At 45.7% G+C, this 263,764-nt stretch overlaps 2 protein-coding genes across 7 annotated transcripts; one reads left to right on the top strand and one right to left on the bottom strand.

Annotated features, from left to right (window-relative positions):
- Positions 1-20,577: 20,577 nt before the first annotated feature.
- On the bottom strand, positions 20,578-69,872 carry DSCC1 (DNA replication and sister chromatid cohesion 1). Of its 2 annotated transcripts, XM_068234935.1 has the most exons (10): positions 69,786-69,872; positions 55,996-56,208; positions 52,653-52,821; positions 43,039-43,173; positions 42,864-42,954; positions 38,791-38,929; positions 34,303-34,355; positions 26,796-26,950; positions 21,764-21,912; positions 20,578-20,754 (listed from the first exon to the last, which is right to left on the bottom strand). In XM_068234935.1, exons 2-10 carry the CDS (start codon positions 56,166-56,168, stop codon positions 20,646-20,648), a joined length of 1,173 nt encoding a protein of 390 aa, XP_068091036.1. In that variant the 5' UTR covers positions 56,169-56,208; positions 69,786-69,872; the 3' UTR covers positions 20,578-20,645. The 2 variants fall into 2 exon arrangements, with proteins under 2 accessions (XP_068091036.1, XP_068091037.1); XM_068234936.1 differs by lacking the exons at positions 55,996-56,208; positions 69,786-69,872 and adding an exon at positions 53,568-53,805.
- A 119-nt stretch (positions 69,873-69,991) lies between these two features.
- DEPTOR (DEP domain containing MTOR interacting protein) lies at positions 69,992-223,031 on the top strand. 5 transcript variants are annotated; one of them, XM_068234930.1, is made up of 13 exons: positions 69,992-70,075; positions 91,076-91,167; positions 101,218-101,312; positions 101,514-102,024; positions 116,831-116,921; positions 157,560-157,738; positions 163,158-163,281; positions 181,392-181,567; positions 200,439-200,615; positions 203,977-204,111; positions 213,098-213,168; positions 215,982-216,086; positions 221,990-223,031. In XM_068234930.1, exons 4-13 carry the CDS (start codon positions 101,985-101,987, stop codon positions 222,116-222,118), a joined length of 1,227 nt encoding a protein of 408 aa, XP_068091031.1. In that variant the 5' UTR covers positions 69,992-70,075; positions 91,076-91,167; positions 101,218-101,312; positions 101,514-101,984; the 3' UTR covers positions 222,119-223,031. The 5 variants fall into 5 exon arrangements, with proteins under 5 accessions (XP_068091031.1, XP_068091034.1, XP_068091032.1 ...); XM_068234931.1 differs by lacking the exon at positions 69,992-70,075 and adding an exon at positions 84,379-84,416; XM_068234933.1 differs by lacking the exon at positions 101,514-102,024.
- The last annotated feature ends 40,733 nt before the right edge of the window (positions 223,032-263,764 follow it).

The following is a 263,764-nucleotide window of genomic DNA, read 5'->3' as shown; positions in this document are numbered from 1 at the left end:
GTTGAGTAAAAATATTGATGATGTTATTCATTCAGTCGTACCCAACTTGGTGATTCTATGGGTTAGCTCTCTCTATGCTGTCCAATGTTGTACTGTTTCCACTGTTGCCTTAAAGAGACTCTGTAACAAAATGTTCAGCCTTAATTCTTCTATCCTATAAATTCCTATACCTGTTCTAATGTGGTCTGTCTTACTGCAGCCTTTCCTAGTTGCACAGTGGCTGTATTATCTCTGTTATCTAATCTAATCTTCTTTCCTTTGTCGGCTCAGGCAGGAATGTGCTGCTCTGCTGTGATAGGATAGAAGTTATGCACACCCTCTCCACACCCCCTGCAGGCTCTGTACGAGTCACAGACTGAGCTTCTCTGAGTCTGTCACATGCTGGTTAGCAGCCATGTTCTTTGTTTGTAAACACTGCCTAAAATTGGCAATTACAAGCCAGGATCTCAGCCGGGAGTGGCAGAAACAGCACAGAGAGGCCCAGGAGAACATAATGAATAGAATGGTATGCTTTTTATTGTAAGAATTTTAGAGTACAGATTCTCTTTAAGCTCAATCCTGTGTCAGCTTTGATGGTGTCAACGCATTCTCTGGCAGCCTTGTCGCCTTTCACTGATCAGTCCTAGCATTAAGTCTTTCTCTAAGGCATTTGATCGCATTACGTGGCCGAAATATGTGGGTCTGAGTCTGGTGATCTTGCCTTCCAGTGACCTGTCTGGTCTTATACATTCCAATACTTCTTTGTTCGTCATTCTTGCTGTCCATGGAAGGCGAAGCAACGGTCACCAGCACCACAACTCGAAGGAGTCGATTTTTCTTCTATCTCCTTTTCTGAGATTCCAACTTTTGCAGCCATACATGGTTATGGGGAACACAATGGCATAAACCAGTCAACATTTGGTGGTATTACTAATGTCTGTGCTTTTCCAGACTTGGTTCATGCGTAACATTGCGTTTCTGCCCAAAGTTATCCAATGTTTTATTTCATGACTACAATCTCCATTTCAATGGAGATTACTCACTAGGCCGGTAAAATAATGTATTCGGTATTTTAGACTTTTGTTTCCCCCCCAATATCACTGAGATTTCCACACATACGACAAATGACGGGGGACATCGATGAACAAGGGCCCTAACACAGGGCAATTGGGACAGTCACAGAGTTCCAGCAGTTCTGAATTGTAACACCGCTGATCTGTGCTAGTGTTTTGTGCACATCACAGCATTATTATTCCTCCAATAAACTATTACATAATCTGAACAAAAGCTTTATTACGCTACATAAAAAGATTTCAACAAGTTTGCAAAAGAAAAATTACAATGTGAATCTCCAAACCTCTCTTTCATGAACTGAATTCAGAGTCCAAGACAGAAGGATTTCATTACCCAACTGCCATGCCAAATACCAGTTATTTCCAAAACTCTCTTAACGAACCTGTCCCCTCACTAGCACTGCAGGACAGGCAGTTATATTGATCACTTGCAGTACATGTTATGGAGCTTTTTAAAGGGGAAGGTACACTTAATTTCAGTCACTTGGTTTTTATTTTTATAGTATTATAATAAGTGCATATTTTGTTCCTTTGTTTTTTCCCAGGTCTCTGCCACCATGTTCCTCTTTTTGTAAAGCCTTATAGCTTTTCAAAGTTCCTTGATTAATAGCTTCAAAAGGTAAACATTCCGTATAATGTCCTAATTATTCACTCATCGGGCTTGATTCACTAAGACAAATAGCATGCCTTATCCAAGTTAACACTCCTTATCAGAGTAGCATAACGAGCACTACAAACCTACAGGGGCTCAGGGCAGGACAAGTGGAGCTCTCGTCATTGCCAATTAGCAGGCATAAGGTTGTAGCGCTTGCTATGCTACTCTGAAAAGGCGTGTTAACTTTGATAAGGAGTGTTAACTCGGATAAGGCATGTTATTTGTCTTAGTGAAACAAACCCATTGTTTGCAAACTCTCAAACCTGATCTCACACCTAGGCTTAAAGGGAACCTATAAGTTACAATAATAGGTCTAGCACTCAAAACTGTAATGTTCTTTTCAATATTCCCAAAAGTCCTTAAAACGTTAAGTCCTCATAGGTTCCAATGCAAATCTTTCAATTCTTGCACATAGTCAGAAACTATGAAGAATTGTTACAACTTGTGAGTGAGGACCATACACTGGCTGGGCCACAAACGCGTTTGCTGATCGATCTGATTGGCCTGTAGTTCTGGTGAGCGTATACGGTTTCTTATGTGCAAGAATTGAAAGAAGATTTCCATTACAACCAATGAGGACTTAACGTTTAAGGACTTTTGGGCATATTGAAAAGGACATCACAGTGTTGAGCGCTAGACCTATCATTGTAACTTATATTTTGTAAAAGGGATATATACCTCTTTTTGGTCTATGCAATCCACATCAAGGTGTTCATTACCAGCTCATCTCTAATACTTTTAGCCACAGCCCCTAAACAAGCATGCAGATCAGATGCTCTGACTGAAGTCAGACTGGATTAGTGGCATGCTTGTTTCAGGTGTGTGGTTCAGCCACTAATTTTGTCAATGAGATCAGCAGGACTGACAAGTAACTGGTATTGTTTAAAAGGAAACATTCATATCCCTCTCAGTTAAGGTCCCCTTTAAAGTGTATTTATATTTAACTTGGACTTCCTCCAGCACCCTTGAGGTTGCTCAGCCTCTTGCCGACTCCCCGAGCCGCTCTGGTTCCCCGCTGGACGTACTCACCGAGTCGTGCTCCAATGGCCAAGAGTCTTCTGTGCCTGCGCAGTACTACTACACAGGTGCAGGATGCTCCTGACCACGGGAGCCCACCCAGCCAGGCCTGCTTGATGCAGCATGACTGCCGGAGTACCGGGCCGTCCTGCTGGTGTCATGAGCAGCCTGGGGAAATGGCAAAGTACCAAGCGGCCTCAAGAAGGCTGGAGGAAGCCCCAAGTATGAAACCTGGGACGACTTTTATCTTTGGTTTCAGGCATTGCGATTGGGTAGAGGATCGCAGTGACCTAACGGTCAACGGCGGCAGGAGCGGCGCGCACACGTGCGGAGCGGCAGCAGGAGCGAGAGACTTATTAAAACGTTCTGTGGCCTTTAACAGGCTCAAACAGGACGTTTTAATAAGTCAAGATGCCGTTAATAGGTTAAAAAAAAGTATTAAAAAAATGTCATTGCTTGTTAAAAAAATGCTTTAACCATTTACTGACATTCTAACGTATTAAAACGTCATGCTTACCGCTATTAACAGCAACATGACGTTTTAATACGTCCCGCCGATGCTACCGCCGTGTGTGCGCCGCTACCGCCGCCATTACCGTCGGGCTTCCGTGCTGGGTGATTGGGGAAGAGGACCGAACGGTCCTCTACTCAATCGCAGTGCCTGGAGTGAATGGACGTGACCGCGAACAGCGGCTACATCCATTCACAATAACAGGAAATTTAACAATTAAATAAAGTGAAGAAAAAAAAAAAAAGTGAACATTTCCTATGAGTGTCCACTAGCGCCATCTTGTGGCCAAAAAGTATATTACACCTACAAAATACATTCATTTTCAAGTACATACAGATCTTAATAAAATTACACTTCCAACCCTCCCCCTCCCCCCCCCCCCCCCCCAAAAAAAAAAACACTTGTAAAAAAAAAATCAGCTAAAAAAATTAAATAAATAGTTGCCTTACTACTTACTGGACTAAGCTTTGTTAATTTATATTTTATGGGGGGAAATTAATTTTAATTTATTACATAGGGGCTTGTAATTATGGCCAGAATAAAAAAAAAACAGAACAGAAAAATAACACTTATATTTCAAAATAATATACTGTCGCCATACATTGTGATAGGGACATAATTTAACCACTTCAGCCTACAGCTTCGAAAATCTTATGCATCTGAGCAATGTTCACCTCCCATTCATCTGCTAATAACTTTATCGCTACTTATCAAAATTAATTGATCTATATCTCGTTTTTTCCGCCACTAATTAGGCTTTCTTTAGGTAGTACATTTTGCTAAGAGCCACTTTACTGTAAATACATTTTAACAGGAAGATTAAGATAGAAATGGAAAAAAAATCATTTTCTCAGTTTTTGGCCATTATAGTTTAAAATTAATACATGCTACAGTAATTAAAACCCATGCATTTTATGTGCCCATTTGTCCCGCTTATTACACCATTTAAATTACATCCCTATCACAATTTATGGCGCCGATATTTTATTTAGAAATAAAGGTGCATTTTTTCAATTTGCGTCCATCACTATTTACAAGCTTATAATTTTCAAAAATTTAATAAGATACTCTCTTGACATGTATATTTAAAAAGTTCAGACCCTTAGGTAACTATTTATGTATTTTTTTTTTTTTTTAAATTGTAATTTTTTTTATTTATTTTTTTAATACAAAAATGTATTGGGGTAATTTTAGTTTGGGAGGTAAATAGCCAATTTTAGATGTAATATAATGTATTTTTTTATTCAATACAGGTATGTGGGTGCAGTTTACTATTTGGCCACAAGATGGCCACATTCAAAAAATTCCTAGATGCGAACGATGTCGCATCTAGGAACTAAAATGAAGAGAAGAAGTTTCCTGGGGGCAGAAATACCACGCTCTCTGATGAGAAAGCGTCGGTATTTCTGCCGGGGACTTAGATCGGTGAATGGGAATTATAATCCCATTTACTGATCGGGGGGCAGCGGGAGGCAGCGGGAGCGCGCGGGCCCGATCGCGCGCACCACACGGCTGCAGCACCACTGCCTATCTGGACGGATATATGCGTCCAGATATGGCGAAGTGGTTAAACTGTTTAATAATCGGGACGACTGGGCAAATAAAACGTGTTTGTTTTATCCACAGGAGAATGTTTAATTTTAAAACTATAATGGTTGAAAACTGAGAAATAATGATTTTTCTTCTTTTTTTTCTTTTTTTCTCATTAAAACGCATTTAGAATAAAAAAATTCTTAGCAAAATGTACTATCCACAGAAAGCCTAATTGGTGGCGAAAAAAACGAGGTATAGATCATTTTCTTGTTATAAGTAGTAATAAAGTTATTAGGGAATAAAAGGGAGGAGCACTGACAACTGAAAATTGCTCTGGTCCGTTAGGATAAAAACCCTTGGGGTGAACTGGTTAATTGCCTCACATTTTTAATCAATCATTTTGTCACCTCACTGAATTAAAGCTGAAAGATTGCATTGCAACTGCATCTGAGCCGTTTCAGATTTCTTGAAACTCAAGTTCTATCAAGTTTTTAAAAACATTTAATGAAAATTTTTGTTTTTTTTAAAGAATGGAAAACACCTGCTGTTCCAATTGATAGATCTTTTTCCATACGTGTCCATGTCAGCACGGATGGGTTAATTCCCGCCCACCTAACCCCATAGGACCATACATGCATAAATTTCTCCCAGGTACTCCCCCCCAGTAGTCTTTTTGTCCTCGTCATCACCTACTCAGGACCATTCGTGCAAAGCTAAGTAAAAGATTATTGTGGTTGGTGTCTTACCCCTCCATGCAGGTCACCCCTCCTGCGTGATGCGCCTGATCAGAGTCTAAACGGCTCAGATATTGGGTAGGATCCGCTGCTGGCCGCGGACTATGGCTTCTGTGAGGTAAATCCTCCGTTCACTGTGCCTGTGTGTGTGGCTAAACGCTGCCCTGGTAGCCTGTTCCACGTGGTTGCATGGCGGTGGGCGGGCGTTTCTCGTTCGCTCCACCAGGTCTTCCGTCCTCCTCCTCTGCTGGTTCTGTACGTGGGCGGGCCGTGGTGACGTCCCAGAGAGTCTGGCGGCGCCGCCTCCTTAGCGCTGATTGGATGCTGCTGAGCAGGGAGGGGAATTTAAGTCTGACAGCACAGCGTCCAGCGCTGGCTGTCAGTGTAAGATAGACGGGGACGCCGCAGGATAGCGTGGGGACAGCAGTCCAGAAAGGCCTGGAGATGTCGGATGGTAGGTCGTTACACAAATGCTTGCAGGTCAGCTGAGGCATCATTACTGTGATAGGTACTGAGTGTGTGTATGTTTGTTTTCTGCAGCAGATGCTGTTGATGTGGAGCAGGAATTGCCAATTGACCAGGGAGAGCAAAGCAGTGGGTAAGGCACTATACTACTGGGGTAAGTGCTTATTATACAGGAAGGGGAGTGAGCTGACCTTTTGTTCTGTTTGCAGACCAGCTGAGCCGCAGGAACCAAAGAAACGCAAGGAGCCTTTGAAACCTCGAGACCGCTCAGCGTCACGCTCACGAAGCCGCAAGAGGAGGAGCTCTAGAAGCAAGTCTCGCTCAAGGAGGAGATCCTCACGCAGAAGACGTCACCATAGTAGATCCTCCAGCAGGGAGAAGTCATACCACAGACACTCATCGAGGAAAAGATGTTGGGCCTGTGGAAGCGAAGTAATGCCAGGCAAATTGGTGTGCTATTCGTGCTTTAGATCCATGTCAGCCGGCACAGAACAGCCTAAAGACATAGGCCTTATGATTAGGGAGGCAGTACAGGAGTCTATGAACGATTACATAGCATCATTACCAACTCCTCCCCCTGCACCAACAGAAACAGCTGCTGCCTGCTGCGCAACCTGGAACCTCACAATCAGGGGAAGACCTGAGGAAGGCGTGGACCTACGCCGAAACCGGTAGTGACGTCAGACAGCAGCCACTGCGCACCGCTCCCCGCAGAAGGACGCTCTCGTGTGACTCCATCCACACCTCCAGCCCTGGCCAGGCTGGAATGTACTGAGGCGACCTACTGACGGGCCATGCAAGGCGCAGTATCATTTTATATATTGTAAGTGCACCTATTGTTGCGTGTTGATTAGATACATTTTTGGTAATGCACCATTGGAGCGCTCTCTGTCTCCCCCTACCCTTCTGTTTTTACTAGTGACTGGCTCCATCCAGCACAAGAGAGCTGCACCGAGGGTACATTTAAAGGGCCAACACTATACTGTAGAACGCAAGTGTATACAAACTTTGCTTGAAGAACCGGATCAGCCTGATGTAGGGTTTAACTTTAATCTGGTCCAGCCCTTCGTACAATCGGTACGGGAGGCCATGCAGTGGCAGGAAGAGAACGCTCAGGACCCTGCTACGTCTTCTCAAAGGGAATATTACCCCCATTTGAAAAAGACGGTGAAAGCGTTCCCTCTTATCGATACAATACAAGAAATTATTATAGAGGAATGGAAAAAGACGGATAAAAAAGTTATAGTATCCAATAGATTAAATAAACTATATCCTATGGAGGAGGGTAAATTATCTGCCCTGGAGAATCCGCCCAAAGTGGACGCCTCTGTCATTGGGCTTGCCAAGCATGTCACGCTCCCCAGAGAGGACGCTGCCTCCTTCAAGGATCCTCTGGATAGGAAAATTGATGCGGAATGTAAGAAGGCATATGTAGCATCCGGGGGTGCTTGTAAACCAGCAATAGCCTTGACGGCGGTAGCGGAAGCACTTAGATCTTGGTTAGACAATATCGAAGAGGCCTTAAGAGCTGATACAGACAAAGACACGGTTATTGCTGCACTCGACGACATCAAGTTAACAGCTGATTTTATGGGCGAGGCAGCGGTCGACATCCTTCGATGTTCAGCAGGATCAATGCTACATTCCGTTATCGCAAAGAGGGCACTATGGTTGAAGGGCTGGTCAGCAGACGCAACATCAAAACAAGATTGGTGTAAAATTCCGTATGACGGAAGGAATCTCTTCGGTGAAGAGATGGACACAGCGATCCGCAGGGTGACAGGAGGAAAATCCGGCCTAATCCCACAGGATCAAAAACCAAGAAGGAGTAACTATCATAGGAGTTCATACCAGGGGAGATTCAGGGCTAGCGGACCTTCTCGACCTGGCAGAGATTTCAGGAGAAACTGGCAGAGTTCTCAGTCAGCGTTAGCTAGATCAAACAAGCAAAAGAAAACGCAGCCACCAAGTCAACAGAAGTCTTTTTGACAGTCAGCCAGTCCAGATACTACCGGTGGGGGGAAGACTAGAAAACTTTGCGAATATCTGGGCGGAGACGATGCAAAATCAGTGGATCACGCACACTATTCAGGCAGGTCATCGTTGGAAATTCCTGAAAGAACCCCCCAACATCTTCAAAGCAACAAGTGTACCCAAAAGCCAGGAAAAAAGGGACATCCTGAACAAATACATTCAAGATCTAAAATTGAAGAATGCTATCATGGAAGTGCCAATATCACAGAGAGGCCTGGGAGTATATTCACCCCTCTTTTTTGTCAAAAAGAAGTCCGGCGACCTCAGACCAGTGATGGACTTAAGGAAACTAAATTCCTTCATCAAGGTAGAACACTTCAAGATGGAAACCATACAGACGATAGTGAAAGTACTTATGCCAAACGATTGGGCTCTCTCCATAGACTTAGAGGATGCCTATTTGCATATTGCAATACATCCTCAATACCGAAAGTACTTAAGGTTCAAAGTGGGGAAGCAACACCTACAATTCCGCTGTCTGCCCTTCGGAATATCCACAGCCCCCAGAACCTTTTCGAAAATACTTCTGGCACTAGTCGAGGTCTTAAGACTACAGGGTCTCAGACTGTATCACTATCTCGACGACTTACTGTTACTACATCAGGACAAAGACGTGATCATTCAACACAGACAGATACTTCTTCAGGAACTACAAAGATTCGGGTGGAGAATAAATCTTGTCAAAAGTCATCTACAGCCATCACAGGACATTATATTTCTAGGAGCACATCTCCAAACAAATCACAACCTGATCAGTCTACCGGAGGAAAAACAGTTGAAGATCCAAGCGCTAGTAAGGAACACTATATGTATGTCGGCCCTGACAGCGAGACAATGTCTCAGTGTGTTAGGGACAATGACTTCCACAATTCCTATGCTAAGATGGGCTCAGTGGCATGCAAGACCATGGCAAATCGGGTTCTTAACCCAGTGGGTCAGTAGACACATGGACCAAAAAATAGTAATAACACCGAGGATGAGAGACGCTCTATTCTGGTGGACACGGCGAGAGAACCTGTCAACACCTCTATCTATTCAGCCATCATCCATGATCATACTTACTACGGATGCCAGCCAGATGGGCTGGGGAGCACATCTTCAATTACAGACAGCACAAGGCCAGTGGGGACAACAGCAGAGACAGGTCCCGGCCAATGTACTGGAAATCAGAGCAGCTCTATTAGCTCTTCACAGCTTCAAGGAGCAGCTGCGAACACGTCATGTTCTTCTGCGTATGGACAATCGAACAGCGGTGGCCTATGTAAGAAGACAGGGCGGAACAAAGTCAAGGACTCTTATACGGGAAGTAGCCCCAATTTTTCTATTTGCGGAGAAGTATCTCAGCAGTCTCTCAGCAGTGTATATCCCAGGGAAGGAGAACATAACGGCAGACTATCTCAGCAGGTCACAACTGGACAACAACGAGTGGTCACTGAACACCGAAGTGTTCCAGTCCATCTGTACTCAGTTCGGAACCCCACAGATCGATCTGATGGCAACCTCATCCAATACCAAGTGCGAGAAGTTTTACGCCAGGCGACAAACACCGACAGCGTTGGGAACGGATGCACTCCTAGCACCTTGGGACTTTACCCTGGCGTATGTGTATCCACCAATACCACTGATTCATCAACTACTGCTGAGACTAATACGAGAAGATGTAATATTGATAGCAGTCATCCCGTTCTGGCCCAAGAGGCCATGGTTTCCGCTATTGTGGTACCTCAAGACTCAGCAACCAGTGTTTCTCCCGTCAACCAACAACTTATTAACCCAGGGTCCAGTATGCCATCCTCATCCGCACAGATTAAATCTAGCTGTTTGGAGATTGAAAGGGGGAAATTGCGGTCTTTAGGCTGCTCCACGGAGGTCATTGAAACATTGCTAAAAGCGAGGAAGCCTTCAACGAACAGCGCATAACAGAGAATTTGGACAAGATTTCAGGAGTTTGCGTTGCAACAACAATTTGAACCACTACAGCCGCAAGTTACGCATATCCTACAGTTTCTGCAGTCAGGCCTTGACAAGGGTCTGGGATTTCACTCCCTGAAGGTCCAGGTATCTGCACTCTCAGCGCTCACAGATCAAAGGTGGGCGTTGCACCCCTTAGTGGTTCAGTTCCTTCGGGGTGTCATGAAGGAGAGACCACCAATCAAGGCTATATTTCCCAAATGGGACCTTCCATTAGTCTTAGAGACACTGTCACAACCACCTTTTTTACAGCTAGAAAGCTGCACTCTGAAACAATTAACACATAAGACTGTATTCTTGGTGGCAATGGCCTCGGCCAGGAGAATTTCGGAACTCCAAGCCTTAGGATGCGAGGAACCTTCATTAACCTTCTATCCAGACAGGGTAGTGCTAAGGCCAGTTCAGCATTTTATACCCAAGGTTGCATCTGTTTATCATTTCAACCAGGAGTGGACCTTGCCAACTCTAACGGAGGAAACCAGTGCTGACCCTCATCCTCTGGATGTTGGACGCACGTTAAAGATCTATCTTGAAAGAACTATACAAATAAGGAAAACTGAGAAGTGGTTTGTCATTCCAGCAGGTTATAGGGCAGGCCAACCAGCATCATCACGCACAATCGCTCAATGGCTAGTTTTCATGATTCAGGCAGCTTATAAAGCCAATAACTTACCTCCACCACAACAGGTGACAGCCCATTCCACAAGGGGAATGGCGGCATCTTGGGCCGCCTTTAACAAAGTGCCAGTTGAGAAAATATGCCAGGCTGCCAACTGGTCCTCTATTAATACCTTTATGAGGCACTATAGGGTAGACCCTGCAGTTAATTCTTCTGTACAGTTTGGAACTGCTGTATTAAAATCGATGTGAAGTAACATTAAACTTTATGTTCAGCATTGCACCTCATCCCTCCCTGAGTTTTTATTCTAGTTAACTCCCATCCGTGCTGACATGGACACGTATGGAATACGGAAAATTGAAATACTTACCTACCGGTAATTTTCCTTTCCATATGTGTCCATGGCAGCACGGAGCTCCCTCCCAAGATTCGGTGATGCCGAGTTAAGACTACTGGGGGGGGAGTACCTGGGAGAAATTTATGCATGTATGGTCCTATGGGGTTAGGTGGGCGGGAATTAACCCATCCGTGCTGCCATGGACACATATGGAAAGGAAAATTACCGGTAGGTAAGTATTTCAATTTTCCGTAATTTTCTACTCTGGGACCACCAGCAACCTTTTTATGTCCAGTCAGTATTAAACCCTCCACCTTCAGTCAGATGGCCATGAAAGGGGAGGAGTGATTCCTCTATCAGCTGAAGCCACGCCTCACCCTTGGCCAGATCGCTTCTATGTAATGCTAGGTACACATCATACATTTTTCTGTTAGATTTACCTGCCAGATAGATAATATCCAACATGTTGGAAATTATCTATCTAACCAGCTATCTGCCTATCCATTAGGCATTGTTCTACTCAGCAGGATAATGACCAGTCTCTACAGAAAATAATCTAACAGAAAATTGTATGGTGCGTACAGTGGCGTAGCAATAGGGGGTGCAGAGGTTGCAATGCATCCCTCAACTGCAGAATTAGCTCTCTATTGGCCCTGTGCTCATAATAATCACTTCTATAGATGCTTTGAATAGTAGTAATCATTAACAAGCTGTTTCCTATCCCCTTCTTGCACCTCTGACACTGTAGTTGTTTGGTGCACCATGTCAATTGTTATGTATATAGTGCTTGGGGGAGGGGGCGCAATGTAAAACTTGTATAGGGGCCCAGAACTCCTTAGCTACGCCACTGGGTGTGTACTAGGCATAAGGAAGAATAACGTTCTATACATAGACAGTGTGCACAACTTGTGTACAGGGGACTGTGGGGGAGAGCGGACTGAACTCCTGCCTGTATGTACAGCTCAGTGTTACACTATCATCTCTCAGTGTTTGATGCTGAGATTATGTAATAAGCATCACCCGCCATTTGTATGAACTCCAATCCATACCGCCAGCACTAATGGCCAAAACAGAGGTTTCCCTGGATCGCACATAAACCTAATCCTTTCCACAATGGTGATTTTCAACCATGAAACGTTTGTGTTCTCTGGCCAAAGCTAGGATGACGCAAGCATCTCTATTCTCTCCAGCACGATGACTGACGTATGAAACAAGATGCAAGGGAGAACAGACCCCACATGAAAGACTGTGTGACTAAAGCATAAAACCAATTACTGTCTCTGGCTAGGAACAGGCTGTTTATCTGTCTCAGGGAGGAACAGAATCTGGAGTCAGTTAGCCAATGCTGTGCACCCATCTCGAACTAGAAGACCCCCTCTTTTCATACTGCTAAAAAAATAAAAACACACAGTGGTCCTGGAACAGATGCAACGTAATAAGGGGCCTAACCCGGCGTGACTTCAAAGCAGCAATGTACAAATAATGGAAAAATACAAAGAATACATGCAGCTGTGAGATGCACTCAGCAGAAGTTTGCAAACTGCAATTAGAAAACTCAAGTTAGCAAATTTAGACGTTAAAGGGGCCCTGAATAGGTGATAAAAACAAAGTTTACACTTGCTGGGGCTTCCTCCAGCCCACCGTAGGCCGCGAGGTCCCCCGGCGTCCTCCTGGCTCCTTCCCTGGTCCCGGTTACAGGATGACTTTGGCCTGAACTCGTCAGGACTAGTTCTCGCTTCCGTGTATAGCGAAATTATTCCGGCCAGCATGAGAGTCCTGCACATGCGCGGTTTTCTAAGAATGAACCACACATGAGCAGGACTCTCACACCAGCCGGCACAATGTCGCTATACACGGAAGCAGGAAGCAGACCTGGCGACTTCAGGCCAAAGTCGTCCTGTAACCTGGAGTCGGGACCGGAGAAGGAACCAGGAGGATGCTGGGGGACCTCGCGGCATATGGTGGGCTGGAGGAAGCCCCAGGCAAATGTACATTTTGTTTTATGTACTTGAGGAGCATAGTTAAACCCCCCCGTAAAGACCAGGCCATGGTTCACAAAAAGGGCCACTGCAGCTTTAAACAGACTCTGTAACAATAAAAAACGCCCCTGGGGGGTACTCACCTCGGGTGGGGGAAGCCTCGGGATCCTAATGAGGCTTCCCGCGCCGTCCTCTGTCCCACGGGGGTCTCGCTGCAGCCCTCCGAACAGCCGGCGACAGACCCGACTGTGACTTCAATATTTACCTTTGCTGGCTCCAGCGGGGGCGCTGTGGCTGCTGTCGGCTCCGAAGTAGACGGAAATACCCGATCTCAGTCGGGTCCGCTCTACTGCGCAGGCGCCGGAGACTTGCGCCTGCGCAGTAGAGCGGACCAGACGGCGATCGCATATTTCCGCCTACTTCGGAGCCGACAGCAGTCAGAGCGCCTGCGCTGGAGCCGGGAAAGTAAATAATGACGTCACGGCTGTACGGAGGGCTGCAGCGAGACCACCGAGGGATGGAGGACAGCGTGGGCAGCCTCATTAGGATCCTGAGGCTTCCCCCACCCGAGGCGAGTACCCCCCAGGGGACGTTTTCACGTTACAGTTCCTTTTTAAGGCGTCGCTGCAGGGCTGCACAACACAGCACACGACTGATTCCCCCAACCCTTTTCTCTCTGTTGGTGGGGTCTGATCATTCCCCCAATTTTTTTTTTTTTAATAAAATGTTTTATTTTTAAATAAAATGGTGTATTTTTTTTTCCCTGTGTCCCCGCCCTTCCTTCCCCTGCCAGCCTATGACAGCGGATCACCCTTGAGCCAATGGAGGGAACAGCTATGTCACACGGCTGTCCCCAGTACAGCGCTGCCTTAGATCACAGCACTATACAGCAATAAAAGGTGGCGGTTTCACCGTCTAACAATCGCCGCTGGGAGACTCCGCTCCGCCATCAGAGCGGGAATGTGCGCATTGGCGTGCATGATCGTCCGCAAACCATGCCCCAAGGACTTTACGCCGATCGGCGTTAGGCGGTCCTGGGGCTGCCGGCACGGCCACGCCCATCGGTGTAACACGGTGGGTAAAAGGTTATTACCTGCTCAGGGTCCCTTTAAAGAAAACCTGAAGCTATTAAAAAAAACTAAGTTTTATACTCACCTCCCCTGGTGCTAGCCACGACGCTCTTCCTGGTCATGCTCCTCTCCGTGTACGAGCTTGGCCACACTTCACAGGCGCACAAATGACCATGCCTGCGCAGTAGCACAGAACCACTCAAGCACAGAGAGGGGGGGGGGGGGGAGCTGTGCACAAGCAGCTCCATATTGCACAGGCACGGGCTGTACTGTGCGCCTGCACAGTGCAGCCACACTCGGAAACAGAGAGGAGCGTGACCGCGTGCAATCTCTGACTTTAATGTCAGAGATTGCAGAAGGGGTTCCAGCACAGGAAAGGCGGGGCTATGGAACACCGGGGAAGGCGCTGGAGCACCCAGAGACTTCCCGCTGCTAAGGTAAGGATCTAGCTGTTTTTTATTTCTTTATAGTGACTTCAGGTTTACTTTAAAGTGAAATTTCATTCTTGATAAAATATAAAAAATATGCGCTATAAAGAAACCAGTGTTGTACAAACTTTATTTTCTAATTTTGTTATCACAACAAAATTTACCTTTCCAAACAGCCATAAATTTCAAAAACTGTTGCACTACTTTTCTGCCCTGGAATCTGTATTCTGCATTGCACTAGCTTTCAGTATGGACAGCAAAGGTAGTTTTTCATTTCTGCTGGAGCAGTTAAACAGAGAAACGACAATTGTTGCTCATTTTCCACAACTGCACAAACTGAGTGACTGGCAGGAAGCTCTGACAATCCCAGTCCTGTCAAGTAGCTGAGTATTGATTTCATATATGCAACGTAACTAACAATTTGAAATAATCTGATTGGTCCATTTTCAAGCTGCATACATTTGAATCATCCCGCATCACCTTTGAAAAAGTTTGCATCTCATTGACCATCTCTATTGGTATCGAATACCTTTTGCTGTTACTGGAGCTGCACTCTCTTTACTATAATGCAGTAAAATATGTCTGGGGCCCACTACAGCGCTTACAGGAGAAACGTGCCCTTTCTAGGAATTGTTGGCGATTCTAAAATCACTTCGCTAGTGATTCCACTGGAGCAATTATGATTTGCCAAAATGATCGTGCCTGCAGCATTTTCAGACCAATTACGTTCAGAGATTGCGATTTTGGATCCTGCCTTAGTTCTGTTTAGTGCAAAAATCGTGATAAAAAAATAAATAAATAAAAATCATGATTTTGCATCTCAAGTGGGCCCGAGCCCTAAAGGGAACCTAAAGGACACCTGAAGCGAAAATAAACTAATGAAATAAACGATTGAATCCATCTTACCTCTCCTAAAAATTATTCCAGTTTTATTTTATGTTTAAATCTACCGTACTTTAAGTTTTAACGGTTTTATAGTTTTTGCTCAATGACACATTCATTGAAGTATGCCAGAGCTAAAATCTATGAACTATTGACCCTTTATCTCTTTCCTGTTCTCAGGAGCCAATTTCTGCTAGGAAAGAGTTTTATAGTTGGAATTTCTCATCAGTGAGGGTCACACTGTAGTCACTTCCTGTCTGAGTCAGGACTTAGTCAGCCACTTACATACCTGATATTTAACTCTTTCAGGCAGAGAAAGGAAAAAAAGGAACACAGCCTAGTTATTTGTGTGTTTGGCACTGTACATACACATGTCTATCTCATGTCACACGTCACTTCGGGTATCCTCTAAAGCGAAATAAAAGGTGGCCAGTACAACTTACTTGGGGCTTCTTCCTGCTCCTTCTGGTCCCTTGCAGTCATTCCGCTCTTCTCCCTTCAGCTGCTGTGTTCCTCAGAAAGCTGTATGCCCGGCACCTGGGCCATGTTCACCTACTTTCGGAGGGGCACAGCAGCTGAAAGGAGAACAGTGGAACTACAGCCAGGGATCAGAAGGACTGCAGAGGGCTGGAAGAAGACCCAGGTAAGTTATACTTCCCACAATCACTACAGGCTCCCTTTCATGTAGTCGCCATCTACTTTTAAATGTATTGCTGGTTTAAAGCGTAACTGTCAGGCATAAAATCACTTCTTTATTTTTATCTGGTAAACAAGTAATAAGGATGCTAACCAGGCAATCCAAAAGTTAAAAAATCACTTTTACTTTTTTTTGTTCGTAAAAGATCCTTCCCTAGTTTCCCTGGTTCTTATTTGGTAGATTGCCGCACAAAAGAAGTTGCAGGGCATGCTGGGTTTTCTTTTTTTCTTCTTTACTTTCGCCTCAGACTTAACTAATGCAGCCTGATTGGCTGAAGCCTCTTTCCCGCCTGTTTCCCCCTCCCACACCTCTGTTCCTCTCTGATTGGCCAATATTTCTCATGCTGAGACAATGCACTTTCTAGTAGATAAGACAAACAACATTTATATCGCGCTTTTCTCCTGGTGGACTCAAAGCGCCAGAGCTGCAGCCACTAGGGCGCGCTCCATAGGCAGTAGCAGTGTTAGGGAAACTTGCCTAAGGTCTCCTACTGAATAGGAGGCTGCCATGTTTATTTCCTTTTAAACAATACCAGTTGCCTGGCAGCCCTGCTGATCTATTTGGCTGCAGTGGTGTCTGAATAACACCAGAAACAAGGATGCAGCTAATCTTGTCAGATCTGACAATGTCAGAAACCCCTGATCTGCTGCATGCTTGTTCAGGGGCCATGGCTGAAAGTATTAGCGGCGGATCAGAGGATCAGCAGGACAGCCAGGCAACTGGTATTGCTTAAAGGAGATAAAAATGGCAGCCTCCATATCCCTCTTGCTACAGTTGTCCTTTAAAGTGTACCCGAGAAATGAACTGTAAAAAAAAAGAATAAAAAAAAAGGGAAGTTTCCAGATCCTGCAGAGGCTTCCCGCATCCTCCTGGCCCCCCTGCCGTTACTGTGCACGGACTCCGTCCAAAATTTGACAACAGCCTGTGTCAGATTTCTGATCGCGACATCACTTCTCTCCATGCACAAGCGCAGCAGCCTGCACAGCATGCCAGAGACGCTCGTTCACAAGCAGTTCCGGAATACTACGCAGGTGCAATGGTACTTGCACAGGTATAGCACAGCCACGATCATGCATGAGGAGGAGAGTGTATTCCGGGTTCCGGGAGAAGCGTCAGAAGCAGACTGGAGGATGTAGGCAGCCTCTTGAGGTAGAGGCTGCCTGTGTTCTGGCTGAGGGTGGCCTTCAGTTCACTCTAAGGGCTGTTTTATTCGACACACAATTTGCAATCAGATTCTAAACTCAGGCAAAACACGGCGAGATTGGCAAAATGAAGAGAATGGTGGGAACCCTTTTATACTATGGCAATGCGATTTTGCTCAATCACAAATGCTCTGCATTATATACAGCTTGGAAATGGGACAATTACAATTTTCAGGATGCCGATACAATTGGCTTAATTCCATTTGTATGAAATTTGCATGCCAAAATTATATGCATGTCATTCACCATCTCTAGGAGTCCTGAAAGTAGTTGTAGATTTGGGCAGAGAAGGCATCAGATGCAGAGATGTGCCGATCCTGGGACCAGCAGCCCCTGCCGGAGTCACACCAGGATACCAGAGGCACAGGATGGAAATTGTAGCTGTACCGGTCCAGCTTACACACCAAATAAAGGTTTGAAATGGTCTTGCAGATATATATACAACCTACTGAACAGTTACACTTTTTTTTTATAATGCAAGAGTGCCCTCTAGCGGATGAGGATGGAGATAGCACGCTTGTGGTTATCACACCAATAGGCTAGTATTGAGAGGTCTGTCATAATGTATTGCCTATGGTTCAAGCAGGAAAGTCCTCTCAGTGGTGCAGTCCAAAGCAAAATTAAAGAACAACTGTAGTGAGAGGTATACAGAGGCTGCCATATTTATTTCCTTTTAAGCAATACTAGTTGCCTGGCTGTCCTGCTGATCCTCGCCCTCTAATACTTTTTGCCATAGCCCCTGAACAAGCATGCAGCAGATCAGGCGTTTGACATTGTCAGATCTGACAAGATTAGCTGCATGCTTGTTCCTGGTGCGATTCACTCACTACTGCAGCCAAATTGATCAGCAGGGCTGCCAGGCAACTGGTATTGTTGAAAAGAAAATACATATGGCAGCCAGCCTCCATATACTTCTCACTACAGTTCTCCTTTAAGGGCAGGAGCACCTTCGCCTAGCACTGCCTGATTACAGAAACGCTACAGAATTGAATTCCATTTAGTTTTATAAAGATTCAAATATTTGTCTCTCTAGAGATTTACTTGATGCACTACAGAAATACACTGAATGTTGGTTCTCTGCAGAGATTTAAAGGAAACCAATGGTGTAAAAAAAACAAACAAGAAAACTGATGACAAACCATTGTATCCATCCTATGCCTAAGTGGTTAAAAAAAAAAGTGATAATCTGGCAGTTTTATTTTTGTGTGTCAGGCAAAAAAAAAAAAAAAAAAGTTTATTGCTGTATTTTCTCATAAGACTGAAACAGTCTTTCAGTGTCCCAGAAACTAAAAATCTGCAGCTCAGAGCTGCTACAGCTCTGCTGCTCAAGCCTGACTCGGAAGAGCTGCTGGAAGGCATGTGCACAGCAGGCATTTAAAGTGAATGTTTACTGTTTTTAAAAACAAAAAGTGAGATACTCACCTAAGGAGAGGGAAGGCTCGGTCCTAATGAGCCTTCCCTCTCTTCTCCCGGTGCCCGGTCCCGCGCAGGATCCCCCGTGGCAGTATTCGACCAGTTCGGTCAAATACTGCCACTTCCGCATGCCTTCGGGAGCTTTCGGAAGGCTTCGGGAGCACTCGGGCTCCCGATGACGCGGCCGCTCCATACTACGCATGCGCGAGCGCCCTCTGACGCGCTCGCGCGTACGTAGTATGGAGCGGCCCGTCTTCGGAAGCCCGAGTGCTCCCGAAGACCTCCGAAGTCCCTGCGGCGGCGGACGCGAACGGGGGAGCCAGCGCAGCACCGAGGGCACCGGGAGAGGGAAGGTTCATTAGGACCGAGCCTTCCGTCTCCTTAGGTGAGTATCTGACTTTTTGTTTTTAGAAACGGTACCCATTGGCTTTAAGTCACATCACCAGGGATCCAGATGCTGGCAGCCATTCTTCTTCCTGGTCCTTGGAGGCTCTCGATCACTCTGGTGAGTCATGAAGCCACCTGGTGGACAGAGGGAGAATTGCAGCGCTGGATCCAGCAGAGGCGAGTAATTTTTTTCCTGCTTTTAGACCCTAAAAGCTTGTGAAAAAATTGAATCGGTTTAATAAGACCCCAAAATCTGGAAGGAATCATACCAACAGGGAGGTTAGTGAGATTTGGTTCTCTATAGAGATCACAGATTTGGTGCCCTACTGAGATTCATTGAGATTTGGTTCTTGATCACAGATATCTGTCTATTAGCACAGTGTTCCCCAACCCTGTCCTCATGGCCCACCAACAGTGCATGTTTTGTGGAAATCCACAGAGGTAGTTAATCAGCTCTGCTGTGATACTAATTATCTCACCTGTGCAAGTTTGTGGTTTTCTGCAAAACATGTACTGTTGGTGGGCCTTGAGGACAGGGTTGGGGAACTCTGCGACTTAGCAGATCACTAAGATTTGGTGTCCTACTGAAATCCATTGTGATTTGGTGTGCATCCTCTCCTGAGGTCTTTAAACATCAACAACTTGGTACTCGTCTGTACATTATTTGACTTTTTCTTCAATTAAGACTTATTCTTGTTTAAAAAAAACAAACACCTAAAGTGAGGGATATGGAGGCTGCCATATTTACTTCCTTTTAAACAAAACCAGTTACCTGGCTATCCTGCTGTTCCTCTGCCTCTAATACTTTCAGCCATAGACCCTGAACAAGCATGCAGCAGATCAGGCGTTTGACATTATTGCCAGATCTGACAAGATTAGCTGCATGCTTGTTTCTCGAGTGATTCAGATACTACTGCAGCCAAATAGATCAGCTTTCTTGACCCTCTGCCATCACCAAACTCCTCATCCATGCCCTTAATTTCCTGCTTCGACTACTGCAATGCCCTTCTGTCTGGTCTCCCTATGACCCAAACAGCCCCGCTGCAGTCCCTCATGAATGTGGCAGCCAGAATTATCCACTCCTCCCATAAATAAGAAATTCTATGGGTTCACAATAATACAATACAAAAACATTTGTAAAGCGCTTTTTTCACATGTGACATGAAATGCACAGATACATATATGACGGACCAATACAGGTTTACAGGCTGGACTGTGTTACAGAGGAAATAGGTGTTCATAAATGCCAAACTAAACAGGTGGTTTTTCATTGAATCTGAAGTGTAAATAAAAAAAAAAAAAAAAAAGACCCACGCGATCTCGCGTGCATGTGCAGTACGTGCCCAGCTGCTAATGGGGGACCAGGAGAGGAACAGGAAGACTATAGGTCCCAGAGCCTTTCCTCTCCATAGGTAAGTATCTTTTTTTTAAGTTTACGCTTCAGACTCCCTTTAAATGCTAGTAGGGGCAGCATGACAGAAGGCTCTGTCTTTAAAGGATTTGATTTAGAGGGATAAATGGTATCATCCTGATTCAAAACGTCTTGCTCTAGTGCCTCAACCCATAAATAAAGGAAGGATGAAGGCGGGAATACAGTTAATAGTTTACTAAAACATTACAAAAATATTTTACAAAATTACACAGAAAATGCATTATATGCTAGGACAAGGGTCGCCGGGAATTAAACAATTTAACACCGTTCACAACAGAAGAGCGAGCGTATTTTGTCAGCAGCGCTCCGATGGTTTGCTTCTCCCCACAGAGGTCCCTGGAAACAAATACATGAGAAGATAATGAGAGATTGACCAATCATAGATCAATGACAGAGTAATGGAAAAGGAGGGGGTGGGAGGAAGAAAGACAGACAAGCATTGCTGCTGCTGACCTCAGATGAATACACATTGCTGACAGCGAGTGTTTTAGAGGAGCCAGACTCATGAATTCCTATGCAGAATTTTTTGCACAGCAGCAAACAGATCTTTGCCTCAGAGCAGATATTGCCTTGATAAAGGGGTCCTACGCGGCTCCAAAACGTTGGCCATATTTTTACATGGAACCAATAAAGATTGATTTTGGATGTGCCAGGTTTCTCCCTTGTTGAATACTGCATAGAGGGTGTTATCCCTCTTTTCAGCTGTCGCACTCCCCTTAAAGACTATGGGTTTGATCCATTAGTGAGTGCGAGACAATACTTCCAATGTGAGACAGAGAGAGACAGAAAAAGAAAGAAAATAAGAGAAAAAACAAAAAGAAAGAGAGAGAGAAAGGAGAGCAAGATAAATAGAGAGGCTCCTATTCGATTCACTTTTTTTCCTAGGTGCCCCGCTGGGTGGCCCAGTACTTTGACAAAGTCGTGGTTCATAGCAGGATGCACAGAATGCGTACGCGGCCAGGCCGCACATGCACGATTTTGCCAAAGTACTGGGCCATTCAGAGGGGGACAGGAGCGTCCCAGGGAGACTGAGGGAACAGCCTGAAGGGGTTGAAGGAAACTCCAGGTGAGTGTAAATCCTGGAAAACTTCATCTCAGGTTTCCTTTAAGCTACCAGCAAGCAAGAAAATACTCAGAATAATTTCGGCAGTAGTTTTTTTTACCTATTTTTCTGTACTAATTTAACTGCAGAGTGCTGAAAAAGTTATTTTAAAAGAGAAGATGAAAAGTGATCTCCTGTGAGAAAAAGTGAACTGAATAAGGACCACAGAGAAATAAACACACACAAACAAGGAGGGAGGAAGACGGGATATAGAGACAAAAATGGATTAAGAATAAATAATACTGAATATAAGGGGCAATATCCGCTTCTGCCCACTTCTCCCGAAGACCAAACAAGGTGTTAAACCGCTCCTGGGTGTCCTCAGGAAGGTCCTCCGTCTTCAGCAGAAAAATGGTCTCTGGGCGAGAGGAGCGATCTACCAATGCCAGACCCTAAAAAGAATAAACACAGGAAGAGGTCAGTTTCAGCTAATACCGGTAATTTATTTCATATAAATAAATATCTTGGATAAAAGTTTCAAAATTATATTTTTTCAGGTTTTTACATTACAGCTCGTCAGTGGGGAACTGTTTGGGAGGAGAAGCTATCGAGATTACATAACCCTTTCGGCCCTTACACACTAGGTCCGTTGCATTACAGAATAAGAACTCACTGCCCATTCAATTCTATGGGCCTGTTCACTGTACTGCCTTGTGACCAGGGCTGTGGAGTCGGACTTGGAGTTGAGGAGTCGGCAATTTCGGGTACCTGGAGTCTGAGTCAGTGGTTTATAAAGCGAGTCGGAGTATTTTTGCACCAAATCCACAGCCCTGGTAAGTATTAGACTGAGGGCTCTTTCACATCAGAGCTTGCATTGGAGAACGCTCAAAGCATACGTTTTGTTGTATGCGTTTTAATGCGTTTTGATATGCGTTGCACTGCAGTGAGTGTGCGTTTTTAATCCGTTTTCAATGCGTTACAGCACATAGAAAAAACGCAGGTAATTTTTTTTTCTTTTAGTTTTCAACTTTCTACATTGTTCCTCTGTTGCATTCTGGGACTGATTGCCTGCGTTAACGGATTAAAAACGCGCATAGTGTGCGTTTTACATTGACTAACATTGTAACGCATAAAGCTAGCGTCGGCCGAAAAACTGCGTCTGGGTGCAGTGTAACGCAACGCACAAAAAGGCTGCGTTATATGTGAAAGCTAAAATGAAAGTCTATGGACTTTCATTTCACCTTGGGTAACGCAAACTTTACCCTTTGCGTTGAAACGCAGAAAATCTACCCTAATGTGAAAGAGCCCTTGAGTTGGAGCCATTTTGGGTACCTGAAGTTGGATGATTTTTGTACCGACTGCACAGCTTTGCTTATAATTGATCGTGTTATAATAACTCTGCATGCAGGCTTTTTAGTCCATGTCCAGTCTCCATCGCAGTTCACACTCATAACGCATCTTGCAATAGACCACTGTGAATATAATAATAATAATAATAAGAAGAAGAAGGCTGGACAGTGTACTGGTTAAAGGAAATGAAGGGTAATCAAACCTCTACTTACCCGGGGCTTCCTGCAGCCCGTTGCAGCCGATATGCCCCACACCGTAGCACCACCAGCCTGGCGTCCCCGCTGGTGAAGAGGCCAACCTCCTCTACTGCATCTGTGCAAGCGCCGCTGTCACTCAAGTCCGCATTGTGTGGAGTGTACTGCGCAGGCGGAGTAGTCCTAACACTGCGCAGTACACCGCGCACAACGTGGACTTGATTGACAGCGGCACTGGTGCAGTAGAGGACCCCGGGTCAGTGGCTGAGAGCAGAGATGTGGCGTTGGACATATTGGCTGCAAGGGGCTGGAGGAAGCCCCAGGTAAGTAGAGCTTCATCGACCTTCATTTGCCTGACATTTCCTTTAACCTCCTTACCGGTTATCCCGAGCTGAGCTCGGGGTAACCCGCCGCAGAGAATTTCTCAGGCCCGGGTGGGCCGATTTACATATTTTTTTTTGTTGCACGCAACTAGCACTTTGCTAGTTGTGTGTATAATGCGATCGCCGCCGATTCGCCGCTACCCGCTGCGTTAGAGGGCCCCCCCTGCCGAGATCCCGTGCGCAGCCTTGCCAATAAGAGCCATGCAGCGCTGAGGGGTGGATTGGGACTCCTGCTGACGTCATAACGTCGATGACGTCATCGCGATCGTCGTCATGGAGACGGGGAAGCCCTAAAGGAAATCCAGTTCAGAACTGGATTTCCTTATGGGCAAGCGCACCAACTGCGATCGGAGAGGTGGGAGGGACGCCGCAGGGAGGGGGGCATCATGTAGCTAGCGCTAGGCTAGCTACATGATGGAGAAAAAAATTATGCAAAAAAAAAAAAAAACCAAAAAAAAAAACCTTCTCGCGGCCGCAGGAATCAGAACGGCAGGGAGGTTAAAGGGAACCTAAACTGAGAAGTATATGGATTTTTCCTTTTAAACTAATACCAGCTGCCTGACTCTCCTGCTGATCCTGTGGCTCTAATCCTTTTAGCCACAGCCCCTCAACAAGCATGCAGATCAGGTGCTCTGACTGCAGTCTGACTGGATTAGCTGCATGCTTGTTTCTGGTGTGCGATTCAGCCACTACTGCAGCCAAAAAGATCAGCAGGATTGACAAGCAACTGGTATGGTTTAAAAGGAAACATCCATATCCCTCTAAGATAAGGTTCCCTTTAAGGGCACCACCTTTGATATGAGCGCTTTGAGTCCAACAGGAGAAAAGCGCTATACAAATGTTAGGATTACTATTATAACATGGTGTCACAGAAAATGACTGAGCAGGTGGAGATAACAGTGGAGAATAAAAGTTGCCACTGTTATAAAAGAGAGAGACTACCATTCTACCTGTAATAGAATTGTTGGCACAAATTAAACGCAAATCTGTTTATATACTCAACAATACATTTCTTACCGTACACATCGCTATCGAAAGCACTAAGAGAGGCCCTGTAGTGACATAATAGAATGCAGTAAATGATTCAGGATACCCACTTCTATGACGATTTTCCTGGTTTCAGCATCAAAAGCACTTCCTATATCTATATATAGCATGTAGCCCTAACCTCCCCCCAGTGATGTTTAGCCTAGGCTGATTAGCCATGTGGATTTCTCCTCCCACAGCGCATCCTGGGAGACCGGGTATATTTTGTACTGGCTTCAGAACTCTCAGTAACCAAACATTCCGCACAGATCACCTGACAGGACGAAACAGGAATCCAGTGCTGGCTTCCCCGACAAGCCTGATAAGGGATGATATATTTACCGCTCCGGGATCCAGCGCAGGAGCACTAGCGGCTGTTCCTTCAGGTAAGGCAGAAATAGCCGAGCCCGATCGTATCCGCTCTACTGCGCAGGGTCAAAGGACTCACGCCTGTGCAGTAGAGCGGATACGATCAGGTTCAGCTATTTCTGTCTTAACCCAAACAAAGAGCCGCTAGTGCGCCTGCGCAGGATCGTGGACGGTAAACATTTACCTTGTCGCACGTTGGGGAACCCGGGCAACTGAACAGAAGGATGGACGGGGGAAGCCTCATTAGGATCCAGAGGCTTTCCCCACCTCAGGTAAGTATCCCCCATAGGGTTTTTTTCCCTTACTGATTCTCTAAGGGCCCATTCACACTTGCAAAATGCTAGCGCTTTTGCTAGCGTTTTTTGGCGATTAACGCAGAAAAAAATAAATAAAATAAAAAAAATCGCCATTCACACTTGCCGATTTTTTCGCGATCAGCGCTTCTATAGCACTAAACGCGATCGCCGGGAAATTGCCTGAAAATGGTGCAGGATACAAATTTACATTTGGCGATTTGCGTTAATCGCCGGCAAATCGGCAAAGTGAAACCGGGTATTACGGCACTAGCGCTTTCAAAAGCGCTAGCGCTTAAACGCGTTTTGCCGAAATCACCGGCAAAACGCTCAGATGTGAATGGGGCCTTACAGTCATTTTATAGTGATTTTTATGTTTTCTAGGACAATTTTTAATGAAGTGGTAATTTGTAAAGCGATTGCGAGTTCCATTAGCACAAGGCTGGGTACAGCAAGGCAAGTGGTATTGGGTAGTAAAAGAGCTGTACCACAATATACTTTGTGATGAAACAAAAATGCTCCAAACATGCAGCAGGCAGTGCCATTGCTATTTCTGGAAAAATCGCAGTCGCTACTGTGGGATCACTTCAATGGACTTACATAAACCAAGCATTTTTCAAATAGCTGGCAATTCCAAAACGCCCTAGTGGGCCATGTCCAAATTCCCAGCCCGGGGGCCAAATGTGGCCCACTCATCCATTTCTCGTGGCCCCCGAAGCTCTCTACAGTTTATTCCAAAGGGCCCGCAAGCTGTAGCTGTGATTCCGCATGCAGGGGCCACCTTGTGTTGCTGCTTCTTTTGATCACTTGTACTTTATCAGCCACCACTGTAGCAGTAGCAACCACTGATTAGCAGCTGCCACTATACCAGCAGCTTGAAATGTCATGCCTGCATACTAAAAGGGACATGCTAACTGCACACGATATATAAGTTATTTCCACGGATGTGTTTCATTTTGCTAGTTCGGCTCTTAGCACACAAGAACAGCGATATGGCCCTTGGCCTAAATCAGGGGTAGGGAACCTATGGCTCGGGATCCAGATGTGGCTCTTTTAATGGCTACATCTGGCTCACAGACAAATCAGTAGGGGTTGATTCACTAAGTTACACTGCTCAAGCAGCGCAGCTTAGTGTGGCAGCGCAAGTAAAATTTTCAAAGTTAGCGAACTACTGCTGTAGCATGCACTACTAACTTACTCGCGCTACCACAAAATGAACAGCTGCTCCAATTGTCCCACTCTGGATCCAGTCAGGTCCAGTGACTTTGTAGGACGAGATCCTGCACTGCACTTTGATTGGCCGTATAGGCTGTCTGTCACTTGACAGGCAGCTTATTGGGCCAAAGTGAGGGGATCTCATCCTACAAAGTGAATCAACCCCCAAGTCAGCTAGCTAATTGTACAAGCTGTTAGTCGGAATTTCACCTGTCTGGCTCTCGGGGAAATTGCTGATGTTGCTGAAACACAAGAGAAGCTGAAGACGTGTCTGACGCTTCCGCTGCCTGGCGGATAAACTGTGTACACATCACCATGGCAACAGGGACATGAGCCCTACTTTCCTAGTTTGAAACATATTGTATGGCTCTCACGGAATTACATTTTAAAATATGTGGCGTTTATGGCTCTCTCAGCCAAAAAGGTTCCCGACCACTGGCCTAAATAGTTTGGACACCCCTGTCCTAGATTTACACGATAGTGAGTGAAGAGGATGCGGACTTACCTTCAGCTGGTCCAGGCGGGTGGTCATCCCTTCAGGAACACTTTGCTGCCAGACTTCCTGGAACTCCGAGAGGTTGAACTTCACTGCGTTCTGCAGCAGCATCTGGGCTGTGACTCTGCAGATCTTGTCTTCATCTAATGCATAGTACACCTCACCTGGACAGAGACCAATGAATCAGAGGGCATCAACATGGAGGTCTGACCCAGGTGAACACTAAACATCAGCTACTAAACATCAGCTTCACCAAGCCAGAGAACACTGGACAGTGATCCTGCACACCTGGAACTGGATGTGTCCGCTATAAGGAGCCACAGGTTTGCAACCTACACCTGGGTCATCCCAGACTATAGTGGAATTTCAAATACATCACATGATCAGTGTTGCAGACATGTACAGCGCTTGCAGGGAGATTTTTTTTTTTTTAAATGCCAGTTGCCCTAGATTGGTTAAAGATAAAATTCCTCCTATGTAAGTTACGCAGGACTGCAATAGTACCAACCTCAATTCACTGACCCTACTGCAATCCTCCCTTTGAGAGTTACATTTTGAACTCGTCCACGGACATACATCTGCCTGCCCGACCTGCGCTTGATCACCCCGAGTATCTCCCACTCACATGGGAGACTGCAGGACTTATGAATAGCTGCCCTCACTCTCTGGAACTCCCTTCCACCACCCATCAGGCTTGTCTTCTACTTCAAACTAGCCCTCAAAATGAACCTCTTTAGGAAGCCTTTTAAACTCCTCTGCTGAGCACCTATTATGTAAGCCTGTACCTAGTGTCCCCACCCCCTCCCTTTATATTGTAAGCCTCTGGCAGGGTCCTCCCTATAGTGTAACCAACTTGATCATGTTACAGACTGACTTGGGCTTGAATTATGTGGTCTCCAAGACTTAAAGAGACACTGAAGTGAAAAAAAAATACATGATATAATGAATTGGTTGTGTACTATGAATAATTACTAGAAGATTAGCAGCAAAGAAAATATTCTCATATTTTTATTTTCAGGTATATAGTGTTTTTTTCTAACATTGCATCATTCTCTAATATGTGCAGATTACACAACACTCAGCATTCAAAATGATTCTTTCAGAGCAGTCTGTGAACTAATGACCTCTCCTCTGGCAGAGAAAACCCTGTTAGAACTTACCGGTAGCGGTATTTCAACAAATCCTCCAGGATGGCTGCTACAAGAGAGGAAGCCTGCTCCACCCACCAAAGGAAACACCTCTAATTAATTAATCAATTAGACAGGCCCCATAAATCCTCCCCTGCCTTTACCTCGTCAGTTATTATAGAGTACCACTTATGCTGGATACACACGGTGCGTTCGTGCACTCGATTTTCCCGTCGATTCGTTTATTTCCAACATGTCCGATTTGGATTTCGATGGATCGTTAGGTCGATTCGCATGCAAAGTATGCCGAATCGACCTAACGATCCATCGAAATCCAAATCGGACATGTTGGAAATAAACGAATCGACGGGAAAATCGAGTGCACGAACGCACCGTGTGTATCCAGCATTAGAAGGATCCAACAGGAAGAGGAAAACATGCAATTATTCATAGTTATATTAACCTTTTTACTAACTTTTATAATCCCCCAGATAGGGAGGGAACTAAGGTAGTCATCCTGGAGGATTCGTTGAAATACCGCTACCGGTAAGTTCTAACAGGGTTTTAACAACTCATCCTCCAGGATGGCTGCTACAAGAGAGACCAACGAGAAGTTTAATAAGGTTACCTTAGGGAGGGATGATGTTTTGTAGAACTTTTCTCCCAAAAGATAAGTCTTGACTTGACAGCAGATCCACTTTATAATGCTTCACAAACGTCTGATGACCAGACCAGGTCGCTGCCTTACATATTTGTTCTAAGGAAGCCCCTGACCTTTCAGCCCAAGAAGTGGCGAGGGATCTAGTGGAATGTGCATTTACAGTTTGAGGGATGGATTGCCCTGCATTGCTATAGGCTAAAGTAATAATCTCCCTAATCCATCTTGCTATAGTATTCTTTGAGACCTGTAGTCCTTTCCTTGAGCCTGCAAAGGCTACCAAAAGGTGATTTGACCTTCCGAAAGATTTTGTAGTCTCCTGGTAAGAAAGAAGAATTCTCCTGACATCTAGTTTGTTAAATTTTGCCTTTTCCTGATTGGCAGGTGGATCACAGAAAGAGGGAATAATAATATCTTGAGATCTGTAAAATACCGAAGAGACCTTAGGCAGATAAGTGGGATCTGTTTTGAAGACTATCCTGTCTGGGAATACCGACATATACGGGTCTTTAATTAAAAGGGCTTAAATGTCCCCCACCCTACGTGCCGACGTTATAGCAACTAAGAAAGCGGTTTTTAAAGTTAGCTATTTTAACGAAATTGAGTTGAGTGGTTCAAAAGGAGAATCCGTTAAATAATTCAAAACTAAAACTTAGACCCCAGGGAGGTATTAGCTTTGACGGGATCGGCTTTGATCTGGATACTGCTTTCAGGAAATCAATAACTGCCTGTTCGCTGGCTAGTTTAAAATTAAGAAAAAAAGGATAGAGTCTCAACCTGGACTCTTAGGGTACTGGTAGCAAGACCTAAATCCACACCATCTTGCAAAAAATCCAAAATAGGTAGTGTGGTTTCTTTTATGCTCCTTTTTCGTTTTCAAGAAGCAAATACTCTCCAAATTTTACAATAAATCTTTCTTGTAGTCAACTTACGGCAATTGACTAAAGTAGAACTGACTTTCTGAGAATCCTCTTAACTTCAGGGATTCCTGCTCAGGCCGCTAGGGCAAATTTCTGGGGGTTCGGGTGCAAAGGTTTTGCCTGCAACAAAAAGGTCCATCCTGGGAGGTAGAAACAACAGTCCTTGTAGAGATAGATGAAGTATTTTCGAAAACCATGCCCTTTTTGGCCAGTGGGGGGGGGGGGGGGGGGGGGGGCTACAAAAATTACTAGAGCTGATTCCTGCTCTATTTTCTGCAATGCTCTTGCTATCAAGTTGAAGGGAGGGAATGCATATAGCAGCCCTTTCGGCCATGGTACCGCCAGAGCATCCAGGTGTGACAGACTGGATGAAGGGTGAAGGGAAAAGAAAGTTTTGCATTTTGTGGTGACGCAACTAGATCCACACTCGGCTGTCCCCAATGAGCTATTAACTGGTTGAACACTACTTGGTTGAGAGACCATTCTGCTTCTGCGCATGGTTCTCTGCTTAGTCGATCCGCTAAAATATTTAGCGAGCCCTTTATATGCACCGCCTAGATTGTTCTGAAATTTTCTTCCGCTATTTATAGAATTTGGAGCACTAAATCCCTTAGATCCTTTGATCTCGTTCCTCCCTGTTTTTGAATATAGGATATAAATGATCTAAATGAGCTCCCCAGCCCCCCAGACTGGCATCCGTATAAATTCTCTTCAAGATCGGAGGATTCCAGAGGCGACCCTGGTTGAGGTTTGTCACTTGCTCCCACCCCAGAAGGGACGAGATTACAGAGGGTGGGAGTGCACAAGATTGATCCAGACTCTCCTTGGACTTGTCCCAAACCGTCAGGAACCATTCCTGAAGGATGCGGGAATGAAACTGTGCCCAGACTATCCCTGGAATCGAGGACGTCATTAGGCCCAACAGTGAGAGTCTCCCTCAGGGATACTCTCGACTGGCCCCTGCAGTCCTGTATCTTGAGAATTAGATTCAGTTGCTTGTCCTCTGGCAACAAAAACATTTCCCTTATGGAATCTACCCAGAATCCCAGAAATTTCACTTTCTGGGCTGGGATCAACATTGACTTGTTGTACTTCACTAGCCAGCCCAACTGGGAGAGGTAAGGTATAGTTAAATCTATATGAAGCAAAAGAGTCTGAGTAGAATCCGCTATCAACAAATCGTCCAAATATGGTATTATATGAACCCTCTGCAGATGCAAAAATGATGTCAGGCGTTGCCATAAAGGCATCCTTTGGGATTAAAAATTTTTTTATCGTGAAGATATTCTCCATGCGGAATTTCTTTTCCTGAATAAATGGGTTCAATTGTTTTGAGGTTTAAGATCATTCTGTATTTGCCCGAAGGCTTTTTGATCATGAAGACCCTGGAGTAAAACCCCTTTATGCATTGAGTCGTTGGAACCCGGGAAATTACACTTTGTTGTATCAGAGAAAATTATCGAATCTAACATGGCGGACGCTTTCTCTTTATCCCTGGATAGACCCGTCAGCACCGAGTTTTGGGGAGGACGGGAGGAGAATTCGATTTTGTACCCCGATTTCAGGAGGTCCAAAATGAAAGGGTTTGTGGTGACGTTTGTCCACATGTGACTGAAAAGTAGAAGTCTCCCCCCGACCTGCTCCCTGTCACTTATTTTCTTTTGCATTGAAGTGGCTGGTTTGTTAACCAGACAGGGGGTTCTCGATTTTGCTGAGTTATACGTCCACCTTTTTCTCGGGGGATGATACTTTATATCTTTCTGGGCAAACTGCCTTTTGCCCTGAAAGTTCTTACGAAAGGAATGTTTTCGTTTTTTTTTTTTTTTCCCCTGTCTGGGAATTTTTTCCCCCTCTTAGAAGACCTCTCTAGAATATACCAAACGAGGTCACTATCAAATTTCATCCATTGAATCGGTGAGGATATAACAGATCTAACTGTTTTAAATGTGGACGAAAACTCTTTCCGCATAGACTCCATAAAGTTCATCATAACTACAGTGGGGTCTGGAGTTTTAGGGGTAGGGTTTGCTTAAAACACTTCTCACGATGTGATCTAGACCATGATTTGGCTAGTTTAACATCACTGTTTGCAGCGCCTGGCCTTGTCAGCAGCCTTCTGAGGTTGGCTAGAGTCCTCAGGTGGCAAAGGGACAGTCTGCAAAACATAACAACATATACATTTCTTTCAGTAACCTGTGATGACCCACAAACACAGGCTAACAGGTACTGCCCAGCATTATCACACGCAAAGATGGATTTCTCGTGGACAGACTGCGGCAATGTCTTACAAAAAAAAAAAAGAGCGCCTCTGTCCACTTCTCACCTGTCCTGCCGCTTGTGAGGTGACTGAAGGGGGTCCGCTGGGCTCAGAGGGTAAGGCGTCTGACTGCTCCAAGCCTTCCCCCTGCTCCGCTCTGCTGCTGAGAAGCAATGGCGGAGGAACACTGAAACAACTTCCGCTTTAAGCGGAAATGCGTCATCACGCCGCCCCCGCCTCCACGACTGGAGTATCACACGGCTTTCCACGCGCGTGTCCGCAAACCTCCGCTTCCCAGTAGCCAGTCCGCTTGCGGATACAGCCAGCGTAGACGCTCCGTCCAGGCCGCCGCCACTCCAGGACACAAGAGATCCCTCTGCAGCTACCCGGAGCGGGGAGAGCTCCTCACGCAGTCCCATCCGCCGCCAGGGAAGGAGACCAAGAATGATAGAAGACAGGTAACGCCCTGCCTCATGTGCTATCCTTCGGTGTGGGAAACACACTAAAACTGACGAGGTAAAGGCAGGGGAGGATTTATGGGGCCTGTCTAATTGATTAATTAGAGGTTTTTTCTTTTGGTGGGTGGAGCAGGCTTCCTCTCTTGTAGCAGCCATCCTGGAGGATGAGTTGTTAAAAAGTAAATAGTTATCTAACAGTTGAGATAATATAAGTCAGAAAACAGCCCTCTAGAGCTTAATGGCTTGTTTGCATAGAGATAACTGGAGTTTCTTGAAGGTGGCCATACACTGGTCGATGTGCCATTAGATCGACCAGCTGACAGATCCCTATCTGATCGGATCTGATCAGAGAGGGATCGTATGGCTGCCTTTACTGCAAACAGATTGTGAATCGATTTCAGCCTGAAACCGATTCACCATCTGCTGAGCTGCTCCTGCCGCCTGTCCCCCCCGTATACATTACCTGATGCTGGCTCCGGGTCCTCTTCTCCGCATTGCACGGCTCTGTTCCGGCTCCATTACGGCGCTTCCTGTGTTACTCCGTGACCAGGAAGTTCAAATAGAGCGCCCTCTATTTGAACTTCCTGGTCACTGCAGTGACACAGGAAGCGCCGGGATGGATGGAGCCGGAACAGAGCCGTGCAGTGCGGAGAAGACGCCCGGGAGCCAGCCTCAGGTAATGTATACCTGATCGGATCGGCCGCCGCTAGCGACGCGCACTTTACCCGCGGGCGATCGAGGGTAATTTCCCGCACGGCGCGATCAACGGACCGATCCGATTTCGGGAGGAAATCGGATCGGCGGCTGCGTTTACCGCGAACGATTGACAGCAGATTCGATCCCAGAATGGAATCTGCTGTCGAAACGGCCGGGAATCGAGCCAGTGTATGGCTTGCTTAACTCTACCTGTACTGGAAACAATTAGACTGATGTATCTGATCTTAACCACTTGCCGACCAGTGGCTTTCTGGCTGATCTGTGCTGCGTAGGTTTTCCAGCCCGCAGCACAGATCAGGTTTTAGCCAGGGCGATCAGACTTACCCCCTTTTTTCCCCACTAGGGGGATGTCCTGCTGGGGGGTCTGATCGCCGCCGGCTCTCTGCGCTTTGCGGGGCTCTTCAAAGCCCCCCTCCGCAGCGCTTTCAGCGCTCCGTCCCTCTCCCTTCCCCTCTGAGCTGCGCAGGACGGATATCAGTCCTGCGCATTGTAGGATAGGCTTGAGCCTATCAAATGACGGCGATTCACGGCCAATCAGAGGCCGGGGATCGCCGATCTGCCTTACGGCGCTGCTGCTCAGCAGCGCCGTATGATGTAAACAGCGGGGATTTCTTCCCCGCGTGTGTACATTTTGCCGGAGAGCCGCTGTTCACGGAGACAGCCTCCGTGAACGGACATGGAAAGGCCGCGGAAACTTGCAGACGACCAGTTTACGCCAATCGGCGTTAGCTGGTCGTCAAGAGGTTAATGTTTTATTTCTTAGCTGTACTACACATACAAATCATAATATAATTTTTTTTTCGCTTCCTTTAAAGAGGAACTGAAGCGGGAAGAATATGGAGGCTGCCATATTTATTTCCTTTTTATACAATACACATCGCCTGGCAGCCCTGCTGATCTATTTGGCTACTGAAGTGTTTGACTCACACCAGAAACAAGCATGCAGCTAATCTTGTCAGATCTGCCAAGGTAAAAAAAAAACAAAAACAAAAAAACACCAGATATGCTGCATGCTTGTTCAGGGTCTATGGGTAAAAGTATTAGAGGCTGAGAATCAGCCGGACAGCCAGGCAATGTGCATTGTTAAAAAGGAAATAAATATGTCAGCCTCCATATTCCTCTTGCTTCAGTTGCCTTTTAAACTCCGTTGCGTGATCCCTACTTATCTATTTTTAAGCGCTGCATAACAAGTTGGCACTTTATAAATACAATAAATAGGGCAAGAACTGAAAACTTCTGTTCCTTAATAAGAGACAATGATTTAAAAAAAAAAAAAAAAAAAAAAATCAGTCCAGGCTGCTGGATCAGAATTGTTCTCCAGCTCAGGACTCTGTTAGTAATTACCATCATATCCTCTCCAGTAAGAATGAAAGACTTACCTTCCTCAACAAACTGTTTCCCAAAACACTCCAGGCAGTGCTGTATCATCTGTCTAACAAATAAGAGACAACGTTGGTTACTATCCAGAGTGACTCTCACTGAAGGTAAGCTCTGAGGTGTCAGTGTACCACAAACAATTTATTAAAACAGTCATTTTCAAATCGTTTCACATTTGACAATTTGAAGCTTCCCAAAGTGTCTACTGAGCCAATCATCTTCCCAGGAAGTGGCCAGATCTCTTCACATGCACCACAAGCAATGTTCAGGCACAAAAGGATGATCTGGGGGTGGCGAGTAGAGGTTTATGGTTGGTGGGGAGCCTTGGGCAATGGCTTTGCTTATCACCTCACACACGTAGGGCTGGTTCAGACGGACAGCTCACAGCATCTTGTTTTTCCACATTCACTTTTCTGCTGCCACTCAGAAATGCGTCCAACGTCATTTGTCAATGCGTCATATTTAGAGCCATAGGGGAGTAAAACATATCTGCAAACGCAGCCAGCTCCAGAAGTTGCATGTAGTGTCTGGGAAAACTCGATCAATTTGACTAAAGGACGGCAAACTGCCAAATGACCACACCCATTCATCTCAAATATTAAATGCCGGGGACAATTACCCACAGCCCATTGTCTGAACCAGCCCTAACAAGGTGTAGAAAAGGGGTGTGTGCACACACACACACACACACACACACACACACACACACACACACACACACACACACACACACACACACACACACACACACACACACACACACACACACACACACACACACACACACACACACACACACACACACACACACACACACACACACACGTCTTCTGGCATACCAGTTGATGCCTCACTACCCATTTTGCAATTTATTTTTTTAAGCCTATAGGAGTAGGTGCACAGCTGCAGTCAAACAGAGCTACTTAAAGGACAACTGAAGTGAGAGGGATACGGAGGCTGCCATATTTATTTCCTTGTCAATACCAGTTTCCTGGCAGCCCTGCTGGTCTATTTCTCTGCAGTAGTATCTGAATAACACCAGAAACAAGCATGCAGTTAATCTTGTCAGATCTGACAATAATCTCAGAAACACCTGCTCTGCTGCATGCTTGTTCAGGGTCTTTGGCTAATAGTATTAGAGGCAGAGGATCAACAGAAGGGCCTGGCAACTGGCATTGCTTAGATGGAAATAAATATGGCAGCCGCCATATCCCTCTCACTTCAGATCCTAGATGAAAACTGTAAGAAGTAACTTGTCTATATAGCAAGTAACTGGTCTATATCTTACCTAAAGTTTAGATAGGTTGTTAGTTTACACAGCAAATCTAGCTGCAAACAGCTTCTTCCTGTGATACAATGAGAGCAGCCATATTCTGCTGGTCATCAGTACACAGGCAACTGCTCTGCATCTCCAGTCATCAGCCTGAAAACTCCACTCCTCTCTCCTCCCTCTTGCCTCTGAAATCTCTGGCTGGTAATGCCGAAAAAAGCCGCCTCCTCCCCAGACTGAGCTCCCATGAGCACTTGCTACATGGGAGTCAGAGTGCCTAGGCACTGGAGGAGCTGTGGGCGTGGCTTGTTTAGAATATAGGGAATTAGGGTATAAAAAACAAAACAAAAAAAAACAAAAACAGCATTTGGCTTGAGGAATGCCCTCTAAATTATAAGGGGTACAATTTTATGCAATGAGTAAAAGTTTATCTCGGATCCACTTTTATTAGTTTCTGTATTTTCAAATATTCAGTTTGTGTTGATACTTCTACTTACCACGAATCAATGCAATTGCCTAGTTCAGTATTGAGTTTACTTGGGTTTAAAGTGGACCTGAACTTGCACAGGACAGAAGGAACACAGAGAAATGCACCCTGTATGTACTGTATTTAGAGAGTTTAGCCTTTCTAAACCCCCTCATCTGTGACTAATCACAAGTGTAATTTGACTGTCAGCTGGCTGCCTCCACATAGCAGCTAATATGTTAAACACAGGATGTTAACCCTGTCTGCTTCCATGAAAGCAGTAAGTAGACAGCAGATTTATTGCAGGATTTGTAAAAGCTGTAACAAAGAAATGTTTTTCTTTAAAGGGAAAACGAGGTAAGAGTGATATGGAGGCTGCCATATTTATTTCCTTGTAAACAATGCCAGTTGCCTGGCAGTCCTTTGATCTTCAAATCCAGTACAAGCTGAGTCAGAGTACCTGATCTGCATATGCAATTCAGGGTCTATGGCTGTATTGTAATGGTTTCTATTGTAATGCCGGAAAATTAAGTTCAGGTGTCACATGTTATAGATTCCCCACCAGCTAAATCCAGACAGGAGAGGAAACAAGCTGAACTGCAGTGTTAAGGGATACCAAAGGTGACATGTGACATGAGGAGATAAGGTGCCCATACACTCGTCAGATTGGCAGCAGATAGATAAGAAATGCATCTGATGATCTATCTGATGCGTTTTTAGAACATTTTTTACCAGGATAGAATTCCAATAGATTTCAGTTTGAAATCTATTGAAATTCGATCTGATGGCATTTTTTTGCCATCAGATTTCCATTAAGGCCAATGCAAACTGATAAGCCATCTCATCAGATCGACCTAAATTTTCCATCCTGCAAGTTCGATGGAAATCCATCGAAATCGATCAAAATCGGCCGTCGATCGGTCGATTGGCCAACCGATTTGCAATCGATTGATCGATCGATCGGTCGGCCAGAAAATCGGCTGAGTGTATGGGCTGCTATAGACATGTGTATGTACAGTGCCAAGCTTACACATAACTGTGCTGAGTTCCTTTTTTTCCTTTCTCTACCTGAAATAGTTAAACATCGGTATGTAAGCGGCAGTTCCTGTCTGAGTCAGGACTGGATTGTGACCCTCACTGATAAGAAATTACAACTAAAAACAAAACAAAAACTTTCCTAACAGAAAATGGCTTCTGAGAGCAGGAAAGAGATAAAAAGGTTGAATAGTTCATAGATTTTAGCTCTGGCATACTTCAATGGATGGGTCATTGAGCAAAAATATAAAATAAAACTGTGGATTATCTTAAAGGAATACTATCGATTGAAACAACTTTTTTTTTTTAATACTTTATATTAGTGTACACATTACCACTAGTGCTAGGGGCACTTTATTTATTCACCCAGGTCTCTCTCCCTCTATGTCTGCTTAAAAATTCATTTCTCACACAGCTCATAGTAGTTTGGGTCACCCTGAGCTGCTTGGTTACTCTGTCACACAGCTCACAAATATATTTCACTGTGTCACTCACAGCATGCAGCAGACATGAGGAGAAATAGGCTGATCTGAGGTGGTAACAGGTAAGTAAATGAGATGTAATATTGCTGGAATATAACTAGCTATAACACTAGTCTGTTTACACTCAGACTGGCTGCCTGCTTGAGGTGATTCACTCCAGGCTGCATCCACTTCACAAGCTGCTGAGAGGGGCAGACCACTGTCTACAATTAGCATTATTAGTATCTTTATCAGTCAAGAGAAGCAAAGATAACACACATTGCTAGAATCTTTAACCCCTTACCACCATATCAATAAGATTCTTTCAGCAAGGTGATAATTAAACTATAAACTGAAGAGTTGATAGCAACTCCCCTGTGCAGAGATATGGTCTAGCCCACTGGGAGCTCAGTATTTAGATATATTTTGTATCCAACACTGACGCCAAAACTGATGGGAGGATTTTACAGCTGAGAGGAACAGCTGTGTGAGGAATCAAATTACTTCTAGTACTTGTCCTAATGTGTGCTGCAACTTACAGCATTTACAAATAAATGCATACATCGATAGTATTCCTTTAACCTCCTTGGCGGTAATCCCGAGCTGAGCTCGGGGTATGCCGCCGGAGGTCGCCGCTCAGGCCCTGCTGGGCCGATTTCGGTTCTGAAAAAAGCAGCACACGCAGCTGGCACTTTGCCAGCCGCGTGTGCTGCCCAATCGCCGCCGCTCCGCGGCGATCCGCCGCGTGCAGCGGCGAAAGAGGGTCCCCCAGCCCAGCGCAGCCGGAACGAACAGTTCCGGCCGGCGCTAGGGGCTGGATCGGGCGGCGCTGACGTCATTGCGGCCTATCTTGTTACTTTCGATTGCCGGAGGCGATCGAAAGTACGCATCAGGAGCGCCCTCTAGTGGGCTTTCATGCAGCCAACTTTCAGTTGGCTGCATGAAATTTTTTTTTAATTAAAAAAAAAAAAACCACATTGCAGCCTCCCTGGCAAAATAAATAAACAGCCAGGGAGGTTAAAGAGTCATTTTTAGGAGAAGGTAGATAGATATAATTGTTTATTTCATTCGTTTATTTTCACCCGGGTGTCCTTTAAGCACATTCAGCCCATGATAACAGATTTTCTGTCCACCAGCTTGATTCTATGCACTGTCTATATCCACTTACCCTGACTACTAATATAATTTGCCTTGTACAAGTGTAGGTGTATTTGCTTGTAATTCTTACACCCCCAGCACAGTCAGCAGCATGTCTTACTCTGGCTCCAGAGGTCCCAGTTCCTGCAGACAGACTTTCCCCGACACCCGGCTGAACGACCACGACTCAGAGTCCATTAACTGCGAGACGTGATTGAGAAGTTTCATTTCATAGTCGAAGTCCAGCATTCGCCAAAATCCTGAAATATTATCAGACGGACAGGTTAGGATGCCGGAGGCAAGGATACCAAATACACCAGTTATTAACCCTTGCAGGACAGAGATGGGTAAAATCTACATCCTGATTCTGGCTGTCAGTCTGACGGCGTAGATTTCACCGGCCCGTCGCGCACTCCCATCCGGATTGTTACTCTGTGGCTACTGCCCGCCACTTGCTCAGCTGTCTGAATGACAGCCAAGCTTCATTCACTGGTCATTCATTCATTCATTGGCTCCTGACTCAGCGATCACAGCTCTGAATGAGAAAAAATAAATAAAAGGGCTCTGGTCCTTAAGGGGTTAAAGCTGTGTGGTCCCCGAAAGGGTTAAAGGAGAACTGTAGTGAGAGGGATATGGAGGCTGCCATATTTATTTCCTTTTAAGCAATACCAGTTGCCTGGCAGCCCTGATGGTCTATTTGCCTAAAGAAGTGTCTGAATCACACCAGAAACAAGCATGCAGTTAATCTTGTCATATCTGTCTAAATTTGTCAGAAACCCCTGATCTGCTGCATGCTTGTTCAGGGCCTATGGCTGAAAGTATTAGAGGCAGAGGATTAGCTGAATAGCCAGGCAACTGGTATTGCTTAAAAGGAAATAAATATGGCAGCCTCCATATACCTCTCACTACAGTTCTCCTTTAAAGCAGTTTTGCTATATACAAAAGAAAAAAAAATAGTTGAAGCTCCCGGAACGATGTCACATGGGGTCTCCAGTGTCTTTTTGTGGAGGGCTTTCATGTTGCAGCGGTGCCTTTTAGGTGGGGGCATGGTGCATGTGTCACCCACTCCTTGCCTTCACTTCTACTTGAAGTACACCTGACTTGAAGCAAAGTTACCCAAGATAGCTCCTGGGATGAAACTAAAAATTTAATTTGTGGTCTACAGCTTTAACCCTCCTGGCAACCGCCAAAGGGCAGCGCAGCACAATTTTTTTTTTTTTTAATCATGTAGCTAGCCTAGAGCTAGCTACATGACAGCTGCTGTGCAGCAGCATCCCCCCACCGTTCTGAGCGGGATTTCCATTAGGTCTTCCCCCGTCGCCATGGCGACGGGCAGGATAAAGTCACCAACGTAATCGACGTCAAAGGGAGTCCCGATCCACCCCTCAGCGCTGCCTGGCACTGATTGGCCAGGAAGCGCATGGGGTCTGGGGGGGCGGCCTAGCGGATAGCGGCAAATCGGCGGCAATCGGGCAGCACACGTAGCTAGCAAAGTGCTAGCTGTGTGTACAAAAAAAAAAAAATTATGCAAATCGGCCCCAGCAGGGCCTGAGAAATCCTCCTGCGCGGCATTTGTTATACTAGGCATGTGTGGACCTTACTCGCACATGCCCAGTACAGATGCACTTGTACATGAGACACATTCAACAAGCTACAAGCTCTCATGAAAATGTTTAGAGGGTCCCGGCGCTGGAACGGCAGGCTGCAGGCAGGAGGATCAGGGAAGCCTCTGTACTATCCAGCCGTTTCCTACTAAGGCCTCGATTCCTAAAGCATTACCGCATGCGTTATCGCCCAAGCGGTAAATTACCGCATGGTATGTTGTTGATAATGGATTCAGAAAATTTAACGCAAGTTTTACGCATGCGGTAATAGTGCGGTAATGAAAACGTTTGTGTCGGTAAACTAAATGAAGTGTATTCATGAAAAAAAGGGGGGGAGTAAGGAAGCAATAAACAACATGTTATCGCCAACAAAGACCGGGTGAGTTTGCTCTACACAGTAGCATTTTAAGTGACAAATGGAGCCCTTTCAACTTAAACCCTCATCTACACGATACGATTTTGTGCGATTCGATTACGATTCCATTTAGGATTCGATTCAATTCGATCTGCCATGGTTTTGCAATGGCAAATCGAATGGAATCGAATCCTGATCGGACATGTTGGATTTAATCAGATCGTAAATAGAATCGTAATCGAATCGCACAAAGAATCGTATCGTGTAGATGGGGCTTTAGGTTATGGAATTTGTAAGGATACAGAGGAGGAAGGGTGGTTGTAATATCACCCAGGCTTTTGGAAATCGTACAGTTAGATAATTTATGAGATATAGATATATAGAAGTGGGCAGTTTTAGACACGTGACTTTTTTATAAATTATAATTTTAATAATAATTTATAATAAATAAGTCACGTGTGTCTAAAACTGGCCACTTTTACCCAGCATGCACTTTGTCATTAGGATGTCAGCGGCAAACTACCGCACTCAGCAAATTATGCCGACAGCTTTCCGCACCACACCGCACACTTACCGACTGCTTTCGTAATCGCCTTGCACTCTGAATTTTTTTAATGAATTCACTGCAAAAACCCTCATTTACCACTAGCGGTAATTTCCCGCCCGTCTCTGAACTACCGCACTCACTTTTTTGAATCGAGGCCTAAATATTTTCTTGCTTTAGATATGCTTTAATCTCTTGAGGACCACAGGTTTACAACCCCCCTCCCCCTCGTGACCAGGCCATCTTTCACAATTCAGGCCACTACGGCTTTAACAGCTCGCTGCAGGGCCATACAACTGAGCATACAAATTAAAGAAGAATATAACCCTGCATTTCAACTTTACTCTAAAACATTATTTACAGTATATTATATGCAACCAGCATTTTTTTTTTTACTAGACCAGCATTGGAAGGGTTACACAGTGCTTTAAAGTTCCTGGAGATTGCTGCAGATGCATCCGAAGCTGACAGATACATTTTGTTTACATAAATGTATCTAACTGTTGAATGTGACTCATCTCTCTGACTGAAGTTGGAGGACAGCCAAAGAGTGTGTAACATTTCTCAATAGATACATATAACTAAATAGAATGTAACAATCTGAACTTCTGCATATCTCTCCACAGAACTTGAAACCTCTGTGTTTAACCCTTCCAATGCTGGTCTAGTAAAAAAAAAAAATGCTTTTTGCATATAATATGCTGTAAATAATGTTTTAGAGCAAAGTTGAAATGCAGGGTTATATTCCGCTTTAATCTTGTCCCCTTTCCTTGCCACCAACAGCGCTTTCTGTTGGGGGCATCTGCTTGCTGCTGTGAATTATTTTTTTTTAATATTAAATTTGACTTTAAAAAAAAAAAATCAAAAAAAAAAATCACTATTTAATTTAAATATATGCTTCCCCCCCCCTGAGATCCAATCATAGAGATCATATCTCATAGGCTTCAGCCCATGAGAGGGATCAGCTTGTGAGCCTCTCCTGGGGGACAGCTGTCCACCGTACAGCGCTGCACTAGATCGCAGCGCTGTACATGTAAATACATGTATCTTGTTTTGTAACAGTCTGCTAGCCGTAGGCTGATCGCTGTGGCCACCTCTCTCTCCCTGCAGGGAACGCGCACTGAGCATGCGCTTGTTCCTTGCAAATCTCGCACATCACGGTATGACACAATCCTGGGTTAGGCGGTCCCAGTAGAGCCACTCTGCGGCTGCAATTCTGTGTGAAGCAGTCGCAGAGTGGTAAAAGGACTACTGTAGGGGGCTAGAGGGGGGGGGGGGGGAAGTTGTACTTACCTGGGGCTTCTAAGGGCCCCCCACAGACGTCCTGCGCCCGCTCAAACTTGCCGATGCTCCGATCCCCACTGCCGGTTCACTTCCGGCATTTGCCTGCGAAGCCGCATCCTTGCGCCCGCTGACGTCGGCAGAAGCATACTGCGGAGGTGCAGTGGGTTTGAGTCTTTAAAGTCACAAATTCCGGAAGTGAAGCGGCGGCAGGGACCGGAGCATCCTGTAAGTGGCTGCGCGGGCACAGGAGGTCTACGGGGGACCATTAGAAGCCCCAGGTAAGTTCCCCCTACAGTACTCCTTTAAGTATTAGGCCGACAAAAGAAAAAATTGTTATGAAAGAGGTCAGAGTCGGTGAGAGAGACAAGAAGCAGCTGTAGAAGTATGACAGACACCAGGCACATTACCGTCTATCTGGCAGGCATGCAGAACTTTCAGATGTTCCATTAGTTCCGCGTGACTGGCCTGAATCTGACTCAGCAGGTCCTCTGTTGTGTACTAAAACCACACAGAACATAAATGGTTAAAGGAGCAAACTGTAATTATGAGTGACTTATTGACCATCCAGACTCATGTCCTCACCAGCTGGGTGTCCTGGCCATCTCCCTGAACACTCTCGGGTCCCTCATAGGCATTTTCCAGCAGAAGCTTCTTTAGTTTCTTGAGTTTTGGTCGGCACCTTCTCAGCTCCCAGTAGTGATTGGCGAAGCCAGCGATCTGCAGCACACAATGAGTAGAAACAATGATAGCGGGCGCTCAGCAGAGGACCCCCAGGACTGCGGGATCCCACCTCACAGCAGCATCCAGAAGCTAACAGTGATACTCGCCGTTCCTAAAGTAATTCAAACCCTCAGTCAGTCACTTTGGGCTTATGGCTGCCTGCCTGCTGGCTGACCTAAACCAGTTATCAGTCTTCCAGATTCTAGAGGGCGCACTTTAGTAGACTGAAAGTGCGGTTCTTTAAAGAAACTCTGTGCTTATGAAGTACAGATATTTAAAATGCCCCTCCCATCGTCTTAAAGCCCCCAGGACCTGTGCCCATTTTATCTTCACCCTAAGAGCACTTTGCCCATTTTATCTTGACCCTAAGAGCACTGGGGGATGAGTTATCAGAAAAGCTAGTTTGCATTTCCGCCCAATGCCACCACTTCCTCCAGGCACTTGGAGGCACTGCTGAGTAGGAAGCAGAACCAGTCGAGAAAGTTAAAAAAGGCCCCGGACATCTGGGTGCCGCCACAGACTGTAATTTGAATTACGGCGATAGCGGCACTTAGAAGGTAATTTGGGAGCCAGCAATAGCTAGCAGCCGAATTCCATCTTACCACTGAGTCCATGGTGGCCTGGAGGGGGAATAGTTATCTATGTTGCGGGGAAATTTGCAATAGCAGGGTGAGCAGTTTTTTGGCTTCATCCTGCTCCCACATTTCCCAGCGTCCTTTTTACATGTATGCGACCCAGTGGCTAAGACAAGACAAAGAACATTTAAATCACGCTTTTGTCCTGGCGGACTCAAAGTGCCAGAGCTGCAGGCACTAGGACACGCTCTACAGCAGGGGTCTCAAACTCAATTTACCTGGGGGCCGCAGGAGGCAAAGTCAGGATGAAGCTGGGCCGCATAAGGGATTTCACAAAATCACCCCCCTGTCTCTTGCATTGATTTTTATTTCAAAATCAAATTAACACTGAAGCGAACTATTTTGCCTATCTTACCTTATAGTTCGCTTCGGTGCTCCTATTACAAGTAATCCGACGTGTCCCCGCTGCAAAACGAGGGCTGCAGAGCCCCCAAAATCGCCCGGGGGGCAATCCGCCGGCATTTCCTGGAAGGGGCAAAGCTTTCAGCTTCAGCTCTGTCCCTCCTGACGTCAATCACGGCGCATCGCCGCGTCTCCCCGCCCCTCTCTGTGAAGGAAGAGTGAGAGGGGCGGGCAGAGGCGGCGATGCGCCGCGATTGACGTCAGGAGGGGCAGAGCTGAAGCTGAAAGCTCTGCCCCTTCCAGGAAATGCCGGCGGATTGCCCCCCGGGCGGTTTGGGGGCTCTGCAGCCCTCGTTTAGCGGCAGGGATGCGGTGGATTACTTGGGAGCACTGAAGCGAACTATAAGGAAGCTTTTGCCGGCGCGGGCCACAAAATATTGTATCGAGGGCCGCAAATGGCCCGCGAGTTTAAGACCCCTGCTCTATAGGCAGTAGCAGTGTTAGGGAGTCTTGCCCAAGATCTCCTACTGAATAGGCAGGGCTGTGGAGTCAGTACAAAAATCTTCCGACTCCTCAGAATATGAAACCACCGACTCAGACTCAAGGTACCCAAAATTCCTCCAACTCGGACTACTTTGTCTAATTTTTACAAAAGGTATGGATTTGGTTTAAAAATCACCCGACCAACTCCTCACTTTATTAAAACCACCGACTCCACAGCCCTGTGAATAGGCGCAGCTTACTGAACGGAGAGAGCCATGATTCAAACCCTGGTCTCCTGTGTCAGAGGCAGAGCCCTTAACCAGCACACTTTCCAGCCACTGCACCTCCTCCTAAGAGTGCTACCGCTGGACACACCCCAACTCTTTAGACCACTTAATTCCAAGTGTCTGAAGAGGTTAAAATTGGCACTAGGGGGACACTCAGAAGCCTGCTGAGGACATGTTGGATAACTATACCGTGTATACTCGCATATAAGCCAAATTTTTGAGCACAAAAAATGTGCTCAAAAGTCTTCCACCCCCCCCCCCCCCTCTCTATGCGAGTCATAAACTTGCAAGTGTGCCGACTCAACTTCTGCAGGGACCAGAGTGCAGCGTGAAGCTAACAGAGGGGAGTAAATGTCAGCCTGAGGATGTGAAGAGAAGCTGGAATGAGCAGGCGGTGGAGTGGTATGTCAGCCATTGCAGCCCGTGGAACAGATGAGCGGCTGGAATAAGACAGTGGGCGGGCTTTGCAGGCACAAGTGGAGTCGGCGGCATGTGCAGCGCTGCCTACTTTTGCAGCGATAAGCAGGCGGCATGAGCGGGCAGGCTTCACAGGCACACCGTGACCCATAGCAATGCTTCAGCGCTGATTGGAGGCAGAACGGGCAGATTTTCAGCAATGAGCAGAGACACGTGGTGCGCAGCTCTGCGGCCCGGAGCGCAGCGTGTGACATGAGAGGCAGCGGACAGGCTTTGCAGGCACACCGGGCCCCACAGCGATGCTTCAGCGCTGATTGGAGGCAGAATGGGCGGATTTTCAGCGCTGAGCAGAGACACGTGGAGCAGAGCTCTGCGGCCCGGAGCGCAGCGTGTGTGACATGAGAGGCAGCGGACAGGCTTCGCAGGCACATCGGGCCCCAACGCGATGCCTTAGCACTGATTGGAGGCAGAACGGGCAGATTTTCAGCACTGAGCAGACACGTGGAGCAGAGCTCTGCGGCCCGGAGCGCAGCGTGTGTGACATGAGGCAGTGAGGCTAAAGAGGGATCCTGGACTACAACTGAACTCCAAATACCAGCAGTAAACAGAAAAAAAATGCTGGCAGAGGGAGATAAATGGGCTTATGGCAGGCAGAGGTTGTTAGGCAGAGTAAATCCTCAGCACAATCCTAAAGTCACTGTATGCATTACTTGTCGATGTTCTTACTGTATTATTAACAGTGAGCATATGTACAAGTCCTGCATACAGCCGACTTCCAGATTGTACTGGTGATTTACTGTATTACAATACGCTCTGCCTGACCAGCCCAGTATCATCCACTGCCCTATTGTATAGTACAGTAAGATTGTTAATATTGAGTAGAGTTGTAAGGTAGCCACTAGCCGTGCAATTCAGTACAGAAACGAGCGTTCAGAACCACCAGTGGACGAAATTATCCTGACCAATCTATGATAATCAAATTGATGGTATCGATCCAGTCAACCTGATTGGATTGGTTAGGATATTTTTGTCCCCTAACGATCCTTTCCGATAGATCATACAAATGATCAAAATTGTATCATTAGTGGCCACCTGTAGCGCCTGCCATCAGCCCAGTGTTGATACACAGTGAGAACTAAAAGGTATAGATAATACTGTAAGTGTGGCCACTGCATTACCCCGGCTTATATGAGAGTCAATCATTTTTTCCCAATTTTTTTTTTTGTAAAGGTTGGGGGGGGGGGGGGGGGGGAGGCTTATATGCGAGTATATATGGTACTTTGTACGCGCAGGTTCGTGTTGAAGTGGACCTGAACTCATGCTCCAGACTCAAAGAAAACACAGATTAACCACTTGAGGACCCACCCTTTACCCCCCCTTAAGGACCAGCATTGAAGTATGTGATCTGTGCTGGGTGGGCTCTACAGCCCCCAGCACAGATCAGGGTGCAGGCAGAGAGATCAGATCACCCCCCTTTTTTCCCCCACTAGGGGGATGATGTGCGGGGGGGTCCGATCTCTCCTGCCTGCGTGTGGCTGGCGGGGGGGGGGGGCACCTCAAATCCCCCCTCCGCGGCGACATTCACCCCCCTCCCTCTCCTACCTGTCCCCCCGGTGATCGGGGCTGCACAGGACGCTATCCGTCCTGTGCAGCCTGTGACAGGACGTCCCCTGTCACATGGCGGCGATCCCCGGCCACTGATTGGCAGCGCCGTACAATGTAAACAAAGCGGATTATTTCCGCTTGTGTTTACATTTAGCCTGCGAGCCGCCATCGGCGGCCCGCAGGCTATTCACGGAGCCCCCCGCCGTGATTTGACAGGAAGCAGCCGCTCGCATGAGCGGCTGCTTCCTGATTAATCAGCCTGCAGCTGGCGACGCAGTACTGCGTCGCTGGTCCTGCAGCTGCCACTTTGCCGACGCACGGTATAAGCGTGCGGTCGGCAAGTGGTTAATCCACCCAGTTTGTGTTGAAGAGCCTGTATAATCCCCCCTCACCTGCAAGTAATTTTCTATAAAAGGTATTATGATGTTGCTTATCTTTCAGAGCAGAGAGGAAGTTCTGAGTTCAGGTCTTTAACAATCAGTGGAGGAGAGGAATCTGGCACAGTCCCAAAGCTCGATACTAAACGTGACGTTTCTGTGCGTAAAACACAGTTGCCCAGATTACATTCGGACACACAGGCAGAAGGGGTGAAGTGGAGCAGCTGACAGTTGCTTTGTTTCTTCCAACGCATGTTCACAGCAGATGCCACTATATGCTTCAATGTCATGAAAGAGAGACTGTATATCAATCTACTGAATGGGGTTGAGAGACAGGAGGACTGGATGAAATGAGAAGGAACGGCAGCTATAGGCATGCAGGGACTGTAGACCTAGGTTAAAGGGGAACTGAAGAGAGAGGTATATGGAGGCTGTCATGTTTATTTCCTTTTAATCAATACCAGTTGCCTGGCAGCCCTGCTGGTCTATGTCTCTGCAGTAGTATCTGATTAAAACCAGAAACAAGCATGCAGCTAGTCTTGTCAGATCAGACTTATAAGTCTGAACCACTGAAACACCTGATCTGCTGCATGCTTGTTCAGGGGCTATGGCTAATAGTATTAGAGGCAGAGGATCAGCAGGGCTGCCAGGCAACTGGTATTGTCTAAAAGGAAATAAACATGACAGCCTCCATATACCTCTCTCTTCAGTTCCCCTTTAAATAGGAGTATCAAAAGACCCCTGAGGCGAATAATTGTAAAAACTTAAAATGCATATGTAAAAATATAAAATGTATACTGCATTGGAACAAATGTATGGTAGTTGTGTTGCCATCGCTTAGAAAATGTACAGATGTGACAGTTTTTGGACTAGTCTGGGGAGTTTTCATGATTTTCAAAAGCACTTACCAAATGGCAGTTGTTCAGTACAACTGCCAATAGCAAGTGCGTAGGGAGGCCGGCTGACACTTTGTGTAGATCCTTTCTAGGGAGTGCTTTTGTAATGAATGAAAGGAGATGCTGAGAATCCCCCAGTAGCGGCATTCCATTCGGGCTCAGGCGGAAATAACCAAGCCAGATCGGATCCGCTCAACTGGACTGGGGGCTTCAGTCGCTGCAACGGAGGGACGGAAGAGGATCCAGAGGCTTGCCCCTCAAGGTGGGTTTGTTGTGTCATTTTTAAATTACAGATTTTCTTTAACCCTGTCCTGCAATATAGGGCACTGGAAAGGTGGGATGTCATTTGAAGAAAACTAAAAAAATATTTTCCATGTGGAGCTGCCTTCTATTGGCCACACCAAATTTTCGAGCACTAGCTTCACCCTACCCAGCTAAAATACATTTCCTAAGCATCACCAGAATGGTTAGGCATCAGTAGAGGGAAGGTTCTGTTTTAGAGTAGGGTTAGGTTTCGGCATAGTAAAATAGCGGTAAATATTACCCATATTAGAATTCAGTAGTAGAATATCGCTAATTTTAGCAATACTCTACTGGCGGCAATCCCCTGCGCCCCTTTTTCCAGGCGCTTTTTTTTACATGCATGCTGCCACAGGACCCTTTTATAGAAATCACCATTTTGTCAAAGTGAATAGTTCATCTCATCAGTAGCAAGTTCTGCTCTCTACAACCTCTGCCACCAATTACTGCACTTTTATCATCCTACAGAAAACGGGATCATCAGGAGACAGCAGATGCAGCATAGCATGCTGTCACTAATCACACACCAGAAAGTGAGGGAGAAGTAGGGAAACTCTGGAATTCAGGCTGCAGAGTGTGTGCAGAGCAACGCAAGGGAGGCTGCAGACCAGGAGAGATGATTTACTTTCACACATGACTTCATTTCTCCGATTCCTGCCGCCCTACTGCTTTTACCGACCAAGGTCGTGGCCTTTGTGGCCTTCCCAAAAATCCAGCCCTGCATGCAGCACTGACTGGATGGCATGTGGTGGGGTGATGCTGCAAGTCACAAGCTAGTAATAATAATCTTCGAGCTGGAGAACTCTGTATACAACGACTTTAAGGAAGATATTTAAAAAGAACCTATACCAACCTGCAAAAAACGAGTTTCACTTACCTGGGGGGCTTCTACCGTCCCCTGGTAGCTGCGCCTGGTGCCATCTCTGAACGATCCTTCAGTCCCCCGCTGTATCTGTTTCCATTATGGCGACTCAGCACGGCCCTGGCCACAGGCTCCCGTCGCCAGGAGCATCCTGCTCATGCTCAGTACGAGAAAAGCTCTACTGCACATGCGCAGGTTGCTCCCGGCGACCGGAGCGTGCGGCCAGGGCCGCGCAGGCACAGTGGCCATCAACTGGCACAATCTAAACTGAAGCGCAGCGGGGGACTGGAGGACCGCCCCAGGTAAATGAAACGTGTTTTTTTACAGGTCGGTTTAGGTTCCCTCTAGTGGTCATAAGCAGTAATGCAGCTGTGAATTTGTTATACTGAATCTGTAATCAACACAATCAGCTTATTTACACAATGAAAGCTTTTACAGTTCAGTGCAACCACTTTTTTTTTTTTTTTGCATAATTTAACTTTATCTGTTAGCCATTAAAAGGTATTTCTTTTACAAGACTACTTGTTTTACAAGATTACTTTTACAAGGTTTTTTTTTCTACCTACATAATTTGTTTGGCCAACACGGCACAAAAACTTTTTTTTACTACCATCATAGTAGTTTCCCAGACCCATCCTCCAGTCCAAGTAATGGTGTCTGTTTTCTGGATGTCCACTTAGACAGTTGCTGTCTCTGCAGTTTAATTTGGGTTACAACACCTGTTCTACTGGTGGATTTGAGAACAAATTTAAGAAATAGGTTTATTGCATTAAAAATCAATGTCAATAATACGGAGACACTGAAGAGAGTTAAAATCCATGTTTTTAACATTTTACGTTAAGCACTATAAGCTAGTGCTAAACCACTGCATCCCCGTGGCAAAACGAGGGGTTTATACCCCCCTAAATCCCCTGGGCTAATTGCGGGGAGCACTTCCTGATTGAGGCAGAACTTAGGGCTGTAGCTCTGCCATCAATCCCAGCTGATCGCCGCCTCTCCCCGCCCCTCTCAATCTTCCTTCACTGAGAGGGGCGGGGGAGAGCCGGAGATCCGCGGTGGATTGACGTGAATGGAGGCTAGGGTTGCCAGGTGTCCGGTTTTTGTGCTCTGTGTCCGGTTGAAAAATGCATGCTAAACCGGACAATTAAGTTGTCCGGTTTTTAGAGCCCCCCCCCCGCAGCGCAGGAGGAGAGCCTGCACATCATATTGGAGGAGACAGCCTGCACATCATATTGGAGGAGACAGCGGGGGAGAGCGAGCACCCTAAGGTGAGGGAAGGCAAGGGGGGGGGGGGGGGGGGGAGATTGCCCCCCTTCTCCACCGCTGCTCCCAGCTCTCTCTCTGCTGCGCTGTTCTCCTCCTGCGGGGGGGGGGGGGGGGGCGCACCTGGCTACCTATTCTGGGCACATATAGCCCCTGGCTAGTGGCTACCTATTCCGGGCACATATACCATTACCCCCTGGCTACCTATTCTGGGCACATATAGCCCCTGGCTACCTACTCTGGGCACATATAGCCCCTGGCTACCTATTCCAGACACATATAGCCCCTGGCTACCTATTCCGGGCACAAATAGCCCCTGGCTACCTATTCCGGGCACAAATAGCCCCTGGCTACCTATTCCGGGCACATATACCCCCTGGCTACCTATTCTGGGCACATATAGCCCCTGGCTACCTATTCTGGGCACATATAGCCCCTGGCTACCTATTCTGGGCACATATAGCCCCTGGCTACCTATTCTGGGCACATATAGCCCCTGGCTACCTATTCTGGGCACATATAGCCCCTGGCTACCTATTCCGGGCACATATACCCCCTGGCTACCTATTCTGGGCACATATAACCCCTGGCTACCTATTCTGGGCACATATAGCCCCTGGCTACCTATTCTGGGCACATATAGCCCCTGGCTACCTATTCTGGGCACATATACCCCCTGGCTACCTATTCCGGGCACATATAGCTCCTGGCTACCTATTCTGGGCACATATACCCCCTGGCTACATATACTGGGACATATATACCCCTGCCTATGTATACTGGGACATTTACACCCCTGCCTACATATACTGGGACATATATACCCCCTGGCTACATATACTGGGCACATATATCCCTGGCTACATATACTGGGAACACTGGCTGTTTGTCATTATGTGCATTTAGTGGTGAAAAGCTGTCTCTTTTGTGCATTTACTGGTGAAAAGCTGTCTCTTATTATGTGCATTTACTGGTGAAAAGCTGTGTCTTATGTGCATTTACTGGTGAAAAGCTGTCTCTTGTGCATTTACTGGGGAAAAGCTGTCTCTTATGTGCATTTACTGGTGAAAAGCTGTCTCTTATAATGTGCATTTACTGGTGAAAAGCTGTCTCTTATGTGCATTTACTGGTGAAAAGTGGTCTCTTATGTGCATGTACTGGTGAGGACAGTTAGTGACATGGCTATGTATTCTGTAATGTGCTGCAGAAGATGTCAGTGCGATATAAATACTGCAAAAAACATTTTTTAAAAAGCCCATTGCTTAGCCCCACTCTACATAAAAGTGCGCTTCTGACTCCGCCCCTAACTCCACCCCTAACTCCACCCCCTGTCCGGTTTTCTCCATCAGCCGACCTGGCAACCCTAATGGAGGCAGAGCTGCAGCTCAAAGATCTGCCTCCTTGGGCAGCAAAATCCACGACTTTGCCCTGTGATTAGGGGGGTATAAAATCCTCATTTTGCCGCAGGAATGTGGCGTTTTACCACTAGCTATAGTGCTTAACAAAAATAAATGTTAAAAACATGGATTTTGACTCGCTTCAGTCTTTTTAAATTGAGTCTGATGCCATGAAAACAAAAACTGCTACAAAAAAAAAAAAAAAAAAGCCTTCCCTCTCCTTAGGTTTTTTTTTTTTTTTTTTCTTTTAATGGATTCAGTAGCTGACGAGATCTTACCTCACAGTAACTGACAGACAGAGGGGTGGGATCTTACCTCGCAATAGCTGACAGAGAGGGGGCGGAATCTTACCTCACAGTAGCTGACAGGGAAGGGGGCAGAATCTTACCTCGCAGGAGCTGACAGAGAAGGGGGCGGGATCTTACCTCACAGTAGCTGACAGAGAGAGAGGGAGCGGGATCTTACCTCGCAGTAGCTGACAGAGAAGGGGGCAGGATCTTACCTCGCAGTAGCTGACAGAGGGGGCGGGATCTTACCTCGCAGTAGCTGACAGAGAGAGGGGGCGGGATATTACCTTGTAATAGCTAACCGAGAAAGGGGGCGGGATCTTACCTCACAGTAGCTGACAGAGAAAGACTGCTGGTCACATGGCAGCTGGTCGGGTGTTTTGCAGTCTGGCATGAGCAGCAGTAGATTGGAGGTGTCTGCGATTTTCAGGTCATACGTTTTGTCCTGACTGCACAGGACGGCGTGATCACTCTTATCCCCTCTGATAACCAGGCTGAAAAAAATGCAACAGATGGAAGCCTCAGAATGGGATAAATTGTGTGAACATACACCTTGTATCCACAGAAACTAAAGAATACGCTGACCCACATGTAATCTTTGTGCCTTAAAGCAGACCTGAACTCAGAACTTCCTCCCTGCTCTTAAAAGATAAGCAACAGCATAATATCCTATAAAAAACATTTCTTTGATACAGCGGATACAAATCCTGCAATACATCTGCAGTGTGTCTACTTACTGCTTTCATGGAAGCAGACATAGGGTTAACATCCTGTGTTTACAAATTAGCTGCTCTACTGAGGCAGATAAGATTCCTGGACTGACACTGCTGAGAGATCAAATTTGAATTGTGACTTGTCACAGATGAGGGGGAATCAGACAGGCTAAACTCTCTAAATACATACTGGGTGCATTTCTCTCTGGTTTCCTTCTCTCCTGAGCAAGAGTTCAGGTCCACTTTAAAGGACCCCACTGTCCATCTACCTAAGTGCGCCCTCTAGAATCTGGAAGGTTGGGAACTGGTTTTGATCAGCAAGCAGGCAGCCGTAGCCCAAAGTGACTGAGGATTTGAATTACTTACACTTGTGATTGATGAGGGGGATTAGAGGGGGATTAGATAGTCTAAACTCTCTAAATACATACAGGGTGCATTTCTCCATGTCTTCCTTCTGTCCTGTGCAAGCAAGAGGGTCCACTTTAAAAGCAAATATGAAGCGAGGGGGAAAACAAAGCCATACTCACCTAAGGAGTGGGACAGCTCGCATCTCCCGAGTGCTTCTGCAGATTGGTGCACCCGCACTTTGCATGTACTGGTGTGTGCGCAGTGCAGATCACTCGCCTTGGAAGTACTCAGAGACATGAGCGTTTTATTTCCAAAGGCTGCCTGAAGGCGTATTCAAGCTGGAGGTCGAATAATTTCACTGCGGGGACAGCGCTGGACACGGGGCACAGAGAGAGGACTGGGTAGGCTATGATCCAGAGCAGGGGGTCAGGAACCTATTTGGCTGAGAGAGCCATAAACGCCACATATTTTACAATGTAATTCCATGAGAGCCATACAATATGTTTCAAACTGGGATAGTAGGGCTCATGTCCCCGTTGCCATGGTGATGTGTATAGAGTTGATTAGCCAGGCAGCGGAAGTGTCAGACACGTCTTCAGCTTCTCTTGGGTTTCAACAACATTCGATAAAATGATCAGATCGAAAGGTCTATCTGCCTGCAAAATCTGATACTGTACGGCCACCCTAGCGGTGTTGGATAATGCCTCTTATTTATAAACTTCTTGAGAAAAAATCATGGAGAACCTTGTGACCAGTTTATACGTTTCGGATTGGCTGTTCATGATCATGTGATCATGTCACTTCTGCTTTCTCTGTTGGCTGAAGCTGCGCTCACACTCTAGATTTTTGTCATCGGACACAATCCATTGTGATGGGTTTGGATGAAAAGTTACTTCAAGTACAGCTTGCTCCCAGATACTGCTGGCCTCCCCTGCAGTAACTCACAGCGTTAGATACTACTCAACCGACTGCTACTGCAGTTACTACTGAGAGCTGCAGGGGGACACCTCGTTACCCCCTCCCTCTCCATACAGCAAAATTAGTTTCTCAGCACTACAGCTCATCTGTACATTGACTGAGGATAAACTATCACCAGTAGTGATCACTAAATACTGTTTTATGTATTTATACCAGATGTGTACACATAATAAGCAGAAGTGAGAAATAACACTAACCCTCTTTACTGCCTTGAGCTGTATAGACAGGAGATCAGCTATCACCCAAAGCAATCATTCATGAGTCTACCATGCGTATTGCGGTCTCCCGAGGCTGGCTGCTTCATAAAAAAATCTAAACTGTGTACACATCTTAAAGAGGAACCATAATGACATACAAGGTAATAAAATATCCAGCAATAAATAAGAAAAGTAAGCCAATTCATTCATTAAAAAGAAACCTGAAACGAAAAAAAACCAAAACAAAACAAAACAAAAAAAAGTTTAAGCATTTACCTGGTACTTTCTTCAGCCCCCTTTAGGCTGTGGGTTCTTTTACCGTCCTCCCAGGTTACTCCGATTCTCCCCGGTTGCCTTCTCTAAGCGGCATATACTGCAAATGTGCAGCCGGCCATGTGCCTTTCCATGCCGCTGATGCCAGTGTGCGCCAAGCCGGACTGTGAATGCGCAGTAGGCCCCAATTGGAGGAGACTGGGTCAACCAGCAAGGGCGTACATGGCATAAAGGAGGCTGAAGGTAGCCCCAGTTAAGAATAAATGCTCTTTTTTTTTGTCTCAGTTACACTTTAAAGTAAACCTGAGATTAACGGAAAGAAAAAAAATTATACATACCTGGGGCTTCCCTCCAGCCCCAATCAGGCCAATCGGTCCCGACCGTCCGCCGCCTAGATCCTCCGGCAAATGCCCCTTTATCCTTGGCAATCGGCGCACGTGCAGACCGACTGAATCTGTGCCGACTGGCGAAGTTAATGGGGCATCTGCCAGAGGATCTACGGTAGGCAGCAGCGGAGGACAGAGAGGGACTGATCAGCCTGAAGGAGGCTGGAGGAAGGTATGTACAGTTTTTTTTTCTTATCGTGCACTCAGGTGCACTTTAAGGTACATACAGTAAGGTTCCTCTCTAAGGACATAGATCGCAAATTTAAACTCCCCCCCCCCCCCCCCCAAAAAAAAATAGTTTTGAAAAGCGCTTGGCTAATGTTACATAGTTAGTTATTTGGGTAAAAAAAAAAAAAACATACGTCCATCGAATTCAACCAGAAAACAAAGGACATCATGTGTTTGTATGGGCTTGTTTACACCAAGACAATGTATTTTTTCCCCCAAATGCAAACGCAAGTCCTGAAGCATTTTGAAGCAGATTACGCCTCAATATAAAGTAAAAGAAAACTGTAAAAACACACAAAAAAAAAGGGGGGGGGGGGGCAAAAGAATGATTTTCTGAGATTTTTTTTTGCCAAAGGCTGTTCACTTCCTGGTCAAAGAGTATTTCCTGTTTTTTCCACACAAACTACTAAATCGCTTTGCATGTGGCAGGAACCGCTACGACAAATGCTACAAACAGCGATAAGCATCTGCAATTACACTTAGCGATTTTTGGTGTAATCTAGCCCTCAATCTTACCCGAGGTGCTCATTATTAGCATAACCTACCTGCCTCCGGCCTCGATCTCCTTGCACAGAGTGTCATCCAGCTCCATCAGGCAGTATTCCACATTAGTGAATGTGCTGCTGAACGCCAGACACTGCACCGTGCTGCGCAAATCCTCCAGGTTCAGTTTAGCGATCTGCAGAGTGGCCTCCACCTCTTCACAAGTCCGACTCATTGTACTGAAGATGAGGACTATCTCAAGATGAAACCATTAGCTGGAGGCAAACCAAAAAAACAAAACAAAATATAACACAGAAACAATGAAAAGACGTGTTCTTTAAAAGGACATCCGAGGTGAAAATAAAAACTTATGAGAAAAACAATTGCATCTATCTTCCTTCTCATTCTCCCTACAGTTTCATTTTATATTTAAATCTAGTTTTTACTGTTTCATTGTCTCTGCGTCTTCATTGAAGTATGCTAGACCTTAAATCTACGAATTATTGACCCTATTTATCTCTTTCCTGCTCCAGGAAGCTATTTACTGATAGGAAAGTGTTTTATGGCTGTAATTACTTATCAGTGAGGGTTATACTATAGTCTGACCCGATCCCGACCGGGACAGAAACTGCCACTTGCATACCTTGCATTAACTCAGGCAGAGAAAGAAAAAAAGGAACACAGCCTAATTATTTGTGTGCTTGGCACTGCACATACACGTCTATCTCATGTCACATCATTTGTCCTTTAAGGACATCTGAAGTGAGAGGGATACGGAGGCTGCCATATTTATTTCCTTTTAAACAATACCAGTTGCCTGGCATCGCGCGGATCTTTCATGTATAAGTCGTATCAATCACACGCCTGTAACATGCATGCTTCAAATCCAGTCAATCTTCAGTCAAACGACTAATCTGCATGCATGTTCAGGGTATCTATGGCTGAGAGAGCACTTGTCTGTGCAGAAAAGTGTGAGTTTTCTGCCCTGTGCGTTTCTGCGCTTTTATGTGCAATTTGTGATTTTTGGTTGTAAGTTTTTGTACGCTTTTGCAATTTTAATGCAGTTTTGATCGGTTTGATGAATATTCACCCTTTCCCAAGGGATACAAATACAGTATCATATTTTATTAAAAATGCACGCAGAAAGCATACGAAAGCCTCCATATCCCTCTCACTCCAATCGTCCTTTAAATGTGCAGTGCAGTGTTCTCCCCAGGCTTTTTTAGCCGGGTGCTCCACCCGGCTAGTTTTGGTGAGCACCCGGCTGTCATCAGCTCACCTCCTCCTCTGCTGTAAGCATAGTTGCTCACAGAAGCAGCAGCCCTGCATTCTCTCATATCACCCCACCCGGCTACCTTTTCATGCCACCCGGCTAATATTTCATGCCACCCGGCTGAAAAAAAATTCTGGGGAGAACACTGCAGTGGGGAGTGGGGAGATAAATACTGGTCAATCTTTATTATAAGTCATGTAGCCCCATCTCCACCTTCTTCATCTACTAGTGGGTGTGCTGCACACGGTTTCCTGCTGAATGTCACCATATTATTGAAAAGCCCAAATTGTGACAGCACCACTGGAACTCGACGTGCAGCGATCAACCCTGGAGTGCACAGGGTATAGTATCAAATAAGATGTAAGGATCCGCACCATCTAAAATCAGCAATTTTATTAAGACTTCTTAAAATCCATAGCAGGTATTGGTAAGTGTGTGCCGGGTCACCATGACGCACGGCGTTTCTGAGTATAGCTCTTTCTTCAGATGGTACAAGCAACACACTCTAACATCTACTCGATTAAACCTCCTATATAAAGCAAACTGGAGGACCTGATGGAAAACTGCTAAGGCTTCAACATTTGCATATATGCATATTCATAAATCCTCGTTGTGCAATGCTATCTCCACATGTCATGAATAATACATATATATATAAATATAGATATAACATACAACATCAAAGTGCTCACAAGAGGGGATGAGTGAGCCATGATCATGCGTTAGCACTCAGACCTTTATCTCTAATGTAAACATCAGAGCATCCCGTCTTTCACTGTGCAACTCTCAATAGCGTGGTGTCAGCCAATCGGCATAAAGCCGACACCACACGCTCATCTCAGACACTCCGCCTCCTTGCCGCCAACCAATCCAATGCGTACCTACAACGTCCGCTTGTGGACTTAGAAGGACGCGTATAGCGGTCCCACCCCCGGAACTCCGCTAGCCAATAAAAATCAGAGCGAAGACGTCCGCTCCAAAACTAAAAGTGTTGCCATAGAAACGGAGCAACCACAACGGAGCGACCAATCACCACATGAGCGACAACGTCCGCTCAAGAGCTAGGCGGCAGTTAAAAAACGGGGGAAGCAGCGCATCACCAGCAGTTTCTGTAAACACATGTCATATGAAAAAGATCTCATCACTCAACTTCCCTACTAAAGACATGTAAATAACATCTTCTAAACATCTTAAGCATTTTAAACTACAATTTTAACCAGTATGTCCCGACCGGCCAATTCCGCAATCAAACTACAACCAAAATTCAAATTAATCATAATTTTATATTAGAATCTAGATCGCAAAAACGGCCTGCCAGGACATCCATGCATAATTAGCAAATATCAAATAGCCTCAACATAATCCTCTAGGTCAACATACATGTCAGGTCATACTCTCTATTAAGTCCCTTAGGTTCCAAAGTTTCCAACTTTTTTATCCAATAATTCTCTCTCCTCAATAATTGTTTCAATCTATCACCTCCTCTCCTCAATACAGGGACCCCCTCCAACACTTGAACCCGTAATTGTGACAGACCATGGGTATGGGTAGTGAAATGATGTGAGACAGCTAATTCTAGGTTCTTGTTCCTAATTGTAGATTTATGTGATGCCAATCTATCCTTAAGGGCCTGGGTAGTTTGTCCCACATATCCAATTCCACATGGGCATTTCAATAAGTAAATCACATACCTAGAGTCACAGGTGTAGTGTCCCTTTATCTTAAACTTAGTGCCCCTGTATGGGTGGGTAACCGTGTCTCCTTTCGTAATGTAACTACACAAATGGCAATTAAGGCACGGGTAAGTCCCATGCCTCATGACCTTGGACGATTTTTCTGGTCCTATATCTCCTTTGACAATAATATCCCGCAATGACGGGGCCCTTTTGTATGACATCAGTGGGCGTTCATTAAATTCACGTACATATGGTAGTCCCTCTCTCAAGATCGACCAATGGCCATGAATAATTCTCTCTATTTTTTCTGTCAGAACATTAAAAGTTGTAACACAAGGAATTCTATGATTGTAATCACCTTTCATTTTCCTTTGGTGACTAAATGGTCTACTCCTACCACCTCGACTCTTAATCATATTTCTGCCCATTAAGCAATTAATTGGATAACCTCTGGCTAAAAATTTATACCTCATCTCTTCTAAGCGACACTTTCTGATATCAGGATCATTGACTATTCTTTCCACCCTCTTAAACTGGCCTTTCGGAATATTATTCTTAATATGCGGAACATGAAAGCTATGGTAATGTAAAATAGAGTTCTTATCCGTTGGTTTTATAAAAAGATCAGTTTTTAGACATCCTTTTTCTTTAATCACCCATGTATCCAAGAAACTAATCTTCTCACAACTACTCTCAATTGTTAGCCTGATTTCTGGACATGCCCCATGAAGTTGTTCAACGAAACTCTCTAGGCTCGAACGTGGCCCCTCCCACAAACAAAAAATATCATCTATATAACGACGCCAAAGTAAAACATGTTTACAAAAAGTCAAATTGGAAAAAACAAAAGCGTCCTCATAGAGGCCCATAAACAAATTGGCATAGGAAGGGGCCACGTTCGAGCCCATCGCTGTTCCCCTACGCTGCATGTAAAAGGTGTCTCCAAACAGGAAGTAGTTATTTCTTAGTACCAGACACAATAGTTGAATCAAAAATTCTCTCTGTTCCTTATCAAAGTCTGTACAAATTTGTAAATAATGTTCAACTGCCTCCAAACCTCCATCATGGGGTATGGAGGTGTATAGGCTATTCACATCCATCGTGACTAGTAACACATCATCACCTAAGTTCTCAAACTTCGAAATGACAGACAAAAAATGTGAAGTGTCCCTCAGATAAGAGTCCAGGGTCAGTACAATTGGTTTCAAAATCTTATCTAAGAAAATTGCAATGTTAGAAAAGATAGATCCTATACCCGATACTATCGGTCGGCCTGGTGGATTACATAATTTTTTATGAATTTTAGGTAAGGTATATATGATAGGAATCCTAGGATTCTCTACCATTAAAAACCTTTTTAAATCCTTATCTATCAATTGTGCCTCCTCTGCTTTAGCTAACAATTCCTCTATTTTCTTAGTTATCATTCTAGTAGGATCCTCTGTTAATCTCATATACACCTCCTCATCACTCAGTTGTTGTAGGATCTCCCTTTTATAGGCCTCCGTGTCCATAACGACTACTGCCCCGCCTTTATCAGCTGCTCTAACAACTATTCGATCATTCTTCGCCAGGGAGAAGATAGCCTTTCTTTCGCTCTTTGTCACGTTACTAGAGATGTGTTTGATCCTTTTTGCTTCAAAATCCGCTTGTAGGTTTTGTATGTCCATGGTCACCCCCTTAATATACCTGTCGATAACTGGGTGGCTTGGTGGTTGAAAATTGCTTTTATTTTTCAGGCCCCATTCTTTCAAATTAATACTCCCTGTAGATGTCTGTTGCGCTGTAGAAAAAATGTATCCACCAGAAAAAAAGGTCTTAAGTTTCAAACTCCTAAAAAAACGCCCTAACTCAAGATCTAACTCAAAAAAATCAGGAAAAAAAGTGGGACAAAAGGACAGTCCATAATTTAACACACGATGCTCCGCCTCCGTCAGATTGTATATCTCGCAATACAATCTGACGGAGGCGGAGCATCGTGTGTTAAATTATGGACTGTCCTTTTGTCCCACTTTTTTTCCTGATTTTTTTGAGTTAGATCTTGAGTTAGGGCGTTTTTTTAGGAGTTTGAAACTTAAGACCTTTTTTTCTGGTGGATACATTTTTTCTACAGCGCAACAGACATCTACAGGGAGTATTAATTTGAAAGAATGGGGCCTGAAAAATAAAAGCAATTTTCAACCACCAAGCCACCCAGTTATCGACAGGTATATTAAGGGGGTGACCATGGACATACAAAACCTACAAGCGGATTTTGAAGCAAAAAGGATCAAACACATCTCTAGTAACGTGACAAAGAGCGAAAGAAAGGCTATCTTCTCCCTGGCGAAGAATGATCGAATAGTTGTTAGAGCAGCTGATAAAGGCGGGGCAGTAGTCGTTATGGACACGGAGGCCTATAAAAGGGAGATCCTACAACAACTGAGTGATGAGGAGGTGTATATGAGATTAACAGAGGATCCTACTAGAATGATAACTAAGAAAATAGAGGAATTGTTAGCTAAAGCAGAGGAGGCACAATTGATAGATAAGGATTTAAAAAGGTTTTTAATGGTAGAGAATCCTAGGATTCCTATCATATATACCTTACCTAAAATTCATAAAAAATTATGTAATCCACCAGGCCGACCGATAGTATCGGGTATAGGATCTATCTTTTCTAACATTGCAATTTTCTTAGATAAGATTTTGAAACCAATTGTACTGACCCTGGACTCTTATCTGAGGGACACTTCACAGTTTTTGTCTGTCATTTCGAAGTTTGAGAACTTAGGTGATGATGTGTTACTAGTCACGATGGATGTGAATAGCCTATACACCTCCATACCCCATGATGGAGGTTTGGAGGCAGTTGAACATTATTTACAAATTTGTACAGACTTTGATAAGGAACAGAGAGAATTTTTGATTCAACTATTGTGTCTGGTACTAAGAAATAACTACTTCCTGTTTGGAGACACCTTTTACATGCAGCGTAGGGGAACAGCGATGGGCTCGAACGTGGCCCCTTCCTATGCCAATTTGTTTATGGGCCTCTATGAGGACGCTTTTGTTTTTTCTAATTTGACTTTTTGTAAACATGTTTTACTTTGGCGTCGTTATATAGATGATATTTTTTGTTTGTGGGAGGGGCCACGTTCGAGCCTAGAGAGTTTCGTTGAACAACTTCATGGGGCATGTCCAGAAATCAGGCTAACAATTGAGAGTAGTTGTGAGAAGATTAGTTTCTTGGATACATGGGTGATTAAAGAAAAAGGATGTCTAAAAACTGATCTTTTTATAAAACCAACGGATAAGAACTCTATTTTACATTACCATAGCTTTCATGTTCCGCATATTAAGAATAATATTCCGAAAGGCCAGTTTAAGAGGGTGGAAAGAATAGTCAATGATCCTGATATCAGAAAGTGTCGCTTAGAAGAGATGAGGTATAAATTTTTAGCCAGAGGTTATCCAATTAATTGCTTAATGGGCAGAAATATGATTAAGAGTCGAGGTGGTAGGAGTAGACCATTTAGTCACCAAAGGAAAATGAAAGGTGATTACAATCATAGAATTCCTTGTGTTACAACTTTTAATGTTCTGACAGAAAAAATAGAGAGAATTATTCATGGCCATTGGTCGATCTTGAGAGAGGGACTACCATATGTACGTGAATTTAATGAACGCCCACTGATGTCATACAAAAGGGCCCCGTCATTGCGGGATATTATTGTCAAAGGAGATATAGGACCAGAAAAATCGTCCAAGGTCATGAGGCATGGGACTTACCCGTGCCTTAATTGCCATTTGTGTAGTTACATTACGAAAGGAGACACGGTTACCCACCCATACAGGGGCACTAAGTTTAAGATAAAGGGACACTACACCTGTGACTCTAGGTATGTGATTTACTTATTGAAATGCCCATGTGGAATTGGATATGTGGGACAAACTACCCAGGCCCTTAAGGATAGATTGGCATCACATAAATCTACAATTAGGAACAAGAACCTAGAATTAGCTGTCTCACATCATTTCACTACCCATAACCATGGTCTGTCACAATTACGGGTTCAAGTGTTGGAGGGGGTCCCTGTATTGAGGAGAGGAGGTGATAGATTGAAACAATTATTGAGGAGAGAGAATTATTGGATAAAAAAGTTGGAAACTTTGGAACCTAAGGGACTTAATAGAGAGTATGACCTGACATGTATGTTGACCTAGAGGATTATGTTGAGGCTATTTGATATTTGCTAATTATGCATGGATGTCCTGGCAGGCCGTTTTTGCGATCTAGATTCTAATATAAAATTATGATTAATTTGAATTTTGGTTGTAGTTTGATTGCGGAATTGGCCGGTCGGGACATACTGGTTAAAATGTAGTTTAAAATGCTTAAGATGTTTAGAAGATGTTATTTACATGTCTTTAGTAGGGAAGTTGAGTGATGAGATCTTTTTCATATGACATGTGTTTACAGAAACTGCTGGTGATGCGCTGCTTCCCCCGTTTTTTAACTGCCGCCTAGCTCTTGAGCGGACGTTGTCGCTCATGTGGTGATTGGTCGCTCCGTTGTGGTTGCTCCGTTTCTATGGCAACACTTTTAGTTTTGGAGCGGACGTCTTCGCTCTGATTTTTATTGGCTAGCGGAGTTCCAGGGGTGGGACCGCTATACGCGTCCTAAGTCCACAAGCGGACGTTGTAGGTACGCATTGGATTGGTTGGCGGCAAGGAGGCGGAGTGTCTGAGATGAGCGTGTGGTGTCGGCTTTATGCCGATTGGCTGACACCACGCTATTGAGAGTTGCACAGTGAAAGACGGGACGCTCTGATGTTTACATTAGAGATAAAGGTCTGAGTGCTAACGCATGATCATGGCTCACTCATCCCCTCTTGTGAGCACTTTGATGTTGTATGTTATATCTATATTTATATATATATGTATTATTCATGACATGTGGAGATAGCATTGCACAACGAGGATTTATGAATATGCATATATGCAAATGTTGAAGCCTTAGCAGTTTTCCATCAGGTCCTCCAGTTTGCTTTATATAGGAGGTTTAATCGAGTAGATGTTAGAGTGTGTTGCTTGTACCATCTGAAGAAAGAGCTATACTCAGAAACGCCGTGCGTCATGGTGACCCGGCACACACTTACCAATACCTGCTATGGATTTTAAGAAGTCTTAATAAAATTGCTGATTTTAGATGGTGCGGATCCTTACATCTTATTTGTCACCATATTATTAGTAGCATCTGTTGCAACACACTGCTTATTGCACTTGCCCTCTCAAAGAAGTGATGTACAACTCAAGGACTCTTGGCATTGGCAATATTACCACTTATAATGCGATTCACCATAGAGAACTATTGAGTGCATTTTTGCTATACAGAAAAATGCACATGATTTTGGCAAGTCTGATCCCAGCAGTGGGGCAATTGCCCCAAGGCCCTGCGCCTGAAGGGGGCCCCGCCCCAATGCCAGCCACTCACTTAAAAGCCCCCCCAATGCTGGTCGGCTCAGGCACTTACCCAGAGGCGCGTCCTTGATCGCGCACCCGCGAGCGCTCTGTGCATGACATCACTAATCATGAATGCAGCAGTGCTCTGTTATTGCAGCCTCAGCGTCGTGCAATACTGCTCGTCCGGCTGCGGACAAGCCCGTGAGCGTGGTGGTGTAGTATATGGCTTACACTTATGGCTCTAGGCCCTGCATATGACACTCGCCTCAGGCACCGTGTACTCTAAGGCCACCTCTGACCCCAGACCATACGGCAAGGTTCACACTTATCTGTTTTAATACACATTTTCTTCATACAAACACTTATAGTGCGCAGAATACTCCTGCAGGAAAAACGCACACAGAAAACTGAGACATAGGTGAACGTCAGTGCAACAGTTGCCACTCAGATGGGGCTCATTAAACTACTGCACGCAATTACCATTACAGTGAGAAAAGCATGGAAGTTACCTGGAAATGGATACCATGGCGGAAAGTGTTCACTGTAAGGCTGCTTTCACAGTGGGACGTTACAGGCGCACGTTAGAGCAGTCTGTAACGCAGCCCACCGCATAGTAATGAAAAATCAATGGGCTGTTCACAGTGCCCACGTTGCGTTACTTAGTAACGCTGCGCCATAAGACAACGTACTGCATGCAGTACTTTATAAGCGGCAGAGTGGAGAGCGGCTAGGCACATGGCTAATTAATATTCACTGCACTCAGTGACGTGCAGTGTTTAATTCCTGGAGCGGTCGCTCTTGGCGGCGATTGGCCGGGCGGGATCACGTGATGCCGCATGCGTCCAAGAGTACGCATCACGGACGCCAAAGTGAGCTGCACAACGCGGCTCACTCTGACGTCCACAGCAGAGAGCACCAGGCGTTGCGTTAGAGGCACGTTATGCGACCATAATGTCCCCTAAAACGCAACGTCCTGGTGTGAAACCAGCCTAAACCATCCCTATTATGACTAGTTTATACAGCCTGCTAGCCCACGATCACGGCTAGCAGGCTGCTAGAAATATAAAAAACCCCACGTTTCTAACAGTTGTACAGCGCTGCGATCTACAGCAGCTCTGCACGGGGGACAGAGCTCTGTCACTGACCAACGCTTACCAACCAACGATCGCCTCTCATAGGCTAAAGTCATTTTTATTTATAAAAGAAAAAAAAATGCTTAAAATTAATGGAAGAAAAAAAAAAAAAAAAAAAAGTTGCAGCAGCAATCAGATGCCACCAACAGAAAGCTCTGTTTGTGTGCGAGGTTATATGGCTCTGCAGCGAGCTTTTAAAGCTGCAGAGCACTAAATTGTAAAAAAAAATACCCTGGTCTCTAGGGGGTTTAAACCTATGGTTCTTAAGTGGTTAAAGGATACATGTGGCGACCTAAACACAAAAAACACATTTCTAGGCGTTGTGCATTTTTTTAAGCAGACCCATGTGTTTTCTACGCGTTTAAACGTGTTTTTGTTCAGCATGTTTTGCTTATTTAATTTGGCAGTTGTAAATAAAGATTTGTTTTCATTTGAATTTTTTTTTATTTTTTTATTAGGGGTAATAAACCTTTCCAAACTACATTGCTATGTGCTTTTATGCGCTAAAAAAGCACACCCATTCACTTGCATTGCTGCGTGCTTCACAGTGTAACACACAGAAATGCATGCAACACTGTTTCTCAAATGGACAGTAAGGCCCCGTTCACATTACAAACGCGGACGGCAACGCATGTGGAACGCAACGCGTACGAACGCACGCACACCATCCGTGTTTGTATGCGTTGCGTGGCTGATCCCATCACTGAAAAGTGAATGGGACAGCCACGCGTTTTGGCAAAAAATGCGTGCAGCATGCGTTCCCGGCCCGCACAGGTCCGGAACGCATGCAGTGTGAACATCAGACAGTGCACTCTATGCACTGTCTGATGTCGTGCGTGTCGGCCACCTGCACGGGTTTCCAAAACGCGGCTGGAAACGCGTGCAGTGTGAACGGGGCCTAACATAGCGCATAGATGTGAACATAGTACATTAGAATCAATGGAAAAAGCTGTACCAATCAAAGCACATTAGAATCAATGTAAAAAGCTCTACTTAGCAAAGCGCACAGCAGAATGCCCTGTGAAAAGCGTACAGCAACATCCCAACTGTTAACAAGGCCAAAGTTGGTGTCTCAGCGCGGCCACCCACTCATCAGCTGTTCCCTCTGTAATGGCGTTTTCTACACGCACCGCTAGCGCTCCTTTGGCTGGGAGCGCGACCACAAGCCGCGTGCGCGAAAGAAGCCAACTAAGCCGGGTCACCAGCCATTACGGGGGGGGGGGGGGGGAACAGCTCCCTCCCTGCCAGATAAACATTTGCAAGGAGTTTGCATGCTCTCCCCATCACAGTGAGGGTTTCCTCTGTGCACTCCGGTTTCCTCCCACATCCCAAAAGCATACAAGACAACAAGACAAATAACATTTATATCGCGCTTTTCTCCTGGCGGACTCAAAGCAGATAAGTTAATTGGCTTCAGGCTACAATATATACACTACATGATACATACATAGACATATGACTATGGCAGGGATTAGATTGTAAACTCCTCTGAGGGACAGTTAAGTGACAAGACAACATACTCTGTAGTGATGCTCAAATCCGGAAGACACCAGGATAGTTGCTATCCGGATATCTCCCAGTAAACCTGGGGGTGGTCAAGCTTACCTGTCTGACGTCGTCTTCGTCCGTCCCTGGAGCCTCCCACGATGCGGTCCATGCGCATCACGTGACTACAAACACTTCCTCCTTCAACCCAGGAGGAGGAAGTGTTTGTAGCCACGTGACCGCCGCATGGACCGCATCATGGGAGGCTCCAGGGACGGATGAAGAAGACGTCAGACAGGTAAACTTGACCCCCCCCCAGGTTTACTGGGAGATATCCGGATAGCAACTATCCGGGTGTCTCCCGGATCCAGATTTGAGCATCACTGATACTCTGTACAGCGCTGCAGAAGAGGTCATCATCATAATAATATCATCCATCTCAAAAACATTTCCAGAATCCGTCCCTTCCTTTCACAAGAAGCAACTAAAATGCTTGTACATGCCCTAATCATCTCCCGCCTTGACTACTGCAACACCCTACTCTGTGGTCTACCAAAAAGCAGACTGGCACCTCTCCAATCCCTACTAAACTCTGCGGCCCGTCTCATCCACCTCTCTTCTAGATCCTCTGAGGCAGCCCCTCTCTGCCAATCCCTCCATTGGCTACCAGTTGCCCAAAGGATCCAGTTTAAACTTCTCACACTTGCATACAAAGCTCTATACAAGCTATCGCCTCCATACATTTCCTCTTTAATCTCCAGATACCTCCCCGCCCGGACCCTCCGTTCCTCACAGGAGACCCTTTTGTCCTCCAGCCTAGTCACCTCGTCTCACTCTCGCATCCAAGACTTCTCACGGGCGGTCCCTCTCCTTTGGAACGCTCTCCCTCAGCCGGTTCGTCATGCCTCAAGTCTGGAAACCTTCAAACGTACTCTGAAAACACACCTGTTCAGACAAGCCTAATAATTTGCTATAGGCAGCACTGAAGGCACACTGGCTCACCCACTAATCCTTGTGTTTCCTTCCCTTTTGTTTCCTCCCCACTACCCTCTAGATTGTAAGCCCGCAAGGGCACGGTCCTCCTCCTAGTGTTTCTCATACTGCTGTTATTTTAACATATGTACATGTACCAACTACATATCAACTATGTATGTATCTGTATTTATTCTATTCAATGTCATGACTGTACAGTGTCTTGTATTTCTTATGTATATTTGTTCCCCATTATTGTTTGTACTATGTACAGCGCTACGGAAGATGTTGGCGCTATATAAATAAAAAATAATAATCCGCGCTCCACATGGGGGCCGCCCATACGCCGGCCGGTTGGTGGGCGTGTGGCGGGGACGCGCACGGCTCTGGGCGGGCGGTGGGGCGGGCCGCACGGGCGCATTCGGTATTAATGGACGCCGTCATGGCGTCCATACTATTACCACGCTGTTTGCCTTTGATAAGGCCGCAAGATGCGGCGAAACATGTCAGGCTTTTCCTGACAGCGCGGATGTTCTCCTCCATCCCTCCTCCATTTGACATTTGCTGGTTCTTCTGGTCCCACGGACATCCAGCCTTTTGGCTTTGGGGCAACTGCATGGCCACACAAAGAAACTTTGCTGGCACGCACACTGGCTCCGGATTTCACCATTTCAGTGTGGTAACTATATGAGAACTGCTTTTTACGCTCACAGGTGGCTGGAAGATTTCATGTGCCCTGCGAGTGGGTGATTTTGTGTTTCTGTCATTCCCTGAGTCTACTTTGGGAAAAGACTTTTTTCTTGTGTCCCATTGTTACATGCCCTGCGATTGGGGGACTGTTTTGCTTGCATGTGCTCATCGCTTGCCATCTAACCACACTGCATGCTACCAATGTGCTTGTTGCCATTTTTACTTCCAGCTTACAAGCTTGCTTGTGCCCTTGCTGTGGATGCTGCCTTTAAACTCGCTTATTTGTGCTTGTTACCAACCTCAGGAACATTAATCAGAAGCTGTGCTTATACTGACTGCTCTGTATTGCCTTTTACCTACTGGACTTTCACCTTGGCGGCCCTCTCAGTTGCTCACTACAGTGGGACCACCACCAAGCTTTTGTTGAGTGTATTCCAACATGGGGGACTGCAGCCCCTATCTCATTTTTGAAGGGTTTGTGAGGAGAATTTTATGGGGTATTTGTGGGGTTTTTGTATTTTTGTCATTTGTATATTTGTAATGTGTTTGCTCATTTTTGATACATGTTATTAAAAGGTTTTTCATCCTTCTCATGCACCCAAGAGCCAATTCTCTTTTCTTTGGTATTTTAAAAAATAATAATAATAACAACAACAGCTGAGGAGTGGGCGACTCTGCAGCTGAGTGGGGCGGTCACAGACTTCTAGGGGCTGGAAGAAGCCCAAGGTGGATTTTTTTTTTATATATAGGTCAAAGGGAATAAAGTTTAGAGTCAAACACATTTTTAGTAGATAAATACATATATTTACATAGAAAGAGGGACAAAGTCCTGAAAGAGGGACAAATGAGGAGGAAAGAGGGACAGGGCTCATAAAGAGGGACTGTCCCTCCAGAAGAGGAACAGTTGTGAGCTATGTATATCATACGTCCAGCTGTTACTAACACACCAAATCACACTTTTCTATAGTACTACAGTATGCAATGTAACCACACCAGACACTGATCCATCCCATACTGTCCCTATACATAACTCCTGCAGCATGTAATGTCCACTCACTGATATATTATATATACTGCTAGCATTTCCTATGATAGTATAATGCATAATACGCGCAGTGCACCATTATATCCCATAGGAGTGCAGTACAGCACAAGCACTGTATATACACACATCTTACCAGCAGAGCCCTGGAGCCGCGCAGCATGCCGGGAGGGGGGAAACTTCTGCAGCGCGCCAAACTTTCATGCAGCAACATCACGTGACCAGGCGGCGTGAAGGCTAGGCGGTCATGTGACCAGCAGCAACGGCAGCAGGCGGGGCGGTGACGTCACGTGACCAGGCAGGCAGCATGATGTCTGTGCTGAGGCTGAGCTGTCTGTCAGTGAGGGGACTCAGGGGAGGAAGGGAAGCAGCTGCGATAGGAAGAAGAGTGTGCAGTGTTGTGGGCAGCAGAGGACGCTGGCATTGGTATTATTACTGTTATTGCCTATAACTTTGAGGGCCCTTTTCCACTAGAGCGTTTACGATTGCTGAATCGCAAATCGCTAGCCATTTTAAAATCTGTACGGTTTGCTAAATAACATCGGAATCGCGGTAGGTAATTTCCACTACCACAATTTGTTTTTTTACTAAATCGCGATCGCGCCGCAGAACGATTTTTGCCGCGGTTTTGCTATGCAGTGCATAGCAAAATCGTGATCGCAAACGTAGGGAAATCGCTGGGAAATTTTGGACTTTTGCTGGATCACAATCGCTAGTGTTTAGCGCGAACGCTAGCGATTGCTAGTGGAAAAGGGCCCTGACTGACTAATTGTGAAAGGTATTTGTGTGTTTGAGAAGTTACAACGATGCAGGCTTTAGCTCAGGGGGCTGAGTGACCATTCCAGTATGTCCCTGAACCGCAGGTATCTACCTAGAACTGCTGGATTCATGGCTCCCAACTGTCCCTCTTTTGAAAGGACAGTCCCTCTTTGGGAGCCCTGTGCAGTGTTCTCCCCAGAATTTATTTCCAGCCGGGTGGCATGAAAAAGTAGCCGGGTGGGGCGAGATTAGAGAATGCAGGGCCAGCGCTTCTCTGCACAACACTGCTTACAGCATTGGAGGAGGTGAGCTGATGACAGCCGGGTGGTCACTAAAACTAGCCGGGTGGAGCACCCGGCTAAAAGAGCCTGGGGAGAACACTGCTGTCCTTCTTTCCTCCTCATTTGTCCCTCTTTCAGGACTTTGTCCCTCTTTCTATGTAAATATATATTCTTCTCTACTAAAAAATGTGTTTGATTGACTCTAAACTTTATTTCCATCCTTTAACCCTCCTGGCGGTTCGATTTTTCTGCCAGATAGGCAGAAATCCTTTTTTTTGTTTGTTTCATGTAAAGCTACCAAAGTGGTAGCTACATGAAACACCACTCGAGGGCGCATGTGTCCCTCTAGTGCGATCGTCGCCGGCATCAATAGCAAACAGGGGAAAGCGTATAGAACACGTTACCCTGTTTGGCTTCTGTCGCCATGGCGACGATCGGAATGACGTCAGCCGACGTCCTGACGTCAGATGCCTCCAATCCAGCCCATAGCACTGCCTGGAACTCATTGGTCCGGGCAGCGCAGGGCTCTGGCGGGGGGGGGGCCCTCTTGTGCCGCTGCGTGCGGCCGATCGACGCAGAGCGGCGGCGATCAAGGTGTACGTGCGGCTAGCAAAGTGCTAGCTGTGCGTACAGCAATTTAAATGGGGCAAATCGCCCCACCAGGGGCTGAGATATCATCCTGCGCGGCATAGCCCGAGCTCAGCTCGGGCTTACCGCCAGGAAGGTTAAATTGATATATAGTATTACTAATTTTAAAATGTTACTATGAAGGAAAATGAACCAGGATAGAGAGGACCAGTGTGGTTGGAATTATAAAACAACATATTTTTCTTATTTATTTATTGTATTTATAAAGCGCCAACATATTACGCAGCGCTGGACATTAGTTTAGGTTACATACAATATTTAGGGGTGACATACATCACTTCACTCAGTTCACGCAGATGCATAGCATGGGTGCACAGTAATGGAGGTGCATGATCAGGTAGGACACAAAAGGAGGAGGACCCTGCCCAAAGGCTTAAGGTAGCCATACACTGGTCGATTTGCCATTAGATCGACCAGCTGACAGATCCCTATCTGATCGAATCTGATCAGAGAGGGATCGTATGGCTGCCTTCACTGCAAGTAGATTGTGAATCGATTTCAGCCTGAAACCGATCACAATCTGTTGAGCTGCTCCTGCCGCCTGTGTCCCCTTCCCGTATACATTACCTGACGCTGGCTCCCGGGCGTCTTCTCCGCGCTGGCTCCCGGGCGTCTTCTCCGCGCTGCACCGCACCGCTCTGTTCTTGCTCCATCCCGGCGCTTCCTGTGTCACTCCGTGACCAGGAAGTTCAAATAGAGCGCCCTCTATTTGAACTTCCTGGTCACTGCAGTGACACAGGAAGCGCCGGGATGGAGCCGGAACAGAGTGGTGCAGCGCGGAGAAGACGCCCGGGAGCCAGCGTCAGGTAATGTATACCTGATCGGCCGCCGCTAGCGACGCGCACCCTACCCGCGGGCGATCGAGGGTAATTTCCCGCACGGCGCGATCGACGGACCGATCCGATTTCGGGAGGAAATCGGATCGGCGGGTGCGTTTAGCGCGAACGATTGGCAGCAGATTCGATCCCAGGATCGAATCTGCTGTCGAAACGGCCGCGAATCGGGCCAGTGTATGGCCACCTTTACAATCTAGAGGGAGAGGTAAGGACACGAAAGGTAGGGGACCAGAGTTCAGCTGTGCGTTTAGAGCACTTGTGAGGGGTAGTAGGCCAGAGTGAAAAGGTGATTTTTGAGGGCCTTCTTGAAGATGTTGAAGGAGGGGGCTGCCCTAATGGGTGGAGGTAGGGAGTTCCATAGTGTTGGAGCAGCTCTTGAGAAGTCCTGGAGGTGTGCATGGGACTGGGTGATGCGGGGGGCATTTAGGCAAAGTTCATTGGAAGAGCGGATTGAGCGGCTAGGTGTGTACCTCTGAGTAAGATCGGAAATGTAGGCTGGACAGGTTTTGTGGACAGATTTGTAGGTCAGACACAGTATCTTGAATCTGATTCTGGACTGGATAGGAAGTCAGTGGAGGGATTCAAGGAGGGGATCCGCCATGGTGGAGCGATGGGAGCATTGGATAATTCTGGCTGCCGCATTCATGATGGACTGCAGTGGGGCTGTTCGGGTCATAGGGAGACCAGACAGAAGGGCATTGCAGTAGTCAAGGCGGGAAATTATGAGGGCATGGATGAGGAGTTTGGTGGTGGCAGAGGTCCGGAAAGGGTGAATCTTACAGATGTTATGAAGGTGGAAGTTGCAGGACTTTGTGAGGTTTTGGATGTGGGGAGTGAAGGAGAGTGCGGAGTCCAGGGTGACACCTAGACAGCGGGCTTGAGAGGTAGGGCGAATGGTAATGTGGTTAACAGTGACATGCACATCTGGGAGGTTCGTGGATGGCCAGGGTGGGAACATCATAAATTCCATTTTGTCTAGATTTAGTTTCAGGAACCTAGCGGACATCCAGGAGGAGATGGCTGATAGGCAGGAGGAGACCTTGTCCATAGTAGTGGTGGATATGTCAGGGGTGTGGCGGTAGATCTGGGTGTCATCTGCATACAGATTATAGTTAAAACCATGCAGGAGATAACCTTGCCAATGGAGGATGTGTAGAGGGTGAACAGTAGGGGGCCAAGGACCGAGCCTTGGGGGATTCCCACCGAGAGGAGGTTGGTGGTGGACGAGGACTCATTGAAGGAGGTCGTGAAGGAGCGGTTGGAGAGGTAAGATGAAAGCCAGTTCAGGGCGAGATCGTGAATGCCCATGGATTGGAGGGACTGGAGGAGTAGGGGATGATCTACTGTGTCAAAAGCTGCTGAAAGGTCGAGGAGGAGAATGGAGTATTTACCTTCAGCTTTAGCTAAGGCAAGGTCATTGACCACTTTGGTGAGAGCAGTTTCTGTTGAGTGGGCAGGCCGAAATCCAGATTGCAGTGGGTCTAGCAGTGAGTTGGCATTGAGGTACTGGGTCAGGCGTTTGTGAACCAGACGCTCAAGGAGTTTTGAGGCAAAGGAGAGGAGGGAGATAGGGCGGTAGTTGGAGGGTAGCGAGGGGTCGAGGGAAGGTTTCTTAAGCAGGGGTAGTACAGTGGCCTGCTTGAAGTCTGAGGGGAAGGTGCCTGTGAATAGGGAGAGGTTGAACAGGGTAGTGAGGACTGGGGCCAATTCCTTATGAAATCTTTATGGTATGCATGACTAGGGGTGTGACTAGGGGGCGTGATCAGGGGTGAGGCAGGGGCATGGCTTAAGTGTCCTTCTTTCTCATCTCAAAAAGTTGGGAGGTATGTGGATTCACAGCTTCCAGATGTTCCTTTTTTATTGTGAATCTGAGGGCTCTTTTACACTAGAGGCTGCAGTGGAAAAGGCTAAAACGCTGCCTTTTGCTTAACGCCAATAAATAGCGTTTTCAAAGCGTTTTACAGCTCATATGAAAACGTCCTTTTTTTCCCTTTAAAAATAAGTCAACAAGTCAGCTGTAAAACGCTTTAAAACAGCTGTAAAAAAGCTGTAGTTGGCCTTTTCCATTGACTATCATTGAAACGCGAAAAGCCAACTTTGGCTGTAAGCAGCTTTGAAAAAGCTCCGGGGAGCTTCAAAACACAACGCCCCAAAAAACTGCTTTAGGTGTGAAAGGTAAAATGAAAGTCTATGGACTTTTATTTTACCTTGGAAAACGTAAACTATGGTCTTGGCTGCAAAACGCAGAAACTGGCCTCTAGTGTGAAAGAGCCCTGATCCCTCTGTTCATCTTTCTTCCTCTTTCCCCCTTTTTTCATCATTGATGTATAGTTCTAATGTCTGTGCATTTTTCTACTGAAAATGTGTTCATTTCACCCTGAATTGGGGAAAAAACAATTGAATTGGAGGCAGGGGTGGTTCTTCCTGGTGACAACATTCAGGGCCGTGCAGAGGGTCCTTAACCAATTCAGCCCGCGGGCATTTTTCACCTTATGGACGAGAGGAATTTTCACCTGTCAGCGCTTCTCCCTTTCATTCCCCAATAGCGTTATCAGCACTTATCACAGCAAAATGATCTATACCTTGTTTTTTCCGCCAGCAATTAGGCTTTCTTTGGGTGGTAAATTATGCATACACTAACCGAAGGTAGATACCAGGGAAAAGCATACAAAATACACTTGTCAAAAAGACAGAATTTCTGAGAAACCAACTTTATGGGATACTACAGCAATAGGTAAGCGAACTTGGGGAGATGGCTCCCCGTAGGCTATACCTTATATCCTGACATATACTGTATATTCCTGCGTATAAGACTACTTTTTAACCCTTGAAAATCTTCTGGAAAGTTGGGGGTCGTCTTATACGCCGGGTGTCATTGATGCCGGGTGATACGCCCTATCCTGTTACTGCCTCTCAGATCTCCCTGCTGAGGGAGCGCAATCTATTCTTACATACCGCTCTGAACAGGTAGACAAGGAGAGCTGACCAGTCTACTTAAGGAGAGTTGACCAATCCAACAAGTCAATTTACTATATACTGTTATATACTGGGTAACACATACAGTACAGCACCAGTATCTGTTCATACACAGCACCAGCACATGATTTTTTTTTATTTTAAATTGGTGTGCGTTGGATGAGGGGTAGTCTTATACGGCGAGTATATCCCAAACTCTATATTTTAACTGGAAAAGTTGGGGGATCGTCTTATACGCCCAGTCATCTTATACGCCGGAATATACGGTATTTGGTGTGGGGATGTTCGACATGGGTGGGTGTGACCTAATGGGGCAATGACCACCTCTTCCTGCCTCTTTAGTATAAATATGGCAGCCAAACATGGCTCAGACAGCTCTGACTGGGGCTATCAGATATGGGGGGCATTTTGTCATTTTAATTTAGCGGTGATGTGTGTTTTGTATAGCACTTTTGTAACATATGTATAGCACCTTCTGAAGAAGCCGTTTTAGGTGAAATGTGATCTCATTAGGGTTCTTTATCTACAGCACTATGCACGTTTTATAGCACTCCTTTGTAAAATAGCCTCCCCTATGGGGTGTGTATAGGATCAATACCATTGAGGTGGTTGCTGAGGTGATCTATAACATCACACTTGTGACCACACTCAGGTCCATACCACCCGTGGCAGTGAACTCTGCAGTCTTGTTGTGGGATAGCTACACCCCACTGACATATTGTTCAAGTGGAGGGGGATCAGCCAGGACCCCCATAACACAGTACTACCATACCTATATAGATAGTGTCACTGTATGAAGCATCAGTACGCAGCGGTGTTTTAATTATTATTTATTTGAAGTATATATATCAGGTGTATTATACCTGACTCAGTACCTATAGGGCATGTCTTTTTGACAGGTGGTAAATTATGCTAAGAATTATTTTAATCTAAATGTATTATAATGGGAATAATAAGAAAAAAAATGAAAAAATGCATTATTTTTCAGTTTTCTGCCATTACAGTTTTAAGGCCCGGTTCACATTAGCGTTCCCTGTACGGATTCGCCGAGCCGGATCCGGACCATATACTGTACAAACGGAACGTACGTTCCGCATAGCAATGCAAAGGCTATGCGGACGTTCACACGTGTCCGTTCCGTACAGTACGGAGCCGGACCGGATCCGGACTCCGGACACTTTTCCAACATGCGCTATTTTTTGGGTCCGGATCTCCGGCCCACGCATCCGGACCGGAGCCTGACCTGAGCCTGACAGCACCATCTGGAACACAGAAACCAATGGGAAACGGAAGGCACAGAACACACTGCCTACAAACACCTGACGCTCTACCCCACTTCCTATGCGTATCCAAGCGGCCATTTCGGATGGGGACACAGGGGCGAAGCGTGTCTGGAGTGGAGCAGCAGTGACAGACGTGCTGGAGCTGTTTGGCAGAATGTCGGAGGTGGAGGTGAGGCCTACAGCGGAGGAACCTGATTCTACAGGTGCACCTTCTGCTGACCCCAACATTTTTTTATTTAAATTTCGCTATTTTTTGCCCTTGGATCCGGATGGCAGCCTGATGCATGCCTGATGCAAACGGACCGGATCCGGATCGGAACCGTACGGTTCCGATTCGGATCAGCTCCTGATCCGATCAGTATTCGGTCCGTTTGCATGGCAAAACGCAAGTGTGAACGCCGCCTTAAATAATTAATGCTACCATAACTAAAATCCACACATTTTATTTGGCCATTTGTCTTGGTTATTGCAATGTTAAAATTATACCCCTAGTGTAATGTATGGTGACAATATTTTATTTGGAAATAAAGGTGCATTTTTTTCAGTTTTACATCCATCACACATTTTTAGCCCATTGTTTATTAATTTTATGTCCTCTTGACATAAATAATCATTTATTTTTATTCCCAAAAGTCAGTAGGTGTGTTTTACTATTTGGCCACAAGATGTCCCTACTGAGCAAAAATCCCATTAGCGTACAATGTACGCTAATTAGGATACAAGGTATCACTACATTGTAACCAGGGAAATGACGTAGGCTTCCATCGGAAGCCTCCGATCACAGCAGCGGCGGGGAGGTTATGAATGGAAACTTTGTTTCCATTCCAAACTGCAGATACGTGACTAGCGCGTCCCTGCGGCTCTAGCACCTGCCGCTGCCGAAGCTCACGTCCGCGCGGCTGAAATGGTTAAGTGGGGGGTGCTCACATTTAAAAAAGGGGCCTTGCCCCACCAAATGCACAGTAGTACCTACAAGTGGTGGGGGACATTCCTCCCCCAGCCCCCTTGCCCTGCAGTGACATGTGACCTTCACCCCCCCCCCCCCCCCAGCTCTCAAACTGTCCCAAACCATATCCCTAAACCCCTCCGCTTGACGCATACATTCAGTCACAGAAGCAAAAGCGCTGGCCACATTCAATGGTGTGGAGTCAGTTGGGTCTGTCACCGGTGGCTGCACGTTCCCCCTCCTCGTTTCTGGCTAGGGGGTACTGGTTCTCATGTGGGTGCTGAATGCAGATGATGGGTGCCATGTGGGTTCTGGGTTTGAGTACAGTGTGTCATGTGGGTTCAGGCCATGGGTGTGTATCGAGTGTCATGTGGGTGTTGATTGCAAGTACTTAGTGCCATGTGAGATCTGGGTGCATGTACTGGATGTCATGTGGGTGCTGGGTTCAGGTACTGGGTGTGACATGGGTGCAAATACTTGGTGCTATGCCTGTACTGGGTGCTGGCTATGGGTGGACATTGGGTGTCACGTGGGTTTTAAATGCAGGTAGTTTGTGTGTGGGTACTGGTTAAGTGTGTGCTTGGTGCAGATAGTGGGGGCCATGTGGAGGCTGTGTGCAGGTATGAGTACTGGGTGCAATGTCAGGCCTGGGTGCAGGTACTTGGTGTCATGTGAGTACTGGGTGCCAACTATGGGGGAAAGGGGTGTGGGTGAATGTTGGGAGAAGCAGAGGTCAATAGAGGTCAGTGTGGGTGCTGCAGTAAGGGGAAGTAATTGGGGGTGCTGTGGGAAGGAGAGGCCACTGAGGGTGCTGGGGGACGGAGAGGTCAGTTTAGGTGCTGAGGGAGGTCACTATGGGTGCTGCTGGAGACAAGAAGGGTGCTATTGGGGGAGGGAAAGGTCACTATGGATGCTGGGGGAGGCAGGATCACTGCAATGCTAATGTTGGGGAGGGAGAGGTCAGTATGGGTCCTAGGTGGAGGGAGAGGTTCCTGTCAGTGCAAGGTTGAGTGAGAGGTCACTTTGGATGCTGGGGGAGGAGAGGTCACTGCTTTCAGGGAGACACCATCTTACCTGCTCCCACACAGCTGCAGGGATGGTTACACTAGGAATCCTGTAATTTCTTCACTCCAAGTGTCCCAGATGGGGGAGGGGCTTCCTGTGGGTGGTGGGAGGGGGCTTCCTGTGGGTGGTGGGAGGGGCTTCCTGCAGGCAGTGGGCGGAGCATTTCGCGCCCGGGGCTTATTTTTCGAATTTAAAAATGGCCTTTTAATGGGTTTTTAAAAAAGGGGGTGCTTGGGCACCCAGACCCCTCCCCCCCTGCACGTTCCTGGCAACATTAGAGGGTGGCAAGAGGTGGCTTTCCTCCCAAAATAACACCCTCCTCACACTCCTCGTCTCCCCTTCCCTAGATGCGTGGCCCTGCTTTATTCACCTGCTCTCAGCGTTTCAGCAATGGGATCTCCTTTCGCATTCGCTGCTGGGTCACATGAGGTACCGCTGTAGTCAGGGAGGAAGCAGGACTTCACCTGTGACTGGTGATCCCATCGCTAATCTGCTGAGAGCGAGTGAGTGACGTGGCGCTGGTGCAGCACATTCTCAGCATCCTGGGGATCAGAGGCTGCGGGCCAGCAGGGAGGAGATGCTATGGGAGGAGGTGCAGCACATACCCGGCATCCTGGGGATCAGAGGCTGAGGGCCAGCAGGGAGGAGATGCTATGGGAGGAGGTGCAGCACATACCCAGCATCCTGGGGATCAGAGGCTGCGGGCCAGCAGGGAGGAGATGCTATGTGAGGAGGTGCAGCACATTCTCAGCATCCTGGGGATCAGAGGCTGCGGGCCAGCAGGGAGGAGATGCTATGGGAGGAGGTGCAGCACATACCCAGCATCCTGGGGATCAGAGGCTGAGGGCCAGCAGGGAGGAGATGCTATGGGAGGAGGTGCAGCACACACCCAGCATCCTGGGGATCAGAGGCTGCGGGCCAGCAGGGAGGAGATGCTATGGGAGGAGGTGCAGCACACACCCAGCATCCTGGGGATCAGAGGCTGCGGGCCAGCAGGGAGGACATACGTATAGTGCCAGTGCCTGCAATGTGCGGCCCGATGTGTCTCTCCTCTCCGGTCCGGATTTGCACACTGATGTGAGGGGGGGGGGGGGGGGGGGGACGACACCCTGATTGAAGGGCCAGATTACCTCCCGAGAAGCGCCTGATGCTGCCTGTTGTGTTTGGGGTTTTTCCTTTTCCCCGTTCTAAGTCCTCCTCTGTACCCAGTCTCCCATTAATACCCTCGAGTGTTGATGAACTATTCTGAACTGCGCATGTGCAAGTTCCAAAATGAACAAGTGCTTCCTTTTGCTGTGCATGAGGTTCGTTTATGGACGTGAGCGCGGCCGAACGCATCTCTTGCCAAGCCCTTGCCACAGAGGCTCAGGTGTCCCAGCACTGGACCTGTGGAGGCGAGGGGTATGGAGGACACTTCTGAATCATCCTTAGGCTTCCCTATACTGAGGTAAGTATCTTTTTTTCCTACAGGTACACTTTTTAACCTGAGATGGTGATTGTAAGAAAAAATATACATACCTGGGGCTTCCTCCAGCCCCCTCCGGCCTTATTGCTTCCTCATAGTACTTGGTCGCCTCCCGATTTGTCCGCAACTGGCCCTGGTAAGTCATCTAGTTGGCGCAAGACCTAGTCCAGCCGACCACGCTCTCCTGCCTCTCTCCCAGCGCCGGGAGCGATCTGCGTCCACGCAGGCCCAGAATTCTCCTGGCATCGGGAGGGCACGTGCACGGACTGGACACGCATGTGCAGTTGGCCCCAGACTGGAGGTGACCGAGGACTACGAGGGAGTGATCAGGCCAGAGGGGGCTGGAGGAGCGTCCCTGTGATCTCGCTACCGTGAGACTTGGGCGCAGGATACAGCCGGTATATGGCTTATCCTGCTGCTGCACAAGATCCCGGCGGCGTTACTTACTATTCCCCCTCCAGGTCCAGGTGGATGGTGGGGAATGATGTAATTCTGCTTCCTGCTATTGCTGGCGGCCCAATTACAGTGTTTTAAAAGTAACTTCAGCTCCGTCTTCTGACAGCGCCGAAGTTACTCCCTGTGCGCTGCTATAGCCGTAATTCCTATTACGGCCTATGGTGGCGCCGGCTGCACCCAAATCTCCTGTGCTGTTATTACATCGCTGGCTGGAGGAAGCCCCAGGTATGTATATTTTTTCTTCAAATTACGATCTCGGGTTAATTTTAACAAAAGTTCAGAGGTATGTTATTTATAGGGATTTGCGAGCACAATTTCACGAGTAGGGAAACTGTACTTGCTCCTGTTTGAGGAGAGGACTACAAGCCACCAAGTGCAAATACCACCTAATCGGAGCAGGATTATCCACAGGCAACCTAGGCAGGTGCCTGGGACCTATTGGGTGTGAAGGGGCCCACCTGCCATTCTTTGACCTCTCCTTACTTCAATTTACCAAATGGACCACAGGGGGGGCCCAAATCTACTATCTTGCCTAGGGCTCCATTCCATCTTAATCCACCTCTGCACCTTATGGTCATATGGCACACATGAGTAGCGCTTATGTGTTAGACTAGGGAAAGCAGCAACATGTAGCCAGGCTTCTGGTCCCTCGCATCTCACGCATGCCTTCAGGGGATTCTGCAGTGCTTGCTGCTTCAGAGAAGGCCTCTGCACAACAGTCTCTGTCCTTTCCCTGCTCTGTCGCAGGGCAGCGATATGGAAAATATTCATGACGTTCAGGACTTGTCTTCTGCTTCCGCAATACAGTCTAGAGAGTTCCATTGAAAGGACACTGACCCGCTGGATCACTTCAAACATACAAAGGAACTGGATTTAGCAACTGATAAACTAGCTAAAAAGGCTTTGCAAGGAGATCAAAGAAATGGGACAAAGAACAGAGGGCCTTGAAAATAGAATAGACAACTGTGTCGCAGTTAGTGAGGGGCATGAGAAGAATATAAATCCTGTGCAAGTTGATTTGACAGCCTTACTGGATACATTAAAAGGATTTGAGAGCAGGGTACACAGAGGCAATGTAAAACTTAGGACTCTGCCCGAAAGCATAGAAGATTTGACCTCTAGTGGTACAGCCAGGCCCGGATTTACATCACCGGAGCCTATAGGCATAGATGTCTTGCACCCTAGACTTCCTCCTCCCACGAACCTACAATCCTCCTCCGAACTGCACTGCAAGAGTGCTGACTGGACCAACTGTCACTTCTACTTTACTTCCCTTGCCCATCATAGGTAGCTACAGGTGTCCCTTAGCATTAGGTAGCCAGTTTGCGCTGCACTGCCACCGCCAGCATATTTAAACTTACTGCCTCATACATTAACTTGCATGCATTTTGTCGCTGCGGAAGTCGCCTGCCAATCGGAAACTTTCGGTGTGATGGGGTAAGTGTACTGGGCCCCATAGGATTGTCATTGCTGTTGCATTACCCTGTGCGCAGAAAGGGAAACGCAGTGCAAAGAGAAAGCTTCCTAGTGTAAAAGGGGCCTTAAAGGACCACCATCATGAAAACATTTAAAGGATATCCAAGGTGTATAAAATGGTAGAAAAGAGGCCTTAAATAGTTTCCTGAAAATCTCCAGACAGTGATTGCAGAGTTTGTTTATTCCTGTGATACTCCATTTGCCTAGGAACTGGTCCAGTATAGGCTGCAACCACGGCTGCGCTCGTACATAGCGGGGAAAGCAGCCACGTGAACATGTCTGACAAGCTCTTATCAGATATGTTTAGAGAGCGTTTGTGCGTGACAGCTGTAGGGTGAATGTGGGGTCTGGACTGTCCAGAGGCTTCCCTCTAGCTAGGTAAGTATCTGAATGTTTTTGGCCACCTCGGGCTCACTTTATGCATGCAGTATAACTGGACTGGCTGTAAGGGTTTTTCGCCTTCCTCTGGATCAACAGGGATATGTAAGGGAGCGGGCTGGAGTTGTACTTTGTTCTCTGGTTGCACTCGATGGACGTATGTCTTTTTTTCAACCCAAATAACTATGTAAATAATCATTCATAATAATGCAGGTGAAGTGTGGTCCAGTGTCAGTCGTGTAGCAGGTATGCCGATATTAAACCAACAAATGTTGATTCAGATAATCATTTGACTAACCGTACATTCATTACTTGCAAACTTTCCAAACGTTAAATTTCTTCTTCACGCATGGTACAGAGATAGTTCAGAACTGTATCATGCCTGAAGATGAAACCAAAGTTTTGAAAGTTTGTAATAAAACTTTGTACAGTAAGGGCCCCTATCCACTGTGAATTGCGATACCCACGTTTACCTACTGATCATTGCAGTGATTTTCCTGGGATCCGAAGGGTGTGTGATTGCAATTTGCGACAAGAGAACAGGAATGCAAACTCATGAAAAATGCAGCAGGACTGACGTTTAGGGCCCGTTCACACTTAAAGAGACTCTGAAGCAAGGATAAATTCAATTTTTAACTTGTACTACTGTCAATGACTATAACAGCTGCTAAACTGCCGTCATCCCGCGGCAAAACGAGGGGTTTATACCTCTCAAATCCCCCCTGCAAAATCCATGACTTTCTTGGTCGTGGATTTTGCTGCTCATGGAGGCAGAGCTACTGAGCTGCAGCTCTGCCTCCATGTGCGTTAATCGCCGCGCGGATCTCCGCCTTTCCCCTGCCCCTCTCTGTGAAGGAAGATTGAGAGGGGCGGGGAGAGGCGGCGATCAGCCGGGATTGACGCACTGAGAGGCAGAGCTACAGCCATTAGCTCTGCCTCCATGTGCGTTAATCGCCGCGCGGATCTCCGCCTTTCCCCTGCCCCTCTCTGTGAAGGAAGATTGAGAGGGGCGGGGAGAGGAGGCGATCAGCCGGGATTCACGCACTGAGAGGCAGAGCTACAGCCATTAGCTCTGCCTCCATGTGCGTTAATCGCCGCGCGGATCTCCGCCTTTCCCCTGCCCCTCTCTGTGAAGGAAGATTGAGAGGGGCGGGGAGAGGCGGCGATCAGCCGGGATTGACGCACTGAGAGGCAGAGCTACAGCCATTAGCTCTGCCTCCATGTGCGTTAATCGCCGCGCGGATCTCCGCCTTTCCCCTGCCCCTCTCTGTGAAGGAAGATTGAGAGGGGCGGGGAGAGGCGGCGATCAGCCGGGATTGACGCACTGAGAGGCAGAGCTACAGCCATTAGCTCTGCCTCCATGTGCGTTAATCGCCGCGCGGATCTCCGCCTTTCCCCTGCCCCTCTCTGTGAAGGAAGATTGAGAGGGGCGGGGAGAGGAGGCGATCAGCCGGGATTGACGCACTGAGAGGCAGAGCTACAGCCATTAGCTCTGCCTCAATTAGGAAGCGCTCCCGGAACCTAGCAGAGGGGATTTGGGGGGTATAGACCCCTCGTTTTGCTACGGGATAACGGCGGTTTAGCAGCTGTTATGGTCATTAACAGTAATACAAGTTAAATAGAATCTATCCTCGCTTCAGATTCTCTATAAGCGATTAGCGGGTGATTCCCGCTAATCGGCAAAGCTAGCACGAAAGAATGTATACAGCAGTGATGTTACTGCCACTATTGGCACCAATCGTGGGCGTTTTGAATTAGCGCCAATCGCAAAATGCGTTACATGCAGCATTTTGCCATGATTCTGGAACGGTCATGTTATAGTGCTTAATAAAGTGCTGATCGCTATCGCTCTGAATTGCGGAAGTGTGAGCAGTGATTTACCACGTTAATTGCCGTAAAATTGCCCGCTCAAAACGTTTTTCCGATTTATAGTGTGAATAGGCTCCTAGGCAGGACTAGCATTTTGCGTTCTGCAATCAGATCAGGAAATGCTTCAAGTGGAAAAGGGCCTTTAGTCGTTAGAGGTATTACCTGAACCAACATTTGTTGGTTTGATGCTGGTTTCTAATAATCAAAAGATTGTGCAGATTGTGAATCTAGTCAGCAGGTGGCGCCAGTGTTGCAGTTTAACGTTCTGTTGAATCTTTTTTTCTGAACATTTGAACAATAGGTTGGAACCATCCTGCAGCGCTCCACAGGTGAATAGATTGGGTGAATTTTACCTGGCTGTGTAGGTCTCACATATTTCTAGTAACAGACCTCTGGAGAGCTGGTTGCCATGTGAATGATTGCAGAAGTGTGATTAGTGGCATTTATATATTGCTTTAATGATGGTAATTATGCAAAAATGGGTGTTGGCCTTTTGTCTCTTGAAGTGAAGTGACTTGACAGGTGCATTTCTCCATGGAGGAAAAGAGGCGCATGCCTAGGGCTGAGGCCCCATGAGAATTTAACTATACATCCTATGATTTGTAGTGATGCCTCTGCTCATGTAGCCAGTGTTATTAGTTAAGGAGGTAGTATTTCACCCTTGCAGAGACACTGAGTCGATGCAAAGTTAATGCAGATTTGTTCAGCTTGGAAACCGACCAATCAAATGTAGTAGAGGCTGATATGTGCTCCCAGCTCTTAATGGGTTGCAGACTAGTTTGCTTACTTGCAGTGCTATTCATACTGTACATGTTACAGGCTTAGCATCAGGACGCATTTTTCATGGGGAAGCCTCTGCGTTGAGTGTGTAACTTCTCAGAATCGTGCATGTTTTTGTAAACAATTACGTCTGCACCATGACCCTTGTGATTAGGGGGCTGTGGGGGCTCCTCCTCCATCATCCACATGCAGAGTAGTGTAGGGAGTGTTATATTTACCTGCTACCAGCGTTGCGGATCTCCAAGCATCACAGCAGCAGTACTCTCTGCTGCCCTTCGCCGAACTCCTGATCACATGACTCGCATCGGTCATGTGATAGGGAACCGGTGAATGGCAGCAGAGAGAGTGTGCTGTGATGCGTGGAGTAGACCCGCAGCACTGGAACAGGTAGTGAGTGTAAAGGGGACCATACATTGGTCGATTTCAGCCGATCGATTCGATCAAATTGATCGATTGATGGCCGATCGATTTGCGGCCGATTTTGATTGATTTGATCGATCTGACAGGATGGAAGATCTAGGTCGATCTGCTGGTGGCAGCAGGTCGATGGCCCATAGAGTTGCATTGGATCTAATGGTCCAATAATGCATTTAGATCGATTTCCAATAGATTTCATTCTGAAATTTGTTCCTAGTGTGTGGCACACATCAGATTCCTGTCAGATTCCGACTTGACAGGCATCTGACAGAACTCTATCTAATGGTCGAATCTGCTGCAAATCTATAAGTGTATGGCCACCTTTATATTACCTGCTTCCTGTGCTGCAGGTCTCCTCTGTGCATCAAAGCACACTCTCTCTGCTGCCATTCACTCCGCCCTATCACATGACTGATGCGAATCATGTGATCAGGAGCTCGGCAAATGGCAACTAAGAGTGCCGCTGCCATGATGCTTGGAGATCCACAGTGCTAGAAGCAGGTAAATATAACCCGCAGCTACTCTGCATGGTAGGAGGGGGTGGTGGAGATGTTTGTTTACCGGCTGCCTGCCTGTTCCCTTGGGGGAGGCTATAGACCTAGTAGGCCCCATACATGATAGTTATGCCCCTGCTCTGTGTCTACACCTATGAGATCTGTCGCCAGCTGGGATCAGGACTGCATACCTTGTGGAACAGTTTGGGGCCCAGTGCTGAAGTATGTGTTGTTAGCCTCCAGACTAGCAATGCATTCTGTTTCTACAGAACAGACGAGTGTCTTAGAGCCTGACCGAGCTGGTGTGGTAAGGATGAAGAACAATAGGGATAATGTTTGCATTTGTGGACATCGGCGGCCATTTTCTTGTAGCACTGCTCTACTTATAGACGGAGCAGAGGCAGTGAGACGCGCTGAGAGACAGAGCAAGGGGCGACACTTACCCGATGCTGCCCCGACACATGAATGTATCGCGGAACACGGCTTGGGAATGACTGCAGTAGGTATAAGAAATCTGACTGAACCGACAGGTTTTGGAGTAGCCCATCTCCTTATGGGGGATTCTTTATTTTCAAAAGCACCTAGTGAATGGCAGTTGCTCCAACCAACTGCCGAAAATATATAAAGCAAGCAGGGAGCCTGGCCAGAATTTGTGTATAAATCCTTTTCAGGGAGTGTCTATAAAGAATAAAGGCCATGCTGAGAATCTCCCATAAAGAGATGGACTAGCCCATAGTCTGTCGGTTCTGTCAGATTTCTACTACCTACTGGAAGTGACAGCAACATAGGAGTAAAGTAACTTATGGCTCACTTTACTCTGGAAGACATGTACTGCTTATTTGTATGTGTTTACATGTATGGTAAATTTTAAATTTTTTCGCAATAGTGGTCCTTTAACATCCTATGTTTACCAATTAGCTTCACTTCCGTGGCAGTCAGCTGTGATTAGTCACAGATAAGGGGGAATTAGACAGGCTAAACTCTCTAAATACATACAGGGTGCATTTCTCAACGTTTTCTGTCCTGTGCAAGAGTTCAGGTTCACTGTAAAAGGCATTTTATTGACAAGGTGTAAAATATAACCTATGATAAAACTCAAGATATAAAGGTAATTGCATAGGGGGCCATAGAGTCAATCATCTTGCAGCAGATATAATATGGAGGCTTCCCCTTTACAACTCTCGGATGGATATAGAACACTGGACGCATCAGTCACTTGCGCTGACATGTGCTGTCATCTATACATTTACACATATGCTCAGCCATGTGCAGAATGTGCCCGTTCCATGGCACGACATTCCAGAAGCCCACTCACCATGCCTGTCCCTTCACAAGCCGTGACCTGAAAGTGAACCTTAGAGAGCTTGTAAAATTTATAAACCGACACTACTGCTACTGCTACTTAAAGGAACGCTAAAGCTATGCTGAATAATTGATATACCATAACCAGCGTTAGGCCTCTTGCACACTGCAAGCGATTCCGATTCAGGTTCCGCTTTTTAATCTGTTTTTACATCCGATTCAGATTCCGATTTGCAGTGTGCAGGGAGCAAACTGCAAATCGGAATCGGATGTAAAAACTGATTAAAAAGCGGAATCTGAATCGGAATCGCTTGCAGTGTGCAAGAGGCCTTACATAGTTACATAGTTATTTTGGTTGAAAAAAGACATACGTCCATCGAGTTCAACCAGTACAAAGTACAACTCCAGCCCGTCCCCCACATACCCCTGTTGATCCAGAGGAAGGCGAAAAACCCCCCACAAGGCATGGTCCAATTAGCCCCAAAAGGGAAAAATTCCTTCCTGACTCCAGATGGCAATCAGATAAAACACAATCCATTTTTCTAATTTAATGTTAAACGTTATCTATTTCAAATTGGCAGGTGACAAGCGGGGGGCACTTGGAAACACTAAAATAGTTCTCACTGCACATGCTTCGATCTGATTTTTGAACTGTAAGTGTTTTGGCAATTGCACTGTGATAAACCACTTCAGTACCAGCAGTCTCTGGCCCCTTAAAAAGGAACTGTCGCGAAAATCTTAAAATTTAACACACATACCAATAAGTGTGTTTCTTCCAGAGTAAAGTGAGCCATAAATTACTTCTCTCCTGTGTTCCTGTCACTTACAGTAGAAATCTGACATTACCGATTACCGGTTTTGGGCTAGTCCATCTCTCCATAGGGGATTCTCAGCATGGCCTTTATTCTTTAGAAAGACTCTCCCTGAAAAAGATTTATACAATGATGCTGGCCAGCCTCCCTGCTCACCATACACTTTTTTGGCAGTTGGACGGAGCAACTCCCATGCACTAAGTGCATTTTGAAAATAAAGAAATCCCTGTGAACCCCCCATGAGGAGATGGGTTAGTCCAAAACCTGTCGGTTCTGTCAGATTTCTACTACCTACTGTAAATGACAGCAACATAGGAGAAAAGTAATTTATGGCTCATTTTACTCTGGAAGAAACGTACTTCTTAATTGTATATGTTTATACAGTATATATTTTAAATTTTAAGTCCTTTAAGGGAAACCTAAAGCAAGAAAAAAAAGCCAGTTTAACTTATGTGGGGTGTCTACCAGCCTCCTGCAGCCGCCCTGTGCCAGTGCCAGGATAAACCGATCCTTCGGTCCCCTGCAACGACTAATTTTCATTTGTTTCTGGCGACTCAGCCAGTCGATGGCCACAGCACTTGCACAGCCCTGGCCACGCGCGTCCTCGATCGAGCTCCCATAGCCGGGAGTGCGATCTAGGACGCCCGTGGCTATGGCTGCACAGGTGCTGTAGCCATCGACTGACTGAGTCGTCAGAAGTAAATCTGGGTCGCTGCGGGGGACCGGAAGATTGGTTTGTACTGACGCGGGCACTGGGCGGCTGCAGGGGGCTGGTAGAAGCTCCAGGGAAGTTAAACTGGCTTTTTTTTTTTGCTTTAGGTTTTCTGTAGGGACCAAAGACCGCTGGTATGAAAAACGGGGCCTACCGACTTCATGCCACTACTGCCGATGATGCCGCTCTCCTGTCTCTGAAGCTCACTCACTCTGCCATTGCTATGACAGCAGAGCTCTGTGAGCTGGTCAGGAGACAATTTAATTGGCTCCTGACCCTGTGATCAATGTGAACCAATGAGATGGCTCACAGTGATCACAGGGTCAGGAGCCAATGAAATCAACTCCTGAGCAGCTCATGGAACTCTGCTGTCATACCATCAGCAGAGCGAGTGGTAGCATGCGGTGGGCTAATTGAAATCTATGTCCTGGCAGGGATAACAGGTCCCGGGCGACCGGAGAGAGATGCAGAGCAGGGCGCACACTATCCGCAGGATGAGGACACTTCAAATGCTGAAGTGACATCATTGGTCACTTTCTGCATTGAAAGTGTACCAGGTCCAGGTGCATTGTGTGCTCCCTGCTCTGCCTTTCTCCGATCGCCGCTGATCTGAGGTCTGTGAGTAGCGCAGTGACCGGCCCGACCCACCCAGCGAGGCAGCTCTCAGCAAAACCTCCAGCCCAGCACCCAGCAAAATACCCGGCAAAGCTGGCAGTAATGGCCAGCCCTCCCCAGCACCCAGCAATGCGCCCAGCCCTCCTTAGCACCCAGCAAAGCACCCAGCCTTCCCCAGCCAGCGCTGGCTACCTAATTCTGATGTATATGGGCATATGGCTACTTAATTGTTTTCTGGGTAACATGACTGCTTCATTTATGTATTAAAGGGCCCACGTGGCTACTTAATTATTTTATTTTGACACGCCTTCATTGTAAGGCACCTGACTACTTAATTATTTTATCTGGAAGTGTGTGACTACTATTTTTATTTTGCGACATTTGAATTATCATGAGGAATGTAACTACTTGATTATTTTATCTAAAGTGTATCTGGGCAGACCCAGTCTCTGTAAATAACACCGCTACTTATTTTGTGTACTTAAGGGTCTGCCCATGACCCATCATGACCACAACCCATGTTTCAAAGCAAGGCCACACACCTTTTTTTTGCTGGGTGCGCTGCATGTAACCGCCTCCCACGACAGTGAATCCAGCACCTGCATAGCCCTGTCATGGACTGTCCTCAGAAGAGCTCACAATCTAATCCCTACCATAGTCATAGTCTAATGTCCTACCAAATTATTATGTATTTATATAGCAGTGACATCTGCGCACGTTACACTCACCGTTCTTGGGCGTCCGCGTGTCCCTACACTTGCCAGGCTTTATTGCCCTTTCCCATTTTCTACGGCATTGCATGGTGTGTGTACACGCGTTGGCTGTTACCCGCGCATGTGCTTAGCCTTACGCTTCCTACTGCGCATGTGTACTGTGCTAATTTCGGTGCCAAACCTAGGGAGACGCCAGTATATAAGCAGCACTTCCCTCAACTGCAGCTCTGCTTGTTCTGACAGCTTGGCTAACCATTGTTGGTGAACCTCTGCATTATTCTCCTGTCTGATCTCGTTGTGACCTTTGGTTAGTGATCTCGACCTCACTGATATCCCGCCTGCTCTGACCTCTGGCTTGTGACCTCATCCTCCACTAATATCTCGCCTGCCCTGACTTCTGGCTTGTGACCTCGACCTCCGCTGATATCCCGTCAGCCCTGACCTCTGGCTTGTGACCTCAACCTCCGCTGATATCCCACCTGCCCTGACCTCTGGCTTGTGCCCTCGACCTCCGCTGAAATCCCATCTGCCCTGACCTCTGGCTTGTGACCTCGACCTCCGCTGATATCCCGCCTACCCTGACCTCTGGCTTGTGACTCCGACCTCCGCTGATATCCCGCCTACCCTGACCTCTGGCTTGTGACCTCGACCTCTGCTGATATCCTGCCTGCCCTGACCTCTGGCTTGTGACCTCAACCATTCGCTTTTATCTGCTTGCCCTGACCTTTGGCTTGTTACCTCGACTCCGGCTATTGTTATCCTTGTGATATCTGGACTACTCCACATCGCAGCATCTCCTGTTCTCCTCTGTTACTGGTGGAGCAATCGCAGGGGTCGGGACCTGGCAGCCACCAGGCAGCAAAGAAGTCCGTTGCTAGCTAGGAGTAGCGGCCCATTATTCCTTGCGGGGTGCTCTGGTGAGGACACGTGGCCGCTTAGACTTAGTGTCCCAGTCCGACCCTGACTGTGGTGTCACACCTGGACATGACAGGAGGTGGTTTTCTGCTGCAGTGTATCAACTTTAAAGACTGGGAACACAGTTGCCTTTTTTCATGCACGTTTTCTTCATAGGTAAGCTGAGAACCAATGTTAATCATTGCCTAGTGTACACTTACATTCATGTTTCTCTCTCAATTACATTAGTTGCTGTGAAAAAAATGCTAGCGGCACACTGGAGGGCAGCGGAACTGCAGCGAAGGACCAGATAGACCGCTGAAGGCTGGAAGCAGCTCCTGGTAAGTAAAGTTATTAACTTTTTTCTTTCAGCTTGTATGTCCTTTAGGCCTTTTGCACACTTGTGCGCTGCATCACCTCGTGTTACTCTTCTGCGCTGTTTCCCCGCCGCTAGGGCCATGCAAGTCTATGGAGACTTGCACAGTCCGCATGATGCTATGTGGTGTGCTACAAGTATCCCAATCGGCGCAAAGGCAGCAGAACGTTACCTCGTGATCGGTGCCTACTGCACAGATTATGCAGCAGGGAAAATCAATGGGTGACGCAGCAAGTGGGCATAACAGGAGCGCGGTGCAACACGGCGCGCATGCGCAGACCACTGGGAACCACCAATGACGTACTTCATGCCCAGCAGGGAGTACGTCACTAGTCAGTGGGCGGCGCTATGCATGTGATCCTATTGCTGCACCGTGGCGCAGGGTCATATAACGGCTGATTTCTGCGGTGCTTGCACATGACTTATACTTACCTTGTGCTTCCTCCATCCTATGTGGACCATGGGCTCCATCGCTGTCCTCCCCGGAAGCTTCGTTCTCGGCTCTTTTAATTTAGCCAGTAGTGATCTTCTGCGCATGCGCGTCCCCTCCCACTTCTTCACGCTCTCGCAGCTGGGAACGTTCTGCGCTTGCGCATGGGGCTAGAGGAAGCCCCAGGTAAGTATAAATCATGCAGTGTATCATGTCTAAGGTACACTTAAAGAGAAGCCGTGACCAAGAATTGAACTTTACTCCAGTCAGTAGCTGATACTCCCTTTCCCATGAGAAATCTTTTGCTTTTCACAAACGGATCATCAGGGGGCTCCGTATGGCTGATATTGGGGTGAAATCCCTCCCACAGGAAACTGTAAGGACCATGGTCCTGGCAGTTTCCTGTCTGTAAACCTCATTGCATTGTGGGAAATAGCTGTTTACAGCAACTGCCAAAAAAGTAAGCAGCAGCTACTTCCACTGACATCACCTGCCAGCAGTAAAAATCTCACCATGTGATCAATGTCAAAATGTAAATCAGGGAGAGGAAAGATTTTACAATGGGCAAACACTGACCAAATCATTTATACATAATTATTGTAAAAATGAAGCACTTTTCTTATTACAATATTTTCACTGGAGTTCCTCCTTAAAGAGAAACTCCAACCAAGAATTGAACTTTATCCCAATCAGTAGCTGATACCCCCTTTTACATGAGAAATCTATTCCTTTTCACAAACAGACCATCAGGGCACTGTATGACTGATATTGTGGTGAAACCCTTCCCACAAAGAAATTCTGAGTATGTACTCTTGGCAGTTTCCTGTCTGTGAACCTTGCTGCATTGTGGGAAATAGCTGTTTCCAGCTGCCAAAACAAGCATGCAGCATCTCCTTCCACTGACATCACCTGCCAGCAGTAAAAATCTCACCATGTAATAAATGTCAGAATGTAAATCAGGGATTTAAAAGATTTTACAATAGACAAACACTGACTAAATCATTTATACATAATTATTGTAAAAATGAAGCACTTTTTTTATTACATTATTTTCACTGGAGTTCCTCTTTAAAGAAAACCTGTACTGAAAAGTAAAAGTCAAAATAAGCATACACAAGTCAACCTTACCTTCCATGTAGTCCACTCCTCAGTGTCTTTCTCTTGTCCCGTGTCCTGTTTGTTCACTGTGATCAAGGGAATTTTCCGTCCTCCATTTTGAAAATGGGCATTACCCATAACAGCTTTCTGGTCAGCACACAGTTAAACTGTAACATCGCCCACTTGAGCCATAGGGAAACATGGACATTACCTGGTACATTAGTTTTCCTCTCAGCTATAACTGACAGCAACTGATCTTTTACTGACAGCAACTGATATATTTCAGATCTGACAAAATATTGTCAGAACTGGAAGGGATCATTGTCAGAAGAAATTGGTGAGTTTCTGAGAGGAACTGATGGCAAGGTAACTATGTAATGTTCAATTGAAATTACCTCATGTGTTTATTTTAAATATTTTTACTCAGTACAGGTTCTCTTTAAGGATAATAGTAACAGCAATGCACAGTTTATGTTGGCTTATAGGGTGCAGAAATTGACTGTTGGACCCGGAAGTGGAATGGGGGATGGGAGTCACAGAAAGTGTAATGGAATGTAGCAGCCAATCTGTTGCCACCCTTAATAGTTGTTTATACAGTCCTGGGGGAAGTTCAGCGCCCAGAGGCTTCCTCTAGTTCTAACCAGGACTCTTGCTGATTGACTAGTATGACTCTGTAAACTTATAAGGCCACAGGCACACTGTGCTCTCCTGCGGTTCTGGATGTGTGTCTGGCTTTTGTAGATGTAAATAGTTGAATTGCATATCCACAAGTGATGCATTATGGGAGATCTTTTTTGTTCACATAAAGCTGAGTTTTTGCAAATACTCTGGGCTCAAAGATATCACACCTTATCAAAGATGTCACACCTTATCAAAGATATCAGAATCCGAATCTTTATTTCTCCAAGCACGACTGGGTTGTGCCCGGAATTTGGTTTGGCATGTACAGGGCTAGTGTGGAATGACAAAATACAATACATATACAACCGCATAAGGACAAAATACAATACACATACCATAAGAATACAAAACACAACAGTACAATAAGAATACAAAGAACATCAGTTTAACCATATACCATTTACGCAGCACTCGTCCTGCCCTGATTTCGTAGCGCTCTCTATGCTACTCTGATAAGGCGTGTTAACTTTGATAAGGTGTGATATCATTGTTAAGATTTGATATTTAAGTTATCACGGTTTAGTGAATCAAGACCCTTCCCTTTTATGGAGGCAAAATTATACTTACAGTATAGAACTTACAGTATAGCCATTTATTTTAGAAAGGGTTCTTTACAGTAAGAGTAATTAAGATGTGGAATGCATTGCCACAGTAAGTCGTTATGGCAAACTCTATACCTGCATTTAAAGGGGGCTTAGATGCTCTCCTTGCGTTGAAAGACATCCATGGCTACAATTACTAGGTAATGCCTAATGATGTTGATCCAGGGATTTTATCTGATTGCCATCTGGAGTCAAGAAGGAATTTTTTCCTTTTGGGGCTAATTGGACCATGCCTTGTAAGGGTTTTTTCGCCTTCCTCTGGATTAACAGGGATATGTGAGGGAGCAGGCTGGTGTTGTACTTTGTACTGGTTGAACTCGATGGACGTATGTCTTTTTTCAACCAAAATAACTATGTAAAGAAGATGAAGACTGGCACCATCCAGTAAATATAGCTCAATGAATTTATTAGAAAGACATCATGACATAATGAACGACGTTTCAGAGGACAATCCTCCTTTTTCAAGTTCCTGTCAGTGTCTGAAAAACCATCACACAATTATCTCTTTATATACTAATATTATTGTGTGATGGTTTTTCAGACACTGACAGGAACTTGAAAAAGGAGGATTGTCCTCCGAAACGTCGTTCATTATGTCATGATGTCTTTCTAATAAATTCATTGAGCTATATTTATTGGATGGTGCCAGTCTTCATCTTCTTTCTGACAAGTTGGGCCTTGAGTGCTGCCGGACCCTCTGACCTGGCACATAATTTACCCTCGGGGAGTGCTGTCTGTTACAAAGTTTCTAGTATACTTACAGTATATTCTGAATGAAAAGGTGATCATCCAGTGCTGCCAGTGTAGTGCACACAGATTTCCAATAGTTTTCAGCTTCTGCCTCCGCCTGCCAAGCCCCCCAGGTCTCCCCCATGTAAAGCGTACCCATGTTCCCAGTGCTTAGCTTACCTGTTAGTGGTGTGCCTGCTACAGTGTCCCGTGTCTTCTCTCAATCGCCACCGGGGGCACCAGTACCCTGTGACCTGACAACGCATACACGACCTTGTGCATGCTGTCAGTGTCAGGTCACATGGTACAGGCACCCGGCAGTGACAAGAGAAGACACAGCACACGGGAGGAGTGCGCCAGCAGACAGGTGAGCTAGGCACGGCTTTAAAGTGTACCTGAGACCAATCAAGAAAAATAATTGATGCTTACCTGAGTCTTCCCTCAGCCCCCTTCAGGCCATGGGCTCCCTCACCGTCTCCCTGGGCTGCTCGGTTTGCCCGTTAGCCTTCCCATTGCACTCCCATAGCTCTCCCCTGTGATGCTGGAGCACGCACAGCCGCGCCCTCGCATGCGCAACAAAGTTCCACCGAGGCACGTTACCTGTCCAGCTGGCAGACGAACCGAGCGGCTCGGGGAGGTGGCTAGGGAGCCCACAGCCTGAGGGGCCTGGAGGAAGCCCTAGATACGTATCAATTCTTTTTCTTGCTTGGTCTCAGGTTTCCTTTAACACTCACCATGGGGTACATATTACTCATGGGGGGAGACTGGCTGACTGTCGGTCATCGGGAAATCAAACACCGCTACCACTTCGCACCCACCCTTTCGAGCAAGACCCTCCCAAAACCGTGGGGAGGGTTTTTTCTGCCAATTTTTTTTTTACATGTAGCTAGCCTAGGTACATGCCTACCCCCCTCCCTGCGGCGTCCGCCCAGCCCCTCCGATCGCCGCTGGCGCATAATCCCAACAAGAAATCCCATTCTGAACGGGATTTCCTGTATGGGCTTCCTCATCGCTATGGCGACGATCGCGATGACGTCATCGACGTCATTGACGTCGTGACGTCAGGGGGAGTCTCGATCCACCCCATAGCGCAGCCTGGCCGTGATTGGCCAGGCTGCGCAAGGGGTCTGCGGGGGGGCCTCTTTCGCGGAGGGAGCGGCGGTGAGCGGCGGCGATCGGAACAAACACGCATGCTAGCTGCCGCTAGCTCACCGCCGATCCGCCGCTACCTGCCGCGAAAGAGGCCCCCCCTCAGACCCCTTGTGCAGCCTGGCCAATCACTGCCAGGCTGCGCTATGGGGTGGATCGAGACTCCCCCCCCCCCCCCCCCCCCTCCCCTCATGCTCTGGTGCAAATCGGCGCACCAGAACCTGAGCAATCCTCAGCCCGAGCTCAGCTCAGGATTACCGCCAAGGAGGTTAAAGTGTACCAGATACGAGATTTAAAAGCTTTATACATACCTGGGGCTTCCTCCAGCCCCCTTTGCACAAACCACTCCCATGCCGTCTTCCTCCGCCTTCTCCTCTCTGTAGAAGCCTTGTAAGGTTGGCCAGTCACCGCATCCCCCCCCCCCCCCCCCCCCGTCTTGCTCCCGCGGCTGGGAGTGTTCTGCACATGCGCAGCGTGCCCCGACTGGCTAAAGTTACAGGGCTTCTACCGAGAGAAGGAGAAGGCAGAAGATAGCATGGTAGCGATCCGTGCAGAAGGGGCCCGAGAAAGCCCCAGGTATGTATTAAACTTTTAAATCTAATTGTCTCTGGTTTCCTGAAAGCAGACCTTATCTCAGAACTTCCTCTCTGCTGTAAAATATAAGCAACAGCATAATAACCTTTAAAGAAAAATATTTCTTTGTTACAGCTGATACAATTCCTGCAATAAATCTGCAATGTATCTACTTCCTGCTTTCATGGAAGCAGACATTGTTAACATCCTGTATTTACAAATGAGCTTTCTGCCGGGGCAGTCAGCTGACACAGCTGAGGCATCAAATTACAATTTGTGCTTAGTCACAGAAAAGGTGGAATTAGACAGGCTAAACTCTCTAAATACATACCTGATGCATATCTCTATGTTTTCCTTCTGTTCTGTGCAAAAGTTCAGGTCCACTTTAAGTTTTCCCTTACCCTTAGTAACCTGTCTTTGGTCGCTTTTTTTTTTTTTTTTTTTTTTACTTTGGTGCTTAAAAAGCTTTATATAGATGAGATGAAAAACAGATAATGTCAGATAATTAGTGGAGTAAAGATGTGCACATATGCACTGATACTGCTTGGGTTGGAGCAGCTCAGTGCACTGGCTGGGCGGAGCTAGAGATGTCGCGGAAAAGTTCGCGAACAGCAATAGACTTCAATGGGGATGCGAACTTTGAAAAATAGAAAAAAATTATGCTGGCCACAAAAGTGATGGAAAAGATGTTTCAAGGGGTCTAACACCTGGAGGGGGCATGGCGGAGTGGGATACATGCCAAAAGTCCCGGGGAAAAATCTGGATGTGACGCAAAGCAGCGTTTTAAAGGCAGAAATCACATTGAATGCTAAATTGCAGGCCTAAAGTGCTTTTAAACATCTTGCATGGGTATACATCAATCAGGGAGTGTAATTAGAGTACTGCTTCACACTGACGCACCAAACTCACTGTGTAACGCACCGCAAACAGCGGTTTGCATAGTGACGGCCGTGTTGGACTGGTGCATACCGTGGCGAGAGTGTAGGCCGTGGCGGTTTTCAAGCCCATATGGTCGCCAGGCTGTGGTTGCTCAATGATAGAACAACAGTGACTGTCCAGCTGATCAAATTTAGTCTGACCACAATGAAGCAACGACCTTATTATCTTTTGTGTCCCACCCCCACCCGAGACACTCAAATAGCCGGCGGTCATTGCTTCATTGTGATATGCAAGCCCCTTCACCGCGGCAAAGGTAATGATCACGAAGGGGGATGGGCACATGTACATGCCTTTTGTTTTTTTGTTGCAGCCGCCCACAGTGCAGCCAGAAAAATTAGGCAGGCATGTACACGCACCAGAAAAATTAATTCAGGAATCCGCCTAAGTAAAGGTACTTAGATGTAGTGAGGTGGGTTCACTCAACACAACAGGTAGTGAGATGCAGTGAGGTGGGTTCACTGAACAGTAAAGGTACTTAGATACAGTGAGCTGGGTTCACTGAACAGTAAAGGTACTTAGATGCAGTGAGGTGCGTTCACTCAACACAACAGGCAGTGAGATGCGGTGAGCTGGGTTCACTGAACAGTAAAGGTACTTAGATGCAGTGAGGTGGGTTCACTCAACACAACAGATAGTGAGATGCAGTGAGCTGGGTTCACTGAACAGTAAAGGTACTTAGATGCAGTGAGGTGGGTTCACTCAACACAACAGGTAGTGAGATGCAGTGAGCTGGGTTCACTGAACAGTAAAGGTACTTAGATGCAGTGAGGTGGGTTCACTCAACACAACAGGTAGTTAGATGCAGTGAGGTGGGTTCACTGAACAGTAAAGGTACTTAGATGCAGTGAGGTGGTTTCACTCAACACAACAGGTAGTTAGATGCAGTGAGCTGGGTCCACTCAGCACAAAGCTGGGTAGATGCAGTGATGAGGTGGGTTAAGTAAACACAACAGGTACTGGGGTATATGCAGTACTGGGTAGTGGGTAGTACAATGTGCAGCTCCCTGTCACACACACAGGTAGTCACTGAATCTGCTGGGCTGCTGGCAGTGGCACACACACACTATCAATTAGCAAGGCTGTGCATGCAACAAAAGTGTCAGTTTGACACACAGAAAAAAAAAGTACAGGATGAGCTCTGAAAAGAGCTGTTGAGGGGTGCTATAAAAGAAATAACAATCAGCCAGGAGCAAGCTAAGCAGCCAAGAACCTAACTAATCTGTCCCTAGAAGAACAAGTCTGCAGCAGCTGTCCCTAGTCTGTCTCTAGCAGGCACACGAGTGGGTGTAATGGCAGGCAAACCTGCCTTATATAAGGGGGGGGGGGGGGGGGGATCCAGGGCTTAGTGTAGCCTGAATGGCTACAATGTGCCTGCTGACTGTGATGCAGAGGGTCAAAGTTGACCCCCATAGAGCATTATGGGGCGAATCGAACTTCCACAAAAGTTTGCTTGGCCCAGGCGAACGCGAACCCCCAAAGTTCGCCTGGAACCGTTCGCCGGCGAACCGTTCGCTACATCTCTAGGCGGAGCATGATGGAGGAAGGGGAAGGAATAAGGAGGAGCACCAGTGGCACTCCGGATCTTGGTTCCACACACATGCTAGCAAATTGTTTTTTTTTTTAATATATAATATTAATTTATAAATTATTTTAGTCAGTGTTTGCCCATTTTAAATTCTTTTCTTACCCTGATTTACATTCTGAAATTTATAACACCTTTTAGTGCTGTCAGGTGCAGCTCTGCGGAATGTTTATTAACTGAGAACTCCGAAGCCATGGAAAATAATGCCTGGTCTTCCAGAATGCTTTGGGTGGAGACTTCTTCATAGCTAATCAGCCTAGGCTGTGACGTCACTGAGAGGGCGGGGCTACAAATTATTAAACAGCAATATATACATATAGGAAGTGTTTGATGCTGAAACCAGGAGAATTACCATAAAAGGGGTATACTGAATCAATTACTGCATTTCAACTTTATGTCACTACAGTTCCTCTTTAAATAAAATTAACAATTTTACAACAAAATTATTAGATTGTGTTACTAACTATAGCAGTAGTTTTTTTTTCCCGGGGAAAGGCGGATAAGCAACACCCTCTATCCCCCCACTTCCTGCTGGCTAGCTTTTCTTAATCTTGCTGTAAGCATCTGGGTTGCACTGGCTAATGTTTGACTTCCATAGGAGCCTACAGGAAATGCCTGTTGAACTCATTAGTCAATGTCTATAGTGTGTTGGTGAAAGTGCCAGTTAGCGCCAAGGAAGTCCTGTAAAAGTGCCAATCCGTGTTTGCATTTGTTAGCACCTCCGGTGTGACCGTGCCCTTTGCCCTTGCAGTAAACCCTGGCTCTGGTCGCATTTGTTTTGGGAACCAGATATTATCCTTCTAGGAACTCTATGGAGGGTTTATCTATGCACTCAAGTTTATTTGTTGTGAGGATGCAAACTGTTGACACACACAAATTCCTGGAAGTCTCTGTCCAAAAACTATCCTCAGGCCACCAGCAGTGCCTGTTATGTAGAGAAAGGAATGTGCTGAAGCACCCCGTTTCCACTAAAGCGAATCTGCATGCATTTTCTGCATGCAGATTCGCATGACATATACAAGTCAAAGCAAGAAGTTTTGAATGGCTAACACGGTACAATACCCTACTGCTACTATACTATACACAAGTCAATGGGCCTTTTTCCATTACAGGCAATGATGATGACGCAGCAAAAGGGGCCCCAAACCACCCCACCTCCCGCCCGATGCCCGCGCTGAACTGGGCCTCCCTCACTCACACAATGGGACTGGCTCTCTGACTCCAGACTTCCCCAGTCTCTGTCTCCACTCCAGGCTCTGACCGACGGTCTCTCTCTTGCTGCTCGGCTCTCGTCTCCGCGCTCCCTCTCTCCTCACGCCCACGGCTCCGTCCTCACCATGCCGACACCACGCGGCGTGCACAGTTTTATGCTGCCTGGCCGAGTGACGCCAGGTCAGCGTGCGCTGTGTACGGAACGTCTGATGTCAATCGCCGCGGCGCACACAGCAAGGGGGAGCCTGAGCAGAGCACAGCAGCGTAAGTGGCGTGCTAGACGGAGCTGGGCTAGTGGGAAAAATTAAAGCAACAGAGCGGCGCTGTACGAATAAAAAAATTTAATAAAAATTTCAAATCAGCACCTGTTTTTTAAGGGGTGCTAATAGGGTGCATGGAGGATTTTAGGGGGTGCTTCAGCACCCACCTGGCGCCGCCCCTGGCCCTGCTAAACCGCAGGCTATCCCACGGCAAAATGAGGGGTTTATACCCCCAAATCCCCTCTCCTTTGTCCGGGGAGCGCTTCCTGCTTGAGGTAGAGCTTAGAGCTGTAACACTGCCTCTTCGCGCGTCAATCCCCGCTGATCGCCACCTCTCTCAGTCTTCCTTCACAGAGAGTGGAGGGGTAGAGGCGGAGATCCGCACGCCGATTGACACGCATGGAGCCAGAGCTGCAGCTCAAAGCTCTGCCTTCCGGGGCAGCAAAATCCACCACCAAGAAAGTTGTGGATTTTGCAGAGGGGATTTGGGGGGTATAAACCCCTCGTTTTGCCGCGGGATATCGGTGGTTTAGCAGGGCTTATGGTGCTAAAAATTAATACAAGTTAAAAAAGATAGTTTAGACTCACTTCAGAGCCTCTTTAAAGAGATTCTACTGTCTAGCACTAGTAGCTTTTATAGCGCCCACTATGATGCAACAAGTGCACTAAGGGGGGGGGGGGGATTGAGAATCCTGTAACTGTAAACTTTGTAAAAGTTCTGAATGGAAGCTGTAACCGTTTTCTCATTATTGTGTTGCAGCACAGAGGTGGCGAAGGAACATTTCTGCACAAGGTCACAGAATCACGCTGCGTTCGCCAGGCTTGTGCCTATAACGCCTTTTGTCGGCTCAGCTGGTAAGTAAAAAAAAAACTGCCTAGGAACTTGTTGTATGTCTGTCTTCTCTTGTACCTTCCCAGTCACCGTAGAGCAACTCCCAGTCACTCCTTCCCTGCACTACCCCCACCCCCCCTTCTTTTTTTTCCCTACTATCTCTATACCCAGCTAAGAGCACTGGGGGAGGGACAGCAACAATGTATCTTTTCTCTGCTTGCCAGGAACTCATTGCTGTATCTGCTGTACTTGATGCTGCATGCTCCATGTGATCTCCCTGTGGCTGGATCTCCCTTGATCGCTGTGGCTGACAGAGAGCTGAAGACTTGCACCCTACAGGCTGCCAGGAGCTGTTGTGCCAGTGCCCAGTCCTTGCTGATGATCCTACAATCAGTGCGTGGCACAGCTGCTGTGCTGGGAGCCTGGGTGCCACTGTTACAGCAGCAGCAGCAGCAGCTGTGACATAGCATTTGGGATCTGTGCAGGAGGGAGGCTGTCAGTGACTTGTGGGAGAACTTTTTTTTTCCCCCTCTGTGCTGACAACAGATCCTTCTAGTCTCAAAGTTCAGCCCAGCTGACATCATAAGCCCTGAACTGCTCCACAGTCCTGGCCAGACGCTGGCGACCTGTTGCTGGATCCATTCTGCGCCTGAGCGCGGGCAAGCGCTGAGCCCCCCGGAGAAGCTACAACCCTGATGGGAGAAGTGTATCGTCTGAGTCTGCTAGGAAACAAAGGTCAGTAGGACAAGCATGTTGTGTGTTTTAATTAGCCACTTGTAACCCAGAACAAACAATCAGCACTTGCTGAGCAATATTTTGGCTTATGAAAGCGGCTGACAGTTTAAATTTAGTTGCAGCTCTGCACGCCTATGCGATATTGATATCAGTATGATATATTGCAAAGAACTTGCATATAAAGTAGCGCTGTACATTATTATGTATTTATATAACACTGCCATCTTCTGCAGCACTTTACAAAGTACATAGTCATGTCACTGACTGTCCTCAGAGGAGCTCACAATCTAATCCTACCATAGTCATAGTCTAATGTCCTCCCATATTATTATTATGTATTTATATAGCACTGACATCTTCTACAGCACTTTACAGAGTACATAGTCATGTCACTGACTGTCCTCAGAGGAGCTCACAATCTAATCCTACCATAGTCATAGTCCAATGTCCTAACATATTATTATGTATTTATATAGCACTGACATCTTCTGCAGCACTTTACAGAGTACAGTCATGTCACTGACTGTCCTCAGAGGAGCTCACAATCTAATCCCTACCATAGTCAGTCAAATATCTTCTATATTATAATATTGGTGGTGTAGTGATTAGCAATTTTGCCTTGCAGCGCTGGGTCCCCGGTTCAAATCCCAACCAGGGTATTATCTGCACAGAGTTATGTTCCCCCTGTGTCTGCATGGGTTTCTACCCACATCCCCAAAACATACAGATAATTTCATTGGCTTCCATATAAATTGTCCCGAGACCAGAGTAGATACATAAGCTACATGATACAAACATAGACATATGACTATAGTAGGGATTAGATTGTTGGCCACTCTTATGCTGGGCATACACGGTTCCTATCTGACGTGCGTTTCTCCTCTCAATCGTTTTTTGCCGCTCGATTCTACATTAGATTCTCTTATCTTCCGCTCGTTTTTCTTAGCTTTTTCCATTCACTTCTATCAGAAAACGAGCGGCGACTGAATAGAAAGGGAGATCGGACATGTCGGAAATGATCTATCGAACCATCTAATCACCTAAAAAACAAACCGTGTATTCCCAGCATAAGGACAGTACAGTGACAAGACAATGTTCTCTGTACAAGGCTGGTGAAGATGTCGGCGCTATATAAATCATAATAATAAAAATATCTTCTGCAGCACTTTACACAGTACATAGTCTTGTCACTGATACTTTTTATGGGAAAGAAGCACTGGAAAATGTGGGCGCAGGGCGAAGTGAAAAAGCGTCTCACCCTGCCCTTGCAAATGTTCCAGCTATTTTCAATACTATTCCCCTACTGATAAACTAATTGGTGAAGAGATGTAATTTGGCCTCCGGCTATTGCTGATGGCCGAATTACTCCATTTACACTGTAATTTGGACTCTGGCTATTGCCAGACCCCCAATTACTCGGTGAGCACAGATATAGCTGTAATTCACATTATAGCCTATGGCGGTTTCCACATTGCAGGCCCTGTGTGATACTCAAATAACTTGTCTTGTCACCAACTCCTCAGAGGGGCTCACAATCTAATGCTACTATAGTCATAGTCTAATGTCCTACCATATCGTTATTATATATTTATACAGCACTGACATCTTCTGCAGCACTGTACAGAGTACATAGTCGTGTCACTGACTGTCCTCAGGGCTCACAATCTAATCCTACCATAGTCTAATGTCCTACCATATTATTATTATTATTATATATATTATACTGTATACAGCTCTGACATCTTCTGCAGCACTTTACAGAGTACATGGTCATGTCACTGACTGTCCTCAGAGGAGCTCACAACCTACCGTAACCCTACCACATTATTATTATGTATTTATACATCACTGACATCTCCTGCAGCACTTTACAGAGTACATAGTCATGTCACTGGCTGTCCTCAGAGGAGCTGATAATCTAATCCTACCATAGTCATAGTCCAATTTCCTACCATTCTATTATTATAGCACTGACATCTTCTGCAGCACTTTACCAATGTGTGCTGGTATGTCCCCGTGCCTCACTCATTCGCAATCCCATGGTTGGTCGTGTGTACGGCAGCCCTCACCCCCAACCCGTGAACGATCAGCCCGGCGGATCTACTCACCCCTAGCGAGACTGATCCCCCATTCGCTGGGTGATGTCATGCATTCGTCGCTTGTCGTCCCCTTGCATAGCAACCCAGCGCATCGCCAGATACACACCTGACATGCATGTGTACAGCCCGGCAATGTCACCCAAGGGGATCAGGTCCTGATCCCTGACAAGCAACATGCCTCAAAGGTGTATACTAACCTCTAGAACCCTAACAGATGGTATTGGGTGATTGTCGGTCTTATGATGACCATACATGGCACAATTTTTTCCTACAATCTTACCATTTCTATGTAGTATAAGTGTAAATTAAGTGAATATACTGAAAGGATAATTTATGCAGTTCCTTTATATTACATAGAAATGGTAAAATTGTATGAAAAAATTGGTCCATGTATGGCCACCATAACACACTAGAGGGTTGGTGGCCAGTTGGGCTAATTTCTGCCAAGAATCTAGCGTGAAACCGATTACCGATTTTCTAACTATTGGCTAAATACTTTAACGCTGTAACTTTTTTTTTTCCACTTGTGGGGAGAGGACGGTGGTCATTTGAGCTTTTAATTCTATAGGAGAAAAGCATTATAGAAATGTTATTGTTATTGTTATAACCTATTATTGCGTGCTGATAGGGATTTAATAAGTAAACTGTAGTGCAGAACAACCAATCAGCACACTCCTTTCACTACTCCAACTGGGAAAACTGCTGAGTGTTGAGTTACAACACTGCACATTGTATGACACTACTACTATTATTATTAGAATACGTAATAATAAGTTGTGCAGATTACAGACTTGCATAACCAGTACAAAGTATGACGCAGCAGTGTTTTTATTAGGCATTTATGTAATACAGACATTTTCCTCTACATTTTTCTGAGTACAGTGAATTATTCATGTCTCTAAATGTCTCTTAAAGTGAACCCGAACCGAGTAACATTATTTAAAATAAACACATGATGTACCTGCAAATAAATATTACATACTTTCCTCGCCGTCAGTTCCTCTCAGAAGCTCACCATTTACTTCTAACGACGATCCCTTTTAGTTCTGACAAGATTTTGTCAGAACTGAAATATATCAGTTGCTGTCAGTTATAACTGAAAGGACAACTGATGTGTAAGGTCCATGTTTCCCTATGACTCAAGTGGGCGATATTACAGTTTAACAGTCTACTGACCAGGAAGCAGTTACAGGGTTATTGCCATTTTTAAACGTGGGAGAGGAGAAGGTGATTGAGGAGTAGACGACGCGGGCGGCAAGTATGATTTGTGTATGTTTATTTTGACTTCATTTTCAGTTCAGGTTTGATTTTAAAGGACAGGTGCGAGCTGGGAAAAAAACGAGATATACTTACCTGTTGCTTCCTCCAGCCCCTGGCAGCCTATCTCTCCCTCGCTGCAGCTCTGGTGTCTTGGGATCCCTTCCATTGCAGATGCCGACCTCGCCAGGTCAGCATCTTCTGCACGCGGCCGCGCCGCTCGTAAGGCAACTGAATTAGCATCTGAAAGCACTGTGCAGACATTTGCATATCACACCTTGATTGCCATTGTTAAATTTAAAAGCAAACAGACAACTTCAACTAATTTGCAAACTCCAGTTTCAACCCCCATATTTACTTAATTAGACTTGGCTGCTCTGTTTGAATCAACAACTCCTCTCAATGTCTAAGGGCCCATTCACACTTGAGCGTTTTGCCGGAGATTTTGGCAAAACGCTCAAACGCTAGCGCTTTTCAAAGCGCTAGGGTAATAAAAGTCTGGGCTAATCGCCGCAAATCGCCCAAAACCGCTAAACGCAAAAGCGTAGCCTGCACCATTTTCAGGTGATTTCCCGGCGATCGTGTTATAGTGCTATAGAAGCGCAAAACGCGATCGCTAAAAAATCGAGAGGTGTGAATGGTGATTTTTGGGGCGTTAATTGCTACAAACCGCCAGAGCAAAACGCTAGCAAAATCGCTAACGTTTTGCGATCAGCAGGTGTGAATGGGCCCTTAAGGACCTGAACTCAGAACTTCCTCTCTGCTCTAAAAGATACACAACAGCATAATAACCTTTAAAGAGGAACTCCAGTGAAAATAATGTAATAAAAAGTGCTTAATTTTTACAATAATTATGTATAAATGATTTAGTCTTTTAAATCCCTGATTTACATTCTGACATTTATTACATGGTGACATTTTTACTGTTGGCAGGTGATGTAGCTGCTGCATGCTTTTTTGGCAGTTGGAAACAGCTGTAGACAGCTATTTCCCACAATGCAACAAGATTCACAGACAGGAAACTGCCAGGAGTACCACGGTCCTCAGAGTTTCTTGTGGGAGGGGTTTCAATACAATATCAGCCATACAGCGCCCCCTGATGGTCTGTTTGTGAAAAGGAATAGATTTCTCATGTAAAAGGGGGTATCCGCTACTGATTGGGATAAAGTTCAATTCTTGGTCGGAGTTTCTTTGTTACAGCTGATACAAATCCTGCACTAAATCTGCAGTTTGTCTACTTCTTGCTTTCATGGAAGCAGACATTGTTAACATCCTGTGTTTACCAATTAGCTATCTGCTGTGACAACCAGCTGACAAAGCTGAGGGATCAAATTACAACTTGTGATTGGTCACAGATGAGGGGTAATTAGACAGGCTGAACTCTCTAAATACACACAGGGTGCATTTCTTTCGGTTTTCCTCAGGTCCACTTAAAAGAAATCCTAATCCTAACTGTAATACATACTTTTAAATGTTAGCAGGAAAACTTCATCTAAGCACGGTCTTCCAGCTCGAGTGAGATTGAGCGCCCTTTTCCAGCAGCGATTGCGATGCTGAGTCGCAGAATCGTAAAACGTTGAATTGGTAGGGTTGCCACTTTTACATAGGTATCGCGGTAGGTACACTACCGCTATTCGATTTTTACAAAAACACAATTGCGTTCGGGAGTGATTTTTACCACGATTTTGCAATGCAAGTGCAAAATCGTGATCATGTGTAAAAATTTAATGACTAGGCGCAGTTGCGATTGCTAGTGGAAAAGGGCCATGATTTTGATGGCTGCTTGAAGCAACCGACAAATTATAGAAAGTTTTCCTTTGCGGTCTAAGATGTTGGTCAATAAATGGTATTAGAATTACTGGTTTTAAAGAAGAGATTTAACCCAGGATTGAACTTTCACCCAATCAGTAGCTGATACCCCCTTTCCCACAATAGATTTCCAATAGATTATCAGGAGGGTCTGTATGGCTGATATTGTGGCAAAACCCCTCCCACAGTATGATGTCATGACCATGGTCCTGACAATTCGCTGTGTGTGTGCCTTGTTGCATTGTGGGAAATAACTGCTTTTTCCAACTGACAAGCAAGCAATTTCTCCCTCTGTGCGTGGAACTCTCAGATCACCTGGCAGATCTAAAGATGTCACCTCCTGAGATACATTTCAGAATGTAAATCAGAGAGAGGAAAGATTTTACAGTAGGCAAACATTGACTAAATAATCTATAAACTAATAGAATAAGCAATTTTATTCATTATGTTATATTCACTTCAGTGCCTTTAAGTCATCGCTTGCATGCTATAATACTTCTGGTGACAAAGTATTGAAGGTCCAACAGATTGTGCAAGATTTTTAACAGGTTCAGTGGAAACATAGAATGGAGGGATAGGCAGAATGATCAGCTCGCAGTCTGTGTGGCTTGCATGGGGCAATGGCGATACACTTATCAGCTACTGCAGGAGTCTGAACTAACCAGTACTCTGAACTAACCAGTACTGTCCACGTGGCTTTGTGTAAACACTAGCTTGCCTACTAAGCACTAGAGATAATCATCACATTTTCTGAATAGCTAATTTTGGTTCAACAGGAAATGGAATTTCTAGAGGCTAAAGGTCCGTACACACGCCGGACTGGAGGCAACGACGGGTCCGTCGTTCCCTCCCGCTGGGTGGGCGTTCCAACGACAGTCCGGCGTGTGTACGCACTGTCGGCGGACTGATACGGCTGTTTCTGAGCGATCCGCCGGGCCATACAGGTGGCCGGCCATACAGCTAGCGATTTTCAAGTATTTCAAGGTGAAACTGTCTCTTGGCTTTGCAACAAGTAGAATGTCAAAAAGGCATTCTGGGAACACACCATACAATTTTCTGTTTAGATTCTTCTGTTAGATTATCTGTAATGCTGGGCATACATGATCCGTTTCTGCGCCGGATCGACTCCTGCGCTTCCCAGCTCGTCACCGCGCGCGCCTGGATCGATTCCCGCTCATCCCCACGGGCGCTTCTCTTATCTTCTGCTCGTTTTCCTCTATTGTCCGCCCGCGGGTATCGAGCGCAGAATCTATCCGCCGGGTCATCGGACACGTCGGATATTATCAATCGAGCCATCAGCTGCTCGATTGATAACAAAAAAACGAGCTGTGTATGCCCAGCATTAGAATGCATAATTAGATTATTTTCTGTAGAGACTGGTCATTATCTCTGGTGCATTGTCTTCTGGTTATCTCCTGCTGAGTGGAACAATGCCTAATTGCTGGGCAGATAGATTGTAAAAGAGATACATTTCCAACATGTTGAACTAATCTATCTGGCAGGTAAATCTAATGCTGGGCATACACGGTGCATTTATGCGCCGGAATCGAGCCGCTGGCTTGATGCGGGCGCGTGGATCGATTCCCGCTCGTCCCCGTGGGCAGTTCCTTATCAGCCGCTCGTTTCTTCCATTGTCCGCCCGTGGGGATCGAGCGCAGAATCAATCCGCTGCAGTGATCGGACAGGTTGAATATTATCAACCGAGCCATCAGCGGCTCGATTGATGACAACTATCGCGCCGTGTATGCCCAGCATATTATTATTATTATTATTATTATTATTATTATTATTATTTAGTATTTATATAGCGCCGACATATTACGCAGCGCTGTACAGTGTATATATATATATATATATATCTTGTCACTAACTGTCCCTCAAAGGAGCTCACAATCTAATCCCTACCATTGCCATATGTCTATATTATGTAGTGTAAGTACTGTAGTCTAGGGCCAATTTTTTAGGGGGAGCCAATTAACTTATCTGTATGTTTTTGGAATGTGGGAGGAAACCGGAGTGCCCGGAGGAAACCCACACAGACACGGAGAGAACATACAAACTCTTTGCAGATAGTGCCCTGGCCGGGATTCGAACCAGGGACCCAGCGCTGCAAGGCGAGAGAGCTAACCACTACGCCACCGTGCATATCAGAAAATTGTATGGTGTATTCCCAGCATTAAGCCCAATCTACACGATACGATTCTTTATACGATTCGATTACGATTCTATTTACGATCCGATTAAATCCGACATGTCCGGTCGGGATTCGATTCAATTCGATTTGCCATTGCAAACAATGGCAAATTGAATCGAATCGAATCCCGATTGGACATGTCGGATCTAATCGGATCGTAAATAGAATTGTAATCGAATCGTATCATGTAGATTGGGCTTTAGGCCTTTTAGCTGCCAGGTGGGGCTGCATACACTGCCATTCGGCTGTATTAAATTGTAGCTGGAAGGTGCTGGGCGATCAACTGACTAGTTGTTGAACTGCACTACAAGCGCGCTGTTCAGCCAACCGTGTGAAAGAGGCCATAGTGCAAATAAACAATATCGGACAGGTCCGAGGTTAAAAAACAAAACATAGATCTACTTACCTGGGGCTTCCTCAAACCCCTGACATTTTATCTATTCCTCGACTCAGCTCCGCTCCCATCCAGGGTCCCCTCTGCTGCAGATGCCGACCTCGCCAGGTCGGTATCCTCTGCGGCTGTTTGCAGCTGTGCACTTTTTACACCGGATGTGTCCTTTAAGGTTAGGAACCAGGAGAGGGCTTAAGGTTAGATGGGGGGGGGGGGGGGGGATTAAGGTTAGGCACCGCAGTATACGGTTAAAAATAGGTACCACGGGGTGGGGTAGGGTGAGGATGGGAGTGGATTAAGGTTAGTCATCAGTGGGATCTTAGGGTTAAAGGGATACTGTAGAGGGAGGGTTCTGTGTGGGAGTAGTGTTATAGTGTTAAGCTACGTTATAATAAACTATTGGTAAAGTAAAATATTGGGCAACACAGTAACGTAGTGGTTAGCGCTCTCGCCTTGTAACACTGGGTCCCCAGTTCGAATCCCAACCAGGTCAACATCTGCAAGGAGTTTGTATGTTTGTTCTCCCCGTGTCTGTGCGGGTTTCATCCAGGTACTATGGTTTTCTCCCACATCCTAAAAACATACAGATAACTTAATTGGCTTCCCCCTAAAATTGGCCCTAGACTACAATACATACACTACACGATACATACATAGACACATGAATATGGTAGGGATTAGATTGTGAGCACCTCTGAGGGACAGTTAGTGACAAGACAATATACTCTGTACAGCGCTGCGGAAGATGTCGGAGCTATATAAATACTAAATAATAATACTAAAGCTTAGCAATATGTTATTATCAAAATTAAGTACAATTTTACCAATATTCAAGTAATTTTACTAATATTCTACAAATAGCTAGAGGAGGCAATGCTGGGAGTCCTAATGTCTTATTTTCCTCCATCTGATTCCCCCCCCCCCCCCCCCCCGAGATCCATGGTAGCCGCCATTGACAGACACGCAGAATGGCGCAGAGATCAGGCGTTGTGTGAGTTACCTGGCTTAGCACATGTTGCCTTCCTTATCCTGTGTGCTCTACTCTCCCAGGGACCAGTTTCTCCTCGCATCAATCGCCTGAGTCCTCCCGTGACGTCACATGACTGCAGGAGATGATAACGTGAGGAGAGGGGAGACACCAGGAGACTGAGCTAAGTGGTAGGAGTGGGAATTCTGTACGCAGGAAGCTATAATGACACCTGCGTAGCTCTGCTATGGGAAGATGACTGCATGGTATTTGGAAGGGGGGGGGGGGGGTAGGAGGGGAATACATGGCTGTGTGGGGGGGGCAGTGCATCACTAAGGGGGGTGTATAGCCAGTGGCATTGCTAGAGATTATGGGGCCCCATAGCAAAACTTTAATGGGGCCTTGGTGGCCTCCCCAGAATTTTTTTCTGGCCGGGTGCGGCGAGATGAGAGAATGCAGGGCTGGTTCTTCTCTGCACAACTCTGGTAACAACAGAGAAGGAGGTGAGCCGATGACAGCCGGGTGCTCACCAAACTAGCCGGGTGGAGCACCCAGCTAAAAGAGCCAGGGAAGACACAATGGGCCTTAATATGTAGGCATTGAGCAATGCCATGTGCTTCTACCCTATGGATACGAGTTAATTGGTCAATATAAACTATCATGCAATCTACACTTCATATAGTCCATAGGCAGTAAAATCAGCCATAAATTACGTCACTCACTCCTATTTTGCTGTCACTTACAGTAGTTAGTAGAAATCAGACGGAACTGACAGGGTTTTGGTTAGTCCATCTCTTCATGGGAGATTCTCAGTGTTTTATTTATTCTTTCCTAAAGCACTCACTAGAAAGAATCTATATAAAAATGCAGGCAGTCCCCACCACCAGTTTGCACACTGTTCTGGCAGTTGGAGTGAGCAACTGAGAATCCCCCATGAGAAGATGGGCTAGTCCAAAACCTGTCAGGTCTGTCAGATTTCTACTACCTACTGTATGTGACAGCAGCACAGGCAAATAAATAATTTATAGCACATTGTACTCTGGGAGAAATGTACTTTTTATCTGTGTTTTCTTGTATTTTAATTTAAATGTTACAATTTTTGCAATAGTGGTCCTCTAAAGGTAGCCATACACTGGTCGATTTGCCATCAGATTCGACCAACAGATAGATCCCTCTCTGATCGAAACTGATCAGAGAGGGATTGTATGGCTGCCTTTACTGCAAACAGATTGTGAATCGATTTCAGCCTGAAACCGATCACAATCTGTGAAGCTGCCGCTGCTGCGCATACATTACCTGCTCCGGCCGGCGCAAGTCCCCGCTGTCTTCTCCGCTCCGGCTACTGAACTTCCTGTCCAGGGGAAGTTTAAACAGTAAAGGGCGCTCTACTGTTTAAACTTCCTGCCGGGACAGGAAGTTCTGTGTAGCTCTGGAGCCCGAAGCGGAGAAGAAGACCAGGGGACTCGCGCTGGCTGGAGCAGGTAATGTATTACCGCTGTAATGCGTCGGTCGTCGGGCATTCGAACGCCGCTAACGACGCACTCCCGACCCGCCGGCGACCGAGAAAAATCTTCCGCACAGATGGGTCAACGGGAATCGACGGGAACGATCGATTTCGGACGGAAATCGGTCGTTCTGTCAGCGGTGTGCGCTGCGATTTCACAGCCGTTTCGATCACTGTGATCAAAATGGCTGTATATTGGCGGGAAAATCGTTAGGTGTATGGGCCCCTTTAGTGATGTTCAGCAGCCGTTCTCTCACAGGCCCTGCATCGGCCCTCCACCCATTTCCATGGCAACAAACGCACTACCCTGCTGAAGCAGAGAGAGATGCTTGGCTTCTGAACTTTTACCCATAGAGCAAAATCAGGAGATAAGCATTGTGTGTATGGATACAGCTTCAAGGCCAGAAACCCACTAGGAGCGATTTCTAATCGCTAGTGATTTGAAAAAGCTCTTCCTAATGCAATCCTATGGAGGATTTTTATAAAATCACATCGCTCGTGTGGGATCACACCCCATAGCATTACATTAGCAAGAATTTTCAAATTGCAAAGCGCTCAGAAAAATCGCTCCTAGTGGGTTTCTGGCCGCAGTCACATTATATAATAGACACTTCTTCTGCGCAGATTACCTATGAGATATGCCTCCAGACTCTGCATTTAATAAGTAACATCATTATGAAGGGAGCACTGGAGTAAAGTGGGTATTTAGCTGTATGCCAGGACTTCCAGTGTCATTTTTCTGAGAAGAGTTTATCATTCGCTAATGAACAGACATCAGACAAAGCCTCTGGTGTGAGCGCTGGACACAGAGCAGCAGTGTGAGCGTCGGAGGCGACTCCTGGTCTTGGTGTGTAGGGGGATTTTATTTATGGTCCGTGCACAAGCTTGATGTACCCGATTCCCCGGTTGATATTGCTGGGCTGAGGATGTACAGATGTGTGTCAGTCTGTAGTTCTATGGGGGGGGGGGGGGATAGAGCTGAGAGTGAGTGACAGTAGAGTGACATCATGCAGTGGGTGGGGCAATCTGCCTGATGGATTGCTGGCATAGTGGCGGACGCTGATAAGGGGCCGCTGTACACACGTCACATTGTCGGCAGAGGTGGTTGTTATCACCCGCCTCAGCTGACTTTAATCTAGCGTGTGTATGAGGCTTAACAGTAGTCTGTTATTACCTTGGGTTTGTAATTGTATTATTTGCCTCTGTCTTCCTGCCTGACACCACTTCAGCTCTATCTCTCGTCTTAAAGCGGACCTGAACTCAGAACTCCTCTCTGCTCTGAAAAATACACAACAGCACAGCACGGTGGCGTAGTGGTTAGAGCTCTCGCCTTGCAAGCGCTGGGTCCCCGGTTTGAATCCCAGCCAGGTCAACATCTGCAAGGAGTTTGTATGTTCTCCCCGTGTCTGCGCGGGTTTCCTCCAGGCACTCCGGTTTCCACCCACATCCCAAAAACATACAGTTAAATGGATTCCCCCCCAAAAAATTGGCCCTAGACCATACATGCACTACACGATACATACATATGACTATGGTAGGGACTAGATTGTGAGCCCCTCTGAGGGACAGTTAGTGACAACAAGACAATATATACTCTGTACAGCGCTGCGTAATAGGTCGGCGCTATATAAATACTTGAATAAATAAATAAAAATAACCTTTAAATAAAAACATGTATGTTACAGCTGATACAAATCCTCAAATAAATCTGCACAGTTTCCACTTCCTGATTCACGGAAGCAGACATATTGTTTACAGCCTGTGCTTTCAAATGGGCTTATCTGCTTATCTGCCATAGGCAGTCATGTGACACAGGGGGGAGATCAAATTACAACTTTTGATTAGTCACAAATGAGGGGGAATTAACCAGGCTAAACTCTCTAAATACATACAGGGTGCATTTCTCTACGTTTTCCTTCTGTTCTGTGCAAGAGTTCTGGTCGACTTTAACAACCTTGGCTGTCTCTCATCTGCTGTGCTGGGGATAAGTCCTTTGAGCAGGAGTCAGGTGGGAGGGGAAGATTAGCTGGTGAGTAAGTAGAGGAAATACTCTCCAACATAGATCTTTTCTTAAAGAGACACTGAAGCGAAAAAAAATATATATGATATTATGATTTGTATGTGTAGTACAGCTAAGAAATAAAACATTAAGATCAGATACATCAGTCTAATTGTTTCCAGTACAGGAAGAGTTAAGAAACTCCAGTTGTTATCTCTATGCAAACAAGCCATTAAGCTCTACGACTTTCAAAGTCGTGGAGAGGGCTGTTATCTGACTTTTATTATCTCAACTGTTATTGAACTATTTACTTTTCCTCTGCCAGAGGAGAGGTCATTACTTCACAGACTGCTCTGAAAGACTCATTTTGAATGCTGAGTGTTGTGTAATCTGCACATATTATAGAATAATGCAATGTTAGAAAACACACTATATACCTGAAAATAAAGATATGAGAATATTTTCTTTGCTGCTAATCTTCTAGTAATTATTCATAGTACACAACCAATTCATTATATCATATATTTTTTTTCGCTTCAGTGTCTCTTTAAAATGGAGCTGAACTCTTTCACAGGACAGAAGGAAAACATAGAGAAATACACCCTGTATGTATTTAGAGAGTTTAGCCTGTCTAATTCCACCTCATCTGTGACTAATCGCAACTGTAATTTGATCTCTTGGCTGTGTCAGCTCAGCAATCTTCTCTGCCATGGCAGATCAGCTAATTTATAAACACAGGATGTTAACAATATGTCTACTTCTATTAAAGCAGGAAGTAGACACACTGCAGATATATTGCAGGATTTGTATCAGTTGTAGCAAAGAAATGTTTTTCTTTAGAGGTTATTGTGCTTTTGCTTATCTTTTAGAGCAGAGAGGAAGTTCTGAGCTCAGGTTCGTTTTTAAGATCTTATATCCACCGGGAGCTGCGGCCATTTCCAATTTGGCCATGGCTCCCGTTCTGCTGCGTAGCCACAGCCAGAATCGCTAGCTATGCCATATATGGCTTAGGGATTCAGCTACGTGCTGCATAAATCTATAGCATGCCGTTTTACAGATAGGCAGGGTTTCCTCTTGTGATCTGTATATAGAGGAAGCAGGCCCTAAATTGACCATACAATTTTTTAAATATCTGTTCAATTTAAGAATATAAGAATTTCAATAAATTTTTCTGACTGATTGTAACATTTAAAAAATACGACCAATGTACCACACAGCTATGTTAAATTTTTCCCCAATTATGATAAAAATGATTGGAAACTCTGACAAAATTGCTAGGGTGTGTATATTAACCTCCTTAGCGGTATGGACAAGCTTAGCTTGTCCATTACCGCCGGAGGGTGCCGCTCAAGCCCTGCTGGGCCGATTTCAATGAAATAAAAAGCAGCACACGCAGCCGGCACTTTGCCAGCCGCGTGTGCTACCTGATCGCCGCCGCAGCGGCGAAAGAGGGTCCCCCCAGCCGCCCGAGCCCAGCGTAGCCGGAACAAACAGTTCCGGTCAGCGCTAAGGGCTGGATCGGAGGCGGCTGACGTCCATGACGTCACTCCGCTCGTCGCCATGGCGACGAGGTAAGCAATACAAGGAAGGCCGCTCATTGCGGCCTTCCATGTTAATTCTGATCGCCGGAGGCGATCAGAATGACGCGCCCGGAGCGCCCTCTAGTGGGCTTTCATGCAGCCAACTTTCAGTTGGCTGCATGGAATAGTTTTTTTTTAATTAAAAAAAAAACCTCCCGCAGCCGCCCTGGCGATCTTAATAGAACGCCAGGGTGGTTAATAAATTGACAATCTAACACATACCATACAATCTTTAGAAAGATTGAAGAAAAATATCTGGCATTCCGGATCGATAAAAATCGAAGAAAACGGGAAATCGGATCGGATATTTCAGTCGAATGTAAAAAAAAGCTTTCGATTTTTTTCGGGAGATCCGATCGTTTTTATCGAATTGCCGTAAAATTGGATCATTTTATTGTATCGTGTGTGGCCACCTTAACTCTTCAAAGATCTTACACTGATTACATAATCTATAAGGGTCCTTTTCCACTAGCAGTCGCAATCGCTAATCACAAATGCCAGCAATTGCGATTTTATATTAGTTTTGTTACGTAATTGCGATTTTTCATACTTCGTTAAATAGTAACCCTAGCGCTTTGACCACTTCCCCCAGAGGGGTTTTTACCCTAACGGACAAGAGCGATTTTCACCTTTCAGTGCTCATCCCTTTCATTTGCCAATAGCTTAATCACTACTAATCACAATGAAATGATCTATATCTTGTTTTTTTCACCACCAACTGGGCGTTTTGGGGTTGATATTTGTTTTCAGTAATTACTTTATTTTCTATGCATTTTAAAGGGAAAAATACAAAATACACTATTTTTCCAATTTCATCCCCTATAGTTTAATATAAACACGGCTACTGTACATAAAACCCACACCTTTTATCTGCCGATTTAAAGAAGAGCAGTTTTATTCATGACGTTATTGTCAATACAGGTCCTCTTTAATGTGGGTATTTGCACCATTTATCCATATGAAGCACTGTTGTACTGATGGATCTCTTCTTACTCTTCTTCCCCAGGTGAGATGGAAGAACTCTCCTTGCACTTGCTTCAGAGCATCGCAGAGGCGGAGCAGCTGGGGGAGATATTCATCATTGGAGAGCAGCTGAGGTGGGTGGAGAGATGGAGAATTCTCTGGCTACACATTACCCTGTCCTGTTCTGTCCTCTCCTGCCCTGTCCTGTCACTTTTTCATTTCCAGGTACTCAGAATGGCTCCAGGAGTAGAGCCGCTCGATAAGAGTCTAACTCTGGTCCGCATGCCTATTAAATGGACCACTATTGTGAAAAATTGTAAAGTATAAAATACATGTTTATAAGAAGTACATTTTGCCTAGAGTAAAAGACACCATGCATTACTTTTCTCCTATGTTCCTATCACTGACAGAAGACATAAAAAAATCTTACAGGTTTTGGACTAGTCCATTTACTCACAGGGGATTCTCTGAACTCTATGGAAAGGATCTATAGAAGGATGCTAGCCAGCCTCCCTACTCACTTGATGCTATTTTGGAAGTTGGACTGAGCAACTCCCCTCGGTAAGTGTTTTTGAAGAAAAAAAAAAATGGGAATCCCCCATTAGGAGATGGGCTAGTCCAACACCTGTCAGATCTGTCAGACTCAAGGCCGGATTTACCATAAGGCCCTGTAGGCTTGTGCTTACAGGCAGAAACGGGTAGGAAGGCTGGTGGCACTGCAGCAGTGTGTAGCCAGCAAGGAAGGGGAGTAGGCAGGTAGTGATGTAGCTTGCGTGCTCTGATCCAAGGGAAGTACAAATACTACTGCAATTATTACATACATGGAAGAAGGAGAAGGCGGAATGACCAGCACTGCAACGTACATTTATTCTTCAAAAAGTGAGGCACAGTCCGAATGCATAAATACAAGACGGTAGTGCAGCATACACGGACATACCGGTGCTCGGAGGTGTGGTGGTGACGGTGGGTGCTGGGCACTGCTCGCCTTGTGCTTACAGGCGCTTTATGTGGGAGAGGCACCTCCCCTACCTGAATGACCTCCTCCTCCTGATAAAGGGACAGCTGCTACTGCGCTTACTTTTCTGCAATAACATGCCTAGACGCTGCTACCCCCCTTCCCCCTTGGGTGTATGTGAGCTGGGGATACCCTCATGTCGCAGGTGGTGGTGCAGTGCGGAACAGAGAAGGCAGCAGGGAGGAAGCTGTCCTGGGGACAGGAGGAATTTCAGCATCCGCTTCCAGCGGACTCTGCACCTTATCCCCCCTAAGCAGCTAGCAGGAAGCCGCTGAGACACCTGTACAAAGCCCTCCACCTGCTGACATGCCACCCACCTTGAGGAGAAACCCCGCACTTCCCTGCCCTGCACTTCCAGCCTGAGCAACCACAGATCAGCTTGTTGGTGACATGATGCAGGGATTAGAGTTCAGAATATTTTTACTTGGAGGTGTGGCCCGTGTTGAGGGGCAGATTTATGGCACCGAGAACACCTGTGCCTATAGGCTCCTGAACTGTAAGGCTCTGGTCAGACTTTTAATGCCTACTGTAAGTGACAGCAACATAGGAAAAAGTGATTTATAGTGCTTTTTATTCTGGAACAAATGCACATCTTATACCTATGCATACACATGCGTATGAATTTTATATATTTTTTTGCAATAGTGGTCCTTTAAAAGCAAGCAGCATGTCTTGTTGCTATGGAGATGGGCAGAGAGATGATTGCGGAGCACGCTGGGGAGATAGATGTATGGAAGAGAACAATGGGCTCAGTGTGTGCTTGGCAGAGATGATTCGGATCTAGCTACCGTGCATAAGGTAGATTCTCAACAGGGACGTCCCTAAACGGCTGCCTCAGGCGATAATCATCTTGCCTGTGTACACAGCAATAGTTCAGGTGAGGGGGAGGTGGCATTAGACACAAGGGAACTATATAGCAGAAAGGAGGGGGGCTACCAGACACCAGGAAACTGTATAGGGGAAAGGGCGGGGTTGGGGTGCACTAGACATCAGGAAACTTTATAGGGGGGGCACTAGACACCAGGGAACTGTAAAGGGGAGGGATGAGGGCCATTAGACACCAGGGAACTGTATAGGGGGGGGGGCACTAGACACCAGGGAACTGTATAGAGGAGAGGGAGCACAAGACACTAGGTGACTGTATAGGGTAGGGGGGCACTAGACAATAGGGGGCTGTATAAGGGAGGGAGCGGACCACTAGACACCAGGGTACTGTATAGGGGAGGGGGGCACTAGACACCAGGGGTCTGTATAGGGGAGGGAGGGGGCCACTAGATACCAGGGAACCGTATAGGGGAAGGAGGGGGCCACTATACACCAGGGAACTGTATAGGGGAAGGAGGGGGCCACTAGACACCAGGGAACTGTATAGGAGAGAGCTCTCTGAAGGTAAAGAGAGCATAGAAGCTTCATCCCAGAAAGAGAGCACTACAAAACTGGTGTGCACGGTTCCACTGCCAACACTGTTGTGTTTAATGGCCCAATGAGAAGGCATCCTAACATCATCCTAACATTGGCTGTTCAATACTGCAAGTACAGCAGAGCGATCATATCCATAACAGCTCCATAGTGCTTGTGCTTCATGCCAGATGACCGTACTTAGCACTGACTTCATTACATTGTGCTGAACAGTGGAAATAATGTCAGTAACCCGAGACTCGCTGCTTTGTGATGGATGAAACTGTTTAGCAAGTAACACGTTTGTAACAATTGCATAATGCTGGTTGTTTCACTCCGCGTAATCTCGTTAAAGATTAACCTTTCGGCAGTGGATGGGGAATCGTGGAATTAATGTCCGCTCTTTGACATTTACTGCTCTACGGCAGATAACATTAATCAGTAAAGCCTTGTGCACATGTACGAGGCGTGTCGTCTGGAGGGGGGAAGGGGGTGGGATCGGGAATGAATCCCTCAGGGTCCTTTCACACTGAGGCAGTGCAGTATTTTTACCGCACCCCACCGCCGTGCAATACTGGGACAGTGCGGCGCAACGCAAGTGACGTTTTCGCCGCATCCCCGATGCAGGTCCAAAATTACGTTAGCCATGCATCGAGTTGCGGCGATCTGCGTCGGCCTGGATGTCATGTTAATCTATGTCGACGCGTGGCTCTGGCCTGTGGTGGGCAACTAATAACCCTGTATGATGAGCTGACAGAAGGCACTGCTGCACATGCGCTATACTATACAGTCAACTAAGGGGGTTACACAAGCGCAGAAGAGGAGTTATAGTGCTTTGATAGTTATTCTAGGAAGTCTGAACACCGGCTTCTGTTGATGATGCGATCAGCACAAGCTGGCACTAGGGGAGCAGTTGGGAGAGGAGAAGTCTCTGATTGCTGCTGCAGCAGATGGATCAGGTGAGCCACGCTGCCGCTGCTTGTAGCTATACACAGGGAGCGGAGGGGGCACAAGGGGGAGCGGAGGAGGACACATGGGGACAATGCAGGGAGCCCCCGACATTGCAGCTGCGCAGGGGTTCGCAAGTCAGGGACTGCCTGTATTTGGCGTATAAGACAGGGAATTTTTTCTCCCCATTTTTGGGGGAGAAAACGTTTTATATGCCGGAGAATACAGTATGAAAAAATTGTAGGGTGTGTGGCCACCTCAAGGAACAGCACTGTGGACAGAAATGTGCACAGCGACGATTTCTCGGAGTGCAGAGGTGCGCAGTTGTCTGTGTTCCTATGCACTGTCTGATGTATTTGCGCATCATATACCAATACCTCAAAGCAACGCACAAGTGTGCTCAGGCCCCCGGGCTGTTACAGCATCTGCTCTGGGGTCTGTGTAAAAACAGCGACATGGTTACTTAAGGTAAGACTGGCATCTTCGAACATGCAAAGACCGGTCTAACCCGTTATGTTAGTTTTCTTGTATGAGGTCAGTTCTGCTTGAAGCAGTTTAACCCCCTTCCACAGCCAAGATTTCTGCCATTTTCTGCACAGAAAAACCGATTTAAATTAGAACTCATGTTATTCAATGGGTTAGTTCACACTTGAATGCGTTTTTTGCGCAGTTAAAAAACTGACATCCTACAGCATAATTCTGCATATTATGTGCATCTTCTCTATCAATCACATTAGCTTCTGTGAAAAAACACTTGGTGCCCAGAAAAATGCATGCACAAAACTGAAAGACAAGTGTTTTCCGTGCCTAAAATGTAGAATACAAGCATAAATGTCAATGAACACCCCTCAACTTGCTTGTACTTTTAAAAAACAAAAACTGCCACTTACCTGGGGCTTCTATCGGCCCCCTGCAGCTGGAATGTCCCACGCCATCCTCCTCCAATCACCCGTACTCTGCCGCCAGCACCGGTGTAATTATTCATCTCACTAGATAGAAGTTCGGCTGCACGGCCGTGGCTGCACGCGTGCTCGCTCCCGCATGCGTCAGCGGGAGCTTGCTGCGCAATACGAAGTTTTCCTGTAGTGCGCCTGCGTAGTATACTCCCTCTGACGTGCACGGGAGCCAGCACGCGTGCGTCCACGGCTGCCTTCTATCTAGTTAGACGAATAATTACACAGGTGGCGGGGAACGCGTTATCCGGAGGAGGACGGCACGGGACATTCCAGCTGCAGTGGGCCGATAGAAGCCCCAGGTAAATGGCAGTTTTTGTTTTTTAAAAGTGCAAGCAAGAAAACCCCTTCAAAGAAGAGTATTGGCAGAATTCGAAGAATACTGACACTTCTGGATACCCTGCCTTATCGGTATAGATGTTTATTAAAATGCTCCTTACTGTAAAACTAATACTATCACTTACTAGTAAAAAAGGCCCGTTAAATAACGGGCGCTTGGCCAATGGGCATGTGCCCGGCCTCGACCACTGCCCACAACGCGCACACAGCCCTGGCCCACACGCGCATGTGCACAGCCACAACCCACACGCATGGCCACGTGTGCCCGTGCACAACCGCTGCCCTAAGTCCACCCACGTGTCCCGCATGCACGGCAGGCACAACTGACACAGGAGGATGCAGGGACAGGGAAATTATTATATAGGATATATTATCACGCCTAAATGCGGCATATGACCACTCCATCAAATACATGTTGTTTGGTCAAGTATATATACTGTATAACAAATAGGTTTTGATTCAAAGCTGTGAAGTTTTGCAAAATGGGCAAAATCGAAAATTCTGTACATACTGTATATTAATGTCTTGTGCTAAACAGCTTATTACTTCTTGCATGTATGCATAATATAACGCCTAATAATAATACTACATTTCTAACGCCTGGCATGGCAACGTATAATATATGTAGTGTCATTGTGATTTCACATACGTCTTTGTGCCTCAGTTGCACATATGTATGTGTTGCGTTAGGCTAGAGTGTTATGTTAATTTGGGAGAGGGGTAGATTTATTCTTCATTATTATTATTTATGTATTTATTTATTTTTTTTACAAAATGTTAAAGTGAACCAGAGACTAAGCACCCTCATGTATTTTACCATATATATCAGTGGAAACATTAGAGAAAACACCTACACTGCTCTCTGTTTCATTATTCACTGCTCAGCCTGCTTGTTTCTAATCAGCCCCGATAAAATCCCCGACTGAGCATTCAGTCTGGCTTTACGCAGGAATAATTATAGCTGAGTCATTATAGCAGAGCCAGAAGGGGGCAGGCTTGGGCTTCAAAAAACATCAGAGAAGACAGACTCAGACTCATGCTCGCATCCAGGACTTTACACGAGCATCACCCCTTATCTGGAACTCTCTTCCACAGCCTGTACGTCATGCTCCAAACCTGGACATCTTCAAAAGCACTCTTAAAACACACCTTTTCAGACAAGCTTATAACATTGTATAGCCCTTATTTACTTATCTGTCACAATGTAATCAGAGGCAAAATGTCACTGCCTCATCCATCCTCCACCCCCTTACCTAGTGTTTCCCCCACTACCCATTAGATTGTAAGCTCACAAGGGCAGGGTCATCCTCCTAATGTTTACTGTTTTTGTAACAATATTTGTGCTGCTTGGAACTCTGCTGTACATTTTGTTAGTGTATCTATGTTCCCCTTGTCGACTTATTGTGTTTTGTAAAGCGCTGCGGAATATGTTGGCGCTATAAAAATAAAAAATAAAATAATGATTCCTGAGCAAAGTCAGTCTGAATGCTCAGTCGGGGATTTTATCAGGGCTGCTAACAAGTAGGCTGAGCAGTGAAGGATGAAGCAGAGAGCAGGGTAGGTGTTTTCTCTAATGTTCCCACTGATATATATGGTAAAATACACAAGGGTGCTTCGTCTCTGGTTCACTTTAAATCAGCCTATTTGTTTTTTTTTCTTAGTGGAACTATACTCAGAATCAGAATCTGAATCAAATTATTCTTCCTCTCAAATTAGTACTTTCTCTCTGCTCTCAAAGATTTGCCACAGCATGATAACCTAAAAGAAGTTTTTTTTCTTCATTACAATTAATGGAACCCCCCCCCCCCCCCCCCCCCCAAAAAAAAAAGAAAAAAAAAAGGAAAAAAAAGTCTTCTTTGGTTCCACTTTTGCAGGGAGCTCAGAGAGGATTAGAGGAAACCCGGGAAGTCTCGTAATGGGGGGTAGTTATACTTACCTGGGGCTTCCTCTGGCTCATAAGGTGCGTGGGCTCCCTCTCCGGCCGCTCCGTTGTTTTATAATCCCCCCCCAATAATCTGGCTGCGCTCTTCTGCGCATGCGTGGCCCGGCAGCGCATGCACTCCCCAGTTGCGCTCCTGCAGCCGGGAGTGTATTGTGCTTGGGAGTCGCAGAACACTCCCGGAGACACGTGAGCACAGCGGAATCCTGCGCCACGCATGCAGAGAAGCATGCGACTGGCCAGTTTACCGGGTGGGGGGGGGGGGATTAGAAGCAACAGGTAAGTATAAATACCCCCATTATAGACATCTCAGGTACCCTTTAAGCCGCAGTATTTACAGTAAACGTTAAAAAAAATTCCCCATTGTACGGAATGTATCATCCTTTGTAGTACACTAAGTTTCAGGTGTTGCGTGGAGATTGTTGTTGCATTATTGTTCATTACTTGGCTTGCTGGGTCTGCAAAACTGACTTACTACAAGTAGTTCAGATGCAGTTCAACATACCGCTTAACCGTGTTCACTGGTGCCCACCATGCTAGAAGTGAACCACATAACCACTTCCAGTATGTAATGATTGTGATGATTGTGGGGCAGGGGTGGCACCAAGTGACCTTCTAGAGCTAAGGGGTGCTAAGGGGGAAAGCATGGCAGGAGGTGGGTCCACCCATTCCCTAAAACAGTAGGCCGTCACAGCAGATCGGATCTTTAAAGTGACTCAGAGCTGAAGAAATTAAAAAGTTTTATACATGCCTGGCTGTTGGAGAGATACATAGAGGGCGCACTTCTCCTGCATAGACTGGCTGAAGTGACGGGACCTGGTACCGGAGCTGCAGACAGAGGACGGCAGCTCTGGTACACTTTAAAGAGGAACTGTAACGGCAAAACGTCCCCTGGGGGGTACTGACCTCGGGTGGGGGAAGCCTCAGGATCCTAATGAGGCTTCCCACGCCGTCCTCCGTCCCTCGGGGGTCTCGCTGCAGCCCTCCGTACAGCCGTGACGTAATATTTACCTTCCTGGCTCCTGCGCAGGCGCTCTGACGGCTGTCGGCTCCAAAGTAGGCGGAAATACCCGATCGCCGTCGGGTCCGCTCTACTGCGCAGGCGCAAGTCTCCGGCGCCTGCGCAGTAGAGCGGACCCGACGGAGATCAGGTATTTCCATCTATTTCCGAGCCGAAAGCAGCCACAGCGCCCCCGCTGGAGCCAGCAAAGGTAAATATTGAAATTACAGTCGGGCCTGTCGCCAGCTGTTTAGAGGGCTGCAGCGAGACCCCCGTGGGACGGAGGACGGCGTGGGAAGCCTCATTAGGATCCGGAGGCTTCCCCCACCCGAGGTGAGTACCCCCCAGGGGATCTTTTTTAAGTTACAGAGTCTCTTTAAAGCAGGAGGATTAGCCATACTATGCCAGGGAAAAAAACCACATATATAAGTAGATAAATACTTGATCTACTTACATAACACATGTGTTGTACTATCCACGTTTTGATTTCAGTGAATGTTATATAGTAAATGAAGAGAATTCTGTTTTTGGTGGGACCATGTCTTTTGCCCACAGTTTAGGCTAAATCCTGATGTCATTTCTGCCCTTTACTTTTTTTTCTTTTCTCCTTCAATCTCTGAGTCACCTCAGCCTTGCTTGTAAACACAAGTGAGCAGAGGATCATGTTTCAGATAGGCAGCTAGGCAGGAAAATAAATGGAAGAGGAATATATTCTAGAAAATAAAGAACCCCCAACATGCAACTGTTTGGCACTGACTACTAAAGGGCCAGAGCTCCTAAAGTATGTGATAACTCCAAACCATAACAGCAGAAAAAGTTTTGCATGCAGGATTAGCATCTTTATCACTTAATACACTCAGACCAGTTGCTGTTGAAATTTGATTTTTATGGTGACAATCCCGCTTTAGGATCCCAGACAACTCCTGTGCAAAGTGCTGTGATTGCTTACACTTGTACGCGCCCGTCGAGTGACGTCATCTGTATCCACCGGCAGGAAGATGGATCAGGTAATGATTGTCGTCGGGGGACGTCACTGTGATCCAACTTCCTGCGTTATTAGGTGAGTATTTATATAAACTCTTCCCCAGTCAGTTTTCTGTCACTGCTGGTGAGATTAAGCCAGTTTAGTAACATAGCAATAGGGGATACGAAGCCTGTGGCGGCAACAGGGCCCCTGGAACAGAGGGACCCAACAGGGACCCTCCTTCATTTGCTGAGAGATATATGGATGTTTCCTTTTAACCTCTTGACGACCAGCTAACGCCGATCGGCGTAAACTGGTTGTCTGCGGGTTTCCATGGAAACGGCCGCTTGTTCGAGCGGCCGTTCCATGTCAGTTCACGGAGGGTGTCTCCGTGAACTGCCTGCGAGCCTCCGATCGCAGCTCGCAGGCGAAATGTAAACACGCGGGGAAGAAGTCCCCGCTGTTAACATCATATGGCGCTGCCTCTGGAGCTGATTCATCCCATGTGTCCTACAAGTATTTATAAACTTCCATTCTGTCCGTTCAGCTGGAACTTTTTACAGGACCGGCAGATGGAGACGGCACCTAGTTGGATTCTTTTGTGGTCAGTATAATGTCTGTTCTCCTCCGAGGGCTCTGGTCTGGCGGGAGTCGGCCAGCCGTTCCCATGACTCCGGTAGCCCTCAGCCGTCTCCCAGGATGCCGATCGTGAGGTCTGAGTGACCTCTAATGAGGGATTCTAGGAAACAACTCTTGGCTTCCTGGAAGGAGGAGGAATGTACGAGGGAGAACAGATAAGACTATGTGAACGTTTAGGTAGCTGACTTTTATTTTTCAGCTAGTCTTTATGCCGGTTTCACGCTTGTTTTGTGCGATGCTGCAAAAAAAAAAAAAAAAAAAGTACTTGTATGACCTTGCAGCAGGGTGACATGCATAGCGCTGCTCGGTGACGTACTCCACACTGGGCAGGAAGTACATCACTGGGATTCCCATCGGTCCGCGGATGCGCACCACGCTCCATCGTTTACACTTTCTGCATCACCCATAGACTTCCATTTCCCCAAGCACTGTACGTTAAGCATGGTGCTTGAGGTAATGCGCTGCTGTCCTTGAAACGGCTCGGATACTTCCAGCGCACCGCAAAGGACCGCAATAAGTGTGAAAGTCTCCGTAGACTCATTGCCTTTGCGGCCCCTTGCGGTAAAATAGGGGAATGCAATGCAGGAATTACCTGCAAGTATAAAAGAGGCCTTAAAGTGGGTTAAAATTCAAAATTACATTTTTGCCCTAATGAGCGCACAGTAAAAAATGAATATAAAAGACTATGGGCTTGATTCACAAAGCGGTGCTAACTGTTAACACGCCTGTGAAAACCCCCTTAGCACGTCTAAACAAGCTTTTCGCGCATAAAACTTTACGCACGCAAAACTTTATGTGCGTAAAACTTTACGCGCGTACTGCACAGAGCGCAGGGCGCGCCGCGCGAAGTGCCCATTAAAGCCTATGGGACTTAGCGCGCGTAAAGCTTTGCGCGCGTAAAACTTTGCGCGCGCAAAGTTAGTGCGCGATCTGATTGAGAAATCCGGTGCTAACCTTAGCACCCTGGTTAGCGTGTCTAAAGACTTTAGACGCGCTAAGTAGGTTAGCACTGAATCAAGCCCTATAAGGCTTAACACACACCATACAATCTTGGTTGTTCAATCTTACCACTTTCATGTAGTATGAAGGCTTATCCAATCAATCATTCAAGGTATTTTCAATCTGTTGGCCTTTATCCAGTTCGGCCTATCTGGACGAGCTTCCTTGTCCAGATAGGCACTGCTGCTCCCGCCGCATGGTGCGCGCGATCGGGCACCCGCCGCTAGCCCACCGATCTGTGAATGGGAATGTAATTCCCATTCACCGATCTAACTTCCCCGCAGAAAAGCCGACGCTTTCTATCCAGAGAGCGCGGTATTTCTGCCCCCAGGAAACTTCTCTTCTGCTTTTAAGTTCCTGGATGCGAGATCGTTCGCATCCAGGACTTTTTTCACTGTGGCAATCTTGTGGCCAAATAGTAAACTGCACCCACATACATTTTAAATTAAACAATTATGTTATTTTACATTTAAAATAAGCAGTTTCCCTCCAACACCAAAAATTACCCACATACATTTTTTATTAAAAAAAAAAATTAAAGAAAATACAATAAAAACAAACAAACAAAAACTACATAAATAGTTACCCAGGGGTCTGAACTTTTTAAATATGCATGTCAAGAGAGTATGTTATTATATTATTTAAAGGGACTCCGAGCAGTGCAGAAACTATGGAAAGATGCATATCATTTTAAAGCTCTCTTTCTCCTCTTTCCAATGATATATAAACTACCGCCCTGCGCCTTCTAGTTTTCGCTATTTTCGCGATTGAAATTGCCGCGGTCGCGATTTCAATCGCGAAAATAGAGAAAACTAAAAGGCGTAGGGCGACGATTTAGGTGTCGCCAGAAAGAGGAGAAAGAGAGCTTTAAAATGATATCCATCTTTCCATAGTTACTTGTATTACACAGGACGACACTTTCCCCAGTGTCAGCAGGTCCATTCAGCAGAAAAAGTCGCCCTGTGTAATACAATATAACTATGGAAAGATGGATATCATTTTAAAGCTCTCTTTCTCCTCTTTCTGGCGACACCTAAATCGTCGCCCTAAGCCTTTTAGTTTTCTCTATTTTTGCGATTGAAATCGCGTCCGCAGCAATTTCAATCGCGAAAATAGCGAAAACTAAAAGGCGTAGGGCGACGATTTATATATCATTGGAAAGAGGAGAGAGAGAGCTTTAAAATGATATGCATCTTTCCATAGTTTCTGCACTGCTCGGAGTCCCTTTAAAATTATAAGCTTATAAATAGTGATGGACGCAAATTGAAAAAATGCACCTTTATTTCTAAATGAAATATCGGCACCATAAATTGTGATAGGGACATCGTTTAAACGGTGTAATAACCGGGACAGATGGGCAAATAAAATACAAGGGTTTTAATTACGGTAGCATATATTAATTTCAAACTATAATGGCCAAAAACTGAGAAATAATGAATTTTTTTCATTTCTTTCTTAATCTTCCTGTTAAAATGGATTTAGAAAAAAATAATTCTTAGCAAAATGTACTACAAAAAGAAAGCCTAATTAGTGGCGGAAAAAACAAGATATAGATCAATTCATTGTGATAAGTAGCAATAAAGTTATAGGCGAATGAATGGGAGGTGAACGTTGCTCGGATGCATGAGATTTTCGGCAATGCGGTGCTGAACCGGTTAAACTACATAGATTTGGTAAATCTGTACAACCAAGATTGTATGGTGTGTGTTGAGCTTAAGACTGCTCTGATGTAATTGCAATGCATATTTATGCCTCATTGAGGGCCGAATCCGCAGTTTCCCTGAAGGCAAATTGCGCGGTGAAACTCCGCCATAGGGAATAATGCAGCAGCTGCTTGCCATAGCGATTCGGACCACATTTCAGCATTTTTCCGCGCGAGTCGCAGCAAATCCCATAGCCGTGAACGGCACGGCTTCTGGGATTCGTTTGCGTACTCGCACAACAGGAAGTGCTGCCACGCGTCTTGTAGGATGCACGGCGACTAGTGGAAACGGGCCCTTATGCTAACTGATAACATTGCAGGCAGCAGGAAAAATTATCAGATTGACTCCTAATTAAGTGATTAGTGAGCAAATAAAGGAGAGAAAGGTATCTGTCCGATCAAAACATGTGACCGATTTCGGCCCGGAATTGGTTGCATCATTGGTTGGGCATGCTCTTGGCAGCACTGATTTTCATCCGATTCGATAATGATTATCAAATTGGATGGTTGATTCTGATTTGCCGCCAAGTCGAGAGATATATGGCCACCTTTACACTTTAACGTCTGCACAAACACAGTGCTGAACATAGCATTGGAGAAGCTTCAGACAGCAATCACAGGAGCTAATTAGAACAATTACACGTAATAATGGGCAGAGCAGGATCATCCACCAGGCAACCTAGGAAGGTGCCTTGGGTGTAGTGGGCGTCAACGGGCCTACCTGCCACCTTCTGTGACCTCTCTTCTCTTCAGCTTACCAAAAGGGCCATAAGGAGGCACCAAATCTACTACCTTGCCTAGGGCCCCATTACATTTGAATCCATCTCTGATAATGGGCTATTGGATTTCAGTCTAGCCCTACGGAGAGCTGTGCAGTGTCATTTCTGTGAGCGGAGGTATGCTTTATGTTACATATTAGAGATGATTGAGCTGTGGCGTCGCTTCCATTCGGGATGTGGCTGAATGGCTGTTATTGGGCCTGATGTGCCCGCAGGGGGATCCCGCTGATTTATTGCTCCGCACTGAGCTGAACTTGTGCCGCTGCCAGCTAGACTTCTGCTGAATAAAAAGCTTTTATGGATTGAAGGCCTGGCAGGTGATCAGGTCCTGCGGGAGGGGGAGGCTCTGCCTGGCATCACCTGCACTGATAGCTCGCATTCAGTGCTGTATACAGTGTTTCTTGGCTGGGATCTGAGCTGTGGCAGGCACAGACTGGCATGCAGGTTGTTTGTTTTATCCCATTAGCTTCCCTCCAAGTGTACCTGTCACGCTACTAAGCCTGACCTGACCTGACTGTACAACCAGAGTCGAGGCCTGATTTATAGTTTCTCCAAATCACTTTTCATGTGCAGCAAGGTTTCTCCTATTCCATGTGCAGCCCCCTCTTCCATGTGTAACACCAGTGTACAGCAGTCGTCTCCCATTCCATGTGTAGCCCCTTCTTCCATGTGTATTATCCATGTACAGCAGCCCCTTTCCACGTACAGCCCCCTCTTCCACGTACAGCAGCCCCCCACCCCCTCATTCCATGTGCAGCTCCCTCTTTCATCTGTAACATTCTAACCAGCAAGCTCATGGTGACCCAGAACTCATTGGAGTGTGTAAGGGAATCTGTAACATTCATGTACAGCAGCCTTTTCCTATTCCACATGCAGGCCCATCTTCCATGTATTGTTATGGAATATGAGGACGCCATCAGTAATATTAATACTGAGTGGTGCAAGTTGTAGAATAATTGGTATCCGATTGTGATTAGGAAACGTCAGGCATAAGTACCTCTATCTCATGGCAATTTCATCTGTTATTAAATAAAATGCACAAAGTTTATGTATCGCTTGGAGCTGCGTGCAAATAGTCAATGCAGATGACATATTCATAGTTAATATTTAAAGAGGAATTGTTGGGAAAATAACATAATGAATAAAATTGTAACTTTTTTTTTTTTTCAATATTGATATATAAATGATTCAGGCAGTTAGTTAGGCAGCTAGCAACATCTTTAGCCTGGTCTGGTGCAGCACTGTAGAGGGTTCCGAAACTAGTACAAAATATACCTGGTCTCCCACAATGCTCGGGTAAGTTCCGTACAGCTAATCAGCCTACTGGGAGGGCGGAGCTAGATAATATATATGTGTGTGTGTGTGTGTGTGTGTGTGTGTGTGTGTGTGTGTGTGTGTGTGTGTGTGTGTGTGTGTGTGTGTGTGTGTGTGTGTGTGTGTGTGTGTGTGTGTGTGTGTGGAGAGAGCTATAGAAATATATTAGTAAATATATTAGTAATAAACTATGGCTGCTCCCCCAAACACTGCAAATGTGGCTATGGTGGCGCACAGTCAGTAACGTCTGAAGTTACTTTGAAAACACTGTAATTGGGCCGCCAGCAATAGCTGGAAGCAGAATTACATCAATCCCCACTATCCACGTGGACCTGGAGGGGGAATAGTAATTAACGCCGCCGGGAATTTGTGCAGCAGCAAGATAAGCCATATGCTGTATCCTGTGCCCAAATCTCCCGGGGGTGAATTCCCCCCCTCCCCCGCAAGGAGCGTCTGTCTGCGACCCATACACATGCACAGCTACAACGCGCGCACGCCCATCAACGACGACCATTGCCCAAAGTCTGTCCATGTGCCACGCATGCACACCAGGCACAACAGAGACACAGGAGGACAAGGGACAGAGGAATTATTATATACGATATGAAGTGTTTCTAATGCTGAAACCAGGAGAAATGTGGTAAAAGTGGGTATCCTGAATCATTTACTTACCGGTATATCTACTTTGTTAGTACAGTGCCTCTTTAAAATGTGGCTTATAAAAATTGCAGCTTTTTGAGAACTGAATGTAAATATTGAAATATGTAATTGAAGAAGTTGATTATTTGCTGTATAGATTTTTTTTTCTGTTCTGGAATGTTAAGTGTTGCTCTTTAATGACAGTCATAAAACACCTGATAAAGTGTCCTGTTCTATGAGTGGGGGAACCTGAAATACCAGACTGTGGAGCAGCCAGGGCAGCACAATGACTCAAGAGCTATCACTGAGATTTTCCTAGAGTGCTTCTGTGACTGGTCATTTCAATCAGTATAGTCAGCACTGTTTATTGTTATTTCACTTGGTTGTATCACACATTGGGGATCCCCATCAACAACTCCCCCTGCTGAAATTGTTCCTGGGGAGTCTTATTCCTCATGCTGCAGCCAAATTCACCTTCCTGTTGTATTCTCCACAGGAAGCATACATCACAATGTATATAGTCTATATTTACCAACTTTAATAGACCTGACATATTTCTTTCTGTACTCCAGAATACTGCCTATATGGCCATTGTTTTTCCTGAATGGTGTACAAGTGCTATAGGAGTGTCTAGCAAACTACAAAATGACCCTTCCGCTCCACCAGACTTCTGTTGTGTGGTATAATTCCTTCCCCCAGCTGGTCTGGGAGTTTATAGGTGGATCGGGGAGGAGATACAAGCATAGCTCTCTGAGATGCTAATAAATCTGGCTTGTGTGCTCTTTTAATGGAGGTATGGTTTTCACTTTGTAGGCTGTAGAACCCCTTAGGCTTCAGTGTACTGCAAGGATATGTGCTTGAAACACGTTTGCCACTTTTTTTTATAGGTGAATGTTCTATTCAGCACTTGGGAACGAGTGACTGGAGCTTTTCACTGTCTAATTAAAATGGACTTGAACTTAGAACTTCCTGCTCTAAAAGATAAGCAACAGCATAATAACCTTTAAAGAAAAACATTTCTTTGCTACAGCGGTTAGAAATCCTGCAATACATCTGCAGTGTGTCTACTTCCTGCTTTCATGGAAGCAGACATAGGGTTAACATCCTGTTTTAACAAATAAGCTGCTCTGCCAAGGTAGCCAGCTGAGTGATCAAATTACACTTGCGATTAGTCACAGATGAGGGGGAATTAGACAGGCTAAACTCTCTAAATACGTACAGGGTGCATTTCCTTCTGTTTTTCCTTCTGTCCTGTGCAAGACTTCAGGTCCACTTTAAAGCATGAATCAGCACTGAAAAAAAATAAAAATCGAATTGTCCCTTTATAAATATGATGTTCTGCATGTGGCAATCTGATTTAAAAAATGAGAGAACAAAGGAGCTGCGTTGTTAGCAGATTGTGTTATTTTTTTGTATACTGTATATAGGGTGCTGTAACTGTAAGAACGGATATACTGTAGCTGGGGGCAGAAACAATCATTTAGCACATGCTGGATTCCTCATTTAGATACTGGAGGAATTTGATTGTGATCGTAGAGCAGACAAGCCTGACAGTAGCAGTTCTTTATATATCTGTCACTCTGATCTTACACAGCTCTGTTACATTCTGGCGTGTAGTTGTGTTGTGTATGGTAATCAGGTGTTGGCGTTGGTACATTCGTCATTTGAATGCTGACAGAACTCCTCACATGACACATGTGGGCTCAGCCTGTCTGTTTACTGCAGGAAACCAGCAGCTTCTTTGTGTAAACTTGTCAAAGTTCTCAGCAGCCAGGTATAGCGAGCTGAACAATGTGTGTGTCTGTACTTGTGTGAGCCGTGCACAGGAATAGCGAGCTGAACGATGATGTGTGTGTGTGTGTGTCTGTACGTGTGTGAGCCGTGCACAGGCATAGCGAGCTGAACGATGATGTGTGTGTGTGTCTGTACGTGTGTGAGCCATGCACAGGCATAGCGAGCTGAACGATGATGTGTGTGTGTGTGTGTGTGTGTACTTGTGTGAGCCGTGCACAGGCATAGCGAGCTGAACAATGTGTGTGTCTGTACTTGTGTGAGCCGTGCACAGGCAGAGTGAGCTGAGGGATGTGTATGTCTTTACTTGTGTGCGCAGTGCACAGGCAGTGTGAGCTGAACGATGTGTGTGTGTGTACTTGTGTGAGCCGTGCTCAGGCAGAGTGAGCTGAGCGATATGTGTGTGTGTATTTGTATGAGCCATGCACAGGCAGAGTGAGCTGAGCGCTGTGTGTGTATGTCTGTACTTGTATGAGCCAGGCACAGGCAGAGCGATCTGTGCGATGTGTTGTGTGTGTCTGTATTTTTGTGAGGCTGATAGCGGGCCAGTTATGCCAGTCATTTACTGCTCCCCAATCAAGCATTAATAGACAAATAGCCGTTAATTTACAACACTGTAGCATTTGTCTTGAGCTGCCCTTTGAGTTTTGTCTTGCTTGGTGCACTGTAACACTTTTTAGGTTGACGATCAACCTTGCACCTACTTGGCAAATCCGCAGCATGCCCAGATATATAATAGTCTCTGTTATTCCAAGCCAATAGCTAAGCAGCTCACCTGTTTTTAACTCATTGTGTGCCCTCTACTCTGTTATCACAAGAACCATAAACCTTAAAAAGCATTTGGTTTGAGAAATGTCCTATAAACTATGTGAAAGGAACACAATTATGCAATGAGTAAAAGTTTATCTTGGATCCACTATAAGTCCCAATTGGTATGAAGTCTACCAGGGGGGTTCTTACTTTTTCCCTCATATTAAAGAGAACCCGAGGTGGATTTTCTTATAGTAATGTTAAATTTCCATTAAAAACTTTTTGCAGTAAGTGTATTCATCATTAGTGAATGAAAGCATCAGCATGAACATAGTTACATTGTTATTTTGGTTGAAAAAAGACATACGTCCATCGAGTTCAACCAGTACAAAGTACAACTCCAGCCCGTCCCTCACATATCCCTGTTGATCCAGAGTAAGGCGAAAAAAAACCCCACAAGGCATGATCCAATTAGCCCCAAAAGGGAAAATTTCCTTCCCGATTCCAGATGGCAATCAGATAAAATCCCTGGATCAACATCATTAGGCATAACCTAGTAATTGTAGCCATGGATGTCTTTCAACGCAAGGAAAGCATCTAAGCCCCCTTTAAATGCAGGTATAGAGTTTGCCATAACGACTGTGGTAATGCATTCCGCATCTTAATCACTCTTACTGTAAAGAACCATTTCCTAAATAAATGGCTAAAACGTTTTTCCTCCATGCGCAGATCATGTCCTCTAGTCCTTTGAGAAGGCCTAGGGACAAAAAGCTCATCCGCCAAGCTATTATATTGCCCTCTGATGTATTTATACATGTTAATTAGATCTCCTCTAAGGCGTCTTTTCTCTAGACTAAATAAACCTTCCATCCCACGTATCAATTTTGTAGCTCGTCTCTGCACCTGCTCTAAAACTGCAATATCTTTTTTGTAATGTGGTGCCCAGAACTGAATGCCATATTCCAGATGTGGCCTTACTAGAGAATTAAACAGGGGCAATATTATGCTAGCATCTCGAGTTTTTATTTCCCTTTTAATGCATCCCAAAATTTTGTTAGCTTTAGCTGCAGCGGCTTGGCATTGAGTACGATTATTTAACTTGTTGTCGATGAGTACTCCTAAGTCATTCTCCAAGTTTGATGTCCCCAACTGTATCCCATTTATTTTGTATGGTGCTAGACCATTGGTACGACCAAAATGCATGACTTTACATTTGTCAACATTGAATTTCATCTGCCATGTATGTGCCCATATAGCCATCCTATCCAGATCCTGTTGCAATATGACACTATCTTCCTGAGAGTTGATGATTCTGCACAATTTTGTAGCATCTGCAAAAATAGCAACATTGCTCGCTACTGCATCTACTAGGTCATTAATAAATAAATTGAAGAGCACTGGACCCAGAACAGACCCCTGTGGGACCCCACTGCTAACAGTCTCACAACTTTGATCTGATTTTCAGGATGCCTGCTTTTTTCCAATTGCAGGAAGGCAGCATTGAGTAGCTCCTTCTAAACAGGAGTAAAATGAAGATTGTGTTACATTCACCATCTCACTCTGCTCCCCTACCCTAAATGTAGAAAAAAAACACCCCAGTAACCTTAACCTCTAATGCATGACCTTTGGGGTGCTTTGTGACTTTTACCGAGAATTGAACTTCATCCCAATCAGTAGCTGATACCCCCTTTCCAATGAAAAATCTTTCCTTTACATTTTTTCGAATAGATCATCAGAGGGGTCTGTATGGTTGATATTGTGGTGAAACCCCTCCCACAGTGTGATGTCAGGACCCTGGTCCTGAAAGTTTGCTGTCTGTGAACCTCCTTGCATTGCGGTATATAACAGTTTTTTTCCAGCTGCCAAGCAAGCAATATCTCCCTCTGTGCATAGAACTCTTAGTAGCGAATAGCTTGGAATATCAGGCAGTGCAGCAGTGCTTTGAAGCTGAGGTCTTTACTACCTCTCTCACTATTACTATTACTACTACTCTCAAGTCTGCACTTGCTTGAGGTTATTTACCTAGCACAGTGATCTGCAAACTTGGCTCTCCAGCTGTTAAGGAACTACAAGTCCCACAATGCATTGCGAGAGTCTGACAGCCACAGTCATGAATCATAAAGGCAAATGCATTGTGGGACTTGTAGTTCCTTAAAGAGAACCCGAGGCGGGGTTATTCCATTGCAATCCATATACAGAGGCTGGGTCTGTCTATAGAGCCCAGCCTCTGTTGCTAGTTAGTTTCCTCCAAAGCCCCCCATGCGCGCTGTCAGACCCCATAAAACACAGCTGCGCTATGCGGCTGTGTTCACCTCACTACTGGCAGTCTCGGCTTCTCCCCCGCCTGCTGAATCGCTCCGGTCCCCGCCCGCGTCCCTTCCCTCCAATCAGCGGCGAGGGAAGGGACATGGGCGGGGACTGGAGCGATTCAGGAGGCGGGGGAGCGGTGAGACTGACAGTAGTGAGATAAACACAGCCGGCTGCGACAAGCTGCGTGTCGCCAGCGCGGCTGTGTTTTATGGGGTCTGACAGCACGCAGGGGGGATTTTGGAGGGAACTAACTAGCAACAGAGGCTGGGCTCTATAGACAGACCCAGCCTCTGTATATGGATTGCGATGGAAGAACCCCGCCTCGGGTTCTCTTTAATAGCTGTAGAGCCAAGTTTGCAGTTCACTGACAGCATATGACAGCTTGCAACTTTTGGAGTATTATAGCCAGAGACACCAGATTATATGACCATTTTATACGTTAATATGTGTCCTATATGGGTGGTCTTAGCCCCGGATCATAGCTGGCCCGGTTCACATCTGCGCTTGCCGCCAGAACCAGCAGTACCGTTCCGTGGTCCGTTCCGCTCAACGCACCAAAAAATGCTGCAGGACCTAATTTTCTGGACCGTTTTGCTCAGCGGAACGGAAACGGAAGGTTTTGCAGCTACATAGTAACAAATAGAAAACTGACAGTTTACAGCACACTGGCTCTAAAAACAAGAAATTTTAAATCAGGATGATACCATTTATTGGCTAACTACAAATGAATAAGAATAAACAAGCTTTCGGCCTTGCAGCCTTCGTCAGGTTTATATCCTGTTAGTTTGCAAGCTGGTGGTACAGACAGCTTATATACATGCAACATCAAAAGGAAAAACAGATATTTTTTTCAAGCATAAATACATCATTAAGATGCCTTAATACAAACAGACCATCTAAATGGGGTAAGATAAGGATCCTTGTTTACTTTATTGCTCACAGACCTGGTATTAGGATTGACCCAGAGGTATCGTAAATTCTTAGTTCACAAGTTCAGCTAGGGTGGCTGAGACAGTTCATATATCATCAATCTCATACCAATATAGAAAGTTGTTGTCCTTATTCAGACCCTTCTGCACAGCTTTGAAACAATTTATAAATTTTGTTTCTGCTATTAATCGGTCATTTGACGTTTTGAAGCCGCCCTTCAGGGCAGTGACACGAAGATCATCCATGCTGTGTCCGTTGGACCGAAAGTGTGTAGCAACTGGGAGCCCAGATTTGGTATCATTAATAGTGTGCCTGTGTCCATTCATACGTTTGCGCAGAGTTTGTCCAGTTTCTCCCACGTACATAACATTGGGGCATTTAGCACACATGATCAGATATACCAGATTGGTGGACCCACAAGAAAATTTACCTTGTACTCTGTACTCCTGTTGTGAACCTGGTATCGTTACCCTGTCAGTGGAGTAAATGTGTCTGCAGGTCCCACATATTTTTTGTCGGCAGGGTGATGTTCCGTTTTGTTGAGGCCTATTCAAAGAGCTCCTGACAATCATCTGTTTTAGATTGTGTGGTTGCCGATATGACAAGAGTGGAGGTTTAGGGAATATCGTTCTCAGTCTGTGATCCTTGTGTAAAATGGGATGAAGTTCCTTAGCAATCCTCCTTAAGATTTCCAGGTGTGGGTTGTAGGTGACAACCAAAGGGACACGTTCCTCTTTCTGGTTTTACTTATATTTCAGGAGTTCAGTCCTGGGGATGTTGCTGGCTTTCCTGATTTGGGCCTCAGCCATGGGAGGACTGTAACCTTGTTTAATGAAAGTGTTCTTAAGGTGATCCAGGTGCTTGTCTCTGTCCATCCTGTCAGAACAAATCCGGTTGTACCTTATAGCTTGGCTGTAAATTATAGAGTTCTTAATGTGCTTGGGATGAAAACTGTCATATCTTAGGTATGTGGGACGGTCTGTAGGTTTGCGATACACAGAGGTTTGTATGTTGCTACCCCTGATGTATATGGTGGTGTCCAGAAAGTTAATCTCTGTGTGAGAGTAGGTACTTGGCTCTAAAAACCGACAGTTTTTCCTGATACTGATAGCCAGATCCGTACGGTCGGCTCCGCAAAAAAACGCTAATGTGAAACCTTAGGGTTCATCTTTCTCCACATATATCATAGGGCAATAGTGGTCATAGTGTCCAATTATTGAATATATGTGGAGTCCCCCCCCCCCCCCCCCCCAATTGGTATATAGTGATGGTTCAGTAGCCCCAATCTATTTTATTATATGACTTATTAAGTTACATTTTAGGTATTATATTACCTTGTGCAGAGAAAGGAGGGGTCAATAGAGATTGTTTGGTCATAGTGTTTTCATCTAGCAAACATTCCACACAGATCACCTAGCAGAACTAAAGATCACCACCAGTGATGAATTTCAGAATGTTAATCTGAGAGAGGAAAGATTTTACAGTGGGTACTGTATATACTCGTATATAAGCCAAATTTTTGAGCACAAGAAATGTGCTCAAAAGTATGTCTCATCTCACACCCCCCCCCCCCCCCCCTCGACTTATACAGGAGTCACTGTACCCTCCCGACTAGTTATATTGCCCCCTACTTTGTCCGTGCAACCCCACGGCAAGAGATTGTAGAGAGTATATATTGTAAATTCTTCTCAGCATGGTCACCTCTCACCCCCAAGACTTTTCACAGATGTCACCTCACAGACTTAGGGCCCGTTCACACTGCACGCGTTTCCAGCCGCGTTTTGGAAACGCGTGCAGGTGGCCGATACGCATGACATCAGACATTGCATAGAGTGCAATGTCTGATGTTCACACTGCATGCGTTCCGGACCTGTGCGGTCCGGGAACGCATGCTGCACGCAGATTTTGCTAAAACGCGTGGCTGTCCCATTCACTTTTCAGTGATGGGATCAGCCACGCAACGCACACAAACGCGGATGGCCATGCGTTCGTACGCGTTGCGGTCCGCACGCGTTCCGCACGCATGGCCATCCGCATTTGTGATCTGAACGGACCCTTATTTGGCATGCAGGGAAACACAGTGACATACCTCCCAACTTTTAGAGATAAGAAAGAGGGATGCTTAAGCCACGCCCCTGCCACAACCCTAATCATGCCCCTGCCACACCCCTAGTCACACTTACCCTAAAGATTTTATAAGAAAAGTATATTGTTTTATAATTCAAACCACAGTGGTCCTTTCTATCCTGGTTCGTTGTCCTTCCTTCCTATTACAGGGAACTAAGCACATTTTCTTTGACTGTAACTTCTCCTGGCATAGAAGCTGCCATGTTATCCCCTCCCCTTCTCACATTCCTTATTTATACAAGTCAGAATTGCTTTCTTGACACATTGACACACACAATCTATTTGAAAGAAACTGTCCTAATTACCCACCCCCTCTGTTGATGAAAAGGTATTGTTTACTTCTTGGTAATGACCTCAATAAAACAATTAGCTTCCCGAAATCTCTGTGGCTGGTGCGCCGACGAAATAACCTACCTGTTGATTCTTCCTACATTAACTATCAAATGCATAGGCAGTAGGGTTAGGGAAGGGTAGGGGATAGTAAAGTCTATGGGATGTAGGTTAGGTCGACGGTGTAGGTTAGATTGTTGGAGCACCGGGATGGATGGGCAGGACTGCTGAAGTAGGCAAACAAAACTACTTTGAATGTAAAATATAAGGTAAAATGGGGGTTTATTTTAAAGCGGATCCGAGATGAAAAACGAACTATAACAAGTAACTTGTCTATATATCTTATCTAAAGTTTAGATAGTTTACACAGCAAATCTAGCTGCAAACCGCTTTAATAGAAAATGATTATTTCTTCCTGCGATACAATGAGGGCAGCCATGTTCAGTGTTCTCCCCAGGCTCTTTTAGCCGGGTGCTCCACCCGGCTAGTTTTGGTGAGCACCCGGCTGTCATCGGCTCAACTCCACCTCTGCTGTAAGCAGAAATGTGCAGAGAAGCACTGGCCCTGCGTTCTTTCATCTCGCCCCACCCGGCTACTTTTTCATGCCACCCGGCTACTTTTTCATGCCACCCAGCTGGAAAAAAATTCTGGGGAGAACACTGATGTTGTTTGTAAACATTACACACAGGCAGGCTTATCTGTATCTTCAGCACTCAGACTGTGAAAAAAACCTAATCCCCCCTCCTCCCCTCTGCCTCTGAAATCGATGTCTAGTAACACCTCCTCCTCCTCCCCCTGCCCAGACTGAGCTCCCATGAGCCCTTGCTACTGCCAAGGCTATATGAAAAATTCAGTATTAAAATAAAAACAAAAAAGTATTTGGCTTGAGGAATGTCCTATAAACAATAGGAAAGGAACACAATTATGCAATGAGTAAAAGTCCACCTCGGATCCACTATAATAATGAGACATATTGTTGGCATGCATTTTTCATGAGCTATTGAGATGTCCTGGGTGCTAAAAATGGTGCTCAGTTCACTTTTTGAAAATAAGAAATATATCAATTTACAGGACAGAAATAAAGTTTAGAGTCAATTAAACACATTTTTCTGTAGATAAAATACACATATTTACACAGATCTGTACATGAGTCCCGAAAGAGGGACAGAGGCACAGGGTTCCCAAAGAGGGACTGTCCCTCCAAAAGAGGGACAGTAGGGAGTTATGCAGTGAATTTAGCTTAGTGGATACGCAGCATTAATTGGAAAATGTAATAAAGTTTGTTTTTCCTAGGAGCTCCCCTGTACCCCCCCCCCCCCCCCCCCTTTACCAGGAGAACACGTCACCATGTGACCTTCACAAGCACAGCCACACATTGGCCATATAAATTGTAGTACAAAAATAGCCTGTGTATTGCTTTGCAATACGTAGTCCTGTAATTGGCCTGATAGCAAAGCCCACAGGCTGCAGATTGCAGGCTGTACAAGTCACAAGGTAAACAACATTATGCCCATTACATTTAATAACATGCTCTATGGAAGAGGACCTTCCATTAACAGCAGACGCAATAGCTTTAGACTCCGAATGGACCACGCGGTATCTATAGGTATTATTACCGCACTTGAGTGAACCTTCACACAGGAAACCAGGTGGGAAATGTCGACAAAGATTGCCATTATTCAGATAAAGGCCAGCAAATCATCCTCTGGACCTGCGGAATCTGATCAGAAGGTCCGAAACAGGCTGTCTGCATGTTGGATTGACGTGGCTCTGTAATATTTATAATCTATAGGCTCATTATACATCAGAGGTTCAGCATGTGCAGCCTGGCTTTCAGGGGCATAGAGATAATTTACATATTCAGCAGTGATGCATCATGGGAAACCACAGTTGCTTACATAAAGAGGAACTAAAGTGAAAATAATGTAATGAACAAAAGGGCTTCGTTTTTACAATAATTATGTATAAGTGATTTAGTCAGTGTTTGCCCATTGTAAAATCTTTCCTCTCCCTGATTTATATTCTGACATTTATAACATGGTGACATTTTTACTGCTGACAGGTGATGTCACTGGAAGGAGATGCTGCTGGATTTTTTTTGTCAGTTGGAAACAGCTGTTATTTCCCACAATGCAACAAGGCTCCCACAGTGTGATGTCAGCACCATGGTCCGGACATCACACTGTGGGAGGGGTTTCAACTCAGTATCAGCCATACAGAGCCCCCTGATGATCCGTTTGTGAAAAGGAAAAGATTTCTCATGTAAAAGGGATTATCAGCTACTGATTGCGATGAAGTTCAATCCTTGGTCACGGTTTCTCTTTAAAGGACGACTCCAGCGAAAAAAGTAAGCAGTTAAAATCTGACAGAACGTCTCAGGTACACTTTAAGGTTCCTTTTACAATTGACGCGGTATGATTTGGAACGATCGCACTGCAATCGAAAAGCCATGGTGTGGCCAAATAAACAAAAATAATTGAGGCATACTTTCTATTGAAAGTATGGCTCACTTTGGGGATATACAGGCAAGTTACAGTGCTGGGAATCACCATGACGCACTGCAATTGGATGCAGTGACGCAGTAAGTGTAAAACGGACCTAAAGCTGATTAATTGCAAATGCCTTCCGTTATATGAATGCAAATTACACAGAGCATTACTTTTTTAGTAGGGGGGCTTCTCGGTCTCTTTTAGTTCCTTCTCCTAGCGGTTCTGGGTCACCCCGTGCTGCTTGGGTATTCTCATGAATCTGATCAGACTCCATCCATACACTGCACACAGATTTCCAATACATTTCACTGCAAAATCTATTTCAATCGATATTTTCCAGCCTATTCGATCTGCTTCTGATTAAGAAAAGGATCGATTTTAAGCTTAGAGTCAGTAGCTGATAATCAGCAGTCTGTTTATTCTACTGCCCAGTCCAAGCATTTACTCAATCGAAAATAAGAACTGAAGTGAACATTGCATGGTGTGTACCAGGCCTTAAAGAGAAACCGTGACCAAGAATTGAACTTTATCCCAAACAGTAGCTGATACCCCCTTTTGCATGAGAAATCTATTCCTTTCCACAAACTGATCATCAGGGTGCTCTGTATGGCTGATATTGTGGTGAAACCTCTCCCACAGGAAACTGTGAGGACCATGATCCTGGCAGTTTCCTGTCTGTGAACTTTGTTGCATTGTGGGAAATAACTGTTTACAGCTGTTTCTAACTGGCAAAAAAGTAAGCGGTAGCTACTTCCAGTGACATCACCTGCCAGCAGTAAAAATGTCATCATGTGATAAATGTCAGAATGTGAATCAGGGAGAGGAAAGATTTTACAATGGACAAACACTGACTAAATAATTTATACATAATTATTGTAAAAATGTAGCACTTTTTTGTTATTACATTATTTTCACTGCAGTTCCTCTTTAAGGAGGAACTGCAGTGAAAATAACATAATGAAAAAAATGCTTCATTTTTACAATAATTATGTATAAATGATTTAGTCAGTGTTTGCCCATTGTAAAATCTTTCCTCTCCCGGATTTACATTCTGACATTTATCACATGGCGACATCTTTACTGTTGGCAGGTGATTTCACTGGATGGAGAGGCTGCATTTTTGGCAGTTGGAAACGGCTGTTATTTCCCACAATGCAACAAGGCTGCCACATTGGGATGTCAGCACCCTGGTGCTGACATCACACTGTGGGAGGGGTTTCACCACAATATCAGCCATACAGAGCCCCCTGATGATCTATTAGAGAAAAGGTAAAGATTTCTCCTGGGAAAGGGGGTATCAGCTACTGATTGGGATGAAGTTCAATCCTTGGTTACAGTTTCTCTTTAAGCTAAATACTCGCCTCACGAAGCAAGAAGATGGATCTTAGCAAGGTCCCCCGACATTGAGCGTTCCCCAATCCATGTTCCTGCTGGTGGGTACACGCAATGGCACACGTGTAATAGCGGCACTCGCATGGAAATGATCGTTTATTACTTTTTAAAAAATCCCTGGTCACCTGAAAAATTGTGTAGTGGGTAAAGGCCTTTAGAATGATGGCCAGGCTCTTGAAGCTGAATTCTGATTGGCTGCAGCAGTTTACTGCTTCCCTGCCCCACCCCCTTCAATCTCCACCACATCTACCACTTTTTAGATCAGGGGTGTCAAACTCAAATACAAAGTGGGCCAAAATTGAACACTGGGATCAAGTCTCAGGCCAACCTCAATGTCTACTGGTTACCTTCCTCCCTTATAAAGTTTCCAGGTGTCTAATGGACTCCTCCAGCCCTTATACAGTTCCCTGCCGTCTAGTGGTGCTCATTCCCCCATACAGTTCCCTAGTGTTTAGTGCTTTCCCCCTACCTCCCCCAAATGGCTTCCCTGGTGTTCTAGGGCTTCACCTTCAATATATATTCCCTTGTGGTCTAGAGTGGGCCAAACATAATACAAAGTGGCGAAACCGCCTGAGGGCCAAATTTAATGGCTCTGAGTGCCAGATTTGGCCCAAGGGCCGGAGTTTGATATGGATGTTCTTGATGCACCTCTCACTACACATAGCCTCGTGCAGGCAGGACGTACTGCTGTGCAGCGCTGGCTCAGAACAAGGCTGACGATCTAAGGAGAAAGTTCAGCTTGTTGGAAAAAGTTTTCCTAGGGGGTAGTTAGTAATGCGTGTTTGTCAGACTTGTGAATATTGATGAGGATTGCACCGGCCTCCCTGTGTAACCAATCGTTAATAACAGGACCTGGCAGAATGTCCTGACTGAGTAAACTGAGGTAATGCTGACCTGGCTGCCTGTCACATGACTTCATGAGGGTCAGAGGGCCCACAATAGGGTCACAGTCAGGACTTTAGTTCTTTGGAAAGGGGAGTTTAAAGAGGAACTGTAACCAAGGATTCAACTTCATTCTAATCGGTAGCTGATACCCCCTTTCTTTTTAGTAGAAGCCATCCCATCTCTGTAAACAATTTGCTGTTCTCCTGGCCCCCACCGCAGCTTGATGGAACCCTCTGGAATATTCAGGCCATGCTCCTCTTCATGTGCAAGTGCAGCTCTACCCAGGTAAGTATGTGGTGTTTTATGCAGTATTGACCACAAAGAGATAATCTCTCTTAGCAGAGGGAGTAGGTGGGCATGGCCAGGTGATCTGCTCTGTGCTGGGAAAGCAACTCCCATTCTTCTGGCACCAACAAACTATAAGAGCCAGACACATATATACATTTATTATAAATACATTTATTTACTATATGTCACTACAGGGTCTCTTTGAGGCTGGTTGCACACATGAGGTCTGCACGTGAGCTTTGCAGCGTAAATCAGCCTTCATATGACCCTGCACCATAGGCCCGCCCATATGCATAGGCTCACCCCCCGGCTAGTGCCGCATTGCCTGCTGGGCACGAAGTACATCACTGGGATTCCCGTCAGTCCACATTGCACCACGTTCCCGTCATGCACACTGCCGCTGTCGCCCATTGACTTGCATCGCCGCATAATCCATACGTTAGGCACAAATCATGCGGTAAAGCCCTGCAGACTTTGCATCGTGAATGCGGCAACTTTGATACTTTCAGCCAACCCACGTTGTATCGCGTGAAGTGTGCAAGTATTCATAGACTTGCATTGCCCTTTCAGCAAGGAAGCATATCGTGGGGCAACGCAGTCTGCAAGTGTGCAAGCGGCCTAAATAATTTGTTATGCTGGGCATACACGGCTCGTTTTTGACCCATTAAAATGGCTCGATAGATAATTTCCGACATGTCCGATCTCCCGCTCGATCGTTTCACTGCTCAATTCCGGATCGCAGTGAATGGAAAAAGATAAGGAAAACGAGCTGTGTATGCCCATCATTAGAGGGAAGTGAAAATAAACTTCTGATATAATGAATTGTGTGTGTAGTACAGCTAAGAATAGAACATTAGTAGCACAGATCTGTGTCTCATATTGTTTCCAGTACAGGAAGAGTTAAGAAACTTTTGTTTTTATCTATGCAAAAGAGCTTCTCTGAGACCCCCTGGGTCGAATACAGTCCTGTTTTCTGAAGCACTTATTCATCGAACAGTGAAAGGCGACTTCAGATAAGGTTTTACTGAAGGTTTAACTGAAAATAAAAAAATATGGGACTCTTCTCTTTGCTACAAATTTATGAATTATCCGTACTACACGTACAATTCAATACATCTCGAGGGTTTTTTTTTTTTTCGCTTCAGTGTCACTTTAAGCATTTTCTTTTTTTTATTTTTACTTCTGTTTCAGTTTTGAGAACTTGAGAGTTTTCCTCACTAGTTGCCGGGGCAGCAAGGTAGATTTGCAGAGAGCAGGGTGATTGACAGTATGTAAAGAGCACACCTGGGGGATCTGCTGGGCAGCAGGTGACAGGTACAGCATAATGGCATTTGCCAGAAGCAAGCTCAGTGTTAGTAATACAATAGGTACATTAGAGGAATTGTGTGTGTGTGGACACAGGAACCTTTATTTGTTACAACTTCATGATAGAAATTGGTTAGAATCGATTTTGCTGTAAATTAAAACTCAAGGCGAACTTCAGGTCAAAAAACCACATACAGTACTTGCCTAACAAGAGGGAAGCCTCTTGATCTACTTACTGCAACCTATGGACATTCGGGAAGTGTTTAAACAATACCAGTTGCCTGGCTAAACGGCTTATATCTTTGGCTGCAGTTCTGTCTGACTGACACACCTGAAACAAGCTTGCAGCTAATTCAGTCAGACTTAAAGTGAACCAGAGACAAAGCACCCTCATGCATTTTACCATATATATCAGTGGGAACATTAGAGAAAACACCTACCCTGCTCTCTGTTTCATCCTTCACTGCTCAGCCTGCCTGTGATCACCTCTGATAAGACTCCCCGACTGAGCATTCAGGTTGGCTTTGCTCAGGAATCATTATAGCTAAGTCTGTCTTCTCTGATGCCTTTTCAAGCCCAAGCCTGCTCCCTTCTGGCCCTGCTATAATGACTCAGCTCTCTGGTTCACTTTAAAGGGATCCTGAGCAGGACCCAAAAATGCCAAAATGCTTCCTCTGTGTCCACTGGGCTCTCTCCGCGCTTCCACAGGCGGCTGCGTTAGCCCGACGACTTCGCGAGAAGTTGTGTGCAACTGCACATGCACTGCCTCTCTGTGTGCTCGCCTTACTTGCGCGCCCACCGCTGTGAGCGTTCTGAACACGCATGGTTCATTATTTCCAGAACTGCACGTGCACAGAACGCTCACAGCAATGGGCACAAAAGCAAGAAGAGCGCGCGGTGGGGCAGCACATGCGCAGTTGCACACGACTCCTCCTGTAGTTGCCGGGCTAACTGAGTTGCCGGCAAAAGAACGGAGGGAGCCCAGATGACGCAGAGGAAGTCCCAGGTAAGTTGATTTTGACATTTTTGCATCCTGCTCAGGTTCCCTTTATGTCAGAGCACCTGATCTGCATGCTTATTCAGGGGCTATGGCTTTAAAGGTGGCCATACACTTATAGAATTGCAGCAGATTCGACCATCAGATAGATTTCTGGCAGATGCCTGTCAAGTCAGATCTGACAGGAATCTGTCTGATGTGTGCCACACACTAGGGTCAGATTTCCAATAGATTTCAGAATGAAATCTTTTGAAAATCGATCTAAATGCATTATTGCACCATGAGATCCAGTGCAACAATATGGGCCATCGATCTGCTTAGCTGCACAGAAGAAAACTGCCTGGGCAGTTTTCCCCTTATGCTGTGCAAAGCATGATGGGTTTTCTGATGATGTTGTTCTCGTTCTGCTGTTTTGGTGCAATTTTTTTTTTTTTACATTTTGAATTTGAGATTTGAAGCCTAGTGTGTGCAGCTGGGAGGGGTTATCAGGACACAGGACAGTTGGAACTGTGTCTCATGCTCCCTGTCACCAACCAAAAAGATGGCTGCCCCCATGACAAAGATGGCAGGCCCCATGAATCACAAACATTTGCCTGTTCTTTTAATGCAGGGTGGGTAAAAGATTATATTACCTATCTATTCTAATTAACATAACTAATGTAACTTAATAACAGTATGTCTGTTTAGGCTGAAGTTCCCCTTTAAAGTGGATCCGAGATGAACTTTTACTCATTGCATAATTGTGTTCCTTTCCTATTGTTTACAGGGCATTCCTCAAGCCAAATACTTTTTTGTTTTAATACTCTAATTCCCTATAAACTAAACAAGCCTCGCCCACAGCTTCTCCAGAGAGCCTTGGCACTGTAGCAAGGGCTCATGGGAGCTCAGTCTGGGCAGGAGGAGGGGGAGGTATTACTAGCCAGAGATTTCAGAGGCAGAGGGGAGGAGGAGGGGGGATTAAGTTTTGTGTGCTGAAGATGCAGCTAAGCCTTCTTCTGTGTAATGTTTACAAACAACATGGCTGCTGTCATTGTATCACAGGAAGAAATCATCATATTCTATTGAAGCTATTTGCAGCTAGATTTGCTGTGTAAACTATCTAAACTTTAGATAAGCTATATAGACAAGTTACTTGTTATTTTTAGTTTTTCATCTCGGTTCCGCTTTAAGTATCTGGCTGATTTTCTTTTCTTTTTTTTAAGATTTATTTCTTTTCACTTGTCTTGGGATGATTTTTGGAGGGGAAGCAAGCTGGTGGTGGTACAGAGGTGTATCTAGAGGGGTACAGGCATGGCTCATGCCATGGGTGCCACAGCACCATGGGTGCCATGTCTGCCCCTGTGCTACACCCCATGCCTCCCTGTAACTCAGAACTCAAGATCAATTCTGTTATTTGGAGAACAGGGCTACTTAATTTATGTATGTAGGCCTCACTTGGCTTAGTGACAGAGAGGAAATAGGAGATATTTTCCAAAAAGTAACTTCAGCAATATCCCGAGCCAAAAATCACAGGCAACCATAACACATGTACACAAGAGAAAAGCAGTTTTTAGAGGGTAAAGGGGCTCCGACCAGGGGTGGGGGCGCAATTTCAGTATTTGCTATAGGCTCTATATTACCCAGATACGCCCCGGTGGTGGTAAGAAGGTGGGGGAAGTCTCTTCTTTCTGGAGAGTTACAGATCACCACCCGTGACAGCCAGCAGCTCTTGCCTTGTCTCTTGTGTAAGTGACTCTGGGAATCAGTGAACTGCAGTATATAAATGCCATTGTTCTACATCTCCATTTGAAGGGCTAATGGGCATAGCTGTCACCTGGCACACAGCCAGCGACAGAGTGAGTTTCTCTTCCCCGTAGTATGGCTGCCTGTTCTCTCTGCATTGTACGAATGCCAAGTTCAGAGTGAGCTGGGCAGCCTGTGGTACCAGATAGCAAGTGCACCTGTCACTAAAATCACGCACGAGTATTAAGCAGACTCAAATGACAACATTATGCTGAGTAAAAATGAACTCTCTATTTGCTGCAATGGAAATATAGAGATCCCTACTATATTCCCTTTTTTGATTTAGGGTGCCCAAACCTATTTGATTTTGCGGGTCAATTGACCTGATTTGATAATTTTATCGGCTACTGAGCTTGGGGTGTTGGCCTGCCAGACGGCGCGCTGAGCTAGGACGATTTCTAATAGATTTCATGGTGAAGCCTGTTGGAAATTGCAGTGCAGTGTGTGAGCAGGCAATAGACCTCTCTCTAACCTGATTTAAAGGGAATCTGAAGTGAAAACAAACTTATAAGATGATTTTTATGTCCCCTCCCCCTCCGGTCCTCTAATGATCTCTGCCTGACCTTCCCACGCATTTCTCAATCCCATGCACGCCTATAAGACTTCTCAAGAGCTGCCCCCACCCTATAGAACTCCCCTCCACTCCCCCTCAGATTCGCTCCTTCCTTCAACACCTTCAAGCAAGCCCTCAAAACACATCTCTTTAAGATGGCCTACCCCACATCTACCACACTCCAACACTCTCAGGGCCCATTCACACTAGAAGCGCTTTTCTGAGCGTTTTGCGATTGATTAGCATTTTTTAAAATCGCTCCCATTCACTTTCATTAAAATCGCAGTAAAAAATCACGGAAATATCGCCATGATTTTTACGTACATGATCGCGAAATCGCAGCGATTTTTCCGCGTTTTTTACTGTAATTTTAATGAAAGTGAATGGGAGCAATTTTAAAAAAATGCTAATCGTAAAACGCTCAGAAAAGCGCTTCTAGTGTGAATGGGCACTCGGACAACCACCTTTTCCACAGTCCTACCTTATGTGTCCCTCCCCACCCTTTAGATTGTAAGCCTTTGGCAGAGCCCCTTCCCCCTCCCTTAGTGTGTCCTTCTTAAAGGATACCCAAAGTGACATAAGACATGATGAGATAGACATGCTTATGTACAGTGCCTAGCACACAAATAACTATGCTGTGTTCCTTTTTTTCTTTCTCTGTCTGAAAGAGTTAAATATCAGGTATGTAAGTGGCTGACTCAGTCCTGACTCAGACAGGAAGTGACTACAGTGTGACCCTCACTGATAATAAAATTCCAACTATAAACCACTTTCCTAGAAGAAAATGGCTTCTGAGAGCAAGAAAGAGATAAAAAGGGGAATTTCTTATCAGTGAGGGTCACACTGTAGTCACTTCCTGTCTGAGTCAGGACTGAGTCAGCCACTTACATGCCTGATATTTAACTCTTTCAGACAGAGAAACAAAATAAAGGAACTCAGCATAGTTATTTATGTGCTAGGCACTGTACATACACATGTCTGTCTCATCATGTCACATGTCACTTTGGGTATCCTTTAATTTTGCTATCCCAGCAATGACATTGTTCTCAAGGACTAACTCGGACTTGATTTGCTGGGTCTCTGTAAAACGCCTTTAGGTGAGTGTAAATACATAATAATATATTAGGACATCAGACTATGACTTTGGTAGGATTGCAACAGCTGAAAGTAGCAGTGAGTGACAGACACAGGCTCCTCAATTCACGGAGCATTATCAAACGTTTATCAAACACTTTATCAAGCGTTTGATAATTTACCTCATGGGTAAAATCTCATTTTAAATTCACTAAGGTGTTATATATTTATCGAATGTTTTACCGATAAAACGTTCAACAAATATATAACACCTTAGTGAGATTTTACCCATGAGGTAAATTATCAAACGTTTGATAAAGTGTTTGATAAACGTTTGATAATGCTCCGTGAATTGAGGCCTAGAGTCTGAGTCGACTAAACAAATTAGGAGGATGGTAGGATTAAATTGTGAGCTCCTCTGAGGACAGTCAGTGACATTACCATGTACTCTAAAGTTCTGCAGAAAATGTCAGTACTATATCATAGGAGGAAGTAGGAGCAGGGCTGGTTCTTTCATGAAGCAAGGTGAAACATTTGCATCAGGCGCAGAAATTACAGGGACAGCGGTTTAGTACTGTGTGTTTATACCAACTGCATGTCAGAGTAGGAGGAGAATTAGACTCACAGTCAGCCAGTGTGCTACTGTGTTGAGCTGCAGTATGTCATGCAAGAACATGACATACTGCAGCTCAACACAGGGAGGGGCGGGATCAGGGCATCCTCACAAGTTTGCCTCAGGCAGCAAAAAAGTCTAGGAACCGGCCCTGAGTAGGAGGTGCCGATTTAATTTTTCAGGGGAGTCGCAGCTCTTCTAGGAACCAGCAATGTCCTTTGGTCCCGAACACAGCCTGAAAACAGTATCCCACATTATGTTTGAACAAAACGTTGATGGATTTGCTCCAGCGCTGTAATGGGTACCACACGGCTCATGTTCCCATAGCAGACGGGATGTTTGCACTTAGCTGCGGAGCGCTGTGTGTATCATCTCCAGCCAGTAGCTCATAACATGCCTGACCTCCACATCCTCCTATAATAAACACTCCTCAGCTCTCCCTCTCTCTGCAGACCCCGCTAACCCTCCCGGCGTCCGGTCCTCACATTATATTTCTCTTCTTGGATCATATTCAGACCATTCCCTTTCACTTTGGACAACCCTAAAAAACAGACTATAGGGTGGTAATTGGGCTTGTTTGTTTAGGGACTCCGTCACAACTGGATTTAAAGAGGAACTGTAACCCTGGATTGCACTTCATCCCAATCAGTAGCTGATACCCCCTTTCCCACGATATATCTTTACCTTTTCTTGAATAGATCATCGGGGGGGGGGGGGGGGTGGGGGGGGGGGGTAGTGCTGTATGGCTGATATTGTGGTGAAACCCCCCCCCACAGTGTGATGTCATGACTATGGTCCTGGCAATTTGCTGTCTGTGAACCTTGTTGCATTCTGGGAAATAACGGCTTTTTCCAACTGCCAAGCAACCAGTATCTCCCTCCGTGCATAAAACTCTCAGTACCGAACATTCCGCACAGATTCCCTGGCACACCTAAAGATGTCCCTACCAGTGATACATTTCAGAATGTAAATCAGGGTGAGAAAAGATTTTACAATGGGCCATACGCTGACTAATCTATTAACTAATATTGTAAGAAAATAAGCAATTTTATTTATTAGGCTATTTTCAGTTCCTCTTAAATAATGCATCAGTGTTTATCATGAATAATTAACAGGAGAAAGTCTCTGAAGTGTGACTAGTGATCTCTGAGATGGGAGGGGGGAGAGGCGGCCCTGTGGGGACATCAAGACGAGTCAAAAACAGATAATGCCAAATTATGCGCAGAGTCGCTGATGTGTTTTATGCTTGATTTTTTTTATTTGTATTGAAGTTAAAGAGGAACTTTACCTAAAGATAGTATTGGGGGAAAAATAAATCAAAATATTGCAAAGTGAGAAGTTAAAAAATAAAAGTTCGATCAAGAAACGATTGATATTCGCCATGTGATTCATTCATATTGTTTGATCCACAATCTGCCTGCACGTCGTCATCTTTAATACTTGTAGAAAAAAAAAAAAAGACAGCACCAACTGCCATTATTTATAAACACACCCCCTAACAATGTGATAGGCATTAAGGTTGTTTATAAATGCACAGAGGAAGATACTGCTTGCTTGGCAGTTGGAAACAGCCGCAGCCATTATTTCCCACAATGCAATGAGGTTTGCAGACAGGAAACTGTCCGAGCTAGTAGCGCGCATGTGCAAGGCTGCAGCTGTGCCCTAAGCGCGGGGAGGGAAGGGGTGTGTGGCCATGTGTGTGCAGTTCGGGTGAAGGCCACCTAGCACCAGTTATTGGAATGGGCATAATTACTAGTTGGGGAACATTTTACACCGGGGGGGTTAGGGGGACCGGGCACGGGTGTGTCGTGTATGCCGGATCATCTTGATATCAAACGCTGTTACCGCCTGCTTGATGCAGCATCGATTTTTATCCAATTAGTTAAAATTATTGAATCAAATGGTAGGTCTGGCCAAAAAATTGGATAAATGGGCACCTTTAATGCTGCCAGTACCGGTGGTTAATATCCGGGTTAATTATTCCCCCACTGGCACGTAATTCATTAATGTCGGGACCCCCCCCCCCCCCCATCCCCGGTGAAGACACCGTAATCTTTTTTTTTTTTTTCTTGAGGCTGGGAGCACACTTACAGAAACGCTGCGTTTTTGCCACTAATGGAAGTCAATGCGACACTTCAAAAAATATGCGTCTTGTATTCGTTTTCAAACGTGCGTTTTTTTTAAAACGCTGGTTTTGTTGCATTATTTTCAAAAAAAAAAGTATAAAAAATGCACATAATGAAAGTCAATGGTAGCGCAATGTATTGCGCTTTGTATGTGTTTTTAGATGCGTTTTTTTAAACGCATTTTGGCTTCCTGTTGCCTTCCTGTTGATTTGCATAAAACGCAATATAAAAACGCATGCAAAATGCATATGCGTTTTGTATATGTGAACCGCAAACGCATAAAAGCGCACACAAAACACTTGAAAAACGAATATGCGGGAAAAAAACCTCAAAATACACACACAAAAAAACGCACATGACAGAAAACGTGACCTTTCACGCACAGCCATGTGTGTACCCAGCCTTAGTCTTCAGAAGCTCTGGCCACCCCCCACTTCGCTGCCATGGCCCACCCCCAGATTCGGCAGTCGTGGCCTAGTTGGTAGCTGCCAAGCTGGGGGTTGCCATGGCAATACAGGTGGGGGTGATAAGAGCTTCGGAATAAATTGCCAGGACTGTCTTTCTGATGGAGGAGGCGGAGCTTCTCCTAATGAGTTATTACCCCTGATATCCATCCATGCAGCAGTAGGACAGAAGCCTAATCATACTTTGCTGCGTTTTGCAGTAGAAGGGTCTCTGGGTTCCATGAAATGAAGAGACGTAATTGCCGTGAGAGCCACTTTAGCCTCAGATTAGTACTTTACAAATAACAGTACACAGCTGTGAGATCTGACAGCTGCAAGACAAGTCATTGGAGATCAGTTTACTTGTTTTAGAACAACGTCACAGGGTAGGAACTGACTGCACACAAGTTCACTACAAATCAGTGGGGCTTTGTGTGCCGGGTGCCGGCCATTAGGTCTGCCCATCTACCTTATAGTACATCTGGCAAATACTGCACAGCTCCACTGGCTTTTCTTTTTTCCTTTTAAGTTTCTTTATATATAGGAAATACAACAAAAAATACAGACATAACAAACAAGACATCATAACTCATAGGAAAAAGTATAGTTGGTAACAAGAAAACAGCAGCAAGCCAGCGTTGCTAGCATATGAAAAAATAAACAAGGTACAAAAATCATATCCATGCCAAACAGTAAACATTGCTTAATGCAGAGCCTGAACTCAGCGCTTCCGCTCTGCTCTAAAAGATAAGCAACAGCATAATAACCTTGAAATAAAAACATGTATTTGTTACAGCTGATACAAATACTGCAATAAATCTGCAGTGTGTCTACTTTCTGCTTTTATGGAAGCAGACATAGAGTTTGATAGCTCGATTTTAACGTAGGCAGCTACAAGATGATTATAGCAGATCCCAGATCTGCAACCCAGGTTAAATTCTCCCCCCCCCCCCCCCTTCTAAGTGAGTTTTCTCTCTCCAGCTGGGAGATACAGAACCACAAACACTCAAGTTGATGGAACAGCATCTGAAGTCTTTATTTACAAATGAATCTTAAGGCCCATACACACGTCGGATTTTTGCGAACGACCCGTCGTTTGAACGTTCCGTCGTTCGCACGTCAAATCCGGCGTGTGTACAGACTATCGTTCGGGTGATAAAACTGGTTTTCATCGATCCGCCCGGCGGATCGCTGAAAACCAGTCTTATCACCCAAACGATAGTCTGTACACACGCCAGATTAGACGTGCAAACGATGGAACGTTTAAACGACGGGTCGTTCGCAAAAATCCGACGTGTGTATGGGCCTTCATATACACTGATGATGGGGAAAAACGAGATTAAACTGGAGTGGACATGTGAGCTATTTTTGACAATAGGACAGACAGAAAAGACAATAGGGTATGTTTTACTGTAAACACTGGCAGAGGTAGAATTGGTTACGTGTTTATTTTGAATACACCAGGTTCTTAACAACAATGCATGAAAGGGTCTAATGCTGGATACACACGTTGCGTTCCCGCGTGCGACGCGGGCGTCGATTCGATTATTTCCGACATGTCCGATTCAAGCTTCGATGGATCATTAGGTCGATTTGCCATACTTTACATGGCATTCGACCTAAAAATCATCGAAGTTCGTTCGGAAATGTTCGGAAATAATCGAATCGACGCGTATCGACGGCCGCGTCGCACGCGGAAACGCAACGTGTGTATCCAGCATAAAGCCCAATCTACACGATAGATAGATGGGTAATATAATCTTTTTCCCACCCTGTTTTAAAAGAACAGGCAAATGTTTGTGATTTCATAGGGGCAGCCATCTTTTTGGGTTAAAAGGAGGTGACAGGGAGCATGAGACACAGTTCCAACTGTCCTGTGTCCTGATCACTCCTCCCAGCTGCGCGCGCTAGGCTTCAAATCTCAAGTTCAAAAAACAAATGTGCACCAAAACAGCAGAATGAGTACAACAACATCATAAATCCCATCATGCTTTGCACAGCATCAGGGGAAAATGCCCGGGCAGTTTTCTTCTGTGCAGCTAAAAATGAAACTGGGTAGATTCTTAGCCTGGAGGTTCACTTTAAACTCACTACCACGAAAAAAAAAATTGTGGCAGAACAGTATTCAAACATTTTCCGATCATTTCTGTACAAAATTGATCAGAAGTAGATTGGAATTTATTTTGGAACTGTCGTATCCATTCGACCTGAAATCAGATGGGAAATTGCATGGTGTGTACCAGGGAATAAACAAAGCATATTCTTCTTCAGTGGAAGGTTTGTTGCCGAAAAGGTGATAACATTATCCTTTGTTTACATTCCTTTGTCAGCTACAATTAGTAAAAATTAGGAAAGTGCTGAAACAGGTAAAAGCAGAGAGAGCTGAGAAGTGATCACTAGATAGATTGGAGAAAGTCCCAGGTAGGTATAAGTGCAAATTAAGCACAGCCATTCCACAGTGTTTCTGACGGGTACGATTGTCAAGGTTGGCTGCTGATCAGTGGGTTAGTGCAGATGTAGAATATGAGTGCTGCTAATTCGTATGTCAGTCGGTGCTCCAAGAGACAACAATTAACCCCTCACTAAAGGGGCCCATACACCCAACGATTTTCCCGCGGATATACAGCAGATTCGATCACTGTGATCGAATCTGCTGTGAAATAGTTGCGCAAACGTTGACCGAACGATTGATTTCCGACCGAAATCAATCATTTCCGTCGTTCCTGTCTGTGTGGAAGATTTCACTCGATCGCCGGCGGGTCGGGAGTGCATCAATATAGTGGCGTTCGAATGCCCGATGACCGACGCAATACATTACCTGTTCCGCCGGCGCCTATCACCGCTGCTCCTTCTCCGCTGGGCTCTGAGTCTGGCAGACTTCACTTCTTCCTATCCCGGCAGGAAGTTTAAACAAGCTCAGTGAAGTTGGAGCCGAGCGCAGAGAAGAAGACAGCGGAGACCGGGGGGCTGGCACAGGTAATGCATGCGGGCGGCGGCGGCAGCTCCACAGATTGTGATCGGTTTCATGCTGAAATCGATTCACAATCTGCAGTAAAGGCAGCCATACGATCCCTTTCTGATCAGATTCGATCAGAGAGGGATCTATCTGTTGGTCGATCTGATGGCAAATCGACCAGTGTATGGCCACCTTAAGGGGCCCATACACCTAATGATTGTCCCTCCGATATACGGCAGGTCGGGAGTGCGTCAATAGCGGTGTTCGAATGCCCGACGACCGACGCAATACAGCGGGTATACATAACCTGTTCCGGTCGGCGCGAGTCCCCGCTGTCACCGCTGCTTCTTTCCGTGCTGGGTTCCGGACCGGCTGAAGCTACACAGAACTTCCTGTCCCGGCAGGAAGTTTAAACAGTAGAGCGCCCTCTACTGTTTAAAATTCCCCTGGACAGGAAGTTCAGTAGCTGCAGGAACGATCTGGAGCCCAGAGCGGAGAAGAAGACAGCGGGGCCTTGCGCCGGCCGGAACAGGTAATGTATGTAGGGGGGGCGGCAGCTCCACATATTGTGATCGGTTTCAGGCTGAAATCGATTCATTATCTGTTTGCAGTAAAGGCAGCCATACGATCCCTCTCTGATCAGATTCGATCAGAGAGGGATCTATCTGTTGGTCGATCTGATGGCAAATCGACCAGTGTATGGCCACCTTAAGGTGGATTTATAGGTGCTGGTCTAGTTTAGGAGACCCAGCAGTAATCCTCATACAGCCAATCACAGCACACTCTACAGCACAAAGCCTTGTGATTGGCTAAATAGTGTGGACTTAGTTTACTACAACCTATCTGAAACCCAGCAGCTCCAGAGAATGCTGTCCACCCAATCACGTTAGCAGAATTTCCCTATGAGGTTTCCTGCTGGGTCCCCTAAATTTAGACTAGCGTCAATTTATATCTTAAATGCCAATCCAGATTTTGATTTTAAATCACAGTTTTTGTTTTCTAGGCTTCGGCTGCATGAGGAGAAGCTGATAAAAGACAGACGGCACCATCTGAGGACGTATCCCAACTGCTTTGTAGCCAGGGAAGTGGTTGATTGGCTTATTGACAGGAAGGAGGCTGTGGAGAGAGAGACAGCAGTGGACATGATGCAGAAGTTGGCTGACCACAATATTCTCCATCACGGTGAGTGGAGAACAAGTCAGCTAAAATCCGTGCCATTCATATTGGCTCTGGCACCACAGCCGTGAAACCTGCCAGTGAGGTGAAGCGGGGTTGGTGGAGGCATTGGAATGCCCCTCCCTCAGCTTCTCCTCCCTTGTCATGTGGCTCCCCCTGCACCGAGCTGACCGGGCGGCCTGACAGTACTCACTCCCGCTGGAGGTGTAATAAACACAATCTTTATAGAATGATGAAGCACATTCTGTGTCATTTTGGCATCAAGTCATATTGCTGTATCTAAAAAAAAAAAAATTCCAGTAGATTTAAAAAATACAAGAACTGTATCTTAAGAGCTGACTAAAGTAAAAAGATTTTATATAAACCTGGGGCTTCCTCCAGCCCCATCCGCCTGGATTGCTCCCACGCCGCCGTCCTAAGATGTCAGCAGCTCCGGGAACCGGATCCCCGCACTTCCGTCATCGCTGCCAGCTACACAGAATAAGTGCGCCCTCTAGAGAAATGCAAACAACGCACTTCTCCTACGCTAGACGGGCACCGTCTGACGGAAGTGTGGGGACCCGGTACCGGAGCTGCGGACATCGTAGGACGGCGGCGTGGGAGTGATCCAGTCAGATGGGGCTGGAGGAAGCCCCAGGTATGTATAAAATCTTTTTACTATTCAGCTCTGGTACACTTTAACCTCCCTGGCGGTAACCTCGAGTCAGGCTCGGGGCAGAAAACTGCAGCTCAGAGCGGTAACCCCGAGTCTGACTCTGGGTAGCTGTAGGGAGCTCTATGCAGAGTACAGCACACAGCGGGCGTTTTTGCTCACCTCCCCTGGGATCCAGACGCCGGCAGCCATTCCCCTTCCTGTCCTCGGAGGCTGTGCATCCCTCTGGTGAGATTGCCGTTTGTCGTCATGATGACAGGCGGAAATCTCACTACAGTGTTACAGCACCCCCCGGTGGACGGAGGGAGAATTGCCGTGCTGGATCCAAGGAAGGTGAGTAAATGCCGGGCTGCTGCAGGTCTCTCTAGCACAGGCATGGGCAAACTTGGCCCTCCAGCTGTTAAGGAACTACAAATCCCACAATGCATTTTCCTTTGAGTCATGACTGTAGCTGTCAGACTCCTGCAATGCATTGTGGGACTTGTCGTTTGCCCATGCCTGCTCTAGCGTCATGAATTGTTTCCTGTTTTTAGGGTGTGAAAGCATGCTAAAAAATTGCACCGCTTTTAGAACCTAAAATCTGTAAATAATAATACTGCCAGGGAAGTTAAAGCACATCTGAACTGAAAGGTATATAGAGGCTGCCATATTGATCTCCTTTTAAACAATGCACATTGCCTGGTTGTCATGCTGAGCCTCTGCCACTAGTACTTTTGGCCATAGACCCTGAACAAGCATGCAGATCAGATCTTTCTGACTGAAGTCTGACTAGATTAGCTGCATACTAGTTTCCGGTGTGTGTGATTCAGACACTACTGCAGCCAAAGAGATCATCAGGAATGCCAGGCAACTGGTATCGTTTAAAGGGGAACTGAAGAGAGAGGTGTATGGAGGCTGCCATGTTTATTTCCTTTTAAACAATACCAATACAATACAATAACATTTCTATAGCGCTTTTCTCCCATAGGACTCAAAGCGCTTAGGCTCTCTCAGATTCAGTAATTAGTAGGATGATCCTCTGCCTCTAATAATATTAGCCATAGCCCCTGAACAAGCATGCAGCAGATCAGGTGTTTCAGCCTTTAAAGTCAGACCTGACAAGACTAGCTACATGCTTGTTTCTGGTGTTATTCAGATACTACTGCAGAGAAATAGACCAGCAGGGCTGCCAGGCAACTGGTATTGATTAAAAGGAAATAAATATGGCAGCCTCCGTATACCTCTTACTTCAGTTCCCCTTTAAAAGAAAATAAATATGGCAGCCTTCATATCCCTCTCAGTTCTGGTCAACTTTACAATTCAAATATGCAGTCTTGCCTGTTAACAGCTAAATGTAGGCAGCATTCACGCTTTAAAAAAAGCTACATAGAAGATGTGCAGCAAAAGATGGTCAGGTTTGTCTGCTCTGATGCGGAATTAAGTGGTCACCATGGGCAGATGTAATACGAATAGTGACGTGTGAAGGAAACCAAACATGAATGTCGTGAAGTTGAAACAAGGAAGTGAGATTTGGTCCTGAGTGGGAGAGACTGCATATTTTCAAAAACACTCCTTAGATTCTTCAAAGCTGCTGGAGCTGTTCTTAATGAAGCAGTCACAGTGAGATCTTAAAGCGATATAAAACCCTGAGATAATATTCAATTAAAAACATGTTTTCCTACTTTTTATGTGCCATACGGTTATCATATTTGCATTTGTGCATAAGTATTATTATTCATTTAGAAAGTTCCCAAAAGTACACTTTTTTGCTTTGAGAGCTGCCTTAGCATTTTATTCATAACAGGTTTTATTTATTTTGTATTGAAGGCAGAAATGCTTTGAATGTCTGTCTGTGTCCAGGAGCTTCTGCACAGTCAGAGAATGTGTCACATTCCTCGCTAGATACAATTAAGTAAACACAAGATACCATTATGTCCACTCCCGATGCCTCCAGCTTTCTCTGCACTGAACTTTCAAGCCCTGTGTTTAATTAATTGAATGCTGTTCTAGTAAAAAAAAAATGGTGGTAATATATAATATGCTGTAAATAAATTTTTAGAGCAAAGAAGAAATGCTGGGTTTCATACCGCTTTAAAGTATACATGAGGCCAAAAAATGAATGCATCTTCCCTCACCTGGGCCTTCTTCCAGCCCCTAGAAGTCTCTGCGTCCCTCACCACAGTTCCGCTCTCACCTGCTCTTCAGATGTCCCCTCCATAGTGAGAGTGGAACTACGGCAAGGGACACAGAAACTTCTAGGAGCCGGAAGAAGCCATTCTACCTGAACATTGGTTTATAGATTATTATTGTTGTTGATTTATAAAGTACTAAAATATTCCTTGGTGCTGTACAAAGTAAGAAACAAACATGGGGCTCATAATATGAGATTTTGTAATGGTTAAGGGCTCTGCCGCTGACACAGGAGACCAGGGTTCGAATCTCGGCTCTGTCTGTTCAGTAAGCCAGCACCTATTCAGTAGGAGACCTTAGGCAAGTCTCCCTAACGCTGCTACTGCCTATAGAGCGTGTCCTAGTGGCTGCAGCTCTGGCGCTTTGAGTCCGCCAGGAGAAAAGCGCTATATAAGTATTTGTCTTTGTCTTTTTTTAATATTACAGACAATAGTGTACTGTACGCCAAATATGGACACTGCTACAAAATACAGAACAGGTGATTACATTGACACATGTTACATGATGAATAAAATGTATAACAAATTGCAATAACCAAGTCCAAGATACAAAAGGGTGAGAGAACCATGGCCTTGCAAGCTTACAATGTAAAGGAATGGGGTGGGGGGGGGGGGGGGAACAATAGGTAGGGTATTATACAATGTGTATAACTAGGTGTAGCGCGTCTAGGTTATCTAGTAAGGAGTACAACTTGGCCTTACGTCAAAGGGGAATGGCCTAAGTTAGAGTGTACGCTTGTCAGAGAAGTGAGCTTTGAGGAAGTGTTAAAAGATTTCAGAGGTTATAGAGTGATGGATGTGTTGGAGAGGGGGTTCCAGAGGAGGAGTGAAACACATGAGAAATCTTGTATACGGAAATGCAAAGAGATGATTCTAGAGGAGGACAAAAGAAGGTCGTGCGCAGATCTGAGATTGCAGTTGGGTTGGTATCTGGAAACTCGTGAGGAGATGTGCAGGGGAAAGAGATTGTAGCGAGCTTTGTAGGGGAGGGTGAAGAGTTTGAATTGGTAGCCAATGAAGAGCTTGACAGAGAGGAGCAGCAGCAGAGGAGCGAGTAGAAGAGATGAATGAGACAAGCAGCCAAGTTCAGTACAGTACAGATTGGAGCGGTGCCTGTCTGTTAGTTGGTAATCCACAAAGCAGTATATTACAATTATTATTATTATTATTGCTTTATAAAGCGCCAACATATTCCGTGGCGCTGTACAAAGTATTACAATGATTATAATAGTCCCAATGAGATATTATAAGAGTATGTACTAACATTTTAGTCGTATGCTTAGTAAGAAACGGTTGGATGTGAGATATGTTTTTGAGTTGGAGATGACAGGTAACAGGAAGAGGAATAAATGAAAGAGAGGAGTCAAATATTACCAATAAGCAAAACGATCAACAGATCATAAAGAGCCTCTTCTGCACATAATTCTCAGAATCCAACCTCAATCAAGCATGTCATAAAGAAACAATAAGACCGCTTCTGTACTGTTTAAACTGGCAATATTTAATTGCTGTTTACAAGCATAATGCTGGGGATACACTGTACGTTTCTGTACCGTGTATCGACCAGCTGATCCGGCCAGCTGATAATATTCAGCTGCCCCGATCATGCCGCTCTACCCGCGCCCGCTCGATTCCCGACGGCGGACAATGGCAGGGAATCGAGCGGTGATAAGGAAGCGCCGACGGGGACGAGTGTGCAGTCGATCGAGCCGCTGGCTCGATCCGGCGCATAAAACGAGCCGTGTATGCCCGGCATAACAAAAGTTTGCTTTCTTAAAACAGAAAGAATTTGCGATAATTCAGGTTGGAGTGAGCTTGAGATGTCTCCCAGGGCATCACTGCTGAATATATGCAAATTAACCATTGTTACCTTTAGAAGCTAAACACACCTCCAGAACCGCTGGAATGCAATGATGTGTCAGCTATTTAATTTGTACAGAACCATAATAATCCAACATGCATACAGACTGTTTCGGCTTGTTTGATCCTCATCAGTGCATGGCATGGATTAATTTGGCTCTATGGAGTAGGGCTTGTAACACCGAGAGGTACAGACTAACCAGCAAGCTCATGGTGAACCAGAACTCATTGGAGTGTGTAAGGGGCTACAATGGACCTAAAAGCCCCCTTACTAAAATACTAAGGAAAACAAGAGTTTGCTTTCACCATGAGCTTGCTGGTTAGTCTGTTTACAAGCATAAAATACTAAAAAGATCACTTACATATGGGTCCATATGATAGGCAGCTGGGCTAGTGTATGAACATAAATCAAATAGGACACCACTACTTCACCGATGCCCACTCCGCCCGACCGGTTTTGTGAAATAGCATCGTCATGGGTTTGTAGCAAGAACTAGAGTGCCAAGTCTATTTTCAAATCACAAAAAAGTGCCGGTGTCTTTATTAATTCACGTTAAATGGGAACCCCCAGTATAACTGCTGTTTGGTGAAGATTGTGATGTAGCCTGGTAACATTTCTCTCTCCTTGCAATGAATGGCAATTCTACATGCACATTTCTCTCCCTTTTTATAAACCGATGAAGCTCTTGACCAGTTTTTCCGCTTGGAATCCCTTGTAACCAGACCGTGCATCTCATTCTTACAGTGTGTGATGAATTCAGGGACTACAGAGACGCCAAACTGTTTTACCGCTTCAGAAAGGACGATGGGACTTTCCCGCTGGACCTACAGGTGAAGGTTTTCATGCGAGGACAACGCCTGTATGAAAAGTACGTATGTCTCTTCTTGCCTACAATAGAGAATGAAAGATAATAATCTGCTTATAGAGACTCTAAATGTTAACCCTCCTGGAGGTTTATGGAAATCCGCCAGGGGGCAGCAAGGCCGTTTTTTTTTATTTTAATTTTTTTTTTCATGTAGCGATACCTTGTCCCGCTACATGATAGCCGCTGCTCAGCGGCATCCCCCCCAGTCCCTCCGATCGCCTCCTGGAGGGCTTCCCCCATTGCCATGGCGATGGGCGGGATGACGTCACCGACGTCATCGACATTGTGACGTCAAAGGGGACTTCAATCCACCCCACAGCGCTGCCTGGCACTGATTGGCCAGGCAGCACACGGGGTCTGGGGGGGGGGGGGGCGCGACGGTTAGCGGTGAATCGGCGGGTAGCGGCGGCGATTGGATTGCTCACGCAGCTAGCAAAGTGCTAGCTACGTGTAGCAAAAAAAAAAATTATGCAAATCGGCCCAGCGGGGCCTGAGCGGTGCCTTCCGGCGGCATAGCCCGAGCTCAGCTCGGGCTGACCGCCAGGAAGGTTAAAGCAATACTCCAGGCTAAAGGGAAAAGTCACTGGTGCATTGCCCACGGATAGTAGATTTGCTATAGCCATGTCTCTAAACTAGTTGAATCTTGAGTTGGAAATGACCTAAGAGAAAAGTTAAAGGAAACACAAGGTAAAAAATAAACTAATGAGATAAACAATTGTATCTATCCTCTTTCTCCTTGAAATTACTTTTTTAGATAACCCACAGTTTTATTTTTAAATCTGCTGTTTAGGTTTTTACTGTTTTATTGTCTCCGCTCAACGACACATTCATTGAAGTATGCCAGAGCTAAGATCTATGAACTATTGACCCTTTATATCTCTCCTGCTCTCAGAATCAATTTTCTGCTGGGAAAGTGTTTTATGGTTGTAATTCCTTATCCGTGAGGGTTACCTTATGTCACTGTCACTTCCATACCTGATTTTTAACTCTTTCAGGCAGAGAAATTAAAAACAAGTAACACAGCATAGTTATTTGTGTGCTAGGCACTGTACATATACGTGTCTTTCTCATCATGTCACTTCATATATCCTTTAAGAGAAAAAGTAATTTGAATAAGGGCCTATGTGTAATAACTCAAGATCAGTTTTACTGAATCACTTACATTTCCTCACTTTTTTACTGTTTAACCTCCTTGCCGGTTATCCCGAGCTCAGCTCGGGGTAACCTGCGCAGGAGGATATCTCAGGCCCCGCTGGGCCGATTTGCATAATTTTTTTTTCCCTACACGCAGCTAGCACTTTGCCGATTCGCCGCTACCCGCCGCGCCGAGCCGCCCCCCCCCCCCCCCCCCCAGACCCCTGCGCAGCCTGGCCAATCAGTGCCAGGCAGCGCTAAGGGGCGGATCGGAGTTCCCTCTGACGTCACGACGTCTATGACGTCGGTGACGTCATCCCGCCCGGTCGCCATGGCGACCGGGGAAGCCCTGCAGGAAATCCCGTTCTCAACGGGATTCCCTGCATACTCTGATCGCCGAAGGCGATCGGAGTGGGTGGGGGGATGCCGCCGCTTAGCGGCTATCATGTAGCGAGCCCTGGGCTCGCTACATGATTTAAAAAAAAAAAATTAATAAAAAGTGCGGCGCTGCCTCCTTGCCGGATTTTTTAGACCGGCAAGGAGGTTAAAGAGAACCCGAGGTGGGTTTGAAGAATATTATCTGCATACAGAGGCTGGATCTGCCTATACAGCCCAGCCTCTGTTGCTATCCCAAACCCCCCTAAGGTACCCCTGCACTCTGCAATCCCTCATAAATCACAGCCACGCTGCTGACAAACAGCTTGTCAGAGCTGGCTGTGTTTATCTCTATAGTGTCAGTCTGCTGCTCTCCCCGCCTCCGGCAGAACTCCAGTCCCCACCTGCATCCCTTCCCTCCCTGCTGATTGGAGGGAAGGGACGGGGGCAGGGACCGTAGCTATGCAGGAGGCGGGGGAGCAGCTGAGACTGACACTACAGATGTAAACACAGCCTCACAGCAAGGCTGTGATTTATGAGGGATTGCAGAGTGCAGGGGGACCTTAGTGGGGGTTGGGATAGCAACAGAGGTTGGGCTGTATAGGCAGATCCAGCATCTGTATGCAGATAACATTCTTTAAACACACCTCGGGTTCTCTTTAAGATAACTTTTCAGCACTTTGCAATTGAAAAAGTACCAAAAACTAGGGGGAAAAGTACTGTCAAAATTATTCTCAGTATTTTTCTTGCTTGCTGGGAGTTTAAAAGGCATTTTTTGATCAGGTGTAAAAATATCACCTAGGAGAAAACTTAGGAGAAAAAGTGAAATGAATGAGAGCCGATATCTCCTGCCCAGAGATGCCTTAGGAAAGTGTTTCTCAGCATAACTCCAGCATGTAACCCTTTACAAAAGCTGACATTTGTCCAATACCCCGTATTGAATAACATCATTTCAAATACCCCTTCACACACATACAGTATATTCTAATAGGCCTGTTGTGTAATTCAGAAGGTACAGTGGAGAAGTAAACTGGCCTATTTGCAATATTCGTATGTTTTTTCACATACTTGGCTGGACCATTTTCGGGCTTGGTTCCACTCTGGATGATTTGCAGCATTTCCCCGCACACAAATTTGCATGGGAAATCACAGCCTATTATAAACAATAATACTTACTTGCATCAGCACAAGTGGAAATGGGGACTTACCACTTGTCTCATCTTTTACACATTATTAGGCAATTTTACCATGTTTCTACACATCTCTTGCATTTGCCTGAAAAGTAAAAAAAAAAAAGGTTTTAGTCTATTTGCAATGGTACTTCTAGTATAATAATGCAGGATTGAGGGAGGTGTAATTCGTTACGCAAGTGATGCTCCACCCCCTGCCTCGGCAGAGCAGTCGCGACCATGTTTCCTAAGTCTTCCGAAGCTCTCCGGAAACCCCTGCCTGCGTTCCTGAGGCTCGGCCTAAGCTCGGGAGCCAACAATTAGGCCATGGCTGCTGAGCTGGGGGCGGTCCGCGGCAATGCAGATGGTGCCGCCAGAGTCTCAGCAGAATTTTGAAAAAACCCGCCAGGGTTTTTTCAAAGGATGGGGGAAGCTTCATTAGGATCCAGAGGCTTCGCCCTCGCAAGGTAAGTATCCCCAAGGGGATCCTATTGAGGCCCCCTTTGCTGAGCGTGGACCCTCTCCTCACCGGGCCACTCACTTGTCTCCTTGCAATCATGGCTGCGCAAGAGACGGGGGCGAGCATGGCCGCGCATGCTCAGTAGGATGGTGCTACTGCGCATGCGTGGGGTGCTCGAACTTCTACAGCGCGACCAAGAATGCGGAAGAAGAGTTGCGCGGCCTCGATAGGAATTGGCGACATTGAAATGTCTCCAATCTCCGGGGGGCGATGGGGAAGAGCAGAGAGGGAAGCCTTCAAAGGATCCTGAGGCTTCCCTCTCTTTAGGTAAGTATGTACTTTTGTACCCGAGCTTCGGCTCGGTTACACTTTAAAGAGGAACTGTGGTGAAAATAACATAATGACTAACATTGCTTATCTATATATATAAAATCGGATGTATGTATGTATGTATGTATGTGTGTATGTGCCGCGATCACGCGAGAATGGCTTGACCGATTTGAACGAAACTTGGTATACAGATCCCTCACTACCTGGGATGATATGTTCTGGGGGTCTCGCATCCCCCCTGCACACGTGGGCGGAGCTACAAACAGCAAATCAGATTTCACCCATTCAAGTCAATGGAAAAAATGTAAAAGGCTGCCATTCTCACAGTAATCAAGCCAGAGTCCCCACACTTGGCACAGTTGGTCACTTGGTGACAGAGGTTACAAATCCAGGAAAAGTGGGAGGAGCATAACACAGCCAATCAAATTTCAGCCGTTCATTTTAAATGGAAAAATGTAAACTGCAGCCATTCTTAGACTGTTAATCGCAGGGTTCTCAAACTTGCCACAGTTGATCACTGGGTGAATGCGATTAAGATTCAAGAAAGTGGGTGGAGCCTACAACAGCCAATCAAAATTCACCTATTGATTTTCAGAGGAATATTAAAACTACTGCCATTCTTACACTGTTAGTGGCAGAAGCTTCAAACCTGGTACAGTTGGTCATTGGGTGATTGGGGTCCAAATTCATTAAAGGGGCGGGGCCACAAACAGCCAATCAGATTTCCTTGCTGGATAAACTGCTTCCATTCACACATTTTTTTATGCCAGGAACCTGAAAGCTCACAAACTTGGTCATTGAGTGACTGTATGTCAAGGTTACAAAAAGTGGGCGGAGCCAATAATAAAGTTCACTAGGAAAATATAAACTGCAGCCATTCTTACACTGTTTCTGGCAGGGTTCTCAAACTTTGCACAGTTGGTCACTGGGTGAATGGGATGAATATTCAAGAGAGTGGGTGGAGCCTACAGCAGCCAATAAAAATTCACCTTTTGATTTTCAAAGGGAATATTTAAGCTGCTACCATTCTTATACTGTTAATAGCAAATGCCTCAAACCTGATACAGTCAGTCATTGGGTGATTAGGGTTCAAATTCAGAAAGGGGCGGAGCCACAAACAGCCATGTTTGTTTATTTTTCAATGGGAATATACAAAGTATTGATACCAAGGACCCCAAAGCTGATAAACTTGATAACTGAGTGACTGTATGTGAAGGTTAGAAAAAGTGGCCGGTGCCAACAACTACATTTTTAATATGGCAGGGTTCCCAAACTTTACACAATTAGCCACTGGGTGACTGGAATGAATAATCAGAAATGTGGGCGGAGCCTACAACAGCCAATCAAAATTGACCTATTGATTTTCAAAGGGAATGTTTACATTGCTACCATTCTTACACTGTTAATGGCAGAGGCCTCCAACCTGATACAGTCAGTTATTGGGTGACTGGGGTCCAAATTCACTAAAGGGGTGGAGCCACAAACAGCCAATCAGATTTGTTAGATTGATTTCAGCCGTTCTCTTATTGGCAGGGTTCTCAAACGTGACACAGTTGGCCACTGGGTGACTGGGACTAATATTCAGGAAAGTGGGTGGAGCCTACAGCAGCCAATCAAAATTCACCTTTTGATTTTCAAGGAGAATATTTACATTGCTGCCATTCATACACTCTTAATGGTAGAGGCCTCAAATCTGGTAGTCAGTCACTGGGAGACTGGCGTTTAAATTCTGAAGGGAGCGGGCCAAATACAGCCAATCAGTTTTGTTTAATTTCAATGGTAAAATGCAACTTATTTATGCCAAGGACCCCAAAGCTCATAAAGTTGGTCATTGAGTGACTGTATGTTAAAGAGGAACTCCTGTGAAAATAATGTAGTAAAAAAAAGTGCTTCATTTTTTACCATAATTATGTATAAATGATTTAGTCAGTGTTTGCTCATTGTAAAATCTTTCCTCTCTCCGATTTACATTCTGACATTTATTACATGGTGACATTTTTACTGTGGGCAGGTTATGTAGCTGCTCCTAGCTGTTTTGGCTGTTAGAGACAGCTGTAAACAGCTACTTCCTGTCTGTGAACATTGTTACATTGTGGCAGTTTGCCCAGAGTATCGCGGTCCCAGAGCTTCTTGTGGGAGGGGTTTCAGCACAAAATCAGTCATACAGCGCCCCCTGATTGTCTGTTTGTGAAAATCTTTATATTTCTCATGTAAAAGTGGGTATCAGCTACTGATTGGGATAAAGTTCAATTCTAGGTTGGAGTTTCTCTTTAAGGTTAGAAATAGTGGGCGGAGCCAAAAACAACTAACGTTTTACATTGGAAAATATAAACTGCAGCTTTTCTTACACTGTTAATGGGAGGGTTCTCAAACATCACACAGTTGGTCACTGGGTGACTGGGATTAATATTTGGAAAAGTAGGGGTAGCCTACAAGAGCCAATCAAAATTCACCTATTGATTTTTAAGGGGGATATTGAAACTGCAGCCATTCTTACACTGTTAATGGCAGAGGCCTCAAACCTGCTTCAGTCAGTCGTTAAGTGTCTGGGGTTCCAATTCAGTAAAGGGGCGGAGCCAAACACAGCCAATCAGATTTCTTTGCTGGATAAACTGCTTCCATTAGCAGAATTTTGATGCCAGGGACCCAAAAGCTCACAAACTTGATCATTTAGTGACTGTGTGTCAAGGTTACAAAAACTGGATGGAGTCAAAATCTGATTTTTCTGGAAAATTGTAAACTGCAGCCTTTATTCACTGTTAATGGCAGGGTTCTCAAACTTTGCACAGCTGGTTACTGGGTGACTGGGATTAATATTTAAAAAAGTGGGTGAAGCCTAAAAATGCCAATCAAAAATCACATATCGCTTTTCAAGGAGAATATTAAAATTGCTGCCATTCTTGCACTGTTAATGGCACAGGACTCAAACCTGGTACAGTTGGTTATTGGGTCACTGGGGTTCAAATTCAGAAAAGGGGACAGAGCCACAAACAATCAATCAGATTTGTTTCATTTCATGGGAAAGTACAAATTATCGATGCCAAGGACCCCAAAGCTCACAAAGTTGGTCATTGAGTGACTGTGTGTCCAGGTTACAAAAAGTGGGCGGAACCAAAACCAAATTTCACTGGGAAAATATAAACTGCAGCCATTCTTACACTGTTAATGGCAGGGTTCTTAAACTTTGCCCAGATGGTCACTGGGTGACTGAGATGAATATTCAGGGAAGTGGGTGGGGCCTATAATAGCCAATCAAAATTCACCTGTTGATTTTCAAGAGGAATATTTAAATCGCTGCTATTTTTACACTGCTAATAGCAGATGCTTCAAACCTGCTGCAGTTGATCATTGGGTGACTGGGGTTCAAATGCTGGAGTGGGGGTGAAGCCACAAACAGCCAATCTGATTTGTTTCATTTAATGTGAATATACAAATTATTGATGCCAAGGACCCCAAAGCTCACAAACTTGGTCATTGAGTGTTTGTGCGTTAGGGTTAGAAAGTGGGCGGAGCCAACACCAGTCAAATACATACACAGGCAACGCCGGGTCATCAGTGGGTGGAGACAAATACAAATTTCCCTGGGAAAATGTAAACTGCAGCCATTCTTACACTGTTAATGGCAGGGTTCTCAAACTTTGCACAGTTGGTCACCGGGTGACTGAGATTAATATTCAGAAAAGTGGGTGGAGCCTACAAAAGTGAATCAAACTTCACCTATTGCTTTTCAAGGGGAATATTTAATTGCTACCAGCCTACCATTGTTGCACTGTTAATGGCACAGGCCTCAAACTTGGTACAGTTGGTCATTGGGTGGCTTGGGTTCAAATTCATAAAAAGGGGGTGGAGCCACAAACAGCCAATCAGATTTTTCAATTTCAATGCAAATTATTGATACCAAAGACCGCAAAGCTCACAAACTTGGTCATTGAGTAATTGTGTGTTAGGGCTAGAAAAAATGGGCGGAGCCAACACCAGCCAAATACATACCCGGGCAACGCCGGGCAATCAGCTAGTTTCTTTACAATATTAATTTTTACATTATTTAGTCAGTGCTTGTCCATCGTACAATATTTTCTCATCCTGATTTACATTCTGAAAGGGTTGGAGCTGTCTGATTATAATACCTATTCTAAATGACAGCTACACAGGAAGTAAAAAAATGACAGTGCATTCATTCTGGGACAGGTGTATGTATGTGTATACCTTATATACTCGAGTATAGGCCGAGATTTTAGGACCAAAAAAGTGGTCCAAAAGTGGGGGTCTCGGCTTATACTCGATTCCCCCCCCCTCCCCCCCCCCATGCATGGCAGGAAATAAGTGTCCCCCTAAGTGCCCCCGAATGCAGGGAATCTGTGTTCCCCGGTGCGGCTGCAATGTTTGTGAGCGATGCCTGCATCTTCCGCTCCCCCTCGAGATTCCCTCCCCCCGCACCAGAGCAGAGCGCACTGTGTTCACTCACCTGTCCACGGTGACTGCAAGGATGCGGCTACAATGTACCCGAGCGGCGGCTTCATCTCCCATCCCCTCCCGAGTTTCTCCCCCCTCCCTGTCCGAGTGGAGCGCCGTATGCCGGCTGCGGATGAAGAGCAGCGCACAGCGCCCCCCTATCCGGTCCACGCCGCCTGTCCGAATCCCATCTCCATGCCGTATTTAATTATGCGCGACAGTGCATGACGTCACAGAGATGAGACTCCGACAGGCGGCACGGACCAGCGAGGGAACGCCGTGCACCACTCCCCATCCGGCACCAACACACAACGAACGCTCCGCTTGGACAAGGGAGGTGAGCAGAAGATGGAAGCGCCGCTCACATAGGTTCTAGCCGCATCATTACCATCACCGTGAACCGGTGAGCGAACGATGTGCACTACTCTTCTTATTTCCGCTCTGGCAGGGGGAAGGAGGGGGGGAGTGGCAGATGCAAGTGCTTTTCACACACATTGCAGCCATATCATTACTGTATTCCACCCGCACATTACTGATGAGGCACCGGAGGGGCACAGATGCAGTGCACTCAGGAGCACCTAGGAGACATGGCTGTATGTCACGCATAGTGGGGGGGGGGCAACTCGGGGTACACGATTGTCACGTGTCGCTCATATAATACTGCCAGCATATGGTGGAGGGGGCACTTGGGAGACACAGATGTCACTTACATGCAGTATGGCATACTGTACCTACTCATGAGGTGAAGAGGTTTTTACAGTGTGAAGTGCTCTGTAAAATGTTTGCATGGTATTTTCTGACCTGTTCTGAGGTGACTGTCGCTGTCATCAGTTGCATATGTTTACCTGCCCTGGTGATGGCCTTTATACAGCAGTTAACCCATTTAGAGATTCTGAGTACGTTTGTGGTTTTATGGTTACCATTATTGCAGTCTGCTGATTTTATTCTGCTGTGAGTGGTGTTGTGTCATTTCCTACTGCTTATACTCGGGTCAGTCAATTATTCCAGTTTTTTAGGTTGAAAGTTGGGGGGTCGGCTTATACTCGGGTCGGCTTATACTCGAGTATATATACGGTGTATGGTTTACAAATTTTAAAATTTTTCACCATAGTGCCACTTTAAATATCCAGCAATGTATAATAGGAAGTGTTTCTGATGCTGAAACCAGGAAAATTACAATAAAATTGTGTATTCTGAATAATTTATTGCATTCTACTATATGTCACTACAGGACCTCTTTAATGTAGTGACTGATGTGTATGGGTTAGAGTCCTCTGAGCTGTCTGTTACACAAGTTACATAATGCAAATAGCTTCTAATTTAAGGAAGCCTTGCTGTAGAAACTGAAACGGAGAGGGCACACCTCTAGTGAAACTGTCAGGCATTATAAGCCACAGAGTTGTGCCAGGCCCTACTGTACACATTATACACATTATTCACTTCACTCTTCCTCCACACAGTCATTATCACTTCCACACCGCTGACTCTCCTCTTGCTGGTTCTCTTCTGACTGGCTGGACTCCTGCTGTGTGTATTCCTCATGTATAATTCAGGGGTAATCCCACAGAGACTTGCGGAGCGTTTGTAAATCCTCTCGGCTGATGGGGCTTAGGGCCAAGAATGTCAGAAACTGGGACAGAAGTCTTACTGCGGCCGCTGCACACTGCACAGCGCTGAGGAGGCCGAGCCTTCCAGGCAAGAGCCGAGTACTTTACTCAGTAACATAGAGGAGATCGCTGCGCTGTCGATTCTGGGTGAACAGAGAGGGCGTTCTCCTCGAATACGCCAGATATACTAACTGCATCTTTTCCAGATGTTCATTAGGCTTTGTGGGAAAGTAGATTCATGGGTAGGGTTAAGGTGGGTCCACATGCATGAAAACATCACCTGGAGGGATCAGAATTCTCAGATGACAGTTCAGGGCCTAGTGCCGTATAAACACGTCCTGAGGCTACAGCTCAGCTGCTTGTTCTGTTGCTATGGATGCAGGATGAGGGCAATGCTTCAGCAAGGCTGTACACATGCCAGATTCTTGGCAGAGAAGGCCTGAAGTCTTGCACAGGAGATATGGGAAAACACAGAGAAATCCACCATGCGTGTGCTTTAAGAGAACAGACTGTCTAATTCTCCCTTCTCAGCAAGTAATGAGCCAGTGTAATTGGAGCTTCCAGCTATTTGCTGATTCTACAGAATTCTAAGATAAAAGGTTCTGCGTTCAGGTCCGCTTTAAACAGTACCAGTTGCCTGGCAGTCCTGCTGATCTCTTTGGCAGTGGTAGTGTCTAAATCACACACCTGAAACAAGCATGCTGCTAATCCACTCAGGCTTCAGTCAAACATCACATCTGCATGCTTGTTCAGGGACTGTGGCTTAAAATTTTAGAGGCAGAGGATCAGCAGGACAGCCAGGCAATTTGCATTGTTTAAAAGTAAATACATATGGCACCCTCCATATCCCTCTCACTTCAGGTGTCCTTTAAATTTGGATGCGATTTCTGCTTTCCCTTCATGTCAAAGTCAGAAGCCTGTCCATTTACGCTTCTTTTGGTCCTGTCAATAATGAAAAGGAACCCAAAGTAAGAGACATATGGAATCTGCCATATTTATTTCCTGTTAAACAATACCAGTTTCTTGGCTGTCCTGCTGATCTTTCTGGTCAGTAGCGTCTGAATCACTCACCTAAAATAAGCATAATCTTGTTAGATACAGTATTTCTCAGAAACCCCTGATCTACTGCATGCTAGTTCAGGGGTTAGGGCTAAAAGTATGAGAGGCAGTGGATCAGCAGGACAGCCAGGCAATGTGCGTTGCTTAAAAATAAATACATGTTAGTCTCCATGTGTCTCTCCCCTCTGTTTTCTTTAACCATTTGGAAACAGGTCCATATGCAGTTCACTTTTTCTCCTGACTTTTCATCTAGGTCATATTCGCCAGGGCGGCTGCATGAGGGTTTTTTTAAATAAAAAAAAAACTATTTCATGCAGCCAACTGAAAGTTGGCTGCATGAAAGCCCACTAGATGGCGCTCCGGAGGCGTTCTTCTGATCGCCTCCGGCGGCCAAAAGTAACACGAAAGGCCGCAATGAGCAGCCTTCCGTGTTTGGCTTCTCCTGTCGCCATGTCCTGACGTCAGCCGCCTCCGATCCAGCCCTTAGCGCTGGCCGGAACTATTTGTTCCGGCTACGCTGGGCTCAGGCGGCTGGGGGACCCTCTTTCGCCGCTGCTCGCGGCGGATCGCCGCAGAGCGGCGGCGACCGGGCAGCACACGCGGCTGGCAAAGTGCCGGCTGCGTGTGCTGCTCTTTATTTCATCAAAATCGGCCCAGCAGGGCCTGAGCGGCACCCTCTGGCGGTAATGGACGAGCTGTGCTCGTCCATACCGCTAAGGTGGTTAAACCTCCTTAGCGGTAATCCTGACTCAGGCTTGTGACAGAAATCCGCAGCTCAGAGCGGTAATCCGGTGCCTGAGTGAGTTATATGCAGGAGCTGCTGCAGATCTCTCTGGGGACTGGTGCGGACCAGAGCGGTTCATGAGCGTTTTTAAAAACGCTAGCTGTTTGAAAACAGCTTGGGTAATGTATTTCAATGGGCTGGTGCACACCAGAGCGGTTCCTTTTTTCCACAAACGCAAACTCGGGGGCTGCAGCATTTTTTAGATTTCTGAGGTTTTTCTGCCTCAATGTTAAAGTATAGGAAAGTGGAAAACCGCTCTGGAAAATGCTAGATAAGAGCGGTTTTCCAGGCGTTTTTGTTACAGTAGATGTTCAGTAACAGCTTTACTGTAACAATATATGAAATCTGCACAAAAACGCTTTACAAAACACTAGGCATGTTTAGAAAACATCTCTAAACGCGCCTAGAATCGCTCTGAAAATCTGCTTCAAAAACTTCTAGCGTTTTGCAGATCTGCTAGAGGTTTTGGTGTGCACTGGGCCTGTGGTATGCTTTTTTTTTCTTGTTTTTAGGGTCTAAAAGCTTGTGAATAGATTGCACGGCTTTTAGACCCTAAATCTGGAAATAATCATAATGCCAGGGAGGCTAGGAGAAAACTCAAGGTAAAAAAGTGAATCCCTAGTGGCCTATAGTCTCTAACACCAGGCAATGGATTGCCATGTAACATTGGACCCTTAGGTCAGGTTCACACAGGCACGGATGAAAAACGGATTAGTGTAAAAACTGACCCGTGGTATAAATCTGTGTTTAAAAGGCTCAGTTTTCCATCCATGACCCTCTGTTCCGTTAGAGTATGATCAATGTGAAGGATGCGTCAATGCAGGAAATCTCTGCAGACCGAAACTTGCGGCTTGTTCGGTTCAACAAGCCGTTACATTTCTGGCTAGGAACATGATAGCTGCCAAATGTTTAGCATCTCACCCTCATTCAGGCCTTGTTCGCATCTAAAAACGCAAACGCAAACGTTTTGCATTCATGTGCAAGTTTGTTTGTTTTTTTAGCGCCTCCCGGCGTTTGGCTGCGTGGTGTGTTTTTTGTTAAAAGCGCTTTTCTAAGCGCTTTTCTAGAGCGTTTTTTTCATTCACTCTCTGACGCAAGTCAGGAAGTGAACTTTTTAACTCGGAAAAGAATAAATACAATGGGCCTGATTCACAAAGCGGTGCTAACAGTTAGCACGCTAGTGAAAAGCCCTTTATCACGCCTAAACTCTGTTTAGGCATGATAAGTTTAGGTGTGATAAGTTTAGGCGTGATAAGTTTAGGTGTGATAAGTTTTTAGGCGTGATAAGTTTAAGCACCAACTGGGTTAGCACCGCAGTGCACAGCTGATCAAAAGTTTTGCGCTAGCAAAGTCTGGTGCACTTTGCATAGAGTTTAATGGCGCTGCTTTGTGCGTGCGGGACTTTGCACGTTATCTACACTTATCTAAACTTATCATGCCTAAACTTATCATGCCTAAACTTATCATGCCTAAACTGAGTTTAGGCATGATAAAAATGGTCATCACGCCTAAAGTCTTTAACTGGGTTATCACCGCTTTGTGAATCGAGCCCAATGTATTTTTTCTTAAAAACGGGAACACGACCGCTGCATAAAGCGTTTGCATTTTTCCTATACCTTCCATTGAGGTGGAATCACCTCAAAAATGGTACAAGCACCACTTTGCTGAGCGGAACGTAAACAAAACGCTCAGATGTGAACTCTCGTATAGGGAGTCATTGCACAAGCGTTTTTAGGGCGATTTTGAAAATCGCCTGCGCTTGAAAAAAGGGCAAAAACGCCTTTAATGTGAACGAGCCCTCATTCAGTCCATGGTTTACACTGGTGAACTGAAAACTGCCTTATCAAACGAATCTATATGCGAAAAGTAGGGATGATCAATGAGATCTAAATTGCTCCCGAAATTTTGCAAATGTTTATGCAAATGTATGCAGTTTGAAAATGGACCAATCAGTTTAAACCCAGGTTTAAATTGATTGGTCCATTTTCAAGCTACATACAGTATATTTGCATAAGAATTTGCATAAATGTGCATCATTTCGGAACACGTTGCATATCTGTGATCATCCCTAGCGAAGAGGAACATCCAATAGTGACAATAAAATATGAGAGATCTTAGGTAACGACAAGACAACGCTTCAGTCATTGACCTCATCATTGTGTACGGTTTGTCTCACGGATTTTGTCACACATCCTTATTACATCCTGGCTGTATAGTTTTATAGCGTTAATTATATGCGACCATCTCCTCCTTGATAAACGCAAGAATTAAGACATGGGATTTTGAATGTTGTAGGCATTTTGCTGCAGTTGTTGCCTGTGTGCTGTTTGACCAGTTTTAAGGCAATTAGGCCATAAACATGTAATTGTGTGTAATACGTTTGCATGATGGTTGTTCTTTGATAAGTACATCAATCAATGTGTGGCTTGATAATGTTCATATCATTTTTCCTGTACTGTAACGAGGTTATAACACCAATAAATCCTTGGTTTTATTTAAAGCAGACCAGAACTCAGAACTTCCTCTCTGCTCTAAAAGATAAGCAACAGCATAATAACCTTTAAAGAAAAACATTTTATTGTTACATATGATATAAAGCCTGCAATAAATATGCAGTGTGTTTACTTCCTGCTTTCATGGAAGCAGACATAGGGTTAACATCCTGAGTTTACAAATTAGCTGCCCTGCCGAGATTCCTTAGCTGATACAGCTGGAAGATCAAATTACAGTCGTGATTAGTCACAGATGAGGGTGATTTAGGCAGGCTAAACTCTCTAAATACATACAGGGTGCATTGCTTTATGGTTTCCTTGTGTCCTGTGCAAGAGTTCAGCTCCACTTTAAAAAAGCGTATCTATATCTTGTTCAGGACAGTATCCATTCTTTTCATTCTATACTTTTCTTATCATTTTTTTTTTATTTCACTACCTTTTTAAATGTATGCAGCACTGTCATCTTTCGTGGCACCGTGTAGTGTACAATATAAACAGTAGTGAGTACCATAAATGTATGCATGGTTCATAGTTCATGCACAGTACTGTCGGAACATTCAACAGCACAAGTACAAAACTACATGTATAGTTAAAGTGGACCTCTGCTGTCAATTTCAAAGTGAAAAAAAAGGCAGAATGACACTCACTATAACTGTTCCACCTCTTTTTATTTTATTAAATACAGCAACAATACATATACTCCAGCAGCTCTGAAATGCAACATACTGTGGCTGGCACTGCGCTTCTCTCTTCACCTCTCCTCTCAGTGATAGGCTGGCTGAGTGGCACAGGTAGAAGCAGAGTACCTCTCTGTGATAGGCTGGCTCAGTGGCACAGGTAGAAGCAGAGTATCTCTCTGTGATAGGCTGGCTCAGTGGCACAGGTAGAAGCAGAGTACCTCTCTGTAATAGGCTGGCTCAGTGGCGCAGGTAGAAGCAGAGTATCTCTCTGTGATAGGCTGGCTCAGTGGCACAGGTAGAAGCAGAGTACCTCTCTGTGATAGGCTGGCTCAGTGGCACAGGTAGAAGCAGAGTACCTCTCTGTAATAGGCTGGCTCAGTGGCACAGGTAGAGGCAGAGTATCTCTCTGTGATAGGCTGGCTCAGTGGCACAGGTAGAAGCAGAGTACCTCTCTGTGATAGGCTGGCTCAGTGGCACAGGTAGAAGCAGAGTATCTCTCTGTGATAGGCTGGCTCAGTGGCACAGGTAGAAGCAGAGTACCTCTCTGTGATAGGCTGGCTCAGTGGCACAGGTAGAAGCAGAGTACCTCTCTGTGATAGGCTGGCTCAGTGGCACAGGTAGAAGCAGAGTACCTCTCTGTGATAGGCTGACTCAGTGGAACAGGTAGGGGCAGAGTACCTGTCTGTGATAGGCTGGCTCAGTTAGAAGCAGAGTACCTCTCTTTGATAGGCTGGCTCAGTGGCACAGGTAGAATCAGAGTACCCTCAGCCTCAGGCCACACTTTGAGGCCCCTCTCACCCACAGATGGATCACTCTCTTAGCAGTCTTTGCAAAGGTAGAAAAGTGCCATGGCAGTTTTTCAGAAAGGGGGCGTGTCTAACCAACAAAACTTGGATTTTATGGCACAAGTAGTCAGATTTTAGACATTTATTAGAAAAGGGTGATTACATCAAATACGGTACTGATTACATTCAGTTATTTTTTATTTACTAAATTATTTGGAATGTTCTATGATTTGACTTTAGTACGGAATGTAAAATTTCACTTTAGAAACTTCCACCGAGATGTCCAGGGTTCCAGTTTGAAGACTCCGTAAATTCTGAATTAATACATTTTTTTTCTTTTACCCTACTTAAATAATTTTTTTTTACCATGGGGTTAATTTTGCGAACACAAAGAGGTATTTATGACTTTAATGAGTCTAGTTTGACATCAGCAGGTCCCGAAATAGAACTTGGCGCTCCTTCATGGAGTTCTTGTACAAGATGTGGCTCCGATCCAAGCCGCTTTCAAGGTAGCCCTGTATAGGGACGGCCAGACACAGAGTTCCTTCACAAAGTGGTGGAATGAGGTCAGAGGGTCTGTGAGCTGTGGCAGAGGCACACGGACCAAGGAGTACAGCATACTGAATCTTATCCAGCTCCAAATCCCCTGGCACCCGCCACCATTCCCTGAATCAGGCCTATTCAGCAAGGCCAAGAGCGATATGAGCTCTGCAGTGTATATGAGAACTCAGGGAGGGGGGTTGGCGTGACTTGCAAAATGCACAGCTAAAATCGACATATATGACTTATGCTCCCTAACAAAAAATGTGTCGTGACAGCCCATTTGGAGATATCATTTTGTTTTTTCGCCTGGCCACCATGATAAATGCATAAAGACATGGACTGTGCAAAGCAGCAGCACACTCATGAGTCTTCTCTCTGCTGCTCCAATAAGTAAACCTACAGTGTAGGATTGGTAGTGATCTCCTTCTGCTCCTCCTACTAGTCTGAGAGCTTCTGTGCATGGGGATTACAGGAGACTGATCCAGTGGTGTATAAAAGTAATATTTCCAACCCTCTTTAGGTAACTTTTCAGCATGTTCCAAGACAAATGTCAAAATAATATTAGTTTTATCAAAGTTAAAGAGTACCTGAGGCGAAAAAACAAAACAGATACTTACCTACCCAAGAAGAGAGGAGACTCTGGATCCTGCTGAGGTTTCTCGCGCAAACCCCCCCCCCCCCCCCCCCTGGCCCCCAGCGTTTCAGCACACAGACCCAAGGGACATGTCCTACAACAGCTTGTCAGATATGTTACAGAGCTGCACTCCTTTCATGCACTAGTGTGGCTGAACTATAGAGCGACTGCATGAGTATGGCCACACCTGCAAGCCTATAGGCGTGGTCATACACATAGAGGTGCAGCACGGCTGGTCTCCAGGAGGGCACACAGGAAGCCTTTGGAGGATCCATAAGCTTCCCACTTCTTAGGTAAGTATCTGTTTTGTTATTTTTGTTGCCTCAGGTTTGCTTTGAAGCCCAAGTTCAGATTTGTTTTTATACATTAAAAAGTAAAAAGTGTGGCCCCGTTCAGATATCTGAAATGCCTTGTTGGAAGTCTTTAGGGGACCCGCAAGTGGCAACGGTGGAGTGGAGAATGCTGTGGGGAGCCTCTACAGGATCCAGAGGCATCCCTCTACTTAGGTAGATATTTCCTAAGCCTTAAAGGCAACCTAAATTGAAAGAAAAAGTGCCCTTTTACTTACCTGGGGCTTCCTCAAGCCCCCTGAAGTCTTCCTGGTCCCTCGGCGTCATCCCGCACTCTAATGTTGTTCCAGTGTCCCCCTCCAACGCTGGGTGGGCGGACCCGTGCCACGGCCCTCCTCCAACACCCTCTCGTGGCCGGGAGCGCTTTGTGATTGCGCAGTAAGCAAAAACTGCTACCAAGCATGCGCAGAATGTTCTCGGCTATGGGAGCGCGATAGAGGACGTGTGCTGCCAGCGGCTGAGTGCGGAATCACGGCAGGGTTGCAGGAGGACTTCAGGGGGCTGGAAGAAGCCCCAAGTAAGTAAATGGGCATTTTTTTTTTTGTACTTAAAGGAATCATCAGGCTTCAAAAAAAAATGAGTTTCACTTACCTGGGGCTTCTACCAGCCCCATGCAGCCATCCTGTGCCCTCGTAGTCACCCACTGCTGCTCCGGTCCCCCGCCGCCAGCTAGTTTCGTTTTTGCCGACCTCGGGGTCAGCGGGCCGCATTGCGTACATTTTTACGCATTCCCGCTGGTGCTTGAAAATTAACGCACACATTTTTATGCGTTATTGGTGCAACACGTAATGCACCGCTAACGCGTAAAAATATATGTGTTAACGTTCCTGCACCAGCTGGAATGCGTAAAAATGTACGCAATGCTGCCCGCCGACCCCGAGGTCGGCAAAAACGAAACTAGCTGGCGGCGGGCACCGGAGCAGCAGTGAGTGACTACGAGGGCACAGGATGGCTGCATGGGGCTGGTAGAAGCCCCAGGTAAGTGAATTCATTTTTTTTTTCAGCCTGACGATTCCTTTAAGGTTCACTTTAAGCTACTTTTAAGCTCTTCCCGTTATTACGTATGCAGGCTTTCCTCCTCTAAGACCCACATGTTTTTTCTACAACAGAGCTAATACGCTATAAAGTTCAGAGCTTATTTTACTGCCTAATTTTTATTTTTACAGAAATGTTCCAGTCCTATTTCCTGTCATGTGGATGGTGTGGTTTTCTGTAACTAGAACATGACTGAGACATGAATGTGCTTTGCCTTCTAATAGGATCATGAGCACAGAGGGCCTGCTGCAGTCCAGAGAAGAGGACGGGGTCCAGTATGAACGTTGCTTTATGGCTTCGCAAATGATTGATTGGTTGATCCAGGAACGAGAGGCCAAGTCAAGAGGGGAAGCAGAGCAGCTCTGTCGCCGTCTCCTGGATAAAGCAATAATACAGCATGGTAAGGGGTGGGGTCAGATCACATGACTGTCTCTCTTCTTAGTGATAGGTGAATACCAACCGTGTATAGAAGGAACGTGGTGAAAAGGATACCTTTTATTATTGGCCAAATGTGATTGGAAAATGTCACTGCAGCTCTCATCTGGGCATATGCCCCCAGGAATCAGCGTATCGGGACTCAATTCCCCGGGCAACAGTTTGGGGCTGAGTGCTCTACAGGCAACATTGCTAGGCTGCAGCCTAGCGACATGTTCTGTTGCTATGGAGGGGCAAGGAGAGACAACGGCACAGCACATGATGGAGCAGTTTCTGGTGGGTGGGTTGAGGAGGAGAAAATAAAATTGGCCAAGGGCAACTGTACATGCACTAGATTTTTAGAACAGATGTCCCCGACAGTTGTAATAAACCAGCCACATAGCTATATTATTACTGATCTGGTCACGTGATCTCAGTCCTTGGGTTCTTAAAATTTAACTGTTGGGCATAAAATCAAAAATCAATTCTTTATTTTTATCTGGTAAACAAGTAATAAGGATGCTAACCAGACAATCCAAAAGTTAAAATCTCTATTACTTTTCTTGTTGATAAATGATCATTCCCCAGTTTACTTATTTTGTACACACAAAATTTGGTACACAAAAAGAAAGTTGCAGGGCATGCTGGGTTGTCCTTTTTTGCTTCTCTACTTCCCCTCAGACTTAAAGAGACACTGTAACATCAAAAAGTTCCCCTGGGGGTACTCACCTCGGGAGGGGGAAGCCTCAGAGTCCCAATGAGGCTTCCCACGCCGTCCTCTGTCCCACGGGGGTCTCGCTGCAGCCCTCTGAACAGCGGCCTGACAGATCCGACAGCCTGTTCAATATTTACCTTTCCAGGCTCCAGCGGGGGCGCTGTTGCGGCTTTCGGCTCCGAAGTAGACGGAAATACCCGATCTAAGTCGGGTCCGCTTTACTGCGCAGGCGCCGGAGACTTGCGCCAGCGCAGTAGAGCAGACCCGACGGCGATCGGGTATTTCCGCCTATTTCTGAGCCGAGAGCCGCAACAGCGCCGGCGCAGGAGCCGGGAAGGTAAATATTTACATTGCCGCTGTTCGGAGGGTTGCAGCGAGACCCCCGAGGGACGGAGGACGGCGTGGGAAGCCACATTGGGACCCTGAGGCTTCCCCCTCCCGAGGTGAGTACCCCCCAGGGGAACTTTTTGATTTTACAGGTTTTCTTTAACTACTGCAGCCTGATTGGCTTAAGCCTCTTTCCCTCCTGTTTTCCCTTCCCACACCTCTGTTCCTCTCTGATTGGCCAATATATCTCATGCTGAGACAATGCACTTTCTATAGTGAAGGGTGGGCAAATCGAGCAGAGGAGCGTAAGGGAGGAAATGACATCAGGATTGGCTTCAAAATAGGGGGGGGGGATTTCAAGACTATATGTGGAATACGGACCCTGGGGGTGAGAAAATCACACTTTATCTTGTGTGAGTTTATATATCTTGGCAACTTATTAGGTTTAAAGCAAACTGTAATTTATAATTTAAGTACTCTTTAAGCTTTAGAAGTCTTTGGGAAGACTTCAGGAGTATTCACGTCCCCGAGTACTTGCAAAGACGAGCGGCGAGCACATCCACACTGCGCAAGCGGGACTTGTATGTGTGCAGTATGATTGTAGTCGCCTTTGCAAGTTTTCTTGGATGCTTGTACTTCCGAAAGGCTTCCTGAAGACCACGAAGTGCTCGCAGGATGTGAAAATTTACCAGGGCAACAGTGCTGAACGACGGCCTGGATGGAGGATCAGGATGGCTCAATAGTATCCAGAGCTTTCCCTCTTCTCAGGGAAGAATTTTTAACTTGAAATTAGTCTCCTTATTTCATGTTCATAATTTATTATACAGCTATTGTGCATCAAAATGTTACCCAAATCTCTACGTTCAAATGTACTGTGGCCACCAGATTATGAGCAGGAAGTGGCTGGGGAGACGTATGAAGGTGGAGTTGGAGTGTTAGCAGGAGCAGATGGGAGCAGGGAAGCAGTAGCCGTGCAGGAAGCGGCTGGGAAGACATATGAGGGTGGAGTTGGAATGTTTAGCAGGAGCAGAGTGGAGCAGGGATGCAGTAGCAGAGCAGGTTGAACTCGATGGACGTATGTCTTTTTTTCAACCCAAATAAATAAAACTATGTAAGGAAGTGGCTAGGAAGACATATGAAGGTGGAGTTGGAATGTTTAGCAGGAGCAGAGTGGAGCAGGGATGCAGTAGCAGAGCAGGAAGTGGCTGGAAAGACATATAAAGGTGGAGTTGGAGTATTTAGCAGGAGCAGAGTGGAGCAGGGAAGCAGCAGCAGAGCAGGAAGTGGCTGGGAAGACATATGAGGGTGGAGTTAGAATGTTTAGCAGGAGCAGAGTGTAGCAGGGCAGTAGTAGCAGAGCAGGAAATGGCTGGGGAGACATATGAAGGTGGAGTTGGAGTGTTTAGCAGGAGCAGAGTGTAACAGGGAAGCAGTAGCAGAGCAGGAAGCAGCTGGGAAGACATATGAAGGTGGAGTTGGAGTGTTTAGCAGGAGCAGAGTGGAGCAGGGAAGCAGCAGCAGAGCAGGAAGCAGCTGGGAAGACATATGAAGGTAGAGTTGGGGTGTTTAGCAGGAGCAGAGTGAAGCATGGAAGCAGCAGCAGAGCAGGAAGTGGCTGGGGAGACATATGAAGGTAAAGTTGGGGTGTTTAACAGGAGCAGAGTGAAGCAGGGAAGCAGTAGCAGAGCAGGTTGAACTCGATGGACGTATGTCTTTTTTTTTCAACCCAAATAACTATGTAACTATGTAAGGAAGTGGCTAGTGGCTAGGAAGACATATAGAGGTGGAGGTGGAGTTGGAGTGTTTGGCAGGAGCAGAGTGGAGCAGGGCAGCAGTAGCCGTGCAGGAAGCTGCTGGGAAGGCATATGAGGGTGGAGTTGGACTGTTTAGCAGGAGCAGAGTGGAGCAGGGATGCAGTAGCAGAGCAGGAAGTGGCTGGGAAGACATATGAGGGTGGGGTTGGAGTGTTTAGCAGGAGCAGAGGGGAGCAGGGAAGCAGAACAGGAAGTGGCTGGAAAGACATGTGGAGGAGAAGTTGGAATGTGGCGCGCAGGAAGTGACTTTTATATTGGTAGGTGAACAGAGGCGCCAGAAGGATAAAAGTACATAAAATTTTTTAAAAAATTGCTAGGAGGAAGTGGTGGACTCGCCTCCGTTAAAGCAGACACCAAGGACTGTGAATATATAGATATAAACATTTATTGAAAATACCCCAAAGATGCAACGCGTTTCGCGGGCACAGCCCACTTCTTCAGGCAATAAGCAGGGGATAAACAACAGCAACACCTCTGTGGAGGTGCTCTGCTTGCTATAACTGAATTGCTGTTGTTTATCCCCTGCTTATTGCCTGAAGAAGTGGGCTGTGCCCGCGAAACGCGTTGCATCTTTGGGGTATTTTCAATAAATGTTTATATCTATATATTCACAGTCCTTGGTGTCTGCTTTAACGGAGGCGAGTCCACCACTTCCTCCCAGCAATTTTTTAAAAAAAATGTATGTACTTTTATCCTTCTGGCGCCTCTGTTCACCTACCAATATATTTAGGTCCACCCCAGGTGGAGGGGTGATCTACCCCCTTTCTTCCTATCTACAGAGAGCGACTTCTTAATCCTGAGTGAGGACAGGTCTAATCTCCTCACCTGCCTAATGAGTGGTTACCTAGGTGGTAACCCGTGTTTGTGAGTATTACCATCTCACTGTTTCATTTATCCAATCAATTTTGACATACTACACCATATTGGGCTCTCGATTTCTCTTCAACTTTAGGAAGTGACTTTTGTGCAGTCTGCTGCAGGTAAACAATGGGAGGTACTGCAAGGTCACATACAGTTTCAGAAGCAATATATATAGCGCCTTATCTTTGCATTAGTGATAAAGGCGGAATTCTGAAACTCATTCAGAAATTCCTTTTATAATCACCGTTGAAGCAATGTTATTATAAGGCTCACACAAATGTAAAACCGATGCGCACCACTTCAAAAAAGCAACAAAATAAACAAAGAATGCCTCTTGCTATTGTCTGGGCTCTGCCAAGCATGAGTAAAAACATTGGGAACTCGCAGTGAATTCATGCTGCCCCGCTTGTTTCCAGTCCCGCCCTGTGAGTATTTACTGCAGCTGGCTGCCAAGTCCTAGGCTCTGATTACATGTTGGTTGTTCATTAACTGGAATGGAGATGTTGTTGAGGCGCAGAGTCTGGATTCCCAGAACGTGGAAAACATCGTCTTTCTCAGAATTCCTGACGATCGCAGCAGCCCCTCCCACACCTCTATAATACAGACGTGAGACTACAGGAAACAGAGAGGGCTCAGATTTCCCTCTGTGTCTAAAAGTCCATGCCCGTAACACATTTTCGGATTTTTTTTTTTATGCGACAAACAATATTTTTTGCGATATTGCGTAACATTGCTTCATGAAAATTCATTAAAATGAAGCTGAACTCTTGGACAGGACAGAAAGAAAACAAAGAGAAATTCCCCCTCATCTTGACTAATCACAACTGTAATTTGATCTCTCAGCTTTGTCATCTGACTGCCATGGCAGAGCAGCTAATTAGTAAACACAGGATTTTAAACCTATGACTACTTTCTTGAAAGCAGGAAGCAGACACACTGCAGATTTATTGCAGGACACCCCATTCAAGCTTCTTTCACAATGGAGCATTTTCATTGCGGTGTGTTACCCTTTTTTTTTTTACTGTAGGGTAACGCAAAAGCAATAAAAACCTATGGGGCATAGCAGACCTACAACGGAGCAATCCGACTTGCTGCAAGTAGACAAGACATGACACAGAACACTTATATTGCGCTTTTCTCCTGGCGGACTCAATGCACCAGAGCTGCAGCCACTAGGGCGCATTCTATAGGCAGTAGCAGTGTTAGGGAGACTTGCCCACGGTTTCCTCACTGAACAGGAAGAGCTGAGATATGAACTCAGGTCTCCTGTGGCAGAGCCCTTAACCAGTACACAACCAACCTGATTTACCGCGTGTTATCGGCGACCACTCACGGCGATAGGATGCTGGTTAGCATCGCACATGCGCGGGAACATATTTTGTCTATGCACTTCCTATTTCCACCAAAGGAAATGAGCGCTAGAGAGACTCATTTCTGCCTTGCCTTGCAACCAGATTAGAGATTACCGCGGAAATCCCTAAAGGCTATAGTGTAGCTGAGATAAACTTTTACTCCTTGCATAATTGTGTTCCTTTCATATAGTTTATAGGGCATTCCTCAAGCCAAATCCGTTTTTTGTTTCGTTTCAATACGCCCAATTCCCTATAAACTAAACAAGCCACGCCCACAGCTTCTCCAGAGTGCCTTGGCACTCTTAGCCTTAGTAGCAAGGGCTTATGGGAGCTCAGTCTGGGCAGGAGGAGGAGGTTGCTAGCCAGAGATTTCAGAGGCAGAGGGGAGGAGTGGGGAGTGGGAGATACAGATCAGCTTGCCTGTGTGTAATGTGACAAACAGAACATGGCTGCCCTCATTGTATCACGGGAATAAATAATCATAAACTGTTGAAGCTGTTTGCAGCTAGATTTGCTGAGTAAACTATCTAAACTTTAGAAAAGATATATAGACAAGTTACTTGTTATAGTAACAGTGGCTTGCAAAAGTATTCGGCCCCCTTGTAGTTTTCAACATTTTGTCACATTACTGCCACAAACATGAATCAATTTTATTGGCATTTCACATGAAAGACCAACACAAAGTGGTGTACACGTGAGAAGTGGAACGAAAATCATACATGATTCCAAACATATTTTACAAATAAATAACTGCAAAGTGGGGTGTGCGTAATTATTCAGCCCCTTTTGGTCTGAGTGCAGTCACTTGCCCATAGACATTGCCTGATGAGTACTAATGACTAAATAGTGTGCACCTGTGTGTAATCTAATATCAGTACAAATACAGCTGCTCTGCGACAGCCTCAGAGGTTGTCTAAGAGAATATTGGGAGCAACAACACCATGAAGTCCAAAGAACACACCAGACAGGTCAGGGATAAGGTTATTGAGAAATTCAAAGCAGGCTTAGGCTACAAAAAGATTTCCAAAGCCTTGAACATCCCACGAAGCACTGTTCAAGCGACCATTCAGAAATGGAAGGAGTATGGCACAACTGTAAACCTACCAAGACAAGGCCATCCACCTAAACTCACAGGCCGAACAAGGAGAGCGCTGATCAGAAATGCAGTCAAGAGGCCCATGGTGACTCTGGACAAACTGCAGAGATCTACATCTCAGGTGGGGGAATCTGTCTATAGGACAACTATTAGTCGTGCACTGCACAAAGTTGGCCTTAATGGAAGAGTGGCAAGAAGAAAGCCATTGTTCACAGAAAAGCATAAGAAGTCCCGTTTGCAGTTTGCCACAAGCCATGTGGGGGACACAGCAAACATGTGGAAGAAGGTGCTCTGGTCAGATGAGACCAAAATGGAACTTTTTGTCCAAAATGCAAAACGCTATGTGTGGCAGAAAACTAACACTGCACATCACTCTGAACACACCGTCCCCATTGTCAAATATGGTGGTGGCTGCATCATGCTCGGGGGGTGCTTCTCTTCAGCAGGGACAGGGAAGCTGGTCAGAGTTGATGGGAAGATGGCTGGAGCCAAATACAGGGCAATCTTGGAAGAAAACCTCTTGGAGTCTGCAAAAGACTTGAGATTTGGGCGGAGGTTCACCTTCCAGCAGGACAACGACCCTAAACATAAAGCCAGGGCAACAATGGAGTGGTTTAAAATAAAACATATCTATGTGTTAGAATGGCCCAGTCAAAGTCCAGATCTAAATCCAATCGCGAATCTGTGGCAAGATCTGAAAACTGCTGTTCAGAAACGCTGTCCATCTAATCTGACTGAGCTGGAGCTGTTTTGCAAAGAAGAATGGGCAAGGATTTCAGTCTCTAGATGTGCAAAGCTGGTAGAGACATACCCTAAAAGGCTAATTGCAGCAAAAGGTGGTTCTACAAAGTATTGACTCAGGGGACTGAATAATTACACACACCCCACTTTGCAGTTATTTATTTGTAAAAAATGTTTGGAATCATGTATGATTTTTGTTCCGCTTCTCACATGTACACCACTTTGTATTGGTCTTTCACGTGGAATTCCAATAAAATTGATTAATGTTTGTGGCAGTAACGTGACAAAATGTGGAAAACTTCAAGGGGGCCGAATACTTTTGCAAGCCACTGTAGTTTATCATCATTTAGCATCCGCTTTAACGTTACAGTGCGATGCGATCATCCGATCACAAAGCACCTATAACACCGGTTAGAGGTGTAAAACTGTCCTTAGGGTCATCAGAGGCTGCTGTACACAGATTTTCGGCAGATGCGGCCTTGGCTGAGAACCATCTAGTGTCTGTACAGTGCTTTAGTCCTCCCTATGAGACTTGCCTCTGGACGGGGTGCTACTTTATCCTTCACAGCGAGTGCTTATGGTTCCCTTTCCTGGCTCATGCAGAGCATTGTCACAGTGCAGACACTTTTCTGAGTCAGTGCAGATTTATCCCCTGCGCACTGCTCTGCCTGTGCTGTACAAATCTCAATTTCCGTCCACAAATCTCTATATTGTTGCGCTGAATCATTCTAATCCCTCTAAAATGCAGCCATTCCGGGAACTACAATTGGCTCAATTATCCATTCAGCCGCCATGAAGAACGGAAGGTTTTTTCAGAGTGTATAATTAGTGAGAGCACTATCCACTGTCCTCACTGCCGTACCTCTTTACTGCCATTATTATAGCTAATGCTTACTGACTTTAAAAAAAAAAGTTTTACTTTATAAGTTCACTAGTAGACACAAGCCCGTTTAAAAACGGGATCTAGGTCTGTTTTTTTACAGCACACGTGCTTGCCGCTCGTGCGTGCGCACGCACCCGTCGGCCTGGCTCACTGGCCCCATCCTCAAGTCCCAACACCTGTCTGGGTCCGTGCTGCGCACATGCGCAGTAGCGAACAGCACGGACCCAGCAACACAGAGACGGTGTACGCAGGGACACTTGTCGCTTATTAGGTAGGATAAGGTGTAGAACTTATAAAGCAGGGGTAGGGAACCTATGGCTCGGGAGCCAGATGTGGCTCTTTTGATGGCTGCATCTGGCTCACAGTTAGGGGTTGATTCACTAAGCTACACTGCTCAAGCAGCCCAGTTTAGTGAGATAGGGACTGTAGGTTTGTTCTTAACCTGAATCTGTTCTTAAGTCGGAACATTGTGCCATCTTTGTCTTTGTACCTCCTTTGTGCCTCCAGTGTCCCCCTCTGTGTCACCTCTGCCCTCTGTACCTGCTTGTACAAGTTTAAAAGCCATTTTTTCTTTGAATTTTTTTAAAATAGATTTTCTCAAAAACTACAATTCCAATTTGAAATTTTTTTTTTACTTGTACCCATGGAAACACAGCATCCATGCCGTTCCTATCGGCGGGTCGTTCATAAGTCGGGAATTCGTAAGTCGGGGACTACCTGTATAGATATAGGAAGGGTTTCTAATGCTGTGACCTGGAAAATGACAGTAAAAATGTGTATCATTCATAATTTGCTGCATTCTATATGTCACCAATTCCTTTAAAATATAACAAAAAGGAGTGGAAAAATTATGCATATTTTTTTGAAAAAGCAATAATAAGAAATATTACAAATGAACAGTTTGTTTTTTCCTAGCCACATCTTCTGGTCTTTACACACAGCCAATGAGATGCAGGCATATCAATACAGGTATATCAGTCAGAAAAGTGTTTGCATCGCGCTGCAATGAACTCAGTGGGTGAGACAATTTGGGGTTTGCAGGAAGGGGAGGCGTTAGGACTGCGCTGATGGCTCCAGGTTCAATAACTGCAAGCTCTGTGGCTGAACAGTGTACATGACTCTGCCAATGAAGACTGTCAGGAGGTTAAAGGTTGGGTTTGCACAGTTAGGTTGCGGGGGAGGTAAGTATAGTTTAACAACACAGATTTCTGGAAATGGACTTTTAGAAATTAAATTTAACCCCCCCCCCCCCCCCAATGTGCACTAGCACATGATTTTACTTTTTTTTTTTAGACCTGCTTGGTAACAATGGATGGAGAGGGCAGCCCTAATTCACATGAAAATGATCAGAAATGTTTTTAGCATGTGTTCTCGGTTGTCAAACTTTAGAAACTTTTGAGTATAAATATAGTTCTCCGATGCATATGTACCCAGCAGGTTTGCTCTCTGGCTGTTTTCCTTCCGGGGTTTTGCATAAGGCAGGAGGGGTGTGTAGCAGACCGGGCGATCACAATGCTGCACGTGGTGCTTTGTGGTTGAGCAGTGATGGGTTTTGGTTCCCTTTCTTGTTATCGCTGCCTGAGTCATCAATTGGTGTGACATGTGGCCATTCTCCCGCGATGAGTAAACAGAAGCCTCGAGGGTTACACAAAACACTCGCCAAACAGAAGGAAGTTACGAAAACTCATTGAATGGTTTTATATACACTCAGTGGCTGTGTTACTGCCGGGATGTACAGCGGTATAAAGTCTCTGATGTGAATGCAAGCTGTCCTAGATCTGTAAAAAAAAAAAGTTCTCACTGCTGGTGTAAACACATGACTGCTACCACATAAACGCTAATAAGCTTTCAGCAACCTTCACTGTGTTCTGCTATGACCAAGGGGACATAGGGGGGTTTTCTTCTGTGATTCTTGTAGAGACCAAGAATACCTAGGCAAGAAGTAGGGAGAGACCGGGACCCCAATGGTGCAGTATCGTCAGGTATAGGGAGGATAAAATCATATAGATATATACTCACAAAGGTGGGTTGCAGTTCCTGCAACCAACGTATAAGCCTGCAGGCAATTAACTGTCCCCGCTCGGTACTCCAGGTCCTGCTGGATACTGGACGGTAGTACGATACTAAAAACTGCAAAGCTATTACTTTAAAATGAGATCTGACTGGTAATAGGTAGGATGGAGATGCCCAATGTGTGTTCTATTTTAGTGTTTAAAATATAAATAAAAAAGAGAACTAATAGCTTACCTCTGCAGACGATATAGACACCAGTTCAACTGTAAAAATGTTTATCCACGGGTCATGGCCCACTTCCTCAGGTCAATACAAAACGCCTTCATAGCAAAGGGGATTTTAGATTAGATTAGAGGTGGCTACACTCTATCCCCTATGCTATCAAGGCATTTTGTATTGACCTGAGGAAGCAGGCCATGACCCGTGAAACGTATTGTCAGATTGCTTTTTGCATAAACATTTTTCCAGTTGGACTGGTGTCTATATCTTCTGGAGAGGTAGGCGATTACCTAAATTTTTTAACATTGGGCGCCTCCATCCTACCCATGACCCAGGTGAGACTCGCAAATGTTTGCCACCTAATAGCAGACCATTTTTAACTGCTTGCCAACCTCCTCACGCCATTTGTCGTAAAGTGCTGGGGGTGGGGTGTTGCAGGAGTTCACGCGCGCCAAGTGGCGCGTATCTCCGCTTGAATCATCAGTCTCGCCGCTCCCGCTAGGAGAATGTTAGACGGAAAAGCTGCGATCTACTGCAGCGCTGTACTGGGGACAGCCGTGTCACTCGCCGATCCCCTGGGGAGGCACAAGAGCGATCGGCTGTCTTAGGCTGGCGGGAGGAGGGAGGGATTAAAAAAAAAAGACAAATTTATTTAAAATAAACAAATTAAACAAAAAAAAAACATCGCAGGAGTGATCAGAACCCACCAACAGAAAGCTATGTTGGTGGGCAGAAAAGGGGAGGGGGATCACTTGTGCGCTGAGTTTTGCGGCCCTGCATCGAGGCCTTAGCCCTACAGGGGCCTGAAGTGTAAAAATAGCCTGGTCACTAGGGGGTGTAAGCCTGTGGTCCTGAAGTCCTGAGGTCCCGTTGTCCCTACTATAGCTGGTTGGTTGGCTGAAATGAACAATATCTGGTCACTGGAAGCCATCGCACAGGAATCACAATAGTCGGCTCTTGTGGGCCATCTTTGTGGAATCAGATGAGGGTAAGGCCATTCCTGGCATATAAAGCAAACCTGAAGCGAAAATAAATGTATGAGGTAATGATAACTACACATGCAATTGTGTGTGTAGTACAGCTAAGAAATAGAATATTAGTAGCAAAGGAAAGAGTCATCATAAGAGTCGCACTATGTGTGAATGTCGGAACACGGTGGCTCGCAGGCAGCAGGGGGAAAGGGGGTGGTGCTATGCATATGACCCTGCGGGTGCACTCTGCCACAGGGCCATATGTTTCTCATTTTTTGCGGTGGGATACGTCAGGAGCACCGCATGCCCCTTTCATCCACAATCAGTCCTAGTCGGGCCTGGATTTACATCACCGAAGCCTATAGGCATAGATGTCCTTGCACCTTAGACTTCACCCTGAATCACACCAGAAACAAGCATGCAGCTAATCTTGTCAGATATGTCAAAAATGTCAGAAACACCTGATCTGCCGCATGCTTGTTGGGGGTCTAGCATACCTCCCAACTTTTGAAGATGAGAAAGAGGGACACTTAAGCCACACCCATGCCACACCCCTGATCACGCCCCCATCATACCCCTAGTCATGCATACGATAAAAATTTAATGTGAAAAATATGTTGTTTTATAATTCAAACCACTCTGGTCCTTTCTATCCTGGTTCATTTTACATCATATTAACATTTTAAAATTAGTAATATATCAATTTAAAGGGTGGGAATAAAGTCAATCAAACACACTTTTTAGTAGAAATATATATACAGGGGCGTAGCAATAGGGGGTGCAGAGGTAGCGACCGCATCGGGGCCCTTGGGGCAGAGGGGCCCCGAAGGGCCCACCCTCAATTACAGAATTAGCTCTCTATTGGTCCTGTGCTCATAATAATCACTTCTATAGATACTTTGAACAGTGGTAATCATTAACAAGCTGCTCCCCATCCCCTTCTTGCACCTCTGGCACTGTAGTTGCCATTGGCAGGTTTTGGTCCGCCGTATCAATTGTTATGTATAGAGTGCTTGGGGGGCCCCATTGTAAAACTTGCATCAGGGCCCACAGCTCCTTAGCTACACCACTGTATATATATATATATATATATATATATATATATATATATATATATATATATATATATATATACAGTGGGTTGCAAAAGTATTCGGCCCCCTTGAAGTTTTCCACATTTTGTCACATTACTGCTACAAACATGCATCAATTTTATTAGACTTCCACGTGAAAGACCAATACAAAGTGGTTCTCATGTGAGAAGTGGATCGAAAATCATACATCATTCCAAACATTTTTTACAAATAAACAACTGCAAAGTGGTGTGTGCGTAATTATTCGGCCCCCTGAGTCAATACTTTGTAGAACCACCTTTTGCTGCAATTACAGCTGCCAGTCTTTTAGGGTATGTCTCTACCAGCTTTGCACATCTAGAGACTGAAATCCTTGCCCATTCTTCTTTGCAAAACAGCTCCAGCTCAGTCAGATTAGATGGACAGCGTTTGTGAACAGCAGTTTTTAGATCTTGCCACAGATTCTCGATTGGATTTAGATCTGGACTTTGACTGGGCCATTCTAACACATAGATATGTTTTGTTTTAAACCATTCCATTGTTTCCCTGGCTTTATGTTTAGGGTCGTTGTCCTGCTGGAAGGTGAACCTCCGCCCCAGTCTCAAGTATTTAAGCTTGGAAATGTCATTTGCTCATTGTCTGTTGTTGCGAATACTTCACAGTGCTAGCGCTCATACATTAGTCAGATCCGTGTGTGCTTTGATCCGGCAGGACCCCGGGGATTTCACACTAGACTAGGATTATTATTATTTGTAAATTGATATTAATGTGTATGACCTCTTGCCTGTTCCTCTGATTACTCTCTACCTTACGATTCTGTACCTTTACCTATCTGATCTGTTGCTGACTCCTGCCTGAATACCTACTACGAGTTAGCCTTACGATTCTGTACCTCTGCCTATCTGATCTGCTGCCGACTCTTGCCTGTATACTCACTACGATTTTGCCTAACGATTTTGTACTGCTATATGACCGATCTGTTACCGACTCTGACCGTACGACCACTCCTTGCTAAAGTGATAGCCCCTGCCACTAGGGCTATCACTTTCCTCAGTTACTGAATTATTACGGTGCACCTAATCACGCGTGATCACACTCTGAATAAAATACTGACTTCTGTACTGAAAAAGCTAGTACTGATTATCAGATCCATTACTGATCATTACAGAAATACTTTGGCCTGAGCATGCACAGTTTGCCAAGGCTGTAATGCTTGCGCTGTGTGGATCGGTGCACAGCTGCAGCACGCATAGCTACATGATAAGTTTTTCAATTTGTTCTGTTTCAAAGGTATTACTAATACTTTACACTAGTCAGCGCGGCCTTGTAAATTTGCCTCATTCACTTTAGGATTCAGTCTGGCTTTTATGCCTTTATCTGATGAGACCACATTTGTCTCTCATTTGTTATTAGTTCACAACGCTTCCCATTCATTGTGGATTGACCCCACTGGTCCTGCTGGCCTTTTGGGACTGAATGAGGCTGGCGACGCAGACACAGCCCTGGGTGGTGAGGCACGCAAGCGCCGGTACCAAAAAACGGGGGAAAAAACCCCAACCCTGGACTTTACTGAAGGAATAATAGATTGCTGAATGGGCTTCTGGCACTCATGATTGAAAGTGAAATGTAAAAGGGATGAAAAGGTTACTGGTTGGAAAGCTTAGCGGAGAGCGGGAACATTGTGTTCTTCTGTGTAAATAATAGATCAGTGGCTGGAGGGAGACTCGCGCATTGTACGACAGCTGTGATGTACTGTAGCGTTCCCCACTCTTTCATGCCTTCCTGTCAACCAAACTTCTTCTCAGCGTTTAAAGATTCCAGCGTTGGTCTTGAGTCTGCCCCGCGAGGATTCAGCATGTAAAGCGCTGTAAGGCAGATGTTTTTTTTTTTGGCGTATAAACACGGCTGTCACAGTCCTGTGTGGAATAAAACAGAAATACAAAACCAGGAGCTGCTTTCTGGAATAACCACCTGTCAGATTGATCAAGTTGGCTACAGCTGAACATTAGCTGAAGAACGCAGACCAGCATTATTGAATACCTGAGGGATACGGAGGCTGCCATATTTATTCCCTTTTAAACAATACCAGTTGCCTGCCAGCCCTGCTGAGCTATGTGGCTGCAGCTATGTCTGAATCTTACCAGAAACAAGCATGCAGCTAATCCAATCAGATCTGACAATAATGTCAGAAACTCCTGATCTGCTGTATGCTTATTCAGGGGCTATAGCTAAAAGTATGGTGAACCGCTGGTAAAATGGCACCCTATCCCTATTTCTTCAGTTGTCCTTTTAAGTACACTTGAAATGAGAGGGATATAGTGGCTGACATATTTATATTGTTTTAAACAATACCAGTTGCCTGTAAATCCTGCCAATCTTTTTGGCTGCAGTAGAATCTGCATCACACACCTGAAATAAGCATATTGCCTATCCAGTCACACTTAGGCCTGGTGAACACCAAAACCCGCTAGCAGATCCGCAAAATGCTAGCAGATTTTGAAACGCTTTTTCTTCTTTTTCTGTAGCGTTTCAGCTAGCGTTTTGCGTTTTTGTGAAGCGTTTTTGGTGTAGTAGATTTCATGTATTGTTACAGTAAAGCTGTTACTGAACAGCTATTGTAACAAAAAACGCCTGCAAAACCTCTCCGAACTGCCGTTTTTCAGAGCGGTTTGCGTTTTTCCTATACTTAACATTGAGGCAGAAACGCATCCGCAATCCAAAATCTGCAGCAGCCCGGGAGTATGCGTTTCTGCAAAACGCCTCCCGCTCTGGTGTGCACCAGCCCATTGAAATACATTACCCTAGCGGATCCGCACCCGCAAGCGGATCGCAAACCGCAACAGAACCGATCTGGTGTGCACTAGGCCTTAAGGCCCCGTTCACATTGCACGCGTTCCCGTCCGCATTTCGGGAACGCGTGCGGGATGCCGACACGCACGACATTAGACAGTGCATAGAGTGCACTGTCTGATGTTCACACTGCATGCGTTCCGGACCTGTGCGGTCCGGGAACGCATGCTGCACGCGTTTCCTAGCAAAACGCGCGGCTGTCCCATTCACTTTCAGTGAATGGGATCAGCCACGCAACGCACAGAGATGCACATGACGTGCGTTCCTGTGCGTTGTGTTCTGAACGGAACGCGCCTGCGTTCTGTGATGTGAACAGGGCCTTAGAGATGATTTTTTTTTAATGTTCTGTTTAAAATTTTAAAAAACTTTTTAGCACTCTGCAATAGAAAAAGTACCAAAAAGTAGGTGAAAAAAGTACTGTCAAAATGTTTCTATTTTCTCGCTTGCTGGTGCCTTGAATTGCACTTTATTGATAAGATGTGTACATATCACCTTGGAGAAAAAGTGAACTGGATCAGGCCCTTATGCTGGGAATACACGGTTCGTTTCTGCCGCTCTATTCTCCTCTTGATCGTTTTTGCTGCTCGATTCTGCAGTCTATTCTCTTATTTTCCGCTCGTTTTTCTTATCTTTTTTCCATTCATTTCTTTCAGAAATCGAGCAGCGAAAGGATAGAAAGGGAGATCGGACATGTCGGAAATTATCTATCGAACCATCTAATCACCTCAAAAACAAACTGTGTATTCCCAGCATTAAATGGCTCGATTGATAATTTCCGAAAAGTCCGATCACCCGCCGGATCGATTCCGCGCTCGATACCCTCTCACTTCTGCTGTGTTTTAAGGTGCCCGCTAACGGTGCTATTTTCATGAAAGAATCCCCGAGCGATTAAATGAATGCATTGGGAAATAAAATGACCCAATACATCGATTATATCACAAGCAATGAACCAATATACTCCCTATCCATCACAACCGATTATAAAAAACTTTTTTTTCGATTGACTAAATTGTCGTTGTATGATCACCTTTAGAATCATCCGCAGTGGTTTTGTAACATCAACGAGATTTATTTTCTGCCAATCCGATCACAGTTATCTGATCGATCGGGCATTTCTTCGCTGAAAATTGTACCATTAGTGGGCACCTTTAGGGATAAGCGCACAAAATAACGGATTTCGATTTTAGCATCAGAATTTTACAATTTCAAGTTGAATATTGGAAAGTCACAGAATTCTGACGCATAAATTCCAAACATTACCCAGAACAAATCATTTTCCCCGTATGTTCCCAATATTCAGAAACACTGAACACTAGATGAATATTTAAAAAAAAATGTAATTAAAAAAAAAGTGGTAATCATTATGTTATTTTCACTGCAGTTCCTCTTTAAGATGTATCATTAAGAAAGTATTTTTGTTTTTATTTTTGTTTTTTTGCAAAATCTCAAGCAAGAAACTAAAATCAAAAACAACAAAACTTCTTGTCCTCTTAGGCTACTTGCACACCAAGACGTTGCGTTAGGTGCCACGTTAAGGTCGCATAACGTGCACCTAACACAACGTATGGTGCTGCAAGAGCCGACGGTAGAGTGAGCCGCGTTAGGCGGCTCTATCCCTATAAGGTCTCCCAGAGTGGCGCTGATTGGCCGGCGGGACCACGTGATGCGGAGCGAGACACTCCGCATCACGTGGTCCCGCCGGCCAATCAGCTGCCACCAGTGCAGTGAATATTAAGTAGCCATGTGCGCGGCTACTGTAGCTGGCTCTCCCCGCCCCCCACTGAGCATGTGCAAACAGTCTAACGCTGCTATAGCAGCTCTAACGCCGTAGCATGCTGCACTTTCGGGAGAACTTGCAGCGTTACATGTAACGCAACGTGGGCTGTGTGAACAGCCCACTTGTGTTACATTGCTGTGCGTTGGGGGAGCGTTACAGGCGCACTAACGTGCGCCTGTAACGTCCCTGTGTGTAAGCAGCCTTAAAGGACCACTATCGCGAAAAAAGTAGGCAGTTAAAGTGACTCTGTAACAAAAATTACAACGTTTTTTCTACCATCCTACAAGTTCCTAAACGTATTCTAATGTGTTCTGGCTCACTGCAGCACTTTGTACTATTACAGTCTCTGTAATAAATCAATGTATCTTTCCCCTGTCAGACTTGTCGGCCTGTGTCTGGAAGGCTGCCAAGTTCTTTAGTGCTGGTCTGTTCCTCTATGCACACTCTAGTGTGTGTTTTATTTACATAAGCCAGCAGCTTCTCTGCTATCTTATCAGTGATAGAAGAGTGCTGGATAAAAATCCTCCTGTTAAGGCAGCCATACACTGGTCGATGTGCCATCAGATCGACCAGCTGACAGATCCCTATCTGATCGAATCTGATCAGATAGGGATCGTATGGCTGCCTTTACTGCAAACAGATTGTGAATCGATTTCAGCCTGAAACCGATCACAATCTGTTCAGCTGCTCCTGCCGCCTGCCCCCCCCCCCCCCTGCATACATTACCTGATGCGGGCTCCCGGGCGTCTTCTCGGCATCTTCTCAGCGCTGCACCCGCTCCATCCCGGCGCTTCCTGTGTCACTCCGTGACCAGGAAGTTCAAATAGAGCGCCCTCTATTTGAACTTCCTGGGTCACTGCAGTGACCCAGGAAGCGCCGTAATGGAGCGGGTGCAGCGCTGAGAAGATGCGGAGAAGACGCCCGGGAGCCCGCATCAGGTAATGTATTTTTCATCGGATCGGCCGCCGCTAGCGACGCGCACTTTACCCGCGGGCGATCGAGGGTAATTTCCCGCACGGCGCGATCGACGGACCGATCCGATTTCGGGAGGAAATCGGATCGTCGGCGGCGTTTACCGCGAACGATTGGCAGCAGATTCGATCCCAGGATCGAATCTGCTGTCGAAACGGCCGGGAATCGGGCCAGTGTATGGCCACCTTTAGGCTGTGAAAGTAGCTGGCTGACACATACTGAGGGATTACAAACACAGGCAAAGGCAGAGCTGTCTGCAGGAAGCCTGTAATGTTCAGTGCATGAGAGAAGAAGGGGACAGAAGGTAAACACACACAAGTGATCTCTTGAGATTCAGAAGTAAGGCTGTGTACAGCCTGCTTGTGTATGGATGTATTTTCTATGTGTGGGCATATTGTACATCAATCTACGTCCTGTTTTGGTGGCCATTTTGTTTGTTTATAAACAAACTTTTTAAAACTGTTTTTGACTACTTTTAATGCGGCGGGGAGCGGCGAAATTGTGACAGAGGGTAATAGGAGATGTCCCCTAACGCACTGGTATGTTTACTTTTGTGCGATTTTAACAATACAGATTCTCTTTAAAATCTGACAGAACCGACAGGTTTTGGGCCAGTCCATTTCCACGTGGGAGATTCTCAGGGTTTTCTTTGTTTTCAACTGCATTTCCTGAACAGCAGCTGCAAAGTCTAACTGACAAAATAGTGTGCAAGTGAGTAGGGAGGCCGGCTGGTACCTTACTATTTTGGCAGTTAAACTGCCGTTTAGGAAATGCTGTTAACAAAGAAAACCCTGAGGGCCCATTCACACCTCAAGGCAAACCGCTAGCGTTTTTTAAAAACCGCTGCAGCATGTAACACATGGCTAGCGATAACCGCAAACGTGTTACATGCAGCGGTTTGCCGGCGATTAGCGTTTAGCGATTAGCATGCATAGCACCACTAATCGCGATCGCGCCAAAACCACCGCGTGTCCAGTGATTTTTCCATGTTAATCGTAGGAAAATCACTCCCGCAAAACAGTTTTGCGATTTTAGATGTGAACGGGGCCTAAAACATTACACTAAACCATCAGTAGACTAAAAACCCATCTGTAGACTAGTCTAAACTGCTTAGTGAATTGAGGCCTATAGTGTTGGCATTGCCACATTTTTAGGCCACAGGACTCATCATGTTGTTTTTCCCCCCTTTACAGTGGCCAACAAGAGACATTTCACAGACAGCGGGCATCTATACCAGTTCCGCACCAACTTCCGGCGCAGAAGGCGACTGATGGAACTGCTGATGAAGAGACCTCAGAACATTCTGGAGAACCAGGACAGTCCATTCTGCCTTCGGAAGCAGAGTCAGGACAGGACCAATTTTAACTCCGGTAACATCAGTGGTTTTTGCAATCATTTGACTTTCACACTGGCATTACCGCATTCACTCTGGTATTAAAAACAGTTTGTTTAACGGAATGAATACGGAACAGATTTTTTTGGATTAATGCTTTTGTATAAATAGGTAAAAAATCCTGTTTTACCTTCTTACCTGGGAGAGGGCTGAAATTGAGGATCGCCTTGTTAACCACTTGACGACCAGGGGATTTTCCCCTTACCTGTGCTGCATGGGCTCTTCAGCCCACAGCACAGATCGTCTTTTCAGCAGGGCGATCAGACTCCCCCCTCCCTTTTTTTCCCCACTAGGGGGATGTCCTGCTGGGGGGGTCTGATCGCCGCCGGGTACTTGGGTTTTGCGGGGGGGGGGGCTCCTCAAAGCCCCCCTCCGCAGCACTATTCTGCCCTTTCCGTCCTTCCCTCCCTCCCCTCCGTGCTGTGGGCGGCGCAGGACAGAGATCCGTCCTGCGCCGCCTCTAATAGGTTTTAGCCTATCAGATGTCGGCGATCCCTGGCCAATCAGAGGCCGATCTCCTTTACGGCGCAGCAGCGCCGTATTGATGTAAACAGCGGGGATTTCTTCCCCACGTGTTCACAATTAGCCTGCGAGCCGCGATCGGAGGCTCGCAGGCTATTCACGGAGACACCCTCCGTGAACTGACAGCGGCCGTTTCTCCATGGAATCACCACTTCGACCTGCCGACGCCTATCGGCGTTAGGCGGTCGTTAAGTGGTTAAAGCATACCCAATGTGACATGATAAGAGACTTGTGTATACAGTGCTAAGCCTACAAATAATGAGGCAGTGTTCCTTTTTTTTCATTTTCTGCCTGAAAGAGTTAACATTTAGGTATGCAAGTAATGGTTTCTCTCAAACAGGACTTAAAGGGGCACTACAGCGAAAAACTGTAAAATTTAAAATATGTGCAAACATATACAAATAATAAGTAAATTTTTTCCAGAGTAAAATGAGCCATAAATTACTTGGACTAGTCCAAAACCTGTCACTTCTGTCAGATTTCTACTGCCTACTGTAAGTGACGGCAACATAGGAGAAAAGTAATTGATGGCTCATTTTTCTCTGGAATAAATGTACTTCTTATTTGTCTATGTTTGCACATATTTTAAATTTTACTGTTTTTCACTGTAGTGCCCCTTTAAGGTGGCAATACACTTATAGATTTGCAGCAAATTCGACCATTAAATACATTTCTGTAAGATGCCTGTCAAGTTGAATCTGAAAGGAATCTATCTGAATCTTTCTACACTAGGGACAGATTTCCATTACATTTCAGAATGAAATCGATTGGAAATCGATCTAAATGCATTGTTGGACCATAATGCTGGGAATACACAATGCGTTTTTGCAGCAGATAGATGGTTCGATAGATAATTTCCAACATGTCCGATCTCACGTGTGATCGTTTTGCTGCTCGATTTCTCATAGAAGTGAATGGAAAAAGATAAGAAAAACAAGCGGAACATATGAGAATCGAGTGCAGAATCGAGCGGCAAAAACCACCAAGCAGAGAATCGAGCGGCAGAAACGCATTGTGTATTCCCAGCATTAGATTTAATGCAACTCTATGGGCCGTCGATCTGTTGCCAGCAGCAGATCGACCTAGATTTTCCATCCAGTCAGATCAAATCGATTTAAATTGGCCGCAAAACGATCGATCGGCTGGTCCCATAGAATCAATATCAATTCAGAATCGATCGAATGACGTGAACAGTAGTCAATTCCTGTGCGATTGACCGATATCTTGCATCCTGCTCGAGCGACTACACTGGCCGATTTGACATGATATCAGCCACTTTTCAGCAGTTGGGCATACTGGAACATAGTCGATTATCTCTCGATTCTATAAAATGATTGAATCAAATGGTCGATCAGGCTAGGTTCACAGTGGGACGTTGCGTTTAGGGGACGTTATAGGGCACATAACCAGCCCCTAACGCAACGCCTGGTGCTCTCTGATGTGGACATCAGAGTGAGCCGCGTTGTGCAGCTCACTCTGGCGTCCGTGATGCGTACTCTTGGACGCATGCTGCATCACGTGGTCCCGCCCGGGCAATCGCCGCACAGAGTGGCCGCTCCAGGATGTAAACACTGCACGTCACTGAGTGCAGTGAATATTATTTAGCCATGTGCCCGGCCGCTCTCCCCTCCTCCCCAACATGACTGAGCATGTGCAAACAAGAACGCACAGCATGCAGCACTTTGCAGCGTTACAATGTAACGCAACGTGGGCACTGTAAACAGCCCTTTGATTTTTCATTACTGTGCCATGGGGCTGCGTTACAGGCTGCACTAACGTGCGCCTGTAACGTCTCACTGTGAATCTAGCCTCATACAGCCAAATCGCTAGATGTATGACCACAATGGGTAGAGACACACGCACACTAATCAAATAAGCCATTCCGTTAGCAAGTACCTAAAGGTGTACACAAACTATAATCAAATTAGCTATCAGAGAACCGGTAATAAAATGGGGGAATAAATTGGGAAGTCTCTCTAGAGTACAGCAGTGTATATGTGTTATGCCTGCTACACACCATGCAATTCTCCATCAGATCTACGGTAGAATCAATTATTACCAACAGGTCCAATCTGATTTCTGATCTTTTTTCACTGATTGATTGATTTTGTATAGAAATGATCAGAAAATCGATCGGAAAATTGGTCAGGAAAACGATCGGAAATCAGATCTGACCTGCCAGGAATAATTGATTCGACCCATCTATTTGATGGGAAATTGCATGGTGTGTACCAGGCATAAGAGAGTCCAGACTTCCGAATTATCTATCTTCTTATACGTAATGTGTACCTGTCATGAAATGACCCCAAGCATTTATACTTACTCTCTTGCTGTCCTTCTGGGCCGCCCTGTTCTCCTGAAGTCCTTTCCAGTAAATTTCCCAGTTGCGCTCAATTGCGCTCCGCTGCACATGTGCTGCCCTTGCTGCGCGCCGCTCCAATTGCGAACAGTGGACAGTAGCGTTCTGCCTAAGCAAAGTTCGCTAACACTATTAACTGCTCGGGTGCACAACGCCCCTAGCCATAGGTGCATGGCCAGGGCCGCACATGCGCAGTAGTCAGCATCTACCAGAGCAGACTGCAGAGGGGACCGGACTGACATTGAGTGAGCCCATGGCCTACAGGGGGGTAAAGGTAGTTTCATCCCAGGTCTCCTTTTAAAGGCCACCTGAATTGAGAGGGATATGCTGGCTCGCTGGGAGTGATGTGCATCTGAATGTTGAGCACCTGATTTCAGAGTATAAATGTGATTGGATCTCTGCCTAGAGTTGTGTGACCAAAGCCTAATCTTGCTTTGCATTATTTATTGTTACACAGTGAGCCCCAGCAATGAGGTGAGGGGCGTGGCGGTCCGGAGAAGCAGTATGACCAGCAGCGGGAGTAGCGGTTACTTCAGCAGTAGCCCCACCCATAGCCACAGCCCGCCTGTGGTAATGTGCAACCCCAGATCTGGTGAGTACTCTAAATGGACCCATTGGACTGCAGTGTTTCACATCTTTTAAAGGGGCACTATGGCAAAAATTGTAAAATTTAAAATACGTGCAAACATAAACAAATAAGAGGTATGTTTTTTTTCCCACAGTAAAATGAGCCATAAATTACTTTTCTCCTATGTTGCTGTCACTTACAGTAGGTAATCGAAATCAAATCAGACAGAAGACAGAAGTGACAGGTTTTGGACTAGTCCATCTCTTCATAGGGGATTCTCAGCAAGGCTTTTATTCTTTATAAAGATATTCTCTAAAAATGATTTAAACAATGATGCTTGGCCAGCTTCCCTGCTCTCCACACAGTTTTTTGGCAGTTGGACAGAGCAACTGCCATTCACTAAGTGCTTTTGAAAATAAATAAATCCCTGAGAATCCCCTATGAAGAGATGGACTAGTCCAAAACCTGTTGCTTCTGTCAGATTTCTACTACCTACTGTAAGTGACAGCAACATAGGAGAAAAGTAATTTATGTCTCATTTTACTCTGGAAAAATGGTACTTCTTATTTGTATATGTTTGCATATATTTAAATTTTACAATTTTTCGCCATCGTGCCCCTTTAATAGTTTTGCTCACTGCAAAGTGTCAGAGTCTCAAAGTATTTCTTGTCTAAACATTAATTTTTCAGCTTACAGGAAAAAGCAGCAGTCAGGAGAGAGGGAGGAGACTGGATAAAGTGCACTCCCATGCATCATTTTTGTTATGCAAAGATCATGTAGCTTTGTTTTTAGGAAAGCAAAATAGGATTTAGGTTTATTTTTTTCTCACACTGTTGCACTGGTACAGTGGTTAAGCAAGGCACATGTATTAAAATCTGGGGGAAAGTTCATATACTTTAAAGTGACCTAGACTCACAAATTGGTATGAAGGTTGTCACCTCTGAGTTGGGGGCCTTTGGGTGTGCCAAACAATATCTTAAAGCAGACCTAAACTCAAAACCTACTCTCTGCTCTAAAAGATAAGCAAAAGCATAATGACCTTTAAAGAAAAATATTTCTTTGCTACAGCTTATAGAGCTCTTACAGAGAGCTTGCAGTGTGGGTTCTTCCTGGGAGCACGGAAAGGGTTAACCTCCTGGGTTTGCATATTTTAACTTGGCAGAGTCGGAAGACAGCTCACAGCTCAAATTATTTTGTTTACTTGCTGATAAGGGAAAACTGAACAAGCTGTTCTCTATAAACACACACAGGGTGGATTTCTCAGTGTTTTTCCTGTTTTCTGTGCTCTAAAGGCAACTGATCCCCTGCAATAAAAACATTCAAAATGAAACCTCCCCATTAGGGTGGTCTGTAATGTCGTGTGCCGTTGGGGAGGTGGGGGTCTTGGTGAGCTTCACTACTTACCTACAGGGTGCTGCTCCTCTGGCACCTGGCGGGTAAGTGTCACACGCACCTGCCGCAATGCATGCCAGGAGATGTAGTCCTCGAATCTCCTGTAGTTCACGGATGGGAGAATATCTCTGTATTCGCGTCCATGAACTACAAGTAGTTCTATATAAGTAATGATGCTCCAACATTCATATTGGAATTACTGTCCCTTTAAATGTCATGGTCTTTAGCCTGGGCTTGTTACCCTGCTATGTAGGCTTTCTCCCTCCCTGGCCCTGCAGAGCATGCAGGAAACCTGCCAAGGCTCACAGCATTCCTCTGCTAAGTGTTTGTCAATCAGCAGACATAAGCAGGGGGGCTGTTAGCCTGATACACAATGTTGTGCAATGTGCTTATCCTGTGTCTTCTGCAATGCTACACTCTGTTCCCAGAGATAAGAGACACAGACCACAGTACTGGCTCAGGCAAAAGCACTCTACATATAAACTAGTGCGAAGTAAATAGGTACATTGGGGGATGGTCTGTAAAGATTTCACTTACCTTATACGAACTTCTTTACAGTGAAAACTTGCTTTTTGCACCTCCAAATATTTTTCATAAAAACTTGCAATTGCAATTTTTTCAGATAGCAAAATATACATAAGTAGCCTCCCCCCATAGATAGCCAGATGTGCCCCCCAGTATAGGGTAGCCAACCACCCCAAATACTGCCAGATGTGCCCCCCCTATAAGGTAGTCTCCCTCCTATAGATAGCCAAAGGTCCCCCCCAGTATAAGGTAGCCTCCCCACCATAGATAGCCAGATGTACCCTCCAGTATGTAATAGCCAGATGTACCCTCCAGTATGTAATAGCCAGATGTACCCTCCAGTATGTAATAGCCAGATGTACCCTCCAGTATGTAATAGCCTCCTATGTATGCACTGAAACCAAAAATTTGATTCTGTGTCGATCGAAATTATGTGAACATCATGCGATTTCCTTAAAGGAAACCAGAGGTGAAGGAATAAAAAAGTTTTATACGTACCTTTGGCTTCCTCCAGCCCTCTTTGCGCTGAAAAGTCCCTCGCCGTCCTCCTCCACTGCCTGCAGCCTCCGCAATCCATCCCAGTAACGGATGGAGTTCAGAGCGTACTACGCATGCGCTCCTGTCCCCAGGAGAGTTCTGCGCCTGCGCAGCAGTACTACTGCGTCTGCGCCGATTTGACGATTTACTGGGCAGATTGCGGAGGAATGCGACAAGGGAGCAGTCAGCTTAAAGGGAACCAGAGACGAAGCACCCTTATGTATTTTACCATATATATCAATGGGAACATGACAGTAAACACCTACCCTTCTCTCCGTTTCATTTTTCTCTGCTAAATCTGCCTGTTATCAGCCCAGATAAGAATCCCCGACTGAGCACCAGTCTAGCTTTTCCCGGAATGCTGCTTCAAGGATAAATAGCAGCTAAGCAGAGCCACAAGGGGCAGACTTGGGCTTGAAAAGACATCACAGAAGAGTGACTCAGCTATAATCATTCCGGGAAAAGCTAGACTGAATGCTCAGTCGGGGATTCTTATCATTGCAGATAACAGGCAGATTTAGCAGTGAATAATGAAACAGAGAGCAGGGTAGGTGTTTACTGTCATGTTCCCATTGATATATATGGTAAAATACATGAGGGGGCTTCGTCTCTGGTTCCCTTTAAGGGGGCTGGAGGAAGCGCCAGGTATGTATAAAACTTTTTGATTCCTTTGTCTTAGGTAAACTTTATTGATTGAGTGGTATTTTCAATCCTGCTCGACTGAGAAATGTTGTCAATTTGTAAAGATATCGGCCAATTTGCAGCGATTGAGCATAATGAGACACATTATGTAAAGGTCAATTGAAATTCAAAAGTGGGTAATGGATGTGTCTGCAAGATTGTATGCACTTGAAGCTAAGCCACATATGCTGGAGACACCTACTGGAAGCCAGTGGAACTGTGTACAGCTCAATTCTTATAACACAGTGCCATCAAGAGGTAAAATAAGAAACTGCAGGCCTCCTTAAAAGGAACCCGTTGTATGAGACCTATGGAGGCTGCCATATTTATTTCCCTTTAAAGTGGACCTGAACTCTTACACAGGACAGAAGGAAAACCTAGAGGAATGCACCCCGTTTATATTTAGAGAGTTTAGCCAGTCTAATTCCCCCTCATTTGTGTCTAATCACAAGTTGTAATTTGATCTCTCAGCTGTGTCAGCAGAGCAGCTCATTTGAAAGCACAGGCTGTAAACAATATGTCTGCTTCTATGAATCAGGAAGTAGAAACAGTTCAGATTTATTGTAGGATTTGTATCAGCTGTAACAAAGAAATGTTTTTCTTTAAAGGTTATTATGCTGTTGCATATCTTTTAGAGCAGAGAGGAAGTTCTGAGTTTAGGTCCGCTTTAAACAATACCTGTTGCCTGGCAGCCCTGCTTATCTTTGACTGCAGTAGTGTCTGAATCACACACCTGACACAAGCATGCAGCTAATCTTGTCAAATTTGTCATAGACCTCTGATCTGCATGCTTGGTCAGTGTCTATGGCTTAAAGTATTAGGGCTGTTTCACATGGACGCTTGGCAGCAGACGGAAGCCGCGCCGTCCTGTGATGTCTTGTTCGGGGGCGGTGGTACAGCAATCATCGGCTTCCCGTCGCGATCTGCGTTTTATGTACCCGCAAGAGGACATGAAGCCGCGGTGGCTAGGCGACCCTGGATACCGCATGCAGCTTCTAGGACCAGCTGAAACAACTCAGTAAATTGTGATCAGAACGCCGCGTATGCGCAATTGATGGTAATCGGCGGTAACCGCGCAATGGTAAACGCTCCCATTCACTTGAATGGGAACGTTTAGCCGATGAGTCCCGAACGCTTGGCGGTAAAAACTGCCAAGCATCCCTGTGAACCAGCCCTTAGAGGCAGAGGATCACCAGGGCAGCCAGGCAATGTGCATTATTTAAAAGGAAATAAACATGTCAGCCTCCATATCTCTCGCACCTCGGTTTCCCTTTACAGGGAATTCAGAATGTGGGCCATATATGATTGTCCATTAGTAAGCCTGTGATCACGGAGCAGAGCTTTTCAGTGCAGGAAGCCGGCGCCACCATAGACTGTAGTAGGAATAACATCTATAGCGGCGCTCAGTGAGTAACGTCGGTGCCATCAGAAGACGGAGTTGAAGTTGCTTTTGTAGTAGCAGTAGGGTATTGTACCGTTTTAGCCATCAGTAAAAGCAAGAAGTTCTAAATCAGGATGATACCATTTATTGGCTAACTAAAAATGAATAAAAATAAGCAAGCTTTCGGCCTTGCAGCCTTCGTCGTGCTTTTATAAGCCCGGCGAAGGCTGCAAGGCCGAAAGCTTGCTTATTTTTATTCATTTTTAGTTAGCCAATAAATGGTATCATCCTGATTTAAAACTTCTTGAAGTTGCTTTTAAAACACAATAATTCAGCCTCCAGCAATAGCTGGAAGCAGAATTACATCATTCCCCACCATCCATGTGGACCTGGAGGGGGAATAGTAATTAACACGGCCGTGACATGTGCAGCAGCAGGATAAGCCATATACCGACTGTGTCCTGCGGCCTAGTCTCCCACACCGATTTCAAATGTATGCTGTGATCATGCTCTGAGAGTCTTCATCGGGAGTGTAGATGAGGCTTTCTCAAAAAAGGGTTCCTTGTGGACATTGCAGGGGTTCCCTGGCCTCTGGTAACACTGGCCTAAGTTGGTGGGGTGAAAAAGTACCTCCTTGGCTTCTCTATGTAAAGAAGAGCTACATTGGAGATCAGTATATTAAGGAGCACGATAGTAAAAAAAAACAATGTGTAACGATTGTGGAACTTTCTCCGTGTGCAGCGCACAACGCGTGCGCTGACACGGCGGAAATCCTCCACAAGCGTATAATTGCAGGCACCCAGCAAAAGGTGCTACGCACCCGTAGAGGGAAATTCCTGTCGGCAGATGGCGCTGGGGAGTGCAGAGGAACCAATCCTCTGTACCTCCACAAATGCCAGACAGGAATTGTACGAAGCGCAGAACGCAATCGCAAGAGAAGCGATTGCGAATGAGAACGAGCAAAGGGACAGGTTGTATGTGTGTGCGCCAATCTAGTCGCCACCCCGCGACCGCACACACACAACAGCAGAAACGAAACAGAAACGCGATCGTGAGAGGTGCGATCGCCAGACGTGACACAAGGCAGATCAGAACAGAATATGAGGATAGCAAAGGCACAGCAAATCATACAATGAGAAGATGCGGAAAATAACAAACGCTAGCTAACCACGAACACCGCACTCATTCGCAACAGTGCACGCGGTTATGCGCGGTCTCCACGTGATAAGCACAATAGAGACAAGCACGCCTAACTAACCATCGACAGACAAACATGAAACAGAGGACGCGAGCGCTTGCTTAACGGTTACCTCACCGAGCCTCCAGCAATGCGATCGTAGCAGACAAGACAGACACACGAAAACAGGGACAAGCGAGAGATAGGATCCACAGCACTAGCGAAAGTGACTAGCGCGATCCAGAGAGGCAGAACAGAAGGATCCACAGCACTAGCGCGAAGCGAGTGCGATCCAGGGACAGAGTAACAGAACAGAAGGATCCACAGCACTAGCGCAGGATGCTAGTGCGATCCAGAGAGGCAGAACAGAAGGATCCACAGCACTAGCGGAAAGTGGCTAGCGCGATCCAAAGAGACAGAACAGAAGGATCCACAGCGCTAGCGAAAAGTGGCTAGCGCGATCCAAAGAGACAGAACCGAAGGATCCACAGCGCTAGCGCAAGATGCTAGTGCGATCCCAGTGAGACAGATCAGAAGAGATAGCTGGTAGCAACCGCTGCACCAGCTATACTCCAAGAACAGAGATCAGAACGATTTCCTGTCGACCACCATTGGGACAGGACAATCGCAACAGACAAACAAAACAGATAAACAATCCTAACTGCACTAGGGAACCTGCCTAGCACAGTTTCCAGGAATTACTCTAAGCTGATCTTCAAACAAAGAGCATGGCTGACACTCTCCAGAGTGTTTCACAGGAAGACTCCTTATGAACAGCCAAGCATTGTGGGAAACACATAGTACTTATAGTACACGCCTCCAATGAATGTGGCCAGGCAATTTGCATGACAACGTATGCAAATTCCTCAGCAAGCACAAGCTGCAAAACTGACAGAAGCTCTTCTTTCCAGAGTCCTGCAGCATGCAAACCTACACAATGGTCAAAAAGCTGCCTGCCTGCACAGGCAGCTGAGCAAATCATCACAATATGATAGTATAATAAAGAGCCCTATTATAAGGGAGCACTTTAATTGTGGTAACTATAATAAGAAATCACTAGCACAGGTTGCTGTAGTAGGGAGCACTATACAGGAAGAACATGGCATGGGGGCCAAACAAGGAGGCTGTTACAGTTTATAAACTTTTTAACCACATTGCCTTTTAAAGACCGTGTCACCTGCAAAATAAAACCCCACTCCATCCGCTAATGCAGGGGTTCCCTGAGATCCCCACATTTTTTAAAGGGTTCCTACAGGGTGAAAAGGTTAAAAAAGACTGGTATAGATGACCAATTCTCATAGAAGAGTTTCTCTTGCTAGGGGAGATCTGTGAAGAAGTGCATGATTGATTTACCAGGTGATTCTTCTGTACTTCTCTGATTGGCTGATCATGCTCAGCTTACACAGGAAGTAAAAGGGAGTCCTGATCACATGATTGTGGCCAGTCAATAAGAGAAGTATAAACTGGTCTCTGATAAAATGACCACGGTTTTCTATGAATATTATTTGTAGGAAAATTTGTCCTATCAGAATTTATAAATAATGACTTGCCCTCCCCTGAGACGAGTATCTACATTCCTGAAAACTGCACTTGAGCATTCAGGGGTATAAATACTCATCCCTCACTGTGTATGCCCGGCGCGCACCCACAGGCTACTGCGGTAGTGCACAGATTGATGAATGGGAACATACGTTCCCAAAGCCAATCTAACTGTCTAAAGTGACAATGATAAAAGTCCTCACATTGCGTATCTCATTATGAGAGCTTAATAAAAATGATTTGGAGATGGTACCTGACACCAGCAAAAATTGCAAAATTTGATTCCAAGGTTTCTCCACTGTGTTGGAGAGAATGTGGCCTAACAGGATCCTTAGAACATATATTTTGGGAATGCCCCAAGTTAGGAAATCTCTGGAAAGAGGTGGAGAACTTTTTGAGTCAATTGCCGATGAGTCTGACAAATATTCCATTCCACATGGCCATGTTACTTACAGGAACCATGGACTTGCCCCCAAAGGAGAGAATGATATATAATCATATCTTTTTTAGCTATTAGGATTTCAATAGCAGATAACTGGAAAACAAAATATTCACCGAAATTTGAAGACATTTTAAAAAAGGTAGATTTCAACCTTCAAGCTGAGAAGACCTGGGCTATTAAGTCGGGTAACATTAATTCTTTCCTGGCAAGGGCAAGTCTATGGCCTACAGTCTATCCTAATACTAGGCTCTTGGGAACTTAATTGAAGTTGTGGTACAAATTCTCTCACAAGAGACCAATTATTTTATGTTAGGTTTACTCTACTTGATAATTTTCATATCAGTACTAAGAAGAGAATTGCATTTTCAGCTTAATACAAAAATACACTGAGGAAACAAGTACACTGTAGAACAGACTAGATTAGTGTTAGTTTAGTGTACCCTTAGTTTTAGTTTAATTTTAACTGAGTTAGTTTAAAGAGGAACTGTAACGTGAAAACGTCCCCTGGGGGGTACTCACCTCGGGTGGGGGAAGCCTCCGGATCCTAATGAGGCTTCCCACGCCGTCCTCCGTCCCTCGGGGGTCTCGCTGCAGCCCTCCATACAGCCGTGACGTCATTATTTACCTTCCCGGCTCCAGCGCAGGCGCTCTGACGGCTGTCGGCTCTGAAGTAGGCGGAAATACCCGATCGCCGTCGGGTCTGCTCTACTGCGCAGGCGCAAGTTTCCGGGGCCTGCGCAGTAGAGCGGACCCGACTGAGATCGGGTATTTCCATGTAGTTCGGAGCCGACAGCAGCCACAGCGCCCCCTCTGGAGCCTGCAAAGGTAAATATTGAAGTCACAGTCGGGTCTGTCGCCGGTTGTTCGGAGGGCTGCAGCGAGACCCCCATGGGACAGAGGACGGCGTGGGAAGCCTCATTAGGATCCCGAGGCTTCCCCCACCCGAGGTGAGTACCCCCCAGGGGCGTTTTTTAATGTTATAGAGTCTGTTTAAAGACCTTATGTATTGGGAAGTTATCCACAGAAATATTTGATAACTAAAGTATTATTTTTAGTATGTTTATAAGAATAAGACATTTATATGGTAAGCTGGAAGCGTCCTCTGGGAGCTTAGTAGGGTGGTACCGGTCCCCCAGCTGCCCAGCAGGTCCTGCTCCGGATAAATGCTAACTTGCTGCAATAAGCAACAGTAATTATTGCATTGTAAATTACATTAACTGTCATTTCCTGCGGGCTGGAGCTGTAGGAATCATGAATAATTTACTGCATTCTACTATATATCACTACAGTGCCTCTTTAATCCCTGCTATTTCTGTTTTTTCTCCTTATTCTATAGTTTTAGAGCGGCCGGTGTCACTGGAAGAACTTCTGGTCCCGGGTTCCCCATACATAAGAAAGACCCTCACTGTGAGTAACCGACATCTGCATGGACATGTTTATGAGTAATAAAGATATAAGCTGGAATGTGATATCAGTCCATGAAGCAGGATGTGTCCTCATGTAGGACAATGAGCATTGGCCATGTTCTAAGGTCTGCATAGCCCCTTTTTGTTTCCAAATATTCTTTTTTTGTTGTTTATAGACACCTGAAGTGAGAGGGATGTGGAAGCTGCCATATTTATTTGATTTTAAGCAATGCCTGTTGCCTGGCAGTCCTGCTGCTTTTTTCATGCATCAGTAGTGTCTGAATCGCACACCTGAAACAAGCATGCGGGAAATGCAGCCAAACTTCAGTGAAACATCTGTTTTGCATGCTTGTCCAGGGTCCATGGTAAAAGGGTTTAGAGGCCGAGGATCAGTCAGGCATTGTTTAAAAAGAAATAAATATGGCAGCTTCCTTGTCCCTCTCATTTTAGTTGTCCTTTAAAGAGAAACCGTAACCAAGAATTAGACTTCATTCCAATTAGTAGCTGATATCTCCTTTCCCACGAGAAATCTATTCCTTTTCTCAAACAGATCATCCGGGGCTCAGTCTGTATCGCTGATATTGTGGTGAAACCCCTCCCACAGTGTGATGTCAGGACCATGGTTCTGACATCACATTGTGGGAGCCTTGTTGCATTGTGGGAAATAACAGCTGTTTACAGCTGTTTCCAACTGCCAAAAAAGCAAGCAGCATCTCCTTGCACTGACATCGCCTGCCAGCAGTAAAAATGTCACCATGTGGTTAAGTTCAGAATGTAAATCAGGGAGAGGAAAGATTTTACAATGGGCATCCACTGACTAAATCATTTATACATAATTATTGTAAAAATGAAGATTTTTTTTATTATATGATTTTGACTGGAGTTCCTCTTTAAAAGATAGTCAAAACCAAAGAGGGGTTTTTTTTAACTTTCCCGGGGCTTCTCCCAGCCCCCACAGTGTTGTAGGTCCCTCGCTGCCCTCCTCATCCTCTTCCTTGATCTGCTGTATGGTTTGGTACTGTAGCCAAATTGTGCACTACTGCATGGCGCCTCGTTAGTGCTCCTGTGGCTTGAAGCGCTCTGCGCATGCGCGGTTACGAGTCTCAATGTATTGCGCATGCACAGAACTTTCCTGCTCAAAGGAATGTTTTCTCGAACGTGCAGGAAAATTTTGGGTAAGGTGCGGAACAGTAATAGGGTGTAATAATCGCAAACAACCAGGCCGCTGTCTCCCCCTCCCCCCCCCCAATCTTTTATCTTCCCTGTGCAGTTATCCTTTACGTTTCACGCCTCATGCCAGTGTCCGCCGTACTTCGGCATTCTCTAACCACATGACTACTGGTGTATAGCACGCGAGGTGCATGTGTGACATCACACACACGCTATAACACCGCCAATCACGTGGGGGGTAAATGCAGAAGTACGTAGACGGCGGCAGCGCTGACAGCAGCAAGTAAAGTATAACTGCACCAGGGGACATAAAACATTAGTGGGACCAGGGCGGCCTGGTGATATCACAAGGCCGTTTCCCATAGGATTTCATGCTGAAATTGATCGGGAATCGGCCTGCAGTTTATGGCGGCCAACAGATCGCTCTTCGATCAGAGAGAGATCTGTCTCTTGGTTTATCGGCCACCAAAATTGCTAGATGTATGGGTACCTTTATAACAGCGCTGGGCAAACTACCCGTACCCGGCCCATGTGAGCTGGATTCCTCTCTTCCCCCCCTCCCTCCCTGCAGAATGGAGGTTAAAACTCACCTACTCGCCGATTCCTGCATCGCGTCTCCATGGTAACAGGGCATCACGGGATATGCATCACATGACACGCCAGCGTATTACACTAGCTGCCAGCCTGTGATACGGTGGTGTGTCATGTGATGTGTATCACATGACTCCCTGTTACCATGACGCCGCAAGGCAGGAAGCAGCAAGTAGGTAAGTTTTAACCTCTGCTAATCGCCTGCTCGCGACTGTGGGGGAAGGAGGGGGCCAGGGATTATAGGAATGCGGCTTGGGCCATGCAACGTTTGCCCGGCCTGCTTTAGAAAATCTCTCTGTATAAGGCACACATAATCATTACCCAGATTACTGCTTCCTGGTGAGACAACAGTTCAAATTCATTGAACAGATAGCTGTCCAGATATCTTCTCAGTTCTCAGACCCACAATCCAGTCTTTCACTGTAATCACCTGACTTCTGCAAGTATGAGATTAGACAAGACACAAGACAAATAACACTTATATTGCGCTTTTCTCCTGCAGCCACTAGGACGCGCTCTATAGGCAGTAGCAATGTTAGGGAGACTTGCCTAAGGTCTCCTACTGAATAGGTGCTGGCTTACTGAACAGGCAGAGCCGAGATTCGAACCCAGGTCTCCTGTGTCAGAGGCAGAGCCCTTAACCATTATTACACCATCCAGCCATTAATTCTAAATGTTTAGCACTGTGGCTACAGCAAAGTCTTACAATGCTGAGTTGCAGTGCTGGCCACCAGGTGTTGTTCTACAACCAGCAGAGGGAGGAAGTGGGGTGGCTTGTAGTCCTCAGAGAGAACTGCCCACTAGTTAGGAACCGCCCATTCTCATTGCAGCTGCAAGCTTCTGTGAATGGGTCCAGGCCAGGATCACATGACTTTTCCAAAAGGGAATTTCTCTGGAAGAGCTGCATCAAGTAAGAAAAGTTGTGTTAGTAATGGCATGGATTCCTATTTACCTTTACTAAATATTTAAAATCCGGAGGTTGTTGGACAAGCAGAACTTGAGGCAGTCATCCACCAAACATTTTCCATGACGAGATTCCTTTGTGTCACACAGGTTGTCAGCGATGATGTGGGATGGGGGTTTGTCGTTCGAGGTGAGAAACCTTGTCACGTGCAAGCTGTGGATCCCACCGGACCGGCCGCCGCTGCAGGAGTAAAGGTATCCCGATGACAGTATTGCCTGTGATGTACAATGGTGACAACAAAACCAAGATCCTGATGTTATCTTAAACCCAATCTACACGATACGATTCTTTGTGCGATTCGATTACGATTCTATTTACGATCTGATTAAATCCAACATGTCCGATCGGGATTCGATTTGCCATTGCAAAACAATGGCAAATCTAATTGAATCCCGATCGGACATGTCGGATTTAATTTGATCGTAAATAGAATCGTCATCGAATCGCACAAAGAATCGTATAGTGTAGATGGGGCTATAGATCTAAAAACTTGGTAACCCTAATGCCTGGTACACACCATTGAATTTCCCATCAGATAGAGGGGTCGAATCTGTTATTTCCGACCGGTCCGATCTGATTTCCGATCGTTTTTCTGATCGATTTTGTATAGAAGTGATAGGAAAATCAATTACAAAAAAAGATTGAAAATCAGATCGTTCCTGTCAGCAGAAATCCATTCGACCAATCTATCTGATGGGAAATTGCCTGGTGTGTACCAGGCATCAGAGTCCACCTCAAAACTTTTAAGACAGAGCCTTCTGTCATGCTGCCCTTACCCTTAGGAACTCCATACCACACCCAGCCAGGACAGCCCCATTCCTTAAAGCATTTAAAGGGAACCTAAACTGAGAAGGATATGGATTTTTCCTTTTAAAATAATACCAGTTGCCTGACTCTCCTGCTGATCCTGTCTATCTAATACTTTCAGACACAGCCCCTGAACAAGCATGCAGACCAGGTGCTCTGACTGAAGTCAAACTGGATTTAGCTGCATGCTTGTTTCAGGTGTGTAATTCAGCCACTACTTTTGTCAATGAGATCAGCAGGACTGACAAGCAACTGGTATTGTTTAAAAGGAAATATCCATATCCCTCTCAGTTTAGGTTCCCTTTAAGTCCAAACTGAAAAGCCGCTGTTTCTTCTGTCACACATTCCACCCTGCAACTATGTATTGATCTGAGACATATCCAGGGCCGGCCCGCTCATGAGGCGGGGTGAAACGTTTTCCTCAGGCGGCAAACTTCTAGGGGCGGCACCTGCCCGTCCGTGGGTGCGGGGGGGGGGGGGGGGGGGGGGGCGGCCGCCGAGCCGGAGGGGTAGCGGGCAGGACGGGGGTATTGGGCCTAGCGGTGGGGAGGGGGGTCGGACCCCCCCTCCCTCGCCTGGGTCCCCCGATCTGCGCTCCCGGGGGACCCACTGTATTGTAAGTGGACGGCGATGCAGGAAGTGATGTCAGTGGAGCGCACACTGGAACGCGGATAAGGTGAGTCCTCCCCGCCCGTGCCTCTTACGATTGGGCATCGGCAGCTTCCTATTACAGCTGGAGGGGAGCGCAGATCGGGGGACCCAGGCGAGGGAGGGGGGGTCCGACCCCCCTCCCCACCGCTAGGCCCAATACCCCCGTCCTGCCCGCTACCCCTCCGGCCGGGGGGGTCTATTGCGGCGGCAGCAATTTTTCTTTATAAATTTGCCTCAGGCAGCAAAAAGTCTAGGGCCAGCCCTGGACATCTCTATGCTCTTTGAGTCCTATGAGAGAAATACGCAATACAAATGTTATTGTATGGTACTATCAAGGTAGCCATACATCTAGCGATTCTGATTCAATCGATAAAGCGATTGACTTTATTAGGTGATCGACTTCAGTATGGTTGATCAAAAGTCGATTGACGTGTGGCTAACACACAACAAGCGATATCCTATGCGTTTTACCTTCACTAATCGATCTGATCGATGTTGTGCCTCCATGCTCTGAATGCAAAAATCGATTTAGAGTCGAAAGAATGACAACTGAACAGTAGCTGATTCCTGTGCAATCGACCGATAACTTGCATCCTGCTCGATTGGCTAAGCTGGTCAATTCGACAGGATAGCCACTTTTCATCTATTGGGCAACACACTCTATTCTCTCTCTTTCCATAGAATGAGCGAATTGAATGGCCGATCGTACAGCCAAATCGCTAGCTGTATGGCCAGCTTTATGGTATCATTGTTGCAGTTTTACCCACCAATGGTCAATGTACGTTATTTAGTCGGTGACCGGGAGGTGTGGCTGGATCGGCACACCCTGCGTTCCCTGAAGGAGCCATCTGAATAAATAAGAAATACTCTGTCGTCCGTTTGAATCCTCGAGTCGTGACACTTCTCATGTTCCCGCTGTCAGAGCAGAACAGATACCAAATGCTGATTTAACAGTAGTAAATGGTTTTTGGCTCGTCCGCCTGTACAATGCTGCGATTAGTTTACCATCTGACATGATGAGCTGAGAGCTTTGATGGGAGCTCATTACAGACCCACGCTGGGTTCCTTTCCAGCAAGCCAGAGCTTAATTAATTCTGTCTCTTCCCATCTAATTCCCCTTCATGGCTGATTTTTCTGTGATCTCACCCCTGCCATAAACACTTCAGCATAAAATGGGCTCTATTATGAGAGCAAAGTGCGTGTTTTAAAGAGACTCTGTAACAAAATTTTCAACCTTATTTCTTCTATCCTATAAGTTCCTATACCTGTTCTAATGTGGTCTGTCTTACTGCAGCCTTTCCTAGTTGCACAGTGGCTGTGTTACCTCTGTTATATAATCTAATCTTCTTTCCTCTTTCGGCTCTGTCGGGCTCAGGCACGCTGGAATGTGCTGGTCTGCTTGTGATAGGATAGAAGCTATACACACCCTCTCCAGGCCCCCTCCAAGCTCTGTATGACTCACACACTGAGCTACTCTCAGCCTATCACATGCTGGTTAGCAGCCATGTCTTTTTTGTTTGTAAACACTGCCTAAAACTGGCAATTACAAGCCAGGATTGCAGCAGGGAGTGGCAGAAACAGCACAGAGGGGCCCAGGAGAACATAATGAATAGAATGGTATGCTTTTTATTGTAAGAATTTTGGAGTACAGATTCTCTTTAAAGTGGCACTAAACTCGCCACATCAAATTGCCATTCAGAAAGCCGCTCCTGTACAGCAAGCTGCTTAAGCTTGGTACACACTTTCAATTATGATTGGCCAATCACTGACCAATTTTACCACCTGCATCTAGTTTGAGACCTTACCTACACCATCTGCTCATAGTATTTAATATCTGTTGACCCTCATACTACACAGAGGTGGTAAAATTGCTCAGCCATTGGCCAATCGAAACATGTGTTAGGCTTAACCCTCCTGGCGGTTTATTAAAATCCGCCAGAGGGCAGCAAAGCCGTTTAAAAAAAAAAATTATATCATGTAGCGAGACAAGGCGATCGGAGATCAGGAGAGGGCTTCCCCCGTCGCCATGGCGACGGGCGGGATGACGTCCTCGACGTCGTGATGTCAAAGGGGACTCCGATCCACCCCTCAGCGCTGCCTGGCACTGATTGGCCAGGCAGCGCACGGGGTCTGGGGGGGGGGGGGGTGCGGCGGTTAGCGGCAGATCGGCGGCGATCAGAGTGCACACACAGCCAGCAAAGTGCTAGCTGCGTGTAGCAAAAAAAAAAAATTATGCAAATTGGCCCAGCGGGGCCTGAGCGGTGCCTTCCGGCGGCATAGCCCAAGCTCAGCTTGGGCTTACTGCCAAGAAGGTTAAAGGATACCCGAAGTGACATGATGAGACAGACATGTGTATGTACAGTGCCAAGCACACAAATAACTATGCTGTGTTCCTTTTTTTCTTTCTCTGCCTGAAAGAGTTAAATATCAGGTATTTAAGTGGCTGACTCAGTTCTGACTCATACAGGAAGTGACTACAGTGTGACCCTCACTGATAAGAAATTCCAACTATAAAATACTTTCCTAGCAGAAAATGGCTTCTAGGAACAGGAAAGAGATAAAAAGGGTAAATAGTTCATAGATTTTAGCTCTGGCATACTTCAATGAATGTGTCATTGAACAAAAATAAAGCAGTAAAAACTTGAAAAGTAGCTTTAAATATAAAATAAAACTGTGGAATATCTCGAAAACATGCAGGTAGTAAAATTAGTCAGTGATCGGCCAGTCAAAATTGGTTATGTACTGTATATGCACCAATAGACTACACACGCATTTTCAATTACTGTCGCCCACTGTGGTTGAGAGTCAATCCCCCAAAGCGACAGCTCGTGGCTGACATCTGTACAGACCCGTCACTAGCCTAGAGTCTAGCGACATGTCTTTTACAATGGGGCGGGGAGGAGGAACTACAAGCAGCGACTTCTGGTAAACGGAATTAGGGGGAAAACAATACACTCAAGTTCACTCAGGTGTTGGATACAGCTAAAGGTCCCGGCATTCATAGGCGACAGCAGGCGGCGATGGGAAATTTGGGGGCAAAGGCTCCGCAAAATTTGTGGTACCCTATAGGCAACCATGTTAATTGGGGCTGTAAGAGGAAATTTTGAGGTAATTTCCCCCTCTTAACCTAAATTGACTTGGGTACAGAATAGGCCCCAAAACTTCTTCAGTGCCCAGTATTTTACATGTATTGCGGCGGTGGTGGCGTGGACATCTGTAGATTTGGTTTGGTTATGGTTATGCATCGGTGGGGGGGGGGATGGGGTTTAGGCATCATTGGGGGCTCATTAGGGTTAGGCACTGGTGGGGGGCAGTTAGGATTAGCCACATGTGGGGGGGTTAGGGTTAAGCATTGGTAGAGGAAGGGCCCATATAACAAAAGGGTTTGGTTTAGCATTAGTAGAGTATTAGTAAATTTTACTTATATTTTAATATCAGAATTACCAGTGCCTGATAGTAAAATATGGGTAAATTTACCAATATTCTACCAGCGGCCAGAGAGCCCCCTCCAGTGCAAGTAGCCAGAGAGTGGTTCTTCAAAGCCTTCAAAATAACTAGCCAGAGGGTGTCCCCTGTTCAGTAAAGGTCGCCTGAGTGGCCCCCAGACCCTTTGTAGAGAGTGCAGCAGAGCCTTGATCAGTCACCTCTTCGGTATCTGGGAGTATGCTGCAAGTGTTCCTCCTGTCTTCCGGGGGGGCGCTCTATCTCTATGCTGAGCTCGCTCTCTGTTGTCATCTGAGAGTCAGAGATCTCAGCATAGAGATGGGACCTTGGAAGACACGGAGAAAACGGGCTGCTGCAACTGGATTGTGGGGAGGTGAGGGATCTTAGAGTTCCGCTGCGTACTCTGCACACAGTCCTTGTAGCGTTCTCCCCGAGTGTAGCTCGTGGTTACCACTGTTTGCAGTGAAAAGTAACCCCGAGCTACATTTGGGAATACCACCAAGGAAATGTTAGAAGTATTTTGGTGTATGTTTGCTATTATAATAAAAGCACAGCTTTGTTTCATGTTTGCCTCTAGTGCCATTTCAGAGACCCCTTTTCAATCCTTTTTTTTTTTTTACCAGTGAGTTTTATATTATGAACACGTAACATTTTATGAAAAAAATAGAAAAAAGCAATTTACCTGGTGCAGCAGTTCATTAGTAAATCTAAGCAACAATAAACTGCTGCACCAAGTGTTTAATCTTTCTAATAGCATAACTTGATATTTAACACTTTAGCAACTTTAATAGAGATAAGTGCACTGCGTTTGACCTCAGTCGGCAAAACCTGTTGTGCTGTAAATTCTTGGAGTTCTTTGATCTCTGTCTACTAGCAGAAAATATAGAAACTGAAAGCAGAAGTCCTCTGTTATTGTCTAACACTGCCCCCTAGTGACAAGTAGCCATAAATACACATTACAGCAGTACTAATTAGAAACAGGGAAATGTAGCAAATAAGAAATGAAAAAAAATGCTAAAATAAATTGGACAGGAGCACTTGCAAGCCTCTAAACAAATTGGCTGCTAAAGCGTTTTAGAAAATCATTTTTATAATAATAAATACAGCGCTAGTAAATAGATCCTAAAAAAAACCCCTGAATTTGAACCTTGATTGCCCTGACTATATAGCTTATGTGTTTCTGTCTTACTTTCAGATCCGCCAGTTTGTGGTTTCGGTGAACGGCCACAACGTTCTCCACTACGACTTCAGAACAGTCAGTCGTATGGTCCTCACCGGCCCGCGGACCATCGTCCTAGAGGTGATGGAGGAGGTGAATAAGTGAAGTCTGGGGTGGGGGGAGGGGTTTGATCTACGCGGGAGGATGTGAGAATATAGACCGTTCAGTTGTTAATCAGCCAAAGCTAGAAGGATCTCTGTTATTTCCTTGTGTGGAAATATCTCTGGTACCCTCCCGGCCCCTCCTCCTCCTGCCGCCACACCCCAGGGTCCGCCTCCGGGTCTTTGGACAATCTCTGCTGCTCCGACACGATACTTGAAGACACAGGAACTGAACTACGTTGTTGTTTGTTCACGCCATGAATAAGCTGTGCTGATTTTCTCTATGTACTGTACAAGTTTCTATGTGGATATTGCATCTGTTATGTCGACCCGTACTGAATGTTCAATGCCTTAAAGAGGCCCTCCAGGCTCAGCAACCGGATGTGAGCTGTCCAACCTGGCAAGTCTTTCCAAATTCCGTCCAGCTCTGGGATCTCACGAGACTTCATAGCCAGCATGGTGACGTTGCTTCTCACCACTGTGGTTAAAGAGGCCCTGTAGTGACTCAAAGTAGAAGGCAGTAAGTTGTTCAGGATACCCACTTTATGGTAATTTTCCTGGTTTCAGCAGCATCAGACACTTTCTGCACTCATATATCTCTGTATATTGGCCATCCCAGTGATGTTTAGCCTAGGCTGTTATCTATTTGGAATTCCACTCCCACAGGTATTATGTGTACTGGCTTCAGAACTCTCAGTGAACCAACATTCCGCAGAGCAGCACCCGACAGGGCTAAACATGTCACCACCTTTGATACATTTCAGAATGTAAATCAATGAGATGAAAGATTTAGCATTTGGGCAAACACTGACTAAATTTACAAAATAATGTTAACAAAAAATAAGTGATTTTATTCATTACATTATTTTCACTACAGTTCCTCTTTAAAGAGAACCCGGTTCTTGGGGGGGGGGGGGGGGGGGGTGGCAGATGGGACACAGAGACATGTTCTCTGTCTCATGACATGCCTCTGTGTCCCCACACCGCCGCTCTCTGCCCCCCCCCCCCCCGCCCCCGCCGCTCTCTGCCCCCCCAACATCGGCAACATTATTTGTCGCCATCTCGGAGGTAAACACAGGGGGGAGGGATTCCCTGTTCAAAACACCCTATAGGGGCGTTCCTGCAGGGTTTCCAGAGCTGCCATTGGGCAGCCCTCTCTCCCTGGCCACGCCCCCTGCTGCTCCCTCCGCCTCTCTGCACGCTGTGAATGAGAGAATGAATCTCTCTTTCCAGCGTTTAGACCCAGAGGCCACGAAAGTGAAAGTGGGCCATTGCAGTCCACAGGAGCGGCGGCTTTTAAGGCTACTTGATCCGCTCGGCTCCCCGGATCAGGTAGCCTACTTTTTTTTTTTTTTGGAGCCTACCTCAGGCTCTCTTTAAGGCAGAACTAAAATCCTATAGCGGAAAGTATTGATATATGTAAAGGAAAATATACATATGCTAATGCTAGCAGCTGAGGGGTGCTGTGCAGGGCGGTACGGGAAGCCTGTACTAAGCCTTCCGCTTCAGGTACCCGCCATAGATGTACTTGAAAATACATTTAATATGAGTGGGAATGCATAACTGCTTTCATGGGTGCCTGGAGGTCAGCTTTAAGATAGCCATAGATATGAGATGATGATTGTATGATCTGGCCAACCACAGAAAGGTGCAGAGATAAAATTACGTTGGGTAAAGGGCAGAGTATGAGGAGGATTGGGGGTGGGTGGAGAGGGTAGAATAAGGGGAGAGTGATCAATGCATGAACACGGTCGTCCGGCTGAACCAAGCAGGCATGCTTGGCACAATCATTCTGCAGAACTACTGTGCAGGGGTCATATCTTCCAATCAAAATCTCATGTCTATGGCTAGCTTAGCAGAATCGTTTAAAAGTGCCAATATGCAAACACAGTGATGTCTGAATCTGTGATACAAAGACTTATCTGTGATCCTCCCACACCGATCAGATTCCTCTATTTATTACCGACAGCCAGCCCTACACACAGGCAGATGTCTCGTGGACACTGCAGGGGGAGGTTTGCTGTCCTGGGAAGGATGTCTAAAGCCAGCATTTTTACTAAAACCCTTCACAGTAAGGGAGCCAATACGTTACTCGATATTGCGGGCCGATGAACCTTTATCGAATTGGTGCCGATATTGTGATCGATTTCTTGGTGATGTTGGTTGAATGGATCGATCAAAAACAGTGGGAAATCTTGATCTTAGGGGCACGATCAGGCGCATGGCGGTAACAACTGGCGGATCCCCAGCCAGTGTCCCCCCCCCCCCCCCCGAGTGTATAAGTGTCTCCCCCATGCCCTTGTGCAGTGGGAAAGGCTCACCTATCCGCCATCATGACTCTTGGCCTCTTCTGGTGTCCTGCGTCCCTGTGAGGGCCTGACCCATGTGACACTGACGCATGTTGTGACATCACTACATGCACAGAGTCATGTGGTACAGGTGCACACGGTGACGCAGAACACCAGAGGAGGCCAGGGGCCGTGTCGGTGATGTGTCTGATCCTGCTGCCTGTAAATATGCGCTGCCCCGCATGCGCAGTAAGAGACTGTGCGGCCACATTTCCTGTTGATTATGCTGCTGGTAGTAAAACACAAAATATGCCTTATCAGATTTATCACGCCTTATCAGAGTAGCATAGCGAGCGCTACAAACTTATGCCTGTTGGGCCAATCAAAGTGCGGGGATAATGTCCTTTAACCTCCTGAGCGGTCTGGACGAGCTCAGCTCGTCCATCACCGCCGGAGGCTGCCGCTCAGGCCCTGCTGGGCCGATTTTTATCAAATAAAGTGCAGCACACGCAGCCGGCACTTTGCCAGCCACGTGTGCTGCCTGATCGCCGCCGCTCTGCGGCGATTCGCCGCGAGCAGCGGCGAAAGAGGGCCCCCCTAGCCGCCTGAGCCCTGCGCAGCCGGAACAAAAAGTTCCGGCCAGCGCTAAGGGCTGGATCGGAGGCGGCTGACGTCAGGACGTCGGCTGACGTCGATGACGTCACTCCGCTCGTCGCTATGGCGACGATATAAGCAAAACAAGGAAGGCCGCTCATTGCGGCCTTCCTTGTTTATTCTGGGCGCCGGAGGCGATCGGAAGATCGCCTCCGGAGCGCCCTCTAGTGGGCTTTCATGCAGCCAACTTTCAGTTGGCTGCATGAAATAGTTTTTTTTTTATTTAAAAAAAACCCTCCCGCAGCCACCCTGGCGATTTAATCAGAACGCCAGGGTGGTTAAAGGGATTGGACCCAGAGGGGATCAGGGCAGGACGAGTGGAGCTCTCATCATTGCCAATTAGCAGGCATAAGGGTACTTATCCGTTAGCCGGGCGCATCCTCTAGGTGGCGACAAAACTCCCAGAGTTACATCTTTCCCTACTATCCATGTCGGCCTGGAGGGGGAATAGTAATTAGCGCCACCTGCCGGATGCGCCCGGCTAACGGATAAATAGCACTCGCTGTGCTACTCTGATAAGGCATGTTAACTCTGATAAGGCATGCTATTTGTTATAGTGAATCAACCCCTAAGTGTTTTACCACTGGCAGCATAATTAACTTCCCACTGAGCATGCGTGAAAGTCAGTGTGGAAGGGAGCCTTCGGGCAGCACGATCAGACATAACACTGGCAGAAGGATGAGCCTTACACTAATCAGGGGGGAAGGGGGGTGGAGGATTGAAAATCGCTGTGCAGTGTGTGAACAGGCAGTAGATCCCTCTCTGATCAGATTAATTGCGAGAGGGATCTATCTAATCTATCTAATGGTCGATCTGGCCAGGCATCTAGTAATGTTTGGTCAGCTTAATTGACAGACAAAATGATTGTGATCGTTTCAGCTGATGTTATTTTGCCTGCATTTGCATGCCTCATCTTCTGCACCTAGAGTGTATAGGTGAGTATAAATCAGCTGGGGCAATTATTTTGTTACCACCCTTATTAGGAAGCATCCTGTACCCTCCCCTTCCCTCTCCATAGGACAGTACGTTTAGCTCAGCTGAATCCAGGTTGCACTGGGCAGTCTGTTGGCTGAAGCAATCACAAATGATGGTTTTGGTCGGAGGAACTCCTTAGAGAGCCCATGGAGTTACTTACTATAAACATAGCGGTGTCTGTAGAGGGAAGGGAGCAGAACTGCTGCTAGACATTCCATTGATAACTTACACTACCTATGATACTGAGCAGTGCGGTATAGACATGTTCATCACTGCAGCTACACTTGAAAATTTAAGCCATTTTTTTGTAGTTGTTGGTGTAATAAACAGGTGAATTTACTTTAGTGCCAGGTTAATATTGCCCTGGTGCCTCATTGTAACCCCAGCCCATTAGAGTGAGAGGTTATCTGACCATTTCATATATTACTCAGGCTGGGTACACACTAGGCAGGATGCTAGCGCTACGGAAAAATGCAGCAGAAAACGCACCTAATGCAAGTCAATGGGCTGCATGAAAAAAAACGCATGATTGCGTTCAGCAATGTGCGTTTTTAAAAACGCTGATCTTGCTGCGTATTTTCCAAAAATACACATAATGAAAGTCAATGGTGACGCAGAGGTATTGCGTTTTATATGTGTTTCGCATGCGTTTTTATATGCGTGTTTTTTTTTCTTTGTTTTCTTTTTTTGGGGAAAGTTTTCATGGTGTATTTCTGCTTCCTGTTGACTTCCTAGTGATTTGCATAAAACACACAAAAAAAAAAAGCATTAAAACGCAAGTGCGGGAAAAACGTGAACGCAAGTCAAACGCACCGCAAATGCAGCAAAACGCGACCTTTACCGCACTGCCGAGTGTGTTCTCAACCTAAAAGTGTGTAGGAGACCCCATAAAAGCTCAAGTTGCTGAGTTGAAGGACAACTGAAGTGAGAAGACTATGGGGGCTGCCATGTTTATTTCCTGTTAAACAATACCAGTTGCCTGGCAGCCCTGATGATCTATTTGGCGGCAGTAGTGTCTGAATCACACCAGAAACAAGCATGCAGCTTATCTTGTCACATCTGACAATAATGTCAGAAACACCTGATCTGCTGCATGCTTGTTCAGGGTCTGTGGCTGAAAGTATTAGAGGCAGAGGATCAGCAGGATAGCCAGGCAACTGGTATTGCTTAAAAGGAAATTAACATGGCAGCCTCCATATATCTATTCAGTTGTCCTTTAATAGGGAGCCCTCATGAAAATGATGCCTGGAATCTGATTGGCTGTGGAGATAGCGTTCACTCCAGCTTAGTGTGACTCTTGCCATAAGTAGACTTATAATAAATTTCTATGTTTTTTGTTTTGTTTTGCTTGGTTTTCTTTTGTTTTAATTTTGCTTTTTTTTTTTTACACTACATCTATGAAGATAATCATTAAATACTTGAATCCTATCACACAAAACTGATTGTATGGTGATTCCGAAAGGGATGAATGAGCCCCTCTGCTTAAAATGGACCGGGGTGATCTTGGAAAATTTCAGTAAATCACATGCTTAGAGCCCCAGGGGAAAAAAACTGTAATGTACAGAGTGCTTGAAAGCCTGATATAAAACTCACACTGTGGCCCATAGCTCCTCCCCCAGGGATGGGCTCACGAATAAAGAATTCCTAATTAAAATTCTGAAATCTATTGGAAATCTGGTCCTAGTGTGTGGCACATCTGATGGTCGAATCTGCTGCAAATCTATAAGTGTATGGCCACTTTAAGGCCCTTCTGGCAGTGCCTAACCTTATCCCCTCCCACAGTGGTGCCTAACCTTAAAGAGAATCTGTACTCTAAAATTCTTACAATAAAAAGCATACCGTTCTATTCATTATGTTCTCCTGGGCCCCTCTGTGCTGTTTCTGCCTCTCCTTGCTGCAATTCTGGCTTGTAATTGCCAGTTTTAGACAGTGTTTACAAACAAAAGACATAGCTGTTACCAGCTTGTGATAGGCTGTGGAGAGGGTGTGTATAGCTTCTGCCAATAACAGCAGACAGCACATTCCTGCCTGAGCCCGACAGAAGAGAGAAAATTAGATTATATAACAGAGATAACACAGCCACTGTGCAACTAGAATAGGCTGCAGTAAGCCAGACCACATTTGAACAGTCATAGGAACTTATAGGATAGAAGAAATAAGGCTGAAAATGTTGTTACAGAGTCTCTTTAACCCCTCAAGAGACAGGTAGATAAGTTGCTGCTTAGCTGTAGTCCTGGCCACAAAGAGATAAACTCTCAGAAGATGGAGGAGACTGGCTGTTGCCTCCTCCTCTCTATCTCACGTTAGTGATTATGGTACACGGGGACGAGTTTGTACAGCTCTTTTCTCCAAATCTGGACTGTCATCTCTACAAGAAATGACACTACGGGAGCCAGCCAGTCTGGTATCAAAATATGTTTATTACAGAAAGTACAGTATAGCATTGCTAGCTCCTGTGACCCGCTACAAAAGCTCTATCGCAATCACTAGTGATTTGTGGTAGCGCTTTGCATTGATTTGAGAAGAGCCTGCTTTCCCTGCTTCTATACAATGCATTAGAAAGGAAACGCTCCCAAAATGCTGCACGTCCTGTGATTGTGATTTGCCTAATAGCAGTCGCTCCAGTGGAATCAGTCCCATCCACTTACATCGGCAAAGCATTTAGGGAAATTGCTAGCGATCCCTAAAAGCTCAAAGCTGAGCAGTAGTGCGGAGGCACAGAAGGCTCCCAGTGACAGATGCACAGTATGCCCCGGACCAATGCACTTTCCAGGGCCAATTTCAAAATATCCAGGAGGCGGAGGAGGATGGCGAGGCAGCGATAAGCCAGGAGGGGGCTGGAGGAAGCCCCCCCCCCCCCCCCTTCATCTCAGGTTTAGATTAAAGAGAAATTAACCAAGAATTGTTGGAAGAACTTTATGAAGAACTTTATCCCAATCAGTAGCTGATACCCCATTTACCATGAGAAATCTATTCATTTTCTCAAACGGATCATCAGGGGGCTCTGTATGGCTGATATTGTGGTGAAACCCCTCCCACAGTGTGATGTCAGCGCCTCATAGCACTGAGGTACTAACATCACACTGTGAGCCATGTTGCATTGTGGGAAATAACAGTTGTTTTCAACTGCCTAAAAAGCAAGCAGCACCTCCTTCCACTGACATCACCTTCCAGCAGTAAAAATGTCACCATGTGATACGGTAACTGTCTAAATGTAAATCAGGGAGAGAAAAGCTTTTACAATGGGCAAACACTGACTAAATCATTTATACATAATTATTGTAAAAATTAAGTACTTTTTTATTACATTATTTCACTGGAGTTCCTCTTTAAGGCTGGGCTAGGGGAGGGAAACTGATCACCTTTGCTCTCAAAAAAACTGCAAAGAGCAAGAAACTGTGATAACAGGTACTTGCCATACTTGCAGTGTGGGGCGGGGACCTGTCATACTCACAGGGCCGACTTCATTCCTCCCATATTAGGGAGATCTTGTTGGCTCATTTCCTCTGGAGGTACTCATTCATGTCCTACGCATAAAGAAACCTCTTTCCCAGGTGTGCTTTTCACTAGAAATGAGTGGCAACAGATGCAAATCAGGCCTAACATGTACGGCGGGATGGTTCACAGCAGAAGTTAACGTACCTATGTCGCCGTCTCTAGCTAATGCACTGCACAACACTCTCCATCTTCTCTACACTTCCTCTCCCCCAACAGGAAATTCAGCTTGGGAGGCCAAAATGTCTGGAAGATGGAGAGCGGGGGGCAGTGTCGAGAAGCACTAGGCAAGTTAACTCCCCCTGCCACGCCCCCATACATGCCAGGACAGTTATGCATTCTGCAAAACTGTTCCCGCCCATCATTTCCACATACAATCGGTACAGATTGGCTCCCCATCAAACTAAGATAGCATTATACACGTTGCAAGTTGAGATATTCTAAAGGGAACGATAAAACTGGGGGTTCATTTTTACAGATGAAGATTAATGTGATTTTTAAATATCGATTTTTAATCTTTTATTTTTTTCTTAGAATTTTTATTGATTAATTTTCATTATTATTATTATTATTTTTTTCTTGGTCCTACGACATTGCCATGAAATGAAAAACAAATATTATATGGAGAGACATAAAAGATGCGTGTTTATATTTACGTATATAAATGTGTATGCAGGTTTATGTAGCATTTAATTTTTATTTGTACAAGATCAACTTTGTACGTAAAGTTTTAGTGCGTATATATATATATATATATATATATATATATATATATATATATATATATATATATATATATATATATGTGCTTGAAATATCTTAAACTGGGGTCGTGATCCATAAAGCAATATACTCACATTATATATTCTTGCACCTATTTAAAATATGGGGCTTTTCTCTAGGGATGTTCAATGAGATGCAAATAATTTCGATTTGCTGCAGGATTATGCAAGTTGTGTATGCAAATTTATGCCGCTTGAAAATGGACCACTCGAATTTTACCTCAGTAGGATTTCATTAATTCATGTTTAAGATGCATACATTTTGCATACATAAATTGCATAATACTGCATCAGCTCAAAATGATTTGCTTCTCATTGACCTTATCACTGCTTATTAGAGATGCTCAATTTTACATGCAAATTCATGCAGCTTGAAAATGGTCCAATGGTATGTCACCTAGGTGAGGGATGTAAAACCGGTCCTTCAAGGGCCGAGGTCCTCACACATTTTTGACACAGCTCAAATGAATTGATGAGTCTGAATCAGGAAAGGTGCGGTCCATCAGGTAGAACACATTCCTCTCTTTGGCCTAGTGCCACCAGAGCGGTTCTGCTGCGGTTTGCGATCCGCTTGCGGCTGCGGATCCGCTAGGGTAATGTATTTCAATGGGCTTGTGCACACCAGAGCGGGAGGCGTTTTGCAGAAACGCATACTCCCGGGCTGCTGCAGATTTTGGATTGCGGATGCGTTTCTGCCTCAATGTTAAGTATAGGAAAAACGCAAACTGCTCTGAAAAATGGCACTTCAGAGCGGTTTGCCAGGCGTTTTTGTTACAGTAGCTGTTCAGTAACAGCTTTACTGTAACAATACATGAAATCTACTACACCAAAACCGCTTCACAAAAACGCAAAATGCTAGCTGAAACGCTACAGAAAAAGAAGAAAAAGCGTTTCAAAATCTGCTAGCATTTTGTGGATCTGCTAGCGGTTTTTGGTGTGCACCAGGCCTTACTTGGTCCATCCTAAACACTGGCATGGAGATGACCCTCCAGGCCTAGAGTTTCACACCTGTGACCTAGGTCTAAATGTGTATGCAAAATTAGCAAAAGAAAAAAAGAAATTTGCATCAAAATGGACCAATAAGATTCCACCTTGGCGGAATACAATTGGACCATTTTCAAGTGGCAAACATTTCCTCTGAATTTTTTTCTCCTCGATCCCCTCCCAGCAGTCTGCAGCTGTTATGAGTGTTTCAGCTCACACTGAGTGTGGACGATTGTGGGTAAAAATTTTTTTATTTTTTTTTGGGAGAAAGCAGCGAGTTATATGGCATTATTTTGCCCATATAGTATTTTACAGGTATAACCGCTTAAATCAGCAATGCAAGTATATTTTATTATTGATCAGAACCTAACTTTACAACGATTAAATTGCACTTGAGTATGAGTATACTGTTACTTTAAATGTGCTCTGATTATAAATATGGCCAGTAAAATGTAAGTGTTGGCTCCAAACTTGTTTCTAGCCAAGTCTTAAGGGCTAAATCCCCAACTGATATGTCAGATCCCTCTGTCTCTAGGGCAGTCTGGCAATAGTTAAAGTGGATCCGAGATAAACTTTTACTCATTGCATAATTGTGTTCCTGTCATATAGTTTATAGGGCATTCCTTAAAGGGATACTGTAGGGGGGTCGGGGGAAAATGAGCTGAACTTACCCGGGGCTTCTAATGGTCCCCCGCAGACATCCTGTGTTGGCGCAGCCACTCACCGATGCTCCGGCCCCGCCTCCAGTTCACTTCTGGAATTTCTGACTTTAAAGTCAGAAAACCACTGCGCCTGCACGCCCGTGTCCTCGCTCCCGCTGATGTCACCAGGAGTGTACTGCGCAGACACAGACCATACTGGGCCTGCGCTGTGCGCTCTTGATGACATCAGCGGGATCGAGGACACGGCAACGCAGGCGCAGTGGTTTTCAGACTTTAAAGTCTGAAATTCCAGAAGTGAACCGGAGGCGGGGCCGGAGCATTGGTGAGTGGCTGCGCCAACACAGGATGTCTGCGGGGGACCGTTAGAAGCCCCGGGTAAGTTCAACTCATTTTCCCCTGACCCCCCTACAGTATCCTTTTAAGCCAAATACTTTTTTTTTTTTATGTTTTGATACTCTAATTCCCTATAAACTAAACAAGCCTCACCCACAGCTCCTCCAGTGCCTTGGCACTTTCAGACTCATGTAGCAAGGGCTTATGGGAACTCAGTCTGGGCAGAAGGAGGAGGAGGTATTACTAGCCAGAGATTTCAGAATGAGGAGGAGAGGGGAGTGAAGATTTCACAGGCTAAGGGCTGGAGATACAGATCAGCTTGCCTGTGTGCAATAATCACAAGCAGACCATGGCCGCTCTCATTGTATCCAGTAGATGCAAATAACTTCGAGTTCATGCACATTTATGCAAATGTTTATGCAAATTTATGCCAATCAAATTTGACCTCAGTGGGATTTGATGGGTTAATTTTCAAGCTGCATAAATTTGCATACATTTGCATCAACTCGAAGTTATTTGCATCCACTTGACCATCACTATATCTCAGGAAGAAATAATCATAAACTGTTGAAGCTGTTTGCAGCTAGATTTGCTGTGTAAACTATCTAAACTTTAGATAAGATATATAGACAAGTTACTTGTTATAGTTTGTTTTTCATCTCGGATCCGCTTTAACTGTAGCTGTGTTTTCAGCTCTGCCCACGTGCATTGGGCATTGCAGCAGTGGTGCTCTCGTAGCTCAGGCCTAAAGCATGGTGCTGCATTTCGGGTGTGGCTGGACATGGTGATATGAAGTGGCCACATCTAGGGGGCACTGTGACCGCTGATCGAGGTATTAAAGGACAACTGAAGTGAGAGGAATATGGAGGCTGCCATATTTATTTCCTTTAAGCAATACCAGTTGCCTGGCAGCCCTGCTGATCTATTTGGCTGCAGTAGTGACTGCCTCACACCAGAAACAAGCAACTAATCTTGTCAGATCTGATAATAATGTCAGAAACACCTGATCTGCTGCATGCTTGTTCAGGGGCTATGGGTAAAACTGTTGGGGCAGAAGATAAGCAGGCTAGCCAGGCAACTGGTATTGCATAAAAGGAAATACATCTGGCAGCCTCCATAGCATATCCTTTTGCTACAGTTGTCCTTTGATATTGAAGCTGAAGCTCAAGAAGCTCAATAGACTTCTGTTAATAAAATGGACCCAAATTAAAAATACAAGATTTCAGAAATAAAATCTATTTTCTAAATTATAATAATAAATAGCAGCCTTTTTTCAGCTGCGCGATGACAAATATAAAATATTTTACATTTATTGGAGGAACCCCTCCCTTCCTTTCAAATTGCCGGGACAAAATACAGCAAACTGGTGGAGTAGGAGGTGTCCAGCAATGGAGGAATTGCTAATGGCTGCCACCTGTATAACTCTAGTTATGAAAAGAGAAGGGTGAAAAGCATGCACTAAAATGCTCATAGGTTTGAAGGAGTGTTTATTTATCTTTGTATGTGTCAGAGTGGTACAACTAAATATTTTTAATAAAAAAAAATGTTTGGTTTGGGTCCGCTTTAAAAGAAATCTAATGGGTTTTTATTCTATTATATTCTTTTTATGGGGTCTTATAGTGAAAAACAGAAATGCAGACTGGAATAGTACACAAAATAAATGTATCCTTATTGCTAGAGACATTCAGTGAGATTAGTTATTTTGCATTAATGCAAATTTTGTGTTAACCTTATGCAAATATATGTATCTTGGAATTAGACCCATCGACACCATCAATTGCTGCATTTGATTGGATCCAGTTCCAAGCTGCATACATTTGTATACAATTTGCATCAACTCAAAACTGATAGCGTACTATTGACCTGTACTTATCTTATTTTCGATAATTTTTCTGGTCGATTTCTCATAGAAGTGAATGGAAATAGATAAGAAAAAAATCGGTCAGAAAATTGACTGAAAAAACGCATTGTGTGTACCTAGCATTAGCATTCTTATTGCCTGCTCTGCATCAAATTACACATTCCTCTCAGCCAGTAGAGGGCAGTGGAGTGCATGGTATCCAGTTAAAGGGAACGTAAACTGAGAAGGATGTGGATTTTTATTGTAAAATAATACCAGTTGCCTGGCTCTCCTGCTGATTCTGTGTCTCTCAGGCCCTGTTCACATTACAAACGCGGATGGCCATGCGTGCGGAACGCAACGCATGCGAACGCACGCCATCCGCGTTTGTGTGCGTTGCGTGGCTGATCCCATCACTGAAAAGTGAATGGGACAGCCACGCGTTTTTGCAAAAAATGCGTGCAGCATGTGTTTCCGGACCGCACAGGTCCGGAACGCATGCAGTGTGAACATCAGACAGTGCACTCTATGCACTGTCTGATGTCGTGCGTGTCGGCCCCCTGCACGCGTTTCCAAAACGCGGCTGGAAACTCGTACAGTGTGAACGATAATTTAATAATAATAATAAGCTAATACTTTTAGCCACAGCCCCTGAACATGCATGCAGATCATGTGCTCTGACTGAAGTCAGCCTGGATTAGCTGCATGCTTGTTTCAGGCGTGTGACTCAGCCTCTACTTCTGCCAAAGATATGATCAGCAGGACTGCCAGGCAACTGGTATTGTTTAAAAGGAAACATCCATATCCCTCTCAGTTAAGGTTCCCTTTAAATACATAGAAGCTGTGCTGAGAATTTGCAATGTTATGACTAATTGGTACAAAGGGAAAATATTGACTGTAATTTCACTTTAATCAGGAAAACAGTAAATGTTGTAAATGAAATTTGATATTTGGAGCTGTACCTAAGCCCTAAGTGTGTTTTGTCTTGCTGATGTGTAGTAAGGATAACATGGTGAATAATAGGACCGAATTATAAGTCACCAAGTCAGCAGACTTCTCTAGTGGTATGCCAAGTACTGGGCATATTTAACTTCTTAAAGAGACTCTAAAGTCTCTTAAAAATCCTTTTTTTAAATCACAAAATATTGTTTAACATATTAGCGCTAACTAAATTGCCGCATTCCTGCAGCTGTACACTATCTAAATCCCCCCAAACTCGCCGGAGGGCAATCCAGGCAGCGCTTACGTGAGAGGCAGAGCTGTGAGCCGCAGCTCTGCCTCTCAGCGGGTCTGTCAGCCCGGAACGCCGCCTCTCTCAGTCTTCCTTCACTGAGAGGGGCGGGGGAGAGGCGGAGTAGAGGCAGAGCTGCAGCTTATAGCTCTGCCTCACACGGAAGCGCACAGGGCAGCAAAATCCATGACCAAGAAAGTCGTGGATTTTGCACGGGAGAGGGAGGGCGAGTTTGGGGGGGATTTAGATAGTGTACAGCGGTGGGGATGCGGCGGTTCAGTTAGGGCTATTATGTTAAACAATATTTTGTGATTAAAAAAAGAATTTTCAAGAGACTTCAGTGTCTCTTTAAATTAACTTCTCTAAGGTATTTGCAAATTCCACCTCCCATGAGTGAGAAATAACATCCAAAATGCAGAACTTTAGGAATATACAAGTCATCCTTTTGAATGTCAGGCATTGATTCCTTGTAAAAGTAAACCTGTGATGTTAGAAAAAGTTAAAAATGGATACTTACCCCAGAAAAGAGAAGTCCACCAGATTCTCCAGAGGCTTCCCCCATCCTCCTTCATCAGACCAATCCAGTGCTGGGACCCCCCAAGCACGGCCGGACTACGACCTGATCGGGCTTCAGCGGAAAAAGCTGGGCTCAATCAGGTCTGGGCTACTGCGCAAGAGCAGACTGCTCGCGCATGCAGCCCATTCAAACCAATGGAAGAAAGGAGGTTCCCTGGAGTACTCCTACCTCCTTTCTTCTACAGATTTCCCGGGTTGGGGGCTTTTTTTCCAAGGAGCTGCGACCATGACTTCTGACACAAGGCCGAGTGGGGACAGTTTTTCCCCACATACTGTCCAAAGCGGTTGCCTTACATGCAACCCAGCCTTGTGTGAGTATATTTCTTTCTAACTACATATCGACGTAACATACTTACGATGCTGCACTAGATTGGGCTCCTGGTGTCCTCCCGCCCTTTTCTCTACCCTCCCAATTCCCATGCAAATCCATGCTACTTGGCATGTGTGAACCATCTTCAAGCCCTTGTCAATGGTTTTGCAGTGAGAACACTGCTGGGACAGAGCAGAGACTGGCACAGGAGCACGGGTGAGCTTCTGAAGGATCCAGAGGCTTCCTTCTCCCAAGGTAAGTATGCATTTGGGGCACTTTTTTCTCATATTTCCTTCAAAAAGTAAAAATTTTGTAATTTCAGTGTTTAATCATTACAATTGATAGTTGTGGTTCTCCATAACATAAAGTGATACCTTACATCTTCTGTACTACCATAAACTTGTTTGCTTCAACAGTCAGGCCTGGTCCACACTGGGCCTGGACCGCAAACGGACACTCGGAGCAGACAGTGCAAGATCCGCTCCGATGGTCTGTTGAGATCCTTGTAGAGTCCTGAACAGATGTCTTTCCACCATAGGCTTCTATGGGAAACCCATCCGCTTATCCGGAAAAATTATCCAATGTTGCAAAACGGACAAATCTTAACTCCAGTGTGAACCATGCCTAAACCAAGAAACCGTTTTGCTTAGAAGACTTACCAATCAAACCAGCAGCCCAAAACACATATCTGATGTCCATGTATCCTGTTTCATGTTTTTCTGATTAAAAAATGAAAATGTATTTTTTCCCTTACTTAACCTAAAAAAATGCAATACTTCCTTTAAATGGGAACCTGGTGACTGAATAACCCACAGGCCTCTCTGTGGGATCCTTCCTCCGATCACTGCTACTAACACAAGTTTTATCTTTTTGTACAACCTCTCTACAGTTTGTGCAAACAAGGCTTTGTCCCGCGTGGCCTGCGCCTCATGCAGATTTCCTTTAGTTTTGTAGGAGATGGTTACATTTTACCTTCTTTGTTTTCATTTCCCTTTTTGTAGTTAAATGTTTGTTTTTGATGTACGTTTTTAGAGTAAGGATTCTTAGATGAGGCTCTCTCCTGTTTGTAAATCTCCCCTGATATTGCAAGAAACCCAAAATGTTTCCTACAATCATGTTGCCAAGATCTAGTGCAATTTTTTTTTTCCTTGCCAAGTGCCAACGGGAAACGCAGTTGTGTGACCCCTTTCTTAATGTTTTTGTGTGTAGAATTCTGATCGATGTGTGTTTAAAAGCCAAATTGTTACCTCCAGCTGCAATCATGTGATTTGTTGTTGTTTTTAATAAATAAAGTTTATACATCACCCTTCTTGGCTTCAGGGTGTTTCTTGACAAAGTTTTTAACTTTGATGATCCTTCTGCCTACCCTGACCTCGGGCCTTTTCCATAATGATCCTTGCCAGTTGCATACAAACACGCTACTATGGTGAATAGCAGCGCCATCATAGCAGCTGCTATGGGGCTTGTAGCCAAGGGGGCCCAGTGGTTTCAGTTTGCGATAAAGGCGTCCTGTCTGTGAGCCTCATGGAGACTCGCTGCGGGCCACCTGAATTGCAGAGTAGTGAGCGAAGTGCTGGAGAGCAGTGACTCAACTCTCCAGGCTCTGCTGATGATCTACTTACCTTGTAGCGTGTTTGTATCCATGGCTACAGCACCCTCTCTCATCATGTAACCCGTGTGACAAGAGAGAGTGCTGTACTCCTACAGATGGGGACGCATAGGGAAGGTAGATAATTGGTGGAGCCTGGAGAGCTGAGTCACTGCTCTCCAGCACTCTGCATGGTGGGGCTAATCTGGCTACCTACAGTGTGTTGCAAAAGTATTCGACCCCCTTGAAGTTTTCCACATTTTGTCACATTACTGCCACAAACATGCATCAATTTTATTGGAATTCCACGTGATAGACCAATACAAAGTGGTGTACATGTGAGAAGTGGATCGAAAATCATACATCATTCCAAACATTTTTTACAAATAAATAACTGCAAAGTGGGGTGTGCATAATTATTCGGCCCCCTGAGTCAATACTTTGTAGAACCACCTTTTGCTGCAATTACAGCTGCCAGTCTTTTAGGGTATGTCTCTACCAGCTTTGCACATCTAGAGACTGAAATCCTTGCCCATTCTTCTTTGCAAAACAGCTCCAGCTCAGTCAGATTAGATGGACAGCGTTTGGGGAACAGCAGTTTTCAGATCTTGCCACAGATTCTCGATTGGATTTAGATCTGGACTTTGACTGGGCCATTCTAACACATGGATATGTTTTGTTTTAAACCATTCCATTGTTGCCTTGGCTTTATATTTAGAGTCGTTGTTCTGCTGGAAGGTGAACCTCCGCCCCAGTCTCAAGTCTTTTGTAGGTTTTCTTCCAAGATTGCCCTGTATTTGGCTCCATCCATCTTCCCATCAACTCTGACTAGCTTCCCTGTCCCTGCTGAAGAGATGCACCCCCCGAGCATGATGCTGCCACCACCATATTTGACAGTGGGGTGGTGTGTTCAGAGTGATGTGCAGTGTTAGTTTTCTGCCACACATAGCGTTTTGCATTTTGGCCAAAAAGGTCCATTTTGGTTTCATCTGACCAGAGCACCTTCTTCCACATGTCTGCTGTGTCCTTCACATGGCTTGTGGCAAACTGCAAACGGGACTTCTTATGCTTTTCTGTTAACAATGGCTTTCTTCTTGTCACTCTTCCATAAAGGCCAATTTTGTGCAGTGCACAACGAATAGTTGTCCTATGGACAGATTCCCCCACCTGAGCTGTAGATCTCTGCAGCTTGTCCAGAGCCACCATGGGCATCTTGACTGCATTTCTGATCAGCGCTCTCCTTGTTCGGCCTGTGAGTTTAGGTCGACGGCCTTGTCTTGGTAGGTTTACAGTTGTGTCATACGCCTTCCATTTCGGAATGATCGCTTGAACAGTGCTCCGTGGAATGTTCAAGGCTTTGGAAATCTTTTTGTAGCCTAAGCCTGCTTTGAATTTCTCAATAACTTTATCCCTGACCTTTCTGGTGTGTTCTTTGGACTTCACGGTGTTGTTGCTCCCAATATTCTCTTACACAACCTATGAGGCCGTCACAGAGCATCTGTATTTGTACTGACATTAGATTACACACAGGTGCACTCTATTTAGTAATTAGCACTCATCAGGCAATGTCTATGGGCAACTGACTGCACTCAGACCAAAGGGGGCCGAATAATTATGCACACCCCACTTTGCAGTTATTTATTTTTAAAAAATGTTTGGAATCATGTATGATTTTCGTTCCACTTCTCACGTGTACACCACTTTGTATTGGTCTTTCATGTGGAATTCCAATAAAATTGATTCATGTTTGTGGCAGTAATGTGACAAAATGTGGAAAACTTCAAGGGGGCCGAATACTTTTGCAAACCACTGTACATAATGATTGTAACCGTGAACTGGTCACTAATCCTCATGCTTTCACCTTCCTTTCACTTGCCTGAAGCTGAAAGTAAACACATAAGGTGAAACTGAGATATGTGAGTGTGCAGGCTAGTGTTTACTTTCCGGGTGAACCCGATGAACCTATGCCTTTTTCAACCCATCTAACTATGCAAGGTGATAAAATTACCCAAACCTGGCTGCTCGGTAGCTGAAAGTACAGATGTAGCTGATGTCAAGTCAGTCAGATTAGATGGACAGCATTTGTGAACAGCAGTTTTAGATCTTGCCACAGATTCTCGATTGGATTTAGATCTGGACTTCTACTGGGCCATTCTAACACATAGATATGTTTTGTTTGAAACCATTCCATTGTTGCCCTGGCTTTATGTTTAGGGTCATTGTCCTGCTGGAAGGTAAACCTCCGCCCCAGTCTCAAGTCTTTTGCAGTCTCCAAGAAAGAGGTTTTCTTCCAAGTTTGCCCTGTATTTGGCTCCATACATCTTCCCATCAACTCTGACCAGCTTTCCTGTCCCTGTTGAAGAGATGCACCCCCTAGCATGATGCTGCCACCACCATATTTGACAGTGGGGATGGTGTGTTCAGAGTGATGTGCAGTGTTAGTTTTCTGCCACACATAGCGTTTTGCATTTTGGCCAAAAAGTTCTATGTTGGTCTCATCTGACCAGAGCACCTTCTTCCACATGGTTGCTGTATCCTCCACATTGCTTGAGGCAAACTGCAAATGGGACTTATTATGCTTTCTGTTAACAATGGATTTCTTCTTGCCACTCTTTCATAAAGGCCAACTTTGTGCAGTGCATGACTAATAGTTGTCCTATGGACAGAGTCTCCCACCTGAGCTGTAGATCTCTGCAGCTCGTCCAGAGTCACCATGGGCCTCTTGACTGCATTTCTGATCAGCGCTCTCCTTGTTTGGCCTGTGAGTTTAGGTGGATGGCCTTGTCTTGGTAGGTTTACAGTTGTGCCATACTCCTTCCATTTCTGAATGATCACTTGAACAGTGCTCTGTGGGATGTTCAAGGCTTTGGAAATCTTTTTGTAGCCTAAGCCTGCTTTAAATTTCTCAATAACTTGATCCCTGACCTGTCTTGGACCTGTCTTGTGTGTTCTTTGGACTTCATGGTGTTGTTGCTCCCAATATTCTCTTAGACAACCTCTGAGGCCCTCACAGAGCAGCTGTATTTGTACTGACATTAGATTACACACAGGTGCACTCTATTTAGTCATTAGCACTCATCGGGCAATGTCTATAGGCAACTGACAGCCAGGGCACTATCTGCAAAGAGTTTGTATGTTCTCTCCGTGTCTGTGTGGGTTTCCTCCGGGCACTCCGGTTTCCTCCCACATTCCAAAAAACATACAGATAAGTTAATTGGCTCCCTCTAAAATTGGCCCTAGACTTCAGTACTTATACTACATAATATAGACATATGGCAATGGTAGGGATTAGATTGTGAGCTCCTTTGAGGGACAGTTAGTGGCTATATATATATATATATATATATATATATATATATATATATATATATATATATATATATATATAGTCCAGTGATAATTAGTGTTTGGTATTGAAAAAGGCTGGGGACAGCCGAAACTGTTTGCCTGTATAAACTTGTGATAAGCTCAAATAAAAGAGCGGTGTGCTGCAACTCTTCGTTGTTCTTTATATATTTATATATATATATATATATATATATACACACTGTACAGTGCTGCGTAATATGTCGGCGCTATATAAATACTAAATAATAATAATAATAATAACTGACTGCACTCAGATCAAAGGGGGCCGAATAATTATGCACACACCACTTTGTAGTTATTGATTTGTAAAATATGTTTGGAATCATGTATGATTTTCGTTCCACTTCTCACGTGTACACCACTTTGTGTTGGTCTTTCACGTGGAATTCCAATAAAATTGATTCATGTTTGTGGCAGTAATGTGACAAAATGTGGAAAACTTCAAGGGGGCCGAATACTTTTGCAACCCACTGTATACTTGGGGGGAATCTGAATATCAATACTTGGGGGGCTACCTATACTGGGGGTTGATCTGGTTACCTACATTATACTGGGGGGATACCTGCAGTAGGGTTAATCTGGCTCCATATTCTGGGGAAGGGGGAGTTATCTGGCAACCTATACTGGGGGGGGCCTCTAGATACGGCGGCAGCTCCACAGATTGTGAATCAGTTTTATGCTGAAATCGATTCACAATCTGTTTGCAGTAAAGGCAGCCATACGATCCCTCTCTGATCAGATTCGATCAGCGAGGGATCTATCTGTTGGTCGAATCTAATGGCAAATCGACCAGTGTATGGCCACCTTTAGGTGAAGAATACACGTTACATTTTTTGCGAAGAATCGTTCCGATAGATGCCCTCAAAGATAAAATTCCGACGTGTCCGATTCTCCGCTCGATTCTGTTCCTCTCGATTTCTCGTAGAAGTGAATGGAAAAAAGATAAGAAAAAAAGAAGATAAGAGAATCGAATGGCTAATAGATCGCGTGGAGAATCAAACGCGAAAAACGTAACGTATATTCCCAGCATAACAGAAAATCTAACAGAAAAATCTAACAGAAAATTGTATGGTGTGTACTAGGCATAAGTCATAAGACACAGGGGCCGGATCTAGAGGTGTACCGAACGGTTCGCCGGCGAACGGTTCCAGGCGAACATTGGGGGTTCGCGTTCGCCTGCGCCAGGCGAACTTTTCCGGAAGTTCGATTTGCCCCATAATGCACTATGCGGGTCAACTTTGACCCTCTGCATCACAGTCAGCAGGCACATTGTAGCCATTTAGGCTACAGTAAGCCCTGGAGCCCCACCCCCCCTTATATAAGGCAGCCTCCGGCGGCCATTACAGTCACTCGTGTGCCTGCTAGAGAGAGGAAAGGGACAGCTGCTGCAGACTTTTTCTCTTAGGGACAGATTAGTTAGGTTCTAGGCTGCTTTGCTTGTTCCTGACTGATTAATATTGCTTTTAAAGCACCCAGCAACAGCTCTTTTCAGAGCTCAACCTGTACATTTTTTTTTTCTGACACTTTTGTTGCATGCACAGCCTTGCTAATTGATAGTGTGTGTGCCACTGCCAGCAGCCCAGCACATTCAGTGACTGACTGCCTGTGTGTGTGACAGGGAGCTGCACATTGTACTACCCAGTACTGCATATACCCCAGTACCTGTTGTGTTTACTTAACCCACCTCATCACTGCATATACCTAGCTTTGTGTTGAGTGAACCCAGCTCACTGCATCTAACTACCCAGTACCTGTTGTGTTTACTTAACCCACCTCATCACTGCATATACCTAGCGTTGTGTTGAGTGAACCCAGCTCACTGCATCTAAGTCTAACTACCTGTTGTGTTGAGTGAGAACCCACCTCACTGCATCTTAAGTACCTTTACTGTATACTGTTCAGTGAACCCAGTGAACTTTCAAACTTCACTGGAATCAGTGAACTTTCAAACAATTTAAAAATACAACCATCTAAACTTTCAAACAATGTAAAAATACAACCATCTATCATTTTCAAAAAATTTAAAAAAAGGGCAAAAAAACTTGCCCTCCGTAAACCATTCTTGGCAAATGCTTTCGACTTGGTTTGTCTTCCGCTGGCTCAAGGGTCCATCTGACCACAGATGCCTGGTCTGCAAAGCACGGTCAGGGCAGCTACAGCATGGGTCTCAGCAGGCTCCCACTTCGGGCCGCAATCCAACCTTCATTCCCCGCGGTGACAATGGCAGACTTGCCCTCCATAACGGATTCCCGTTAAAGGATTTAAAGTTAATTCATTTCAAATACACAGCAGGGCCTCGAAAGTCCGCCTCCTGTATTGTTATTTTTGATCACTACCTCGGGGCGGGCGTGCATGCCTACCTGCTGCCCTCCTTGGATGTGTAGTGGTAGCCGTTTCTCAGGCTCCACACCGGATTCCATCCCTCATTTCCCGGCCATTACCCGGGGTCACAAATGACAGACTTGCCCGCCTCAATATGATTCTCGTGAAAGGAATGTGGTGTCATCTTTGCCCGCCATAACTGGTTCTCGTTAAAGGATTTAAAGTACATTCATTTCAAATACACAGCAGGGCCTCGAAAGTCCTCCTCCTGTATTGTTATTTTTGGTCACTACCTCGGGGCGGGCGGGCGTGCATGCCTGCCCGCTGCCCTCCTTGGATGTGTAGTGGTAGCCGTTGCTCAGGCTCCACACCGGATTCAAACCTCTCATTCCCCGGCCATTACCCGGGGTCACAATGGCAGACTTGCCCGCCTCCACAGGATTCTCATTGTAGCGGTACTGAACAAGTACACAGCAAGTAGAAAATGTAAATTAAAAACAAAACGTAAGCTTTTTAACAATGCCATGGAAAGTTGAGAAGGAAGTCACACATTACCTGACATCACTGAGTGAGGAAGAGCAATCACGCCATGTTGCGCAGTAGTCCAGCATGGCCGTCACTACACAAACAGCTGTTTGCGGTGCGTTACACAGTGAGTTTGGTGTGTCAGTGTGAAGCAGTACTCTAATTACACTCCCTGTTTGATGTATACACATGCAAGATGTTTGAAAGCACGTTAGGCCTGCAATTTAGCATTCAATGTGATTTCTGCCCTTAAAACGCTGCTTTGCGTCACATCCAGATTTTTCACCGGGACTTTTGGCATGTATCCCACTCCGCCATGCCCCCCTCCAGGTGTTAGACCCCTTGAAACATCTTTTCCATCACTTTTGTGGCCAGCATAATTTTTTCTATTTTTCAAAGTTCGCCTCCCCATTGAAGTCTATTGCGGTTCGCGAATTTTTCCGCGAACCGAACCTTCTGCGGAAGTTCGCGAACCGAAAATCGGAGGTTCGCGACATCTTTTATCTTATGCTGAGAAAACACGGCTCGATTCTGAGCCATTTAGATGGCTCGATAGATAATTTCCGACATTACCAATCTCCTGCCCGATCATTTCGCCGCTCGATTCCGCATTGAACACAATGGAAAAAGACAAGAAAAACGAGTGGAGGATAATAGAATCGTGTGTGGAATCGAGCAGGGAATCGATCGAGCGGGAGAGAATCTAGCGGCAAAATCGAGCCATGCCCAGCAATAGCCTGCGTTCAGATTGCTAAGGGTGGGGGAATTATCACTTGTTACCATCTCCACCCTCCAGCGGAGAGAGGATTAAATGGCTGGTCACTTAGGTTTTTTTAAAAAAAAAGAGTCCCCAGCCAGCCTATATATCATCAAGGAATTGGCTGATATCCATGGGCTACTATACACAGAACTTTCCATAATTGGACCGTGATACCTTCTGTTTTGAACTTGTCAAGGACACGGTAACTTGACACATTGCTCAGACTATAACTAGCTAACATTTTTAACTTTAATCATTATTTTTACTGTATTGTACTGCAAAGTCCATCTTGTTGTACATTGGGATATGTTTTGTGATGCTGTTGGGTGAGAAAATACTGCACTTGAGCAGTTCACAGAGACTCCCGGTCACGAGAGGTGCGCGTGTGCAGAAGACCTTGACCCAACCGAGGGTTGGGGCCTTATGAAGGGGACAGCGGCGGCCTGGAGCATAGCTAAACTTCTAGGGGCTGGAAGAAGCCCCTGGTAAGTAAAACTTTTCTTTTTCAGGTCACTTCAGGTATCCTTTAAGAATAGCATCGTTTCACTGTTGATGTCAATGTTGTACTAATGGGAGGCTTGCTCAGTCTCGAATTATCCCAGTAATATGAATGTGACTATATACTTTTTGATGTCATCTGTGGCCGTTTCAGATGTGGTTGTTCTAATTTTTTTTGTATCTGCTATTAAAGTGAATCTGTATCACTATAATTGCTATTAAAGACAAATTGTTATAAATCTATAAAGTGTATAAAAGAATATGACTGTACAGTATATGTTGTTATTCCCTGGTATACCCCTCCCTCTAGTGGTTAAAACTGCTAACTACAAATTTATAAAATATGTTACTTTAGATTTACAAAATAAAGGTCATTATTATTAATGATATCTATAGTGCAGAAACACACGATTTTACAATCAAGGGCATGTGAATTAAAATGGTTTTGAACCTTACTCTGGTGGATACCTCTGCAGTGTACTGTAAAGAGCTTGAGACCCCTGATATACGAAGATTATTGAAAGAAAAAAAAACAATATACAAGTAAAGTTAAAGTGTACCTGAGGCAAGCCTCGAATTAAAAACTACACACTTCTCTACAATTGGAGGAAAGAACAAGAGTATATGAAATGAATAAAGTTTGGCGTTACTTTCAAACTATGATGATAGCACTGCTCAGCATAGGAGTACGGCAATGAAGCTATGCATACTATAAGGGCCCGTTTCCACTGGCGTGGTTTCCACCAAATTCGCAGAGTTTCACCGCAGGCAATCACGCGGGGAAACTCTGCCATAGGGTATAATGCTGCAAGCGATTCGGCCGACATTACCATCCGAAATGGTGCGGGAGGCTGCGAATCCCATAGCAATGCATGGCATGGCTGATGGGATTCGTCTCAGTATCCGCACACCAGGAAGTGATGTCTCAAGTGGAAACGGGCCCTAAGTTGTGCTGAGTTTGAAATATAAAAACCACATACTTACCTAAGAAGAGCGAAGCTTTTAGATCCTATAGAGGTTCTGCCCCCCACCCCTCCCCATTCCTGGAGAAATCCAACAAGGGCTTGTCAAAGATCGGGGCCACGCACATTGTCAATAACAAGTGCAAGTTGTACCTGCGCAAGTACGGCCGCGCCTGCTCGGTAACCCGAGACCGTCATGCAAGAGAGGCTCGGTGCTACGGTGCAGCCATGCTCGCGTGGTTGCAACAGGGCCACGTTTGTGCGTGAAGAGGAATGTGCGGGATCGATTTTCTGAAGGGTCCCGCCGAGGAGGTCACAGGAAGCCTTTACAGAAACCAGAGGCTTCCCTCTTTGGTAAGATTGTGTTTTCTTACCGGGGTTCAGGACTAACATGATTTGGACCCTTAAAGTGGACCCAAATTAAAAATACAAGATTTCAGAAATAAAATCTATTTTCTAACTTATAATAATAAATAGCAGCCTTTTTTTCAGCTGCATGATGACAAATATAAAATATTTTACATTTATTGGAGGAACCCCTCCCTTACTTTTATATTACATTAACGTAATGGGTAGCGCTCGACTTCACATAAATTCACTCGTCATGTAAGGCATCAGCAGTACACATTAGATGGTATCACACTCACCCCGTCCAATTGACCTTTGTTAGATTGGTCATAAATCGCTCGTGTGATATCCTTCACCGTCTGTGCTCTTTACTGCTGGTCCACCTCTTCCAATCAGGGTGCTGATTCTTCCAATCAGAGTGCTGATAGATCTTGATGTTAGATGTACCTCAGGATGATAAAGCATATAGTGCAAATACGTGGATAAAAATTAAACTTTATTGTAAAAATGCACTCACAATTCCTTCAGATTTAAACAGCGCCCAGAGTTTGTGAACGGGCTCTCCTCGTGCCTCCCGGTCAGGCCCGCAGGTCGCACCACTTCACCTCCGCTAGTTTCCCCTCCATGTCCTGTGCTCCGCTGTAACGATCCGGCAGTTCCCAACAGTCCAATAGGCTCCACCCGACGCGTTTCGTCACAACGCGTGACTCATCAGGGGCGTACTTTAGCGGTCACAAATTTGGGGGTAGTCTTCAGGGGGCTGGAAGAAGCCCTAGGTAAGTAAATGGGCTTTTTTTTAAACTTTAGGTTTCCATTAAAGTTTACCTTAGCTGTTACAAAGCACGGGGAGCAGGCATATGGAGGAAGCGGTCCTCATGCCCACGTCTTCCCACATTCACTTCCGTCCCCCTCCATTCTCTTCTAAAGGTCCCGCAAAGTTGCATGCCTGCTCCCCTGCTGCTTTAAAATTTGTGACCGCTAAGGCATCCTTTAAAGGAAACCTAAAAAAAAATGCCCATTTACTTACCTGGGGCTTCTTCCAGCTGTTGATGTCTTCCTGGTTCCTCTCCATCATTCCACACTCGACCATTCCTCCGCTGTCCCCCTCCGGCGATGAAGTGCGGCCCTGTGCCACCTACTGTGATCCTAAGGCCGGGAGTGCTCTGCGCTTGCGCAGTAAACAAAGTTGTTACCGCGCATGCACAGAATGCTCCCGGCTGCAGGAGCACAGAAGAGGACGTGCGCGGCCTGCGCACGCATGCGCAGTGGTCGGCAGCCACGTCAGTCAGCCGGTTTACAGAGGGCGACAGCGGAGGAACAGCTCAGCATGGCAGAACGGCGAGGGAGTAGGAAGACTTCAGGGGACTTATAGAAGCCCCAGGTAAGTAAATGGGCCATTTTATTTTTACTTAAAGTGAACCTCCAGACTAAAAATCTACTCAGAAGCACTGAAAAGGCTTCTTGTTTCTTTAACAGTTTCACAGCATCAGAACTTTGTTTTTCTTACCCAAGTCTCATTTTTAGCTGCACAGAAGAAAACTGCCCGGGCATTTTTTCCCTGATGCTGTGCAAAGCATGATGGGATTTCTAATGTTGTTGTTCTACTTCTGCTGTTTTGGTGCAAATTTTTTTTTTGTTTAAATTTTGAATTTGAGATTTGAAGCCTAACGTGTGCAGCTAGGAGAGGTGCTCAGGACACAGGACAGTTGGAACTGTGTCCCATGCTCCCTGTAACCTCCTTTCAACCAAAAAGATGGCTGCCCCCATGAAATCACAAACATTTACCTGTTCTTTTGAAACAGGGTGGGTAAAAGATTATATTATCTATCTACTAGCTGATTGCCCGGCATTGCCCGGGTATGTATTTGGCTGGTGTTGGCTCCGCCCATTTTTTCTCGCCCTAACACACAATTACTCAATGACCAAGTTTGTGAGCTTTGCGGTCTTTGGTATCAATAATTTGCATTGAAATTAAAAAATCTGATCGTCTGTTTGTGGCTCCACACCCTTTTCTGAATTTGAACCCCAGTCACCCAATGACCAACTGTACCAGGTTTGAGGCCTGTGTCATTAACAGTGCAAGAATGGTAGCAATTAAATATTCCCCTTGAAAAGCAATAGGTGAAGTTTGATTCACTTTTGTAGGCTCCACCCACTTTTCTGAATATTAATCTCAGTCACACAGTGACCAACTGTGCAAAGTTTGAGAACCCTGCCATTAACAGTGTAAGAATGGCTGCAGTTTACATTTTCCCAGGGAAATTTGTATTTGTCTCCACCCACTGATGACCCGGCGTTGCCTGTGTATGTATTTGACTGGTGTTGGCTCCGTCCACTTTCTAACCCTAACGCACAAACACTCAATGACCAGGTTTGTGAGCTTTGAGGTCCTTGGCATCAATAATTTGTATATTCCCATGAAATGAAACAAATCAGATTGGCTGTTTGTGGCTTAACCCCTTCTCCAGCATTTGAACCCCAGTCACCCAATGATCAACTGTAGCAGGTTTGAAGCATCTGCTATTAGCAGTGTAAAAATGGCAGAAATTTAAATATTCCACTTGAAAATCAACAGATGAATTTTGATTGGCTATTATAGGCTCCACCCACTTCCCTGAATATTAATCTCAGTCACCCAGTGACCATCTGGGCAAAGTTTGAGAACCCTGCCATTTACAGAGTAAAGCTGGCCACTAACGGTCCAATTTCTAGCGAAAAATCGTTCGAGTGATCAGAGATTCTGATCGGATTGGTTGTAAATAATCTCCATTGGTGGACACAATCGATTATGAACGAGTGAAAAAAATGTCGCCCGAATGAATTTTCGTCGAACGAAAATTTGGATTTTCTTGGTGGTCGTGATAGATAGGAAGCAAAGATTGGTTAGTTGATGGTGTAGTGAACGATTTTTCGTCCGATCAGTATTTCTAATCGCTCGAACGATTTTTCGCTAGAAATTGGACAGTTAGTGGCCACCTTAACCACTTGCCGACCGCACGCTTATACCGTGCGTCGGCAAAGTGGCAGCTGCAGGACAGGCAGATCGGCGATCCCCGGCCAATCAGCGGCCGGGGATCGCCGCCATGTGACAGGAGACAGCCTGTCACTGGCTGCACAGGATGGATAGCGTCCTGTGCAGCTCGGTTCACCAGGGGGGGCCAGGTAGGAGAGGGAGGGGGAGGATTTCGCCGCGGAGGGGGGCTTTGAGGTGCCCCCCCCCCGCAACACCCGGCAGGCAGGAGAAATCAGACCCCCCCAGCACATCATCCCCCTAGTGGGGAAAAAAGGGGGGCGATCTGGTCGCTCTGCCTGCACGCTGATCTGTGCTGGGGGCTGCAGAGCCCACCCAGCACAGATCAGCTAAAACAGCGCTGGTCCTTAAGGGGGGGTAAAGGGTGGGTCCTCAAGTGGTTAAGAATGGCTGCAGTTTATATTTTCCCAGTAAAATTTGGTTTTGGTTCCGCCCACTATTTGTAACCTGGACACACAGTCACTCAATGACCAATTTTGTGAGCTTTGGGATCCTTGGCATCGATAATTTGTACTTTCCCATGAAATGAAAAAAATCTGATTGACTGTTTGTGGCTCTGCCCCCTTTTCTGAATTTGAACCCCAGTGACCCAATGACCAACTGTACCAGGTTTTAGGCTTGTGCCATTAACAGTGCAAGAATGACAGCAATTTTAATATTCTCCTTGAAAAGCAATATGTGATTTTTGATTTGCATTTTTAGGCTCCAGCCACTTTTCTGAATATTAATCCTAGTCACCCAGTAACCAGCTGTGCAAAGTTTGAAAACCCAGCCATTAACAGTGAAGAAAGGCTGCAGTTTACAATTTCCCAGAAAAATCTGTTTTTGACTCCACCCAGTTTTTGTAACCTTGACACACAGTCACTCAATGATCAAGTTTGTGAGCTTTTGGGTTCCTGGCATCAAAATTCTGCTAATGGAAGCAGTTTATCCAGCAAAGAAATCTGATTGGCTGTGTTTGGCTCTGCCCCTTTACTGAATTTGAACCCCAGACACTTAACGACCAACTGTAGCAGGTTTGAGGCCTCTGCCATTAACAGTGTAAGAATGGCTGCAGTTTCAATATTCCCCTTGAAAATCAATAGGTGAATTTTGATTGGCTCTTGTAGGCTCCACCTACTTTTCCGAATATTAATCCCAGTCACCCAGTGACCAACTGTGTGAAGTTTGAGAACCCTGCCATTAACAGTGTAAGAAAAGCTGCAGTTTATATTTTCCTATGTAAAAAGTTAGTTACTTTTGGCTCCGCCTACTATTTCTAACCTCAACATACAGTCAATCAATGACCAAGTTTATGAGCTTTGGGGTCCTTGCAGGGGCGTACCTAGAAATCCCCGGGGCCCCCCTGCAAAAAAAAAAAAAAACACCCCCCTCCCCCCCCCGCTCAGGGATGTTTGTGGGGCAGGAGGGGTCGCAGCATAAGAGGAGAGTGTGGCAGATCAGTAGGGAGGGGGGAAATCCCCCCCTCCCTCACCTCGGACTCTCCTCTCAGCGCTCCCCTCCTGCAATCATTGGTGGCAGCGGGCAGCAGCAGCGGCGGCGGCAGGCTGAATACATTACCTCCTTCTCGCCGGAGCTCTTCCATTCTCTAAGAGCAACTTCCTGTTTACACAGGAAGTTGCATGAAGCTCTTAGAGAACGGAAGAGCTCCGGCGAGAAGGAGGTAATGTATTCAGCCTGCCGCCGCTGCTGCCCGCTGCCACCAATGATTGCAGGAGGGGAGCGCTGAGAGGAGAGCCCCAGGTGAGGGAGAAGGGGGGAAATTCCCCCTGCTGGATAAACTGCTTCCATTAGCAGAATTTTGATGCTAGGAACCGAAAAGCTCAAAAACGTGAGTGACTGTGTGTCAAGGTTACAAAAACTGGGTGGAGTCAAAAACAGATTTTTCTGGGAAATTGTAAACTGCAGCCTTTCTTGCGACCCCTCCTGCCCCCCAAAAGTCCCTGAGCGGACACTAGGGGGGCCCTGCCCCCCCCCCCCCCCCCCCCGCGACGGCAGGGGTCACATCCCCTATTGTTACGCCAGTGGGTCCTTGGCATAAATAAGTTGCATTTTACCATTGAAATTAAACAAATCTGATTGGCTGTATTTGGCCCGCTCCCTTCAGAATTTAAACCCCAGTCTCCCAGTGACTGGCTGCTGTAGGCTCCACCCACTTTCCTGAATATTAGTCCCGGTCACCCAGTGGCCAACTGTGTCACGTTTGAGAACCCTGCCAATAAGAGAACAGCTGAAATCAATAACAAATCTGATTGGCTCTTTGTGGCTCCACCCCTTTAGTGAATTTGGACCCCAGTCACCCAATGACTGACTGTATCAGGTTTGAGGCCTCTGCCATTAACAGTGTAAGAATGGTAGCAATGTAAATATTCCCCTTGAAAATCAATAGGTCAATTTTGATTGGCTGTTGTAGGCTCTACCCACATTTCTGAATATTCATCCCAGTCACCCAGTGGCTATTTGTGTAAAGTTTGGGAACCCTGCCATGTTAAAAATTTAGTTGTTGGCACCGGCCACTTTTTCTAACCTTGACATACAGTCACTCAGTTATCAAGTTTATCAGCTTTGGGGTCCTTGGTATCAATACTTTGCATATTCCCATTGAAAAATAAATAAATATGGCTGTTTGTGGCTCCGCCCCCTTTTTGAATTTGAACCCCAATCACCCAATGACTGACTGTATCAGGTTTGAGGCATTTGCTATTAACAGTATAATATTCCCTTTGAAAATCAAAAGGGGAATTTTTATTGGCTGTTGTAGGCTCCACCCACCTTCCAAAATCTTAATCTCATTCACCCAGTGACCAACTGTGCAAAGTTTGAGAGCCCTGCCATTAACGGTGTAAGAATGGCTGCAGTTTATATTTTCCAGTAAGTTGTTTTTAGCTCCGCCCACTTTTTGTAACCTTGACACATAGTCACCCAGTGACTAAGTTTGTGAGCTTTCAGGTTCCTGGCATCAAAAATGTGTGAATGGAAGCAGTTTATCCACCAAGGAAATCTGATTGGCTGTAGGTGGCCCCGCCCCTTTAGTGAATTTGGACCCCAGTCACCCAATGACCAACTGTAGCAAGTTTGAAGCCTTTGCCATTAACAGTGTAAGAATGGCAGCAGTTTAAATATTCCCCTTGAAAATCAATAGGTGAATTTTGATTGGCTGTTGTAGGCTCCACCCATTTTCTTGAATGTTAATCGCATTCACCCAGTGACCAACTGTGGCAAGTTTAAGAACCCTGCGATTAAGAGTCTAAGAATGGCTGCAGTTTACATTTTCCCATTTAAAATGAATGGCTGAAATTTGATTGGCTGTGTTATGCGCCTCCCATTTTTCCTGGATTTGTAACCTCGGTCACCATGTGACCAACTGTGCCAAGTGTGGGGACTCTGGCTTGATTACTGGCAGAATGGCAGCCTTTTCCATTTTTTCCATTGACTTGAATGGGTAAAATCTGATTTGCTGTTTGTAGCTCCGCCCAGGTGTGCAGGGGGGACATGAGACCCCCAGAACATATCATCCCAGGTAGTAAGGGATCTGTATACCAAGTTTCGTTCAAATCGGTCAAGCCAATTTCGAGTGATCGACACACGCACGCACGCGCGCGCACACACACACACACACGATTTTATATATATAGATTTTGAATAACATAACTAATGTAACTTAATGACAGTATGTTTGTTTAGGTTGAAGTTCCCCTTTAAAGGGAAGGTCCAAGCAAAAAAAAAAAAGGAGTTTCACTTACCTGGGGCTTCTACCAGCCCCATGTAGCCATCCTGTGCCCTCGTAGTCACTCACTGCTGCTCCAGTCCCCCGCTGGCAGCTTTCTGACCTCGGAGGTCAGGGCCACATTGCATACATTTTTACGCATTCCAGCTAGTGCAGGAACAAAAATTTACGTGTTGCACCACTAACGCGTAAAAATGTATGTGTTAATGTTCCTGCACTAGCAGGAATGTGTAAAAATGTACGCAATTCGGCTCTGACCTCCGAGGTCAGAAAGCTGCCAGCGGGGGACTGGAGCAGCAGTGAGTGACTACGAGGGCACAGGATGGCTGCATGGGGCTGGTAGAAGCCCCAGGTAAGTGAAACTCATTTTTTTTTTTTGCTTGGACCTTCCCTTTAAGGTTCCCTTTAAAGCTAATGGGAACGGACATTAAAAAAAAGAAAAGTCAGATACTCACCTAAGGAAAGGGAAGGCTCGGTCCTAATGAGCCTCCCCTCTCCTCTCCCGGTGCCCGCTCAGGATCCCCCGTACCAGTATTCGACTGTTTTGGTCAAATACTGGCACTTCCGCCGCCGGGAGGTTTCAGAAGACGGGCCACTCCATACTACGCATGCGCGAGCGCCGTCATAGACGCACTCGCACGTGTCTATGACGTACTCGCGCGTGCGCAGTATGGAGCCGCCGGCCTTCGGGAGCCCGAGTGCTCCCGCAGTCCCCGCGGCGGAGGATTTGACCGAAGGATCCACCGGGAGAGGAGAGGGTAGGTTCATTAGGACGCAGAGCCTTCCCTCTCCGTAGGTGAGTATCTGACTTTTTTTTACACATGGGGTTACATTAGCTTTAAGGACCAGCACATTCTTTTTTTTTTACACTTCCTGATCACTGTGATTGGCTCACAGTGATCAGGCAGTCAGAGGCCAATGAAAACAGCCTCTGACCAATGTCCTGAACTCCACTGTGGGTGGGGCCCTACTATTGCGTCCTGTGCTTGCGAGCCGCTGGGGTTAAAAATACACTGCATCAGGTTTGGGCAGCCACAAGTGCGGCATAGTTTTAACTATCAGCTGTCCCGAGCCAGTTAGGGCTCATTCACACTAGGGGCGTTTTTAAGTGCTAGCGATTTCCAAAATCGCCCTGAAAGCGCTTGTGCAATGATTCCCTATGAGAGAGTTCACATCTGAGCGGTTTGTTTCTGATCCACGAGGAAGTGAATTATAAAACTGTTCGAGAAAAGAGCTTAGAAAAACAATTTTAACAAAACCGCATCGCCCACCCAAGCGCCGGGAGAGGAAAAAAAAGGCTCTAAAAAATCCCAATGCAGATGGACACGTGAGCGGAACGCAATGGGAACAAGACCTTAGAGTGTGAATGTGTAAAAGTGATGATCAATGATAGTGAAGGCCACCCTGCTGCATTTTTTTCACATGCAGCACTAATTCACTCCTGAATCTTGCATAATGAGAAATGCGAAAATCCACATACGTTTTACATAGAAAGCAAAGGGGGAGGAAGTTGTCATTTATAGCTGCTTTGTTCATCCCCAGCCCAGGCACCCGGATAGGTGGCTGAAACTCCGCAATCCTAACATCCCCCCCCTCCCTCCCCATAGACAGTCTGCAATATCGCCCTTACGTTTTATTTTGCTGAAGTCTTTCCAGGCCAGTTCCCAGTTCTCTGGCTGCCAACAGCTACCAACCCCCCCCCCCCCCCCCACCAGCTTGATGGCATGAAGATAAAATCTGTTTTTGGCAGATTTGCGCATTCCTGTGCAGGGCTTAAAGAGACACTGAAGCGAAAAGCAGCTAAGAAATAAAACATTAAGATCAGATACATCAGTGTAATTGTTTCCAGTACAGGAAGAGTTGAGAAACTCCAGTTGTTATCTCTATGCAAACAAGCCATTAAGCTCTCTGACTAAGTTAGTCGTGGAGAGGGCTGTTATCTGACTTTTATTATCTCAACTGTTCCTGGACTATTTACTTTTCCTCTGCTAGAGGAGAGGTCATTACTTCACAGACTGCTCTGAAAGACTCATTTTGAATGCTGAGTGTTGTGTAATCTGCACATATTATAGAATGATGCAATGTTAGAAAAAACACTATATACCTGAAAATAAAAGTATGAGAATATTTTCTTTGCTGCTAATCTTCTCGTAATTATTCATAGTACACAACCAATTCACTATATCATATTTTTTTTTTCGCTTCAGTGTCTCTTTAAGGGTAGGTGTTACACCTTTCCCTCTTAAGTAATGGAGAGAAAGAGTGAGAAGGTCTATGGGCCTTAGTCCAGATTCAAGTCACGTTTCCAATATTTTAATGCTGCCTTTTGGCAATGGGCTTTAACACCTGCACTGAGCTCCACCCTTCCAGGTCAGACTGCTGGAGAGGCAGCTAAGGAAGAGCCACCAGGTAGGGTGGGTAACGTTTCTCATGCCATCTTCTGGGCCGTGCCCGAGACAATATTATCACCTTCCTCCAACCACAGCCTTGACATTTCAAAGAGCGGTGGAAATCCCCTATCTATTTCCTGCATCTTCTGCATTGAGCATGACGCTTGACCTTCGTGTGTTGCTATAAACTTCAGCCAATTAGCTGCCTCTTGCAAGTAGTGGAAAGACCAGTTGTTCGGGTTTCACTGGCAGGCATTCATCACACTTCATCAAATTCCTGCTGTGTTGTCATTTTATGAGCCTAAAATACGAAATCCAGCCAAGAAACGCTGCATTGCTGAGACACGCCACAGAACACGGCTTCTGTCACCCGACACTCGCCAAACACTCAGACTTTAAGACACGACTTAAAGGATATCCGTTTCTCTGCAATTCAGCCTGTACTGGGCTATGGTCTGGATCTTTGAACCGGATATACTAGCTTTTGCGCATGCGCAGTTGGACCCTGGACATCGCTCTGGCTGCGCTCCCAGCAGCTTCCCTATTGTGGCATGTGCGCTCGCAGCACTATCAGCAGTGCATGGGAAGATGGGAACAGGGACGTAGCAATAGAGGGTGCAGAGGTTGCGACCGCATCGGGGCCCCAAGGGGCCCTCCTTCAACTGCAGCATTAGCTCTCTATTGGTCCTGCGCATCATTTATTTATTACTGTATTAACTCAATTATTTTAGTTCGGATATCCTTTAAGCTTTGTACAAAGCAGGGCCGGATTTACAACTCAGGAGCCTGTGGGCAGTAGTCAATCTGCCGCCCTAAGCGGCACCCCTCAACACAGGCCACACCCCCAACCCTAGCCTGCATGCAGGCCATCAAATTTCTGGTGGGTGACATCACAGGCTGGCAACTGAACTATGTGCGGCTGGGAGATGCAATCATGGGCCAGCCATGGTGGTGACAGCGATCGGGCTCCCAGCTTTTGAATTGCAAAATAGGGACATTCAGAGTAGGGATGCTCGCTGGATTCCGCGGAATTCTTAATTCCGCAATTCCGGCCGGAATTAGGTCAATTCCGATTCCAGCGGGCGGAACAGAATTATTAAACTTCTAAAATAGAATTCTCTCTCTCTCTCTCTCTCTCTCTCATACAATTCCGCGGAAAGCTGTGACCATCCCTACTAGAGAGAGCGAGAGAGAGATGAATCTACCTGGCTATCTGGGGTTCTCTTCGGACAACTGTTGAACACAAAAGCCAAGGCCAATGTGAATTGCCTTTTGACATACTACAAATCCTTAAAGGGAACCAGAGATGAACGTTTCACACAAAATAAACATATCAGTTGATAGCTTGTAAAGAATAAATGCTCTACCTGATAATTTTGCCGCTCTGATGTGCCCTTTTTAGTGTTTTTTATCCATTATTGCTCCAGGAAAAATCAAATATGGCCGCCAGCTCATATCCCTTCTCCTTCCGGGTTATATGAGTTGTTCTGGATGTGCTGTCTAGGCTATATGAGACTAGGCTGCTATCTAGGCTATATGAGAAAGGCTCATCTGTGTGCTTTCATTTTGGTATGATGTACTGCCTGTAGGAAGTGTCTCTCATAGGAATGAAACTGCAGTCAGTATCTAGTGCACACAGAGCACACAGGGATCATATTACAGCCACAGAGCTTCTCTCTCAGCAGAGCAGCCCCTCCCAGTCATCACAGCTCTCAGTATGCAAAGCAGAAGATCTAAGCCAGGAGAGGGGAAGGCTTGGGCTTGAAAACACTTCACAGAAGAGTGACTCAGCTAAAATGATTCCAGGTCAAACCTCGACTGCATAGTCGGTGGATTCTTATCACATCTGCTAATAGACTAATTAAGCAGATAACAATGAAACTAAAAGCAGGGTAGGTGTTTCCTGTCATGTTCCCACTGATAAATGTAATAAAATACATGAGGGTGCTTAGTCTCTGGTTCTCTTTAAGCAAGCTCATTTTTCTCTTGGATATATCATAATGGTACATGCTAGGCTGGCTTCAGCATGTAGTGTTGGTGGTGGTATAGTGGTGAAGTGAGCTACCTACCACGCACTCAGACCTGGGTTTAATTCCCGGCCAAGGTATGTAAGCTGGCTTTTGAAATACAATTCCCTGGAAGACAAGACCCTCCTCCCGCCGGGAGGAGGGAGTGATATAAGGAATAACAATCAGCTAGGAACAAGCCTACAAGAGCCTAACTAAACTCTCCCTAGCAGAGTCTGTCAGCAGCTGTCCCTTAAAGGGAAGGTTCAGGGAGGGAGGTAAAAAAATAAAAATCAATATCCACTTACCTGGGGCTTCCTCCAGCCCATGGCAGGCAGGAGGTGCCCTCGCCGCCGCTCCGCAGGCTCCCGGTGGCCGACCTGACCTGGCCAGGCCGGCTGCCAGGTCAGCCTCTGCTGCTCTCCAAGGCAGGGGCAAACGCAGGATTTTTAAGGGGGGGGTTCCTGAAAGGTCCAGAAGCACGTATGTCCCCGAGTGCTTCCGAATACAGGTGGCTCCATACTGCCCATGCACAAAAGTGCGCTGGCGTATTACGGAGCTGCCTATCTTTGGAAGTACTCAAGGACACGAGTGTTTCTGAGGGCTTCTGGTAGCAGCAAATGTGAACGGGGTACAGCGCTGGAACAACTCCCCAAGAGAGGAACAGGAGATAGACTTAGTTTGGACAATTCAGTGGAATATGCTACATAGTGTCACATAGCGCAAGCGATACCCATATGATGCAGGGATATATGCATCTGCGGAAGATGGCGGCGCTATATAAATACTAAATAATAATATTTTGCCTCACCAGGATTGCACTTTTATTTAGCTTTCCTGTATGACAAGAAGACACAGCCAGCTCTAGGGGAAGAGGGAAACAAAGGTGAATGAGGGAGGCTGGTGCACACCAAGAGTGCTTCTGAGCATTTTTCAAATCAACAGTGATTTGAAAAGCGATTGGCTAATGTTACCCTATGTGGGTGTTCCCACAGCAGCGTTGTGTGATTTTTTCAAAATCGCAGGTATACTGCATGTAGCATGTTTTTGAGCAATTCATTCAAAAATCGCTCTGAAAATCACTTCACAAAATCACACTCACAAATTGCTAGCGATTGCTATTGTCATTTTGGCGTTGCACTAGCCCAGAGAGAGGAGTGGAGAAATTGAGAATAGCCTGAGATCAGGGATGGTCGTAGTCAGCCAAGTTCGCTACGCTGGAAATACGCGTAGTTTTACGCAATTACGCTTCGCCAAACTACGGCTTCCAAAACAAATATTCGCTTCGTATGCATTTCGTAGAACACGCGTTAAAATACGCAATTACGTGTAGTGCGAAGCGTAGTGTATGCGGATACTTATGCCCGTATGCAGAAAATTGTACGCATTAATTTCTTTAGAAATGCATATACTGGGAACCCTTCTATGCGTACATTCCCCTTTCCAATGCGTAAATTTGTATGCATACAATCGCATGCGGAAAATTAGACGCGAGTAACGCATTCGTAGTTCACTACGCAATACACATGTTAAGTACGCATAGTGGGCGTAAGCTACGCGTAGCGGTACTTTGCTACGCGTAAATTCGTAAGCGTAGGTTTAAAACTTCGCCTATGAACTACGATGCGTAGATGCGAACTACGATGCGTAAATTCGCACTGGCGTAGTTTCTGATCATCCCTGCCTGAGATGGAGCAGAGAACTTATCTGTATTGCAGTCCCACATCACACAGGCTACTTGCCTGTAATCGGACTCCTGTCCCTGTCAGTCTCTCACACAAGTCAGAAAGAAGCCCTCCTGGAGTCAAGGGACTGTCAAAAACTTTTCAGCTTGTTAAACACCTTACCCACACATGCAGTCATTATAACAATGGGGAGAGACCAGACAGATGTTTGCCCACAGACCCTGAGTCCAGGCAAGCTCTGGATCATGCTGTGCATATTTACCAGCTTGCCTGCACTCTAATTTCATCATGTCTGGCACTTCTGTGCTGTGGAGAGTCCAGGACTCCATAATCAATATTCTCTCACTGCAGGCTGCATCTTCTTGTGAGGGAAGCTGGGCTGCCTCTCTCATTCTATTAGCTGGAGGGAGGCACCAGAAGTTAAAAGGGAGGGAGAATGAGGCTGTTTATATTATGCGGGCTTCCCTGGCTGAATACACAGCTCAGTGCAGGGGGGAGGTTCCAGACACCCGGAATAGCCCCCTCAGTTCGCCAGTGCAAGGCCTGGCACTTCTGCGTCCCACGCGGGCGTAGTACAGCCCGGCGGACGTCCGATGATGTCAGCGCGCCCGCGTGGGACGCAGAAGTGCCAGGCCTTGGAGAGCAGCAGAGCCCGACCTTGCAGCCGGCCTGGCCAGGTCAGGTCGGCCACCGGAGACCACCGGGAGCCTGCAGAGCGGCGGCGAGGGCACCTCCTGCCTGCCACGGGCTGGAGGAAGCCCCAGGTAAGTGGATATTGATTTTTATTTTTTTACCTCCCTCCCTGAACCTTCCCTTTAACTAATTACTGTAGGCAGACGAGTGAGTAAAACGACAGGAGAATCTTGCCTTTTATAAAGGGGGTGGGGCTCCAGGAGTGAGTGTAGTCTGATTGGTGACAATGTGCCTGCTGACTGTGATGTAGAGGGTCAAACTTCTGCTCAATGGAGCATTATGGGGGCGAATCGAACTTCTGTGAGGCGAACCACTCAAAGTTCGGCAGCGAACCGTTCGGGCCATCTCTAAACACAATAGCACAATGGCTGGCTGTGAGCCTGTGACAAACAAACTGCTCACCCTCAGACAGAGCCGGAACAAGGTCCTCCAGCACCCAAGGCTAAGACACCAAGGTGCGCCCCCCCCATCCCCCCCATCCCCCCCACTCCAGCCATCACACACCGATTGCTTTCAGATTAAAAGGTGCCCCAGGGCCCCCAACACCTTCATCTCTAGTTATCTGGCTGCAGGCACTGCCATGTGTCCCCTTTTCTTATTTCTCTCTGCTTCAAACACAATTAGGGATGCTCATTCGGATTTCGTGGAATTGAAATTTCCAATCGGAAATCCGAATTTCCGAGCGGAACTCAAAAATCAGAAAAAGGAACTCAGAAATCGGATTTCTGCGGAAATATTGTATTACTGCAATTCGGTAATTTTATCCCAATCACAGAACTCGAAATCAATGGACCAATCAGAGAATGCAGAAACTACTCGGAATTTTTTGGTCAATCAGAGAATGCAAAAAAGACCAAAAAAACAAAACACAAACCACTACTCGGAAATCAGAAATCCGAACTCGGAAATCGGATTTCTGTGGAAATACTGCATTATCACAACTCGGTAATTTTAGCCCAATCACAGAACTCGAAACATTGGACCAATCAGAGAATGCAGAGTCAACTTGGAAGTATTTGGCCAATCAGAGAATGCAAAAAAAATTACCAAAAAAGGCCACTACTCGGAAATCTGAACTCGGAAACTGGATACAGAGTGGAAATCCGCATTGGCAGAAATCGGAATTTCTGCAAAATCGGAAATCGACATTTCCGACCATCCCTAAACACAATAGGGGAATGATAGCTGAGTGAGTTGTGCGCCCCCTCCTACACTGTGCCCTGAGGCTGGAGCCTCTCTCACCTCTGCCCTGCCCCCCCCCCCTCCTACACTGCGCCCTGAGGCTGGAGCCTCTCTCACCTCTGCCCTGCCCCCCCCTCCTACACTGCGCCCTGAGGCTGGAGCCTCTCTCACCTCTGCCCTGCCCCCCCCCTCCTACACTGCGCCCTGAGGCTGGAGCCTCTCTCACCTCTGCCCTGCCCTGCCCCCCCTACACTGCGCCCTGAGGCTGGAGCCTCTCTCACCTCTGCCCTGCCCCCCCTCCTACACTGCGCCCTGAGGCTGGAGCCTCTCTCACCTCTGCCCTGCCCCCCCCTCCTACACTGCGCGCTGAGGCTGGAGCCTCTCTCACCTCTGCCCTGCCCCCCCTCCCCTCCTACACTGCGCCCTGAGGCTGGAGCCTCTCTCGCCTCTGCCTCGGCCCGGCTCTGCCCTCAGCCACTCCATTCCTCCTCAGGAAGGTACACACAGTACAAAAACGCTGCCCCTGAAATCTCTGCGCCTGATGCAAATGTTTCACCTTGCTTCATGAGAGAACCGGCCCTGAGAACTGAGTGCACTGATCTTCTCACATAAGAATGAGCTGTGCTGACTGAGTTAACATTCCCTCCTGAAACTGGGGAGCTCAACATGGCTGTCAGGGATGATTTATAATCATACCCCTAAAGCATTTTTATGTCTTTTTGTACTTGTGTTTGTGTACTGTGCATAATTTATGTATGTATTTATGATCCCCCCTGTGCAGAGCCGGACCACCCACAAGTCAAACCTAGGCAGCTGCCTATGGACTGCAGAAAGTATAGGGGCCTGGTGGATGCTAGCCTCACCAAATCTAACTAAAAAAGCCAGGTAACCATCAACGCAGGGGCGTAGCAATAGGGGTTGCAGAGGTAGTGACTGTATCGGGGCGCTCCCTCAACCACAGTATTAGTTGTCTGTTGGTCCTGTGCTCATAATAATCACTTCTATAAATACTTTGAATAGTAGTAATCATTAAACTGTTCCTCATCCCCTTCTTGCACCTCTGACACTGTAGTTGCCATTGTCAGGTTTTGGTGCGCTGTATCAATTGTTATGTATAGAGTGCTTGGGGGCCCCAGTGTAAAACTTGCATCGGGGCCCACAGCTCCTTAGCTACGCCACTGCATCAGCGGTGGGCAAAAAGGGAAGCAGTAGATTTGGGCGCATGAGACAAGTGGACAAAAAGGGCGCCCCATTCACTTCCATTATAAATATCGTTTAATGGGCGCTGAACGGGGAAAATAAGGCGCCGGAGATTTTTAAGGATTTATAACGGCGCCCGAAGATTTTTAAGGATTTATAACTATGTTTGTGATGATTTAAGTTTACAAAATGAGCCCGTGACGAATAACGTTTATGAAGATACTAAATCACTATTTCTAAAACCTTTCTAAAACATTATTATCCACCCAAAAAAATAATTTACATTTTTTTCTTTACTTTTTTATTTATTAATGTCTGTAAAACATTATTAAAACATTTAGGTTTAGGCACCAACAGGGGGGTCTTAGGTTTAGGCACCAACTGGGGGGTCTTAGGTTTAGGCACCAACTGGGAGGTCTTAGGTTTAGGCACCAACTGGGGGGTCTTAGGTTTAGGCACCAACAGGGGGGTCTTAGGTTTAGGCACCAACTGGGGGGTCTTAGGTTTAGGCACCAACAGGGGGGTCTTAGGTTTAGGCACCAACAGGGGGGTCTTAGGTTTAGGCACCAACAGGGGGTCTAGGGGTTAGGGATAGGTACAGGGAGGGTTTTTAATAAACGTAAATATAAGTTTCACTTTACAAACAGGGATTAACGTTTTAAGAATTGCCGATCTCATACACATTATTTAGTGATTTATAAATTCTTAAAACACTATTTATAAACGAAATTCTACACAATATTTCTATAAACGATATTTCCATTTATCGTTTATACCACGCGCCCTTTTTTCCCCGACGCCCTTTTCGTACGTACGCGGGCAAAAAGTGCCATCTTGCCTCAATCCCATTTCAGCTTAATCCTTTTGAGCCACTTCGTCTGTCTGTATCATACGCTGTACAGTGTCACAAAAGACAATGGAGTCTCTTATAAGTGAAATAAGAATATCCTTAGAATTAAATTAAACTGTGCTTTTCCCTCTTTAGCCACTAGATGGCATTCATGCTGCAACTTTTGGATCTGAAACGCCAGTAAAATTCTTCCCCAAAAAGCAAGCTATGGATGATGACTAGTAAGGAGTATGGGTGTTGAGCCAAGGGTCTGGTTTGCATATTCAGTAGTTGGTCAGATCGCAGCAGAACGCTGTAAGTATCGTTACACACTGGTATTACTTACAGTATGCTCATGCAAATTTTTATTGCACTTTGAATCCTCAGCTGAGGTGTCAGAAGTCA

This window comes from Hyperolius riggenbachi, chromosome 5, assembly GCF_040937935.1.
Source record: "Hyperolius riggenbachi isolate aHypRig1 chromosome 5, aHypRig1.pri, whole genome shotgun sequence".
NCBI classification, from domain to species: domain Eukaryota; kingdom Metazoa; phylum Chordata; class Amphibia; order Anura; family Hyperoliidae; genus Hyperolius; species Hyperolius riggenbachi.
This window is presented reverse-complemented; position numbering and strand designations above follow the sequence as displayed.

Excerpts from the sequence above, each read along its gene's own strand:
- DSCC1 (XM_068234935.1), bottom strand. The coding sequence starts at position 56,168 with ATGAGTCGGACTTGTGAAGAGGTGGAGGCCACTCTGCAGATCGCTAAA. Across the intron at positions 38,930-42,863 it reads GCATGCCTGCCAGATAGACG|GATTTTGGCGAATGCTGGAC; the intron begins GTAATGTGCCTG and ends ATAATATTTCAG. Across the intron at positions 20,755-21,763 it reads GATATTGCCCCTTATATTCA|GGACCTCTGTGGGGAGAAGC; the intron begins GTATTATTTATT and ends ATTTGTTTCCAG.
- DEPTOR (XM_068234930.1), top strand. The coding sequence starts at position 101,985 with ATGGGAGAAGTGTATCGTCTGAGTCTGCTAGGAAACAAAG. Across the intron at positions 181,568-200,438 it reads TAAAGCAATAATACAGCATG|TGGCCAACAAGAGACATTTC; the intron begins GTAAGGGGTGGG and ends CCCCCTTTACAG. Across the intron at positions 216,087-221,989 it reads CCGCCGCTGCAGGAGTAAAG|ATCCGCCAGTTTGTGGTTTC; the intron begins GTATCCCGATGA and ends TCTTACTTTCAG.